The 288,358-nt window shown below is 38.9% G+C and overlaps 1 protein-coding gene and 1 long non-coding RNA gene across 5 annotated transcripts; one reads left to right on the forward strand and one right to left on the reverse strand.

The window, feature by feature from the left end:
- Positions 1 to 13,569: 13,569 nt before the first annotated feature.
- LOC135270105 (uncharacterized) lies at positions 13,570 to 63,030 on the reverse strand. The gene is made up of 6 exons (XR_010338339.1): positions 62,947 to 63,030; positions 54,659 to 54,779; positions 49,575 to 49,647; positions 16,892 to 16,973; positions 14,088 to 16,692; positions 13,570 to 13,944 (listed from the first exon to the last, which is right to left on the reverse strand). It is a non-coding gene; the product is annotated as an uncharacterized LOC135270105 (long non-coding RNA).
- MPPED2 (metallophosphoesterase domain containing 2) lies at positions 60,857 to 237,450 on the forward strand. Of its 4 annotated transcripts, XM_064365070.1 has the most exons (8): positions 60,857 to 61,169; positions 66,669 to 66,917; positions 80,635 to 80,657; positions 111,056 to 111,237; positions 153,196 to 153,421; positions 230,084 to 230,199; positions 233,337 to 233,450; positions 236,088 to 237,450. In XM_064365070.1, exons 4-8 carry the CDS (start codon positions 111,150 to 111,152, stop codon positions 236,204 to 236,206), a joined length of 663 nt encoding a protein of 220 aa, XP_064221140.1. In that variant the 5' UTR covers positions 60,857 to 61,169; positions 66,669 to 66,917; positions 80,635 to 80,657; positions 111,056 to 111,149; the 3' UTR covers positions 236,207 to 237,450. The 4 variants fall into 4 exon arrangements, with proteins under 4 accessions (XP_064221140.1, XP_012307684.1, XP_012307682.1 ...); XM_012452261.2 differs by lacking the exon at positions 80,635 to 80,657; XM_012452259.2 differs by lacking the exons at positions 60,857 to 61,169; positions 80,635 to 80,657 and adding an exon at positions 62,699 to 62,760.
- Positions 237,451 to 288,358: the final 50,908 nt, after the last annotated feature.

Raw genomic sequence — 288,358 nt, forward strand, 5'->3', positions numbered from 1 at the left:
TCTCATATGTCACTTTCAATGTATTGATTGAGTTGCCTGGCTTGCTGGATTGAAAGAGATTCGTTCAGAAACCCCACTGAACAGGATATTAGGTTATAATTGATTACTAAAGATGGTTCTAGCCATGAAAAGTGAATGTGATGGTAAACGCGTCAAAAATTTTTTTGTCCCAGCTGATTCATCAGATTAATGAAGCTCAATTGTGCTCATTCTCCTTCACCATCCTCCTCACTATCAATGTCAGTTCTTCATCAGGTTTGCTAAGTTCATAACATTTACCTTCACTTCGTCATCATCTTATTTTCTCTTAAGTTTCAAATCTAGCTCTATTGAGCTTATCACTCCCATACTAATTCCTAGAAGCTGTTGAAATATATCTGTTGGCATCTCATCTCCGCAGACCTTAAAGTGTCAATTATGTTGTAAAAAATACTTTGTTAGATTATTTGAGGCCCTATAATTATAGGCACTCTTTAATTACAACCTATTTGATGCAAACTCTGACCATGATTGTTCAATTCATTCTCTTGGGTATTAATTCATGGATGGATGGCTCATGGTGCGTTTGGGAGAAGATATTTTTTAGATACTTCTGATAAAATTGTCTAGACATGATTATCCTTTAACACGTTTCCACTTGCCAGCTATCAGTTCTGCTACCAATGCAAAAAAAAAATTCACCTCTTCAGATCACAACCTTAAAATGAGGTCCTGCTCTCTTTTTTCCTTTTCTGCCTCTTTCTCCACATTCTGACCATTAGTGTTAGGTGTATTTTTTTTTTTTTAGATGAAGGTAAACTTCTTCAAAGATGAAGAAGCAAAATCATGCAAAGAAAGGATATTAATAAAATCTCTATATGGATGCTAAAATTCTCAAGGATAATGATAAAATTCATGTATAAATCCTGGCACAGTGGCTCACACCTGTAATCCCAGAACTTTGAGAGGCTGGGGTGGGTGGATCATGAGGTCAGGAGTTCAAGGCTAGCCTGGCCAAGAGACTAGCCTGGCCAATATGGCGAAACCCCATCTCTACTAAAAATACAAAATTAGCCAGGCATGGTGGTATGTGCCTGTAATCCCAGCTACTCAGAGGCTGAGGCAGGAGAATTGCTTGAACCCTGGAGGCAGAGATTTCAGTGAGCTGAGATTATGCCATTGCACTCTAGCCTGGGCAACAAGAGCAAAACTCCATCTCAAAAAAAAAAAAAAAAACCATAAAGAAAGTAAAGGAATAAAACAATGGCTACTTCATAGGCAGAGCAGCCCTGAAGGCTGCTGGTTGCCCTTTTTTATGGTTATTTATTGATTGTATGCTAAACAAGGGATGGATTTCTCATGGCTCCCTTTTTTAGACCATATACGGTAATTTCCTGATGTTGCCATGGCATTTGTAAACTATAATGGCACTGGTGGGAGTGCAGCAGTGTGGATGATCAGAGGTCACTCTCATTGCCATCTTGAATGTGGTGAGTTTTGGCCAGCTTCTTTACTGCAACCTGTTTTATCAGCAAGGTCTTTATGACCCATATTTTGTGTCGACCTCTTATCTTATCCTGTGACTTAGAATGCTAACCTTCTGGGAATTCAGCCCAGTAGGTCTCAGACTTACTTTACCCAGCCCCTACTCAAGATGGAATTGCTCTGGTTCAAATGCCTCTGATATATTTTCCCCTCCCTTTTTCAAGAGAACTTTTTTTTTTTCTTTGAGAAAGTGTTGCTCTGTCACCCAGGCTGGAGTGCAGTGACACCATCTCAGCTCACTGCAACCTCCACCTCCTGGGAGAATTCTTAATCCTAAGGGTTGTAGAGGGGCAAAGATCCATCTTATGTAACTTCTTCATGCTGAACAGGGGTGATGATATTCTCACCCAGCTACTGAGTCTCTTGTATTCAGAGTAGAGAGGAGCTCAGTCACATAGCTGTGATTGGCAAGGGCCACTTATAATTCTTGAGTTCTAACAAAAGGTGATATCTGGAAGATTAATAAGAGCTCAGTTTAAGAAAACATTAAGTAAGCTTATCCTGCATTCCTACACAAAGAGTACAGCAGCAATATATTCCACAACAGTAAAGCAAAATAAGTAAAATTGTCCAAGTAAACTAAATTAGATGGCTTTCCATGAACTGGGTTATTGTTGGAACAAAGCAGATATGGGATTGCTAGCTGATTACAATGTGCCCAGAATTAGGGTATTGATTCAGATTTTTACATTACCAGTCCCTCTTTTTTCTTCTGAGCAGCAGCTAGAGATCACTGATTGCTTCAAAGGAATATTTAAGGTCAGCCTAAAATGTCAGGGAAAAACAACAACAACTTTACAAAAACAACAACTGGACTGGGTATGGTGGCTCACTCCTGTAATCCCAGCACTTTGGGAGGCCAAGGTGGGTGGATCACGAGATCATGAGCTTAAGACCATCCTGGCCAACATGGTGAAACCCTGTCTCTACTAAAAAAACAAAAATTAGCTGGGAGTGGTGGCACATGCCTATATTCCCAGCTACTCAGGAGGCTGGCTGGCAGGAGAATCACTTGAACCCAGGAGGCGGAGGTTGCAGTGAGCGGAGATCATGCCACTGCACTTCAGCCTGCTGACAGAGCCAGACTCCATCTCAAAAATAAATAAATAAATAAATAAATAAATAAATAAATAAATAAATAAATAAAAAACTGATAAAACTAGAATCTAATAACAGGTGCACCATGGTTCTTGAAACATAATTTTTTCTCTCCAGTTTCCCACTTTTGCTAAAGGCAAATCATAACAGGACTGATTAGTTTGCAAACATAAGTCTTAGTTTTATACATAGTCTGATTATTTGTGTAAAGTGCAACAAGAATAATTATTTTTCACACAGTCTTTTTAAATACGCTTTGCTGGAACTTTGTTCCATAAAAGGAATTTGAGATAAGAATTTTTATTTTTTAAAGCTGAGTCCAGTCATGGATTTGTACCCTCAAATACCTTTGAGTTGGGTAAAATTCTTTTCTCTCTAGGTCCCTTACTTATCACTGTGAGCATGCCATTCCAAGTCAAAGCCTTGGTAAAATAACCAGTTTCTCCAATTGTGTCCTGTTCCAAAAGAAATCAGATTCTTATTGTACTTGTACAAAAAACTGTACTCCCATAAGTTAAGAATACTCACAAATAGTTTCCAAATTCTGGAAAAATTAAGTAGAGAGAAACAAATATGCTCCAAATTTTGTTCACAGGAGTATATGTTTCTCAATTGTTACAAGTTGCAGATAGTTCAAAATAAAAGTTTCCTTGACTCTGAAAAATAAAACAAAGAATCAGCAACGTTTTAAGCAAAAAGTCAAAGCATATTAATTCAGTCTTCTATTAGTCCATTCAGTTAACTTTGATTCTGCTTGATAATAATGAACATTCTAGCTTTCCATGAGAGCCCTGAAAATTCTTTTCTCTATTCTAATGTCACAGTCTCCGAAGTTACTGGAAACCTGCATCTAAGAACACCTGTTAGGGTCTTATGGCTGATTATAAAAAGAGAATCAAAGCAAAACAACAACTGTCTATGAATGACAAAAAGTCTTAGAAGAGCCACTATTAAAGCCACAATTGAAAAGAAAATATCAGTTATTTCTGTGGCATACAACAATTTTTTATAACAATTATAATTATTAATAACATACACTAAGCTATATCAGATTTATAGGAGTTTCTTATAATTTTGGAACACATAACAATAACACATTTATACAAATACAGCCCAAAGAAAAGCAAACATCATTTCATATTTGACAATGCTTCCTGTATGACTTTCATACCAAATAAGTTCAATTTCACCTTTACATTAGTATACTATTAATGTTAAACTCCAATTTTTAATAAAACCTTATAGATAAATCTATCCAATCTAAATCAGTTTAACCATAAGGTAAGATTTTTATAAACCTTCCATAACCCTTTACAAATGTTTTGTTAAAGAGCAGATGAGTACTCTCAGAAAACCTTCTTGGGCTTTTATTCCAAGGCTCAATTTATGAAAAAACTGAATAATACCTCTTTAGCTTCAGCCAATATGTTCACACATAGAATTTTTTTACAAGATTAATTTTTCACAAACTTTTCACAATTTGCTCAATGCTTCAGCTCTATTCTACATAACTTTAAATGGTCCTTTAACCTTTTAATCTAGGCCAAAAAAAAATCCACATTTCCATGTCTTTTTATAATCTTTTACAAAAACACATTTCACTTTCTTTACACACCTTGCATATAAAACTGTTTTTTCAGTAGTCTCAATTACATGTTATAATGTTAATTCTTAGCAACTTTTACCAATAATCTTTCAAACTATTTTTATATCCCAAAGATTACTAAAGTCATGTGAACCAAAATACATTACACTTTTTACTTTTCTCACAAAATATTTAATAGGTTATTATTTTTAAGCCATTTAAAGCTCTTTCATAAAGAAACATCACACAGACAACACATATAAATACACAGGCAGACAGAAGAAGAAGATCCAGTAGTTGTAAGATTTTTTTATTCACCATTTCCTTAATTGGATTACTGGCTTCAGGGTGGAGCCCCTGGAGTAACAGGATCAGGAGAGTATGCAGTTTTTAGGGTCTAATAAGCAAATGCAACCGGAAGGCAAAACAGATCTCCAAAAATTAAGGGTTCCTTTTAATGTATTTATGTATTTATTTGAGATGTAGTCTTGCTCTGTTGCCCAGGCTGGAATGCAGTGGCACCATCTCATCTGACTGAAACCTCCACCTCCTGGGTTCAAGAGATTCTCCTGCCTCAGCCTCCTGAGTAGTTGAGATTACAAGCACGCACCATCATTCCTGGCTAATTTTTGTATATTTGGTAAGGACAGGGTTTTGCATATTGACCAGGCTGGTTTTGAACTCCTGACCTCAGGTGATCTGCCCACCTGGGTCTCCCAAAGTGCTGGGATTATAGGTGTGAACCACTCCATATAGCCAAGGGTCCCATTTTTATACCAGATCCTGGATCCCCAAAAAAGAGGGAATCAGCCCATCCCAAAACTGAATTTCCTACGGACACACTAAAGCTCTCTCATAATGTAAAGTAATTTCTGCTACCCACAAAAGTAAAAAAAAAAAAAAAAAAAAACCTACTTGTGTTCTGCAAAACAGAAGAAAGCCTTAGACTTTGAGAGGGATCTATCCATTTCCAATTCCTGGCGTTTCATGAGGAAAACAGAGGTTTTTCCCAAAACAGGGTCTGTGGTGCCTCCTCTGCTTTTCCCAATGAGTCCCAGTCTGTTACAGCTTGAATATCCCCTTTTAATTAAGCTGACTTTTAACCACAGCACTCTAAAAAAAAAGTCCTTTTAAAATTTCTTAATTACCCAACTTTAGCCAGGCCAAATGGCCAATATGTCTGGCTTTTGAACTTTACCAAAAGTAACTTCATAGGTGCTTTGAGATAGGAAAATTCAAGATGATTGGTGGTGGGGAAGACAATTAAAAAATGGCAAAGGTCACAAGACAGATATTAAACAAGAAAGGACCTCATTTCCTAAGCCAGAAATTCAACCTGGGCCACTGTTGTGGCTGCGGACACCAACAGAAAGCATGGCCATGGGGTTACAAGGTTAAGCTCCCAAGGACATTTCCCAGAGTGGTCTCTAGGCAAGATGATCACTCTGAGTAATAGAAAGATAGGAAAGAGAAAGAGAAAGAGAAAAGCATTGCCTGCAGCGGGGTGGGGAAGGTGAGCAGCTCACAGAGGCCAAAGAAAAACCTACCCATCCCAGCGACACTGAAAAGACCCACCCATTCCAGTGACAATCAAAAGTTCAGGCAACTGCTTGTCAGTGATGAAGGGATCTTTTCCAGCAGTCCCATTAGCTCTCAAGTTACCCCTTTTAGGGAGAAAAAAGCTCCCCATGTCCCATGGTCCTATACATGCCTAATCCTATCACTTACAGCTGTCAGTAAAGTGCAAGGTAGATTAATTCAAAGACAATAGCAGTTAACATCCCGTGGTGCCAAATCCATTCTTAGCAGAAAGGGACTTTACTGAGAGGGGCCTCTAACCCCCTGAATCTTAAGAAGGACTCTAACCTTCCTAAGTTGGGCCTCAAATCCAAGTTCGGTCAAGCATCCTTACCTTTTATTGAGAGGAGCCTTTAACCCTCTATGTCTCAGGAGAGATTCTAATTCCCCTAAGTTGAACCTGAATTCCAATCTGGGTATATGCAACCCTTTACCTGAGTATATGCACCCTCACTTACCCAAAGTCAGCAAATTGGTGTGTGCAGATGATTTTACTTTATGTCAGGGGTCTCCTCAGTATTGTCCCTTCTGTGGTCACCAGAAAGATGTTATCAGACCCCACCACTTACCCAATATTAGCCTTTTGGTTAGGGATTTCCTTAGTGTTGTCCCTTCATGGTTACCAGAAAGCTGTTCCCAGGAAGGGGTCCTGATCCAGACTCCAAGAATGGGTTCTTGGATCTCGTGCAAGAAAGAATTTGAGCCAAGTACATAAAGTGAAAGCATGTTTCTTAAGGCAGTAAAGAAATAAAAGAATGATTACTCCACAGGCAAAGCAGCCCAAAGGGCTGTTGGTTGCCCATTTTTTTCTTTATGATATGCTGGACAAGGGGTGGATTATTCATGACTCCCCTTTTTAGACCATATATGATAACTTCCTGATGTTGCCATGGCATTTGTAAACTGTTGTGGCACTGGTGGGAGTGTAGCAGTGAGGATGACCAGAGGTCACTCTCATCACCATCTTCGTTTTGGTGGGTTTTAGCCGGCTTCTTTACTGCAACTTGTTTTATCAGCAAGGTCTTTATGACCTGCATCTTGTGCTGACCTCCTATTTTATCCTGTGACTTAGAATGCCTAACAGTCTGGGAATGCAGCCCAGTAGGTCTCAGCCTTATTTTACCCAGCCCCTACTCAAGATGGAATTGCTCTGGTTCAAAGGCCTCTGGCAAGAGGAGGAGACTCCAACATTGAGATAAAGAGGACTCTATGAATAATGGGACTATGAGCCCCTGGAAACATGTGCAAGTAATTGGGAGAAGGAAACAAAAAGGAATGATTAATTGGGAAGCAGCAGATGAACAGATGAGTTTGGATATTAGAATATAAAAGAAAATATTTGCAGGGATATCTGAAGATGATAAAGGTAATAGGCAAGAAATTAACCACCAAGTTTTAGTAGAAATTTGATCAAGGGGCAGTTTTTGCACTGACACTTGACATCGCCCCCATATTTGGAGAACTTCTGCATTGGCCTGCACTAGGGTTCGAGTATCTCTGCAGGTAGAGTGGGCATAGCTGCCAGATTTAGCAAAGAAAATACAAGGTGTCCAGGAAAATTTGAATCTCATAAACATAAAATAACTTTTAGTGTAAGTATGTGTCCTGCAATACTTGGGACATATGTTTACTAAAATATTATTCTTTGACATTCAGACTTCACTGAGCATCCTGTATGTTATGTGGCAATCCTGGAGTAAGGAAAGGAAATGAAGCAGATGCTTAGCAGGACCCATCACAGCTAATATTCCGGGTGGCTAATTAGGGCAGAACCAGGTCTGGAACTGTGTTCTCCAACTTTTAGTTCAGCACACCATTCTCTGATCTTAGAGTTCAACTTCAAATTTGTTATGAAGTTAGCTTGTCTATCCCGCCAATCACATTTTCGGTTTTTGTCTCTGGAAGGAGGGTAAAATTGCCATCTACAATAAATAGGGATAAGACAATCTTCTGGAATCACACCCTCAAGTATGCAATTCTGATGCTGCTGCTGAAAGAATGTGTTCCTAATTTTGCAAATCAAGAAGGAAGGTGACACTCATTAAGAAATATCTAATGAAATATTTAAATGTATTTAGATTTCATATTCTCAGGTTGAGAAAACCATAATATAACTGATTATGGAAACCCTCGGGGTTTATAGGAAAGGTTGCTTCTTTTAGTGAGCAGTGACTAAATACCAAAATGAAGTACTTAAAATTGGTTTACAGTACACCTCAGTGCAGAGCCAATAAATTAATAAAATCTGATAAGTTTTCACATCCCTCGAGGGGTGAATATGCAGCCTGAAATACACAGAATTCACAGCAACATCACAGAAAGGTGAAAGTTAATTTTTTTTATTCCCCATGTAGCAAGGCCCAGCTAATTTTTCACTGCCAGCTTTTCTTTAAATATATATATATATATATTTCTTAGTATATATTGCTTCATAGTTATTTTCATGTCATTCTTTTTTTTTTCAATTGCTTTTGAGGAATTCTAACTTATAAATAAAGAGATGTGTAGATGGCTTTTATCTTATTTACTCAAGTATTTTCAGTGCACTCAGTAATCAGCGGGGTATACTTACTCTGGTGTTGGGGAGGGAATTGCATACCCAGCTCCTATTACCGTTCATAAATTATTGTTCCCATATGCACCATCCTGAAAATGTACCCCAGTGGACTTTGTTTGGGCTATGTATTCCTGCAGTTGGTGGTGCTAGGAATCTCACCAGAAATCTGGAAAAGACCAATTAAAAGGCAAATCCTGTCTTCCCATTCCAATAATGCTGACCAAAGCAACTGAACATAAGGAGATAAATGTGAATTATTTTCTATGTTTTGCATAAACACTGTAAATTTTAAAATACTTTTTAATACTGAACAAACATAATGTCCCCTGGAGAGTTCTGTTTACAAACCATTTAAAGACACATCATGCAGACAGCCCACCTTTATAATTCAAATGACCTCAGATATTTTGCATTAAGGCAGTTCTGATATTTAGGACTTGAATGCTCACAGAATTAAGTATTAGCATAAAGAAGCTTCTATCTTTATTTAGAGAGCAAATTAGACTTTGACACGGGTAATAGCAGCCACACCAGGGTCTAGTCTTTAATAAGATGTTTTATTTAGTTAATCCCTCTCTGATTGAGTCATGTTTCAATGTAGTTACTGCTGATTTCCACGATCCCAACTTGGAGGTAGGACCATCTCATAGAGGCTTACATGGGTCCCATAAAGGTCCGTGGAATTAATGCAGTCTTCTACTTAGTGGTTTCCTGCGTATACCAGATGGAATAGTATAACATTCCTACCCTTAAGTAGCTCTCAATCCAGTGAGGAAGCTTGAAAGATGCAATCAGAGCAAATAAAATGATGTTGCCTGGAATACAAAGAACTCTTCAATAAACTAGGTACAGTTTTATGCCTAAGTGAACCATGCCAGGAGCCCTCCTGAGTTACCACCAGAATACAGTTTCAGATCATTCAGGTTTTCTTCTTTTTCTTTTTTTTTTTTCTCTTTTAGAAGCACTGATCTTAAATATCAGGGGAAAACATTTCAATTTTTGTTTGTTTGTTTTATTACAAGGACTGTTCCTTTTTTTCACAAATAAAGATTTCTTTCTGAAGAAATGTCTTCATTAAAACAGCCAGCACTTCCATTCAAAACGAAACACAACAACTTAACCACACAATAATATACAATGATGGATCAAATAAAAATAAATGCCCTAGCTCAAAAATGATACAGATAGAGTTGTCACTCAGATGGAAGAAAGAGAAATATTTTGGTACTAGCAATGAACCTTGGTTCTAATGATCTAAAATATGCCGCTAGATTTGTGAGTAGTTTGCTTCTTTCTACATATCTATTTTATCTTTATTAAGGAAGTTTATGAAACCTTTGATGTTCCCAAAATGCAATATGGAATGAATTAAACATCATTTTCAGAGTCATGTGTAAAGATTTGGACTTGTGATTTTTTTTAATCCACCCAACCAGTGTCCAAAGCATTTTTCATTATTATTAACATCTTCTCCTACAATTTCTTTCCCAGCCTGATACCTCATTCTGATTAATGGACTAGTAGCAGGGACCACTTTTTTAAAATGATGTTTTGCTTAGAGCATCTGTTTATGTTTCAACAAAACAAATAAAGGCAGGCATATTAAGGAATATGGTGTTTTAGAAACAAAGAAAACAACCAAGATTAGAGGAAAGTTAACTGTTCCCTGGGGAGAAACCCTAGTGGTTAAACTGTTTCATCAGCAACAATACAGAAATTGTTTTAATGGTGTTTTGAACATCTTATTCTTGCAAAAATAATACTCATGCTCACAAAACATAAAGATTGAAATCAAGGCTATTTGTAAGGTTGGCATTTATTGAGTGCAGTATTTTATAAAGCCTGTTAAAGCCAGTAGTGTGTGGGTATAGAAACTATGATACACCTTTATGCTGAATCAAATATTTTTCCTGCTAAACTGATTAATACTATTGAGAACAATGACTATTTTTCAGGATATGGAGAGAGGTTTACTTTTCAGCCCAGCGTCCTTTGACAAAAACAACATCACAAAGCTTATTTAATAGCTATTGAGAAATCACACAGGACACAAAACTGAAGTCTTCTCTTTATTTAAAAGCAAAAGTACACTTAACGGTGTTTGTCTTTATTTTATCTTCCCAATTAAAACTACAGCATTCCTTTCTTGCTGTCTTTATTTTTCAGGCCTCAGTTTTAAAATGTTAACTCCACTACACATTTTTTGGGGAGGCATTTACCCCACATACTGAAATCTGCTGCAGTTTTTCTCTGTGTTAAACAAAAACAAAACAAAACTGTAGCCATTAACTGCATGCTGCCATCACTAGATTACCTTGTAGAAACTTCGAGATTTGTCACAGCAGCACACTCTATCATGTGCATGGCAATGTATAAAGGGACAGGGCAAAAGCCACCACAGGAAGAACATCCACGTTAGAGTCTTTAAAATTTCTTTCTCCCTTGGTCTAAACTGCAGATTGGTGTCCTTCCATTAAATGCTTTGGTTTGCTTTGATAAAGGCTGTTTGTCACAGCCCGTGTTTGGGGGCAGAAGTTCTTGGGTAAAACTTGTCATTATTTATGTACAAGAAAGGAAAACCTTGTCTATTAAATTAATTAGAATGTGGCCTGTAAAGGAATATTTTTGATCAGTGAAAACAGAAGTCTTCGGGTAAAGGGAAAAAGAGGCAGAAAGGTTCAAAATACAGGGCTGCATTGTTTGCAGAAAGCCTGCTGCTTCTTTTATGCCTAACTGAACCATGCCAGGAGCCCTCTTGAATTTCTACAAGAATACAGTTTCAGATCATCTGCATTCAGGGCCAGAGTCATGGCCCTGGAACCGATAATTGCCTCTGACAGGATTTAATTACCTTCTCTAGGACCTTTTCTCTGTTTGATTGGAGACCACCCCCTGCCTCCGATCAAATCAGACAGTAATAACACGCTGAAGCGCAGCAGCCAATCACGAGTCAAGTCTGAACAGTGACCTTGCTGAGTCGAAGCTGATTGGTGGTGTCAGCCTTGTCAACGGTGTCAGTGAACCATCAGACAAGAAAGAGCGAGGGGGGAGCGGAGGAGAGCGACGGGAGATAAGAGAACAGCATTAATGCTAATGGAGGCTGTCAGCATTCAAGGCTCCAGGCCGCCTTACAAGCGGCCTTGCACAAAAACAAAAATATTAGAGAACTCATACAAGTCTAAAATATTCAGAAGGGGAACATTTTCGCTTCTCCAGTTTGGGGAATCTATTCAAGGTATAATTCACATGCAATTCAGATAAAGTGACAGATACACGCACATGATGTGACAGAATAATTTTCATGAAAAGAAAAAGCCCCACAAAACTTATCCAGATGAATCTGGGGGGCGAGGGGCGGAGGAATAAACTACGTACGTGACTTTTTTTTTGGTTAACCATGGCACTACGAATGCTGGCATTTAAGATGCACCACAAAACTCTGCTTTTAAAATTAACCTGACTTAGCAGTCACTATATTATTTATGACCATTTTAGTGTGGAATATGAGCCTACCTATAATATTAACAAAGAATAATACATTCATTCAATAGCCAATCTTTATGTACATATAATTTTAAGATTATTTATAGTAATGCATAATTCTGGTGATCTGCAAAAAAAATAGTTTAACTAAGACATAAAACTTAACCTCTATTCTGTTGAGAAAGGTACTTTCCCCCGTGAAACAACACCATGGCATCAGTGAGTTAGAATATGCAGAAAGTCTGTTACAAAATGGTAATAAACTGAGATCTGGAAGAGAAGTAGAAGGCATTATTAATACTAATTTGGAGTTTAATTTATTCATTCCCTTCATCTATAAATAAAATAATCTCCATAGCATTTATTTTGTTTCTGACTCACCTTCTTTACAAATGTAGCATGTAATACAAAAAAATACATTTACAGAGGTGTATTGTAATTTCTCTTAGACGCTAAAATTCAGTTATATTTGGAGAAATGGAATGTTTATCAATTCTGATTCACAGTATACTTATCATAAATTTTTAAATAAAATTGTGGTCTAATTTAACTCCTTTCAAAAGAAGGTACACTTTGTGATAAGACTCTCAGATTTTGCCAAATGGAATATTACTTTTAAAAATAATATCAGCTGATTCAAGGTTAAGACAAACTTTTGCCACATCTCTACGGATACACATTTCTTTGAGCAGTTTTCAGCTTCACCAAAAATTTTTACCTGAACAGCCCTTGCAGAATTTGATTCGGCGTTTTTACTTCTGTTGTTTATACACCTCTCCCACAAGGAATATCTATTTAAATAAATAGTAGATTTCTTTTGTATATCTACAACTATTTTCCTTTATGGTCATGGAATTTAAAAGATAGTTTAATTAACATATACCTAAATCATATTTTTATATTGAATTGGAATTTATAATGGACTTGTTAAGATGATATAATTATTTCAACTTTTGAAGAACTATTTGCAACAACCTATGGGGATACAGTGCTACTTTGAAAAGATTGTTTATTTTCAGAGCCCTGTGGTTAAAGCAAGTTATCTAGGGGAAAAATGTATCTTACACAAGAAATCAGAATCTTTAGAGTCTGGTTCCAGGTTTGCTATTGACAAGCTGTCCAATTTGGGTCAAGTCATTTTATCTGCATTGGTTTCCTCAGCTTAAAAAGGCAGTTAACACGAGGTTACCTAAAGTTAAAAGTATGTAGAGTACAGGTATAATTAGTATGCAGACATAATAACAGACTCACTTTGCTTCCTAGGGACACTAAAAAAGCTCCTGTTTTTTTGCAACTCAGAGTTGCTGAGTTTCTCTGCCTCTATTTCCTCCAGCGGCTTCCAGTCACACCCCCTTACACTACTTAACATACACATTCACACTCACAGTTCTTAGAAGTGACCAGTATTGAGGTAGGTAACAAGTAGTCACCGTCAGTGTCAGAACTAGACCCCACATCTGTTAAATCTTAGCCTTAGGTTCTTTCAAACCCCACTTTTTGACACTTGGAACTAACAAATTGTGTTCAAGTAAGTGTCGACCTTTTACTGCAGTGGTTTTAAGTATTTTTCATTTGTAGACTCTACATCTGTCATGAGATCTTACATGTGTAACAGAGCAGATGCTTAACAAATGCTTTTTAGAAACTATAACAAAATTAAACAAACCTAGTCTGGTGTGATTATCATCAGTGTGAATTATCACTCACTGTTGGCCACTATTTCCAAGTCTAAAACATACAAAACTCTGAAAATTAGGACAGATTTTATTTAGCTATTTTGAAAGTGTTCAAGAGAGCAAAACAAACAAGTATGTGTACATTCCAAACATGAGAATATTTTTATGTCTCCAAGTAGTCAATTACATTTTATTTCAATGTAGGACACTACACTCTCCAAAGACTATCTACTCACAATTGTGAAGGGAAGGGCAAATTTTCAGTCTGTCCTCCTGTTATCCCATCTTTAGCCAGTTATGTCAGAGCAGCCTTAAAAGAATGAAGAGAAAAGGAGTATCATGCCTTATTTCATTTCTTTAGCAACAATGCTATCATTCTCACCCTGGAAAGGTGAATAATTAATACTCATCTGACTTCACCTAATTAAACCCACATTTGCCTTCTCTAAAATTCAGTTATATTTGGAGAAATGGAATGTTTATCAATTGTGATTCACAGTATATTTATCATAAATTTTTAAATAAAATTATGGTCCAATTGAACTCCCTTCAAAAGAAGGCACACTTTGTGATATGACTCTCAGACTCTGTTCATTTGAAAATACTTTTCTTTAGAGAAAATAGCCATTGCTTATCTTTACAGTTTATATTTCTTAAATGGACACTTTTGGAATTAAAGAGATTTTATCCTGGTTTAAAAAAGCCTTTTCCTTTTTGTGCTAATCATTAGGAATCAATGACAAAGCCTACTATTTTCTAAATGGGAGAAAGAATATTAACCAATTTCTGGGTTAAGATTCTTATAAAACAGATAATCAAGACTCTTGTAATCCTACAAATGTTCCTTTTTTTTTCTGGAGAGATGGGGAAAAAACACTTTTTGGTCCTTTAAAAACAACACAGACACACAAAATTAGAAATTAAAGAAAAGCCATGCACCAAATCTGGCCTTATATCTTGGTTGCTGTTTCAGAATGATCCTTGCATAATCTGAGTTACACAACAGAGTCACTCTAATTGCAAATTCAATTACTCCTTGACTGAAGTTCAGAAATCAATTCCCAGTAAATATGACACTCAGTCATTCAAAACAATAGAATTGTCAATATTTCACCATCAACAGTCTAGTTGTGGTCTATTTCAGTACAACACAAATTCAGTTCTTTTACTGTGCCAGGGAAATCTTTTTTATTCCATATAACCTTGCCTAATGTTTCCAATAATTCAAAACATGATGGAAAATTAAATAAAATCATGAGGTTGCCACAACTTACAGGGAAAATTTCACTCAAACACTTCTGAAATCAGATTTCTGATCATTTCCTTATTTCATATTGATTGTCAATTTCACTTGTATCTTGTGGCTCAGCAATTTAAATTTAGGTATAAATCACCCAAGGGAGAAGGAGAGAGAGTACTGTGGACCTGGGACAGGGTAGGAAGAGGGTGAAGAAGATCCAGGTCCAATTAGATGGTCTAGAATCTGATCTGAGATTGTAGAATCCTGAAGTTCACTTCACATACAGCAACTGAATGGCAATTACAACACAATTTTTCAACAGACTCAACTTGGCATCAATTCTCTATCCCTCAAAGATTCAGAGGAAAGATAGAACTCAGATATGGAACTGGAAACCAGATGTAAATAGAAAAGTGATAAATGCATAGTTTTGAATCAGTGAATGTTTCCAACACTGAAATTCTCAAGTTTTGACCCCTAGCTCTGAGTTTACTTCCTTTCGTGACCTTATCAAGTTATTGACTGCCAAAATCTCAGTTTCTCTTTCTAAATCCTGGACTCTGAGGTATTAAGAAACAATTCTTACTTTTCACAGTGTGAACTTTTAAGATCCCTAAATAAAATACCCAAAGCTTACACTGTTTTGTCACATTATTGTTGTTACTATTGCAACAATATTGGGGTTTGCCTGTGTGTTTCCGAAAGGGTGTTTCTAAAAAGAATACATCTGATTAAGTGCACTGTTTATTTACTTTAGGATCCACATTTTAAAAGACTTGCACACAAAAAGGCTTAAAATGCTTCCAAATGAAAAACTCTAGTCAAGTGATTACTCAGCTGGCAAAATGGAAATTTCAAGTTGCATAGACAGCTAATTGTGGCCTGCCTGTGAAATGACAGGTCTATAATTTTTAGTTTTGTGTGCATTGAAAGCCAGTCACCTTGACATTCAGTGGTCCATTATCCATCGGCCACCAACCATATGATGATGTTCAAGGAGCGACAGGCACTTTCCTTTATGGGTGATGAAACACACCATGCTTTATTTGGATAAAGCTGTCCTGAGGAAAAAAAGAAAGTCAGGTGCCTACTCCTCCCCATGAACAACAATGACACTAACACACCTTTAATTCCGGAGGTTGAACTTCTTTGTTCTTGTATAATAATAACAACCATCAGTTACTCTTGGTGTTTGTTGCCAACATTTCTGAAGTGCTTTAATATGTCACGATCTTAGCCTTTTAATTATAAATTTCACCTCTTAATGTCAAGAGCTCTCACCATTAAATTATATTATGTTGGAAGAACTTGAAACCTGATTAAAGCCTGCATCCCAGGGAAAGCTTAACATGTTAGTTCTTTATCTATTTTTCCCCTCAAAGCTATCATTTCAATAACTCCAAAGTTTTATGATGTGGGGGAATATTATTAAACCCAGAGCCAGGAGATGAAATTGTAATCCCAGTTGTGAACTAATTGGCTGTTGGCTTTGAAGAAGTATATCACCTCTCTGAGCCTCAAATCTTTAAAATAAAGAAGCTGGAACAGATGTTCTCTCCATTCTTGTCTATCACTGGAAGTTCCTATTTCTGTATAAGTATTAAAATCTTGATCATAAAATTTTCCTGGCTGCAAATAAGACCAAACTTCATTTGTCAAATAGAGCATTAAGGAGTCAGTAGTCTCCCTAATCCAAGGGGATATGTTCCAAGACCCTCAGCGGATACCTGAAACCATGGATAGTATCAAATCATATATATTACCATATTTTTTCCTATACTTACCTATGATGAAATTTAATTTATAAATTAGGTACAGTAAGAGATGAACAATAATAATATAATAATTATAATTATAATAATATACTGTAACCAAAGTTATGAAAATGTGGTCCCCTCTCTTCCTGTCTCTCTTCCTCTCAAAATATCTTCTTTCACTGTACTTTGGGTAACTGAAACCAAGGAAAGAGAAACAGTGTATAAGTAGAGACTACTGTATTCAGCTGTAGGTCACAATACCAATCAACTCTGTCAGAAAAGGGAAAGACAATTAATGATTATATCTAACAGAAAATTTGGAGGCATGTTCCTTACGATTCTTTACAGCAGCTCAACATTATTACCAATAACTTGTGATCTTTCTGTACTTACTGTGTGTGGTTTTTATCCTTAGACGTCATTTACATAAAAGACAGCAGCAGCTCCAGGCATCAAGTTATCTCCCAAAAAAATCCTAGAAAGAAGAAAGGGAAGAAACTAGAAAGAGAGATCTCTTATTCTCAGGAAATAAACATTTACCCAGAGGCCTCGTGGTAGACTAAATAATGGCTACCATATCCTTGTTTTAGTCCCCAGCACCTGTGAATGAAACCTTATATGGCAAAAGGACTTTGCAGATGTGATTAAGTTGAGATGGCGAGATTATTCTGGATTACTTAGTGGACCCTAAATATAATCACAAGTGTCCTGATAAGAGGGAGACAGGAGGAGCTTTGACACAAAAGAAGAGAAGTAGGAGAGATAAGTAGAAGCAGGAGGTTGGAATGATATGAGGAAGCACTCATGAGCCAGGAATGCAGATGGCCTCCAGAAACTAGAAGAGGCAAGGAAACTGACTCTTCCTGAAGTCTCAGGAAGGAAGACCCCTGCTGACACCTCCACTTTAGCCCAGTAAGACTGACTTCGGACGTCTCACTACCAGAGCTGTAAGTGAATAAGTGTGTGTTTTAAGCCTCTAAATTTGCAGGAATTTGTTATAGCATCAGTGATAAGCTAATGTGAGTTCCCAAGTACACTTTCCTATACATTGGATTGGCCAGATATAGGCCACATATGTGTGACTCCTAGACACAAGGGACCCTGGGGTAATAAGTAGCTGGCAAATAAATAAAATAGACATGATTGTGTTAGATCTATTCTGATTCATCCCCTGGTCTGGGTATGTTGCTGGCCTCAAATAAATTGGAGTTCCCAAAGCATGTAAGAGTGAGGATAGAAAATTAGTAAGTTCTGTCAGAATCAGATTTCAAGGAAATCTGTGAACTTTGAGATTATTTGTATCTTGATACAGTTCAGAAATCTACTCAGTTGCAGTATTCACTAAGTGCCTAGTCATCCTGCTTAAAACTTCAGTGACTTGCAAAGTTCTCACTAGTCTAGCCCTTGTGAATCTTTGTAGCCTGCCTCCCATCCCTCTCTAGAGATCCAGTCTCACTGGTTTTTTGGCTGTTACAAACTAGGCTTCCTTCCTAAGTCATCCCACCATACATTCAGTTTGCTTTCCATTGAAATCTCCCCCATCCATCCCTCCTCTCATATTCTTAACTTAGCTAAATTCCATTGACTTTTCAGTTCTCAGCTTAAACAGCAATTCCTCAGTAATGTTCCTTATGACTACCCTAGCCTAAGATAGCAACACGTTGTATTCTCCTTTAGCATATTTTATGTAACACTCATCAGACTGAAAACTATCTGTTTGATGCTGTTTTCTTTACTAGGCTGGGGTGCAGCCTGGTTCTAACAACAGGAGAACATTTTCAGGGAGAGGATAAGCCAGGTAATAAGGTCAACCCTATTGGCTTGTGAGAGAGCAAAACATAAAGAAGGCAACACAACACCTTCTTACCTGTATCATCCTGTGAGCACTGATGCTTCCATTATGTATGAAACAGTCTAACTCTTGGTTTCAACTGCTTCATTTGACAGATTTTTGTCATACCCCCACCAGTATGTCAATATATTGCCTCAAAATTATTGGAAAGGAGCCACATTGAGAGAATGTGCCAACAAAAGTGAAACATGAGGTGTTGAAAAAAAAAAAAAAACCTCTCCGTCTATTTGAGCAGTCAAAGCTCCATCTGCCTTATTGACCACTCTTCGCAACAGAGCTAGGCACAAAGTACTCTTTGGAGAAATAATATTTATTGATTAAAGGCACCAAGCTTAACACTGGAGCTGTACAATCAAACAAGATACGGACTTTGCCCGCAGGGTTATCAAACCCATCAAATCACACTGAATAGTGTTACTTGAAATTTGGTCCATACCACTTGCATCAGAATCACTTGCAGTGCTTGTTTTAAAAGAATATTCTTAGGTCCTACCTTTGACCTACAGAATCAGGTTTTCTTGGGGAATATTATCTCTGGTGATTTTAGACCAGCAGAGTTCAAAAACAATTACCATTAATTGAAAACAAAAATGGATAGTCCTATTTTTTTAAGCCAAGAAATGTTGTGCTTTCTCGTGCTTTTTCTTGCTTCTAGTCATTTCAAAGCTTCACAGACACCCCTCCTTTCTTCTACGTATATTTGGTACAATGTTTTACAAATACCCTACTCAATTAGATATTGCATCAGCTGAGCAATTCCAGGGTCTTCATCTATTCTTCTATGCAACTATAGAACGAACACACTGTTTACACCACAGGATAGCTCACACTTGGGGAATTGTGTTTCATCTAATTCCTTACAATTAATGAATAAGTCCTATTAATTTAATGGTGTTATCTCAGGTCCACATTTTGGTGTAAATTATTTATCCTACTAATTTAATGGCAAACAGTCACCAAGGCAAGCTTAAGGCAATAATTTCACACATATATTGGTTATAGGTTAATTATTTAGGTGCCACAACTGGCTTTGCAATAATGAACTCTCCTGGGCAGACGCCATAAAATACATTCCTCAGCTTTAAAAGGAAACAAAAAAAGGTTTAATGTTTTGAAGTTTCTCATGCTGAGGTTTATGTAACCTTCTGAGTTATACTGAAATTTTAGGGAAGAGCAGAGAGAGTTTGTGCCAAACAAAAGACAAAGGGGAGAATATAATAAAGAAAGAAAGAGCAAGCATGTCTGCAAAATCTTTATGTGAAAGTTCCAAAAATTAGTGGTACCATAAATAAAAGATTTGTATTTTAAAAACTAAATACTAAAAGTTCAGGGCATTGCATATTTTTAAAAAGTTCTTTAAATTCATCCATTTGTAATATATAGATTTTAATATTTATAGTATATTATACCAAGGTCAATCTTTTATTTAATCATAGTCAATAGTTTAAAAAAATTACTAAAGCATTTTGATAGACCATTGGTTCCCAACCACCACAAAGTGACACTCAGATGTACTGTGCATCTTCCACATACACGTGCCAAAATTTAGTCACATTGAAAACTTTATTAAAAAGTAGGATACAAACTATGAGAACAAATGAGAAGTTGAGCAGCTCCTGCAATGTGATGTGTTGCAGGATAGAAACCATGAGGAGTAAAAGATGCGACGTTAAGCCAGAGCTGTTGAGAAAGTGTGCATCTATTGAAAAGCTTGAGATGTTTACCTCCTGAGTGTGTAAATCAGGGTGTGAAATGTCCCTCTCAAACAGAAGCACAAAGCTAAAAGGTACCCAGTGGACAAAGTGACATCGTTAAATATAAGTTAATGACTTCATGTGTTCTGCTGAGTTTTCTATGCTCAGAATTGAAAAAGTTGAGACCCATTGCCATACATAGTTACAAGGGCCACGGTAGAGATTTGCACAGGAGAAACTCTTCTTCTTGGGATTGTGTGTTTTCCTTCAGGAACTGTTACTTCATAGATAAATTGAAATCGTGAGGGGCATAATATAATCTATGGAAAGAAATAGTAAGCAGAGGGTCAGGCAGTTCCTTAGGGAGAAGAATATTCACTCCCTAAATGTTGGGGAACATAAAGGATTTCTGTTGCCAAAGATTCATCAGCCCTGTCACTTGATGTCCGCATCATTTCCATCTCTGTTTTCCCCTGCATAATTACTTATTTATTTTCTTGTCTTTGGGGCCTAATTAGATTAGAAGGCCAACATTTTACCTCTGCAAATCTGGGTCCGGATAAGCAATATGTGAAAAGCAAACTTTTCAACAGCTGATGCCAATTTAAATCCCCAAACTCTCATATCTACTTTATTCTCTTGACCCATGATCTTCAGGAAATCCTTCTGGTTGTTCTACTTCAGTGCGATCATCATTTTCTTCCTTGTCTCTTTGCTCCACTCAACACTTAGAATGAATCTCAACCCTGTGAACCCCGCTCCTTGAAAATCCCAGGAGCCATTAATGCCTTCATCCCTCTCACTCATCCTGACAAAGGAAGGTTCCTATGCAGTTCTGAAATATTCTGAGACTTCTAATGAGCACCAGATGAGCTCTGAAGTTTACATGGTATCTTTGGAATTTTCTCTATTCCTATCTCATTTTAGTTTTTTTGTCCATGGATAAATTCTTATTTCTTCAGAAACTGATTAAAGTGTTAAACAAAGTTGAACTCTCATTTCAGTTCTCCAGATTTTCTGAAAACTCTGGTTGTGACTTACTATAGCACTATCTCTAACTCCAACACTTATAATTTTCCTAGTCTCTAAAATAGCAAAAAAAATCTATCTCCTGGTGCTTTAAATATCTTATAATGGGTGGTAGTATTATATAAGGTTTTAGCATTTATGTAATCTTAAACCTGGAATGAACACGGTCATTTGATGAGCATCTATTGTTCTCAGAGAAGTCCTGTCCAGATTCTCCATTAGGATCTAAAATCTAATTTCAGCATGATGATTGAAAAAGTGCCTCCATATTTTCTGCTCTTTTCTTTATTCAATTATTAAGAGTGTAGCAAAAAACAGTGCTAATATTCTTACTGAAGTACTCTATTCAACAAAATAGGTAATCTAAATGATAAATGTACACATTTTCCAGGAGATGCAATAAAGCAATTTTCATTTGGAATGAAAAACAAATAGGTCTTTATAACATGATTTTTTTTTCTGAATGACTCTTTCCTTTAAAAACAGTTAATTATCATTGAGGGGACAGACCCATTCATTTACACCCCATGAAACTGAGCCTTTAAAAAGTAAATGATTTGACTTCCAGTTTCTGGCCCAACATGTAAGGAACTTAGAAATTTTCATCCTAGCAACAAGTTAAAAACCAAACAAGCTGAAAAATCAACAACTCTTCTTAGATCTGTCAGAGATGCGAGCTCATAGGGTAAACCTCTGCCCCCAAAATTACAGAGATAGACATCAGACATTCATTATACTGAAAATCTCAATGTGTCAGGGCAGAAACCCACAAGCAGAAACCTTTGCAGGGACAAATACCTGGGAAGAAAAAACTAAGCTACCTGATGAACTGTTAAAGGTTCACTGTGAACGAGCCTGAGAAATAAAACTCCAGGGGTCACAGACATGGGAGGACCTTAATAACCTTGTGAATTTTACCCAGAATCCCTAACAGGTCCTTAAAGTGAATATTAAAGAAAAATGCCCTCATGGGAAACTATTTTACCAGATCTTAACCTGATGGAGTTTTAACCTTATGGAAGGGAAACACCCAATTCCAGCCTAATGTAGCCATCCTGTCTCCCCTAAGGGAGGATTAAAAAAAAAAACAAAAGCACTGGTGACCAGAAGCACTAGTGAAGTTCACAGTCTAGGGCCGTTGGCTCACCCAAAGATTGGGATCTGATCACAGGACCATAGAACACTGTTTCTACCCCCTTCATGAATAGTATACAACAAGCAAAAACAAATGGATAATGTAAACAGAGAGATGAAAATTTTTAGAAGATAATGAAAAAATGCTAGAGATCAAACACTGTAACAGAAATGAAGAATGCCTTTGATGGGCTCATTAGCAGATTGGACATGGCTGAGGGAAAAAAAAAATCTCTGCATGTAAGGATATAATAATAGCAACTTCCAAAACTGAAAAACAAAGAGAAAAAAGACGAAAACTGGGGGGGAAAAAAAAAAAGGACAGAATAGCTAAGAACTGTGAGATCATGACAAAAGATGTAATTATGTACACTGGGAATACCAGAAGGAGAAGAAAGAGAGAAAGGAACAGAAGCAATATTTGAAGGAATAATGACTGAGAATTTCCCCCAAATTAATTTCAGACACCAAACTACAGATTCAGAAACTCAAAGAACACCAAGCTGGACAAATGCAAAAGACAAAAAAGTAAATTTCTGCATGTCATATACAGAGTATATAAATATAAAGAAACAATCTTGAAAGAAGCCAGAGGATAAAAACACTTTACATATAGAAGCTCAAAGATAAGGATCACACACTTCTTAGAAAACATGCAAGCAAGAAAGTGGAGTAAAATATTTAAAATGAGAGAAAAAAACCTGTAAAGATTTTCTTAGACAAATTCGTTGCCAGTAGATCCATCTTGAAAAAACTGTTAAAAATTCTTCAGATAAGTGATACAGGTCAGAAAATTGGAGCTTCACAAATGAAGAGCAAACATCAGAGACTGATTAAGTGAAGGTAAATAAAGACCTTTATTTTTTAAATTATCAATTAATCTAACAATTAACATTTTGTTCAAAATAATAATAGCAACAATGTATAGAATCATGTGTGCCTCTGTGTGTGTGTGTGCTCATGTATAAGTGAAATGAATGAAAGCAATGATATAGGGGATGGAAGGGAGTAATTAGGAATATTTTGTCATTCTAAGGTACTTGCACCATCTGTAAAGAAGTATTTGAAAGTGAATTTGGATTAATTGTAAACATATATTGTAAATGTATATTGCAAATTCTAGGGCAACTACTAAAAAAAGGAAATATAACTAATATGCTAAGAAAGGAAAGAAAATGAAATCACATAAAATAATTAAAACCATAAAAGGGAGGAAAAGTATGGAAGGCAAAAATAGAAACACAAAGCAATGGCAACAGTAGAAACCAGAAACAAATATGGTAAACATTAATCTAACTGTATCAATAATTACTTTAAAAGTCAATGATCTAAGTATACCAATTAAAAGACAGGGACTGTAGGAGTGGACTAAAAAACAAGACCCAATTATATGTTGTTGAAAAGATACCCACTTTAAATATAAAGACATATATGGATTAAAAGTGAATGGTTGGACAAATATGTAGCATGCTAATACTAATTAAATGAAGCGTGGGGTAGTTACTTATTAATTTCATATTAATTTTATGCAGAGCAGACTTCTGAACAAGGAAGGATGGGTGGATAGGTAGAATGCAGAGAATTTTGGTGTCTGTGAAACTATTCCATATACTACAGTGATGAAGATATGTCACCAAACATTTATCAAAACCTATAGAAGGTACCAGATCAAGAATAAACCCTAATATAAGCTATGGGCTTCAGGTTATTATGAAGTGTCAATGTAGGTTCATCAGTTATAGCAAATGTACCACTCCAGTGGGGACGTTGATAATGGCGGAGTCTGTGCATGTGCGATGACAGAGAGTATATATTAATAGGAACGCTCTGTACTTCCTGCTCAATTTTCTTGTGAACTTAAAACTTCTTTACAAATAAAATTTATTTATTTGAAAAAGTAAAATAATAAAAGTAAGATAAAAGTAAATGACTTGTCCAAGATCACACAGCTGGAGAAAATATTTGAAGCTGGAGATCCTTTCTTGCAGTTTCCCTATTACACCATGTCCTACTCACCTGTCAGTTTTAATTTTTGTTTCTTATGCTGAAAAATTAGGTAAAATATTTGTTTGTCCTGTGCCCTTTCCTTTGTCAAGCCTGACTTACTCTTTAATAAATGAATCATAATTTCCCAGATGTTCCTCTAGTTACATCCTGATTAATGCCACATATATTACTCAGATTGAGAAAATGGAGTTAGACTCATTTGTATTTCAGGATTTTCCTAAGGCCTCATCTTAATATTGCAGAAGCATACAGTTCAAGTACGTCTTTTTTTCTCTTCTCAGTGTATCTAATATTTCTTCTGAGGTACACATGTTCTTCAGAAGCTTCAAGTAGATAATTTCCATGCCAAGAGTTGTTCAGTGCCATAAATTTTAATTTCTTGATTATCTGTTTAAGCATAATCTGTATTTCATTAGTATTACTTATTTCTCCCTAGAGAAAACTACAGACATCTTGCATCTGTTTCTCATAGTCTGATATAAATAATGAAGATAAACATTACATATGAAAAGACAGTATACGGTTTCAAAATATCTTCTACTACAGTCTTATCATTTAAAACTCTTTTATTGAAATTAATATTCTATCTTTTATAATCTTAACTTATAGCAGGAGTAGTGGAATAAATACTGTGAAGAGCATTATTGCCTGCCTTCCATATTCAGCGTTTGCAGACTGTTTCTCCACCATCAGGAAGTTAGTTAATGTGAATGTCTGGTGATTGGAATAGAGTTTACCAGAATTCTTTCAACAGAGATTTGAAGAATTAAACTAACTTCTACCTTAAGGCAGAGGCAGCACTATGCTGAACCTTGACATAATAGGCTAAATAAAAATCTCATCACTTAATATCCTTCCAGAACTAGAAAGGAAAAAAACATAAATTTAAAGTCAAATTAATACTTTTTTTTAAAATGAACTAAAGCACTTTAAATAAAATTCTCATCAAGAAACGTTGTCTGTATAATTTCAATGTGTGCTTTAAAACTGCAGTTTTTGGAAATATGGAGAAAGGGTAGAGGAAAATATAAAAGAAAAAGAGAGAAATTTGGTTTTCTTTCTAATTTTCTTAGAAACCATTAGTTTGGCCGTAAGTTCATGGAACCATCTGAGTGATAATATTAGGGAAAAAAGATAGAGGAAAGTCCTGATAACTGGTCAGTGGTTTTTATTTGGACCCCTGTTTTCTGGGACTCAGAAAATTAATAGAAAATCATAGGTTGCCATGATACAGAGGATAACGGAGGTTGATTGATTTGGGTTTTGTTTTATTTGGGTTTGTCTTGTTTCGTTAAGAAGGCCTTGAATAAGGTGCCTCTTCTAAGTTAGTATCTAACCTAGAACTGAAATTGCTTTCTTCGTTCATTCTTTCATTCAACAGAATGCCTGATTTGAGGAAGCGATAACTAAACTCAGATCTATAGGATGAGAAGACAGATGAAGGGCAAAAGTAAAAGGACCACATATGCAAAGTTCCTACAGCTGTCAAAAGTTTGAGAGAAAGAAAAGTCAATGTGGTTGCAAAACAAAGTCTGAAGAGAAAATTGGGAAGAGATGTGATTAGGAATATAAACAGAAACCCTCTTATGTAATCCCTTGAAGGGCTTTATAAAGGGTTTGAATTATTTTCTTAGAGCCATTAAAGGACTTTGAATACTGAGGGCTTACAACTTATATATTTTAAGTTTACCTTTGTCTGTGTAATAGATGGATTAGAACAGTGGTTCTCAATGGAGGGTAATTTTGTTCCCCAGAAGACATTTAGCAATGTCTCCTCCTAGGAGATGGTTTTGGCTCTCTTAAAGCAGAGGGAATGGAGAGGGTGTTACTCACATCTAGTGGGTAGAGGTCAAGGTTGCTGCTAAATATACTATAATGCACAGGACAGATCGCCTTCCTCCATCCACATAAAGAATTACTCTGCCAAAATATCCATAGTGCAAAGATCGAGAAACTGTGGACTGAAGAAAGTAACAAAGAACACAGGGAAATTAAATTCAGTGACTATTGCAGTGGTCTAGGTAAGAAATGGCAGTACTTTTCAAAGTTGTTCATATTGAAATAGACAGAAGAGGATTGACTCAAGATGTAGTTTATAGAAATACTGATGGAACTGGATTTCTAGTTTTGATAATGGCAGATTAGATTATTCAAATCACAGGGATGAAAATTAATGACTTATTCTGTTTGTGCTGCTATAATAAAATGTCGCAGGCTGAGTAATTTACAAACAGTAGAAATTTATTTTCTCACTATTCTGTAGGTTGGGAAGTCCAAGATCAAGTTGCTGGAAGCTTTGGTATCTGGTGAAGGCCCATTCTTTATAGATGGTGTCCTTACATGGCAGAAGAGAAAGAAAGGGCAAAGCAGGATGAATACTGTCCTCATATGGCAAAACAGCAGAAAAGAGCAAACCTACTCCCCAAAGCTCTTTCTGTAAGGACCCTAATCCCATCCAGGAGGAAGCTGCCCTCATGATTTAACCACCTTCTAAAGGCCCCACCTCCTAATACTATCACTTTCACTTTCACCATCAAGTTTCAACATACGACTTTGGGTGGCACATTCAGACCATAACATCTACTAAGAATCATTTTTTCAAAATCTTTTAAAGGTAATCAAAGACCTAACAAATACACGAGAAATCGATAGACTAACATCCAAAAAGGGATGAAAATTCAGAGACACAAGCCAAATATTTGAGTTTTTTTTTCCCCTGTATTTGCCCATCCAGGAGAGGAAGCCCAGAGGTTGAGTTGTACTTTTAACATCCTCAAGAAGTGTAGGAAATACAAGTCAGTGCAGAGTTTGGCAAGAGTGGGAACTCTGCTGAGCCATCTCTACCTTGGCCTTGCACCCTGACAGGATATGTCGTGAAAGGTAGGTGAAATGAAGGCAAAACAGTGCTTGTACAGATGGCACCCAGCTTCCAGTTATCTGCATGACCCAGAAAAATTTCAGGATGGAAATTGGGTTAGTATAATGTTTAATTACTAATGCACAGATACCTGTCTACAACAAAAATCCTTTCTAGAGAAAGATGGTATTCTCTACACATTTTTCTACAAATATTTAATCAAGTCATGAATAAAACCAAACCTAATTAGATACAGGAGAAGACAAGACTAGCAGACGTAAAATGAATAGAAATAAACCAATCAATACTTCAAATCTTGGAATTTTTAATCACAGAATATAAATGAACTATATTCAAGGAGATAAAATTCAATCCTAATAATTTCAAACAGACTCAGAAACTCTTAAAAAGTGACAAGACAAATGAAAGAAGAAACCAAATAGAAATTGAATAATTGAAAAATACAACAACAACATGAAGAATTCAATGGATGGTTGATATAGTTGAAGGGATAATTAGTGAAGTAGAAGAAAATATCAATAATGAAGCAGGGAAAGACAAAAGGATAGAAAATTCAGAACTGAGCACAGAACAGACAGGGAGAGGTTTAATACACATTTGATTGAGCCTTAGGGAACAGGAAAGAGATAAGAAGCAGAAGCCACATTTGAAGAGAAAATGGTTAAGAATTTTTCAGAACTGCTGATAGATATCAATTTACAGATTCAAAACAACTAATTCCAAGCAGACATATAAAACTGCTTCACAGCTAGACAAATCATCAAAGGCAAAATGAAAATCTAAATTGGGTGAGTGGGTGCCATTCACTGAAATGAGAAAAGAACTGGAGAAATGAAAAGTAAAAATCTAATCCTACAAGTATTTTGCAGCTATAATATAATGAAATTCTTTAGCTAAATCAGGATCATGACCAAATAACACAAAATTTTTTTTTAACTGAAAAAATGGCACAAGTGAGATTGAGTGTTTCTCCTAAGTGCTCTTCTAACATACAAACACTCATCACACATTATTATAGTTATTTGTTTACTTGCTGTAGACTAAGCACTTTGAAAGTAAGAGTAATGTCTTTCATCTGTTATCCTCAGAACAGATTCACTTTGTCTGGCAAAAAGAATGTTCTCAATAAATTTTCATTATGTCCCTCGTATCACTTAGGGCTAGTATTTGGTTGCTAGGAACAAATATCCAAAATATGAGTGACTTAAACAAGATTCATGTTTATTTTATCTCATGAAAATGAAGTTTAAACACAGGCAGTGTCAAGCTGAAAGACAGTTCCTACTTTTACCAATTTTCCAAGTGTATCCTTTCTTATTTCCCATCTTTGGTAGATGTCTTCTATATTTAAAGTCTGGTCATGAACTATAAGACATTCACATCAACTCCAACCATTACATCTGCACTAAGGACAGGAAAAGCAAGGAGCAAAGAGTGTGTTTCTCAAATTGAGTTAACCCTCTTTAAAGTGCCTTTCCAGAAACTCCACCCAATAAATTCTAGTCACATCTAGCATTGCAACTTCTACTGCCCCTACCAGAGTCTTACCTCCTGCAATTTCCTCCGTTTTCCCAATTTGAAACCTATTCTTCTCTCTCTACCCCAGTGGACTAAAGCCACTTCCTCAATGAAGGAAAATATATTTCTAGAGTTCCAAGGAAGAAAATAGAATGTGTTTTCTTGAATGTTCTCAATAGTGCTTATGTTATATAGTATTATTATGTTACAATCAAGTTATTCACTATTAAACGAGTTTCTCTGGCCTAAACTTAGAACTTAGACACCATTAGTACTTGTTTAAATCAGAAAGTTGCTTATGATTGTACACAATTGCCCTAGAAACAAATTTCTGAAACACAAAGCATTTTTTAGGAAGTGTTGGTATTGTTATATGTGCTAGAACTCTGGTAGTGTACAAAGTAGTGCACAGTGCACTTTGGAATGTTTGGTCATTTTTAACTTTTCCCACTTCATTATTTCTCTTGCTATTCTCTTATTGGAATATGCTTGTTTTGTTTTGTTTTGTTCTTAACCAAGGACTTAACTGTGTCCCCCTTACGATTTGAAACATATTTTTTCTCTTGAGCCATAACAGGGGATGACTTGTTGTTGTCTTGAGTGTGGCAGATGGTTCAAACTTAGTTTCCATGTCACAGAACTCAGCTACTAGATAAAATGACACTTGTAATATCCTGCATATTTTATCTAGTAAACCCAATAGTGAGGTTCTATCATTTCAAATCATATACTCTGAATATTTCTTGATGTGAAAATGAATGAATATAAGTTTGCTTGTGTTAATTCCTTGGAATTATAGGTGAGTGTTCATGAATCATTTGAAATATTGTTAATTGTTTATTTCATAAAGATATCTGACATAGAACCATATGGCTTCATTCTGTTATTTTTTTACCTCTTTATAATGGCACATTATAAACTAGCAAAATCTCAGGGCAAACTCTAAAAACACCAAATTAAGGGGACATTACAAGTAGCTTAAATTAGAACTTACACAGAATTTTATAGCTACCCAGTATGTTTTATCATTTTCCAAACATTATACTATATTAACACTAGATAAATACATAAATTATTTTGCTTTGGAATGTAATTCTCCATTTTAGATGTTTGTGGTTGAGAATTTTAGTTTTCTTTTTTTAAGAGTTTTAAATTATAATTGTCAGAATTATTTGATTTTTAAAACTACATACATGTGACATATTGATTTTTATTTTTTAAAAATGAAATAGAAATTGATAAAGTTGGAATTTTTCCTAATATTGTCTTATAAAATTGGTAGAAATAACATGAATTTTGGAGTAGATGGATTTGGTTTTTACTCTTGATTCTTTCAGTTATTATCTATAATAACCTTATGTATGTTATTTAATTTTTCTGAGATTCAATTTTTTTTACCTAAAAATTAGGAAAAAAGTATTTTAAAAAGTCTTGATGATGGCCAATGAATTTTTTTTGTGTGTGAAAAGAGTGTCAATTTTTCCTTCCTTTTCCTTAGGTATATTGTGAGCCACTTCATAAGAACTTATTTTTTTTTCCTTAGTGTTTGCATCAATGTGAAACACACAGTAATGTTTAGTAAATTTTAGTTGAGTTGAAATGAAATAAAATATCTTACAAAAATGCTAGAAATGTGTGGAGATTTTTTTATTCATCCTTGTGGTGTCTACATATTTTCATGTTTTTACTTAGGGTGTACCTTCTTCTAATAAACTTTCTAGGCTGGGTACAGTGACTCATGCCTGTAATCCCAACTCTTTTGGAGGCTGAGACAAGTAGTTGGCTTGAGCCCAGGAGTTTGAGACCAGCCTGGGCAACACAGACCTTGCTTTACGATACACACACACACAAATAGCTAGGTGTGGTGGTACTCAAGAGGCCGATGTAGGAGAATCACTTAAGCCCAGGAGTTTGAGTTTGCAGTGAGTTATGATGGCACTATGGACTCCAGCCTGGGTGACAGAGCAAGACCCTATGTTAAAAAGAAAAGAAAAGAAAACAAACAAACAAAAATTCCTATTTTAATACTACCAGGATGGGTTAGATACCTCTCTTATGTGCTCCTACAAATTCACTCTGTGTCTCCATTAAAATATTTATTATATTCCTTTATATTTATATATGTATTGATTGTCCCACTCACCAGACTATAAGGTCCTTGAAAATCTTCTTTGTTTTTGTATTCCTAAAACTTTGCAGAGTACCTGATACAATGCAGGTTTAAGAAATATTTATTCAGTAAAATTTGAATGAATTAGTCTTCAGCATTTGAACTCAGCATTGTATATGTCATAGTCTCTCTGTTCATTAACTCAAACACTGAAGGAGGCAAGCTCAATACAGAGAGTTTTCTGAGCATGTTTTTTGCCCTCCTAAATTAAAACAAGAGAAACATAGAGACAGCAGGATAATTTAATAGAAGCTTAAATAAATGAGCATAGATAGATTCCCACAGTTGCTGGCTACAGGGGTAACAGAAGTTAGGTATTGAATCCAACTATATTCACTACCTACTAAGACAAAACTCACTCTTTACAATAATATAACAGAATCTAGAATCTAGCATGTTCAGTCAAATAATCTTCAACAGCAGTGCCAAGAATACAAAATAGAGAAAGAATAGCTTATTCAATAAACAGTGTTGGTCAAATGATATCTACATGCAAAAGAATGAAATTGGACCTTTATTATATATGATACACAAAAATCAACTCAAAATTAATTAAAGAGTTAAACATAAGACTTGAAGCTGTAAAACTCCTAAAAAAAATAGGGAAAAAGTTCCTTGACATGGGTCTTGGCAATTAATGTTTGGGTATGACACCAAAAGCATAGACAACAAAAGCAAATATAAACATGAAAATAAACGTGTGGGGTTATATCAAACTAAAAAGGCTTTTACACAACAAAGGAAACAATCAATAAATGAAAAGACAATCCATGGAATGGGAAAAAAATATTTGCAAACCATTTCTCTGGTAAGAGAGCAACATCTAAAACACATAAGGAAATCATACAACTCAATAGCAGTAAAACAAGATAACCTGACTTAAAAATGGGCAAAGGACCTGAACAGACGTTTCTCTAAAGAAGACATACAAATGACCAACAAATATACAAAAATATGCTCAACATCACTAACCATCAAGGAAATGCAAATTAAAACCACAATGAGCTATCGCCTTATGTCTATTAGATAGCTATTATTATTTAAAAAAGATAGAAAGTGTTGGCAAAAATATGGAGAAAATAGAACTCTGGTACACTGTTAATGGAAATGTAAATTGGGGCAACCATTATAGAAAAGTGTATGGAGAGTCCTCAGAAAATTAAAAATAGAACTATCATTTGATCCAGTAATCCTACTTCTAGATATTTATCCAACATAATTTAAATAAAGATGTCAAAGAGATATCTGCACTCCTATGCTCATTGCAGCATTATTTACAATAGCCAAGATATGCAAACTACCTAAATGTCCATGGATGAATGAATAAATAAAGAAAATGTGGCATATGTATATTCAGCAGAATATTATTCAGCATTAAAAGAGAACAAAATCCTGCCATTTGTGACAACATGTATGAACCTGGATGAAGTTACGCTAAGGGAAATAAGCTAGACACAGAAAGAAAAATGCTATATGATCTCATTTATATGTGGAACCTAAAATAATCACACTCACAGAAACAGAGAGTAGAATAGTGGTGGCTAGAGATAAGGGGGAGGGGAAAACAGGGAGATGATGGTCAAAAAGGATAAAGTTTCAGTTATGCAAGATAAGTTCTAACGATTTACTATGCTGTGGCCAGGCGTGGTGGCTCACGCCTGTAATACCAGCATTTTAGGGGCTGAGACAGGCATATCATGAGGTCAGGAGTTCAAGACCAGCCTGGTCAACATAGTGAAACCCCATCTCTACTAAAAGTACAAAAAAATTAGCCAAATGTTGTAGTGGGAAACTGTAAGCCCAGCTACTGGGGGCCTGAGGCAGGAAAATTCCTTGAACCTGGGAGGTGGAGATTGCAGGAAAAAAAAAGAAAAAAAAATTTACTCTGCAGCATAGTGCCTATAGCTAACAATACTATATTATATACTTAAATTTGTTAAGACAAAGAGATTCTGTGTTCTTACCACATCCACAAAAATAACAGTAATAAAAGGCAGGAGAGGAAACTTTGGGAGGTGATATGTGTATGACTTTCATGGTGGTAATGTTTTCATGGATGTGTACTTATCCCCAAACTCATCAAGTTGTACACATTGAATACATACAGATTTTATATGTCAAAAAATATAAAAGCAAATAATATTTTAATAAATAAGTGAATTTAAAAAGATTAAGTGTAGGGTTTATAGAGTATATTTTCTAACCACAATGGAATTAAGTAACAATGAGATATTTGGAGAGTCTCACATACTTGGAAATTAAATAACATACTTCTCAACAATCCATGGGTCAAAAAAGAAAGAAACCAAAAGGAAATTTTTAAGTGTTCCAAATTGAACGATAATGAAATTTAGCACATCTGAAATGACGAGACGCAATTAAAGCAATGCTTATAGGCAAGTTTACAGCTTTAAGTGTTCATAGCAGAAAAAAGCAAGCTTCAATTATTGATCTTTATTTTCAATCTTAAGAAGTTAGACAAAAAGAAAAGAAAATTTAATCCAAATAAAGTAGAAAAAGGGAATGTAAAGAGCAGAAATCAATAAAATTGAAAACAATGAATAAAATCAATAAAGTTAACGATTTAGCTCCTTGAAAGTATTAAGAAAAAAATTTAAACCTAGAAAGACTAAGCATGAAAAAATACATAATACCACTATCAGTAATAAAAAAGATTCCACTATAGACCTTTCAGACATCAAAATGAAAATAAGGACATACTATTACCAATATTACATGAATACATTTGACATCTTTAATAAAATCAACTAATTATTTGAAAAGACACAACTTAGAAGTGAACATGATAATATGGGATATTTGGACACTCATATTACTATCAAAGAAAATAATCTGTTATCAAAAGCTTCCTCAAATACACACAAAAATAAACAAACAAAAACACTCCAGTCTCAATATTTTCATCAGTAAATGTTATGAAATATTTAAGAAAGAAATAATGCTTATCTTACACAAACTATTTCAGAAAATGGAGAAAGAAGAAACATCTCTAAATTTATTTAGGAAGCAACAGTAATTAATTCTGATATCCCAATAGAAAGAAAGAAAAAGTGAGAGAGAGGGAAAGGAAGAAAGAGGGAAAAAAAGTTAAGAAGGAAAGAAAAAGAGTAAAGAAAATAGAAAAATTGTAGATCAAAGTTTCTCCTGAAAATGTATGTTAAAAAAAACCACAACACAAAATATGAGGAAGTTTTAAAAAATGTAGAAAGGTAATGCCTTAGGTGAAGTAGAGTTTATCCCAGGAATGCAAGATTGATTTAACATTTGAAAATTAATAAATACAATACAACATACAACTGAACAAATGAAAAATATATAACGATTTTAATATATGTAGAAAAAACATTTGACAAAATTTCTCACTTATTACTGATAAGAACTCACAGCAAACTACGGACAAAAGATACTGGGAGTGGTGGTTTCCACCTATTATTCCAATGAATATTCCTTGGAAGGCTGAGATGAGAATATTGCTTGAGACCAGGAGTTCAAGGCTGCAGAGAGCTATGATCACACCACTGCACTTCAGTCTGAGGAACAGAGAGAACTTTTTTAAAAAGAAAACAAATTAAAAAAACTTCCTCAATCTGATATAATACATCTATGAAAAAGTCACAGTTAATGCTTTCTCCCCTAAAATTAAAAATAAAAATAAAAATAAAAAAGAAAGTCTCCTTTCACTCTTTTGTTTAACATAGTAGTATAGGAATAAATAAAGGAAAGGAAGAATAAAACTGTCTCTATAGGCAGGTGACATAGTTGTTTACATGAAAACAATTTAATAGAACTAATAAGTGACTTTAGCAAGTTCTCAGATATGAAGTCAGTTTTTTAAAACAAATGATTATCAATATTGTGACAACAAATATTTGAAAAAGAAATTTTTAAATATGGCAAAAAACATATAAATTAAGAATCAATTTTATAAAGATTCAAAAACTTCTACAGTGAAAACCAAGATATTAAAGAAGTACTAAATAAATGGAGAGATATGCTATGTTCATGGATTTGTAGGATCAATAGAATTAAGATGCAAATTCTCCCCAACATAATATGTAGATTCAACACAGTCCCTTTTATAATCCCATCAGGCATTTTTATAGAAATTCATAAACGGATACTAAAATGTATTTGAAAATGCAAAAGATTTATAATAGTCAAATCAGTTTTGAAAAAAGAACATAAGTGAAGGACCTATACTAAATAATTACATTAAACCTTCGGTAATAAAGACCGTAGTCTTGTCATATTGGCTAGGGACAGACAAATAGATAACGGAACAGACTAGAGAGTCCAGCAATAAGCCCACACTTACTCAATCAGTTATTTTTTGACAAAAGCTCCAAAACAATTCTATGAAGAAAGAAAAAGCTTTCAATAACTTGTTCTGGAACAACTGGTGTACATATGGAAAAGAATAAACCACAATAATTATCTCATACCATACATGAAAATTAATTTGGGCTAGGTTGTAGATAAAAATGTAAAAGTAAAACTACAAAGCTTTAGGAATAAAATATGAGAGACTATAATTTGGGAGTTGACAAAGGTTTATTAGACAGGAGACATAAAGCCATATCTATAAAAGAAATTATGAATAAATTAAACTACATCAAGAAGTTGTTGCTGTTCAAATTCTGATTTCACTCTTTAAAATAAACAGTTCAGGGTGTGGTGGCTCACTCTTGTAATCCCAGCACTTTGGGAGGCTGAGGAGGGCCAATCACTTGAGTCCAGGAATTCAAGACCAGCCTGGGCAACATGGTGAAACCCTGTCTCTACAAAAAATACAAAACAATTAGCTGGGAGGCATGGTGGCACCTGTAGTCCCAGCTACTCAGGAGGCTGAGGTTGGAGAATCACCAAAGTCCCGGAGGAGGTCAAGGCTACAGTGAGTTGAGTCATTATTGTGTCATTGCACACCAGCCTGGGTGACAGAGTGAGACCTGCTTCAAAATAAAAAATAAAATAAAATAAAATACAGGCAAGTCACAGATATCAAGAATACATTTATGAGATATATGTTCTGAATATATATAAAGAACTTCTACAGCCACCCAACAATAAAAGACAAACAACTCAATTTAAAAATTGGACAAAAGGCTTGAAGAGACTATTCAAATAGTGAAGCACATGAAAAAGGTACACAATACCATTGCTTCTTAGAGATATGCAAATTAAAATCACAATGAGGTGCCACTCCACACTCACCAGAATGGCAAAATACAGAGTGTGACAATACCAAGTATTTGCAACATTCTGACATGACTAGAACTCTCATATATTGATGATGAGAAAGTAAAAAGGCACTTCACCTATAAAAAAGTTTTAGTTGTTTAGTATGAAGTTAAATATCTATCCTTGACTCAATATTTCTACTCCTACTTATCTAAGAGACATGAAAACATACGATCATCAAAAAAAAAAAATGTATAATAACATTCATTAAAAATTTATTCTAAGGACACAAAACAAGGAAACTTCCCAAGTCTGTAAATTGGAGAAACTTCAGTATATCTATACAATGCAATTCCAACAGGAGTGAAATCTTAATACACACAATATAAATATCACAGATATGCTGATCAAATAAAGCCAGACACAAAAGTGTACATATTTCTGATTTCACTTACATATTATATATATTTATGTTTACCTATATTATAAAAGAGGCAAAACTAATACAAGAGTTAAAAAATACCAGAAATGTGGTTCCTTCAAGGGTAGGATAGGAATTGCCTGGTGAGAGGAGGTACAGGAGGTAACCTTCTTAGGAGATTGAAAACTCTATATTATGATAAAGATAAGGTTTATCCAGGGACATCCATTAGTCAAACTTGTACAACTAAGATTTGTTTATTTTAGGCTGGGTGTGGTGGCTCAGATCCCAGCACTTTGGGAGCCAGAGGTGGGAGGATCTCTTGAGGTCGGATGTTCGAGGTTGCAGCGAGCTATGATTACACCAGTGCCCTCTAACCTGGGAGACAGAGAGACACCTTGTCTCTATTTAAAAAAAAATATATATCTATCTGTCTATCTATCTGTCAATCTATCTATCTATCTATCTATGTGTATATATATACACACACACATATATATTTGTATATATATTTATATATTCATGTGTAAAATTTTACTATAAAAAACTACAGGAATTATAATATTTCAGTGCAGAAGTAGGGATTGGATGGAGGTGTAGATGATATAAGAAGAACAGAGTACTGATCATTGTTGAAGCTGGTGGTTAGTAATCTAGGGATTCATTATGCAATTCTATTTACTTTGTATATGTTTGAAATTTTCCATAATAAAAAAAGTTCATACAATCAAGGATCACTTATATCATCCTCTAATATATGTTTTTATATTAGATCCATACCAAGTTCACATACTTTATAAAAATAGTGTTTGGGGCATACTTTAGTATTTCATTATTTCATTTATAAGGGTTGCTCTATGCATATCTGTGCAAGAAAGTCACTTTTATACAACCCAAGTTTGTCATAGTCTGGGTAATTCAAAGATACTTTTAAATAATCAAACAAACAAGCCAACCAACCAAAGTCAACTTCATGAAGTAAAGAACATGATGGCAAAAGTACGAAGACTCCATATTAAAAATGACAGTTTTAAATAAGAATTGTAAGATCATAGAATTAAGCATCAGTACAATGTATAAATAAAGCCAAACAAAATTGTTCCAATACTAATCAATGCATCAGAGTCCAATAGAAAAAAAAAGAAAAAGAATCCACCCTGAGTATTTAAGACAAGCGTATTTTATGCAGGGGATTGATTACATTTTACTTGTCTGCTGACGGAGGCACAGAAAAGTCAAAGGGGAATAGTTAAGTAACCCAGAGATTAGCAACAAACAGAAATGGGTACTACCACTCTGCTGGAGAGACAAACGGAAGGGACCCATAAACAAAGCCCAGGGGGCTAATGTCTTCTATTGGAAGTTAGATCCATAAAGGGTTTATCCAGTAAAAGCTACAGACAGGAGGAGATGCAGCTGCTTGTGAAGATGCCACCCAGACAGAGAGGTCTGGGTGAAAACTCATCCCACCCTCCCATCTGCAGCCAGTGGCTCCTATTGGCCAAAGGCATCTGACATAGGAGCCTGGGAAACAGACTGTAGAGGATTTAAGAATCCTTAGATCCAAGAAGAGGATTATATCCAGCATAAAGTAGATAATGAAGAAAAAAATAAACATATGCTTTGGCACAAAGCCTATGCTTCAGTCTCTATCAACTGTATGGAACTTTGTCTGTTCTTCACTTTCATGCTGGACGTTGTAGTCAGCACAGATGTTAATGTCTAAATGATTACTTATAAAGCTTTCCACCTCTCTTCTCACTCCAGTCAGGGGTGGACTTACAATAGAGCTAATAACTCATAAACCTCAGGGCACCTCTCTTGCTCCAGCCTCTTCTAAGGCCCTGGGAAAGATACTAGCAATTTTTTTAAAATTTTACAATTGTGTGTCCATAAAAAAAAATTGTATAAGCTTCTTTTCCCATAAAACCTGAATTTGCTCCTTTCCTAACTTCTCATATCTAAGTTAGTGTATTTTTCCAAATTTTCTTCTTTAACTCCTATCCTATCAAATAAAACTAGGATCCTGGATTGGAAAAGCTGGGAAAATTCTAATTCCACACAGCAAAGTGTAAAAAAAAAATTGTACCCCTTATGGAAACTTTCTTTACAATAGTAATCACAAACTCAAGTTCTTCCTGGGATCCAGGCAGATGACAAATGAATCAGAAAGGATAGGTGGTAACTAGGGCAGCCCCAGGGGCTCACACCCAGGTTGAAGTGAGCAACTGTAACTCGGCTCTAGCCAATTGTTGCACAAAATTGAGTTTGCTGTGTCCAGACCTTCCTCTAAAATAAAAACCTGAAATAGGATTTCCTTTTTTCTAAGAAAAACTGTGAATTCTTTTGATTTTTAAATGTACCCTCAAAAAACTTTAATCCACCACTGAGCAAAACAAATAACATCCAGCACGATATTGAACCTCCGGGCTGCCAGTTTATAACATTTTGCTTTACAGACAACATGCGTAACTTGAGAAATTTACGACAAATCTTTATAAGGAATCTGATTCTTTCTACTCCCAAAGTCAAAACCAAGAGAAAGAAAAGAATAAAGCTACTCCAAGAAGTCTCTGTCCAAGGTCTATAACAGGTTGATTATAATTTACTATAATAAAAAATTAGATTCCACAGAATCAGTTTAGTGCCAAGCACTCTGCTGGTGCTGGGATATAAATGTAAGAGAGGTAAAGCCAAAAGATCAGGAGAGGCTAACAGACATATAACTACATAGAATACTGCGATGATAAAATAGCTAACAGGTACTTAGTTACAAGAGCCAGGTACTACGCTCAGTGCTTTTGTCAGTCAGTCAGTCAACAAACATGTTAGGTGTTAGGCCAGTCACTGTTCTTTGTGTTTGGATAAAGCAATGAACAAAACAGATAACCCTGCCTCCTAGAAATTTAGAATCCAGTGAAGGAAGATAGAAAATAAGCCTGTGATATAATAAAGAAAATAAGGTCATGGGGTAGAGAGAGACTAGGCTGGTCAGGAAAGGCCTCTATGAAGAACTGACTTTGAATGGAGACTTGACTTATGAGAAGGAGGCAACCATGGAGGAAACTTATGATGTTTATTCCAAGTGGAAGGGAGACCAGATACTAAAGTTCCCAAGAGGGCTGCAAGTTTGGCATAATTGAGGGACGGAAACGAAGCCAGTGTGACTAGACTAAGGGAAGAGAAGAAGAAGATGAACACAGAGAGGAGGCAGGGTCCGTATGGCATTGTAGACCGTGATTGGTAGTGTGAATATTCATCCACTGTGCTCAAGGAGCTGCTGCTTTCAGCAGTGTCCTAGTGTGTTTTGATTTAAGCATTAAGGTCACCCTGGCTGGCCAGTGGAGGAGGAGGATCTCCGATGTGCAGAGCTGATGGTGGCCTGAACTAGAGTGTACCAGTGCTACTGATGAGACATGGGCATATTTCTTATATATTTACTTTTTTTTTTTTTTTTTTTGAGACAGAGTCCTGTTGCCCAGGTTGGAGTGCAGTGGCACAACCTTGGGTCACTGCAACCTCTGCCTCCTGGTTCAAGAGATTCTCCTGCCTCAGCCTCCCAAATAGCTGGGACTACAGGTGCATACCACCATGCCCAGCTAATTTTGTAATTTAATTTTCGTAGAGACGGGATTTCACCATATTGGCCAGGCTGGTCTCGAACTCCTGGCCTCAAGTGATCTCCCGCTTCAGTCTCCCAAAGTGCTAGGATTACAGGCATGAACCACCACACCCAGCTTTATTTACTTATTTTTAATAGACTGGATATATAGTCTGAAGGCGAGACCTAAAATAAAGTTGATAGCTTGATTTGGAGCTGTCAGGATCTGCTCAGGCCACCACCACTGGCAGCACCTCCATTACGTTTGCCTACTAAGTTATCACCATTGATCATCCACCTTCATGTCGGCACCATATCCAAGCCCCATTACTATTTGTCGTAGCTGCTGCTGGGCTAGACCTTAGGTCATTTATAGAGACAGTAAGTTAAGTATTTCTCTTTATTAAGTGGTATGGAAATATTTCGATATTGTAACAACTGTTATAACCATACTAAGTCATACCAGCTGAATATCAATCCTAGACTAAGAAGTTGGAAATCTATCCTGTTTGACATAGGACACTGGTAAACATTTCTGGTCAGGAGAATGACAGGATTGAAGGAGGATTTCCTACTAAAGGTTGTGCTGGCAGCTGTGTGCAAGATAAGTTAGAGACTGCAGGGGCAAACGGGAGGCAAGGAAATCAATTAGCAGGTTATTTCAGAAGAGGCACAAGATAAGGTGAGAAGAACACACAAATTCCCTAAAGGGTTTTGCTGTGAAACGTAGACCCTGCCTTGATAGGAGGAAGATAATGTAATCCCTTCCCCCTTCAAATTGATTTTTTGGAGCTTTGTTTTGTTACTGAGGGTACCAAGTGAATATATCACTGTCACCTACATGCCCTGTGGATAAACAATAAAATTACCATCAGTGCTTCCTCTTTCTTGAAAGAAAGAACTTTAGAACTCTGCGGTATGGAATGGGCTAGATTAGGAGTAAGTTCCTGAGATAACTGGGTACTTTCCAATGACAGAATCTTTCTATGAATCTTTGACATGTTGGTTAATCTGGTGGCCAGGGAGAGATTCCCACCTGACTTGAAGATGATTGAAAAATCCTTAAAATATAACTTTGCTTATTTATGAATATCAGAATAGAAAAACAGAGAGAGAGAGAGAGAGAGAGAGAGAGAGAGAGAGGTGACAAAATACTAACAATTGGTTAGTACTTTGGTGAATCTAGGTAAGAAGTATGTAAATCATTATTGTATTGTTTTACAACTTTTCTACAGTTTTGAAATATTTCAAAATAAAAAATGGGGAGGGAATAATGTACTAATCATGATTTCTGGGAACTAGCTGATCCTTGTTTTTGTAGTTTTCGTTTTAATGAGTCATTTTATTTTCACTCTTGGAAAGGTCTCTATACAGGTTAAAAGATAAAGTGAATCCCAGGTGTCTAAATCAAGGAATCAGGATTTTAAACATTACCTGGTGTCAGCAGCCTTTTTCCTTCCTGCACTCATTTCCCTGTTATTACACAGGCAAGGATCCTTTGTATGGCTATAGAGTTTCTAAAAAGGAAAAGCCACCTGTGTTCTTCTTTACCATAATAACAATTCAGACTGACACAGAAAATACTCAATCTAATCATTAGATGTTTTGCATTATCTATGTATGATTTGTTTGTTTGGTTTTCTGATAATTTTGAAAGTGTCTGCTGTGTTGAACAAATTTGATATAATACTTAAGAATGTCAGAGTATACTTTAAATTTCTATTTATTTTTCAGCCCATCACTTTGAAATACAATCAGTCCATCACTTTGAAATAAAAAATGTTTAAATCATCATAACTTCTTTAAGCTTGAACAAATTCCAGTGCAATTCCAGTTACTGTTGGAAGTCCAAAAATAACGTTTTTGCATTGTGATTTACTCATACCTTAAAATATTAGATTGAACCACATGAAATCGACATTTTGTAGATCAAAAACAGTCAAATATTGATACTTTCATATGATTCTATTAGAATCAACACATTTCTTGCAAGATTGACATCAGATACACATATCATTCATATTGCCTATTATATATAATTTCCTCCCTGAGGAAAGCTCATAGTTTACAGAAACATGGAGACTTATAGTTTGTAGAACCTTAGAGTGTGTCCCCAAAGCAGTTTGTTAAGATAAATATAAATTTTCAGATAAACTTAAAAATGATGTTGTTCAGCATGTAACATCCAACTCGTTATTTTGTTCCATTATTTCTGGGTTGGCCGTATTGAAAGAATAGAAACTATTGATTTAGGTCAGCTCTTTGGGATTTGTTTTTGCATATATATCAGTGACCTGTACACATTCTAGAACTGTTCTAATACCTTTATGGTGGATCCCATGATTGGCGTCATCAAAGCATACCACTTCTTTGCCTGTCAGTAAAAACCCCACTGACGGTGGCTGAAAGTTCACTAAGTAGTGTTAATCTATTGGGCAACCTATATATTCTCCTTTCATTTTTTCCTGAATTACAGCTTCCGATAACCCTGACAGGTGAGAAACCATGCATTGAATCCTCTTACTCTCTTTTTTTTAAACAAGTGCATATTTTAAATTTAGCATGTATCATACTTAAATGCCAAATCCTGAACCCCCCTTATGATGCAATAGGGCATAGATTATCCTAACTGCTCTGGTAAGTGCTATAAAAAAGGTCTATGAATAATTCTCATAATTTGGCCCACTTACAACACTGGAATATCTTTTGCTTGACATAGAAAATATATTTTCCTCTCAAATGATTAGTGTTTCCCTTGGATATTTCTTATTAATATCCTTAAATATTGTAGTCCTGAGAATTGCAGTTTTTCTAAAAGCAGAAAATTACACAGATTTTCTTTTGGAACCAAATTCTCTTAACAGAACATAAAATATTGGTGCTTCAGTACAACATAGCTGTTCTTTACCATTTCAAACTATAGTGGCAAAATAAAGAAGTAACTGAGATTTGGACTTGTTTACTTATTTAATCCATGAAATTGTTTTTTATGCCAGGTGCTCTGAAAGTTCATTATTCTGGTAAATAAAGAGTTTCTTTTTTCTTTTTTTGACAAAAATCTCACATACTTTCTAATGTTACCCAGTAGTAAAATTGGCAGAAGATAGAAGAGACTGGAACAAAACGTCAACTACAGAAGGAGAGGAATGTAATAGGAATATTACAAGGGAGGCAATAAGAAGAGTATGACAGGTTATGATAAGGATGCTGCTAAAGAAATCTGTATGCCCAATGCAGACACACAAGTACTGACCAGTGCTCAAGCCTCGTGTTAGTACTACCAGCAGGTAGCATGGTGTAGTAGCTTTGAGCTTAGATGCTGGTGACACAGTATGTGGGTCCAAATCCTGATTGCAGTTGGGTAATCTGAGATCAATTGTTAGTCCTCTGTGCCCCAGTTTGCTTGGCAATGAAATGAATGTAAAAACGGCATGTATAGGAATGGATTAAAAGGACTAAAAGTGATATTCCAGGTGAAGCACTTAGATCTTAGTTTTGATTAATTGCCAACAAATGTTAGCTATAAAAGTGAGCTATATCTTAGTAATTTGTTTTCTATTCTTTACAGTAGAACTTCCTCAAACATACAAATAAACACAATTATAATACTTGACAACAGCTTTGGAAAGAACTCAGAAAAATTAATTATATGGATTCAGATGAAGCCAAATGCATAAGCTAATTGGATCATATAATGATTGGGCAGCTATTATAGTTTCAATATACTCACCTACAGAGGTGCAATGTGCTGTAGTGGGCAGATGGCAAGCTTTAGCACCAGGTAAGACAGGATTCTACTTTTAGTCATGTGACCTTGGGCAACTCATTTAATTTTCCCAAGACTCAGTTTCCCAACTTTCACAATAGGGATAACAATACCTTCTTTGCAAACTTGTAGAATAAGCAGTAATAACCAGGAGAGTACTATGCATATCATAGGCACTCAGTTCATGGCAACTCTCATTTTTCTTAAGGGAAAGAGGCAGGCTATTGGATACAGTGAGACTAGAATATCAGAAACTTTAACACACAACAAAATCAATTCAACAAATAATATTTTTAGTTTACTCAAAGTTTCTTTTTGTGACCCTGCATTTTTCTTTTATTGTCTTAGACATTTAAGCTTTCATAACTCCAAGAGCTTTGAAATTTAGGTCAAATAAGTTTTAAAAATACATCCCCTAAACAAAAGCTGTCCTGTGATCCTCATTATTGAACCCTTATTATGCATCTTACACACGAGTCTTATGGCAGACCTAATTCCGATACATCAGTACTCAGAGGATTTTAGATATTACTAGATTAAAAAACAAAAGCAACAACTGAGTTTCAGAGTGGTGAAGCATGTTGCCCATAAAGCTAGGTAAATATATTGCTGATATTTACCACATTCTTTTGCTGTGCCAAGTACTAAACTGAGTAGTTTACATACATTATCTCATTTAATTCTCAAACTATCCCTGGAGGCAAATATTATCATTGTCATTATTTTATAGTTGACAAATCTGATTCTTAGATATGCACTATCCAAAAAGTAACCATTAGCCACATGTATTAGTTCATTTTCACACTGCTATAAAGAACTGCTCAAGACTGGGTAATTTATAAAGGAAAGAGGTTTGATTGACTCACAGTTCTGCATGACTGGGGAGGCCTCAGGAAACTTACAATCATGGTGGAAGGGGAAGCAAACATGTCATTCTTCACATGGTGGCAGGAAGAAGTGCCAAGTGAAGGGAAGAAATGCCCTTCATAAAACCATCAGATCTTGTGAGAACTCACTCACTATCACAAGAAGAGCATAGGGGAACCATCCCCATAATCTAATCACCTCCCTCAAGGTCTCTCCCACAACACATGAGGATTATGGGAACTACAATTCAAGATGAGATTTAGGTGGTAGCACAGCCAAACCATACCACCACATATGACTACTAACATTTTAACTTAATTTAATTAAAATACAATTTAAAATTTAGTCTCTGAGTTACACAGGCCAATTCCAAGTGCTCAACAGCAGCTACTGCATTGTTCAGTTCAAATTATAAAACATAGAACATCTTCGCAGAAAGTTCTATCAGGCAGCCTGAGTTTAAGTAATCATGTAAGTTCATACGGCTAACACATGGTAGAACCAGGACTCAAATCTAGGAGACATGACTCTTAAACTTGTCCTGCTATGACTATGTAAAGCAAAAAGATAAAAGAAAGTGTGTAATTAAATCTAGGTGACTATATATAAAGCAGTTTCAGATGTTAATTAATTGAAGAATCCATTATTGGGAGTTGAATTTTCATAGATTAGCATGGTAAGATGTCTGTTGGTGACTAGAAGGTAGAAGATACAGAGGCACAAATATTTGTAGCCTGATAAAAGTGAACCAGTAGACTAAAAGAGATTAGGGAACGAAGAACTGATGGGACGAGATTGAGGTAACCCTATAGGTGATTGATTTCCCAAACACTTCAGGTGGTCAAATACAAGCCTCACAGAGCAGGTGAAGATGATTCACTCAACTCCTCAAATGTCTCTTCTAAACCAAAAACCCAGGATTCAGCTCTATGGTAACACCATTTTTCAAAAAAATTTGTTACTTTGGACAACTGGTTCTTAATTGGGAGCCATTTTGACCTCAAGGTTACCTTTGGCAGTGTCTGGAAATATTCTTTGTTTTCAAGACAGAGTTACATGCCTCAAAGGAGAAAACAGGGAATTACCATATCATCCAGCAATTTCACTTCTAGGTAAAGGGAATTGATTTAGGAATTCAAGCAGATATTTGTATACCCATGTTCATAGCCACATTTTTCACAATAACCAAAAAGTGAAAGCAACTCAAGTGTCCATTGTCAGAATGAATAAACAAAATATGGTATATACATACAATGGAATATTATTCATCTATAAAAAGGAAGCATGTTGACACATTCTGTAACATGAATAAACCTCGAAAACATTATGCTCAGTGAAATAAACCAGTCACAAAAAGACAAATATTGTATGATTTCACTTACACGAATTACCTAGAGTAGTCAAATTCATACTGACAGAAAGGAGAATGGTGGTTACCAGGGGCTGCAAGTAGGAGGAAATGGGAAGTTACTGTTTAACATGTATGGAGTTTCAATTTGGAAAAATAAAAATATTCTGGAGATGGCTGGTGGTGATGATTACACAACAATTTGAATGCATTTAATGCCACTGAACTGACTGAACTGTATACTAAAAATTATTAAATGGAAAATTATATATTTTATATATATATAAACCCCAATTTAATAAAAAGACTGGGGTGTGCTACCATCATCTAGTGGGTAGGGGTCAAATATCCCACAGTGCACAGGCCAGTTCCTACAACAAAGAATTTTCAGTAGTGCTGAAGTGGAGAAATCTTGCTTTTACAAAATATTGAAAGAACAACAGTTAGAGACTGTCTAATGATATTGGTCTTTTCACTCTTATGCTGTTTTTTCACACTCAAGCCACTTTCCTGATTTCATCAGATTTCATTAGCCAAATCAAACTGTTAAAATAAAAGCAGAGGTAGCAGAAAAAGAAGAAGAAAAACCTGCAAACAGAATTTGGAATTCCCAATTTCTCATATATATATATATGAGAAATTGGGAATATATATCATATATATATGAGATATAAGGATGTATAATATGTTATATATAATCCATATGTTATATAATTATAAGATATATTTAAAATACATATATAATTAGAAGATATATATATCTCTTATAATTTCCCCAACAAAGTCTGAAACTATATAAGACTCCCCATATTGTCATGAATACTTCGTATTTTGTTCTATTACCAGGTCTATTCTATGCATGTGCATTAACAAAGTTTCTTAGCAAAGAATGTACTGTTTCAGTACATATTGATCTAAATGTATGTAATCTGATTGAAATACTTAGGAAAATCATAAGTCTTCTAAAGCTGTTTTTTCTACAAATAAAAAGGCATCCTGGGTTTTAAAATGTCTTTATTTCTCCTGTTTAATGTCACAGAGAAATCTCAATGATGAAGAATCGTTTTGTCACTGCTGCTTATACTATCATTTAAAAGGGAGCAATGTCTCCTGTTAAATAACTAAGGCAAATTAAAACTTGAATGAACAATGACAATAAAGAAAAATTATTCTTTACGTTTTCTATCCATGAGGCCACTGGATCAATAGCCTTTCAATTCAATCAAATACTGTAAACCTCCAATGAAGTCCAGCAACCAGTGAGTAATATTAGTATTTTTAAGAAATCAAACAGTTTATTTGATTGGAAATGATTGAGGCAATTGTATATGTGTGTGTCGGGCCACAGCATTTGATAACAGGTTAAATACTAATGAAAGAGGACTGGAGTTTGAGAAACAATGGCCAAGGGAAATTCAGTATTTTGTTAATTTATTATTTATTTATTCCTCAGTTTTGTTCCAGAAGAGGTTTAAGGCAGCTCTAAGTATTTTTATAATCTGCATACTCTTGTCTTATGTTTGTGAATATTTTATAGACTGGGTGCTAAATATTAAATTATTAAAGATCATTTTTTTAAAAAAGAAAAAGAAATAGAGCAGCCTAATATCTTCTAACTCCAGTGAATTATTTTATCTTGAAGACTATTAGCAGACAAGATGGTACATTTTACTTGCAATTCATTTGTATTCAAGGATACTACTACTATAGAAAATTGCTTATTTAAGTAGAATAAAATGTGTTCTGAGTGGACCCTGACTGGTTTTTTACTTTCTGACATCCATCTGCCCTTCTAAAAAACACTCCGATTTCTTTTCTGAGAATTTCTTTCCCTCCATGTTATTGTCTTAGTGGGGGTGATAAATCCAGGAGCTAGAAAATCATGCCTTCCTACTGGGGAGTCACTGGAGCTGCTGGGGGCTCTTTCTACCAAATCTTTCCTGCATCACTCAGTTACAGGTAGGAGTTAGATTTACAGTCTCAGCTTAGTGCGTGGATATGCTGCCCAGGACTTTGAATCTTAAGCAAGTGATACAAGGATTGAAGAGACATTTGGAGTTGAGTCATCCTGGTGGCAGCAGCACAACAACACTACAAATGCTGTGAGATATTTCTCTAGTTCTTGGTTCTCAACTTTCTCACTCTTTCTTCTTTTTTTTTGAATAGTATTTTTATTTTTATTTATTTATTTTTTATTGCATTTTAGGTTTTGGGCTACATGTGAAGAACATGCAAGATTGTTGCATAGGTACACATATGGCAGTGTGATTTGCTGCCTTCCTCCCCATCACCTATATCTGGCATTTCTCCCCATGCTATCTCTCTCCAACTCCCCACCCCCAACTGTCCCTCCCCTATTTTCCCCCAACAGACCCCAGTGTGTGATGCTCCCCTCCCTGTGTCCCTGTGTTCTCATTGTTCAACACCCACCTATGAGTGAGAACATGCGGTGTTTGATTTTCTGTTCTTGTGTCAGTTTGCTGAGAATGATGGTTTCCAGGTTCATTCATGTCCCTACAAAGGACACAAACTCATCGTTTTTGATGGCTCCATAATATTACATGGTGTATATGTGCCACAGGAACACTTTTACACTGTTGGGGGGAGTGTAAATTAGTTCAACCATTGTGGAAGACAGTGTGGCGATTCCTCAAGGACCTAGAAATAGAAATTCCATTTGACCCAGCAATCCCATTACTGGGTATATATCCAAAGGATTATAAATCTTTCTTTCTTCTTTTATTCCTGCTTCCTACCTAAGTGTTCCAATTACTTTGGCTGTGTAAGAAACCACCCCCAACTTACTGGTTTAAAAGAATAACAATAGCAAAATCTGTCTTTGTCAAGATTCTGCACTCTGGGGGAAGTATTAGCAGGGACAGCTCAGCAGAGGCATCTTGTTTCTCTTCTACTCTTTTTTGCATAGGGTGGCTCAGAGACAGGGTCTTGAAGAATTGCTCAAATGTCTGGCACCTGGTCAGGGAAGACTTCAGCAGCTGAAGTTCAGAACAGATGGGGCCCTGTGAGCATTTCTCACAATTTTAAATGGCTTATCCAGCATGGTGGCTAGAGGGTGGATGGACTTCTTAAATGGCAGCTCAGGGATGCAAAGATCCATGCCTCAAGAGAGATCAAGCAGAAACCCTATCTTTGTTTTATAGATGACCCAGTCTCTCATGTTATATGGTGTCATTTCTGCACATTCTTTTGATTGCAGTACTGTAGAAGTCCATTCAGGCATTAGGGCAAAGAACATAGACACACACACCTCTCAGTGGACTACAGACAATATCACACTGTAAGAAGAACATGTGGGACAGGATATATACTAATACAATCAACTTTGAAAAATTTCCTCCACCACATCAAGCCTTCTGATAGATGTAATCCTGTTAATTTTCAATAAACTTTCTGTTGCTGATCTTAGCCAGGGTCAGATTCTACTACTTATAACAAAAGAATCCCCGTCTAATAGAATAAGGATCTGTTTTATTAAACCCTTGACAATTAAATGCCACTTTAGTGTTGGATATTTAATTAGCATCACCATTGAGAAGTTGGTACTTATTCATTAATTAATTACTAGACATACCTGTGTGACTAGGAAGAAGGCTTTGCTTCACCGGTGGACGACTGCAACTGCTTTGTCAAGTTTCACTCCACTGCTGCAAAATAGACATGATTATAAGAAAAGAGCTGAGGCAGAGAAAGGTTATTTGGTTTACTACAGATGGCAATGGGGAGTGCAATACTTCCAGAAACAGACCCAGAAGTTTTCATTCCCTGGGCCAGGCTGGAACTATTAAATCACATAGAAATACCAGGAAAAGATAAGCTACATGAACCAGTGATTGCTAAACTAAACACTCTGGTGAGTTCAAAGAGCCCTTAGGGCCTGTGGTTTATTTGGAAAACCAGAAAAAAAAAGCAGTGAGAGAATGGTAGAATAGAAGCTCAGCTACATATTCACTTATGATTTTATCTTAACCAGGCTAGTTTGAAGAATTTACATATTAGGGGTTCATGGGTTTATGTGTGTGTACATATATGTTTGTGTGTGTTTACAGTCCTTTAAGCTTTAAGAAAAAAAGCTTCAAGACATGTATGTAAATATTTTAAATAAATGTATGTCCCAAAAAATATTATCAGTCATCAAAAGATCCTCCTAAAAAGAAAATAATTTTGACATAAAAGCACATGAATAGCAACAATACAGTTAGAAAAAATAGCAAATGAGATAATTAATATATAGAATGTGATATTGCTTTATTAAAGATGAAAAATAAATAAATACAATAAATAATAGAGTGAGAGAGTAAGTTTATTGTTTCTAGGAACATTCCATTCCTCCTTTGGGACTTATAAGTCAATTTTTCTTAAGATGACAGAATGTTCTAGAAGATTTTTTAAAACATAATTGTTTGACCACCTGTACTTCCAAACTCTTTTTATTGATAACACTGTTGGAGGTAAAAGAGAAAAAGAAAATATATCCATATGATTCTAGCCACTGATGTTTTTCAGGATTTAATTTTTACCTTTAAGTGTTCAAATATTATATTTCATCTACTTTCAATCTCTCTTTCTCTAATTCCATTTCCACCTCTTTTACTCTTTGGTTCTTTTCCAGAGACCACTCTTTTCAGTGACAGACATCTCCATGGGCTGCTCTTTGTGACCACCGGCTGTGTTGTGAGAACTGTTTTGGTCTTGCTTTTCTTCATGCCTGTCAAAGGCCACAGAGTGTGGAAGCCTGCAAACACAGCCTGAATCGGCACGGACCCCAGAGACTCTCAACAGCATCTTAATAAAACTTTCAATTATCTCCATTTATACACAGTATTTCAGTTGTGGGTGACACACTTCATCAGAACAAAATTATATTAAATAATACCTTGAATGAAAAGGTCCATTCAAACAGAGAAATAATACAGAGAATTATACCCAATATCTTGTTTTTTATTATATATTATGAATAAAATCACTACCAAAAGCCAAAAAAAATTATCAATGTTCTTTTTAGAATCACAAATGTCCCAAAACCTTTGATTTGAAAACCGCTCGTGGCCGAAGGACCTAAGCTGTCTTGCAGAAAATTCTGTGTGTTAAAACACTTGTAGGGGCTACTTTTCCAAAGAAATGATTATTAAAGGACATTAGTAAAGCATCTTTATATTGGCTAATTTTAGAGCTATCCTTTCATTCTTTATTCTTTGCATGTGTTTTTCTTGTTTTATTAGCAACTTGTTGCTGGGTTCTGATGTGTTAATTCTTAGCTACCGTAAGGTTGTTTTAAATGTTATGTTTATTATGACATTACTTTAAAAAAATGTTACATTTTTGCCTCTGTTTAAGCACAGGGCTGGTGAACTAAATAACATACATAACTCTCAATCTATCATCTGCATTCCCTTTGCATTAGGTGTAACACTGGCACAAAAATCGGAGCCAGAGCCCCAGCTCCAATTTTTCCAGCTGTCTCTGTGGCCCTGTGATCTTTTGGTACAAATTTTCTAGCCTATTTGAAAAGGCAGGCTTCTACCCCCTTCTTTGATTGTGCTTGGGCATTTTGCCAGCCTGCAACATGGATTAATATGAACAGAATCACAGACTTTTCTGAACATAAGTCATTTACGTGTGTTTAGTAGCGTATACCCGGCAAGAGAAAGGCAGGTCGCCGTTGCCTTTGTATAGAGTCTGGGTAGGTTTTGATTTCACTCAGAGTCAAGAACAAAGCAACCTCTGACTTTTCCTCAAACTCAGCCCGTATGGAATGACTTTTAATGACTTCACGAACTGCTAGCCTTCAGATGACTGGAGCGTTTTTTACTTCTTAAGTTTTTCCTTCTATGACGTTTTATGATTATACCTTATGGTGCAGTTCTATTTTTGTTCTCATGTGTTTCTGAGTACTTAAAGTCTAGAGGGAAAATTTTTTAAAATCATTTGGCTCCCATCAAATGTGCTTTTCAGTTTGGGGATAACGTGGAGAGAAGCTTTAAGTACTGTGCCAATACCAAACATGGCATTCCCTATTGAATGAGCCAATTCCATCCTGTGTCTGAATAATTTAGAGAAGACGTGATGTCATTGTCTCCTTAGAGATAAATGGAAAGGAGTCTGGGTGTAGAATTTTGGAGTGGTCTTTATAATAATAGTAATTAAAAAGCATGACCTCATATATTTAAACTATTTGCACACACCATGTGCTTTTCTCATTTTTACTTAATATTACTCATAAAGTACTAGTATTCCTGTTTCATTATTTTTGAAGCACTGTTTGATGACACTGGTTTAACAGTTTCTCACAGTTCACTGCTTCAGTTTTCATCGAATTATATTTCTAGTTACACTAGACACTTTCATCATCAATTTCCATATGCCTCAAAGACATGCAAGGACCAGTTTGCCAACAAGTGAATTCAGATACCAGATAATAGCTGCTCTCGAATACATTTTTCTCTTACTATAGCCTTTTCTAAAATGAAATTTTATAACCCACCAGGTCAACCCCTTAACACCCAAATACACCATTATTTGTTTAACTAGTTTAGCCTGGGTCTATGGTGAAGTTTGAGGATTATGGCAAACTATTCAGTTTTGATGTGCAAATGTTATGATAACATAAACAATGGCTGTATATACTTCCATACAGTTCACATCCCAGCTGATGGAAAAGCAGCAGCCATGCAATTTGCCAAAGAACTGACAAGTTCAAAAGAATTCTAAAATCCCTTCTCTCTTACAATTCTACACTTTCCCATGTTCTTTCTGTTACATCTTGAAGTTCCTGTTGTCAGATAAATGCCACAGATTAGGGCCCATAGTACACTCCAGATAATTCTGAAGCATGCAAGTGTTATATCAATAATTGTTGATCAAGTTTAAATATTGGTCACCATTTTTCAATGAACTTTCAACTTTTTTTGCTTATGAATTTACACAGCATAAATAAAAACTGTCTATAGCTAGCAAAGCATATTATCTTCAATTTGTTTTCTAGAACATTGTCCATGCCTTAAAGAGAAGGAACTAATATAATCAGTGCTAAACTCACAGGAAACTAAATGAAAAGCTTTTGGTCTTTCAAACATGAACTCAATCAATCTCCAAAATATGAATATCAGAAGGGTTTTCTTAATATGCTTTAGAACTACTGAATCTCTTACAGTAATCCCTATGATTATAAAATGCATGCAATATCCTGAAATACAATATGGACTGTTGAGTTATTCTGAACTTATAACATACATAGCACTTTTAAAATGAAAGTTAGATTCTAAGGAATCATAAAAAGATGTGTAATGACATGGACAGATGTTCAGTGTTTTATTCAGCTGAAAGAACAGGCTATCTAGGTGATGGGATATAACAAAGAAAGAGGGGTAACTTTTACTTCATAATTACTTCTGTATTTAATTTATTTACAATGTGTATTAATTTTTTTTTATTGCATTTTAGGTTTTGGGGTACATGTGAAAAACATGCAAGGTAGTTGCATAGGTGCATACATGGCAGTGTGATTTGCTGCCTTCCTCCCCTTCACCCATATCTGGCATTTCTCCCCATGCTATCCCTCCCCAACTCCCCACCCCCCCGCTGTCCCCCCCACTCCCCCACAACAGACCCCCGTGTATAGTGCTCCCCTCCCTGTGTCCATGTGTTCTCCTTGTTCAACACCCGCCTATGAGTGAGAACATGTGGTGTTTGATTTTGTGTTCTTGTGTCAGTTTGCTGAGAATGATGGTTTCCAGGTTCATCCATGTCCCTACAAAGGACGCGAACTCCTCGTTTTTAATGGCTGCATAATATTCCATGGTGTATATGTGCCACATTTTTCCTGTGTATTAAAATTTTTAAAGTGGATCATAACACTATATAATAATGTTTGATATATATCAGGCATTATTCTAAGTAGTTTAAAAATATTAACTCAATTCTTGTAACAACTCCATGAATAGACAATTTTAATATTTCTGTTTTACAAATGAGGAAACCAAGACATAGAAAGCTTAAGTTACTTATCCAAGGTCACACAGGTACTACGAGGCAGAGATGGAATTCAAATCCTTCTCCACTCTTGGCATTCCATTACTGTTCCATTTTTATGAAATATATATGACTGAAAAACTATATTACAAAATGTTAACAGTAGATATTTCTGAGTGATAAAATTAGGGTTAATTTTTAATTTTTTTTTTTGCTTGTCTGTATTTTCCAGTTTTTCACAAAACAATCAATAGAATGCTTTTGAAAGGAAAAAAATCTTTTTAAAGTTATTTTTGTACTAAAGCATGAAATAGGGATTTGGATGTAGCACTGTGATTTTTTTTTTTTAACTGCCCTCCAGTAAACCTTCCTTTCATATTATGCATCTAGTAAAACATGTGCCCTAGATCTTAGCTATTGAACTGTTCTCTTGTGTGCAGATTTTACTTTGTTTACAGTTGGTCACTCTGGGGAATAAGGAGAGCAGAAGCAGAAATTTTAGAACTTTCAAAATGCAGAAATGCCAAGAAAAGAATAAAGTTAGAAAATATAGTTGTCATGTATTAGTCTTAAAATTTCTGAATATATTTCTATTCCATCTTTTCTTGGCAATCTGAGTTGCTGAGCAGGGTCATAGTAATTTAGCTTGTATCTATAAGGAAAGAGCTACTGGAGTATCTTCCTTACAACAGACTTTTCGAGGCTGATGGGGTCCACATGGAACAATCCCTGTACCAAGAGAATAATATTCTTATTTGTAGTTGACTTCTGTGTGTTCCCTCGAAAGCATATATGTTTCTTTGAAGATCTCAATAAAAAGTGACCATTTATTAAGGATCTTTTAGAATAGTGCATGGAATATTAAATATCTGTGAACTAGTTCTGATGAAGACAGATAAGGAATTGATGTAGCATTCAAAAACTTTAAGGAAAAACACAAATACATTTGCCTCTTGCATTTACATCTCACATGAAATAAGAACAAGCTTGTTTGTGGGCCAGAAATAGGTATGGGGCATTGAAAGGAGGATAAAGTTAGTTTTAGGATCTGTAAGTTTGAACAAAGTTAGATTAGTGACATTTTATACTAGTGTTGTATTTAAAGCTGCAGTCTTCGTGAAACACAGAATGCCGAGAGGTATGTATAGGATAGAATGAAGATGGCTTAGAGACATAGGGAGGCTGGAGTGTGTGTGGAATTAGATGCTTAAGAAAGTCATTAGGTGAGTATGGCTCTCAACCTCTCTGGCTGGGTACCACAGTGCTGTTAACCAGTAGTTCCAGATTCCAGGAATCTTTGTTTTTCTTAGGTAAAATGTATTCAAATCTCTTCTCTTCATTTCTCTCTAGGTCTCATCTTCTACTCCAAAGCTGTCCTGGCTAAGGCTATCATCAGCTCTAACCCAGTGATAGCAATAGCTCCCAAATGGCCTCCCTGTGTTCACTCTAGTTCCCTAAAATCCGTTTTACACAATGGGGTAAGAGTGATCTTTTCAAAACACTAATCTAATCACGTTACCCTTTCCAGTTAAAATTTTTAAACAGCTTTCTGTTGTCCTCAGGATAATATCAAACATCTTAAACAGGGCCTTACTGTGAGCTTCAAATATCTTTAGCATGGTCTTGTAGTTTTGGCCTCTACCTACATATCCAGATGAATCCCGGACACTGTTGCATCACGCAAATCTTCACTGGCCACACTGGCTTCTCTTTTTCTTGTGACCTCCTTATATTTATTTCCTCCACCAGGCAGAACTTTATTCAACCCCAGAGGAGAAAAGGTTTTCCTGTTTTGTTTTCTTTGCACAGGCCTCTCCTTTACACAGTCATAATTTGCATTCATTTACGGTGATGCTTTAAGTCAATGTCTCCCCATTCCCCTGAGATTGTATACTTCATAATGTGGAAAGAACTCTGCTTTTTTATATCATTAGACCATCAGCATGGTTTAAGAACTATGCCCCACACAGAGCAGAGCTTAAAAATACTTGCTGAATACTGTAATCAAGTCATTACAGTAATAATATAGTGAGAAAAAGGTTTTATATTCTGCTGGTCTCTCATACACAAATTATATCCATTCATTCATTTATTTTTGCTGAGAAGGAAAGTTATATTATACATTGGTTTCTCGAAATACAGATATCTTATACTAGATTGCCAAATTGAATTATTAAACTTCGAAATGCTCATATACCTTTTCTTTACCAGGTTTTTACGGGGTTTCTATACTGCTCATCTTTCAAGAGAGACTATTTTGAGTTTACTTCAGTGAGAAAGCTCTTTTTCACCTTGACAAGGCTGTCCCAAGTACCACTAGATGCTACCACTTTTCCATAATTGGGACCATGACCTGGGGAAAGACTCAGCAAGCATTAATTGATTAAAAGTGAGAAAAGAACTTTTATTTAAGGAATGCGGGTCCTTTTAAATTGTCAGGCCCAGAGAGACATTAAAATGAGACAGTAAGTCCAATCTAACCTGCACCTTTCGCGCTACATTTTCATCTCTTGAAATAGCTTGTTATTGTCCCTAGTAGCTATAAATTAACCTAATAATGCTGCACTGGAAACTATAACTCACACCCTATAGCTTAACAATGTCCAGCCAACCACCAGTCAATGTTTTTCTGTAAACCAATGAGAATTCTTTACGGAGAACTTTGTGTCAGCGTACTCCCTGTCTCCCATTTTTGCTTTTAAAAATGTGCTTGTAACAAAGGCCAAAGGAAGCTCATATCCAATGTTACTTGGGTGTGAATCTTCCAGGCAGTTGTCCTCACACTTTGGCTCAAGTAAACTCTTTAAATTATATTTTGTGCCTTAGTCTATTCCTTCCAGGTCAACACAGTGATTATGGATGTCTGTTAGGATGGTTACTAACACTAAGAATACATGAATCCAGGCTCAGTATCAGCTTCAGACTTTTAAAATTAATTATTGTATAAATAATATTCATCTGATTTCTTGATACATGCTAGATATTGGCTAGTAAGCATGTTAAGAATTCGTGAGCATTTTGCTTAATTTTAAGATTCTTTCCCAATGCTTGCTACTTAAGCTGCAGGCAAAGCTGAATTAAATTTAGCTCTTCTAAGATGATAATAAGCATAACATTTATCTTATGAAATAAAATTTCATCAGTTTTAGTGCTTCCTGATTCTTTTTTTTTTAAACCCATAAACATTTTTACTGGTTAACCAAAGAAAAATTTAAACATAAAGTACTACACTTTAAAAAACAACAACAACATTATTCATATATTTATTTTGAGGATTTCAAAAAGGATCAATCAAAGAATTAGATTAATCATATAACTTTCTTTTGAGAATGTCTTGGTACATCTCCGTAAATTTTAAGGAACAAGTTTTACTCACAATTATTTTTATTGTGGCATCCTGCTGTATTTAAAAAGAGGGCTGCCTTTAAGTGGACAGGATACATAACAATCTTGTGTCTCTATAAGAAAATTAATATTTGAAACAGTCTTGGGATTATTTCATGTTTCTAAAGCCATTAGCAAGACCTTTAAAATGTACTATTTTAACTCCTTGGGAAGTCCTTCGCTCTTATCCTATAACACTGCCTCATGACATCACTTCCTTTCCTGTAGATCTGGTGTGGATTTTCCTTCATTGTGTATTTGCCTCATTCACGGATGTGTTTTCTTCTTTACTTTCTGTTTATTGACCTATACAGTCATTTAACAACTATTCCCAACATAAAGATAAAGGACCCAAAGAAATACAGGACATTGTTACTCAACTTGGAGGGGTTACAATGAAAGCATTTGAATGCAACAAGTCAAAAAAATGTAAGAACTATGAGAATTCAGAAAACAAATAGTTTGTGGGTTCAGTTTTATTTTCTAATTGCATCAGAGTGGTAGTTCTATTAAGAGCCTCTGATTTCTGATAATATACATCTTAGCTTTTGCTGGAAAATGATAAAAATGATTATGACTTGAAGAAAATAAGAAGTAAAATAGTTAATGTTTGTTCCTACAGTTAAACTGGTATATATCATTTCAATGAAATTATTCAACAAATTCAGTAATTTCGATGAATTGTTTTTCAGAAGAAGAATCACAGTATTGAACCAAGTTTTAAGCTGTACACATCTCTGAAGTACACAAAAACCTGTTCTCATAGGGAAGATGAAAGCCAACTCCAAATAAAGTATTGAGCTTTCAAGGGAAGCATCATTTTCTTTCCAAGCTTCCACCCAAAGTTCTCCCACACTCCTCTTTCTCATTTTCTTTCTTAAATGCATTCTGGAAAGATAATTTAAAAGGTATTGCAGTGGGCTATCAGGAAGCGTATTTACCAGGTCTTTCTATGAAATCATTGGGGAAAGGGTCCAGCTTTGAATTTCACTAAAATAAAAAAATTTGTAATATTTCCTTGACTCCAATCATAAACTTAGCATTTGATTTTCACCCTTCTTTTCTTTTTCTTTATACACAATACAAGCTAAATTTAACAACAACAACAAAAATGGAACTTATAGACTCATTTGTCTTTAAAAAAGCTGCAGCTTATAGGATTTAAAATGTGATATAATGAGGTGACATTTCAAAGCTTATATGGGAGGTGGGATAGACATGGTTCACATCCAATCATTTTAAATTAGGTTTTTAGTGTAGGTAGCTGTATTTGTGGACAATATGATTTAACAAAATGCAATATGTTCAAATCCACATAAAGAGAATTATTTGAAAGGTGTCTTTTTGCTCCTGGTTTATTATTTAAATTCATTTTCATATCTCCAGCTTGTTAGTAGCCTAATGAAAATAAAAATTCATAATCCAAATATACCTTGGTCACTATCGGATAATTGATCCATCAGCAGGTTGACTTCTTCCAGCACTACAAATTACAATTTTAAGCCTTTTTACCTCAATTTTCCCCACTCAGTAAAATGGTATACAAATTTTCATCAACTTTGTAAAGGATCACCCACTTGATTTTTTATGGCATTAAGTATTCTGTAAAATGTGCCACTCAAGTAGAAAACCTGATTATTTACTGTCTAGGCGCACATATTTAGATTCAGAATCATGTTCAAACTAGTTTGTCTGCTTTGTTTGACTGCTAGTTTTTTTTTTTTTAAGGAAGAAATCACAGAAATTACTTGGCTGGTGATGCTTTTTTTTTTTTTTAACTGATTTAATCAGCCCAAATCAGTCTAAAAATTCAAACCATTTAGATATGAGGAATGTACTACTTAGTCACAGAGTAAGAGAAACAAAACCAAGCATTTCTTCAAAAACGTGATTCTAGTCAGTGTGTGCTGATGGGTTAGAAGACAAAAGAAAACAAAATTTAAAGGTGTTCCTACGCCCCATCTTTGGCATCCTTTAATGTCAATGTCACTTGTTCTGATTTGTGCTGGGCAAGGAAAGACACTGTCCTTTCCACTCCAGCACATTTGACAAGGACCGACACTCTGGGCATGCTGTAAAATAAAATAAATACGTTAGTAAGACCATTTCCCCTTTCATTTCAGCCTAGGCATAAGAGATGGGTTACTTAAAATTCAAGTGCCAGGAAAGCCCATTGTAAAAGGGAAATATTTTCAAGTGAATTCCTTTTGATCTTTTTTTTATAGGGGCTCCTACAAGCCTCTCTCCCTTCCTCCCCAGACCCTGGAAACCAATTAGTCTCAGCACAGAGGCCATAGACCAGGTTGCAATGGCTCCTTTTTATTTTTAGGTGATATAATTTCAGCCAGGATGTCTAGTCAGTTGTCACATAGTAGACTTAGCATACCTCTCTCTCACACACATATACATTGGATTTCCCTTCGGAGAATGTACAGATCTTTCAGTCTGACTCCTAGAAAGGAATTAGATCTGGTTGCTGTCCCAATCTTTCAGCAATGACAATGACACAACATCACAGGGCCACCTCATCTTTCACAGACAATCCTGCCAACCAAGTTTTCTAAAAGCCTTCTCTCCCTTGTCTTCTGTCTTCCAGCATTTCAGCGGCATTTCCTTTCCTTGTGCTGTTTGCATACAATTCTGAAAACCTTTTCTTCCATTTTTCAAAGTAGCAGACAAAACTGGACTAACTTTAATTTTTTAAAATGCTCTTGAAGTACTTATCTTTTGAGGAAAATTTTATCCAAAAGACGGAAATGGAAACAATTAGAGTCTTTGCCTCTCCTCACCTTTCTGTCCTGAACCTGCCTTAATTCACGGAGGTGAAAAAACTGATCAGCTGGGTTGGCCTTTTCTTTCTCAGCAACAACATTGCAGAGAGAAAGAGGTGAGTGTGTGTGTGTGTGTGTGTGTGTGCGCGCGTGTGTGTGTCTGGCGTGTTGAAAGGCTTGGGGTAAAAGGAGCACAGCTCTCCCTAAGGAAAGCCTCAGCAGATGGGAGGGAACCTAGGGTCGCCTTCCTAGGTCTGAGTGAAGTGTCCCAGCCGCTCCCCTTACCCCTGCGGTGAGCCCTTCGTCCTGGAACCGTGCCAGGACTCCTGACAGAGCCTGGCAGGTCGGTGGGTGGGGGGACCTGGGTGTTCTCTTTGCAGAAGAGCACCATTTGAGGGAAATCTCCCTTATTTTCCTGGGGCACCTTAGCCCCTCTACCTTCCCCTATCATTTTTTACGCAGATCACACTCATGATGATGAACTTGCAGCTCAGCTTCCTGCCGCCTGCTTGACCCAGGAGCACCAGCAGGCTGCCGGGCCTCGCCCTCGGCTCCCTCCTCCTCTCGAAACCCTGGGGCTTCGGGGCACCGGTGGGGGTCCGAGTGGGCAGGGACTGCGGGAGGGGCGTGCAGGGGCGCGGGGTCCCGCCGGGGAGCGCGCACGGAGCGGCGCCTCGGCCGCCCTGCTTCCTGGAGCTGTGCTCCTTTGACCCCAGTGGCAGTCCCTGTCACTGCACCGCTCGCGCTCCCTCCGGCTCGCCGCGCCCTCGCTCCCTCTGCTCGCCCCCTCGCTCGCTCTCTCCCCAGATCGAGGCTGCTCCGGTCCTTTCTCCCCCCGCCTCCCTCTAGTGCCGCGCCCCCTGGCCCCCAGCCCCAGCCAGCGGCGGGACCTCCGGGGTCGAAGGTTCTGGCCCGCCCGCGCCCCTCGCCGCCCCCGCGCGCCCCCCAGCGCTCCTCCTGCCGGCTCGGGCCGCTCGGCGATGGATTGCCTGCTCGCCGGGCGCTGAAGGCATCCCCGGGACCCGGAGCGCAGCCCGGGAAAGGTAATCCGCCCCGGGAAGGGAGGCGGAGGGCGGGGGAGGGGGAGGAGGCGGCCGGGAGCCCGATGCCGAGCGCGAGGGGAAGGGAAAAAAATGCACACACAAAGCGGAGCCCGGGTGAGAGGTGCCTTGTCAGAGGCGCGTGCGAGGGGCTCGGAGGCTGCGGACCCGAGCTGCCCCGGTGCCCCTGACGTCCGCACGAGCGGGCGCCTCCCGGGCGATTCGGCGCCCGGGGTGGGCTGATTTTCAACCCCTGAGCAAAAGCAAATTCTTTTTTAGGAGCTGTCTTCCCTCCCACTCTCCATCCTGCGCCCCTTCTCTTCTCCCCAACCCGTGCCAGCCACCGGCCCCCGACCTCTGGGGGTCCCCACCTCTTCGCCCCCTCCTCCGCCGGGATTTCTTAGGAGGAGAGGAGGGGGTATTGGCGAGAAGCTGCGGCGAAAGCCAGGCGGCGGGGTTGGGGGTGGGGACGAGGGCTCCGCGAGCTGTTTACTAGAAAGTCCCGGGGTGCTGTGTTCGAGCCGCCCCGGCCTAGGCCCGGGTGCATTGTGTTGGCCCGATCCCCGGGCTCCCGCGGCGGCCAGAGGCCAGGTGCAGTGACGGGGGGAAGGCGCCGCGCAGCTTTGTGCTCGGGCTGCGCCCCGCTGCCGCCCCCGGGGCCGCCCGCGCGCGCCGCTCTCGCTCGGGGCTCTTTCTCACCCGGTCCCCGCGCCCCAACCTCACTCTCCGCCGCTGCCTGGGTCTCCGCGCTCTCAGCCTGCGGGGCGACCCGGCGACCCGAGCCGGGGTCGGGGCTGGGCGAGGAAAAGTAACCGTTGCCGCTCGATTTCTTCTCTTTACAGAAGCAGGAGTTACTTTGCTATTTACATTTAACAAGGTTATCTTTGTAAAGCCTTTGAATTCCTGGGTTTTGCGGCCTAGGAGGCGAAGGGGGCATTTTTCTAGAGGCTCGGGAGCGGGTTGGAATCCATCAGCAAGAAAATAAATTAAGGATGCCCCAGTGGAGTTGATTTATAGTACATCACCACCCCCCCAACACACATACCCCAAATTAAGTGCAAATGCGGGTCATGAAAAATGTGTAATTGATTTGATATGCTGCAAACAAACACAAACAGGTCGGGGAGGAAAAAAACAAGCAAAAGTTTAAGTGAAAAAAGATTTCAAAAGAAGGGGAGATCCCGTGGCCTCCACACCCCCTTCCAACGCTCGCTGGCTCCCTCCCTTCCTTTCTCCGCCGCTCCGGGGAAGGAGCCTGGCAGCGCCCTGGCGTAGAGCTGGGAGGCGGCGGCGGCCCGGGCTCGGGCTTCACGCTGTGGGTTCGGGGATGCCAACGCGCCCGGGAGGCTGACGTCGGGGACGTGGGGCTGTGATGCCCAACCGAGGATGGCGTGGTGTCAGAGCCACTGGCCGCCGGTGGTCGTCAATCAATCCAGAGCTAGGGAGGAGGGAGAGGAAAAAGACGGGCGTCCAGCGGAGCCTGGGGCCGCGAGCGCTAGCGCCGGCAGGGCCGGCAGGAGCGGCGGCTGCGGAGGGGACGGAGGTGGCGACGGGGGACTGAGCAAGTAAGGCTATGGTGCTCCAGGAAGGAAGGGTGAGTTGTAGCAGGGAAGAGCCGGCCGTGAGCCTGGAAGGGCAGGACGAGTGTGTGTGTGTGTGTGTGTGTGTGTGTGTGGTGTGTAGTTGATGAAGCACCCCCCACCCCGCAACTGCCCACCCTAGATTTAAAACAAACAAACCAATCCAAAGTAGAGAATTACGCGCCCCCCCACCGCCCCACCTTATATAGACTCCACGAGTTACCAGAGGCTCGGGAGAAAAGTCTTGCCCTCCCTCTCCGAAAGAATGTGTCAGCCGGGTGTCCGCAGTGCTGGAGACAAGTTCAGGTGTAAGTGCGATGGGAGGGAGGGTGCTTGGTGGACAGAGCACATGGAACTTTATGTCAGCATCCCCCCAAAAAACCCTGGTGGAGAAGCCCTCCGGGAAGGCGTGTGGGCATCGCTCCCAGATACAGGGATGAGTCACTGGAAGTGGGCATAAAAGAGTAGGGGCGTGAGTTAAGAACGCACTGGATCAGCGCGGCAGAGGGAGGAGAGAGCGAAATTTGGCGGATTTGGAGCAGGCAATTTCCAAAGTCCCGCCAGTCTCGGTCGGAAGATCTTGGGGCAAGTGATTAAAATGAGCATCCTTGTTGAAACGAGGAAACCGCGGGCTCTTTTCTCATAGGCTGTGCTGGGCAGTGCACGGATAGAGAGGTCATGAGTTGTTGCTTTGAAAGTTTGGTAAATTGGACTTCTGGTGTCTAGGAGGTGGAGACAGTTATTTAATTCCTCAGCTTTTAATCCCTTCATTGCCAGCCGACTTTAAAAGGTTTTCCAACTAGATTCCTGGAAAAGAATATTGCTAGTTGTACAGCTTAAAGGACAGAGGTGATTGCTGTCTAGGAAATGCAAAATGTACTCACATGATTTTTTTTTTAAGAGAAAAATCAAACTAGTACCAGCATGACTGTTTGGCAGTGTCAGTCCCTTTTGGATTTTCTTTAGGCTTCTTGGTATTTCGTAGTGGGTTCTTTGTTTTGTGGAGCAAGTATGTTGAAGTATAAAATGAAAATTTGTGAAAAGAGTAGTGCTCTCTTTAAATATTTTGTGTAAAATGTTAAAGTAAGTGTGAACAGGGTGAGATGCACCAAAATCTGATCATTTGGAAAGTTTTACTGCCTAAATATACAGCTTCTTGATAGTTTTAGGCAGTGTATCTTTCTGTCTTGTTTCACACTCTCTCCAAATTTTTTAGGTTTTAGGAGGTGGTTTTCTCCATTGTCCCTTGTCCCTGAGAGTTCACACACACACAAAAAAAAGTCTTTTCCAAGTGTTTGTGTTTAAAATTCTTAGGATATGTTCATTTTAAGATATGGGTGGGAGTGAACATAGCATTTAAAAAAATAAGTCTTTTCTTGACTTGTCTGTAAAGGTGCTGGGAAAGTTTTGAAGTTCTCTGCCTCAGTCTGACATTTTCTTCAAAGGACTCCAGATTAAAGAAGATAGACGCTGCAGGTGCACTATTTCGATAAAACATTTGAAAGGGAACATGGCAAAGATGAATTCAAATGAGGTGCCAGCCACCCATTTAGCCTTTCAGAGTTACAGGGGCCTGTGCTTGCTGATGAAAAGATGTTCTATTTGTCTTACCGAGGCAAAGGTGCAAAGAGGTATAGATGTTCACTGATAGAGAAGGATGACTTTAGGATCAAGCAGATCATCTAGGAGTGCAAATTGATCAGCTGCTAAGTTCTGTCGCTTCTTAGCTTCAAATAGAAGAACTTGGGTGGGTATCATGCTAACTGCTACAAGTCATTGCATAGATGTTTAAATATTAGGTATGTATATTTTATTTCTAGGCCACATTTGCTTAGTTTAATTAGAGTGTTTGCTCCAGACATACTTAAAGTGTTTCTAGCACTGGGTGCAGAGATGGTTACTCAGAGGTCACAGTGGTCTAGACATGAATTTTATTTCCTTTGCTTCTTAATGTTCAGTATTTCACACAATAGACATTGATGGAAGAAGGAACATAAGAATTGTCAAGTAATTTTTACACCACTCTCTAATTTATGCAAACACTAAGTTCTCACAGTCTGAAAATGTGTATTTTTCCCCCTCTGTGCTTTGATGGCTAACATTCTTTTTAATGACAGTCATTTCTATAACAGGAAGATGTTTTCATTTGTATTTACTTTTCAGCGCCACGCAATTATACAGTTTTGCGCTTCAGTAGTGTCTCGGTACTTTGTGTCTCAAAAGAGAATTACAGTACTTAGAACAGGACTGCAATTTGAAGCAGGTGTTGTGTTTTACTGTTATGCAAAATAACAGTAAAATATAATTGTGGGGGAAATTAAGGAAACAGCTGCAAACTTGGTATGAAAACTGCTACATTATGATTTGTAAGCAGTTCTTATAGATATCTTACATCAGAGGAGCAGGGAAAGATTTTAATTTAGTTAATCCTGCCAGCCTGGTTGTCTATCATCTGGCGCTTAAAAGACTCATACCTCCCATGAAGTCAGGAAAAAGAAGGAGAACCCAAAGTGACACTTTGTTCAAAATGCCAGAGCACGGGGATTCATCTCTTGGCAGCGCACTTGTACATTAGGAAGGCAGGCAAGGTGGGTGTGATTTAGCTTGCTTTGCGAATAGGAAGAAGGCAGTGATTTGAGTAGAACACTCTGGAATTTCTTAGCCCAGCTAGCATATGGAGGACTACACAAGCCCCAGGTTGTAAAATAATAAAATAAATGGCCTATGGCAGGCCATCTGCCTTTTGCTCGATATTTAAGGTGTTTCATGCCAAATTTAAATCTAATCTTATTATTCTAAATATTTTTATTTGAAATAGCAGCTAAGATTCTCAGAGCTTAATGGTGCACATGGCAAACCTCTTCTGATTTGGAGCACTTAAAGTAAGAGCATGGGTTACCTAAGGGTTATTCAAGGAGTGTACTACGGCTTCTTGTCTACTGCACTGATCAATTTCAACAACTTGGACATGAGAATTTGCTTTCCTCAGCCTTTGCACACCTACCATAAAAATAGGTATCTTCATTTCTCAACCCAGTGTAGCAAATAATATATTGACATTTATGAAAAAATCAGAACTAATGGAATTTTTTAAAAAATGAAACCAACTACTGAGAATTATGTTGCACCAAGAATGAGGTGGCAGATGTAATGGCCGCCCTCCTTTACCGCTCCATTGGGGCTTGAAGAGGGGAGGTAATGAATACATTCAAAGTGGTGGTACAGACCTGGAGGTGTTTGGCTTTTCCCAGAGTGACTGGAGTGTTGAAAGAAATGACACTACATTTAACAAGAAGGATTTGCCTTACCATAAGGTTCTGGACCAGAGAGGAATGCCAAATATTGCCTACCTATGTATTTTGGGAGCTGCTTGTGAAAGAAGAAAATATGTGTAATGTGTGGGTATTATGTGTGTATTATAGTTATACACATGTATTTGTTATAAGCACGACATTTTAAATTCTTATCTGTTGTTGTGTTATATGGCTGTTTTAAACATGGAGCTTTCAAATCATTATGTGACATCAACTTTGTAAAGACCAAACATTCCAATTAGCAGGGAAGGTTTGGAAGATTCTTCACTTTGAGCACAAACCATGTATAGTCAGATACCATGGCAACTGTGGATATGCCCCTTCCGTAATTCACGTTAAGTGCCATAATTATAATTAAAGAGGAAATCTCAGTTTGAAGTCCGTTGAGATGATTTGCTAGCACCCGGCAATGATGTATAGAGTGTAATATCTGCTTTGAAGTGCATGAAGGGAAGAGAGTTGGGAACAGTTGTATCCACGAGCCAACAACACATATTCAGATTTTCCCTGAACTAGTTTCACGTCTAGATGTCAAATTTAATGTCTCTCAGAACACCGTCTTTCTCTTTGTTCTTATTTTGTATATGTATTTTTTTTTTTTGTTTCAGAAATGCACAGCGGTATTGATGAGTAGATCCTTGGATTCAGAGGTTGGCTGAAACGCACCATGCCTGCTTCCATCTTTTGCCCTGTAAAGTTGTGAATTGCTCATGCCTATAGGGAGGAAGGATGGCACATGGGATTCCTTCTCAAGGCAAAGTTACTGTAACGGTGGATGAGTACAGCTCAAACCCCACCCAGGCATTCACACACTACAACATCAACCAGAGCAGATTCCAGCCTCCACATGTACATATGTAAGTATCGCTCATGAACTTAACAAAATTAGCAATCAAGAAAGTAGAAAAAAAAGGAAAGCACTGACTACTGACTTCTGCTAGGGAGAATAAAAGGTAAATGATTTACCAATCAGACGGATATCTGTGGTTTCAAATACAGCTCAGGAGGAATCCCATACATCTGTGTAGCATTGCAAGTTTTCAGAGCACTTTCAACCACAATTTGACATCACATCTTCAGAGCCTTTGAGGGCTGGTGGTTGGTTGCTCATATTTATAGATAAGAACAGAAAAGAACAGAGAGGTTAGTGTATTTGCAAAGCCACACAGCAAATTTGCCTGAGACTCCTGACCGCTAGTTCAATTTGCTTTACATTGTATTGCTAGCCTTCATTCTGAAATATTTCTTTAAAATTTCTGTAGATTTTTTTTCCCACACCTCACCCCACTACCCCTTTACATTCAGCTGGGAAATAGGCCTAATTGGGACTAATTGTCCAGCTACTGCTAGATCCATTGTCTTGCCTGTTGCTAGTGAAACGTGTGCTGCATGCTTCAGGACTCAAACAATATGGGGAACAAAGGAATAAGGGACAGTGGAACAGTTGGTTCCAGGAATTGTACTTTTCTCTCACTCCCTAATACTATTTAAGTCATGTAAGGTTTAGACTGTTTAAGGAACAAAGTGTGGCAGAAACCCAGAGGCAAGGATTTTGCAGCACCTGGTTGCACATCAACTTTTTTTCTGGTCCTCTGCTACAGGATGTTCTGGGCTTTCAGCAAAAAGGAGCAGAAGGTCACCATCTCTCTTGTTTATTCAAGGCCTGGCGCTCATTCTCTATGAGACCCTTCCAGTGTCTAACACGAGTCTTTCATAGTAGGACTAAACCTCTTTGAAAACTATTGTATGGTCAAGATAGAAAGGAGGTTAGGGCTCTGTTGACTGTTTTTACCACTCCTGGAAGAATTGAACTCGGGGCATGTCCAAGTCGCAAGCTCTTTTTTTAGTAATTGTTTTATGTGAGCGTTAAAAAAAAATAGTAGGACACCCTAAACACACACAAATCCCTTGGAATTTAGAAACACTAACCAAACAAAAGGATCTTTCCCTTGACTGCCTAGTATTAGTGCGAATACTAGGATGTTGCTTTGCAAGTATATTCTGGAGAGCAACTCAGTTACCTATGATGAGATACCTCTGCAAAGCAGCCATTCTAAAACAGCATGCTTGAGTGACAAAAAAAGGTAAAAGAAAAACAGTCCTTGTAAGTGGTTAGTGCTCAATTATTTCTAAAAACTTCATGCTTTCTTTAAATGAGAATATATTCATGATTATGAAGGATTCCTAACATGATTTCAAGGAAAAAGTTTTAAGATGGATAAAATTTTTCTAAGTGAACAATAAATATATGTTCAGTTAAAGTATTCTTTTTATTCTACTGTTTTTATTTGTTTTTCTTCAAATATTTGTGTAAAGCTGTACTTTAGAATAGCTTCACCTCTATTTTGCTGTGTGTGTTTTTTTTTTTTTTTTTATTAAAGAACTACAAGGAATTTTGTAGATGCTGTTTCCATTCAGGCAAAAGAAAGTGTGTTTTGCTCAGATTCCTTGGAAAATGACTGCTGGGGAACCTCAGCTTAGTCTTCAAGTCTGCAGACAACCTGCTCACTTGTTCGTGGCCTTAAGATTCCACTGGCGAACTGTGAATGCACAGAGATATTTTAAAAATCATGTAACTTTAAAGCTGATCTGCTTACATTTAGCCATAACAAATTTGAAGGATCAAATTATACGTCTTTTGAAAAAAATGGTTTGAAAATGGGGCAACTTAGACAGCTGTGTAGTGCTTTCACCAGACTCCCAATCTTGGAATAGAGGACTCTTCTGCAGGCTAGTTCCAGTGTGCCTTTTCCCTTTTATTGTCAGCGAGAGCTTCCCACCTGAACCCTCTGCTCCAGCCACACAGTTTGGTTACCTGTCATCTGAGCACACTTTAGCCCCTTCCATCTTGGTGCCATTGCCATCACTGTTTCTCACAGCTCTAACATACACTCTGCTCATCAAATGCCTCAAAGCCAGTTTAGGTCCCTCCACTTAAGCCTTTTCTACCTGTCCCTTTCCAATCTAAAATGATTGGGCCTGCCCAAGTTACTTGGCTACACTTTATACCACCTCCATTATTATTTTTCTTTATCTGTTTATCTACCTACCTACCTATCTACTTATCTATCTATCTGCCTATCTGTCTCTTATTCTCTTACCTACATTTTGTACTTAAAGAAAGGCTTATTCTTCTGAGCAGGTGACAGATGCTTGAAAACACTTGGCTGATTCATCAGTTGATTTGGTCAAGCATTGAGTAGAGAGATTGGATTGATGCTTGGAGATTTTCACTGGAATTTTTCTGTCAGGTCTTGACATTTTGAATGTTTGAATGATGGTACGTATTGTTAGGAGGCTGGCTCACCTTTTCCTTGGCTTCACTCTTTCTTGCTTGAGAATATGGCATTGTTTTGTAGGTCTGATGACCTCACACAGTGACTGGCCTATAGTAGGTGGTCAGAGATCTTGGTTGAATGCAATCATGTCATATTTCTGTTATGTTAAGAAAAAAAAAAAATTGGCCTTAATCTAAACAGAAACTTTAATTGACTGGAAAATATCTATAAAATATTTAGTCTAAAATTTCTTCAGTTTTTCTGAAAATTTCAACATGTCATGGCAGAAATTTCCTCCTCTCCCCAAGGTAAAGATATTTTGTCTTTTCCACTTGTGTTGTTGCTCATTTATTTTGCATGGAATTTTTAAATTATTTGCTTTCTTTTTTCACTTACACTTGAGATCTCTGAAGACCCCTGGCAGATCACCTGGATTATAGTTAAAATCCCCATCCCTTTAATGATGTCTCATTTCTTTCCTACAGCCTTGTGGTGGTAGTTGGGTTTTTTTTTTCACATTAATTAGGAAGAGCTCACTTCCCATTTAATTCAGTTCGTCTCAGTTCAGCTTTTTGACTAACAAATTTTCTTTTCCAACTCTCAGTTTACTCACCTGTAAACATTTGCACCAAATAATTGTTAAGGATTTTTTTTTAGCTCTGACTTGCTAAGATTAAGATTGCGGTTAAGATAATGTTTATTTGCAAAGCAATGCTACGAAGGAAACAGAAATAAATAAGACCCAGTCCCCGTCTTCATGAAGCTCATTGCTGATTTCAGAACTGATGATTCAAACAGCTTTATGAAACATTGGTTTAGTTTTCGTCTTTGAGTTCTGACAGGATTACCACCAAGCTCTCTAAGAATGACTGGCTTGAATCTCTGCTTGTTACGTAGGGAAGATTTTTTTTTTTTTTTAAAAGAAAGCAATCCTGTATGACCTTGGGAAAGAAAATTAAAGCACAGCTGGAGTTGGCAGAGCAAAATTTAACCTAGCATTTGTGTGCCTCACTTACCCAGACTCTTGAACGTACTAATAGATGTGATGATTGAAACCCAGCAATTAACAGGCTTCATTTCTCCACAACCCCTTCATCTCTCCCAAGCAGAATGATAAGAAAATTATTTAGTATTTTTAATGATGGTGGGAGGAGGTGCTGAAGGAGCCAATGCAGGTCTGAAAACACCATAAAGGATTTGTATGCGTTTCATGATCTGAGACCTAATCAAATGTTAGGAAACTTTATTAGTAGGGTATCCAGCCATCTCACTTTTAGCATTGAAAGCCCTGTGTTATTGGAACACCTTAGCCCCATGAAAATCAGGACAATAGGATACCCTACTGAGGTTAATTTCTCATTTTTTCCTTTAAGGATTGATGAGTAGGGAGCTCAAATCAAGTTTTGCTTTCAGTTTTAGCCACTTTACTTGTCTGTGCCTTCTGTTGTTAACACCCCTCGAATCTTACTCTGTGCTTGTTCTTTCACCTTGTTCTATGAGGCAGGGTAGCCTGGTGGCCAGCATCACTTGTGGAATCAGATTATCGGATTTAAAATTTGCTTGCACCACTGACTAGCTGTGTAACCAAGTGTGGAGAAATATTCTAACTTCCCTATGTTTTCTTTTTCTATCTGTAAAATCTGTACCATAAAAGTAGTACCCATCTCAAAAGGCTGTGAAGGATAAAAGGATGAAACAGTATTACATGTTAATGTTTATATATAATCTATGCTCAATAAGTGTCAGCCGTTGTCATTAATAATTGTTTCATTGATTCTGGGATTTTAATTTTAAACTGCCAATTCATTCTGAAAAGCAGTGGAGTGTAAATAAATGAGTAAATAAAGTCATTGCTAAATTTTGTCCTTTCTTCCTCAAGGAGCCATGAACAGCAAAGAGTCATGGAGTCTTTTCTAGGTGGGATTTTGGTTTGTCAGGGTTGAGAAGTGTCCTGGTTTAGTGCCTGTCAAGATTATAAACAGCCTAGGAGTGTCTCATCCACCTCCAGTTACTCCATGGGAGTGGCAATCCCAAGTGGGAATGGAATCTTGTGAGCTGAGTGCTGACTGGTTGCTCTCTGTGGAATCACAGTGGCCTTCCTCCACTTGAGCTGGACCTGGGTTCTCTGTACCTCATTCAGCTTCTTAGACTTCCCACCTTTATCTGTGGTTAAAACAGAAACATCAAGAGTTAACTCTACATAACCAGGATTGAGTGCAAAAGGAACTGCTTGGGCTGGGGAATGAGGACAATATACACATGGTAGCTGAGAATGTGGCCTGAAATCAGATCCTGCCAGTTACTGGCCTGGCTGGGTGATGATGGAAAAACTGCTGAACCTGTCTTTTCATCTGTAAAATAGGTTTAATGATGCTTTAATATGGTTGTGAGCATTAAATGAGATGATAAACAATGACATATAGTGCCCAAAAGATACCATTTCATAAATAGATTCTATGATAATATTTATGGTATTGCCTACTAGCAGATGAGCCTGTTAACATTTTCCTTTCTAAGCTACTTGGCTATATGAAACCTGACAAGTTCAACTTGTTTTGTTGTCGTATTGTGTAGGATCTGTCAGTGTTGCTTGGGCATCACTAATTGAAAAAAAGAGATCTGTAGCTTTTAGGGTATCTAAGTGATAATTTCATGCCAAAGTATTCCAAGATTTTGTTTGTCTGATCTGAGATCTTACTCTTATTCAGTTCAAAAATGTGGTAGGAAGTAAATTATCTTTTAGTTCTGTATTAGATAATCCTTACGTACAAAAGCAAAGTTACAGAAGAGCGTTATAGAAAAGGTGTCTTTTGGCTAAATAGCTGTATAAAAGTGTGTGGAAGGATAAATAACATTACTGGTGATTATTTAGGGAATACCTTTGGAAATGAATTTGCAGTAGCGAGTGTTGGATAAAGGCCTTTTACTTTTTATTCCTTATACTTTTCTATAATTTGAATTATTTTTATAATAAGTATGTAACACTTTTATGAAAAAACTTTTTTTAAAAGATGATAAAAAATATATGTCTCCAAGTCCTTATGCTTTGCCTGTAAGATTTGCTTTAAAGTCTTACTCTGATGCCAATCTTCTATTTTCTTTTGTCCTCACTTCTTTGGGTAGCACATTCTTCTATTTTATATAATAATCAAGGAATAGGCCAAAGACTGTTCATTGGTTCAGTATAACTCAACTTGCTCAGGTGTGGGAAGATGAGAACAGTGTTGCCTCCTTCATCGTCTTGTAACTGATTGGAAATTTTTAAAGAAAGAAGTATGGTCGTGTGTCACTTAACAACAGGGATACATTCTGGGAAGTGCATCTTCCAGACAATTTCGTCTTTGTGCAAACATCATAGAGTATATTTACACAAACCTAGATGGTATAACCTACTATACACCTAGGCTATACAGTACAGCCTATTGCTCCTAGGCTACAAACCTGTACAGCATCCTACTTTACTAAATGCTGAAGGCCGTGTGCATCAAAACATATCTAAACATAGAAAAGATACAAGAAGGATAGGGTATAAAGATTAAAAATGGTACACCTGTAGAGGGCTCTTACATGAATGGGGCATACAGGACTGGAAGCTGCTCTGGGTGAGTCAGTAAGTGTGTGGTGAGTAAATGTGAAGGCCTAGGACATTACTATACACTACTGTAGACTTTATAAACACTCTGCCCTAAATTTATAAACTATATTTTTGTTTATTCAACAATAAAGGAAGAAACTTAGCTTACTGTAACTTTTTTACTTTATACACTTTTTAATTTTAACTTTTTGACTATTTTATAACTCAGCTTAAAACAGCTGTACAAAAGTACTTTCTTTATATTCTTATTCTAAAAGCTGCTTTTATACTAAAATTTATTTATTTATTTTTTTGCTTTTTAAGCTTTTTGTTAAAAATTAAGACATGGTGGGAGGGGAATGAAGGATTTTAAAACTACATATTGGGTACAATGTATACTACTCAGGTGATGGGTGCACTAAAATCTCAGATTTCATCACTATACAACTTATCTATGTAACCAAAAACACTTGTACCTCAAAAGCTATTGAAATAAAAAGTGTGTGTGTGTGTATGTGTGTGTGTATGTGTATGTGTGTGCATATAAAATTAAGACATGAACACACATTAGCCTAGGCCTACATACGGTCAGGATCATTCATATTACTGCCTTCCGCCTGTACATCTTGTCCCACTGGAAGATCTTCAGGGGCAGTAACAGGCATGGGGCTGTTATCTCCTATGATGACAATGCCTTCTTCTGGAATACCTCTTGAAGGGCCTGCCTGAGGGAGCTAGTGTTTTACAGTTAGCTTTGTTTTTTAATAAGTAGAAGGAGTACACTCTAAAATAACAGTTAAAAGTATAGTACAGTAAATAAGCAAACCCGTGACAGAGTCGTTTATTTCATTGTCAAGTATTATATACTATACATAACTGTATGTCCTATACTTTATACCAATGGCCACGCAGTAGGTTTCTTTACACCAGCATCACCATAAACACATGAGTAATAAACTATACCACAATGACATTATGACAGCTAGTATCATTGGGTGACAGAAAATTTTCAACTGCATTGTAATCTTATGGGACCACCTTCATATATGTGGTCTGTCATTGACCAAAATGTCATTATGTAGCGTATGACTATATTTTCAAATCCATTTGGGGAAGCCAAAAGAGTATACAGAAGTAGTCTTCTTGACAGTGTTTCAGGGAATCTACATTCTAGTCCTGTCGTGGTCAATAATCAACTCTGTGATCTTTAGCAAACAAGGCCTCTCTGAATTTCAGGTTCCATACCAGCCAGTAGACTTGATGGCCTTAGCATCATCTCTTCTCATTTGAACAGTCCAGGATTTCTCGTATTCCTTACCTTTATATTTTTCCATGCAAAATTAGAACACAAATCCCACATCATTAGTGATATTCTATAGGGAAAGAATATAATATAGACATCATTGGGATATGGTGGTGAGAGAAGAGAAATGACCCCTAACACTCACACAGAAGAAAAGTCCTATCAGTGGATGAATGCATACATGTCTGGGACTCTGGAAAATTGCACTTACTAACAAGGTAGAAATTTATTTTGTTACAGAGTTGGGCTGCATTTGCTATTAAAAAAAAAATCTAAACCTACACTTCTTTGTTGGTAAGGCACTTTCTCATTTTAATTATAGATTCATCACTGTCCGGCACATTAGCATGACCATGATTTGTAAAATGTTTTCGATCTGAAATTCATCATAGAAATGCTGAATGGCTCTTTTAGTTTGCACTTTATATGTAAACACTGGGTATTTTAAATTTCTTCTCTTATTTATTTTTTAAAATAAGTTATTTTTCTTATACAGTCCCTGAGGGTACCCGTCTTGTGTTCCGTGACAGTTGGACTTCATTTTAGAGCTGACTTTTTTCCTATTCTCTACATTTCTTTGTTTGCACTCGAGCATTAAAGAAGCAATCTAAAAGTAGATTTTTTTTTTTGTCCATAGGAATTTGTTTCTAGAACCCTAGCTGTATGTTGCATAATTGGACAATGGTCTTTTTGTTTGTTTTTGTTTGTTGGCTACTTGAGTTTTGGGAAGGGTAAATAATTTTGATGAAATAAAACAAATCCTATCTTCTACGTTATACCTGGATTTTGGGTTCTGAATGTTACCTACATTTGTAGGGATAAAGAAAGATTCATGGAGAAAGCATAGCCATAGTCAATGCATAGATACGTCCTGGAACTGGGAGCCATCAGATCACCTTTCCTTATGGATTGAACCTATCTATATCCTGCTCTGAATACAATTTCTGTTTTTAAAACTTCTTACATGGGGATATTTTGGTAAAAATTATTCAAGTAGCAAGACAAACTAAACAGGCAGTAATGAAATAGGTAGTTTGTGTTTGTGACATACTCGATTTTGATTCTGAGCGTTTGAAGTTTCAGAAGATGAGATTTTTAAGATGTAGAAACAAAGCTAATGCTGCTGAATTTACTGCATCCTGTATAGCAAACTCTAGGTAATTCTGAACTGTTTCCAAAAAGGAGAAGCTTACTAAGTCTTGGAAGATCTATTCATCTGTTTGTTTTCCTTCTTTTTCAGTGTTTCCTTAGCTCTTTCCTTCCCGTGTGTTTTTCCCTTTTAGGCTTTCACAGCACACTGGAAACTAGATGTTGAAATAGCTATCCTAGCATGGTTAGACTATTATTTCAATATCAGTATAGACAAAACTGCCACACTTTTGCAGACCACCATATTAGTATGCTTTTAAAAAGAAAAATGTAAAAAGTACACTTAAAGGCTTTGTCTGTGTGGAAACGCTAACTGCAAAGAGGAAACTCTGTTGGATTTATTGGCTCTTGCAGTATTTGGGTCTGCATATTTTTGTTCTATTTTGCTTTGAAGATTGGTTTTATTCAATTTCAGTTCCTGTAGAAGGACAAAATATATGTAAATAAGAAAATGTATTTTTGCAGATTTTTAATTTTTTCTTCTTTACCGCAAATCAAGAATATAAGCTACTCTAGTTGATTTACATTTTTGTGCAAGTTTTTATCAAGCCTCAGGCCTGTTAAAACTAGTTTAAAGAAACAAAAAGAAAAAAAAAGGTAACATCATCATGGAAGATAGTGAACAGATAACTTTTTCAGACTTGATAGTATATAGCTTTAAAATTCTAAGTCAGAATTAGACCATTACTGAAGTTCCTCCATTGCTAGTGGCTTCCTTAAAAGACTGCAGGACTCTACATCAAAACATGGGCTCTACTGAAACTCACTTATTTCTTTGTACAGACAGTCTCTGAAACCTTCTAGCTCAAGGATTTGATAATTCCTGGATTGGAAAAATATCCTTTCCTGTCTTGCTGTGGGCTTTTTTGGCATTTATACCGATTGGCTAAGAAAAGTGGCTTACTTGTGGTATTTGACTTTAGGTATTTGGGCCAAAGACCAAGTTTCAAACCTTGTACATATTTGTACACTTAGTTTAAAATACGTTTTGAACAAAGACTTTAAACTGGAATCAAGAAAAAATGAAGTCTCCCACCAGCTAAGCAATCTCAGCGTGTTTCCCTAATTTCCTGAAAGAGTTAGCCGTCTGCTATGACATAGGCATTTTACTAGCTCCATTTAAGTCCTGAGTTTCGGAAAATTTTTCTCTAGTTTGTTTTATTTTGCTTTGCCTAGAGACTTCAAAGATAACCATTGAAGCCTATCAAACTGTATTCGATTTTTTTAATCATAAAAATCATACCTATTGCTCTTAGCACCTTTTATTTAATACATTCTATATCTAAGAATGATATGATTTTTATGTACTGGTTCTGCGTGGGTGGTGTTATGGTTTGAGTATTTGTGTCCCTCCAGAATGCATATTTTGTAATTCTGACTCCCAAGGTGATGGTACTAGGAGGTGAGACAGTTCAGTGGTGATATTTTCATGAGGATGGAGCCCTTATAAAAGAGGTCCCAGAGTAACCCCTTGTTCTTCTTTCATATGAGGTTACAGTGAAAAGATGCCTGCCTATGAGCTGGGAATTGGGCCATCAGCAGACACTGAATCTGCCTTGATCTTGGACTTTCTAATCTCCAGAATTGTGAGAGATAAATGCATGTTGTTTATAAGGTACCCAGTCTATGCTATTTTGTTATGGCATCTCTAACAGCCCAAGGCAGGTAGGCAGGGAATATAATGGGAAGATTAATTTTATAGAGGGAAGAAGAGGAGAAATCGGGGTGTTTGTGAAGGAGAGAGGGAGAAAACAGGAGGCAATATATAGCAGATGTATTTGTGAGATCATAACTCTTTCTTGGCAGTTATGATGTCCTGGCCTTGGGCTTGACTTTAGCTAGGAGCGGGTCAGTAACCCTAGACTTCATCAACAGGGAGATGAGACAAAATTGCACCTTAGCTTTCTAGGGTACATATGCTGGCTCAATATACCAATGAATCTAGCATATGAAAAGTTAGGATAGCAATTTTTGATACTTTGACCTATGTTGATCTCTGAAAAGGAAAAAATTTTTGGGTAATTCAAAACTTTTAGGCTTGTATTTCAATATTTTTTAAAAAATCATTTGACAAATAGTGAACTCTGAACTGGCTTTCGAGAAATGTAAGAATATCTGAAGTTGTGATTTCCCAAGGTTCGCCATCTGTTAGTATCTAGGAGACTTACCATATGTTGTGCTCAAATTCTGACTTTTACAGGTTAACTTGTTTTCACTTTGTTCTTCACCCCTACATTTTGGGCACAGCTGGTCTCATTGAAACCTATCTTGACTCAGTAAACTTAGAGAAAAAAATGGGGAGGGGTGAGTCTTTGGGAAGAACAAACAGACTAGGAGGTGTTGACTCCTAAAGGATATTAATTCTTCCATAATGCAGTTCAGAGAGTCTAATGCTTCCTTCATGTAAAACACATGTAAAGGCTTGGGTATCCTGTTTGGTACAGTAGTGTGAGTCCTGTTCCAATCACTCTTGCAACTGACTCTCCTGAGAATTCAGAAGGGAAATAATAACCCGGTGGGAGTCTGTTGGTTCCACCTTGTGCCCCTCGGTGGTGGTGGATGGCTCCTCTGTTTCGAATCTCTCCATCTCGACCCCACCATGATGTTAATGGCTGTCGGCACGCTCCACTGTTTATCTTGGAATTTGATCCCATCATCTTGGCAACCAAACTGGGACCTTTACCGCTCAGATTGTTTGTCATTTGTTGTTAATTATCTGTTACTATAAATTCTGCACTTTGAGAAAAAGGGAATGTTTTGAAATATTTCCTCCAACATGTAAGTGGAGCTTCATTTTCCGTGGACAAAAGAGAACAAAAAAAAATGATCCCTTTTGGGAACTGGTTTTAGGGAAATCAAGTGCCCTGATTTTTCAGATGGGCTCAGTGAGATCCTACCAATGTAGCCAGGATTTGCACTGAAAGAACCTTTGCAATTCAACAATGGTCTAATACAGATCAGTAGTGACAGGTACCCCCCCATTGGAGGGAAAAACTAATTTAACTTTACATAAGGGGTTTTGCTTTTTATCCCAATCTCTTTATGCCATAATTGTGTGTGTGTTTTTAAATGCTACAGCCTGTTCCCTTCAGCCACTTCCTCTTTTTTAAAGATTATTAAGACAAAGCAGTCTAGAGTGAGAAGTAGCTTCTGCCTGCCTGTCTTTATGAGGTGTTTATTTTGTCAAGTGTAGAATTAAAATGAGCTTTCTGGTCATTAGTGCATTTTAGTCCTGGTCTCACACTCTGCAGGGAGGGTCATGCTATGTTATAAACAGATAGCACTGTTTTTGCAAGGTGCTATACCACAGGCTGCAGGAGCTATGGTTGAGCTTAATATCTTAATAAAGCGGTAAACAAAAGAACATGAAAGAGAGAGAGAGAGGGAAAGAATGAAGGTTTGTATTTTAGAGGGGAGCATTTGGGAATAGAGTGACTGTTGCTTAGCAGAAATCTGGGCATAGTTAAAGTGTGAAAAAAATGAAGTCATTTGAGAAGTTCTATGAAGAAAAAAAAGTATACCCAGAACCACTACTAGTGTCTTATCTTTATAGTGGGGATCATAATCATATATGCTTCAAAAAGTAATGGTGAGGGTTATAGAAGAAATGCTTAGTGCCCAGTAAAGCACTTAGTACAGTATCTAAAAGCTCCATGTATGGTGGCTATTATTGTTAATAATATTGTGTATCATTACTGCTTCTAAAACATTAACATGAGCTTCTGCAGTTTTAATAGTGATATATAGTCCATCATCACTATAACTTTTTTCGTGCCTTTAAGTTTGGTGTGTCTGTTTTATTCTTGTCAAGAAGTTTTTATGGTTTTGTTGTCTCCCAAGGGAGACACAGGGAGGGTGGGATTGAGTCTCTGTTAACGTGATAGCCAGAGGCAGAGACTTAATAAACACTCAGCTCCCTGCCTGCTGCCTGGGACAGTGTAACTCTCAGTGATATGTGTTTTACTGGAGTTGTGGAATTTGCTTGGGCGAAAATGGTCTCAGGTTTATAGGGATTCATGATAATAGTGTCGTCCCTGAAGTAAAGCACCACTCTAAATATTCCACTTTCACTATCCTTTTAGGTCTTCTCTCTCAGTGTTTTTCAAAGGGGGCAGGATAGGTGCTTGACCACTACTTTAGAATACAGATTATAATCAGACTTTAGGATTAAGAAATGAGTAGTAAAAGTATTAAATTAGTGACTTAGTAACTATTTGAGTATGAGAACAAGAAACTGGAAGGAGGAGATTGGGAGCTGGAAAAAAGCACCCTTTGATTGCTCTGGGGGAGGCTGGGAAAAAGGATTTAACATTTTGGATTTTTTAGCAGCCATTAAAACTCTGATGGGATCAGATTACTTGACTGCACATCTGAAACATGAAACTCTTGCCCTAAACCTTGCAATTGAGTTAAGCTCAAAATTCTAGGCCTCCCCCTAAGACTGGCCTCTGGGTAAGCCTCATTGTTGACTGCAAAATGATTTCCTTTGAGAGGAGCAAGACTACAGTGAGGTTTTTATGGCCAATTTAGTCTGTGCATTGGTGCCAGCCAGACTTTTGGCAAGAGTTAGTGCCAACTTTGGTGATCTGTCCACCGAATTTTTCCCAAGGTCTTTAAAACCGTCTGGATTGAGTGCTGACATTGAAGGAAAGATGCATTATAAGTCCAGCTTTCTAGACACACCTCCTGTATTTTTTATTTTTTCAGGTAGAGAGATACTGAGAGATGTTGTAGAGCAACAGGCTGATCCGTGGCCGTAAACTTAAAACCACAAGAGAAAATTGAAAGTCTTCCTCCCTAAACACTGTTTTATCTCTCTGGCTTTGCCACTTTTTTAGGGAGCCCCTATCCTTCTCTCTGGATTAGGTATCCCTTTATACATAGTCCCAGAACCTGTGAGTGGTACTGTCCTTTGGTAGCACTTATCATAAATATATTCTCAAATTGTTTGCAAAATGTCTATATTCCACTAGGATGTAAGCCCTGTGAGGAAAATAACCTTATCTTTTTCTTTTTATTTGTTTTTTGCTGTCTGTATTTACAACACCTATCACAAAGCTAGGCATGTTCTGGACACTCTATAAACACCTGTTGAATGAATGAATGAATGAAAACTGAGTTTGCAAGAATTCAAGGGATTAACATGTGCTTCCCCAAGAAGCGAGGGCTGCCTTATAATCGCTCACTCATTTTGAGAAAATGTATGTAGACTTGAGGGTGTACCTGGCTTTAAAAGGGTAACTTATGTAAGTCTCCCATGTTTTTTTCAGGATGGAGCTGGATGAAGCTCAGAGTGAGTATTTCTGATACTCGTACACTAATGCTGTCATCTCTGCCTTCAGTTGACTTTTGCTTTGACAGTAGTAAACTCTCAATTCTAACATAGGAAAAAATATCAAAGCTTCCACTTTCAATTTGACCCTAGAGATTTGGGTTTTTTATATTGTTCTTTAAAAATGGAGGCATTGGAAAGTGTATTGTTTTAACTACTTGTAAAATGCTCATTTATTGATCCTATCTGGAGTCAACAATTATCGGTTAGAAGCATGAAATTAATTAAGATACATTTCAGTCCACTTACCTGGAGCCTGACTGACAACTGCTCCTAATATGTGGCGTTTACTTGAAATGAAGACCATGAAAATGGGTCATCTGTCATCATGGGAATCATGCATTTTGAATAAGGCAAACCAATTTTTATTCCGTACTCTGATGTCTAATGACTTTAAAATTTTTTTTAAAATAAACTCTTAAAATTTTTATAGAACAACTTTTTTGACAAAAATCTGTGATTTGGGTTAAATACAGATAACACAGTCAAATACATGGTATGACATTGATTGAATATCTTTCTTAAAAACCTTGACCAAAAGGTAAAACAAAGGAAATTCAAAGTAAGTATGCAATGGAATTCTAATTATGGGTGACTAAACTATAAACCCTTTGAAAACCAAATGATCAGAAAAAGATCCTGCTGTAAAGTGCCAGGCTTAAGAAAATTTTATATGGAGCAGAAATTAAAAGAGGGAAGATACTAAGAAAGAGAAGTCTGCATCGCAAGCACTTTTGGGGCAGGAAGTTTTTAATTTAGATAACTGACTTCAGGTTTCTCTGTAACTTTCCCTGTGGCTATGTCTACTAAGGAAGGTATTGTATAATTAGACTTTCTGGCGATGCCCTTTGGCTGAAGACCTAATTGAGTCTCTGGACCTGGGTGCAGGGTTAGAGCTGGAGAAGCTTTTTGCCCTGCAGGTAAAGGCACTTTGATGGACCTACCTCTTTGATAAGTACCTGTAGGGCTGGAAGTGACATTGTTTAGGTAAAGTATGGTTTAGTAATTGAGGAGTCAGTGCTCCTTAGTATATGAAAATCTTTCTTTAAAATAGGGAAGACACCAAAATTCACATACGCAATTTAAATGAGCCTGTATTCTGCATTATAAATATTCACCGGATGCCAAGTAGAAAACCGGAACACTCTCTCAGGATGCTGTTAGGGCCAAGCGGAATCTCATTAGGGACAGCTTCAAAGATCAGTTCCTCGTGTCCATAAAAACAAGTGTAAATTATCTGGTGCGCGCCTGCTGTTAGCAGTTGCGGTGTTGCATTATGCATGATTCAAGACTGCACAGGGGAGACACAGGCTGCACGGAGTTCCACAATATATGTGGGGATTTCTCTACCCATTTTTTTCTTTTTGGTGCTGAGTCCTACATTTTGGAAATTTATTGGTGTGTTTCAGTTAATGGAGGGTGCCATATATAACCAGCTCCTACATTTTTGATGAATTGGAGTCAGTTCAGAGAGGGATGATAAGGTTCTGAACTGTTTACATGAACAGCCACGCTACTCAGATTTATGTATCTTGTTTGCTCACACGGAGTCAGATTAAAGGGGCATGAATGCATTCCATGCACATAGAATTGAGTGCATTTGTTTCAGGTACTCTCTCCCTCATTTTGGTCTCTTGGTTAGATTTTTAAAGTAAATGTGAATGCTCAGTAAATTAAGAAAATGTAGTTGAGTTTAACCTGTAAGGCTTCAATAAATAGTTTTGAAATAAATGCCTAAGGATCTGGAAATATATTTCTGGGCTTTGTTGCCTGAGGAGACAGGGAAGCAATATAGTGTTTAAGAACACGGATTCTAGAAGCAGACTGCCAAAGTCTGAATCTTGGTCTGCCTCTTAGTATCTGCGCGACTATAGCTGAGTTACTTGACATCGCTGTGTTCTCTTCAATAAATGAGAGAAGCAATTAGTACCTTTCTCAAAGGGCTGTTGCGAAGGTTAAATCAACTGCTTTATGTATAGTACCTATGAAATTTTCTGGGGATGTTGCAAGTTCTATAGAAGTGTTTCATTTTGGTGTTATCATCATTATCAGAGGTGGAAGACCTTCCGGTGCAGCTGGGCATGACTAGGTACAGAACACTCAGAGCCTGAATTTATAAGCATATGTGTGCTTGGGTGGGTAGATATACATGAAGGCTGAGGGCAGGCAAAGTCAGGGAATGATTACCTTGGGGTCAATTAGAAGAAGTCACTAAAAATACAAAATGCTTAGTAGATGTGTACCTTGCCAGCCCAGGTGACTCAGGGAGATAAACATAAGATCTTGAGAAAAGGTTAAGTCAGAGTATCAAGAGACAGTTAGCTTTTCTCTAGCCAGAGTAGAAGAAAGGGTTTGCCAATTTCCTTTTCCTAGTTGTTTCTCAAGGCCTGTTCCCAGAACAAAGAAGCATGTGGGAGAAAGATCAAAAGGTCAGCCTTACATAGTGTCACATGACTTAAATCCATCAATTTCCCAGTACTAGTTACCTCCATTTTGAAATTTACATTCGCTCCTATAAGGGGATAGCCACACATAGCAATATTGCCCTTTCTAGACTGGAAACCCTGTAAGGGCAGGATTGATGTCGGCTGATTTTGAATCCTCTGCATTGTCCATGGGCTCGGTAACAAATTCATCCTGGACAAATCAATAAACACTCTTCAATATGTATTTCTCCTGTCATTTTGTCCTCACAGCAAGTTATCTCTGAACTCAAAATCTCCCCACCCCTACTACTAACATGCTCACCCAAGCACTAGTTAATGGCCTACCGTGCTTGCTCCAGTGTTCCTCCTTTCAGTTTGCTGAAATTGCCCCTGCCATCTCCTGTCACTCACTCATCAATACTTTAAGAATGGTTTGCTGGGAACTCTTATATTTTGGCACTGATTGAGGCTACCTTGGGTATTCTGCAGACCTCTAACACTGTTACTTGGAAATGAGAAACTCACTCTAAAATATTTGAATAAGGGAAAGACTTTGGCTTGATGAGGATCTTGCAAACTATCTATAGCAGAGATTCCCAACCCCCAGGGCCATGGATCTTACCAGTCCCTAGCCTGTTAGGTGCTGGGATACACAGCAGGAGGTGAGCTGCACCAGCATGACAGCCTGAGCTCCGCCTCCTGTCAGATCAGCTGCAGCATTAGATTCTCACAGGACCCCAAACCCTATTGTGAACTGTGCATACGAGGGATCTCAGCTGCAGCATTAGATTCTCACAGGACCCCAAACCCTATTGTGAACTGTGCATACGAGGGATCTAGGTCATGCACTTCTTATTAGAATCTAATGCCTGATGATCGGAGGTGGACCAGTTTCATCCATGGAAAAACTGTCTTTCACCAAACCTGTCCCTGATGCCAAAAAGGTTGGGGACTGCTGATCTATAGGATAGGGAGGGAGGAAATGCACAAGGAGAGTGGCATGTCTGGGGAAAGCTGGGTGTCATTGAAAATGTTACAGTAAATGACTCAATAAGCATTTATCGGAAGTAGCATGGGATGCAGAGATCCTGGTTGTTTTGCTTCTCATTTTATCCCCAATGCATAGTACAATGCCTGGCACATAAATAATTATTGGTGAACAAGTTAATGAAGGAATGTTTTATTGGGTTTAGCAGTCAGGATAATATAGACTGCTAGCATGTCTTGCCTGTTTAGAGAGACAATTAAATGCATCTGAAATAAATAACATTTAATAAAATAATCATGTGTGTATTATTGTTAATAGAATATCAAGGCTCTTAAAATACTTGTGTTCTGCACTTACTGTGAAGGAAACAGAAGTAGAGAATTTGATGTACAGCCTACTGGCAGCCCAGAGAGGTTGAGTGATGTGTTCAAGGTCAAGCAGGACTGCTGGTTTCCAGTACAGAATGTGACTTTTTATGACCCTTAATAATCTGTAGGTGCCTAAGGAACTTACGATTTGGGGCAGACAATAAGTGCTAACTGAGTAAAAGAAGTAAGAAAGAATTTCTTCAATAACATGTCTAAAATAAGACTTTTTGGGCATCTGCCTTAGTTCTATTGAAATGCTTAACAATATTTCTTAGTTTTTCCCTGTAGACACGCATCAGGTTTGATTCTTCTCCCAAACATGAAAGAAGGTAGGCTTCCCGAAGGAGGCACCCTGTGATGGAAAGCGGTTTGAAATAAACAGGAGCAGCTATTTTCTGCCCCCGTGGAGGATCACACTCCACTTTCATTTCAGAATATGTCCTCCTGTTTCTACCACTCTTTTGTCCTTTGGTTCTTCTCAAGTCTGGCAGCATCTTCTGGCCTTATGGGCTCCAGAAACCACTGCCATTTCCTATTCAAAGCCTGTGCACACTTGGACAGCAATTGCATTTTTGCTTGGTTGTGGGAGTTGAGAAGTGTGTGGCCATATGCTGTGGTTTGGATAATGGCTTACATTTCAAACAAGTTAGATGGTTTCTGGCCCACTGCTTGCTGTGTAGGGAAATGAGCAAACCTATATGCTTCTAGGTCTTTTCCATTTGGAGACATGAAGATGAAAAGTGGGATGCTTCAACCCAGTACATGTTACAGAGCTCAATTTGAGTGCAGTTTTCAGACCTGACTATGGTTGAGTATCAAAGATCAGGAATAACTTCAAAGGTCCTACCATTTTTAAGAAGCTCACAGAGGTTACTGTTTGTAAATGATGTCTCTGACCAAAAGGAAGTGGTGTTATTGCACAGAAATTTGGGTCTGTTATCTATCATTAGTGTTGGCATCACTTGGTAGGCTACTGAAGAGCATCTTCTTCATTAGGGTTGAGAAAGCCTGTGGTCACAGGTTGTTCCACCAGGAGCACTTTTAGCCACAGGCAGTTTTCCTTTTGGAAAATGAGGCATGGCAGGTATGAGGTATCACATTAAACTTCTTTATGTTGAACTGCAGCTGGGCCCATGTTGGCTTTGGCAATGATCCTCTTTGCCTAGGTTGCTACAGATCTAGCTATCGTATCAGTAAGGCTGCAGCCAGACTCCTAGGATGTTGGTGCAGTGGCTGGTGGCTGGGCATTGGTTATTTGCTGGCATTGAGCCAGTAGTACCTGTTAGACCTTTAAAAACTGGGCATCACAGGACATACTAGAATTCTTCCAGCTCTGTTGCTTTTCTGGGAAGTTCAGAGATGGCATTTGGCAGCAACTTCACATTCAGTTGATACTGTTGAACTTCACATTCAGCTGAACTATTGAACTTCATAATGGGGAAATTATGTAATAAAAGCTCTAGTTTTTGGTGATGATTAAAAATAGTGTCTCTGAAATGCTCAAGACCCTAACTTAGTAGGCAGAGTTCATAAAATATGCATTGTGCAGAGTCCAACTGGTGAATATATAGTCTTTATTTCACTATAGAAATTATACGTCTATGCTGTCTATATTGAAATAAGTGTGCGTGTGTACGTGTGTGTATATGCATACCCATGTGAAGGTTTAAAAATTAAACATAGATGAAAATGCTTACAGAACACTTCTTTTGTCTATTTAAAAAACAAAACATTGGACATGTTTCCATGTGGGTTGAACACTCAGCTAACGATTACTCACACAGTTGACCTTGTTTTCTATTGAGGGCACCAAGAAGCCACATTGTTAAGCATATTGGGTCAACCCAGGATTCACATTAACATCATTTTTCTTTCTGTGGAGATGTAAAGGTCTTCAGCCTGATTGTTTTCTTTTTCTTCCACACCAAGTGAGGGGTAGCATGATTTTTGCAGGACTATGGGCCTGCTCTATAAATAAGCAGATTCAGTCCTTTGTTTTAAATGTAATCAGCAAGATTGCATTTGCATCGCCTGTAAGTGAATCACATAAGTGAAATTACATTGCCTGCGTCTCATTTGGTATCATAAAATGTTATGGGATGCAGGCTGTTTTTCTCCAAGTAAAGTGTCTTGAGTTAGTATTAGGGTGCTTGCTTTCATTTTCCTTTGTGACCAAATTTGTTGCATTTTACAGAGCTAGGGCCTGGATTTTCACTTATGTTAGTTGCTGGAGAAATACTCATTCATGTTCTCTAGAATGAGCTAAGATATTGGTTCAGTAGGGGGTAAATGGGAGTTTTAAGACTATCTCTATCGTGTAGCAAGTGATTGCTAATCACTTTCTGTCGTTTGTGACAACTTCTGCTTACTAAGAGTAAATGCCAGTCAGTGTTGGTTGGAAATATAAAGCAATCTGAAGCTTTTCAGGCAGTTGGCCAAAGAAAATGGTTAACATAATTTTTTAAAAAATGACTTTTTAGTCTTTTTTTTTAGTAACTAGTATGAAATACATATCTTAATTGGCCCCTTAAGAGGTATCCTTAAGATGGAGGACTCAGAAGTCATTGTAAGACTCTCCCACTTATTTTCTTGAAAATAAATAGTTTAACACAATAAAAATAATTACTGACTTCAAAAATCAGTAATTTTGGTGACAAATCAGAATGCTCTATTTCAACACCATCTCCCTTCTCCCCTGAGGTTTTCTTAATTCATGAATGCTAAAGTGGAAGTCGAAGGAAAGGTATGAGTTCTTAGATAACCTGTAACACAGTGTGGTTATCCACAAAATCTCTGTTTATTAACTACATTATTGATAAAACTCCACAAGACAACAAGCAGCTCTAGTGCTCATTATGCCCTTTGCTTGTATATGAAGATCGTTACCAGAAATAAAAGGCACGCCAGTTATAATGATGTGCCAACACAGTGCAGGTGCTTGATACAAAGACACTCTTTGGTTATTTGTAGATGTATTAAATTTAGCATGTCTCATATGGAATAAAAATAATTTATTTTTGAAATTATATTTAAAAAATAAATTTTTAAAAAATAAACTTTTAAATATAGCATACAACTTTTTAAATAAGAATTTGAATGAGATTCACAATTTTGTGCTCCCATATTATTCAAAAAAATGTATCTGGGAAAAACATTTTATATGGAAGGAGAAGATTGAGTATAGTTTCTTTTTAATTAGTAAGCTTTTAATTGACGCATGTCATGCAAACTAAAACGTACACAAATTAAGCATGTTCATGCAGTAAATTTCCACAAAGCAAAATATCCGTGTGATCACAATTAACTATGGTTTTAAAGATTTTGTTTGTTTTAGTCTGCAAAATATTATGAAGTCATAAGAGCTTAAATGATTGCAATTTACAATAAATTTTTATTCATAAAAATTGTAAAGACCTTTGTTACTATTGCTATGTGGTTTACAAAGAAAATTGTGAACATTGGGATCCCAGTGGGCTCCTATAGATTCCCCTGCAACTAGGTGTTTCAGGGCATAGAGTTACATATGTGACTATTGTGACTTTTATTTCAACTGGACTCTAAGGAATACTTTTCATTAGTAGTCACTTGAGATTTCCTGGAAGCTCTTCTCTGTGATTTGAAAAATTCTCTGGATAATATTTCCAAATTGATGACCTTCTGGAGTTAAAACCAAAAATTTTTTGGTCTAGCTTTAAAGATATCTTTACTATCTATTCCATTCATCACCATTTTCTCATTGAAAAAATTAACTATGCTTATCCCACTTCAAATGAGCAGCTGCACTTTGAAACTAGATCCTTCTTTTGGCTGTAATTGTCCAAATGAGGAGGACCAGGTTTGCGGACTATTTGAAAAGAATTGGTTGTGACTCAAAACATTTTTCTGCTTTCAATTTTTCTCTTCAAATTTTAGTGTGTTTCGAAGCCAGGGGAAAAATAAAGAAGAAAAAAGAAGTAAAGAGGGAGGGAGAAAAGAAAGAAGGAAGGAAGAAAGAGCTGGGCAAGGTGGCTCATGCCTGTAATCCTGGCACTTTGGGAGGCCAAGGTGGGCGGATGACTTGAGGCCAGCAGTTTGAGACCACCCTGGGCAACATAGCAAGACCCTGTCTCTACCAACAAAAACAAAAAACAATAATAATAATAGCTGGGTGTGGTGGCACGTGCTTGTACTTCCAGCTGCTTGAGAGGCTGGAGCAGAGGATTGCTTGAGTCTGGGAGGTCAGGACTGCAGTGAACTGTGATCAGGCCATTGCACTGCAGCGAGCTGTGATCAGGCCATTGCACTGTAGCCTGGGTGACAGAGCAAGACCTTGTTTCAAAAACAAAATAATAAGACAAGAAAGAATAAAGGAGGAAGGAGATGAAAGAGAAAGAAAAAGGTGGAAAAAGTTTACAAAGTACATATAAGCAAGGCAGTTCTTACCTAGGAATAGCTGAACTATAGTTTTGGAGGAAAGAGAAAGATACAGGATGATCCTAGAATTTCAGCTTGAGAATCAGTATTGGTTTTAAAGTATGACTATAAACTACTCAGCCAGACTCCTTTTTTCTTTTTATTACATTTACCAGAATAGTTAAAATAATAATAATAAAACACATACAAAATATACACATGTGTATGTATGTGTGTGTGTGCGTATTCTACTGGTTATTCTTCTGACCAATTCCTGCAATACAAATATTGCTGAGAACAATTGTGAAACCACCTCTTTCAGGATTGTCCTTGGAGCCAGGTCATGGGCACACAAAAGAAGAGTTCTTCATACTTTCCAGCCACAGACATTGTCTTTACTCATATTTATTTCTATCTTCCTAGCAACGCCCTTATGGTTTCAGTTCAACATGCCCAAGGAATAAAATTCATTAGTGAGTTCTCACATTTGACTTTCTCCCTCTGACCATGAGGTGCTTCAGATTTACCAGGCTAAATGTTTCTTTGATTGGATCCCTCATGGTCATTGCCATGAAGAGTTCTCATACATATTACTATAGCAACTTTTCACTTCTCGGCAAATATATTGGACTGACTGTAGGAAAGCTGACCCAGCAGTTGATCCAGATCATTCTATATAAATGGGAATATGGGAGACTGAAATAATTGCACATTCCATTGTTAAGGGCACCAAGATAGCTGATTAGAGATGTTTATTGATTGGTTGTTTAGCAAGTACTCTTTCCTTAAAAGAAAACAAGAGGAAACTAATAGTCATAATAGATGTACATGTGCTGAATCTCTTAACTAGAAAGAATATTTCTAAATAAACATGAATTAAAACTCTGTTTATTACACTATTGTGAGAGCTAACAATTTGCCTTGACATAATAGCTGCTTTTGGGCTATCAGCCATCATGAATAAATAAATGAAAATACCTATAAATTTCCAAAAGTATATTTGAATTCTTATATTTTGCATTATATGAAATCATACACTTTCTCCAACAAAATGTTTGAATTGATACCTCCAGTTAACATAGAAATATTCTAAAACTTAGTTTAACTTTGTAAATAAAATAGCAAATACAGTTGTTTCAGAGTTGTGATATATATATTTGCTTATTTGGCATAGTCATTCTTTTATGCATTCACTCATTAAATTCCTGCTATGTGCCAGGCACACAAACTATCTGAATCTAGGACTGTGTAACAAATTGAAATGATAGTTTCATAAATTCATTATGGGGGAAAATGATTCAATGTAACGCCCAATGTGTTAGTCTTAATACAAAATTTGTGGTAGCCTAGAGTGTAAAACTAACCCCCTTATTATTTTGATTTTTTTATTCTGATGATCGTTTCCTCACCTTATTGCCCTACCTTGGTTCAACAATACTTTTGGGGAACCCTTTCTCTCTGTTCTAACATTTTCTGGACTATAAGCTCAAATGGCTTAAGTTAGGACAAGGAGACCAGTTAAAAAGAGACAAAGCAGACAAAGCAAAATCCACAGAAATGATAATAATAAAAATAATATGGCTGCCATTTATGGAATGCTTATTGCGTACCAAGTCAAGTGCTAATTGTCATAATACATTATATCATAACTCTGGGAAGTGAATGATGTTATTCCCATTTTGCAGATAAGAAAACCAAGGCTAAAAGAGGCTGGAAGGGGTGACCTGGGTTTCACAGCTTGCCCGTGGCACACAAGTTTGCCTGAATCTGTAGGCCATGCTAATCTGTCAAGGAGGCAGTGAAGGACTTGTGGATTAGAGATTTGGATTTGACTATTTTCTTTTCTTTCTAAAATGATGTTCTTGATAAAACCATGTGGAACTGAAGTCATGAAGAGGCATGAGGTAAATGCAATCCAGACCCACAGACATATTTTTGGGATAGTTCCACTGATTGAGGTCCTACAGAGAAACATGACCCAGGATGACATCTTCCCTTGGAAATACAAATATGGAGGAATTCATTATTTGGAGGTTGGGGAGTGGCATGGGGAAGAGCATATCGGGTTGAGAGTCAAATGCTGTAGGCCTCCATTTCCTACTCTGTAGAATGAGACTAATACTGGTTAGAGCAGATGGTCTCCAAGGATCCTTACATTTCAAGCATTCTAAGGTTTTAGGCTGAAGTTACTTAGAATTATTTGTGTTATTAGTTCCTGGACTTTCCAATGAAAGGCTGCAGGGATTGATGATAATGCAGGAGAGAGTGACAAATGGAAACCTCACTCTCATAAGTCATGGAATTACAGAAGGAACACTCAAGGCTGTTAACTTTTTCAGCTAAACATCTAAACCTGAGTGGAAAAATTTAAGAAGGAAAAGATTTCTCTACTTTGAGGAATCTTTGGGAGCCTATGGAAGACATAGATTTCCTAAAAGAACATGTCAGTATGGGAGTATTAAAAAGATGTGGAAACCGGGCTGGAATGAAGAATTTGAGATTCCAGGGGAATGTGCAAAGGATTTGTTTTCCTCGTTGGTTCATAGACATACTCATTTTATTAGTCCATTTTCATACTGCTGTGAAGAAATACCTGAGACTGAGTAATTTATAAAGAAAAAGAGGTTTAATGGACTCAGAGTTCCACATGGCTGGGAAGGCCTCATAATCATGGCAGAAGGTGAAGAAGGAGCAAAGGCATGTCTTGCATGGTGACAGGAAAGAGAGCATGTGCAGGGGAACTGCCTTTCATAAAACCATCAGATCTCGTAAGACTTATTCACTATCATGAGAAGGGCAGGGGAAAAACCTGCCCCCGTGATTCAATTACCTCCCATCTGGTTCCTCCCATGACATGTGGGGATTATGGGAGCTACAATTCAACATGAGATTTGGTTGGGGACACAGCCAAAATCATATCACTCATCTAAGAACCATGTGAACAGTGGCCTGAAGGACTCTAGGTCTGGAAATTCCTAGTTTCAGCCTTGCCACTGATTCACACTTTGATATTAATATCTGGGTCTCATTTTCTTATCTGTAAGATATAAAATAAGTTTCTAAAACTGCTTTCTGGTGCTACAAATCTGTGAATCGGAGTATCTCAATATCACTAAAGCAAGAGAGTAACAGTGTTAAGGTGGTGTTTGGGGTGGCTGGACTGTCAAGTGAACTGAGTCATGGCTGAGTGACCAGTTTAGAGGATCTGGACTAAAATGATCTCCATGAGGAGGAGGAAGAAAATTCCAACATTACGAAAATAGTTTGTAGTTGGGTGAGAACAGTTTGTCCTGTGGGGTGAGTTAAGTAGTTGATAATAATTCTGCTTTCGTATACCGTGGCATCCAGGAAATTGTGGAGGAGACAGAATAGTCTAGACCAGCATTGCTGTGGAATCTGGGAGAGTATCTGCATTTGGGGTTGGTGTGAACTGCAGGTTTGGAGAGGACAATACATGACATGGCTTGCGGAGCAATGTACTTACAGAACTGGTGTCAGAGAAGTCAGCATGTGATGTCAGGCCTCAGGGCAGACACACATGGAGATCTTCTAACCCAAAGAAAAGGTGGAGCAGGCTGGACATAGTGATTCATGCCTGTAATCCCAGCACTTTGAGAGGCCAAGGTAGGTGGATCACTTGAGGTCAGGAGTTTGAGACTAGCCCAGCCAACACGGTGAAACCCCATCTCTACTAAGAATGCAAAAAATTAGCTGGGCCTGGTGGCAGGCCCCCATAATCCCAGCTCTTCAGGAAGCTGAGGCATGAGAATCTCTTAAACGCTGGAGGCAGAGGTTGTAGTCGAGATCATGCCACTGCACTCCACCCTGGGTGACAGAGTGACTCTGTCTCAAAACAAAATAAAACAACCCCTAAAATGCCTAGCAGATGGCAGACATCTAATGGATATTTTGGAGTTTCAGAGCAGAAATTATAAAATTGGAGACTACCCTTCAAGGAACAGGACCGGGGCATACTGCAGTCCCTGGAGCTGTGGTAGGATAGCAAAGCTTAACAACAGGAAAGAGGTAGAAGCCCGTTTACTAAAATTGAAGTGAAACACAAGCAGAAGCAGGCAAGCAGAATGACTTGTCCCTGAAGCTGCCTGAAGCCTGGATTAGGATTTTTCTGAGTGCCGTCTACAGTCAGGGTCGGTTTAGGAGCCTGGCCTTGGCCTGAGCTGAGTGGCAGGCATAAAGCTGCCATGGCCCTGGGTAGGGGACTGACGTGAAGGCAGAGAACAAGTCTCTGCAGTTGTTGAGAAATTCACAAAGTACCTGAGGTCTCTAAAGTGGGCAGGCTGCCTTAAGACAAACCAAGAAGTCTAGGAAGGGTGTACTTTCCCTTCTCAGTTCTTGGTTTGCTTCATGAAGTTAACGAAAAGAAGTAATAGTCCTAGGTTCTTAATCTCCAGGTCCTTGATCTGATGCTTATGATTATTTACACTCATACATTACCAGCGCAATATGACTCCCTGACACCTTCCTCCTTCTTGCAACATAGGATTTTCTTCTTGTCTACAATAATTCTGCAATCCTTACACTTTAATACATGCTCTGTGCCAGAGATGGTGCTTGGCGTTGTAGGTACCATATTTAACACCCAAAGAACCCTTTGAAGTGGCTACTTATCCCTCTCGCATGCGGCTTGAGTCAGAATTCAGGCCCAGCTCTTATCCTGACAAAGCCCATTGTTTGCCATGAAGCCATCCTGACTTTCAACTTGAAGCAGTTTCTTTCCTATTTCTCAGTCTTGTTTTAACAGGAACGGTGAAGACTTTCAAAAAATTTTCACCAACTACTGTGCCTAAAAGTGCAAAAATGCTGTTTTCTCTTTGTTTAACCTTTAACTGCTTAAACCAAAAATTCATGTTTGTTTGTTTGAACCATAGGAAATGCAAATGCAACTTAGAACTTTTTCTTAAGACCACACAACCAGTTTTAAATTCAGAGACTTGGCTTTGAATCTTGGGTTGTAAGATGATGATCAGGCATGTGCATGAGGTATGTTAAGAGAGCCTTGACAGTTGTGATTTCTGATTTCAGTGTGACATTCTATGACTATTGCAAGTTCTACATTGTTTTTTTTCTACCTAATTGTTGCCTGTCTGCCTTCTTAAAAAAAAAAAAGAAAATATAAGGAACATGGTCTATTATTTAAAAAGTATGTTTTATGGTGCAGTTCATGGCAAATGGTGTTGAGTGGTGACGGAACAGTGATTTTTAGAAATAAACTGAGTAGGGCAAGAGGAGAAAAGAAGGAATTCACATCTGCAGCCTTGGTTTGCGTTGGAACACAGGCTGCAAAGGTGGGTGGGAGGTTTTTGCGCTCTTCCCTGTGCTCACCGTGGGTGGCCGGGCCTGTCGAGAACATTATTTTGTTTATCTTGGAGGAGTTGCTGTAATTATTGACCAGAACTACTGGCATTTGGGGTTCACACGTCACTGGACGCAGGGTCTGTTGGCATTTGTAGAGTAGGATTCACGATGTTTCTTACCTATGGTGAAAAGTGATGTAGCTAGTTCCCAAAATGGCCGGATCACGACCACGGGCAGGCCCCATCCTTAGGGCTGTGTATCTCGAAATCTTGTCCAGGCTTGACAGCTTAAAAACCTTTGGGGGGTACAGCAAAGCAAAATGGTTAAGAAAATCATGACAAAACTAACCTATGAAATATCCCACAGCCAGTGAAAACGTTTATAAAGAGTCTGCAGTAACATGGAAAATGCTGACGTTGTAATGGTCTAAGTGGAGAGAGAGAGAGAAAAAAACACACACACACAGAGAAAGAAAGAAAACTCAGAATATAACATTTTGCATGCAGAATGATTCCAATTATATTTTTAAAATGCATAGCAGAAAGATGAAATGGAAAGATACCAAAATGTTACTAGTAGCTATCTCTGGGAGGCAGAATTATGGGTTCATCTTTCTTTGCTTTTTATATACATATTCTTAATTTTACTAAACTTAATTATCCCTAACTTTAGTAAGCATATATTATATAACTAGGATAAAAAAAGTGTTTTCACAGTAAAAATATAACTTCTTATATTTTGGGGAAACACCCCTTTGTGGATCAGGGATTTGTTTTTCCCTTACCATTCTGGCTTGCAGGTGGCTCCTGTTTGACTGAATTAACACAGGATATTGTGTTCAAGAACACCTGTCTGATAAGAGTACTGAGGTGCTACAGAAGATGGTGGTTTTAATAGTATCAGATGAATAATAATTTTAAGAGATGGAGTTGACTTATGAAGTATAATAAGACATGATTTTTTTTCCCCATTTAGGGTGTAGGATGCTTTATTATCTGTTTATGGGAGACCCGTATTTGGAACACTTCATCAAGGAGAGTATTCAGGTTTTTTCAACCTAGTGAAATTAGGGCAATCCTGAGAAATTTTGCAGAGGCAAAAATAACAACAAAACAATTGCAGTAATTATTGGTTACTTACGCCATGCTCAATACATTCTCACTACTTCTTTTTCATAACATCCTTATGGAGTATTTTTACCCCTAATGCAGACATGAGAAAATGGAAATATGAAGTTGAGAAACTTGCCCATATTCCAGGGGTTGTGCATTTGTGTATCTGAGATTTAAATCCATGCTCTCTGTCTCTAGAACTTACTATGCTCGTAAAGTTTGCTGGGGAGTCTAGCAAACTTCATGCAGGAATTTATATTAAACCATCTGTTTTTCTTTTAAACGAAATAAGAGATAGAAGCAAATAATACGCGGATCAGTAAAAACACCTGAAAAAAGATAGCCCTTTTCAGTTTTTAGAGTGTTTTCCTTTTGACAATATCAAAGTGGACCAAACTAGAATTTCATAAGTTGATTAGTTATTTTAAAAGGAATGTATTGCAAATCAGGAAAAACTTGTCTTTTTTCAATCTAGCACTGAGTTTGCATAGACAAAAGCACTGGACTAGGAGGCACTATAATAGTGGTAAACTGAGGAGTTACATTCCCCTTGTAACAGAGGCCTCATGATTTATAGCATCTCTGACCGTGGGGAAATTATGTAACCTCACAAGTCTAGTATTTCTCATCTGTAAAATGGGATTAATAATACCTACCTTATAGGGTTCTTGCAAGGAATCAATGAGGTAATGTTCATAAAGTGCTTGGCACAGTGCCTAAGCATGGGAATAGTGTTCATTGATGGTAGTGATTATTTTTATTACTGGGGGTTAGGAAGTATAGTGTGTGGGTCCAGTTCTGCTCCTAACATTGTCCATGAACAAGTCACTCAACCCTCTTCTGGATCTTAAACTCCAATGGGAATTTTTTTAAAAAGTGTCCTTTTTACTGATAAAATGAGAATGAATTGAAATTATGTATCAGTCTACTTTTTGAAAAAGTGTGAAAGATTTTACCAATATACATGAAAAAGATGGAAGGGAATAGCGGGCAGGTCAGAGGGGCAAAGTAGTTAACTTTCTTTGGATTTAAGTCCTAACTGGGACTTTCTCACACAAGTCCAGTTTGCATAGAACAAATTGAGTGACTTAAACTCAATCCCTTGTGAGAAAACACTTTAACTCAGAAACCTAGCAGTACTGCTCACAAATTTGCCTGATTTTTGGCCTCTCATCATGAAGGGGCCTGAACTGAACCTGGCGGGAGATCTTATTGCATTTTTTTCTCCAGGCTGTGCTTTCTGGTTAGTAAGGTCTCTGACAGGCCTGGCTGAGGTTTTATTCTTTCACTAGGGAGTGAAAGGAGAATGAAAATAGCCCATTTCTTCAGCCCTGCAAGCAGTGGAAGCATCAAATGTGTGTGTGTGAACTTGTCAATACCCTTCAGGCCAAGTGCTTGTAAAAATTATCTGCTTCCTAAATTGCCACCAGTGCACTGGGAAGTTTTGCTTTGGTAAACTCCCATCAAAATTCCTGACTATTCTCACATCCCCTCTACAGGGCCACAATGGGAGTACTGATGGGCCTTGGCTCTGGAAGCAAACATTTAAGAGTCAGGGCAAACAAAGAAAAATTATATTCTAGTCCTGCTGCACTTATTGAAATGGGTTCAAGATATTCAGTGTGTTTACTAGTATAGACGACATGCTGCGACAGGGGTGGGAAAGATACGATGATTTCTTTGGAACCAGGGGCTGATTTGTTGTTGGGGATTTTAAATCTTTTCACTGACTGTTTCTCAGGCCACCATTCACCCTAGATTCCTATAGGAATCACGTTGCCTCCACGGAACAGCGCCAGCCCCAGTGCTAATCAAATTTAATCTATCAGCCAGGACTGCTTTCCTACAGTGGACATTGGGGGGCATTGCCCATTAAAATGTTGAGTCATTAGCACTGTCTTGAAAGCAAATCTGAAGGCTTGACAGGTGCTACTATCTTATTATTATTTTTAAATAACAATTGATATGGGAGTAGGAAGGGTGGCTGATTTGAACTTAACATGCCTCTTTGGCCACCCCTCCCCAAAAGATGATTTAAAAACAGTCAGTGAGCCAGAGAATTTTCAAGGCTAACTTTCTCATGTGGAGGAGAAAAATTATTGCAGTGCCCTTTAACTAAGTACACTCACTTCAGCTTTTTATCGATGGCGGCAGTCACGTGTGCACCTCTTCATGAGGAAGAGAGCTTGAAACAATCACAGGGCAGAACCTCCAGAGGCTGGAGCTGGGGTGAGCTCTAATAATAGGGCACAGGGAGTATCTGTAAGGTTTTTGTTTTTGTTTTCAGGAGAAGGCTTTCTGAGGAAGTAATCTTCCTGCCCAAAATTCAAAGTTAAACCCTTTTCATCTTATTTATCATTGCTCTAACAGAGACAATTGATATTCCTGAGTTATAGGAGACCTGCAAGCCTCTACAGTAGGCAATTTTGTAGAACTCATATGTATAGATAGTGGGCCTTCTACAGTTTAGCATTCACTTGAGTGTATGAAGGAATAAAAAGGAGCAAACTGATGGGATTATGCAAACATGGTTCATGAAGACTTTCTAGTAAACCTCTAGCAAATGTTGACATAGAACTGAGAATTATCTGAAGTTTATTCTCCTGTCCAAAGTATTCAAGAAAGCAACTGATTGGAAATAGAGCAGGGTAAATTTTGATGTGAACCATAACAAGACCAATAAAATGTAGAAATGGCATATAACCAGGTACAGAAAGAAAGCAGTTATGTCCAGGATAAGAACAAGGATGTACTTGGCTTTGTGTGTTATTTTCATGTGTGTATAGGGATGCATATGTGTGGACATCAAATGCAAGCTAACTGTTAAAGTATGTCGTATAAAGTTTGATCTGTCTAAAATGTGGTTTGTACTTTGAACTCATATTTTTTTGTTGCTTATCGAGTTTAGAAAAACTAACCACTTATTCCTGAAGGGTATTTGAACTGACGAGTAGTCACAACTATAGTCATGATGATTTGGTGTCTAAATTTTTATGTAAATTGGTACCTGGATAATGCATCCCTATTTGGCTTCAGTAATCTTTATACAACTGTGGAGTAGAGAGGTACAAGCTTTAACAAATTTAGAAAAATTTAGGTCACATTACAAATGCAGTGTCCCCCTGGGAATTACCTTCTTTGTAAATTTGGCACTATGACTCACCTTCATTGACCCTTTCATAACTCTCTCTCTCTCTCTTTAATTTAAATTTTGTTTCTTTTATGTCAAATAACATTATTCTAGTTCTTTGCTTGGTGACCTAACCTTTCAAGTCCCAGGTAAAATGGCATCTTTAGTGAAGATCTCCCTATTTTTAAATAGAACTAATTTCTTTCATCAATATTTCTCATAGAAGAATCTCAATAATGATGACTAACACTTACTGAGCATTCGATATGCACTGGGCCCTTTACAAGCAATAGTTACTTAAGCTGGGCATGGTGGCTAACGCCTGTAATCCCAGTGCTTTGGGAGACCAAAGTGGGAGAATCATTTGAGGCCAAGAATTGGAGACCAGCCTGGGCAACATAGTAAGTCTCTGTCTAAACAAAAAATAAGAAAATAAAAATAAGCCGGGTGTGGTGGCACATGCCTGTAGTCCCAGATACTTGGGAGACTGAGGTGGGAGGATCCCTGGATCCCAGGAGTTCAAGGTTGCAATGAGCTGTGATCGCATCATTGCACTCCAGCCTGGAAGAGAGAGACACCCTGTCACAAAACAAACAAACAAACAAAAAATCGTTACTTAATTTTGTACTGATAGTCAGTCTTATGAGGCTCATTTTCCCTAGTTTATAGATGAGGTTAATGAGGCTTTGAGAGGTTTAGTAATTTGTCCAGAGTCTCATACCTAGGCAATGGGAGAGCCATGGTCCAAACCCAGGAGTGGATTCCCTAAGTGACCTCATTATTTGCAGAAGTGACCTCTTAATCACTTTATTCTTTGTCACTCTCCCTCCCCTAATATGTACACAGGTATATACAATTTGTGGTCACATTGATTACAGTTTCGTATGTATGCCCTTCCAAATGAAAATGTGAGGTTCGAGACAGTAAAAATGGCATCTCTGCAAAAGAATAATGTTTTAAAAATTGACTCTTATACAGATATACAAACACTTGTCAGAAATTTTACTTAAGTCATTAATGAATGAAGGAACTAAGAAAGTTGTAACAGATTTGTAGAACCATGAATTTATATGGAATAAAAAATACTCAAATTAATTTGCTAATGGATCAAAAGTGGAGGGAAAGTCAATTGAACCTCCACTGGACATAATTTATTTACATCTGCAGACAAAAATTATTTGCATTGCTTTTGGTTATCAATAAGTTACAAAGTTATAAAGTACAAAGAACATAGGCTCATGGTTTAGACAGGCAAGAATCCAAATTCTAACTCCCAAGCTTAATGTTTGACCTTAAGTGAAGTTCGGAGAATACAGAAAGTCACACACACATACCCATACACAAACATCACACAGAGATTTTGAGAGGATTAAAGGTAATAATTTAGAAAAAGCCCCTGGCACATAGTAAATAATGTTAAATATTAGGCGTGATTATTAGTAATAAAGCAGCTATCAGAGTTCTAACATATAGTTGTTGCTTAGTAAATGTTTGTTGAGTGACTAAAACAGGAGTGGACAAACTTTTTCCTGTTGAAAGAGTTCTGGAAATGCCACTCTGTTGTAGCAGAACACAGTAGATAGCATTTCCCTTTGTTATTGTCTGAAGTTACTTACCACTGGAATTGCAGTGAGACCTAGACTTGATTCTCTTCTCAACCACATACTAGCTGGACAATCTTGGGCAAGTCAACCCACCATGTCTACAACTTGGATATACCAACCCTGTGATAATCATGAGGAACTATGAAGTACTCTGCCAAGATAGTAAGTATGCATTTCCAGAGAGGGAAGAAAGTAGTCTTTCGGGTGTTCTTTGGTTGAGTGTGAACTATGTAATTTTTGTGGCTGATTAAAAAACCAGCCATTTCTGCAGGGGATTAAGAGGTGGGGTAAAATTGTTCTTTACAGGTACAAAACCACCTCCTGAGAAACAAATGTTAAGTCTAATAATCATTGTGTTGGGTTAATTTTGGAAGGTGGTTAACTGTTGACATTATGTTGTCTTAACAAGTATTTGTCTTCAAACTCACATATATGATGTCCCATATGTAGTAAAAAATGGTCTTTTTGTCTTAAGCATGAATGGTTCTTAGAAAGTAAGTTTATCAATTCAACCCAAAGTTGGGAAAAAACAATACAGACCATTAAAAGCCAACTAAAATGGCCACACACTTTAAAGAAGGCCCATTAGCCATGCAAATATGAAGTTACCTTCACTTCAGATAAGCACAATTAACTAAACAATGAAGTCCATTAACAACTACTTGTGAGACATTAAGCTTTGGGGAAACTGGGCTTTGATGAGTTGGAAAGGAAGGAAAGACAGAATTTGTTCTCGATTTGGGCTAAATTTTAATACGAAAGAAATCTTGTTTAGTCAGTTAGAGTCAATGCTTTTAGTAAATCCCACTCCCAACTCTCTCCCCTGCAACATTAAAAAAACAAGTTTGTGTTTTTGATGGCTCCTAATGTTCTTTCTACTGGAGTGAGCTAGGTGAAGACCTGTTTGAGGCTGGGCAGTGTTTGGAAATGATTCACATTTTTTTCATGATGTTGTAATGATTGATTTTAAAACTATAATTCTAAAAACATAGCTTTAGGCATGTCAGTACTGTTCTTCTGAACTTTGGGTTGAATTGATAAATTTACTTTTTAAGAATCCGTCAGGGCCTGGCACGGTGGCTCTTGCCTGTAATCCCAGCACTTTGGGAGGCCGAGGTGGGCGAATCACTGGAGGTCAGGAGTTTTGAGACCAGCCTGGCCAACATGGTAACTCCGTCTCTACTAAAAAATACAAAAATTACCCTGCCATGGTGACAGGCGCCTGTAGTCCCAGCTACTCAGGAGGCTGAGGCAAGAGAATCACTTGAACCAGGGAGGCGGATGTTGTAGTGAGCTTAGATTGTGCTGCTGCACTCCAGCCTGGGCAACAAGAACAAGACTCATCTAAAAAAAAAAAAAAAGAATCAGTCATGTTTAAAACTATGTGGCCCATTTTAGAACAGAATCTGCTCTTAGATCTCTGTGTGCTGTTTTGTATAAGAAGAGATTGTAGAAGCTGGAGTAAAGCACACACTGAGCAGTCACACTGGGGCAGGGCCACCTCCTAGGCATATGCCTTTGCCATATTGCTTAATTTGAGTCTCAGTGTCTTTGTGTGTCAAATGGGAAAAAGAGCCTATTGCTGTAAAGGTCAAGTGAAAATGATCCATGTAAAGTGCCTTGCACAGTGCCTGGCCTCTAAATGAAAACTGCTGCCATGACTCATCATCATCATCATCATCATCATCACTGCATTCAGCCAAAAAATGATGTTAGTGTCCTGATAAGTATAAATCAGTTAGTGTCCTGATCAGTATAAAGATGGGTATAACACAACTGTAGAGACTTAGTGCTGTAGGATGTTGTAGTTCATTTTTGACCACTTCTCCAGTTCTCTCTTATAGTAGACATTTATGTGATTATCGTGATGGTTTCTGTTTATGATAACCATTAATTTTCTGTTGCTTTTCCTTCACATTCTCTCCTTTGTGCTTTCTTCTCAAATGGATTTGGCTTTGTCACCATATTCCTAGATTCTTAGCAATAAATTTTAAGAATCCCCCCAACTCCCACCCTGTAGGAAGCAACTGCAATTTTCCTAAAATTCAGCTTTCCCTGTGGCCCTCTGAACCTGTTACTGGGTAGAGGGAGAAAGATGTTTTCTGTGCCCTCCAGGTTCAAGCCCCACAGTCTGGCTCTCTGAGGTTCAGACCCTAATCTCCTCAGCCTTTCAAGTCTTCTCCTGATCACCATCATCATGAATCTGCTTCTGCCATGCTTGTTTACTCACAAGTCCCTGAACATGCCAAGTGCTTTCACACCACACTTCATAGTTCTCTAGACGCCCTTCTCCTGATTTTCCAAGTCTTGTGTTTATTTTAATTCCAAGTGAAGTCCCAGCTTCAGACCACTTTCATGCCTCTTTTTTCTGAGGTCCTAAGAGTGCCAGTCCTTTGTCTCATGTACTTGAAACTGATATACTACCTTGCGATCTGTGCCCACTGCAGTGTTACCTTTCTTCCTAGCCCATAGGCAGTGATGGATATTTTTTCCTTTACTCCATAACACCTCAAACATTTTTAATTATAACACTTTGCACGTTATTTCATAAATCACCTATTTACATATCACATGGACCATCTCAGACTTGCTGGTAGCTGTCTCCCTGGCACCTGGCAAAGTCTGTGGTCCATAAAAGGTACTCAAAAAATGCTTGTGAAATAACTAGATGGCAGAGCAGTTACCAGGCATCTTAGTAAGCATTTGTTGAATAGTAAATTGACAGATCAATTGCAGAATCCTTGAGGGAACCATCTTTATTGCTTCTTTGTCTTTCTTGTATCTACCAAGGTACCTGGTACACAGGTAGGTGCTTAAGTGATGGTTATTGACCTACTGCCTGACCAACTGAGAGACCAACATACTGTGTGGAATAATGGGCACTCAGTACAGTATCACATGCCTTTTTTTTTTCCCTCAAATGCAAGGCCATTACCCAGAATTTTAGGCTGATTAACGTGATTGTCGTGTTAGAAGGGAGGGAAACGTTTAACCCTGGACAATACATCTCCAGTGGGATATTTATGACCCAGCGATATGCCATCTGAGAGCTTTCAGTGGCTGACACAGTAGTTAGCCTGATGGACATAAAAACACCTCAGATGGCACTAGGAGAAGGACCATGAATTCATATTGCATGCAGTGCTCAAAGAATTAAATTGTTACCACTTAACATTCATTGAATGTCGGCACTGTACTTTTGTATGAGGAAAAAATAGAGGAGACACACTCCGTGCAGTGGGCTTTGTTAGCTATAATTAGTTGGTGATAGAACAGTGTTGATACAGCAGTTCAGCAGTTAAAGGAAAGCAGTGCCTGTGGTACAAATGTGAATATATTTATACATCTGGTTCTGTTCTGCTTACTGTGTTTCAGCACGATTACTGTTCTGTGGCATGATGGCTAAACTAGGAGAATTTTACCAACTCATAGTTAAAAAAAAAAAAAAAGAAAGAAAAGAAAAAACAAGAGCAATGCCATTTCTAGAACACCTTAGTTCAATCACATATCCTATAATTTTTGTTTTTTTGTTGTAACTGGAATTCTGGCTCCTTTGTTCTCTTCTGCAGTAGATCTACCTAGAAGCTCACTCTATAGTCGTAAATTGCAGTTTCACTTTTATGTAAACTCTTGCTAATTCTGATTATATATTGATAGATCTGGATGGCATTTATCTTTGCATTGCCTGGGAAAGCAAAACATAAAGTTGCCAAGAGAAAGAACATGCTTGAAGTGACTTCAGAGCCTAAATGGTTTCTGGTCTTTCATCGGTAAATAGCGATGTATAAACTGTGTGGCTAATCATGGAAATTTGGGGTCGTTTTGCCTTGCTCTCTTTTCACACTCCAGGGACAGAGGCTAGAAGAGGGGAAGTGACGTGCCCAGGGTCACACAGCTGATTGATGACATATGTTGTAAGAGCACAAAAGCCCCTGGACTCCACAACCAGGGATCTTTTTTAATGAGACTCATCAGTCAACTCTAAGTAGTTCCTCTGAAGAGACCTGTATGTGGAACCAAAACAGTATGCACGTGTGTCCTGGCATCTCTGAGAATCAGGAACCCTTATATCTTTATCAGTATTCTAAAAATCAAACTTCTATATTGTTCACTCTCTGTAATATGCATTTTTTTCCATTTAGAAGACATTTTTGGTAACCTTAGGAGACTCATTTAGTTTAGGAGAATTCATTACTTCACTTCTCACGTAAATTATCCATGACTGGATAGAGAGCACTAAAACTTGGATATTTTTGACAATGAATTCCAATAATTTTGGACAGTCTCTCTATTAATGGTTGCCAGAGTTTAGGTGACCAATTTAGCAGCATTTTATAATTTAAAAATTATTTTTATTCTCCAAGTGCAGGTATATTACAGCTTGCAAAATTAAATGGGTGGAAAGATAAGTGAATTGAAAGTTAGAAAATCTGAGTTCTAGTTATGGCTCAGACTCTTCTTGGTAAGATGAATTATTTTAAACCAGATGAGTGTTTTCCAAAGCATGGAATATGTATCATTAGTGTTAATAAGCAAGAAGCAAGACACTTTAGAGAAGATACACCTTAAATGAAATTTAAATACTTATATGTTTATTTTATTTCATTTTTATTTTTATTTTTACTGAGACAGTCTCACTCTGTCACCCAAGCTGGAGTGCAGTGGCACAATCTCAGCTCACTTCAGCCTCGACCTCCTTGGCTCAAGCAATCCTCTTAACTTAGCCTCCCGAGTAGCTGGAACTATAGGCATGCACCATCATACCTGGCTATTTCTTTATATTTTTGGTAGAGAAGGGTGTTACCATGTTGCCCAGGCTGATCTCGAACTCCTGAGCTCAAGTAATCCACCTTGGCCTCCCAAAATACTGGGATTACAGACACGAGCCACCATGCCTGGCTCGTGTTTATTTTAATGTGTAGTAGAAAAGTAAAACCATAATATCTGATTGATGACTTTAAAGATGCTATTTTTCAGGGCAAAACTAAAAAATATTTCTGTAAAAACTATTAAGCACTTAACAAAAATTAAGGACTGTACAAGTGAGTAAGGTAAAGACCATGAAGATTATACTCAAAGAAGTGGAACACAGGATCAGATCATCTCTAAGTTCTTTTAAACATAAAAATTCTGTAATTCTGGTAACTTAAACCTGTTATTTATTTGTTCATTGTTGTGCTGGTAAGATTTACCTGTCTTTATCAAATAGTATGTCCAGGTTGGATGATAGAACATCACAAATATAATTTGAACATTCATGCTATCTAAATTTTCTGGATAAAAATGAAAGCCTTGATATCACATTGGAAACTTTTTAGAGACAAAATTAGTGGGCCGGGCGCCATGGCTTATGCCTGTAATCCCAAAACTTTGGGAGGGCAAGGTGAGTGGATTACCTGAGGTCAAGAGTTTGAGACCAGCCTGGCCCACATGGTGAAAGCTTCTCTCTTTAAAAATACCAAAATTAACCAGGCATGGTGGCACATGCCTGTAGTCCTAGCTACTTGGGAGGCTGAGACAGGAGAATTGCTTGAACCCGGGAGGCAGAGTTTGCAATGAGCTGAGATTGTGCCACTGTACTTCAGTTTGGGCAACAGAGCGAGACTTCATCTCAAAAAAAAAAAAAAAAAAAAAAAACTCAGTGGAATGCTTAAGAACACATCAGGGTTTTAAAGTGGAATGGGGGTTGCTGAAATCCCTTTAAAATGCTTTGTGAGGGTACAGTTCTATTCTCTCACTGAATTATAGGTTGACTGTGCACACAAAAGTTATACTGCATGCATGGTCTGAAGAAGAAATCCATGTCACAACAAACCACATGACAGCTTTTCTGAAGATCTACCAATGAGGTTTGCAACACTGTATTCATTTGTTATTGGAAAAAAATAACAAATATGGCCAGAAGAAGACTCAGAATGGAAGCCATAATATTATCACATTTTTTGTGGGTAAAAAAACCTCTAATATGTCAATACCGAATAAACAACGAATGGTTTATTTGTTTGAATATGCAGTGAGGTATGCAAGCATTTGATGATAAGGCTTTAAGAACAAGATTTGAAACTTGGCATAAAACTTGGAGAGTTAATTGGTAAATGGTTTAGCTTAGGCCTTCTCTAGAAAAATCTGCCAGTTTGTTGAGTACTACCACCTCCCCATGGCCTGGAATAGCATCTGTCTTTGATGAACAGCTCATTGGTCCATGAATTCACATAGACCGTGAATTCTGACACTACAAAGGGAGGCGTTCTCACCAATGAAATTGTATCTAGGAGGAAATCACCTAAATTCTGAGAACATTAGCCATCCTATCACACAAGGAAAAATGGAAGAAACTGTAGCTACTCAACTAGAGTAGAGATGATTTCAGGGGATTATAATAGTTTGTTTTCAAATAGTTGAAGAACTGTCCAGTGGAAAAGGGACTGGATTCTTACTTTCTTGTAATATCAGGGGGCAGAACTAGGATTAAGGAGGAGGGACAGCCAGGACACAAATATGTTAAAGACCATGGATTCTGCTCCCAGAGTATGCTGCGTGTTGTGTACGTGATTTCTTTTAATTCTCACGAAGTCCCTGAGTGGTAGCTGTTATTATCTCCCTATAACAGACAAAGAGATGGAGATCAGAGAAGTTAAATGATACTACTACTAATAGTAGTAAAGATACTATCAGTTACTTGTAAAAACAACAAAAACAACAACAACTAACATTTATTGGGTATCTACTTTATGTCAGATACTGTTCTAAATGCTTTGAGTACATTATCGTTTTTTATTCTCGTAAAAGTCTTAGGATAGATACTGTATTTATATCCGTTTTACTGATGGGGGAACCAAGGCACAAGGGTTAAGCCATTTGCTTGGAGTTGCATGTTAATAAGTTGAATGGATTTTAGAGCCAGGCAGTCTGGCTTTACAGCCAAACATCCTTCACTATTCTGCTGCTCTATTTTTGGAATATTTGTTGTGTGTCAAATGTACTTGATAGTTTATATCCTCATAGCAAATAGCAAATTAGGCATTATTATTCCCATTTTACAGATGAGAAAAAATGAAGCTTAAAGGAATCAAGGAAGTTGCTCAAAGCCAATGACTAAGTTAAAATTATTATTCAGTCTTCAGGTTCCAGGCCAAAGTCTTTGGACCACACTCAGCTTTCTTAGAGGGATAGAATCTGACTTTCTGACAAGTAAAGCTATCAAAAACCAGGATGGGTTGCACAGGGGGAAGAAGGAGCTCTCCTTCTCTGGAAATCTTGAAATGAAAATTTAGGCCAGGTGGCGTGGCTCATGCCTATAATCTCAGCACTTTGGGAGTCCAAGGTGGGAAGATTACTTGAGTCCAGGAGTTCAAGACTAGCTTGGGCAACATAACAAGACCTCATCTGTACTACTAATAATAAGAAAAATAAGCTGGTTGCGGTGGCCTGTGCCTATAATCCCAGCTATTCTGGAAGCTGTGGTGGGAGGATCGCTTGAGTTTGGGAGGCCAAGGATGCAGTAGGCTATGATTGCACCACTGTACTCCAATCTGGGTGACAGAGCGAGATCCTGTCTCAAAAAAACAAACAAACAAACAAAAAACCGACCAACCAAACACAAAACATTATGTCATCTAGAGGGAAGGGATAGAGGAGATTCAGGCATCATGTAAAGCACTGAACCAGATGCCCCATAAGGTTTTGTCCTGCTCTGGGATTTTATGTTGCTGTGTTTTCTTCTCATCTTCCCATGTCATCTTGTTTTCTCCCAGGTGTACTCAAACATATGTGCAAATCTCACTCTAATATTTGAATCTGGCTCTGGGGTTTAGATTGCCATGGTAAGATACTCACTTGCTAGGATATTTGACATGATGCCTTGGGGGAAATGTTATGTCATTTGAGAACTCAGCAGCACAAACAGCAAGTGGTAAAGTTGTAAACTAAGGATGAAAATATAGTGTGAAGGTCTTCACACAATGTGATCAGATAGGATCTTCCAATAGCAGTCAGGGTCTCCCTTAGGTGTACTTTTATAGTGAAAATGTTTGGCTGTCTTCACTTTTCAAGGTGTTTATCAAATGCCAAATTTGGGAGTAGTTTCCTGAGGGTGGTCTCAGTTTTAATGCTCTCCACTGGAATTTGTCCACTCTACTAGAGGTCTTATTTTCAACTCTGAATGCCTGTGGTGGGGGGAGGGGAGGCAGGGAATGTCTTCTTCCTATTAGCTCCAGGTCATATTTGTCACACTGTCTTACAGAGTGGTTTTGGCATGTTGCACTGGCTTCTCTTCTGAAACCATCTCTTGCTTTGTAGTCCTATGGAAAACAAAGATTCTCAGCGCTTCTGGGTCAGGGGATCTATATAAATTTTCATATGCATCTATATACACCTCACTTCCTCCATCCCCTGCTTTGAATCAATCCTCTGTGCGTTCTCCCTAATGTCTACAGATTGTTTCTCTTTGGTGGCATCATGGTGGTGGTGTTGATGGGCAAGCCTTCTTTGTTTGTCTTGCTGTCTACTTTGGACTCAAAGCTTAGAAGAAATACTTATTTTATCTCAAGGCAGAGAAGAAACACTTTTCTCCTTTTTACTGTCCCCTCTATTCTGCCGTTCCTTGGCCTTTGGATGTTTAAATGTTTCTCTGAAGGAGGTGGGAGGTGGGGAAAGAGCTTGAAGTGACTACGAATTTGCCTGGTGTTCCCCATAATGTCAGAAAATTTATTGCCCAGTATGGAGCCAAGAAGGGGAATCACTTATGTACCATGTGATGACTGGCTACTCTAAAGTGGATAGATTCATAGAACAGGGACCTGTTTACAGCAAGAGGTTTACATCTGTGCTACTTCCAGTCTAATTCAAAATGATGACAATGATATCTCTCTGATAAGCTGAGATGGCCTCCCAAAGGATTTTGATGCAGTAGCTGGGTCTGTAACTTAGCTGAGTTACAGAAAAGGAGAACTGGGTGTTTGCTCTATATGTTAATATTATGATGAAAGAAAACAAAGAAACACTAGAATAGGTAGATATTACATTTATTCAAATATTTCGAGATACATTTGTTGATTTATTAAATTTTCATTCAAATGTTGGTACATTAAGTATAAATGCAAACAATCCCATTCTAGTGAGCATTTAACTGTTGGTATAGGAATATTACTTACCACTTTTAGAGAGAGACACAGTCAGCCTCAGCAGGGAACAGTCAGTCATTCACCGGGAAAACTACTTTTCGAAGACATTAAATGTTGTTAAGATTGTAAGCACTGAGACTGAGTGTAACCAAGTCTCAGTGATAGAAAGGAAGATAGCAAACATTTTTACATCTAAAAAAGCAACATTGGCTCTAAGGAGGAGGGTTTCCAGGTTACTGATGAGATCTCAGTGGATTAGTGAATTTTCTATGTTGTAACAGCATATTAATTTCTAACATTTCTATCAGGTAAAATCCATTAATTTTTTGCAGAAGTTCAACTTTCCTTTTGGGCTTCCAATTAGACCCACTGTAATAACCAGTTCATAGTTCCTTCCTCCCCCCACCCCTCTCTTCTGCCCTTCCTTCTTCTTGCCCCTCTTACTTTCCTTCTTCTCCGACACAGATAAGAGGAAATAAAAAGGTTACTTATTGAAGAAATGTGAGACTATCCAGGTTGCACACTGATGTCTTCTATTTCCCTCACTGAAACTGTCATTGTTAAAACAGATTGTTTCTTTTAAAAATATAAAAGGAAAAGAGAAAACAAATTAAACAAAGCCTGTAGAGGCAATATGTTTAGGGAGTCTTGTGTGGAGCTTTCAGTGTGTTCACTGCTGCATGTTAACTATCAAGGGTTGAGGCTGGGATATGAAATATTGTTCCTTATTTAACATTTCACACTCTAATCTCTGCACTGCATATTTGTTTCTCTTGTGACCTTCTCTTTGCATTTATAACTGTTTCTTTTCACGCATAATCCAAAAATAAGTGTACATTCCTACAGAGAAAGGAAGCTGTCAGTGTAGAGTTAATATAGTTAAAGCTTCCTTAACTCTGCGACAAACCCCTTAAATAATTAAAACTGTATGCTTGAAGAGTCAGATTTGCATTTCTTTACCAAGTTTATTTAGTACACTTTGTTACACTCAATTAAATGAGAATGTTCTGTTTCATTTTCTTTGCTTCGGGTTGATCATTTTGCCTTTTGATTCTTATGCCCTGGTGTAATTTCATAGTGCTTAGGTCCCTAAAACTATACATATATTAATGCATATGTAGATATATACATCCCATTAAAAGGCTTAATATTTGCACTGAATATATTCTTTGCCCAAGGCACTTGAGCATTCCTAGTAACGTCCGGTATAACTGGGACTGCAGATAATTCATCGTGGTCAAAATGAGTTTGACAAAGTTCTCTTAACATCCAGCATCTTTTTTCCCCTTTTCAAAGCCCTGTTATTTTGGCATCACCTTCCCTCCCTATAGTTTGATTTGTGAATCTCTTAGCAAAAACACGAAGATACAGGTGCTGAATGGTTGTGGAAAGGAAATTAAATATAAGTGCTGTCTCTTCACATCTCAGTTGGCAGAGCATGTGCAGACTGCTCTCTGTAAATTAGTTCATTGCTTAAGTTATGCATGTTTAAGAAGGAATAAATTAGTTATCCATTTCCTAATGAGTAGTGGGATCAATTGGAGCATGATGAGAGAGAAATAGCATAATTTTGCTTCCCCAGTTGGGGTTCAATATCCCCAAACTTCATCATTAATCACTCTATCTGTTTCCTGGGTTATTTCAACTCTATATGTAAGATATTCTTTCCTTTTAATTTTCCTACCAGGTAAGTAAGTCTTTTTGAATTTGTCCAGTGGTTTTGTAGATGGGTGATGCTGTCTCCTTTACACCAGAAGTGTCCTTTATTACAATGGGCCTTTCTGCCTTTGCATCAGTTTGTCTGGATGTGTTCACGAATAACAATAAATATGTATGTGTGATGACAATTTCAAGGGTTCTAATATGTTTAACTGTTATGGGATCTGTTATGTCTACTTTAGGGTCGACCCCATCCCATATGACACTCCAAAACCAGCGGGCCACACGCGGTTTGTCTGCGTCTCAGACACACACTCCAGAACAGATGGTATCCAGATGCCTTATGGGGACATCCTTCTCCACACAGGCGATTTCACCGAGCTGGGACTGCCCTCAGAGGTTAAGAAGTTTAATGACTGGTTAGGTAAGGAATGATTGCGTTCTGGCGGCCCCAATTAACCTTTCCCGTCCGAGTGTCACTCACTGCGTCCTAATTGAATTAGAGCACTTGGAAGCCAGCTCAGCCATTTCTCGTATGATATGCGGTGGTGTCTAGCTTTAATCCAATTCTGTTAATTAAAGATGAATTTTTAGATATTTAATTTTACTGTGCATCCTTTCAGTGCCTGGCCTTGGCGGCTCTGGGGCAAAGGGATGGAAAGCTTTGAAACCAATCTCATCTCACTCATTCTGCTTTAATGAGGGCATGCATTGGCACACAGGAGACCTAGAATCATATTTTTAATTCTTTGGCTCTGTAGTCTTTCCCAGATATTATAAGCAAAGATATACAAATGACCTACTAGTAAGAGAACATTTCTAAAAATGAAGGGGAATATAAAAGTCCTTCTATGAAGCAAAGTTCCTATAGCACAGTGCTACTTGGGAGCAGATTTTCTAAGTGGCTGGAAGGTGTCCTAAGGCCCCTGAAAACATCAGATGTATTACTGTAAACTGAACACTTGGGATATGGAATTGCTCTGTGTCCTGTAAAAGGGATAATAGTAACTTTCTGGGTGTTATGGAAGCACCCACAGGTCAGAGTTACTGTAAAATGTTGGATCCTGGTTCCACTTTCAGAGGGAAAGAAGTGCAAGTGTTCTGAGATTTTAGAATCTCTAAAGATGTAAAGAGTTATACCGTAAAGAGCAGACATCACTCTGGGAGCATTACAGCATCAATAATATGTCAGCCAACAAAAATAACTTGGGAGATTTAGGCAAAAACTTTGCAGTTTTGTTTTTCGTCAAACTAAAGCAGAGTTTGAAAATTTTTTTAATGTTTGACTAAATGATAAGATATATGTGTTAATGGAAAGATGATATTTTAGAATTGCAAGCAATAAACTTAACTAACATAATTATTTTGATTTTCATGTGACTTTGCTTATCTATTCATGTTTTATATGGTTGACATCTGAGTACATATCTGCTTCTTGACTTTTGGCTGTTTTCATTTAATAGTATTTATTGGTAAGAATTAAAATGTTTTTGCATAATTTTCATATTTATCCTTTTTAATAGCAGCAAGACATTCATATGGTTGACTATGCCTTTCTTTAATAAGACATCTCTCTGAAAATGAGCATTTAAACTGATGTCAATTTTTCCTCTGGTAGCTAGCACTGAAATGTGTGTTTTTGTTTGTGTATGTCGTTTTGTTTCCGTTGATTTATTTCTTAGGGAAAAATGCTATATTTAAGTTGCTAAGTCAAAGGATATGATATTCTTTATGGTTTTTGCTGCATGTTGGCATCTTGCTTCCAAGGGCACTGAGGCTGTGTGCTTCACTTGCAGTGAATAAATGTGTGGCTACCAGTCTTACCCTGATCTTGGCAGCATTGGATGTTGGAGCATTTATATTTTGTGCTGTTTTAGTGGGCACTCAATCATGTATTTAAAACAGCAAGATATTTTAAATATCATTTAGCATAATCTCATTTTTACAGATGACACAGAGATGTAGCGAAGTTAAGTGATTTTCTCAGTTTCATATTGGCAGAGTTTGTTCTAAATCCAGATCTTTTCACTTCTATTTTTTTGCCTCTGTAAAATTTCAAGTACAATAATCTGTTTATTTTAGCAAATTTTATTCATGAACTATTAGCAGTTAAAATTATTGCTGAGTAAATTTTGACAATTTTAAACTAGTCTGTGTCAATGGAATTTCAGCCCCAAAATGATCAAGCTGCATTGACAATGTTGATTTTTAAAAGAGGACAACAGCACTGTGGGAAGTGTTTATAGAAAAGCAGGACAGGTTAGTCCTGGTTGTAATCTTGTTTAGCCACTGACCTTGGGCAACTGAGTTGTTAACCTGCCTTTTCCCCTTGGTTTCCCCCTGCAGGACTAAGGATTAATACTACCTGTCTTTCTGGATTGTTGTGTAGATTAATCAGTAAATGATTGCTGCTAGTGAGTTTTTGTGGGCCATTAATAACTGAATAGGGAATGTGGCGAATGAACCATCAACATATATTTAAAGGGTAAAAACAAGAAGAGGCCAGAGGAATTATTTAGTAGATTAGAAGTGAACACTGGGAGATCTTATAAGGGAAGGTACTCCATAAATGGAAATGTGCCGTAACTAAGGAAATACGATAAGGAAATAAAATGCTAAGGCACAGCTGCGTGGCCAGTTCCTTCTCTTCTTATTTCCCCCCTGGTCTAGTGAGGCAGGAGGAAGAGGTTTCAGCGTGGGGTGCAGAATGTGAGACCTAAGGGAGCCCATGGGATACGGGTAGAGAAGTTGGGATCCCATAGAGAGGGCCAAGAATAGCTCACTGTTACCCAGGCAACCTCATGGTGCTCAGAGGGTAAGAGATGGTGTGTGATATCACTCTACCACTTGGCTCAATCAGGAACCTTTCTGAAAGGGTACTTCTAGCAGCAAGCTGCCAGGTGGCCTGGCAGAGTGGAGTCAGAGGTCAGATCAGTCAGTCTAGGGCTTTAGGGCTTTTTAATAGGGCATCCAGCTGTCAGTGGGGCATGGGTCTCACAGATTTGGGAGGCATTTAGAGTCCAGTTAATCTCTGATTTCTGTCCTTCTACTCTGGTGTAGACTACCCTGATTATTGAAATCAACCTCACTGTCTCCCAAGCTTTTTTATTCTGTCTCTGGGCTAATTTGTTTCTACTATAGGCCAGGCACTCCCTCTATACCTGTAATATCCCTCTGAAGTTGCTAATGTTATTCCCATTTTACCGAAGGTCATTTAGTATATTAGAAGCTCATAGAGGCTGAATATCCACCCAGGTTTACTCAGCTAGTAGACCTGGGGCTGTCTGACTCCAAAAGGTGAGCCCTTTTCCTTTGTCATTCTGTGATATTACGACAGGGCTTTGTGACATCTAGAAGCATGCAGATTTGAGGCTTGCACTAGAAAATGCTGTAGCTTCTTAAGTTGAGTAGCTGTTTGACTATGTGCTAACAGTGCACATATTTGAAAGATGTGTTTAAGCTCTGCCCATCTTGAATCTCACCCTTGACCTAGCAGCTGCAAGGCCTGGGAATCCCATCATGAGTTCTTTGTTGGTTCAGAGATGATGGTCCCTGGTTAATCTGTACATATGTCACCTAGCAGGTGTAACAGAGAAAGTTATTAATATGGGTAATTTATCAGATAATCTAGCACAGCTTCATCTTAGTTCACAGGAAGATTGAACTCAAACCAGATACCATTACAGGATGGAGGAGGAGTGTAACATGTAATGATTCTGAACAACTGGGAAGACCCTGCCAGTTTTGAATTCAATACCTTTGATGAGTTGTATAAACTCTTGAGCCTTGATTTGCTCATTTCTAAAATGGGCATCATAATGATAATACGCCCTACAGTGGTGATGAAGATATGCTCTGTGATAAAGCTAATACTGTTCTTAGAACAGCCTCTGGCCTATACGCAACTTTCAACTACCAGAGTAGAGGAAACCAACGGAGCCAGTGGCATAGAATCCCAAAGGTAGAAGTTAAAAGGAGCTGGCCCTGGGCATTTAAAGAGGGATCCAGAGTGTAAAAGGGGAGCACCAAAATGTATAAAAACAAGCATTCCTTGTAACAGTGACACTAACCAGACAGAATATTAGGACAGGGAGAGACCTTGGAGGCCATGGAGTCCCACCTCCTAATTTGATAGAAGTGGAAATGGAGACTGGAGAGATTGAATGAATTGTCCCCGGTTTCTCAGATAATTAATAGCCAAGTTGGGATAGAACTTGGAGGGGGCAGGGTTGAGTGGGTGAGCTAGCATGTCTTAACATGTGTCGTCTGTGCATGTTAGGTCATGTAAGGTCTAGAGGCTATACCCCCGCATTACATGTGTCATTTCATACAACCCCCACGACAACTTGTGAACTAGGTATTATTAGCTTCCTTTTAACTCATGAGGAAACTGAGTCTCAGTGAACTTAACAATTCAGCAGTGGTCTCATCGATTTGAACTTACGTCCTTCAGACTCCAAGTCCCAAGTGTATTTCCTTATGATCTCTATTCCCAGAATGGGGTTTGAAATCCCTGTTGAAGGGACCACATCCTGGTTAAAACCATGGTTCTTCAAATAACTGCCTCCTTTTAACACAAGTACTTATGCGTACGTATGTTCAGGGTCTAAGGTGGTTTACCTCCTGTGAAAGTTGTTTCGTGGCACAGCCTCTCTATGTAAGTTGGCCAATGCAAGAGCACTGTGAGGTGGGCAGATATTCTCACCATTTGGTATAGACAATTCCAGTGGCAGTGAATTACAACAAAGCAAATACCTGTAAAGAATTCTACTGATGCAGCCAGTCACATAAGCTCTAAAGAATAGTCTAAATTATGTTATGACATTAGCATTTCATTCATGAGTCCTGGAAATGAGTAGCTACTGATGGGAGCCTGGAAACATTGTCTTTTTGGGCAAGTCTTTCCCACTTACGAACACTTTGAAATGATCAGGATATTCTAAAAACTGCCGCTACCACCCCAATGACCCCTTTCCTCCCAAATCTCTGTCATGGATTGGGAAATGAAACTTTGAATCCCTAGATCTGATAGCTGGAGGGAGTGACAGAGCCCCTGTTTTCCATCTCTCCCCAGTCTGGCTAATCAGACATCCCAGTCCTCCATCCACCCAGACAACCTGTGCCTCTCTCCACCCGGTTGCTGCCCATTGTGCTGTCCTCAGGGGATTCAGTCCAGGGTCAGAGTGACAGGTGGCTTCTTATTGCCAAAGATTTACTGTCAGAGTATCTGGAAAGAGGTACAGGTAAATCTTTCTTAAAGATACACTTTTTTTTTTTGAGTTAGAGTTTTGCTCTTGTTGCCCAGGCTAATGTGCAATCGTACAACCTTGGCTCACCACAACCTCTGCCTCCCAGTTCAAGCTGTTCTCCTGTCTCAGCCTCCCAAATAGCTGGGATTACAGGCACTCGCCACCATGCCCAGCTAATTTTGTATTTTTAGTAGAGACGGGGTTTCTCCATGTTAATCGGGCTAGTCTCAAACTCCTGACCTCAGGTGATTTGCCTGCCTCAGTATCCCAAAGTGCTGGGATTACAGGCGTGAGACACCATACCTGGACAAAGAAATACTTTTTAAAGTGATAGTCAAATTCTATTGTCTCGTTAATATTTTAGCTCAGATGTGTTCTGGGTAAGTCATGAATAGTCTTTGGTGATTTGAACTGGGATCCTGCCACCCAACAGTTAATCACATTTTCCTTCTTATCTTGGCAAAAATGCATACCAATCACAGACTCGGCTTAAAAATAAACTTGTGAACTAAAGTACCTATCAGTTAAAATGTGATTGTTTTTATTGCCTTGAACATCGGTGGCTTCTCATACTTCTCTCCCTAAAGGTACATTCTGTAAAGCCTCTTACCATGTGTGGCCTTCCTTCACTTTGGCCTTGTGTTCCTCCCACCTGTGCTTCTTTGAGATTACTTACTGTTCACTCGATTTCATCCCTGTTGTGGTTTCATCTTCAGCATCCTTTTGGTAGCAGTTATGCTCATGGATGCTGCACAAATGGGCATTAGAAGACCTTATCGTTTGATCGCACATCCACCTTCTTATTTCTGATTTTTCATTACGCCTACACCCAATTTCTTCCCATTCTTCAAATGCGACATGTCCCTTCACACCTCTCTCCCTTTGCAAACGCTGTTCCCACTCCCTGGAATGACCGTCTCTGGGAGAACTCATCCTTTATGACAGGTTTTCTTTCAGTTAGCTATTTCCCTTAATGCATCAGTCACCCATCTGTGCGGCCCTTCCCATGGCTATGCCATTGTTTATTTGTTTCTGTGCCCTACTGGATAGCAGTGTGCATCCTGAGTGCTCTTGGTACACCTTGTTCTGAGTGTAGTGCCTGGAATATTGTCGGTGTACACAAATGTTTGTTGAATCATTGAGTGAATGGATGAACCAAAAGGTACAAGATGTTTTTTCCTGCCTGCACTTTTGGCCAAACTTTAAAATTATGTCACACTGGGCTGGGCACGGTGGCTGACGCCTGTAATCCCAGCACTTTGGGAGGCCGAGGTGAGGCGGGTGAATCAGGAGGTCAGGAGTTTGAGACCAGCCAGGCTAACATGGTGAAACCCCACCTCTACTAAAAATACAAAAAATTAGCTGGGCGTCATGGCGGGTGCCTGTAATCTCAGCTACTTGGGAGGCCGAGGCAGGAGAATCACTGGGAGGTGAAGGTTGCAGCGAGCCAAAATTGCGCCACTGCACTTCAGCCCAGGCAGTAGTGCAAGACTCTGTGTATAAAAAAAAATTCCATCACACTGCATGTACAGTGCCTAATCCTTCCCGCCCCTTCCTTTTTCTTTTATTCTCAAAGAACCTACAATATCCTATTGGCTGTTGTTAGTGATTCCTATATCCTGTGCAGAAATAAGAAGGGTATATTGTTGCTGTTTAGTTTCCCACTTTATAATTAGAAAGACAGGGTTCTTGGGTGGTCTGTTCTTTCAGTCAAAATTTATATATAACAATCCAATCGTCAAAAATTCCTTTTAATACAGCACCATTGCCATGAACTTTTAATTATGGCCTTTCTTTGCTTTGGGTTGTCATTTAATAGTTCTGAGTTTCTGTTTCTCCAGCCCGAAAAGGGAGAACAAAGATGCTTCAAGGAAAATCTCAGTAAGAGGGTCATTCATATTTGTAGGAGCCTTGTGTTAGGCATGGCTATAACAGAGTGTGACCGTAACCAACATCCCATATTGCACACACACAAATTAATTTTTGCCTTGCTCAGAAGAGTATATTCCCTTTCTAGTGATCCTGCTGTTGGCCTAAAGTTTAGGAGCTGATCTTTAGGAAAAATCTTCACAGCCTGAGCCATTTATTTTATTCTTATAATGCATGTTATATTTGTGCATTCCTTTTAACTTAGAGATAAGTGAAAAGAAGAAAACAAAATTACCTGTGAACAGAGGTAACTACTGTTAACATTAGTGTGAATTCATATAGAATGTCTTCTATTGATATACACACACACCCCTACACACACACACACACATGTCTTTTACCAAAATATAAGTCTTAACAGTAGTATTGTTTTGTAGTCTGTTTTTCATCTTAACAATATATTATCAACCATTTTTCACATCACTGAATATGGTCAAAATACTTTTTCCCAAGAAGAATACTTTCATTGTAAGATACATATGACATTATAAAAATTGAAATATTTAATATGTGTAAACTATAAAGTGTACATTTCTTCATAATCCTATTTCCAAAGTAACTACTTACTATTTGGTATATTGCATTTCAAAAATTTTTCTACTTTCTGTTTCTATTTTTAATAGCCTCAATAGCAGGAAATCTTTACCCATTAAGGGCTTTTGTTAAGGACTGTTTTTGTTTTTTTTTAAATTGATGAAACTATGCATGTAATCTTGTAACTTAAAAAAATGAACATATCATGCTCTGTGTCAGCATAGCATTCTGTTACACTGGTGCACTCTAATTTATTTAACCAGATCTCTATTTCTAGACACATAAGGTATTTCTATTCTTTTATTATTTTATGCACTGGAGTGATGAACCTCCTTCTTGCTCTCTCTTTGCAAACATCCTTAATTATATTCATAGGATATATTCCAAGAAGTAGAGTTGTTTCTTTAGATGATGTGTATTTTTTAAAAATTATGTATTGTCAAATTTGTCTTCATAAAGATTGTAATTTCTTCATAATACTCTCAGTAGTAGTGTTTGAGAGTCCGTGTCACACATTTTTGAGTAGCCTCAGTGGCAGCAAATCTTCACTCTTTAAAGGGTTTTAAAAGATGATGATAGCTGGATGCAGTGGCACACATCTGTAGTTTGAGCTACTTTGAGGTTGAAGCCTAAGGATCACTTGAACTCAGGAGTTTGAGACCAGCTGGGGCAGCATAGTGAGATCCTATCTCAATTATAAATAACTAAATAAATGATGACAAATGATTTTCTAATTATGAAAGCTTACATGTTCATTGTAAAAACATGTAAATAATCAGACCAGGCACAGTGGCTCATGCCTGTAATCCCAGCACTTTGGGAGGCCAAGGAGGGTGGATTATTTGAGGTCAGGAATTCGAGACCAGCCTGGGCAACATGGCAAAACCCTGTCTCTACTAAAAAATACAAAAGTTAGCTAGGCGTGGTGGCGTGTGCCTATAGTCCCAGCTACACAAGAGGCTGAGACAGGAGAATCACTTGTACCCAGGAGGCAGAGGTTGCAGTGAGCCAAGATCATGCCACTGCACTCCATCCTGGGCAATAGAGCAAAACTGTCTCAAAAAAAAAAAAAAAGTAAATAATGATACAGAAAAAAAATAAAATTGCCAATATATCCTATATGGTTCACATGTAACTGCTGTTAATAGCTGGTGTGTATCCTGTGGTGTGGTAGATGTGCATGTGTGTGTGCATTGTGTATAAAAAGACAGTGTGGTATCAGGTTAAAAGCATGATGAGTATTGGATTGAGCCTGCCTATGTTTAAATCCTGGTTTCAACATTATTAATTCTATGATCTTCAATGTATTCATTTGTAAAAGGAGACTTATTAATACTTAGTGTAGCCAACCTCTAAGGGTTGTTGTGAAGTTAAATAAGATAAAGGACACCCAATGTGTACAAGTAGTGACTAGTCAGGAAATGTTATTTACTGCTATGACATTTTCCGAGCATGCTGTGCAGTGACAGCGCTTTCATGCTCTGTTGTTGAGGGTCTGTTACTCCTGGGAGGGCAGAAATTGGAGAGACATGGGGAGGGCCAAACCAGGGAAAGTGGCCTTGAAGTTTCTTGGGTCATAGCAACCTGCTGGCCTGTGGCTCATTCTGCCTGTACAGCAGAGAAAATGGTGACACTGTGGCCCTACCTGGCCACCAAAAACCTGATGTTGTCCCCTTCCAGGTACTCCAGACTAAACTTAACATGGGCCTCTACCTTAAACACTAATTAATATCTGAATCACACAGACTAGGGGGGCAGGGCCTCTCCTTTCCCTTTCCCACTTCCCCATTTCCTTTCACCTCTGCTCCCCTCTTTATTCTGACCCACCCACTCTCCCCTTCAGCATTGCCACCCCTCCTTTCAGAACCCCCTCCCCTGCCCACCCACTCCTGTCTTAGAATCTCTAGCACCAGGTTTTATTAGCCAGTTTACCAGGGAAAGTTTTTAATTTGTTTTAAAAAACTCTTTCACATAATACTTTCCAGACATGGTTCACACATTTAAGGTTTCTGATTTTTTGAAACAATTAAAAAAAAAAATTAGAGACTGGAGCTGGTGAACTGGGCAAGGTAGGAGATGCCATTTTGAATAGAAAATAGAGATTGATACCTGGCAACTTTTCTCTAGTAAAGGGCCTGGCACTTCCCAGAGAATCACTTCAGAAAGGATATGAACAGAGCAGCCTCACTGGAATGTTTGTAGTCATAAAAGTTTATGAATACTTAATAGTCACATCTAATAAAGAGGTAAAGGTAAGAGGCTTTAAGAAGGGCAGATAAGATAACTCTTCCCACAATTTACAAATGAGGGCACACCAGAAGGTTCCCTAGAGTCCAGATCTCTGATTCTTATTGTTGAGATTTTAATACTCAAGTAGTTTCTTAATCTTTAGTTTGTTCACAAAAACTGTACCTAATAATATACTTTTCAGTTTTTGATTCATAATTTTGTTTTCCTAGCAACCATCCTAGAGTTATGATTTATTGAAAGCTTCTCTTTCTAGTTCAAGAAATCCACTTAGGGTCTTTTTTTTAATCTTTTTCTTTCCTCTTTCTCATCATCATTGTTGTCATTGTTGTGATGTGTAATTCTAAGATTTCAGTAGGTGTCTATGAGTTTTTTGTCTGTTTTATCAGGTAGCTGTAACACATCTTGTTTTGTCTGTAATAGTATAGGATAAGAGTATTTGCCTAATACAAATAACTGTTGATTCATGCATATTATCTGTGTATCTTTCTTTACATTGAAGAATATTTTTTCTATGTGAATTACTTCATGGTCTAATTCATATGAAAGTGCATCTTTCCAATAGGATAAAATTAACTTTAAAGTGTAGTTCAATTTTGATACAGAATTAAGTAAAGTACTTGGGGAAAATAATGAACCCAAACACAGAACAGTTGAATATGCTAAAATAAGTAAGATTGGATTTTGTTCCATTAGAAGGGATCATTAGTGACCTGAGGACATGATGACTAGGTCTTTTGTGATCCATGTGAACCTAATCCTCTGTGTTATAGGCAGCCATTTTCTTAAATTACGTTAATTATTATGCCTTTAATTTATATGACATCTTTCCTCCAAAGGACTCAAAGTACCTTTTGAGTATATTAGATCATTAATGCTTATATTGTTTCAGGGGAGTTGATATGGGCAGATAGTATTATCCCTGTCTTACTGACAGTTGGATGGAGATCCAGAAAGGTAGAAGGATAGGCTAGGTCACAATGGAGCCACCATGAGAGCTGAAGTCATTGATTGACTCCATGTTCCAGCCTTCAATTCTTAAGCTTCTTACTTTCTCCTTTCCTGAAATCTCCCCATCTCCTAAAGATAAAAAGACATAATCAAGACGTACATAATTAGTACTTTATCAGCTTAGCAGAAAAGCCAAGAAAACACTTTCCTGAACACGGTGACATTTTAGGAATTTTACTGTATGAAAATTGTGTTACTGTTAAACAAAATTAAAAAGTGGCTTTTTGTGACACATATACACCATGGAATATTATGCAGCCATTAAAAACAAGGAGTTCGCGTCCTTTGTAGGGACATGGATGAACCTGGAAACCATCATTCTCAGCAAGCTGACGCAAGAACACAAAATCAAACACCACATGTTCTCACTCATAGGTGGGTGTTGAACAAGGAGAACACATGGACACAGGGAGGGGAGCACTATACACGGGGGTCTGTTGTGGGGGAGTGGGGGTGACAGCGGGGGGGGTGGGGAGTTGGGGAGGGATAGCATGGGGAGAAATGCCAGATATAGGTGAAGGGGAGGAAGGCAGCAAATCACACTGCCACGTATGCACCTATGCAACAGCCTTGCATGTTTTTCCCATGTACCCCAAAACCTAAAATGCAATTAAAAAAAAAAATGTGGCTTTTTGAAAACAAAAAAGTCCTTGACTTTTCCAAACTATCTGGTCCAAGAGGGACCACTGAAGCCCCTGAAATCCTAGAGCAGGGTCCTTGTGTCCCAGCACATGAAGGGACTTCATCCTCAGATTATTTGCATATATTCTATGTGCTTCCTAAGTGCCAGGTACTGCTTTGTGGGAGGCACTGAGAATGTAGAAGCAAAGTCGCTGCTTTTGGCATCCAGCCTCTGATTGTCTTTATTTTTCCCTGTTTTGTAAATGAGGCAACTAGAACTCAGAGAGTTCAAAGATCTTACCCAATTTTGCACAGATTTGTCAGTAGGAGGCCTAGGACTGGGAACTTTGTCTTTCCTTCAGATACGATGCCATTTCTCGTCATAGGCCAAGTCTGCCTACCAATACCTAGGAGATTATTCTAATTATTTGAGGTTTTATTGTTAGAATGGAATGCTGATTTTGTCTTAATCTCTCCCTCTTCACTCCACATAGTTACATCTAACTGAAGACTGATATTTTGACATAGATGGTAGAAGGTACACAGACACCTCAAAACTGATGATACTTCAAACTGAAATATATCTCCCCCAAATATTGCTTGTTCTAAATTCCCCTCTTGACTCACAGTACCATTAATCCAGGTACCTAAATCTCCTGTAACTATGATTATATTTTATTCGTTTCTTCCTGAGTGTCTTTCTGACCTCTGTGGTGCCTAAAAAAGACTGCCAAGCCCCAACCTGCCATTCATCTCTGCTGGAATCTCCCAATAATAACTAACCCTCATTGATCACCCACTATTGCCTGACCCTGTACCTGCATTAACTCATTTAATCCTCACAACACTCTGAGAATGGTTGATGCTGTTATCACCATTTTTACTGATGAAGACTTGGTACCTCTTTGTTATGGGCCTTCCATCAGACTAATATTTTGTGGGAATACATTTTAGGAACCATGAACAGATGGAATAGGCTACTATGGCATTTGGAGCTCTTCATGAACTGGTCTAATCTATCTGTCCGGCTTCATTTCCCACCACACACACTTCTTTCTGACCTCTCCCCTTGCTCTTTGGACTTGTGTATTACCGTTTTTTCCCTTCTTGTCTCTTCTTCTTTTTTTTTTGAGATGGAGTCTCACTTTTGTCGCCCAGACTGGAGTCCATGGCATGATCTTGGCTCGTTGCAACCTCCGGCTCCCAGGCACAAGTAATTCTCCTGTCTCAGCCTCCCCCTGAGTAGCTGGGATTATAGGCACTGGCCACCATGTCCAGCTAATTTTTGTATTTTTAGTAGAGACAGAATTTCACCATGTTGGCCAGGCTGATCACAAACTCCTGACCTCAGGTGTTCTGCCCACCTCAGCCTCCCAAAGTACTGGGATTACAGGTGTGAACCACCACGCCCGGCCCCTTGTTCTTTCTTCTTGACTACAGGAACTTTCTGGCCCAAGTTTGTTTCCACTTTGAACCTTTTAATTAATCATCTCCTCAGTCTGTCAGTTTCTGCTCAAATGCCACCTCCTTTGTAAGGCCTTCTTATTTTACCTCTTTTTGCATATCCTTCTTTACTGTTAGTTTTCCTCTGCTGAAAGCTAGCTCTGCGAGGGTCTGGACTTGTTTTGTTTACCACTGTATCCTCTATCTACAATAGTGCCTGACACAGGAGCTGCTCAAAAACTGTGTATTGAGTGAATGAGTGAGTGAAAGCACGCATCGTAAGAACAGGACTCGTGTCTCTCTTGCTCCTTATTGTTGATGAGATCACAAGCACAATGCCTTGTGGGTAGTAAGCTCTGAACTTATTTTTGCTGAATAATGAATATTTGCTCATGTGGGTCCCACTGCCTGCCTGCCAATCTTGTTCCATTTCTTCTGTGAACTTGTGTTCATTCTTTAAGGCCAAATTCAGAGATCGTTTCTGTTGTGAAAGTAGCCCTGGCTTTCCCAATGGGTCCTCATACCTTTCTCCCCTGCACAGTATGTTGAGACCATTAGCATACAGTACTTTTAGAATTTTTGGTATCTTCTTTTGATTATGAGCCGCCTGAGAGGATGTGCTCAGCAGAATCTGTAGCAAATAGCAATCCTCCAATAAATATTTGGTTTTCCTCACTTTGTAGTTGTGCTTTTGTGAGCAAGATGTGTCCCTTCCCTGGGCTTCAGCCCCCTCTTTTCTACCACAAAGGGAAGTTGTCACAGAGTTGTGAGGATGAAATTGAAGACCTCTCATTGGAAGATGTCAAATGTCATGTATACGTTAAACGTGATCATTTTGTTGTTAACATCCTGTCCCATCCCTTATTGCCCTACGTGGGAGAGCTCCCAATGCGTTTCCAGTCCCTGCAACAGGTTTCTGGGTAAGGATAGTCATCCTTATACCAAAGTGGCATTTGGTTTGGCTTTGAACTTGCCGGTACTGCATAGATCACTTTCATCTGAATTCCCCCACCTCCCTCCAGCCTGCCTGTGTATTGTTTCCAGGAATCTTTATTCCATCTGTCCCCTGGGTTTTTGAATGCCATTTTCCTGGCCCTTCTAGCTGTAAGGAGAGTCAGTTCTGCTTCCAGTCTATCACTGGACTCACTCATTCTTGACGTTCACCGCCCACCCCCACCTTTGACTGATAAATTTTCATTATTGGTTTTGCGTGAAAGTCTTCAGGGTTCTACTCTGCCTGACCCCTGTGGTCACTTAGTGATTACATGCGCCAGCTGAGGTAATTTATTCACTTTGTTTTGGTGTGAACATGTCCCATGGGGCTTGTAACTGCTGTAATCACTTGACCCTAGTGACTGTTAAATGCTTTAAACACAGTTATTTTAAATTTATAATTGTTTTCATTAAAAATCCCTTATAGTAACTTAACTGACCTTGCTGTCAACATGGCATTATGTGCAAGGGGAGGAAATGAAAATATTATGATGCAAATAATATAGTACTCATCAGAGATATGTGGCAAATCATTAGCTCACTCCACACATTCTCACTTGGAGTCCTGCAAGGAAGATGAAAGGGAAGAGGACATAATTACGGCACTGTCCACATAATTCAGTGCAGCCATTCCCACACGCAGGGCAGGCCACTAGCCTAGAGAGGTGAAAGGGGAGTGGAGTCCAAGGTGAAGTCCCAGAAGGGCCTCGCATCAGACCCCTTAAATGTGTAGACAGCACTTCTCACACCGATGGGTGGCCTCCGTTGGTTATTGTTTAATTAATATTTCTTGAAGTTTCAGGAAAGTTGCAAGAATAATGCAATGAACACTCACACACACACACCCTTCACACAGATTTCCCCAATTGTTAATGTTTTGCTACATTTGCTTTATTATTCTCTTTGTAGTGTGTGGTGTGGTGTGTGTGTGTGTGTGTGTGTGTGTGTTTTCCTGAAGCATTTGAGTGTAAGTCATAGACATCATGCCCCTTTACCCTAAATATTTCAATGTGTCTTTCCTAAGAACATCAATGTTCATTTACATGAGCTCACTACAGTTATCAAAATCAAGAAATATAAATTGATACAACTCTGTTATGTAATCTATAGACATTTTTCAAAGTTTGCCAGTTGTCCTAATCATGCCATTTAAGGTATTATTTTTATATGTTCAGGCTCCTATACAGAATTATGCATTGCAGTTAGTTTTAAAGATCAAACCAAATCAAAACACTGTTTCTTACTTTGTTGTCTTAAGGAATAATGGTATCTTAATGAAAACTTGGTCCTATGAAATTAGGATTTGGACTTAAACGTTTCTAATAATTATGAGAATTGCTGTATATTAAGTGGCAAGTCACCGTGCTAGGTGTATATTTTGCAAACAAACTTACCTCATTCACTCCTCCCAGAAAACATACAAGGAAGTTATTCTTGATCTGCAGCTCCAGATGCTGCACCTCAGAGAGGTTACCATGCTCTGGGTCACAAAGCTCCAAGGGGCAGTATATACGTCCCACTTCCTGCATTTATCTGCAGCATACAGGAAGAGTGGGCTCCAGGATCCTAGAGACTAGTGGCCGTGTGGAATCGACTGATGCTATATTTGTTTCGTGTTTAGTTTTTACATTTTATTGGCAAAGATTAGAAGATAGATTTACATTAGAGAGTTACCTAATATATATTTTGGCTTCCAAACATACTTCCTCATTAATTTTAAAATTTAATGAAATTTGTAACAAATATCAAATAAACTAGGTTTGTTTAATGGAATGCTGCTAGACTGCTGACCAGAAAGTGCTAAATAATGAAATCCAAAGCGCCTTGATAACCTGGCTTGTGGTACTGGACACTTGGACACTTAGATACTCTGTGTGTTTCTGGCTTGGCTGTTAGTCCTTGTAGAAACTGGAAGGCACGTTCCAGAGTTGTGAATTGAATGGCCCTTTCAAAGGTGTTTGATTAGCAGGCTTTCATAATTTAGCCTAAATGGGGCTGGTGGGGGTGATTCAGTGCCAAACTTATGATTACATCCCTACATTTGGTTTTGGTTTTGTTTATTCTTGTGTGTGTTTTTTCCTTTTTATTTTATTACTTGGGGAAGGAAGTGGGGATAATTGTACATTTTCATTTAAAAATGTTTCAGTATTTTTCCAATATGTTATTTCTGGTCGGGGCTGCTGCTTGTCTATAAGGTGCTTTTGTACAAAGTGTAAAGAGGTGTCCCCCTGGGCCTGGTGGGTACATACTCGGTGAATGGCGAATAGCCCCCACTCACCCCATTGGCCGCTACTTTGGTACAGTCAACAACCTTTGCAACCAAAATCAAAAGTCATTTCTTTCAAGATAATTATTTTCTGGAATCATCATAAAAATCTCCCCTAACTTTTAAAATAAAAGGTGACATTTTCATTAAGGAAATTTATAATTCTTTTAAGAAATGATGTATGTTTTATAGGCTATTACAAATGCTAAAATCAAATGCTTCTCCCCTTGTTTCCAAATACTCACTGTACATGAAAATGACATATGACAATATCAAAAAGTCATAAGTGACAAAAATAAATGCTATCACAAACCATTAAACAAAGATAGGTAATAAAAAATGAAAAAAAAAAGGCAAACTAAAGTAAGTTTTCTGTTCTGATTCGTCCCCCAAATGAACATTCTTTTTGGTTGCCTGATTTTAGCATTTATGTTGAGAAAAAAATGTTTTAGTTTTGGTTACATTGCCTTTATTTCTGACCTTTTTTCACATCTGGAATTTGTGTTAAAGCCATATTTATTGTACACCCAAAATGAATAACTGAGCAGCTAACTATAACATGTATTATTGATCTATCATAGTTAGATGTTCTTGTAGCAAGTTTTGTGTACATTATGAAATTGAAGTAAACTTTTTTTCATTAACAAAATCTTTTTGAACTGTTCAAATTGTAGGAGCAGGAAAGAAAGCAGCATTTTTTTTTTCTAATTTCAGGGTAAACTTGTACAATTAAACTGCGTTGTCTCCCTTCTCGCTGCCATTTTTATGAATCTCGCTTATCCTTCTTTGTTTGGAAATTAGGAGGTAAAGCTCCTTTTGGTTTTGAAGAGACTGTACTTGCCTGTGAGGGCAGACATCTAACTATAATACAACCTCTGAGCTTTGATTTGTCTATAAAATGTTGATAGCAACGTTAGGAAGTTCTTTACTTGCTGACTCTAAATTAGTCATATTCCCTAGTCATTTGAGGCTCAGTGTCCACCAAGTCCTGTGTAATTCTTCCCTTTTTTACCTCAGTTTGGAATTGTTAATCAACCAAGAGCATATAGTGATGTTTTTAGTGGTGGTGATGGTGGTGGTAGTGGTAGTAACAGTAATAATAGTACTGGGGCTACCAGGAGTAATGCTAAAATAGTTAACTGTAATTTATGAATTTTGGGAGGGATTTAGGAAACCTAACTGATATTTTAGTATTTTCATTGTACATGCTTCATTTTGTGAATCCATAGAAATCCTGGATTTAGGAAGCAGTGTAACCATGGAGCCTTAAAATTTATGTGTGTGTGTGTGTGTGTGTGTGTGTGTGTGTGTGTATGTATATATATATATATCCTTAAAATCATTTTTATAGTTTTAGACTCATATACATGTGTATATATATGCTTGTGTGTGTATATATATACACACATACATATTTGTGCATACAAACCCACACATACATACTTTTTTTGTGTGTATATAAATATTTTGTTTGTTTTTGAGAAAGGATCTTGCTCTGTTGCCCAGACTGGAGTGCAGTGGTATGATCATACTTACTGTAGCCTCTGCCTCTTGGGCTCAAGCAGTCCTCCCGAGCTGCTGAGACCATCATTGTACACCACCATGTCCAGCTAATATTTTAACTTTTTGTAGAGATGGAGGTCTCCCTATGTTACTTAGGCTGGTCTCGAACTCCTGGCCTCAAATGATCCGCCTGCCCTCGCCTTGCTAGAATTAAAAGTGTGAGCCACTGTGCTTGATCCTGAATGTGATTTTATATATGAATTCCAAAATGAATCTTTAAACATACACATTTAATACTATGAAAGTGAATAAACTAATCATTCTTCTATAAAAATAGATAGAAACCAAAATTACAAAACAGAAATGTATGTCTTTTTTAGTGCATCTTGAGGTTTTGTCCTTTGAAAAGTGCACGCAAGGGTTAAGGGTGGTAGGAAGGCAGGGGGGACCTTCTGTCTTCACAATCCTGTGCATACACAGCTCCTAGTCCTGTTAAAGGCTTCTTATCCAGCATGGCAAGGAACAAAAAGTGTTCAGTTCATAAAAAAGCCAGCTAACACAGGAACCTATACAAATTATAATCATATAGCTAAATAATTTATATTAATGTGAAGCATGAGATGTGCATGCTTTGGCCAGTGTTCTGAGGTAGAACTGAAGCCTTCCCTTCTTTAAATATGGACACAGTGATTACAGGTCAGCACTGTCTTGCTTGGGTAAATCACATGTGTAATTTCTCGTCTTATTTAAAGTTTATCATATTTATCACATTTTCATTTTGGCATATTTATTGGTGAACATGAAGATGCTTGTGAAACAATGAGTGCAGAATCCTTCTAGAATGCCATAATTTTTGTGTGTGTGTGTGAGATGGAGTCTGTCTCTGTCACTCAGGCTGGAGTACAGTGGTGTGATACTGGCTCACTGCAATCTCTGCCTCACAAGTTCAAGTGATTCTCCTGCCTCAGCCTCCCGAGTAGCTGGGATTACAGGCATGCGCCACCACACCCAGATAGTTTTTGTATTTTTAGAAGAGACGGGGTTTGACCAAGTTGGCCAGGATGGTCTCCATCTCCTTATCTGGTGATCTGCCTGCCTTGGCCTCCGAAAGTGCCAGGATTATAGGTGGAGCCACTGTGCCCAGCCTGATTTTTAAAGCCATTTATAATTACATGAGATGATTACATTAAAGAGTACAGCTGGATAAACTGGTTTGGAGATTTGGAGATAAACTCAAGTGGCTCTAGGACAACTGTGCATGGAGCAGAAGTGTACAGGTGTCTACTAGAGACAGCCCCTGGCTGCTGTTAGTAAGTACATGTTGTGCAGCAGCCAGTATGTGTCTCAGAGAGACTGGAGACTGTCAGTTAAGAGAGTGTATAGAATATCTAGAAAGATCCTAAACAGAGACCGTGTGTGGTTCTTGGTGGCTGTTCTGTGGCTCATCATTTATCATAAACTCTAGTAGCTCTCAGATCTAATGTATGATCTCTTTGCCTGCCTGGGAATTGTTTATATTTTATTTTATTTTATTTATATTTTTAATGTCATGGATATAGTTCAGTGATAGCATGAATTTGTTGTTCACAAATCAGTGTACATGGTGGGTGAGTTCCTCATTTTTATTATAAATAAGCCAAAATGCATCTCAGAGTAAGATTCCGTAGTATAAGGCATGAGGGAGGAACTTAAAATTTTAGGAAGGGTTTTATCTCTTAGAAGTAGTTTATACATGATTTTACTAGGGTAACTATGGAGACTCCTTCTCCCATGACAGAAGGAGGAAGGATCAAGAAGCTTGGCATGGCACTTCTCTCTTTGTCCTTTCATAGTTCTTTTCATCAGGGCCAGAGGGGTTGAAATATGAGGGTGTCTGTGCTTACAGAACAAGCTCTTTCCCTTCTCATTAGTACCCTGTTCCATTGCCTAAAGAGAGAGACACGCAAGATGAGGAAGGACATGTCACAGACACGTAGGCCTATACTTCAGCACAGTTCCTACAACTTCTAGACATGGATAGTTCAGAATTTCTAAAGTGTGATTGCTTCATCAAATATATAGCATACAGTGTTCTGTCCATTCATTTGCAAAACTTAACAAAGCTCCTCAATATTGCTGTTTTAAAGAATCTCTTTTACCATATACATAGACTTGAATCTACCTTGTTAAAAATTTTGTTCTTGTGGTTATTAGGAAAATATGCCCAGTGTTCATAAAAGTGTTTGTGTATGCCCTGGCATGGAATGTAGATATATAACAACTAACAATAGCTATAAAAATGAAATCTTGCACAGAGCTGTGCCCTGCCTTCCCAGTCAGCAGGAACAATGCTTTTGGGGTTGAAGAGAAGCTTTCTCACTGGGGAGATGTGTGGGGAGAATGGGGGAGTAGCAGCTTAAGAAGTAGGGAGGGAGAAGTGCTGCAAATTTTAGTATAATGCATGATGTTGCAAGAAATTCTATCCCATCATAAAGATTAGCAGGCTGTGTAATTCAATTTAAAATTGGTTGGCGTGTCCTGACTATTATAAAGCCTTTCTCTTTTCTTTTGTTGTTTTATTGCCATTCCATTATTTTATGTCATATACCAATATAGAATGGAGCATACAACCAACCCATACAGGGTCTCTTTCCACATTTGCATCCCTTGGAGAAATTGTTGAGGAATGTAAGAGACTATTTTAAAATGAGTTAAGAAAATGCTTGCTCAATTGAGTGCCTCCTTGTTTTCTTTCTTTCTTTCTTCTTCCTTTTTTTTTTTTTTAACATAAAATGAATTTCTTCTGGGCAAGAAACCATTGAGAGTGAAATTCTTTTAAAAGCATTTGTTGGACACAGGGCTTGGTTCTCAAAATTCCAGCGTTAGCACTTATCTACAGTATCATGGGCATTACAGTGCCATTGAAAATCAAGACGCAGTAGCTTATGTTAATGCAAGACTGACAGACCCACATCTGATGGTAATTACCCATACTGGGGGGTTAATAAATGTTCTTAGAATTACTGTCTTTATTTTCTTTATTGCAAGAAAAATGGGCAGCTTCCTAAGCCGTGCCTCCTGCTTCTTGCTACCAGCCTTGGTGACTTGCTAATTAACTGTTTTGGTTCCAGTGGTTCATGGGCTTCACTGAGTTTAATATTCATGTTAGGGAAATGCAACATCCTTTAGCCAAAGTAGTAGAAAATATTAAATTAAATTCAGCAAACATGTATCCAAGTACCCTTTATGAACAAGAAATGAAGAGCTATAGAAATAATAATGAGACTTGGATACATCCGAAGAGTGTCTGGAAAATGAATGCACACTGTTTTTTTCTTCTAGAAGGGAGTGAGCTTAATTTTTATTCCTGTTCTGAGGGGGGTTCAGCACAGGTATGGCAGAGAGAGTTCATCACATTTGCCAAGTCTGATCAATCCAAAGTGGCTCCCTGAAGCACTTTGTTAAGACGGATCCTCATGCTATATCCAGACTCAGTGGGAAAGGTGTTATCACTGTTCAGGAGTGTCTTTCATGCTATAGGGTAGGGGTGTGGTGACACATACCATGCATTTGCTGTTCCTGCTATAGTCATTCATCTTTGTTCACACTCATGCTCTATGACTGTGGTAGGCAGAAAACTGCCATGGTGAAAATGTATGCCTACTTTATTTTAACTCTTTAGAGTCAATCCAGACTTTGGAATATCTCCAATACAAAGTTCCTGAAATGACTGTGATCTCGGCTTGGCGGGATTTGAAAGTTTTCTTCATATTAGAGGCTATTCTATGCCTGTTGCAAGGGTTTTTAGCTGTCTGTGAGGCAAACTGGGGGTAGTATATTAGTAAGGCTGTCAAGAAGACAAGAAAATACGTATAACTCTTGGGGTCCTATAGGACTTAGGCAGCAAATTAACTTTAGTTTATGACTAAATCTGTAGTAAGAATTAAGGTTGTATACCCACTCTCATGATCGCTAGCTTTTGAAGCTTTTTTGCATACCTACTTGAAAAGGAATTCAGAGATCAGGAGAGACCATTCAGTTCAGTTTACCCTGTTATATCCCCCAAATCTTGGGCAGATCAGTTTTATCTAGCCCCTAGTTCCTATCTCCTGAGCCTGACTGCCCATCAGAATGTCTCAGGCAGGTGGTTAAACATTCAGATTCCTGGAATCTAGTTTAGGCTTATTAAATCAAATTCTCAACTGACGAGTCCTCATAATTAAAGCTGTAATGAGCTCTTCCGTGGTTCTCATGCATCCGGTGCACTACCACCTTCTTGCTCATGGATGAAATGGATTGTGGGGATTAGGGTTATGTTCTGCATACTCTTATTATTCTAAATCAGGCCATTCTTTTCCACTTTCTTTTCATGATGACCTCTGTGGATTTCATTTAGCTCATCTGCAAAAGAGGATAATAGATCTTGCCTCATAAGGTTACTGTATAGATAAAGTAGGTTAACGAATAAAGGTTTTGTTTGTTTGTTTTGAGTCTCACTCTTTCGCCCAGGCTGGAGTACAGTGGTGCAATCTTGGCTCCCTGCAACCTCTGCCTCCTGGGTTCAAGGGATTCTCCTGCTTTAGCCCCCTGAGTAGCTGGGGTTCCAGGCATGTGCCACCATGCCCAGCTAATTTTTGTATTTTTAGTAGAGATGAGTTTCACCATATTGGCCAGGCTGGTCTTGAACTCCTGACCTCAGATGATCTGCCCACCTCGGCCTCCCAAAGGGTTGCGATTAAAGGTGTGAGCCACTGTGCCCGACCTAAAGTTTTTTAGAATGGTTACTGACAGAAGTAAATATTGGATGTTTTGTCTCATAATTGTCATCATCATTTGATTTCATTTACAGGGACTTGAGTATCCTTGCTAGAGACAGTGAATCACATAATAATCTCTTACCAGGCTGTAATAAGAAGTAGACGGTATACAAAGAGCTTTATTTGATTGAAGCATTTTTTTTTAGCTTATAGACATGTAAACATGGATCAATTAGGTGGCTTTTGGCTGTAAGAAAGAAAATGCCGTAAGCAACAAGGAATTTAGTCTCTCATTAAAAAAAATTAAGTTCAGGCACAAAGCAGTTTTCAGCATCTGATAATTCATGGGCTCAGTGATGATACTAGGAACCCAGGTTCTCTCTCACCATGGTGGCCTCTTACATGGTGGCCTTGTTCCAAAGGTTTGAGAGTGACTGCTGCCAAAGTTCCAGGTGTGGCATGAAGTCATGATAGCGTTCATTGGAAAAACAAGGTCATTCCTATGCTTCTTGGTATAGGTGATGGCCATTTCCTTGAAGTCCATCCATAGACTTTTCTTCATGTTTTATTGGCCATGATTGGGTGACCGGCACTTCCTTAAACCAGTCATTGGCAAGGGAAATAGACATGCTAACTATTCAAGATACAGTCGCCTGGGTCCGTGAATAGGTTTACCTTTCTGGAGCACATGGCTTCCCAGGGGGAGATGAATACATGAATAAAACTAGGGGCTGTGGGCCAGGTTCAGTGGCTCATGCCTGTAATCCCAATGCTTTGGGAGGCCGAGACAGGCGGATCATGAGATCAGAAGTTCGAGACCAGTCTGATTAACATAGTGAAAGCTTGTCTCTACTAAAGATACAAAAAATTAGCTGGGTGTGGTGGTACATGCCTGTAATCCTGGGTACTTGGGAGGTCGAGGCAGGAGAATCGCTTGAACCCAGGAGGTGGAGGTTGCAGTGAGCAGAGATCGTGCCATTGCACTCTGGCCTGAAGACAGGGCAAGACTCCATCTCAAAACAAACAAACAAACAAAACAAACCTGGGGGCTGTACTATTGAGGAAAGGTGGGGTGAAGATTTCAGTGTGCCATCAATAGCATCTGCTTTATGAGTCTCATAATGAAATACCTTTGCATGACACCTTGGGGTAAGTAGCCTATGGTTTTCCTAGAATGGAGTCCCTTGGGCATGGCAGAGGACAGCATTGTAGTGAGGATTGGGCAGTAACTGAGATAGCTTTGGGTAACATTTTAAAATATCGTGACTGTCATCTTGTTTCCTATTTTCATTCTGAAATTTTGACTTTTCTTGTTGCCTTTTCTTCTATTCCTTGTTCTCTTTTCTTTCATTCTTCTGTTTCTTCTTTTGCCCATGTCACACCAGGCTCCATGTATAAGAGAGACTTCCCTCCACCTGTGTCCCTTTCCCATAGAAATGATCTCAGAAGAAAAGATTACATGTTCCTGTTATGGAGTCAGATTCCAAAGTTCTGAGAGGCTTAATCCATAATCACCTATTATGTTCCATGGCTGTTTGGAGCAGTTTAACCTTCTGTCTGTCTTATACATCTAGAGTTGAGTATTTTAGATCCTGAAGATCACATATTTGACACTGAGATTCTGAAGATAGCATAGGAAGTATACTTTTAACAATCCAAGCTAATTATCTGTCACCATCAATTGACCACCAAGAGATGGCAAGACACTTAGTATAGTATACTAATATAGTATAGCAAGAATCCCTAGCTAGACCCCTTGAAAGAGAGATGGGCACAGAAGACAAAGCCTGACCAAAACAAAGAAAAGAAAAAAAAATAAAGGAAAACAGTCATCTCTTTTATTTTGATGGTTTTGAGCTTATTTCCCTTTATAAAGGAACCAGGCTTAACCATGGGTGTACTGAGGACTCTTTCTGCCCCTGGACTAGATTAAAAGTGGGGCAGGAGGCCCCTATTAACCCTCCTCCTTGCTAGGGTAATGCTGGTCACTGAATATTATCTATCATGAGAGATGCAAAGAAAAAATGGAAGAATGCAGTTTTTTAAGATCATGGCTCATTCAGACCTAGAGAACAGAATCTCAGGATGAAGTCTGCAATCGGATTTACTTTCTTTTTCTCTTTTTGAGACAGAGTCTCACTCTGTTGCCCAAACTAGAGTGTAGTGGCTGTGATCTTGGCTCAGTGCAACTCTGCCTCCCGGGTTCAAGCCATTCTCTCACCCCAGCCTCCCGAGTAGTTGGGATTGCAGATGCACATTACCACAACTGGCTAATTTTTGTATTTTTAATAAAGACAGAGTTTCACCCTATTAACCAGTCTGGTCTTGAACTCCTGACCTTGGGTGATCAGCCTGCCTCAGCCTCCCAGAGTGCTGAGATTATAGGCATGAGCCACTGCACCGGCCATGATTTACTTTTTAACTTGTACATAATTTGGAAGATCAAATGGGTTTGGGAAGTACTGGCCTAAAGTGACTATCTCAGGTTATAATTGTTAAAGGATTTGTACAATCCAGGTTCTAGGGCAGTGATTTTTCCAAGGGCCCTGAGGGGCTAGAAATATGGTGTCATGGGGTAGAACTTTATCCCTCCCTCCTCCCTCCCACAACAACAACAGACTCTTTCAGTTTTTTTTTTTTTAAATTCAAACTTCTTCATAAACTTTTCTTTGAACAAAGTTTTTCCTTCACCCCACTTGCCCCACCACGCAAACAGAAATGATCTGTTTCTGGGCTAAGACACAGGGTGCCATGACTTCCTAATGCCATTATCTGGCCATCTTGGCAGAGCTGAGAGAAAAATCCCATTGAGGCCACTGAATGTCTGAGGTCACATGAACAAGATATGGAAAGTCAGTAGGGGCCAAAGAGAACAACCATGGAAGGTGACCCTGGAACTGAGGCACATGGCTCTAGTCATGAGGACATCTTCCCCCTTAGGACTCCTGGAAGTTCAATAACAATAGAATCCTCATAGGACATTGTGTTACTACTGCCTATTTGGCGTCTTCTCAGTGAAGTCGTGCTATGGCACACCTCAACTCCCCAGAGTCCTACTCCTGATAATAATGAGAATATTCAAGGAGTCAAAAGTAGAGCCTAAGAAAATAAAAGAAATATGTTAGCTTTGTTGAACCATTCCAAAACATGCCCAGACAATAACCACAAGGGCAACAACAGTAATTGACGTTCAGAGTATGCACACATTTAGCCCAATCTCACACACTGTAATCTCCTCTCATTTGCTTCAACATTAGACCATTGGTAGCTTGCCTTCTGAGGGAGAAAATAGAATATTTTAGAAAAAATTTTCATCACAACGGTAGATTTTTAAAAAATTTTGTCTAGCTAATTGTCAGTGAATTAACTACAGGTGATTGCACTGAGTATTCTTATGAAAATTGAGATTTACAAGGAACCATATGCTTGATATACTGGTATTTTTTTTTTTTTTTCTGAGACAGAGTTTCGATCTTGTTGCCCAGGTTGGAGTGCAATGGCACAATCTTGGCTCACCACAACCTCCGCCTCTTGAGTTCAAGTGATTCTCTTGCCTCAGCTTACCGAGTAGCTGGGATTACAGGCATGCGCCACCACGCTAGGCTATTTTTTTGTATTTTTAGTAGAGACAGGGTTTCACCATGTTGGTCAGGGTGGTCTTGAACTCCCAACCTTAGGTGATCCACCTGCTTTGGCATCTCAAAGTGTTGGGATTACAGACATGAGCCACCATGGCCGGCCATATACTGTTCTAAACATCTCTTGGGTATGTGAGTGTGCATGCATGCATATATTTCCCACCTTCTTACATTGAGAGGTTTATTTCTTAGCTATCCTTACTTTTCATTGAAAAAGGGCTTGGCAGACAGAAAATATTTACTGATCCCCCTCAAAGACACTGCCTTGGATTGCCATATCTTGGTAATTTTCTGTTACTCTCTTTCATAGCACCTGCCAATTCTCATCTTCACAATTATAATCTGAGTTACGTTAGTAGGTTATTTACTTCTTTATTATCTGTTGCTCCCACCTTAGTATAAGTTCCGTAAGGCCAGAGACCCTGTCCTGTTTGGTGCATTGTTATATTCCCAGCCAGCCCCATCATACTGCTGGTCACATCCTAGGACCTCAGGGAATATTTGTTGGAGGTTGCAGAAAGACTGTGATCATTCCATGGAATTCTGGGACCCTATTTGATTATCAAATCTCATCCTGACTTCTGAGAGAGTCAGAGACTTAGTGGGATTTAATGGAATCTAATGGGATTTCTTTTATCCAAGCCTACTGGATTAGAAAATTAGGTTGAGACCTGACTTTGCAAGATCCTTGAAATGAACCAAAATGTAAAGAAAAATGAGAGAGTTAAACCACAAAGTGGGTGAATTTGAGAATGTGTGAAATGCCAAATGGCAGAGTTAAAAAGTAAAAAAAAGTTTAACCTGAAGAACCGAAATCTGGCCACACTTTCCTAGCAAGGGATCAACTTCACAAGTTTTGGATGGGTTTGAATAGAAGAGGTTGAAGTTATCAGTTTTGGAGAATTAAGTTAAATCCTGAAAAAATACCTTCTTAAAAAACCAGTGTATCCAATCTCCAGTTTCTGGTCAGAACACTCCAACATAATTCAATTGTAAAAAATAAATAAAAGTAGCCTTTTTCAAAGGAAGTCACCCTTCATTTTCACCATTTTAAGAGTCAATGATCTAGGCCATAGCTTCCACTCTGAGGAAAATAACCACTGTGAAAAGTGAAAGCTGGCATTTTAGAGGCATGTAGAAATGAAATACTGAGCTTGAGATGAGCCTACATGTGGTAAAAAAGGTATCAATCTAGAAAATCTTTTGCTCTCAACCTTGAGAAACCACCCTGGTGGTGTTGATATGAAAAGGAGGTGCTGTATTGGCTGAGGATAAGCAAATGTAGCCCCTTAGCTACTGATGAAAATAAAAGTAAAAGTTGTGATGTTGGCATCATGGAAGAACTTTACCATTGAATTTCATTAAAGATACCTCAGTGATAGTGTCAGAAACAGAAGAAAAGCTTGGAAGAACAGTAGCTAGACCCAGAGAGATAATTTCTATAATCTTAAATTACTTCCTGATTTAAGCTCACGGTTAAGATGGCTAAATAGATGCCTTCCATGAGACAAATGAAAAAAAGGCCTTAAACCGTGATAGTAGAGGTTAAAAACAAAAGAGTATCCTAACAATGAAATTTGATTAGTCCTCTGCGTCTATGAAATATAAAGAAATGAATGACTATATGCCTTGGGTGTTACTGCATGATACTTGCTAGTAGTGGCTGGTAATGTTAGGACCCAGGATTCATGATTGTAGGCACAGTCTCTAGAAAAGTTTCTTAGTTTCTCTGAACCTAAATATTCTGATTTGCAAAGTGAATCATTTATATTTCTGACCCTGTGATTATGTGATATGGTGGAGAAGGAGAGGATTGGCCTGCAAAAGCAGAAGTTCTGTATTGCAACTAAGTCATTGGGTGACCTTGGAAGAGTCATTTAGACTTGCTAGGTCTTAGTTTCCCATTCCGTGGAAGGAATGATTCAAATCTCTCAGGACTCTGCTAGGTTGGAATTTCGGTAAGCCTGGAGTTAGAGGATGAGAGGTCAGGAGCACCCTGCTGTCCCTTGATTTTCTGTTGGAAGCAAAATGATAGAACTGGCCTTGAACATAAATTAGCATGGATTCTTTCTTCTGACCCAGTGACTTGGGGGCCTGAGAAGATGCACACATGTGTCCTGTTTGGGCCTGGGCAGTAAGCTCATTTATAAAGAGTGGCCTCTGCAAAGCCAGCTGTCAAAACAGCAGTGATTTTCCTGAGAAGCCTAGGGGTGAAAACTTTCAGATGAAGGGATACAATGAAGAAGAAATACAGGCACCTTCCTCAAATAATGAATGGCTATTCCATTAACTCCATCTATTGATTACTCCTCTGAGTTACCGAATCTTGGGAACAAAGGCTGCAAAAACCTTTAAGTGCATAGTGTCAACCATGCAGCAATAACTTCCTTCTCTTTTGAGATTATAACATTATTTGTGTGATGTATATTGTTCATTTATTCATTTATTCATCCATTTATTTGTTCACTCATTCAGCAAAATTGAGCCCTTACTACAGGCAGGCCAATTTCTTTGCCCTTTTGCCTTTCCCAGTAAAAAAAAAAGCCTCTGTATAATAGGTTTTAAAAAGCAGATTTAGCTTATTAAAAACAAATGAACAGTATACTTTATGATGTATATAATTGGTGTCATCCTTGAATAAAATAAAAATAGGATTTATAACACTTAAAGGCCATTTTGCATCCAAACTTGAGGCCCTAGCTAATCATATTCACAGGATTCTTAGGCAATATAGAATTATTTCTTCATTCATTCATTTGATAAATAATGATTGAAGCCTTCTGGGAATACAAAGATGAATAGAATATAGTTCAAACCCTCCTGAGGTCCATAGTCAAGTGGGAGAAGGAGAACTCATTAGAAAAATCGTCATTCTGTGAATTCCAAGCTCAGAGCTCCAGATACAAGTAAGGAAGTGGCTGGCAGGGCCAGATCACAGAAAGTTCTACACACGATACCACGGAGTGTTTGGCTCTACGTCTGTAGGCAATAATAGAGAATCTGGGACAATGTCAAGTTGGGTGAGTGTTTAAGTGTGTGGAGGGAGTATATATGAAGAGATGTGTATTTTGATGACATCACCCAGTATTAGTGTAGGAGGGATTAAGAAAAGGTGGCCTTCTAAGAACGGTATTACTTTGCTACGGCTGTCAACCACAGAACCACAGACTATATGGCTTAAACAACAAACATTTATTTTCTCACAGTTCTGGAGGCTAGAAGTCCTAGAGCAAGGTGCTGGCAGGTTTGGTCTCACCTCAGGCCTCTCTTGCAAGGTTTGTAGATACCTGTGTTCTCCCTGTGTCCTCACGTGGCCTTTCAGCCATGTATGTACATCCTGATGTCTGTGTGTCCAGACTTTTTCTAATAAGGACACCAGTCATGTTGGATTAGGGCTCACCCTAATGGCCTCATTTTAACTTAATCACTTCTTTAAAGGATCTATCTCCAAACATGGTCAAATTCTGAGATACTGGGGATGAAGGCTTCAAAATATGAATTTTGGAGGAGCACAATTCAGCCCATAACAGAAGCAAACCAAAAAGTAGGGGAAATCTGCTCCTTGACAGAGTGCATGGATATGTATGAGGAGGGAGAGAAATATACATGTCTTTTAATGAACAATTTAAGGCTAAGGTAGTATGCATTTACCTGACTTCACATGTTTAAGAACAGAGACCCTCATAGAACAAACACCTTTTTTTTTTTTCATTTTACTGTCCTGTCAAACACTTTATTTTATTTTTATTTTTATTATACTGTCTTGTTTGGGAGCAATGTTCAGCAGACAGAGTATGCTCTCCAGCTGTGTTCTGATTACCTGGATTCCTTAAAATACTTAATTTAAATTATTTAAGGAAGAACTTTCTGGAACCCCTTATGCCTTAAGTATACTAATTAGGAGAAAACATAGATTTAGAAAGGCAGTGTAAATTTATCTCTTGACAAATTTTAAGATGCTGGGGCCTAGATCTCTAGAAATTGGAAAACCATGAGTAAGAAATGAAAATGTAGAAAGCAAATTCAAACTCCAACTCTGCTTCTTGGAACTTTGGGCACCAAGGGCCATGATGGAATTTCCAGAAATCATTTCTTCCAATTATACTACATACTTTGTACTGCTTCATACCAGCAGGAGGCTTGTGGCATAAAGCCACAAAACCATTCCCAAAGAAGTATCAGAGACTGTCGGAACTGGGGCTCCAATGGAACCAAAAGCTTATCCAAAGGAGACTTTATGATTTCACACCCCCCCAGGAAGTCTCAGTAGCTCTGATTCGGGGGCGCTCTTATAGTAGTAAAAGTTGCTCACTGAGGGGTGGAGAAAGCAAAATGGAAGAGGAAATGAATATGGTCTCCATTCTCTCTATCTTATCACTGTCACTATTGATCAAAATAACCTTCTCTGAGAGGTTTCTTTGTAAATTTTATCCTTGAAATGCTTCATTAAAGTTTTGAGTTATAATGGGAAGAATCAATTTTATTGGATCCTAAATTTTGCCCTATGCAGCTTTCTGTCCAGAGTATATATTATTAAAATTGACATAGGATGTATGTGCAAGGTAATATCCCCTTTCGTAGGCACTTCTCTAAATTTCAGGATATTCGGTAGAGTGGATTAGATTATACAGTGAGTGGGGACTCTGAAAAGAGAATAGAACTGTGTATTGATGCCTTCAGAAATATTATTTGATGGCAATAAAATATTCCCTGAAATTCCCTTCAGAGGGGAGAAAATGGAGTTTATTTGCAGTAATTGCATTTTCTAGCATTTGCTCTTACACTTTCCAATATAAGCCAATTGGAACCTGTGATTTGGTTTTGCTTATTGACAAAAGTACCATGTAAATTGATCTGTGATGCATTTAAAGAAGATGCTTTGAAAGTTTGGAAATTGAGATGGCTTTTTCTTATTAGATTTTGAGAGTATTAGGGTTCATTTCTATATTTTAGTCTAATGTAATATTAGCCAAATATGTTCTTTTTCAATTTAGTTTTAATCAAGTTCTGGAAGACCATTTTCATCTAGCCCCAGTGGCGCTGTTAAAGCAGAGATTTTATTTCCACTGTCAACCCTCCATTCTGGCTTCTGTAGCCCTGCCCCGCAGAATTCCTGCATGATGAAATCCTGCATCATCTGCCCAAATATTATTTCAGCATGCAAAAATAATAGTAGTTATTACAAAAAGATTTTTTAAATTCTTATTTGTAGGCTTAAGGAGGGGAGAAATTTTAAAAGCCTCTAAAATTGTTATTTCTTTTAAAAGATATGGCATTTATGCCTCATGTTATTTTTATTTAATTTGATCATCACCATACTTAATGGTTTAAAATGCAAACACACAGGCTTTGCATTTGTTCCTCTAATTATTCAGTAGAATAATTGCCACTTGTTTTATAATTATTGCTGGAAGGAACACCTTTTTCTCAGTTGCTTTTAAAAGGCTTTGCAGGGAAAAATAAACATCATTCTTCAGCTCATCAGAGACTTTGTCAGCCAACACTACTAGTTTATTAAAGATATTTATTAAATACTCTTTTAATGATGTAGAAAGTAGGAGATGGGCTCCTTATTCTGAACTAAGTTATATCGCAAAACAGAAGACAAGATAAAAATAACAATAATAGGCTGGGCATGGTGGCTCACGCCTGTAATCCCAGTACTTTTGGAGGCTGAAGGGCTCGAGACCATCCTGGCCAACATGGTGAAACCTTGTCTCTACTAAAAATACAAAAAATTAGCCAGGCGTGGTGACAGGTGCCTATAATCCCAGCTACTTGGGAGGCTGAGACACTAGAATTGCTTCAACCCAGGAGGAGGAGGTTGCAGTGAACTGAGATCATGCCACTGCACTCTAGCCTGGATGACAGAGTAAAACTCCATTTCTAATAATAACAACAATAATAATAACAATAATAATTACCATCCTTTATGTGGCAGGTATTGTATTTGATCCTTTCCTGCTCTCACACCCACTTTATAAGGCAGACTGTACAATTATTCTCTTTTTTTTCTGATCAGTAATGTAAAGCTTAAATAGTGTGTTTGGAGTTTGAGTTTAACAGGTAAAAAGTGACAGAACCAGGAACTTGATCCCAAATCTGCCTGACTCCAAAGTCTGCCGTCTTTCCTTTATGCCATATATTTATATATTCCTCTAAGTTCAAGTTATATAAACATGTGCACAGCTGATCCAGATGAAAACTGACAATGCCTTCACCAATTCTTCTTGTGACTATCCAGTGGAACCCTGATTTGGATGCAGTTTTCCAATGCGTGAGGAAGTAGACTGAAGGGTCTTTAGGAGCTAGTCTGATTGTTCAAATTGAATTTGTTGTATAAATCTTTCTTAAGCCAGGGTCCTCATTTGTAAAGGGAAGTTTGGATAAAATAAACAGTGGAAGAGTCTCCTTTATGATTCATTCTTGTTATCCAGCCAAATGGCAATACTGGAATATAATTGGAGTTGCATTTAGGTAGACAGTTACCACTAGGAATTCCCATTTAGAACATGCCATGTTGATTTGGGTGGCAACTTAGAGATACTCAGCTGGGAAGCAAGGAGGATATTGTCATTCATTTTTACACCTTGTGGTTGTCTTAAAAATATATATAAGTGTGAATGAGTGTGTGTGAATGTGTACGTGTGTGTTTAGGTCACAAAAAGTTGTGTTGGAAGAAGGCTATGGTCGAGGCAAGAATGCTTACAAACAAGAAGTTGCTGAGCAGCAATAAAATCTCTGGACTGTTTTCATGGTCTAAAAATTATGGGTATTAATGGCCTGCTTCCCCATTGTTTGTACTTCCCAGTTGTTACCTGCCATCAATGCAATGCAGTAGTGACTACTGTGAGGGAAGGGGAGTGGACTTTTGTCTCCTTTGTGTGAAGTAAGGTTTATCACATCTCCTGATGCCTTGGGATTCTCTTTATGGAGGAGGCTGAAGTGGAGGAGGGAGCATTTCTGCTGTGGTGTCTTACACTGGTGCTAATTCCTGTGGTGGACCACTGGGCTTTCACTCCGCATCCCCCTGCATTCTCCTGGGTTTCTGGCTCAGCCCTGACATTATTGTAATATAGTTTTCTGTGTTTAATATTTCTTAGACTTGGTTTCCCATTGCAAGCATGGAAGAAACCCTAATGCATGAGTTTCAGAGGAGAAGGTAGCAGTCTGAACCTGCTGTGTGGCTCCATCAGCAAGTGTGAGTATTAACGTTAGAGCTGTCAGGACTTGTGAAAATTAATGGAGCCTGACGGGGGACAGACTGAGGTCAGAGACAGAGCTTGCCCTGACTGAATGTTTCTGGTGGTTTTGTAGCTGAGGCAAGTGAGTGCAAACTGTGGAGCCAAGGGGGATTTCTGGAGGTCCATTCATTCATTTAGCAAGTAGGCAGTGGGTACCAACTAAGTGCCAAGCATTCTTTTAGGTGCCAGGGGTACAGCAGCAAAAAGTTGGCTCTGCCTCCTCATAGCTCATAGAACCCCCTCCTCACCTCCAGGCTGGACTCAGGCCTTCTCTGCTGTCAGCCCCCAGCAATTGCCAAGAAAGGATTAGATGAAATGTCTCCTTAGACCATCCTGAGCTTCATAGGTCTTCCATGCTCCTAGCCATTGGTATTACTTTTTGCCTTTCATCCTCCTGCAGAATTTTCTGCTTAGCCAGTTTTCAAGCCCAGGTTATTCTTATTCATTCTTCAGTAAAATAGAGAGGTTTCAAGGTTTTACATTTTCCCTGTTCCTGCTGGAGTTACAATATTAAACATATAAAAATAATTTTAAATAGGAAAAATGTCCTCCTTCTATGTGCCTTGGGTATAACAAAGTCGCTTTGTATCACTGGCATTAGGGAGCAGCAGTGTTTTAAAACAGGCCCCTGGCACTGCCACATTGCAGGCAGGTTTCAGAAATATGATCAAATTGTTATATATCTCTTGTTTAGAAACAGTCCTGTGATAATAGGTCTGATTATATATATGTATATGTTTGATTCTTTTAAATCCCAACAAGTTAGCTTTTCTTTCCAGCACATGGCCAAAGGAAAGTGAGCTTGAAGCCTGTGCTTTGTGAATTTGATTTTCCTGAGCACTTGGGAGCCATGGCAAGTTTTTCTTCCATCCTGTCATCTCTATTGTTTTTCCTCCTGCTGCAGAATGAGCTTTACTGACTGTGAGTGTTAAACCACAGATATTTTTGGTTTCCTTATATGTTTTCAAAATCTATAATTTAGGAGAATAGAGGAGAGAGGGCATAGGGATTGGCAATCTTAAAATATGTCAGCTTTGTGGAACCACGTTTCTTTTACATAGGAAAACAACAACCCATGTTTGCTTTTGAAGGCTCTCTTTCACCAAGAGCTACTGCTGAATACTGGGGTTTTTCTCTTGGTTTTAGCAGGAGTAAATAGGAGATAGTGATCAATTAGCCTTGCCTACCAGATCTCTGATTTATAAAAGGGTTTGGGGAAAGGATATTTGATAGTAACCACAACCTGATGAGCCATTGTGGTCACCCCTGTTTTCCATACTCCCTGTTCATGAAGAATGAAGAGTATGGGGCAAGAGTTGTCTTCCAACAGGTGGCAGGCTGTATTCGTCTGTTCTCATTCTGCTAATAAAGATATATCTGAGACCAGGTAATTTATAAAGGAGAGAGGTTTAATTGACTCATAGTTCAGCAAGGCTGGGCAGGCCTTAGAAGGGGAAGCCAATTCACCCTTCACATGGCAGCAGCAAGGAGAAATGCTGAGCAAAAGGAAGTAAAACCCCTTATAAAACCATCAGATCTCGTGAGAACTTACTATCATGAGAACAGCATGAGGCTAACCATCCCCATGATTGAATGACCTCCCACTGGATACTTCCCAAAACACGTGGGAATTATGGGAACTACAATTCAAGATGAGATTTGGATGGGGACACAGCCAAACCATATCACAGGCAGATTCCTGGGAAAAGTGAATATTCTGGAATTGGCCTTGGATTTTGGTTTGACCTAAACTTGAGTTTTCTAGGGGAATTTATTCTATAATGATTTATAGCAGAAACCAGATTACAGTTGTATGATACTTAATTTTGAGGAACATTAACTTGTATTGAGGGAGAAGGGCAAGCTAGGGAGGAAATCATGTTTGGCCAGAGCAGTGCTTATATATGTTTATTCTAAAATGCTGATGCATATATGCCCCCAGTCCTCATTACTCTCTATTATCTTCCACCTAGTTCAGCTCAATTCACATTATTTCTTTACCTCCCTAGTTCATGTAGGTGTTTGAATTTATTACCTCAGACTTCCTTTCTCCTATCAAAGTCGTATCCTAATCCTCATAATTATAGCCTTCTCTTCATTGTGTAGGCTCCCACATTATCCTGGGAGCCTGCAGGTAAGAAATTACACCAAGAGCTGCAGTAGCATTTGAGGAATGTTTTAATTGAGCCAGGATGTGTGTTGTCATAGTGTGAGGCTGACACTGCCTCATGTCTCATATAGGAGAAGTCTGTGATATAGCCAGAGAAGCATCTAGAATGGAGAGTTCTGTTTCATGGGTACAAACAAAAAGGGTCATAAATGCCTAGAATTAGATAAAAGATTACCGTAGATGGAGACTGGCATGAGGAGGATCCATGTAAGAGTAGGCCTTATGTCCAACTTCATCAAGTTGTCACATATTTGGGGTCATCTGAAAAACTACTGCTCTGGGAGCCAAAGTTCTGGCCCTACCTGCAGCCTGTGACTGTGCTTAGTAAGTAGCAGCACCTCTCTGGCACTAAGTTTCTTCATCCAAAAAATGGGAGTTGCATGAATCGGTGGTTTCTCTTTAATTTTTTTAAGCCAGGGATAAACTTTCTTCAAATGATGAAATCTTTCACCAGATGGTAAAATCAAGGAAAGCATGGCTGATGTGGTGAGCCTCAGAGAAGGTCGTTTCCATCTGCCCTTCTGCAGCCCCAGGGAGGCTTCAGGGAGCACAACTTCAAACCACCAGATTGTCTTGGAGGAACCTTAGGGGTTCATGTGCTGTGATTCATTGGAGCCATTATAAGTGCCACGTTAAATGTACAGAGTTTTATAAGGGAGGGATGCTGACTTTGACATAAGTTACTATGTGTTTGTTTAACATAGTTATAGAGTTCATCAGACATGTGCATAGCTGAAGATCTTAAACTTTTGTAGATCATTTGTTCCTTGCTACATGCTCATAGAAGAACACTCCCACCCGATTCTAAGAAGAAATTGGAGATATTCCACATGAGTAGTCACTCTTAGAGAAACAGTCTGGATACTATCTATTACAGGTTATACTATTCATTTCTGAATGAGAGGCCACTCTTGACACATTTTTTGGCATTTGGTAATTACTGGAAGAGAGAGACATCTGGGCAAGAGAAGAAGGCAAGAAGTTGTGTGTTCAGGGGATACCTTGTGCGAGGTTAGGATCATCTCGACAGAGGTTCTGTGTTTGCATTGTGTGCAGGTTGGAGGCCTCATAGGCCCACTGACCTTCACCTTTAGATCCAAATGCTTATTGGACCTAATAATACTTTTGTTAGCTTGAAGGTCATGTTGGAACATGTCAGTTTCTGCCATGAGAAAAATCAAATTTTTTTTTTTTTTTTCCCAGATGCTTTGCTTTGAGAGTATTGACATTGTGCCTGGCCTCAGGAAGTGATCCAATTTGTGGATAAACCAATGATTTATTGATGGCAATTGGGAAGGGTGGTCATGACAATAACATAACAACACAGCTAATGTCTATTGAGTGAATATAAAGTGTCAGAAACTGCGCAGGTTCTTTATATGCAGGATCTTGTTTAGTCCTCACCAAACTTTAGAAGCAGTATTTTATTTTTACCCTATTTATATTTGCAAAAACTGTAGTTTAAAAAGAGCTGGAGATTAGTAGGGTAGACTGGATGTTGGGGAGAAGGAACAGGACACTTCATGAGGGATTAAACTTGGAAGAAAATGTGACATTGGCTTAAACTTTGCCATAGCCCAAGAGGACAAACCAAGTTCCTCAATTCTAAGGAAGCTCCCAGCAAATCTTGTGGAGATTGATTCATTCCTTCACTTACTCAACAAATTTGAGTTGTGTGTCTGCCATTTTGAAGATATGGGACTATGTACTTTGGATCAACAAGGAACCACAAGCCATCATCTATCCATTCAAGTCTATGGGGGGACAAGTCACATGCAAAAGCAAAACTCAAAAATGGGGTAATAATAGTGAACATGCACCGGTGGTTTACTCTGCACCGTGCATGTGCTTTAGAGGCTATATTTCATTTTATCTGTGCTAAAACTTATCAAGTAGGTGTTGTTATTATCCCCATTTTGCTAGTACACTTTAGAGAACATAAGGAATCTCCAAGGTCATACAGTTAACATGTGGCAGAGTCTGCAGAGTCCCCATTCTTATCCCCATGCTGCCTCCACAGTTTAAATTGAATTATTAGGAATACAAATGTGAGAAGCACAGTAAGAAATTATTAACTATTATCCATAGATGTAAAGATGAAGAAAGAGAGTGTCATGGAGTAAGCTTGCAGATGAGATGGGATGCAAAGGAAGATGAGGAAGAAGAAAGAGGAGAGGAAGTATCAGAGAGGAAGGGGGAGAACTTGGAGAGTGCCACAGCAGTAATCAAGGGAATGCATCACACCACTGTAGTGTGATTAACAGAGGGGTCAGAACTGAGAAAAAGCCTTGGCTTTGGCCATTAGGCAGTTATTAGTGACATTCCAGGGAAGCTTTTGGAAGGAGAGTAGAAGCAGGAGCCAGATTGCATTGAGTAACTTTTGAGTAACCATTTGGCAGTACGTTGTTAAATCTAATAATATAGTGGCCCATCAGGCAAAACAAATGTGGTAAGTGGGCTGTATGAGAAGAAATCAGAGTAGGGAGATCTGTTGGCAGACTGGGGGTCAGTGTTGCCTGATCTTTTGATTTTCCACAAGAAGCTGGAAATACAGAAACTTTTGGGTGATATTTCCTGAGTTCTAGATGTTAGTTCGATACTTTAAAAATATAAAACTCAATTGAGGGCTAACCATAACACATCTGAGGGCTGAATTTGTCCTACCAGCAGCAAGCCTATGGAATCCTCTTTTCAGAAGTTTAGAAGGGAAATGAGGAAGCATCTCAAAGCAGCAGCAAGATCAAGGAATGTTTAAGATCATGTTTGAGGCACGTGTGTGTGTGTGTGTCTAGAGTTGTTTGTTTTTGTTTTCTTGGAGTGGGTAAATATAAACTCACTAAGGAGGAGGATTTAATGTATAAATAGAGAGGCCCAAAATATCAAGAGAGGAGGTGTCTGGAAAAGGAAGGTGCTTGTGGGATTGGGAGAAATCAGATTAAGAGGCCAATTGCAAAGGGAACATCCCTACTATGAGAATCCAAAATCCAAAGTGTTCCAAAATCTGAAACATTTTGAGCACTGACATGACACTTCGGTGGAAATGTTCATTGGAGCATGTAAGCTTTTGGATTTTTTGGATTTGGAATGTTCAATCAGTATAACACAAATATTCCAGAATCTGAAAAAATCCAAAATCCAAAACACTTCTGGTCTTGAGCATTTCAGATAAAGGATGCTCAACCTCTGTTAGAAAGAGGAGAAGATGCAAACAGATGGAGTGATGGGAAAGTGAAAAGTCAGGAGTGAAGAGAACCTCCCTCCTTTATACATGTGGTTAGAGGATATATTGCCTGACTGGAGAGGGGCTCAGTTGGAGCCTGGACAAATTTTGTGATGGCTGCTTGGGGAGGTAGTGGCTAGAGTGTAGGGCACTTAGAACTGTCAAGTAGCAGTGAGGACCTAGTTTACTTCAGTTCGTAAGTATCTATTTATGTGAAACCACTAAGTGCAGAAGATACAGAATAGGTAAGACTCAAATACTGCCTCTGTGAGTTTATGGTCTTACTTATATTCTGTATCTCTAACCTGAGCTGATGAGGAAGTTTTCCACATTTCATTAATACACTTGCTATCATTGCCACTTTGTTATATCTGTGAGTTACCTCTACTATTTGCTCAGTAATTTTCTTTAAATCACCTCTTATTTTACATACAAAGATAGAAAAAAGGAAGCTGCATATAAGTACTTATACTTTTATATTGTATTTGTCCAAACAATGCATTCTTAAAAGTAGTTTTAAAATACAAAATTATTTGACATTTCCATGTCACCTAAAGTAATCTTGTGTATAATTAGTAGAACATATACCATGCCTTGGAAACAATGAAACTGGTTGGTTCGTTGGTAGAGTTCTTTTTTTTTTTTTTTTTTTTGAGACAGAGTTTTGCTCTTGTCACCCAGGCTGGAGTGCAATGGCGCAATCTCTGCTCACTGCAACCCCCACCTCCCGAGTTCTTCTGCTACTGTGCCCAGCTAATTTTTGCATTTTTAGTAGAGATGGGGTTTCACCATGTTGGCCAGGCTGGTCTCAAACTCCTGACCTCAGGTGATCTGCCTGTCTGGGCCTCCCAAAGTGCTGGGATTACAGGTGTGAGCCACTGTGCCTGGCCAGTAGACTTCTTTATGTCATTCAGAGCAAGGGGATTTTTTTTTTCCATGTTAGAGTATATATATGTGGCCTTGGTTTTTTTTGTACAAGCAGGTCGGCTTAGATGGCCTGATCTGAATAAAACCGATAAAGGCAGGGACCTCTTTGTTTGACAATTTTAAAGGGTTGCTATTTGAATACCAAGAAGTTTGAAGCTTCACTGCAGAGACTTCCAAATTAATCTAGTCTGGAAAAAAACGAAAATGCCATCAAGTAACAGGAGATTTGTCAGCTGCTCTGCTTACACTTTTCATATAAAACATAAAGGTTGGCAGATTATAGATGAAAGGTCAGTTCAGCAAAAAAGAAAATATGTCAGACAATCTCATAACATCGGTAACAGAGGATGGAAGTTGGAAGCTACTATTGGATTCTTGGAAAGAGATGAGTTTGTTTGCGATGTGTAAATATCATCACCTTTTCTGTGGCTCTTCATTTTGGTGGCTACCTTTTTATGTGAGTCTCCAAAATTTGATTTAAAAGACACCAAAGATGCCTGTCTTTCTGAGAAAGATTTACTTTGCAACAGTTTCACTTAAAGAAAAAGAAAAAGAAAAAACCTGGTCTGAAGGGGGAAAATATACTTCTTTTGCCATAGTGGCTAGTCTCACCCACGCTGCCCCTGAACCAGAGCCCTAAAATGAGGATAAATTGAGAAACTCAGGCTTCCTGCAAAAGCAGTGGCGCATAATGAAAGGGTTTATAGTGAGTACTTCATTGTGAATGATTAAAGGGGAACTGGGCAACTGCAGTGTGATTTGTACAGGTAAAATCCTTTGCTCTAAGAATCACACAGTTAGGACCTGCCTTGGAACAGATTGCTTCCTAGTGAAACATTTTAGCCTGTTCCAGTTTTGGGAGTGGGGAACAATATTAGGCCCATAGTGTCACAGAGCCATAATATTAGAGTTGTAGGGCCCCTCACAAATTTCTAGCATGTGCAGTGCCGGGAATTTGTGCACTTGAAGTGTGGAAATTGTGTAAAATACCACCATTCTATCCAAGCAACTTTGCTATGTACATCACACTCCTAATTACTAAATTCGCATAAACATGCATTTGAGGGAGGCTTCCTACTCATTTGTGAACTCTTCAGCACAGCCTTGCAAATAACGGAGGCCAAAGACGTGACACACAGCACTGTGGGCTAGTAGTCAAAGATATCCATTGATACTTGGCCTCAACGTTTCTGGTTTCTTCTCTCTGTGGTGTTATTTTCTATTAGACTGCTTTCCTCTATCTCTTAAGCCTCCCCATTATTGCCCTTGCTATATATGCAATTTTATTATTGTCAGAAATCTAACAATTAATAGCTAAAGAAAAGGCAGTAATATTACAAAACATGATCTGGCAGTCTTCAAAACTGCTTCAATATTAGCAAATACGTTTGTGATGTGCTGCTGAGACTGTGTGGACGTCACAGTGTAATCTTTAGAGTTTGAATTGCTGAAATCCAAGAGGACTGATGACAGAACTTGTTTCCCTCATCTCCTCCACAAAATTATCTTCCCTACTAAGCTTTCTTAATGAAATCATTGAGACTCTGGCTTGCTGGTAAGAACCAGTTCTTACAACAAGCGTATCCATTTCCTGCTAGTGGTAACTTTAATTCTTCCTGGAATAGCAGGAAACATTAATTTTGCATTGGACCCACAGGTCTCAGAAAGCTAGAATTAAGGTGCCGTTGTCCCACCCTTTTTTCCTCCAAAATAAAATAAAAGAGCAGCAGATCAACAGTGAGGCTTGAGGGATGGGTAGAGTAAAGGAAAGAGCATTAATTTCAGGTGGGGACAGCTGCCTGGCACTATCTCCCTTTGGATTTTGGTTCTTATAGCATCACGGTGAGTTATTAATATGTATGACCTGTACTTTATTCAAACATTATAAATCTATGCAGAAGTCTGGTGTTTGGGTTTTCCTTTATAGCTTTCATTCTTCTTCCCAGAATTATCTCATTTTGATCAGGAAACTTTTGCATAAAAAGCACACACCGAGAACTCACATTTCCATACCATAAATATTAAAAGGGAGTTAAGCTTTACAGTTTCTTCTGCCATCCCAATGGGAGGAAAGTTAGCCTTCTAATCAGGGGGCCTTACTAATGTTCTTTTTATTCACAAGCCAAAAGGTAAACTTAAAATTAGAGTTGAAATATGAAATTGTACTATGTGGTTCCTTTCATGTATGTCAGTCTTCGAATATTTGGCTATGCCATGTCTTTTGTATGAAGGATGTATTAAAAATCTAGTAGTTATCTGAGTTATTAAGAGTAGGTGGTTAGATTATGTTTTGAGGACCAAACTAGGTCCAGACCTTCTCTTAAGGATCGTGATTAAAGTGATTTTTACTGGATAAGTACAAAGTGTGGATTCATCACAATGAATACGTAGCATACAGAAGAGGGAAATGGAACTAGAAAACTTAATGTCTTTTTAGCCACGTTTTAGCTACTTAGCAGCTTCCTATCTCCCGTTATTGTCATTTTTGTCAGCATAAAGGAGTAGTCATAAATTCCAGTTCACATGGAAATGTAAAGGAACGTGTGAGCTATTTCATTTGGGTGAGCTGTCTGCTAATCACATACTCTCAGCTGTTGTACTTTGTGATGGGAAATAAACGTGCTAATTGGTGCTCTTTTTTCTTATTTCAGGAAACCTGCCATATGAATATAAAATAGTGATTGCTGGGAATCATGAACTGACATTTGATAAGGAATTCATGGCAGACCTTGTTAAACAGGACTACTACCGTTTCCCCTCTGTGTCCAAATTGAAACCAGAGGACTTTGACAATGTTCAGTCCCTCCTGACAAACAGTATTTACTTACAAGATTCGGAGGTAACAGTGAAGGGATTCAGGATATACGGTGCACCTTGGTAAGTGATGATTCAAACAGTTTTCCACGTTGTTTTTTAGCTCAGTGCCAAGAAAACATGGCTCGGACTTAGATGCTTTAAAGGAAAATGATTAGGATGGAAGGAAACCTTATTTCTGTATTTACAACAAAATACATACTGTACTGCTGCAAAATGCAACACTTCTTTTCATTGTGATAGAAAGCCCTTTAGGCAAGATCAATAAGAGTTAAGGCTTTCCTAGATATATACAGTCATCCCTCCTTTGGTATCTATGGGGGATTGGTCCAGGACCTCCTGCAGATAACAAAATTCCAGCATGCTCAAGCCTTTTATATAAAATGGTGTGGTATTTGCATATAACCTATGTACATCCTCACGTATACTTTAAATCATCTCTAGATTACTTATAATACCTAATACAACATAAATATGATGTGAATCATTGTTATACTTTATGGTTTAAGGAATAATGACAGGAAAAAATATCCAGCACAGATGCAATTTTTTCTAATATTTTCTTTTTTTTCTTTTTTATTTTTTTTGAGATGGAGTCTCTCTCTGTTGCCCAGGCTGGAGTGCAGTGGTGTGATCTCTGCTCACTGCAACCTCTGCCTCCCAAGTTCAAACGATTCACCTTCCCCAGCCTCCAAAGTAGCTGGGATTACAGGCGCTCACCACTGCGCCCAGATAATTTTTATATTTTTAGTAGAGATGTGGTTTCACCATGTTGGCCAGGCTGGTCTTGAACTTCTGACCTCTGGTGATTTGCCTGCCTCGGCCTCCCACAGTGCTGGGATTACAGGCATGAGCCACCGTGCCTGGCCCTTTTTCTAATATTTTCTATCATTAGTTGGTTAAATCCCTGGATGTGGAATCCCTGATTATGCCTCCATAATCAGGGAGGCTGGCTGTATATATTTATGCTGCTGGGTCCGGGTGAGTGTCTATGTGACACAGAAGGATTTGAGAGGAGGTCACCATGCTGCCCTTTACACAGATTCAGCCACTCTGAACATTCCATCAGCCTTAGGTAACTCATTTCCCTCTCATTTTGTACTTGAAGCAGTCATAAAATATCTTGCTTAGATTAGGGTTTCTCAAATCTCTCTACACATCAGAATTTCCAGCTCCGTAGAAATACAGATTCTGAAGTCCCCACCTCCAGAGACTCAGATTCTCCTTCTTGAGATGAAGCCGAGCCGTTCATATTATTCCCTGGGCATATTCCCTGGGCAAGACTGATGCACAGGTGGTCTGGAAGTTAGTGGTTGAGAGAGCTGGGGCTAGAATTCCCAGAACTAAGCTCTGGAAAACTTGAAATGGGCATATATCCTTGGGGGCCAGACAAGAAGCATGTCAGTCTTGACTCTATCAGTTGACAGTTTTCAGGTTTTAAAGGAGTTACTTCACAGTGTCTGAGACTCAGTTTATGCATCTCTAAGAGGTGAAGATGATACCTATTTTAGAGGGTTATAATGAGGATAAGATAGGTAAAGTTTGTGGTGGATTTAAGAGAGTATCAGGTAGTTTGCTTAAGTTGTGAATTATAATTTTTCTGGCCTTGGGCTTTTCCACTAAATATTTATATGAACTTAGGAAAGTCATTTAGGTCCTAGAGTCAGTTTTTTAAAATCTTTAAAATGGGAGTGTTAGACTAAATGATTGTCAATATTAGCAAGTTCTAGGATTTTTCTGAGGGTGCATATAGAGCAGAACTAACCTGTGTGTATATATAGGGCAGAAGAACTAACCTTTACTCATCCAATACGGAAGACTATCCCAGTCTTTGCCTAGGAGTTGTGGATAGGACTGGAAAAAGACAGGCAGACTGAATTCAGATTGGCCACTTTACTCGACAGTTTGGCCTGTCCTCTGTAAATTAAAAGGCTGAGATATTTTCTTATAATTTTTTTCTAGCTTTACGAGTTGGTATCCAGAAAGACTGGTGAGTGAGTACAGGAAGTACATTTCTGTTTAAAATCAACCCCAACAGTGATTTTGAACTCTTAATTAAGTACTTCCTATATGCCAGGCATTGTCCTAAGTTTTTTGTATGTGTGTTATCTCATTTAATCCTCAAAGTACCTTTAGGAGATGGGCGCTATTACAATTCTCATTTGATAGATAAGAAAACCCAGGTGCAGAAAAGTTAAGTAATTGCTCAAGAATTGTCACAGATAGTAAGAGGTTTGATTTGAACCTGGCAAGTCTGATTCCAGGGTATATAGCATGACTGAGGGGTGGCGTGGGTGGGGATGTGGTATTGGTGGTTATAATCTGCAGATCTAGTTTACACCTAGCTTTAGTAAGGTATGTCAATTTGTTTATTTTTAATGTGTGAGAACATGGTAAAGGGTAAGAGAATAAACAGCAGAAAGCAGTCCTGTCAAACTGTAATCTGAAAACTTATCTCTTGGTCATGTAGGATGTTGATACTAGCGTTTCTGGGTAAAGGGCAGGAGAGAGAGCGTTTCCAGCTTCACAGCCCAGTTCTTAACGACTGTGCAGTAGTTGAGGGATGACCTCTGATGGGCAGAGATGCTCTACATGCAAGTTAAGATCAATTGTTTAAAAATAATTTAAGATTACTTTTGAAAAATCTTTAAAAGACACAGGACATTTAAGGCTATTCCTGAGCAAGCAGGACATACAGAGATCTCTGGATTGATAGTTGCAAAAATGATGACAGCAACAAACTTCCTCCATTATCTGAGCTGATTCAAATCTATTTAGGACAGGGTTCAGCTAAACCAGATTACAGCTGTGATGAATGAGGGAATGATTTTGGTCCTCAGGCAGATCTTGCAGCATCTCAAGAAATTGAACAAACAGAGTAATTCAGAGATGTGATATGACAGGCATGGTCTGTTTTTGGTGGTGGTGCAAACTGCAGACAAAGTCTTTATCTGAACTGGATGGATGTCATTTAAGATGTTTTAATTTTAATACTGGCAAGGGTAGCAAAGTCAAGAAAATAAGCACTAATCAGTCTTCTGAAATGTTTTCCTGAAGTTGTCATTAAACGTAATGTCTATTGAGATTTCCACAAAGCTTCAACCATTTCCTATTGAGTATCTCTTTACAATGAGAGAGATCTGTAAATAGTTTTTGCCCCATCCATTGGAATTGTTGATACTTTGTATTTTGATCAAGAATACAGAGGTTGACAAAATGGATATTTCAGTTTCATCATATGTTTTGGGGAGGCATCCGTAGTTTGGATCTCACTGTGAATATATTTCATCAAAATTAACATTCCCAACACTACTGATAATCTGAACATTGATTTAGGAATGTCTGCATTAGTGTTTCTGTGCTAGGGAGGACAGTATTTGCCATCTCTATCACTTATACAGTGGAGTGGGAACTTGGGTGCGTTTCTTAACATCTACCTGGCTCTGTTTCATCTCTAAAATGGGAAAAAACATTATAATTTCATGGTTGTTAGGAAGATAGAATTAATGCATCCACAGCACGTAGAAGACTTCCTAGCATGGAGTAAGCATTTAATAAGTGTTACCTATTACTACTAATAGTGATGTGTTGGTGTTTCCAAAGTACTTTATACCTTTGTCAACCTTCATAAGGAGACTATAGGACTAGGAGTGAGATTGAATGAGTTTTATCCCTAGTTCACCTTCTGCTCATTGGGTAACACTAGGTGAGTCACTTAACTTCCTCATTTAGTTGTAAAACATGAGGAATGAGGTCTGCCCTAGTTTCTTTCACATGCCACCCACTTAAATGGTCACCAAAGTTAACAATTTTAAAAGACAATACATATTTGTGGGTATGCTTGAATTACTTTAATATCTTATACAATTTTTAACCTCGTTTACTATTAATTTGCCTAGAAGCAATGTTTCGAGAACTTATGCCATAGGTATTACTTTTCTCCCTTCAGAAATTAGATTTTTTTCCATCTCTGAGATTTACCCATAGGTGAGTTCCTGCTTAGTAACCCAACAGATATTTCAACCCAAAATAATGTAAATTGATTGTTTGATTTCCCAATTTTTTCAGTGACTTTTTTGGAGAAAGTAGTAGGTTCTGCATTGCTGATACTGCTAGTGGTTTTAAAAATAGAAATCAAAATAAGAACTCTAATATTAATGACTTCCAGCCTATCATAGGTTTCTCAAAAGCAAATGCCATCAGACTAGGAAAACAGCTATAATTCATGTATTTTGAAAATATGGATTGTGACTTGGTCTAGCTATAGAAGAAGAATATTAGTTTGTATTCATTACACGTTCATAACTTGCAGCACAGCTGAAAGCTACCTCAAGACTAGGGAAAATTAAAGTAATAGTTTCTAATTTACAATTTAACAGGAATTTGTATGTACAAAATAACTTACAACACACCAGAGCATTCATATTCGTTTGCAACCGTAATGTTCTGTAGTACTTACTAGATCCCCAAGGAAGAGGCTTTGAATGTGGTTTGACGGGTCTAAAAATTCAGTGGCCTAAAGTGAAGACGTTATAAGTGGGATGCCAAGTCTAGGAAGGAAAGGGGATTCCTTAGATGGGAGGGCAAGAGTTGATGAAGTCTCTGGGGCACTCTCACCTCAGGAGGCCTTAAGGCTGGTTTTGTGGCTTCTGTATATATTCCTTCATTATCTCATTCTTCCAAGAATCTGGAAGAAGGGCATCGGGCATCTTTTTTACAGTTCAGCCACAGATTTGCTTCACTTCTCCTAAAGTCATTTTCTTTTTTCATTCTTTTTTGGAAGTGCAGAAGAAGAAGGTCTTTTGTTATCAGGCAGGTGGGTCAGCCTCATACTTAGTTCTTACCATGGGAGAGCTTGCGGATTTCTTGCGTACCTAGTATTGATTCTCCACCACCAAGGTGGTGCCCAATTTTGTCTTTGTGACTCACTCTCAGCTCTGGAATGTCTTTCCCAATGGCTGAGTATGCTTAGAAAGGGGAAAAAATTTGAATCTGTCAAATATTAGCCACTGTGGTAACTAATGGCTTGTCTGGCCAGGGTAGAGGGAAGGTAGAATTTTGAAATCATCTTTGTATTTTTGATTACCGAATCTGTAGCCAGCTTTTTAACACAAGCAGTTTGGGATAAACTCGCTCGTGGGACTAGGCTCTTCTTTTGCTCTTTTGATACTAAGATGCTGTGCAGGGAAAAAAAAAAATCCACATACTAATTGATCGGCAGCCAAGCTGCAAAAAGTGAAAGGTCTATATTCTGCCGACTGGAGCAGAGCAGTTGTATTGTTCAGCGAAAGCCTGCACCTTGTTCTTCTCTTGAACAGAAATACAGAGCTGGTCTCCCATGGCTTTTAATGAATATGAGTGGGGCTTTCCAATGTCCAGGAATTTGATCTCTAGGCTGACCAAGGGGTCAGGAACAAAGAGCACATTTTTTCACGTTAGAGTGGACCCAGGTGTAATTTGTCAGATTTAGTAACTGTGGAGGAAGTGCCTTAACTTCTCCAGCAGGAAAATTAGATCAGGCCTAGGCAGTGTAATTCTAAAATGGCTGAAATAGGAAGAGAAAGTCCATTTAGTCGCATTTTCAAAGGATGTGTGAGCAGGATTTGTTTTCCCTTCCTCTCTTCCCCTCATTTCCTATCATAACCATGTTGAATTCATTCATTTATTTAGATGTAATTTTCTCTGCATTTTTCAAAGTGGGAGTTGAGTGTTGATTCACTCTCGGCAGCATTTCTAATTGTTTGCACACAAATAGCTACAAGGTTGTGCACGTTTCCCTTGTTCTGATCAGTGCAGTAGTACTTTATGTTTACTCTGTCAAAAAAGCTTCAGATGTTTTTATTTCCAATTATAAGTTTCGTAATGCATCATGTATTTTGCTGACAGTCTTCAAGTTCTTGAAACAGCGAACAAATTAACAGCAGATATTGAATGAGAGGATTAGAAAACCAATTGACAACTCATATGATAGAATTCAGATACAGGGATGGGTGGAATGGACTCATTTATTTTATTTTCACAGTCATACTTTGTAATTAACTTGGGCAAAGAAAAAAAAGAACAAGAAGAAGAAAGAAAAGAAAGAAACAGCTCCCTGTTCAGCAGAAAAATCCTTTGGCACTAAAGAATGAGACTATGCAAACAATATTGGTTCTGTATCACGTTTTCAGAGATTTCAGCTTTTATTCAGGAGAGTTCAGAAAGGTATTGGCACAGAAAAAGGTCTTGTGTGTGTGTGTTAAACAAATACGCACTCTGCTCTTACATGATTCTGTTTAAAGGCTCAGGGTAACATTTCATTTTTCTTGGCACAGGGCCCGTAGACTCTCCCATTATGAAACTATGGCTGTTCTGCCCTAGTCTAGAGTTACAGGGCTCTGTTTACATTTTTGCCTGTTTCAGAATGCAGCTGACTGCTCTTAAAGCCGGGATCAGATTCACTTCTGGTTTAACGACTGCCCTGTTTATTTGAAAAAAGAGAAAGCAAAACTGATCACTTTGCTTCCTACCTCCCATTGATGACCAAATCAGTAAATACCATTTCCAAAGCCAGTTTATGCAGAGCTGGTTGTATGGGATCTCACTCGCCCCTTTCCACCAGCTCTGTGCAACTCAGCCTTCAAAGGCTGCCGGGTGCCTTTATCTGGTGTGTTGGTGGTGGTTGTATGGAAGAATGTGGAGGTGCTAAAGAAGTATTTGTCTGCATTCAATTATGCTTCATAGCAACCGTTGGCATAATTTATATTTTTGCCTGCACATTCTGAGAGAGCAACTCGGCAAACAACAATAATTTACATTTGGGTGGTTTATTTCACTCAGAGAACTTTCATATGTATTGTCTCATTTGGGGCTTACAACAATGCTTTAAAATAAGCAGGGTATGTATTACTACTACTAATGAATAGCCAGCATTTATAAGTGTTTTTATGTCAGTGCTGTTAATTATTGCCTCCTTTTGACAGAGACCAACAGAGAGAGTTTCTGACAGAGAAAGTGACTTGCCCAAAGCTACAGACTTAATTTGAGGGCAATATAGGACTAGAATCCAGGCTTCCTTTGTGGAGTTTGCTAGACTAAACCAGGATATCCTAGATTTCTGTCTACTCCTTGGCCTGAACAACTCAGGAAGTAGCTGCTTTTCATCTTAGAAGACCTGGCCATTTTCATCTAGTTGCAAAAAGGGTGTACAAAAATCCAGGCCAGCACCCTTCAGGGCCTCTCAGGATTAAGTGGTGAGGTATGCTTCTAGGGGAAAATAGGACCACTGAGGGAACAGAAAAAAAAAGTGACCCGGAGATTAGGGTTTCAAAAAAATGGCCAGGTGCAGTGGCTTGTGTCTATAACCCTAACACTTTGGGAGATTGAGGTGGGAGGATAATGTGAGCTCAGGTGCTTGAGACCAGCCTGGGTAACATAGTGAGGCCCCATCTCTACAAAATTAAAAAATTAGCCAGGTTTAGTGGTGTGTGCCTGTAGTCCCAGCTACTTGGAAGGCTGAGGCAGGAGGATTGCTGAGTCTGGGAGGTCAATGTTGCAATGAGCTGTGAGCACACCCCTGCACCCAGCCTGAGCGACGGAGTGAGACCCTGTCTCAGACACACACACAAATTTATGTCTTAACGTATAGTAAGGGATGAGTTGGCTCCTGCTCTTCCTGCACCACAGAGACGACTCCCTCCACAACACATATCAGGAGGCAAGTATAGGTTGCATGTGGCTTTTTCCCTCTGAAGAACCATGCAGTGGCTGAGAGAGGGCATATGCACCAAAAGGGACGTGCTAGCAGTGTACATCCGCTGCAGTCAGACCTGCCATGGGTCTACGCTGTGTTCCACAGAACACCTCAACCTCCACTTTTGGACATGGCTGGCTGCTGGGTGTTCTTTCATTTTCTCCTCTTACACTAACAGGCTCCTTCTTTTAATCCAAAGTTGCTACTGGTGGATAGAAAGGGATTGTAAAGTGATAACAGGCTCCATCAGGGCAGGGACCTGTACTTTGTCCTCTATGCATACCCTAAGCTAGCTCAGTGCCTGGAATATAGTAGATGCTCAGCCCCTCTCTTCTGAATAAATGAATGAGGGAGGTGGTGGTAGAGATATATCTCTGGCTGGTGAACTAAGGGTTTACACAGCTTAGACACCCAGTGACAAAAGGAAAGAAAATATTTCCAATACAAGATCAGGCACAGTCATGGACATACGAAACAAAAGACTAGAGATGATAGAGCAAAATGGAACCAAGCAAAGCCCTAAATGATGTCTATGGGCTTTAATAGCATGTGTAATAGGACCTAGATTCTTCCTGAACCCTCAGAAATCTAGCATATCTCCAGGTGAGCATGGTTTAATAAAAGTGAGGAATGGGAGTGGGACAAACCTCACATTAAACCTCACGTTAAGGCAGTGAGAGTTTTCAAAGAAAGCCTGCACCAGTAATTTTAGGTTCTTTGGTATCTTGTCTTCAGCTCAGATACCTCATTCCCATACTGTGAACATCTCTAGAAGTCACTCTTAGAAATAGGGACTGTCACTTCAAGGCTGCAGTCAAAGTAGTTGGCATCAAGTGTGAGACTGGTAGGAAGCTAGACCAGGCGGACCCTCAGAATATCATTTGGACACTAAAAACCAATTCTCAAATATGCAGTATTCCCTTTTCTCGGTGGCTGAATTCTCAGAGATGGAGTTCTTAGCGTCACGTAGATTCTGTACCATTTGTTTTCAGGCTACTTGACGAACATGGGTGACTTATTTTGTACTCTGAACTGTACGTGTAGGGTGAACTTCTCCATGTCCAGTCAGTAAACCCACTACGATCCCATTGACAGTCTTAGCCTGTATTTATTTGGTTCCAGTCTTAGCTGATTCTGTCTTCCTGTGATGCATTTCTCTTCTGTGGCTCAGATGTGTTCACAGGTGACTCTAGGTAACCACACTGGATCCTTTAATGCTTCTCCTAATCTCTGATGAAGGTGAGATGGGTTTTGGAGCACACATATCTTTGGAGAGATGAAGTTGCTCCTTCCACTGGGTGCCCCTCTTTTGCCAGCACCACATCTGCAGAGCCGCAGGACTTCCTTCTGCCCCTTCTGATGAGCCTGCATGCTGCCAAAGTTGTTTCATAATAGTGCCTTAATAATCAAAGCCATGTTGTGTTCTCTGCTTCATACAGGAGAAGCCCCCTGCCTTCTAGGCTGCTCTGTGAGAGGGATGTCAAGGCATGATGTCACCCACCCTCTCAAGGATTCATCTATAAGCCCATGGGAGGCTTGGTCAGGCTAGTAGACCCATGATGTGCCTAGGGACATCCCCTCTGACGGTGAAGGCTTTGTTGAAACCGTTCTCCAAAAAAAAATTCTTGCTAATTCTCTCTTCCCTTAAACAAACAATTCCTTAGGCTACAAAACTTCTGTCAGGGCCTCCCCAGCAGGAAGGCCTGTGCTCCCCACATCAGGCATCGCTCAAGCATCTACAACTCTGTTCTACTCACAGAGGGAGGGAGACAGTGGTATAGAGCTCCGCAGGCTTTGGCCATAGAAATAGACTGTTCCCAATAAGCTTGAGTCTCACTTTGATCATTTAGAATTTATTTACCTTGTTACACGTTATACAATCTCTCTGAATCACAGTTTCATCTCTCAAAGGTGTATATAAATGCTAATAACTACTATTTATTGAGCATCATTTACATACAAGTTCCATATGTAAGATTGTTTTTAAGCTTCAAAGTAACCCTGTAAAGGAGATGATATTACCCTCATTCGGGAGATGAGAAAATTAAAGGTTAGAGAAGTTAAATAATTCATCCAAGAATACTTATTTTGCAAAGAACTGTAAATCAGTCCCAAATCCTCTGTGTTTTTTACGACTTCTGTGTGTTTTTCATGGGATTAAAATAAGATCCTGTACATTAAGTTCCTGGCACTCAGTAAATGCTCAGTTAATATTATTTTTCCCCTAAAAGGTAACACTTGTTATTTTTGCCATGGCTATTATTTTTTGGTTTTGTTTTGTTTGTTTTGTTTCTATGGTGGTATTATCACGGTAGAAAAGAAGCAGCAAAAAGGGTAGAAATGAGATAAATAGGAAACTTAGTCTAGTTAAATTCTTACCCCTGTATGTGTGTTGGTGGAGGCAGGGGGATAAAGGAAGAGAGAAAATGTTTTAAAGTGAATATCGTACAGTTTCTTTGCATGGCAGGTTGCTTATGATCTGGATAAGTCGAAACCACTTAGGAAAGGAACCCCATATTCAGCTGTATTTGGTCAAAAGGCATGGAAGAATGGATAGATGTCTGTTAAATGAAGACATATGGGCATTTTTAAGATCACTTACATGGAGTATCATTTTCAGTGTATGAGTAATGTTGGCAGTGTGTTTACACCCAGGAAGAATAAAGGTAATCTTGGATATTGACTATAAATTAAATGTGGAGTGTTCCATGAGGGCTGCTGCAACACCAAGTGAGTGTCAAATTTTGAAGTCTCTGGGTGGGCAGAATGCGTATGCATTCTGCAAAGAGCTGCAAAGGTGAGCTACAAACCTGCATTAATTCAGGAGAGGATATGGGAAGACTATTTTGCTCAACTATAAAAGATCAGCTTGGTTAAAGTGTAAATACAGTTACTATGAGTAATAATGTCCATGTATAAAATTTGTAGCAAGAAAAGAAATTAAAAAGGCAATGAGAACAGAAGTACCTAGTATAGAAGGGTATATTAGAGGAAGTGGTTAAGACCTAGCTTAAATAATAGTCTCCCTAGGATAAAATTTCCCAAGACAGCATCTAAGGTGCCAATGATATTTAATAATTAATTTAGATATTTTCAGGCCCCATGTCTTGGTGTGGTGGGTTTCCAGGATGGATCACATTAAATAAAAAGTGGTGCTAAAATTTCGTATGAATCAACAGTAAATCAACACTGAAGACTAAGTAAAACCAACGCTATGTTTGTGAAGGAAAGAAAAAGAAGGGTAGAGTCAACTTACTGATTTTTCATTCTTTCCTAAAACCGGTTATGCACTTTTTTTATACATTATGTGCAAAATGATTGCATATAAAACTAATTGCCTCTGTTGTCTGCCTGGTTTAATAAACTGTGATTATTGTTTTTCTCTCTACATTTCAAGCTACCATAGGTACTGAATTTCTGGGATATATCAATCTTAAAGCTGAACCTAATAGGATATACTGACTTTCCATGCCTACACAAGGCTTCATGAGCCATACGAAGTAGCTTTGGAGCACCACGGTTCTAGAAAGAGGATTGTCAAAGACAGACACTAGCAGAGGGGAAGAAAGTTTTATTGTCTTAATGATTTAAAAGTCCAACCCTTAAATCACTAGCCATAATTGAGGCCTCATTGTTTTGAATCAGTTGTCAATAGAAAAACCTTTCTTGCTTTCATCTTTGAAGAACAAAATAAAAGATGCTAGACTAAAGCCTAATCAAAAATTATTGATGGCAAAACTACCTAGTTGGAATAGGCTGTTGACAGAAGTCTCATTCCCACTTCTCTTCTCTTCCTTTGGTGTTATGATATAAGAGGAAAAAATTATGGAAGACAAGTTTGTTTTAAAAACTCATGGCTTTATTTGCGGGTTTTGTATTTATATATAGTTTTTAAATAATAATTAGGAAGTACTTGAGAATGAGGATTTTAGGCTATGCTGATGTTACTGTTTCTGTTACTAAACATTAATGCTTCCTATTTTTTCCAGAAGAAACAGCCAAGACTAGTTCCTTTTCTGATCCACATTCAGCCCTTCCCCTTAAGAAGATAAGTTCTGAAAGATGTACTTACCTGTTGGGCAGCAGAATAAGTAGAAAAAACCGAAAACCCAAGTGTGTGTGTACGATGCTGGGTCTGACCTTTATGCTTTTAGATAGTTCTTACCGGAGGCGAATTCTGTGTGGTTGTCGGCTTGCACAGCAGCTTCAGAGGCAGGCCCATGAAAGGCGAGCGAATTTTCAGGGTATTGAGTGCCTTCCTACATTCACACTGTATGTGCTGTTCAGGATTACTATTGAAGGGAAAATCAGAGGGTATTGGTTTTTAAGAAGGTTATTGGTATTTAAGGTTATTTGCTGTAGGAATTACCTTCTATAGAGTTTGAACTATGTTCTGAAAAGTCTGAGAGAAATAGAAACATTTCATAGCAAATTTTGAAGTTTGGCTAGCCCGTAAACCACAGGCTTAACAATGCCCTAAAGTCAGTTTTGAGACTTTGTAACTCTTGATGTATAATTATGAATGCATTTTTCCTTTGTTGATTCTTGTGATAAACAGAATTAGTGGATTATTAATAAAGCAAAATATAAAATATGCCTGAGAAAATCCGTTCTGTTTGTCTCACTCTGAAAATAATTGCACCAAATAATCTGAACGACACCAAAAAAGCTTTTTGTCTGAGTTTCTACAAATAAGAGTAGAAAAAAACAATGAAAGGAAAATAGTTAAACGTAGGAAATCATCAAAAATAGAAATCGTGCAGAAAGTAGACATCTTGATTCTTAAAAATTATGTTTCCCAAGCTGTGCAAATTTTTCTCAGTTAACCACATACTCACATGGATGAAGATTTCACAATTCCAGTAAAAGCATTCTTACATTCACCTTGAATGGTTTTGTGCCTTGAAGAATTAGCATCAGTCATCAGAGAGCAATGGTATGTTTTTCTTCTTATATTTAGCAGTTAGCATTTTAAAAGCCATATCCTCACCAAAAATGTACAGATGGATCATTGCATTATAAAAAACATATATAAATATAGGCAAAAAACAAAAAATGAGAGATAATACACCACAAGTGTAACAGCGATTTTCTCTTATGAATGTTCTTTTTTTTTCTTTCTTTCTCATTCTACTTTTCCTGGGATTTTGTACATTCTTACAGTGGGTAGATTTTATTTTTACAGTTAGGAAGAACAGCCATACTCTCTAGCCATAAAATGTGTGTCTATGGGTAACTGGAAATTAACCCTGTCCTTCTAACTTGATGCTGTCATCACATATATGATCCGGGTGTGCGTGTGGGTTGGCACGTATGCACGTACTTCACAGATTACTCCATTTGAATATGGGAAGGTAGAAGGGTCTCTCCTCAACAACAAGTACTGTGGTTTTCCTGAAATGCAAGGAAACCCCCAAAAGCACCAGAGCCACGCATTTATTCTGCTGAAAAAATGTGTTTCCTTTTTAAAATTGGAATCTCCTAAGAAAGTAGAACCTAAATGGCTCATCCAGTCTGAGTTGAATGATAAAACCCAGCCCATTTTGGTGCTGCGTTTTGATTCATCCCTGAATGTGACACCCTAGTACTTGTGTTCCTGGGTCTGGCTTCACAGGACGTGACTTCAGTCAAGTAAAGCCTTGCGCCTACCTTTGCTTATTTGTATTCTAGTGCTGTAAGCTCCTCTCCTCTCATGTGTCTTTGTTCTATTAATCTGTAAAACAGGGCCCGACTTGTGATTAGTCCTTGGTGCTTGTTTCTATTAATCAGTCTGCAAAACAGGTCGACTTGGATGCTTTTGTTCAAGAGCTTAATGCGTTCTCCTTGTCAGGCTGTGGTTCAGGCTGCTCCGTTTGCCTTAAAGAAGACCAGGTGGTGAAATTTGGTTTTTATATGCTGATTGCACTGTCAAGAAAGAAAATACTGCTTGAAAAGACAACAGGAAAATGCTAATGTGGAATTGTAGAGCGATGTTTTAGTAGGAGGAAAAGTTTATAGAAAATATAACTTGTGTAACCTGGCTGTGGTGTATAATAAACTGCACAGTGCAGTTGGCTGGAACAGAAAATAAGGCATTATTCGTATTATAGTCTAGAAGCATGGTGTCAAGGAAAGGTTGCCTATTAATAAAATTTTATGTGGACTTGAAGTGTAATTCTTTTGATTCTTAAAGTGGGAATATCATCCTTTTAGATACAGTATTAACTACTGTAAGAAGACCCAATACAATTGTGTGCATTTCCTTACTTTTTTCTTTCCACCCTGCCTCGTGCCAAATGACCTTGCCACAGATTAAAATTATTCTACCTGTTATGTAGGGGAAACTCTGTATCTCAATTTTCTTATCTTCATTATCAAGGGACAAAAACTGACCTACCTGTGGAGATAGAGTGTGGGCTAACTGAGTGATGGTTATAAATTACTTTGTAAAATGCTCATTATTACCGTTTAAAAAATTCTAACTCTAATGTACAAAGGATAGCCTCACTGGAAAAGAATTTTAATGCATAACTTTTTTTCCTAGTGACAGCAACGCTCTAGGAAGAACACAGTTTTTTATTGGAAGTTGTCTTTTATATCTCTAAAAATTTCAAGTAAATTTAGCATTCATTACTTGTGAAATAGCTGCCCCCTCCAAAAAATCTGTTGAAGTATATGCAAGGAGCAAACTCTCAGAACTCCAAATTAAATTTGTCATCAGTGATAAATTTAGTCCTGTAAGATAGTTTAATAAGTGCTTCGGCTTGATTTATTGGCTTTGTTAGTTAACAAGAGTGTATTATGTCTTGTACAGAACTTAGCAGAGCAATTTCTGACTAGACCTTCTTTGATTAAAATAAAAAACTGAAAGTCTCATTTTAGTCATGTTGATGGTAATTATTTTAACATGAAATTGGAAAGTAAGCACACTGCAGTCCTGTCATTTATATTTTAAAAAAAGAAAGAAAGAAAAGAAAAACATCAGAATGTGAAGGGGAAGGCATTTAAAAGGTTCTAGTTCTTTATGTTTGTACGTACTTTATTTCCTTTGTGTGTATGCAGAGCGTCTAGGCCGTTTTACTGGTTGGGCCGAAGATGCAGCCCTTGCATATATAATCACTAATGAGTGTCAGGATTCAGCTGCTAATTTGAAAGGCTTTGTGGCTCTTTCACCCCAAACACTAGAAGCTTCATTAGGCTCTGTTTTGTCCAGCCTGACCTTTGCTGATCTTTAGATCACAGCTAAATACCAACGTTACACCAACACCCTCGCAGTTGAAACAGTCCAGACATGATTCCTTTGGTGCATATCTTATCAGAATCTGCTACTGACATAAACTTGGGTGTCCCTTTAGCTTGCCACATAATTAGGATTACCTCCCCCCAAAAAGGCCCTATTTACTTACAATCCTGTTCAGTTGATTGGAGATTTGAATTCGAGAGCAATTAGCAAATTTTTCAGTCTCTTTTTTTTTCCTAAAAAAGGCACTTTTATAAGGCATAGCTTTTAAAATATGTTTTTATGGCTGTTTCAGTGTAAGCAACAGACAGCTACTAATAAAGTTTTTCTCTCTTTGATTTGGGAAAAATACATACACTATATTATTAATGACATCAAGTTTTTAAAATGGAAAGAAAATTTAATGGTATCTTTTTCTTTAGAGGTATGTCTTTTGGAGTATACTTTCTTCAAAATCAAACCTTGTAGCAAGCAGGTGGAAGAGACCTTTCTGCTCACAGTCTTTTAAATATCCTGAGAAAAGAAACAACAGGCATGCTTTGTCAAGCTTTTGGTTGTTGGAGAGGGAAGTCTTACTTTTCAGCACTATTATTTGTAGATTCTCCCCCTACTCTTCTCAATTGGCAGAGAAATTATTCTGCTTCAGTTTAAAATTTTACTCTATATTTGATATGAAGCAGTAGCTACGTGGAGATATCTTTTGGCATTTATTAATTATCAACCAGGAAAAACGCTTCTTTATAAACTTATTTTTCAACAGATCCAGTCATCTACTTCAGGTCTCCGGTGATCTTATTTTGAAGTAGTTTGAATTCTCTTTCTTTTTTACAGAGTCATAAAATTAGAGATGGGAAAGAGCTCTCTGATTGCATCACTTTTTCCATCCTTTTGGCCAGTGTGATCTCCCTCCCTCCGGCATATTCCCTAGTGTTCCATTCAGCCTAGTTTAGGATAATAAGACCAGGGAGGCTTCTTGTCCAGGCCCCTCTGGGAAAATGTCCCACGGCCCTTGACATGTGGATATGCTTTCAGGCATGCAAGCTGAAGTTTTCTCCTGCTATGAGACTGCTTCAATATTCTTAAATTCAATCTCTTTTCTTGTTGTTACTTGCTTCTAAACCATCAAGGACTTTTTTCTGTCAAACAGCCTGCTCATATTGTGAACAACAACAACAAACCCCACAACACTACACACAGGCATGTGTGTAGTGCCTCCTTCTTCCATTCAAAAAGACAACGTTATTTAAGGTGTTCTGTTGTTATTAACTATGTGTCTGAGACATGCCTAAATTTGAATGGCCCATAAATTTTACCTATAAATGAATCTCATAAATCCTCAGCCATTTCATAGGCCCTGTGACTACAACGTCTCAGAATCTTGTTGGTTTAGAGCCTTTTTAGGAGTCCAGGAACAAGATAGGGATTCTGAGAACATTTGTTTTTAGATGGATAGAACTAAATTAATCAAAATCCTTTATTTATGACACATTGCCATCATTGGTCTATGCCTAACCTTTATTATCATCATGTTATTTTTCTGTTTAGAAGTAATGTAGTGGACATCCATTAACCCACAAAGAGCCTGAGGACTAGAACATGGACAATAATTTGTGTTTATCTATGTGCTTTCCTGTCTCTTATCTCCTACCTTCTTTCTCCAGGTATATATTAATATGAGTTTTGTTTTTTTTTAATTCCTTTGCTTGTTTAGATGCTTCTTATAATGTACACATATCTAAACAATATATAGTTATGGGTTTTGAACTTCATACAAAAGATACTGTGGATTTCTCTTTTAGTTATGGAGTAATAAGCTCCTAACAGACTAAACCTCCCACAAATAACTATAAATAACAAATAAAATAACTACCCAAGGGCTCTGGAGAGTGCACAGAAGCAAGTAGGTTTTTGGAGGGGAGCTGAAACTTAAAGGAAGCAACTCCAATACAGTTTTTCATTTCTGTGGGTTTACCTGGAGGGTAGCCACAGTTGAGTATAATGGTGTCATGATATGGCTAAAGTTCTCACAGAGAGCCTGTACTCTTTTTGGCAGGAGAAACCATTTGAAAAAGCTTAGAGTAGCCAGAGCCACCAGAGTGAGGGGGGATCCCAGGGGAAAAAAAGAGAGACAAATAAGAGAAACACCAAATTCTTTGTGTAAATTCTGCAAAGTCTCTGGCCCCTGAGCCATGCATGTTGGGGCAGATTGAAAGCGTCTGAACTGAGATCTGAGCTACTGCCCACCATAGATATCAACATTTAAACATTCATAGAAGAAATAGTGAAATCTTACACAAAATCTTTCAGAAATTTGAAGACGAGATGCTTCCCAACATATTTTATGGCCAGGATGACATTAATACCAAAATCTAACAAAAATATATTACCAAAAAACTTACAGAATAACATGCCTCATGAGCAGAAACTAAAATACTTTCCAGAAGAATAGCAAATCAAATACAACAACATATAGAAAGGTTAATGGATTATGATCAATTTGGGTTTATACCGGGAATACAAGATGGGTGTAAAGTGAAAAAAAAAAAATCTATCTAATTCACCCTATTAACGGGATAAAAGAGGAAAACTATGTGATCATTTTAATAGATGCAGAAAAAACATTCAAAAAGACTCAATATTATTCATAATAAAGACTTTCAGCAACCAGGAGTAGAAAGATACATCAATTTGATAGAAGGCTACAATCCTATAGTTAACATCATAACTGATGGTAAATATTGAATGCTTTTACACTAAGATCAGAAACAAGTAAGGATTATTGGCTTGACACTGCTATTTACCATTGTTACGAAGGTCTTCAACAGTATAATAAAACACAAAAAAAGAAATAAAAGGAGGGAAGATTGGAGACAAAGAAGTAAAATTCTGTTTTGCAGATGACAGGGTTGTCACTATAGAAAATTTTAAGGAATCTGCAAAACAACTGCTAAAAGTAATAAGTCAATAAGAATGAGGTTATGGGATACAGGATTAATATACAAAAACCAATTGTATGTTTTCACACTTGCAGCATAAAATCTAAAATGAATTTTTAAAATGTTAATTATAGTAGTACCAAAGGAGCAAATATAACAAAAGATGTGTAGAATCTCTCCACTGAAAACCAAACAACATTGCTGAAAGAAATTAAAGAAGACCTAAACAAATGAAGATATATCATGTTTGTGAACTGTTCAGTTCTCCCTAAATTGATCCATAGATTCAGCTCAATCTACTGATTGGGTAAAAATCTCAGCAGCTTTTGAGTTTTAGAAATAAACAAGCTGATTCTAATATTTTTTGAAAATAAGAAAATATTTAGAATAGTCAGAAGCAGTCAAAAAAAAATAAAAAAAACTTGATGGGCCATACTATCTAATTTCAGGCTTACTATGAATCTTTTGTTATTCAAAGTAATACGTAAGGTGGACATACAGAGCAATGTCAAAGAAAAGTAAGTCCAGAAACAGACCCATATGTATACAGCCAAATGAATTTGGCATGATGTCAAGGCAATTTAATGGGGAAACAGTAGTCTTTGATAAATGGTATCTGGACAAATAAATATCAGTATGGAAAACCTTGACCCTTACCTCACACCATATACAAAAATAATTACAAAACAGATCTTAGACTTAATTTTTTTTTTTAAATGAAACCTATAAAAGGTCTAGAAGAAAACTTAATCTTTGCAACCTTGGAATGGGCAAAATCTCTTAGATTGGGACACTCAAAACATAAACAGCATAAACTATTGAAGAAAATAATGACAATAGGAGTTTTACCAAAATTTTCAGTCTTTGAAACACATCATTACAAAAATCAAAATGCAGTCCATAGTCTAGGGGAACATATTCTAGGGGAACATGTTTTCAACCTATAAATCTGGCAATTACACACATCTCTATCCAAATACATAAAGGAGTCTTAGAACCCAGTAATAAAAAGTCATAAAAAGACCCCAATAAAAAATGATGAAAAATTTGAATTGATTCTTCATAAAGGGATATATCCAAATGGCCATTATATGAAAAAATATTTAAAAATAATTAGTCATGGTGGAAATGCACATTAAAACCATAGCAAGATACTACTGCACATGAAATAGAATGGCTAAAATTTAAAAAGCTAACAATACCAAGAGCGACAAATATGTGGATCAACCAATAGAGAGCGCTTATGCACTACAGATATGAATGTAAAATGGAGCACCCTTTTTGGAAAACTTTTTGATAGTTTCTTAAAAAGTCAACCCACATCTACCACACAACCTAGCCATACTGCTCCTAGATATTTACTCAACACAAATAAAAATATATGTTCACATAAAGACTTGTACACAAATATTCTTAGTAGCTTTATTCACAATAACCAAGGCCAGAAAACAACCTGTACATCAGAACACTACTCACCAAATAAAAGAAATGAATTATAATAAAACAAGGGATAAGATGAATGAGTTTGAAGATCATTATATTGAATGAAAGATGCCAGATACAAAAGAATACATTTACTGTGATTCCATTTGTATACAATTTTAGAGAACACAAACTAAAGTGACAAAAGGATCAGTGGTTGCTTATACTGGGGACAGAGGGAAGGACACAGACTGCAAAGGGTATGAGGAATATTCTAGGGGTGATAAAAATGATTTATATCTTAATTATGGCTATGTGTCTTCATTATAGTATGCATATATCTGCAAAATTTTATAAAATTGTACAATTTGAATAGATACAGCTTATTGTACATAAATTTTATCCCAATACAATTTTTTTGAGGATATTTAGCTGGCTGTCAACTTTTGGGGCTTGCTTATTTCATTCAACATTTATTTAATATGATTTATCAAATATTTGAAGAATGAAAGAAGAAAGGGAGATAGATAAATTTATGTCAGTCACTTCTGTCACAGGAGAGAAAAAAGATGAAAAGAAATCCAAGTCTTCTTAAACAAAACAACACAAATTCTAGATTTCATATCTATCCATCTTACATATCAAAGAATAACCTTTCTAGAACCAAGTTCACCATAACTTACATTCAAGGCTATTATTGCTTCAGTAATAAGGGAAAACTTCAATTTGCTTGAAATCTTGGAGCAGCAAAGCAGGAAGGGCATATTAGCTAAAACTCTTTTGGTTGCAAGTAACAGGACAGCAACTCAAAATGACAAAAAAAAAAAAAAAAAAAAAAAAAAAAAGAAATTACCGGCTTACATAATTTAGAAGTTCTCAGGGATAACCGACACCATGATGTTATTATTGGAATCCATTTTTTATTTCTTATTATTGGCTGGATCTTTAAGTGTTGGCTTCATCTGTAGACAGACTCCTCTTGTGGTGGCTGCTAGCAGTTTCAGCTTTACATTTAGTCAAGAGATTCTCATTGTTTCAGCTTGATTTGCATGTCTTTGTTTGGACCAATCAGTATGAGGAGGAGGATGGAATGCACTGATTGGTGAGGTACAGTCACGTGCTCCTTCCCAAGCTAGGCAGGGTATGAATGGATCCCACCTGTACTACACAAATTAACAGTGGAATAAGAGTTCATTTTCAGAGGAAAAGTTGTGTGCTGTTACCAGAATAAGGTGGATCGAATGCTCCATAGGCAAAAATAACAGTTATCTCCTCTCTCAAAGATAAACACAGGAGATGAGTAATGTCATTAGGAGGAACCTTGCTAGTGGTAAAATTTTTAAGTTCCGGGTCCTATTTGTCTTGGAACATCTCTTTCCAAGGACCACAGCCATTTGTTTATCCCAATGTCTTTGTTTCTGGCACAGGAAGCTAGAAATACTCTTAAAAGTGGTGGTGGTGTTAATGAATTGAAAATCCTGGAATGGTAAATGCCTTCTTAAACTTACATTAAGCCCAGCAATCTGACAGTGTGGCTATACTGGTTAGGTATAGCTATGTTAAAAAATCATCACAAAATGCAGTTCCTTAAATAACAAAAATGTATTATCTTACAGTTTCTATGGGTCAGGAACCAAGACACAGCTTAGCTGAGTCCTCTAGCTCAGCTTTCTCACAAGATGGTAATGAAGATGTCATGCAGAATAGTGGTCTTATTTCAAGGCTTGACTTGGTTGGAATCCACTTCCAACATTACTCAGGTGGTTATTGATAGGAGTCAGTCACCTGCAGGTTGTTGGACTGAGGACCTCAGTTTCTCACAGTTTTCTGTTGACTATTGGCCAATGCCCTTCCTCTATTCCTTGCCATAGAGACCTCTCTACAGGGCAGCTCACAACATGGTAACTGGCTTGAATCCGAAGGAGCAGAAGAGGCAGGAAGATGGAAAGCAGGGTCTTCTGGTAACCTAATCTCAGAAGTAATACTCCATCACTTTGGCTGAACCTTTTATTATTATTATTTTAGAAGCAAGTCACTAGGTTTAGCCCATATCCATACCCAAGGGAGCAACAATTACATATGGGCATGAATACCAGAAAGGGAGATCATTGGGAACATCTTAGAGGCTGTGCATCATGGTGGCAGTGACAACAAAGGAAATACTTTGCTCATATATCTTGCCGTTGAAGTTTTCTGTTGAAAGCCTTAAATCATGGACTGGATACCTGAGGTAGATAGAGGCATTTCCAGAAGCAAGGTAGGACATTTGGCAACAGGGAGTTTATGTTTGTGATTAGTAATGCAAACCAAATAAAAAGACAAAACAAACTAATGGAGAGTTTGATTGTGAGGTACAGAAATGATTACAAAAACAAGCTGAAAAAATAGATGCATAATGAGAGGTAAAATAGAGATACATACCAAGACTTGTATTTAGAGTGTTCACCACAGACAATCAGCTAAAAAATCCCAAAAACCAAGGGAATAGCTTACAGTTGCATTGTATCCATACGATAGAATACCATATAGCTGCTAAAGATAGAATTTTTCGGAACAGTGGCCTTTAACCTTTTTTTAACCACAGCTCACATAGTAAGAAATCTGTTTTACAACAAAAATGAGTATATACAACTATTTTAACTAAAATAAAAATGTCTTCGAGGATGTTTATCTATCATATGTAATATGTATTTTGATATGCTTAATTCTATTCAACATTTTTATTGTGGTAAAATGTGTATATTGTAGAATTTACAATTTTAACCATTTTAAGTGGCATTAAGTACATGCACATTGTTGTGCAACCGTCACCACTCTCTCCAGAACATTTCCAACTTCTCCAACTAAAACTTAGTTCTCTAGCTCCCATTTCCTTCTTTCCCAGCCCGCCATAAGCACCATTCTATTTTGTGTCTCAATGAATTTGACTACTCTAGGTAACTCACATAGTGGAATTATACAACATTTGTCCTTTGGTGACCAGCTTATTTCACTTAGCATGATGCCTTCAGAGTTCATCCATGTTGTAGCATGTATTAGAATTTCCTTCCTTTTTAAGGCTGAATAATATGCCATTGTATATATACACCACATTTTGTTTATCCATTTGTTGATAGGCACTTGGGTTGTGAAGGTACTTGGAGCAAAAGTATGAAGCCTCCCTGTGAGCATCAGGTTGAAAATCCGTGTTGAGCCACAGTAACCTAAACTGCAACTACGGTCCCCTTCTCCATTGATTTTCATGATTATTATTATCTTTTGATACAGGCTTTTGTTCTGTCACCTAGGCTGGAGTGCTATGGCACCATCATGGCTCACTGCAACCTCGACCCTCTGGGTTCAAGCAATCCTCCCACCTCAGACTCCCAAGTAGTTGGAACCACAGGCATGTGCCACAACCCCTGGCTAGGTTTTTAGTTTCTTTGTTGAGATGGGGTCTTATATTGCCCAGGCTGGTCTCAAATTGCTAGCCTCAAACTATCCTCCTGCCTTGGCCCCCCAAAATGTTGGGATTGAAGGCAAGAGCCACTGCACTCAGCTTTATGATTAATTTGAAAGACACATTCTGTAGATGTACCCAAATGTTGTGCACAAATGGCGTACACTGTAGCTGGGATTGACAAGAATCATGATTTGACTTTATCAACCTTGAGAAATGTTTTTTGTCATTTGGTTGCATGTGGTTTATAGAGATTATTCCAAGTCTGGGCTTTAAATTGATTAGTTGTTTTTCAGAAATCCTGGTTCCAAGAGAAAAAGATAGCAAATCAGGGAAAATATACACCCAAAGGAAAAAGATAGCGAATTAGTAGATGTGCACCCTTTGGAAGCTCTACATCAGTGGTAGAAACTTATTCCTATATCTTGAGTTTCATTTGTTTGTTAACTTAACTTTATTGAATGCCTGCTCACTGTAGTGTAGGCAGTGTGTTAGGTGCTGGGAATATGGGAATGAGCAAAATAAAATACTGATCCTAGAAAACCTCATAGTTCTCTTAGTAAAAGATAGAAGTAGATCATTTAACAGATTGTCACAAGTGCTACAGCAATTTTGTAAGATGACTTGGGAGACAGACATGATGAGCACCCAATTCAGCTTGGGTAAGGACAAGCTTCAGGAAGACTGACAAGAATCTGGAAGAGGACATTTAAGGCCGAAAGAGCAGCATGCCCAATGAGTAGAAGCAATTAAGAATGCAAGACATGGCCGGGCGTGGTGGCTCACGCCTATAATCCCAGCACTTTGGGAGGCCGAGGTGGGTGAATCACGAGGTCAAGAGATTGAGACCATCCTGGTCAACGTGATGAAACCCTGTCTCTACTAAAAATTCAAAAGTTAGCTGGGCATGGTGGCACGTGCCTATAGTCCCAACTACTCGGGAGGCTGAGGCAGGAGAATTGCTTGAACCCAGGAGGCGGAGGTTGAGGTGAGCCGAGATCGTGCCATTGCACTCCAGCCTGGGTAACAAGAGTGAAACTTCGTCTCAAAAAAAAAAAAAAAAAAGAATGCATTACATGTGTGGTAGGATGAGGAGAAGGCCAAAAAGGCCTCATGTGCCAAGTGAGGGAGTCTGGATTGTATCCTGTGGTTTTGGTGAACCATGGAGAGGTTTTAAGTAGGACAACTCTTTGGCTATATTCTTTTGGAAAGAACTCTAGCAGCAGTGTGGACTAAGATTAAGGGAATGGGAAAATTATGAGACCAGGAATGGTATAATTGTCCAAGAACAAGATTTTGAGGATCATACTTTGAAGCATCATCACATGAGATGAACAGGGAAGAAAGACCCAAGAAAAGCAGAGAAGATAGAATTGAAAGATTTAGAACTAATGGGCTGAGGGTAAGGGAGAAGTTAAGATTAGATTTCTGACTTGCTGACTAATATTAAATGATTCTCTAGTAATCTGATAATGAACCACTAATTGAGTCTTTTTCCAAGGAGCTTTATTGTGAGAGAGGTTTGATGATTTGCTCAGGATAGATAGCTGGGCACCCTTCCTAGGTGACATATCCTGCAAGCTTCTTTCATCCATTATCCGTGGAGGCATATTCATGGAGAGAGTCTTAGAGGTTAAAAACTGGTCTATGCAGGATGGCTAGAGGCAGAAGAGGTGGGGAAGAAGCAAGGAAAGAAGAAGCCATTGAAACCAGAACTTTGTACTAAGGGTTAGGTTAAAGAATGTAGCAACAGGAGTCTGAAGTAGAATTAAGCCACCAGGCCCTCAACTGGGAAGAGCGGGAGATTTGGGGGATGTAGATAAAGGTAGCTCAGGGCACAGATGATTTAGATAAGATAATATGTGATTTAGATAAGATAATCATGTAAGTGATATGAAGGTGTTGGCAGTCCACTTTTATAAAAAGTTTTGTTGAGATATAATTCATGTATCATAACAACCACCCATTTAAAGTGTATAAGTTAGTGGTTCTTGGTATGTTCACAGAGTTAGGCAGTCATCACCATAGTCAATTTTAGGACATTTTCATCACATAAAAACAAACTTTATTACCATGAAAGATCACTTCTCTAATTCTACTAATGGCCATTTCTCTGCCCTCAATCCCCCTGGCTCCAGACGATTACTCCTCTACTTTTTGTCTCTATATATTTGCCTATTCTGGACACATTTTAAAAATTCCCTTTCATCTAACTATAATTTATATATACTTCGATCAACTTTTAAGTGGTGCTTGCTGCTTATTATGGGGGCTTGTTTGCTTGACCGTACTGGGCCAGTGGGGTAGGGGATAAGTGAAGGGAGAAGGTTTTCCAAAACCTCTTGTATTAGAATCATGAGCTGACTATCCAGCTATCCACTTCATGATGGACCATCTTATGTAGACCTTAAAAATGAAAATGAATAATAAATTTGCATAGAAGAACATGCTAAAATCAAAGTGGATAGAATGATTTAAATGGACAGCTAAAAAATGCTGTCACCCAGCACTAGTATAACCACACACAAGTTGAGGTTGCAGCAAATAATAGATTAGATATTGCTGGTCAAAGGACATGATTCTAGCTGGGCTGAAGCTACTCTACATGGAGTTCTCTGGGTACCTGCCATGACACAGTGACAATGAGCCCTGAGTTCTTTCCTTGAAGAATGTTAAGAATCAGACCATGCTCCTTTAGGGAAATTTACTTGTTTACTAGGTGCAGAGAGGGAAACAATTTGCCTGTTAATCAATATGGAAGGAGTGATCATGATAATGATAATGATAATGATGGTGAGGATGATAATGATAATGATAACACCTTGCATTTGAGGGCTTACTCCTTTGGGAGGCACTCTCTGAAGGCCTTTACATGCCTCTCTATTTAGTCCTCAACCTGCTCCTTGAGTACCTCTGACTACAGAAGAGGAGGCTAGGTTCAAGAGATATTAATGTTATAGTAATGCACTTAATAGGAAAATATGCTTAACTGGAGAAGTAGCACTGAACTTGGATCTTTCTACTGTGCTGCTGGTACATCTCCGATTCTGAGTTTTTTCATCTATCAGAAGGAATAACAGTATGCATGCATCCTTATTAGGTTGTTTGCTGCTATAAGGACTAGGTGAGTTAATACATGTAAACTTGCTAGAAGCATGTCTGTCATCTAGTAAGTGCCCAATGAATATCAGCCATTATTTTGTATTATTGTCGTTACCATTCAATTCTGCTTTAAATATTAGAAACAAGATAGGCCATGTTTTAAGAAAAAAGTAGATAGTAAGGAAACAGACATGCACGCACATAAAGTCAGTGAAAACTACACTTCTTTTCCGCTTCCATCAAAGGCTATTAAATGTAGGGCCTGCTATTGTATATTTATTCAGACATCAATCTTAATCAGCTCCTTTGCTACTTTGGCGGTAAGGGCATTGTAATTCTATTTTTATCGGTTCCTTCCTGTGCACCAGACATTCAAAATAGCATGAGTAAGGATCAAAAATATCTTAATGTATTTGGTTCCCAGAGATATCAGTGACCAAGGGAAGAGTTTTGCAGAAATTTCTTCCTGAGCTGATAAGGAAGGTAAGAGGGGAAGGTGTAGGGAGGGCTGGCTGTGCAGCTTGCTGTTAAGACTGCACGGTGTGAAAGGCAAAGATCCAGTGGTGGAGTGAACTACAAGGGAAGAATCTGGAGGATCAGAGTATAAACACTCTATTTTCAGGTTTATGCTTGGGACCAGTATTGTGTAATCGTTTAAGATAATACCGCCCCTTCATGAGGTAGCCATGGTTTTGGTGAACAGACTTCCTAGTGTGATTGTGTTGCACACACACAGACACAATGGGAAGGTTCCTGTATGATTGATATTTTTATTTGTATATCTTGCCTGGGGATCTTTTCTTTCTTTCTCTCTCCTTTCTTCTTTCTGCTTCTCTCCTAATTATTTTACCTCTTCTCCTCCTCCTACCCTCCTTTTCTCCTCTGCCTCTCTTCCAACTCTCTCTTTTTATATTCAGACTATTCACGATCAAAAAGTTATCAAAGTTTGTAAACTGAGATTGACGGGACGAGAAAATGAGGTTAGAATATCCACAACAACTACTGTTCTTACAGCAGTGCATGCCGTGGTAGGCTATGCCACATGGTAAAGTGTGACACAGTCTTAGGCAGTGCACAGGTGCACTTTTGCTCTTTAGTGATTTTGTATTTGTTGCACGCATATTGAAAAGAGAGAGAGAGTGTGTGTGTGTGTGTGTGTTTGCGTGTGTGTGTAGTATGCCACACTTGTGATTTCATGGATATTCTTGTTTAGGATAAGGGTAAATTTATTTAAGTAATAAAAGTGATTCCATATGTAGAGAAATACTTAGTAAATATTAGTACAGGTGGTACACAGATGTAGCTAATGAATCATGACTCTAGTACATGAGGACTGAAGCTCAGGATACACTGTATAATACATGGCATCTTTTACTTGCATCGGGGGCCTCTGGGGAGAGCTGTAGAATGTGGTTGTTGGTCTTTTCCAAGTGATCTCCAAGGAGTCTACATGTTGTCTTGCCTTGGTTCTGCCATAGTGGGGCCATCTCAGAGCTAAGAATTCTGAAGAAAACCAATCTCCTCCTACCCCCAACAATTTTCACAGCTGCATCTCTTGATGAAAGCCCAAGGCGTGAGCAATAACTCTGCACCAGCAACTCGAGTTTTTAAACATTTAAACATGTGTAGCAGGTGTGAATGTTATTTTACTATGATATGCAGATGCAAGAAATTTCACATCAATGTATTTGTTTGTTTGTTTTTAGAGTGGAAGTAAATCTAAATTTGAGCCCTTGTCCCTTGGCGTGGGAAATAATTAGATCACACTTGTAATGGGGGCTCAGTCAACCTTGGCTCCCAGCCCAGGGCCTGGGGCAGATCCAGGAGATTTGGTGGGGGCCCTCTGGACTGTGGTCCACACTGGCCACTGCTGTGGGTCTTCTGTTAGCATCACGTGGGCCCTTGAAATCAGGCAGTGTCTCTGTTTTCACTTACTTGGGTTTGGGGATCCCTTCCCAAGCTGGGAGTGATGGCATGATTTGAAACATCACACAGCTGCTCCTGCTGAGGGCCTGTCACTCCCCTGCTCAGCCTGCCCCCTTGCCAAGAAGTCCAGCTGGGTCCTCACTACTCCAGACAATCCTTTCCTTTTCACTTTAGGGGAGTCCCCCTCCTGATTAATATTAACTGTGTCTGGAAGCCCTTCACTCTCACCCCTGTCCCCAAAGGCACTCACCTGGCTTTCCTCCTGTACGTGTTAATCAGGCCTTGTGCCCTCAGTGACAGCAAAAACCAGGAAGGGTGGGGGTGGGCTGTTTTTGCAACTTCTGTTTAAACCATCATCTACAAACACCCCTGAGGCAAAGGAGCATGAAGTCTTCTTGAAATAAGGGAGAGAAAATCAAACACAGATTAATACCTGTATCAACAATTCTGTCGTGTGAAGGAAAAATTTGAAATTTTTGTATATGCATAAAGGGTATGTTATAATACGATACACACATACACACACATGCATTCAATTCAGGGACTCAGAAGTGTGTTCAAATAGGTATATGAATTCAGCATGGTTTCCTATTGTTACCAGAGTTGGCATGGAATTATAGAATCTGAATGTCATGGTTGTGTAGGCCTTAATAATTATCTCTTCCAAATGCATTAAAATGCATTAAGTATTTGGGACCAGAAAGCACTGTTTCAGTTGAATTTGCAAAAGCATTCGAACTGGTAGAAGATAACAGAGGATCAGCCCAGTTTTTGGTCTAACCTTAGGTTCATTTGCATCACTGCTCCTTCAGAGTATTGATGTTTTCAAACTCAGAGACTACCCTGATCCTTTGCTGTTTGCATTCAGCCCCATTCCCCATTGCCCTGCTCCCCTCTGCGTCACAGGGAAGACTGACCTCTGCCATCTAGGGTCCAGCCATCCCTGGAGAGCCCTTTCCAGCTGGGGTGGGGTTGGGGTGCTCCTGGTCTCCAGCAGCAGCACCTCTTCCCTTCATCACTCCAGCCCCATGGCAGGGAGCGGCATCCTTCAGTTGTTAAATCCACGTTCCTTTTCTAACACCTTTGAAACTAATGCTCCATGTTAATATCAATTCCTAGACTGAATTCTCTGACTCTATCATACCTTGCTCTCCTGGCTGAATCCTGATTCAAAGGGGAAGATAAGTCAATTAAGTTTCAGAGACAAATTTATAGCTCAGAAGTCTAGATTCTATGTAGAAATCCACAGGAACAAATAATAATACCTTTCATTTTTGTCACTCAGTAGTTATAGATCTATTCTTCTTTTGCAGGCTTAAGAGCACCTTCTTTTGCAGACTTATGAGCAAAGCATGTGCACTCATGGAATTACATTCTAGCAAGGAGCAGGCAGACTGAAAAGTCAAAGCATATCACACACTGAGAAGTCCTGTGCACAGGAGTAAAATAGGATGATGTGTTAATGCCAGGCTGCTCTGGGGAAGCCCTAATAATTACTACAAGCTTGGGTGTAGCTTTCAAAGACACTGAAACTCTATACTGTCATCCCTCAGTATATGTGGGAGATTGGTTGCAGGACCCCCACATATACTCAAATCAGCACATATATACAAAAAGTCAGCCCTCCGTATACGTGAGTTTCAAGGAACTTATCAAGTTGGAGAGGCAATACTAACACCAGTAAGACACATCCCGCAAATGTATTCTCAGTCTGCATGTGGTTGAAAAATGTCCATGTAAATGTGGTAGAGCCTGTGATGGATATCCACGGTGTCTTACTGGTGTTAGTATTGCCTCCTCAACTCGATAAGTTCCTTGAAGAGGAGTTAGTTACTTGTCTAAATCCCTGCATTATCACAATAAAAAACAAACACAAATTATGAAATTATAATTTTATAAAATTATAAATCATAAAAGTAAATTGATTAAAGATAAACAAGTCATAGCTTTAAATATTCCCAGGTTTGTCTCTGAAGTTGATCAGAGATTGTTCTCATAAGCAAAATAACTTAGCAAGTTTCTGCCCAATGGCACAGAACAGATGCATGAAATGCCAGCAGTTTATCTAGATGATTGGAAAATAGCCAGTTTGAAGTAGTGAAAAGCCTGAGTTTCAAAGTGGTTTATTAAAATCAAATACAACAAGAAACTAAAGGTAAACTTTTTGATATCACCATGGCAAAGTGAGAAAGAAAGGATGATGTGTGTAAGTATGTTGTGTTTTCAATGCAGTGTTAACAATTTCTCTTTCTTGGGAAGGATGATCCCTTATTATGAAATTATGTCCATCCTACTTTTTAGGCTTAAAATTGTTTTAATTGAAATGTAGATGATAGTCAAGTCTTGTGTTTGTGTGTGTGTGTGTGTGTGTGTGTTAGTATCCTTTCATGGTAGAATAAAAATTGATAACTTATTAGTACCTAAACATTCCTTGAAATTTTACTAGTCCATGAGATCCAAGTCTGATAACCTCTGTCTCTGATAAAAGATCAACTCAAACAGGCTGATGTATTTATTATATCACTTACTTATTAGGACAATGTTTACATCATTATTAAGGTATCATAGATATATGTCAATATAACTAATCAAATTTTTATTGAACACTTAACTATATACCAGTTTTTAGTCAAATAGTTTAAACATACTCTTTGAATTTTGTTTTTTAGGTACTGCATGGGTAAATTTCAACCAGGCTCTTCCCTGACCTATATTTTCTAAAATTCACTATTTTAGGGTTCAAATTAATTATGTGTTACTTTGTTTATATATATACAGAGAGAGAGAGGAACAGTTTGGACATAATCCCATATCAAGTTAGGATTTTTATGATCCAAGCAATTTTATGTTAAGAAATCTCAACCCAAACTACCTTGTACGAATGGAATCTATTGTCTCACATATTTTGAAACTTCAAAGGTAGATATAGCTTTAGAGGTTTTAACCCGGCCTTACCAGGTAACCCGGATGATGTTTCTTCCTTTCCACTTCTGAGCTCCGTTTCTCACAGGTTGGCTCCATCCTCAGGCACGCTGTTTCTTCAGGCTTTCAAAATGGCTGCTGGCCACTTTGCAAAACTAAACCAGCAGGAAAGAGTCAGCAAAAGCCAGAGACTTTGCCTGCTGGCTAATTTGGCTCCTATAAAAGGCGGAATGCACAAATGGCCTTAGCCTGGGTCAGAAGCGCCATCTTGCTGGGCCTGACGTGCAGCCGCTTCACTGTGGATCCCCAAATGGAAATTGTGGCGACGAAATGGAGGAATGAGTATGAGAAATCATCTAACAAATGTCCACTACGAGGTATTTACTGGGGGTAGGAGATAAACGAGCCGTCTTTGAAGCTCACTTCCTTTACACAATTCCAATCATTTGGTGTTCATTTTCTTCAGTTGTTATCAGGATTATATTGTAACTGATATTTCAGAATTGCCCTGAGTGGATGGCGGAGAAAACTTTCTAGTGAAATAAATCTGCACAAAGAAAAGGTGGTAGAGATTTCTAACCTATTATACCCCTGTTGTAAGTTTCTCATTTGAATAAAAATGGACAGATTCAATTCCAAAGTTGCTGAACTATTGCTGACTGTTTCCTTTTTAGAGAATCACAGGTTCTTTAGGAAAGTCAGCTTTTCTCCCTCCTACAGTTAATGCTCTTTTCCCCAACTGGTCCCCTTCTGTATGACCCTTTTCCTTCCAGATTTAAAATCTCTTCATATGTGCCTTTTAAAACATCTTATTAAACTTTCCATTCATCAAATAAATACCAGATGATAGGAACTGTGCCCTTTTCCATACTTTTTGCCATGTGGGTAATAAATGCATCTACTTACTTCATTTTCCATCAATTAAAAATACTACAGTGGCTTTTTATTTAATCAATTATGTGGAAGTTAGAGGGGAATGGAAATGTAACATTAGTAGACTTCTTGTTTGCAAGTACTTGGACATTAGTAAACTTCTCTTGGCAATCCAGTCCAGGAAAATAGATTGCTGCCCAGAAATAGAAACAGCATTTTTCCCCCCTAAATAAAGGAAGTCATTGTTTAAAATAATACTTAAAAATTTAAAAGAGACTAATTGTCCCTTTCCTTTTTAAGAGTATTTTTGAACATACTTTTAAAAGACTCTTGGTATCTTCATATTATTTTACAAATATGCAGTGATTTATTTAAGGCAGAGCATATATTGAAGTCATTATTCTTTCCCACCCAAGTTGAGTGTATAAGTTATGGGTGATTTTTGCTCTCTTTCTGGCTGTGTCATAGAATCAGGCAAACGAGTTCATCCCGGGGCTTAGTGCTTGTAGGGTTTCCATTTTGTTTGCTTTTTGCTGTTTTCAGTGTATTGTTAGGTTAAGGGAATACTTCTATCTTTGATTATTCCCTGGTAATGGGGACATCTTTACCCTGGAAAGGAAGAGGTAATGAAGAACAGGTGTTCAATGTGAGCTTTCAGTTTTATTTTCTCAGAAATGTGCCCAAAACTAGGGCAAAGCTTTCCAAGTTTTTTAGTGCAGATTATTGTATTGATAGCTACAGTATTTCCCTTGGTCTCCCTCCAGCACCTATATCCCAGACATCTGAGTCTGACAGCCCTTGAAGAAGCCATAAAAGCTTGCTGACGTACAATTGATAAGTTGATCAAATGAATTTATGCAAGACAATGAGTGCCCAGCCTCTCTGCTTGAATGCTGACACAGGATAATCTCCTGGTATGTAGCAAAGTTTCCATTTGTGATAGGAAGTAAATGCTGCTTCCCTTTAGAATCTGAAATAAGATTAGTCAAAAAATTCTAGAGATGAAATTGTCAGGATGATTTTTGCTTAAATATGTGAGGGCCAGAAGAATATTTACTCTTCATCAAGAAGATGTAACCCCTGTAGTCAATTTCTAGGGAACATCTCTATTTTCTCAAGGTCTTTTTTTCATCATATGCCTGCCTCAGGGTGACTGTAAGGTCAGGCAAATCTCCATCTTTTTATCCTGCAACAGGCCTGGCAGTCTTTGGGACTCCTTCTCCTAGTGCAGACGTTGTGGTTTGAGTCACAGCAGCTACAGAGTGCTTTCCACTCCAGCAAGGACAGACTTGCTGGCTCTCAACTTCGCTGTGGCACAAGTGCAGCACTCACCGAGGCCTGTTCTGTGGCATCTCTGCTGCAGTGTCACCATTTTCCTAACAGATTCTTTTCATATTTTTATTGGTAAAATACACACCACATAAAATTTACCATTTTTAACTTTTTTTTTGAGACAGAGTTTCACTCTTGTTGCCCAGGCTGGAGTGCAATGGCACGATCTCGGCTCACTGCAACCTCCACCTCCCGGGTTCAAGAGATTCTCCTGCCTCAACCTCCTGAGTAGCTGGGACTATAGGCTCCACCACAGGGCGCTAATTTTGTATTTTTAGTAGAGACAGGGTTTCTCCGTGTTGGTCAGGCTGGTCTCGAACTTCCGACCTCAGGTAATCCACCCGTCTCAGCCTTCCTAAGTGCTGGGATTACAGGTGTGAGCCACTGTGCCATTTTTAACTATTTTTTAAGTATACAGTTCAGTGGTATTAAGTACATTCACATTGTTGTGCAACCATCACCGCCATCCGTGTCCAGAGGTTTTTTCATTATTTCAGATTGAAGCTCGGTACCGGTTAAACAATAACTCCCATTCCTCCTTCACCTGAGCCCCTTGCAATCACCATTATACCTTCTGTCTATATGAATTTGACTACTTTAAGTGCCTCATATAAATGGAAATCATTCAATCTTTGCCCTTTTGTGTCTGTCTTATTTCACTTAGCATAATGCCTTCAAGATTCATCCATATGTCAGAATTTCCTTCTTTTTTAATGCTGAATAACATTCTCCTGTATTTATATGCCACATTTTGTTTATCCATTCGTCAGTGGACACATGGGTTGCTTCCACCTGTTGACTATTGTGAATAATGCTTCCATGATTGTGGTTGTACAAATACCTGTTCAGATTCCTGCTTTCACTTCCTTTAGGTATACACTTAGAAGTGGAATTGCTGGGTTACATGGTCATTCTGTGCTTAGTATTTTTAGGGATTGTCATACCATTGTACACAGTGACTGCCCCATTTTACATGCCCATCAGCAATCTACAAACTACTTTTGAGCAGACATAATTCCCACCGTGCCCTACTCTCAACAATATTAAACCAGTATTCATCTGATTCTTTTTTTAAATTTAAAATAAAATTTTTAAAAATATTTATTTATTTAATGTCTTTATTTTTTAGAGACAAGGTCTTGCTCTTTTGCCCAGGCTGGAGTGCAGAGAACTATCATAGCTCACTGTAGCCTGGAACTCCTTGGAACGAGCAGTTCTCCCTCCTCAGCCTCCAGAGTAGCTGGGACTACAGGTGCACCACCACACCTGGCTAATTTAAAAAAAAAATTGGAGAGACAGGAATCTCACTCTGTTGCCCAGGCTGGTTTAGAAACTCCTGGCCTTAAGTGATCCTCCTGTCTCAACCTTCCAAAGTACTGGGATTACAGGCATGAGCTACCATGCTCAGCCTGATTCTTGTCAGTAAAGGGTTTTCTTCATTTTTGGGGTGAGGGGGAAAGTTGGACTCTGTGCTTATACTGTTGCCAAGGAAAGCAGAAATGTAACAAAAGAAGACAGGAAGAAAAAAGCAAAAAATTTGGCATAATGCAGAAAAGCCAGCAATCATAAAGGATATAGGGTCCTCTGGATTTAAACGGAAAATGCTATAAGCAAGGTGTGAAACTTCCATCTGTCCATTGCTGCTTCATTTTAGGGTGCACCTGATCTTATGTGTGCCAAGTACAAAATGCCCCTTGTGCCTTTGTAACAGCCAAGCTCCCAGTGCTTTCTCGTTCCCACAGTGGCTATGTGGTCTACAAGTGAAGCAGACACCAGGCTGACTCTCCAATAAAGCCTCCTTGCTGCTGTTAGCCTCCAGATAGTTCAAGCCATTTCCTTTCATTTCTGGAAATAAAAGAGTGTCTGTTTGGCTTTCTGAAAACAGTTGCTACCTTTGGGCAAAGCTAATTAACCACAATATATGTGTTCAGTTCAGGATTTCCAAAGAGAAAGAAATGTTTGATATTGGTATATGTTACCCAACCTAACCACGCGTATGGCAGGTTTGGGACAAGAGGAGGGAACAGGAAGACATTAGTTCTGATTTCAGGTAACTGTTAACTCATTCTGCTTCTTGCAATAATATCATACCAGAGAGACGGAGAGAGAGAGAGCGAGAGAGAGAGAGAGAGAGAGAGAGAGAGCGCATGAGCTTCCATGTGAAACTTTGTGGATTTGAAAACTGCTATACTGAATATTTTATGATCTTGTCAAGGCCTCCCCTTATCATGTGACCTCAAGGCGCTACCATGGCTTTCATCTTGTGAAGTCTTGAACATTTGCAGTTGCAGAAAAACCTCAAGAGACTCAGTATTTCAAAAGCTGTAGTTTAGGTTTTATTTTCTAGGCTGGGATGTTTGTGGGTTTTCTTATTATAAAATTATTGTTGTCACAGCGATGTTGTGTATTTCAAACCAGATATCCCATGTTTGCAGAAAAGTCCCACTGTAGGAAATGGATTTCTTTATGAATGTGCTCACACTGTGCACAGAAAGTAGCTCAATACAGATAAACAGGCATCTTTGGTAGGTGGAGTATTTGGGTAAATTTAAATTTCTGAGGATTAAACATAAATTCCCTTACCTTAAGAACTGTTAAAAATTGTCCTAAAAATGTTAAGTCAGTCTAGTCTCTAGATGACCATACTTAACATAATGTTATTGTTCTCACTCATCCAGTTTTAGAGCACATGGCTCCTGAATACAAGTCGCAGACTTGACCTCAGTGCTTGTTAACCCAGTGCCTGGGCCCTTCTTAGACATGAATCAGAGCCTTTGGTGGTAGAGCAGGAAATTGGCACTTTAGCACCCAGGGTGGTTTCTAAGCCCGCTAAAGTGTGAAGACAACTGACTTTGAAGCTGTAGGTGTTTGGGTTGGCGGCGTATTTATTCCTAGAATTGCTCCGTGTAATTTCACTTCTGATGAGGACATCTTTCTGTATCTTTCCTCTAAAATGGAAGGCAAACTAAATTAAAATTCAGTTAATTCAGGTTCTGAGTTGGTTGGGATATGGATAATTGTGATCTTTTTGCTGATTTCTAAAATACTTTCCCTAATTTTCTGCTGGATTTCAAGTGCATTCTGCTCTGTGTTATAGAAGGAGAGTTAGTGTGAAACTCAGGCGAACCCTGAGTTTACATGGTTCGCTTACTAGTCCCGTAGTTTAGGATGTCATCTTCTCCCTCTGGCCTTCATCTTCTTTGCATTTAAATGGGAACGTTGTACTATTTGAGCTTTGTGTTTCTTTCCATCTCTAACGTCTTACGATTTCCTTCTTTATTTTCTAACTTTTTCTCTTCCACCCTCAAAACAATTTCTCATGCATAGAACTTGAAAGGCCCTTTGAGATCATTTCATCTTAATCTCTCGTTAGGCACAAGAGAAAATAAGCTGAGAAACAAATAGGAGATGCTGCTTTGAGAGAGCCCACACGAGAGCCTGAGGCTTCATCTCTCACAGTAGAGCTCCTTGCACTGTGGCATGAATTGTCTATTATATGTGGGGCTCCATTTCTTACATTGCAGCCCTGCCCGGTAAGTATTCGGTACAGCAGCAGCAGAGATTGCTGTCCACATTTGGACACTAAGAATTTAATGCACTGGGATTGATTCATTTGTGTCATCAAATTGTATCTGGGGGACAGAGATTCTGGGGAGACTCACATACGAGTTTGGGAGGCCACAAGTAAACCCCAGATGACTCTTGTTACTAACTCTAGAATACCTAGACAGCAGATACTGTGAACTTTTTTTTTGCAGTGTACTAGGAAGGGCATGACCTTTAGACTTCAAACTCTGTTCAAATCCTGGTTTGAGGATTTATTAACTGTGGAACCCTGTGCAGGTTACCTTACCTCTCTGAGCCTTATCAACATAAAAGTTGTGAAATTAAATACATTTGTGGATTAAATACAATCTCACATGTAACAATTCCTAGAATTTAGTGGGCACTGAGTAAATACCAGCTCATTGACCTTTCTTTACTCGTTGGTATCATTAGAGTTTGAAACTTTGCAAATGTGGGACACATATCAACAATTTGAAAATGTGAAGGGGGTAATTTTAAACTTCTCAGGATATCAGCTTTCAGCAACTTAAAAATAAAGAACTGCCTTTGGAAAATTAGAAAGTCAAAATGCCAGACTCATCTGTGAATGAGAAGCTCTTTATGAGCTTTTATAATATGAGCTTATGACATCAGTAAAGATCCAGCCCCTTAATTATTGGAACCTGTCACAGACCAGGGCAGGAAACCTCTCCCTTATTTTGTCTCCACTTTGTCTTGTTCTCAGAGTTCCTTTAGAACATGTCCAGGGAACATTGCTGGATGTGCATTCTCAAAGCATGTTGCTGTACTTATAAATACTGATGAATTTTTTCCCAGACTAACAGAAGTCATATAAGTGAACTGCCTTCCATTAAAGGATAGAGAAGAAAGAGTAAGAAGAAGATTGACCTCCACCAGGAATGGAATTTTCTCTCTATAGCTTATTCCTCTTGAAGAAGTATTAATTTTTAACAGGAATATAGATCACTTTTTTCCAGGTATAAATTAGTTCCTATTGTGAAGTATTTGTCATTCCAAACCATTTTTGTTCTTACTGCTAACTGTGTTACTGCATGAATAATTAGTGCCCACTGAGTGCTTTAAGAGGTAAACCTTCCTGGAAAGACAGTGCTAATGTTCAGGGTCTTATATATGAAACTATTATGGCACTGTTTAAGGAACTGGAAAGGCCCAGAATAAATATTCCACGCCCGTGAGAAAAAAATGGACTAAAACATAGAAAGTGAAGGCTGGCCACTTCTTTTTATTCCTCTTTCTATTTAATTCTTAGATTATAGAATCTCAGGATTGTAATATTGCTTAAAGTTTAATCATCAAGTACATGGATTTCTCTACAATAGTCCTGTACTACACACACACACACACACACACACGGGATTGGGGAGAAACAGAGAAAGAGAACGAGAATGAATGAATTTATCAACTCTGCCTTACCTCCCAAGTGGCATATGGAATGTTACCCCAATAACAGTTACCCCGTGTATGGTATATATGGTCAAGATTGATTTTTGTTGGTTGGATACCAGTCCCTCTTCCGCTCATTGCCATGTGTTCATTTCTCTGAAATGAGAACCATTCATCAGGTTTGGATATGTGTTCTACTCAAACCTCCTTTCTTTGAACCCACATCCATCTGAAGTCTTTGTCTACATGCCAGACAACTCCTCAAATAGTCAAAGGGAACTTGGCATTTTCCTTAATTGTCTGTTCTCCAGTTGAATTTTCCTAGATTATATTCACTCCTTATTTTTGAGAATGGCCAGCAAAACTAAAGGAATGCCTATAGATTTCTTCCACTATTTACATAGTGCAGGTTTTCCATAGAGAAACGGTATTTAAAAGGACAAATAAAGACATGAGTGCAGAGACAGTGAAATTCTTAGAAAGCATCCTCTGCTTGAAAGGCAAGACATAGAGGTTTTGAATGCAGGATGTGATGAAACACACGGGGCAGTGTCCTGTCTGTGTTAGAGTGGGGAAACTGAGTCATGGAGCCTCTTGGTCAAAGCATCACTATGTTAATCTTGCAGAGCAGAATGGCTGGCAGGTTAATGAGTGCTGCATGTACCCAGAGGCAATTCTGAGCATGGCAGGACTGCCCAGGTGAGGGTTCTTCACCTTTGTGAGTAGGGAACTCCCATACCTCATCATGTTAAGCCAAGCTGATCTGCAAAGGGACGGCTTCCTGGGGAGCATAGCAATGCTTAATTGATTTGCACTGTTGATGAAGCACACAGACGTGAATTCTGGTTGCCTACCATCCCATATGGGGAGGAAGGCGTAGGTTGTAGAAGCCGCCTTTTGGCATTAAAAAACGAAGGGCACTAGAGTAACGTAAGGATACATACTTAGCTTTTTCTTTTTAATGCTATGAATGGAAAACACATTTTATGTTTCAAATGTATATTTTAGTAATAAAAATAGAACTATTGCCACAATTCACTCCAGAAGGCAGCCCCTTTTTTTTTTTCTTAAAGCACAAAGAGAGAGAGGGGAGAGATCAAGTGTCTTTTCTTTTCCATGAAAACTGTGTGTAGTCCCTCCTAACTGGCCTTTTGAGAGGGCCACTGGCAGAGCCTATGGCTCCACTTGGCAATGTTGCTTGGTGGGACAGAGCATGGGCCAGTGCCACAGCTAGGATGGGCCAGAAAACACTAGGCTGGTTCCCAGGCCTGTTTGCTCTGAGCACCAGCCAAGCCAGGTTTGGTTTTTGCTCACCTGTCATTGCAGCAATATGCAGTGACATTTCAAACTGCTAGCATGGAAACAAGGTAAAAACTTCTTGGGACAACTGGGAAATTTCATTTAGACAGAATGTCAGACCTTAGTCTCCAGTGTTAATACTAGAGGCTTTGCTCCGTCCAGTTATGCAATAGCATTTGGTGTGAAATTAAATCAGAGTCTAGTGAAAATCCAGGCAGGATCTAAATGTATTGAGTACATTTAAGTTTCTCCTCCAATTTAGGAAACCTTATGCTTCTCCACCTTTTGGCACCGACGAAAACCTGGAAGAGGCCCTAACAGTCTTGAATAGGACTGTGATCACTAGATTCTCTATCACAGAGGAAAAAATGAAGAGCTTATAGATGCTCTGATTTCTTTTTAAGTGCTTTGGTCTTCAGAATCTGGCCCAGCACTAGTTGTTTTGATTTGCCCAGCAACCTAACCCATATTCTTGAATAAGCAAGCAGGACTTCAGCTCTAGAAGGGTGAGCTGCATATATTCACACACCATTCTATTCATTTTTCAGATACAGGATTTTTTAAAAAGGAGAAAGAACAGGGTCATTTTCATTCTATTGCAAACGCTTTTTATGTTTCAGGGATCAAATTATCAAATTTCAGGCAACTTTTTTTTTTAAACTAGGTCATGACTTTCAAAGGCCATCTTTATTATCCTCAGCAGAAACATTAAACTTGTAAAAAAATTTATAATTTTTTTCCTCTGGTGATTTTTTTTCCTTTTATTCCCGCCCCGCCCCCCCCCCCCCCGCCCCGCCAAACACATACAAAAAACGCTCAGGGAAAATGTTTGCCTTCACTTCCTGCTATTCAGCACTGTGTATTGTTAAACTGATGTAGTGTTTATACACATCGTGGTTATGGCTGTAGCCCGGCTATTGTTGAAAGATGTTAGACAGCCATTTATCACAGTACGCCAGTAAACCCATTGTAAAAATGTCCTACTAGTTAAATGAGGCTTAGATTTAATGAGGCTGTAAGAACAGAACGGGATTTTGACATACTGTAAATAAGGTTCCTACAGCAATGTCATCGGGATTAAGGTGCGGATTCCTTTTGTTTTCAAGCAACAATAGTCTCCTTGCCAAGGTAAAAAGAAGCCTCCTCCCTTTTAAATGAATCTTTTGAGGAAGTTGTTGCTTGCTCAGAGAAATGCATGAAACAAAGGTGTGTGGCCAGGAGATGACACAGTCAGGGATGACCTCTTTGGGAAAGAAATGACACTCCTCAGAACTCCATTGTATGTATCACAGCAACACCTAGAGCCCCCAAAGCCTCCTTGTTGATTGCATGCGAATCCCATTCAAATGTAGTCCTGGTCCCCTCCTCAAGGAGGGCAAAGCCAACCTCAGAGAGATGGAATCTGAGATTCCTGGCCAGCCTTTGAAGAAAGTAATCAAGTTAGACATAGCAGGAGGGCATTTGCCCTTTCAAGCCAAGTGGGGAAGCACAGAGCATAAGAGCCGGTCTTCTTTGCTTGATCTTATCAGTGTTCAATGAGATCTACCATTTTGAAATCACAGAACAAACTGTAGAAAATGACCAGAAATTTTGGTGCACTCAATTTTCCCCATGGGAAGGAAAAATCAGTCATTTTCCCAATGTCTAAGGAAATGAATTCAGTAAGAATGTCTCCATACACAGCCAGAAGTAGGTATATAGGGCTTGTTGTTACCATTGGGGTTGCAGTGCACTATTTACAAAAATAGGCAGTCTTGAAATTGTCCAATTGGAGAGAAATTTGATTGTCCCAAAAATAAAATAAAGTGGTCTCCATCTTCATTTTGCTTAGAGCTCCTGCAAAGCCTCAATTCAAAGTGATGACTGTTGAAAAGACTAAATTGAAGGATATCTTGAGACCCAATAGATGGTGTAGAGGCAATCCATCCACATTTGCAGCTTCCTTAGTATCTTTCCTGACCTGGAACACTTGAGAGGTGTAGAGTCTTCTTAGACTGTCTTCAGTTTGACATAACAGTGTATCCTTTTAAGTTTGAACCCCAAATTCTCAAGGTCTTAGGGAATCTATTGCTTCTATTTTGGTGGTCACCAGAGGCTTAATTTTAGCTGCTGAGAGATTAGCCTTTTATATTTATTTAATGTTCTCAGCAGGGGGAAAAAAAATTCAAGGGTTGTGTTTTCCTTCAATACTCACTGCACATAACTCATTGTGTATCCTTGCAGCGAATGGCTGCTAACTTCATCAGGAAGTCACATTTGGACAAGGTTCAGTATGTGCTGGGCATCCTTAGCCAGGAGGGTCCATTTTGCAATGTCTCCATCTTTAGCTGCCCCCAAAGGCTCTTTTTCTTCCCCACATCCCTCTTTTGTTGTAAGTTTCTACCATTCTTTTTGCAGAGCTACATAGAAGGATGTTGGCAGAAAAACTTAGCGATACTCTCCTAGCTCTTTCATCCTAATAGTGGTTTGTGTATCCCCACTGTGCTAGACAGAATGTCTTTCTTGAGACATCCTAAGGCAACTCATCTTCAAGAAAAGGATAGAGATCCGGATAGACAACAGTGAATCAGGCGTAATTCCTGCCACTCTAGAACTCATGAACCAGTACAGTCATTCTCAATCTTTAGTGTGTGCAGGACATACCTTACTCCTAGTGGCGTGATTTAGTAAGTTTGAGTGGGACCCCAAAATCTTCATTTCTAACAAGCACTGCAGTGTTTTGATGAAAAACCTTAAGAGAAATACTGATGTTGTGAAGGGGAGAGAACACAGAAAATCATGAATTACAAAACTGCAGGAACTGCCTGAATGAAAGTCACAGAGTGCTGTGGGAACAGAGAAGGTATGGGTGTCACAGGATGGGCCTGGGCAGGCCCCCAGACGGGATCATGTTTAAGCCAGATCTTGAAAGCTGACTCAACTGTGGCCACTTGGCAGTGCTAGAGGGAAGGCCTTTTGAACAGGAAACAAGATCAAGGTGACTGAGGTGAAAGAGGAAAGGGCACATAGGGGCCAGTGCAGCTGGAGCACTGGGTGCAGGGAGGATTCTGTTTGGAACTCAAGAATTTGGAGTTTAGTCTTAGGCCATGAGAAGCCCTTTAAGATTTTTAAGTAGAGAAGTGAAATAATCTGCTTCCTCCTTTCTTTCCATAGTTACCAGAAGTGAAGTTGAGGTGGCTCTGGGCAGCACTAAATGAACAAAAAGGGCAAAATGAGAAGAGGCAGGAAATGGGAATCGTCTTACGGCTCCCTCCTACTTCACACATTCCTTTGAGGCCAAATTAATTGGTGTGATTCCATTCTCAATTTAAGAAATCAAGGTTAAATGACTTGCCCACAATTGCATCGAGCTGGAACTAGGGCATAGGTCTGCTGCCTCCAGCTCTCCAGCTGACTTCCCACTGCAGCGTGTCAGTCAGTGAAATTCATCTGCAGACATTCACAGGCACCTGAAAATGTCCCCTCCCGCACTTTAAATTGCATAATTATGAGTCCCATCTCATAAAACAATTGTGTTCTTTTGAAAGTTTCTCTAATGTTCTTGAAATACACATGGAAATAGTAAAAATTAAGTGGGCATTTGTAATACAGGCTTCTTTTAAATTAAAATAACTTCATCCATGGAGTGAGAGTGAGGATGGTAGTGGTGGGGTTCCTGGTTAGATTCCAAATAGATTATACTTCTGGCCCTAAAGATTCCTTATTGGCAAAATCTTTGAATCAGCCAGGTTTGAATGATAAGAGGACACTGGACATTTGGAATCTCCATTATCCATCAAAACAAATGTTGCCTGCTGGCAAAGACCACATCCCTCAGTCTGAACTCTCACTTCAAATTGCAGGGGGGCTACGTTAGCAGTGGGAATTACATTTCTAAGGCCTGACAGCAAAGGTCCTTAGACAAGAGGGGCCTAAGCTTTGTCACGTCTAATCTCTAAATGTAATAAAAGCAGCTAAAAGGTGAAGAAAGGAAGCCCAAAAGGAGAAAAAAAATAAGGGGATGAGATCTAGCTTCACATTGAGTTTCAAAGCTAGAAGACAATTTATAGATCGTGTAGTCAAAGTCCTCATCCCCATCTTTATAGAGAACGAAGTCTAGGCCCAGAGAGGATAAGTGATTTGCTCAAACCCCTGCAGCTAGTTAGGGGTGATGCCAGCATGAAGGAGCCACGTGGCTCTTGTCATCATACCAAGCTGTTTCTCTCATGTCTCATGATACAATGGTGCTCACAGATTATTTTCCATGGATCCACTGGGATAGTTTATGAATTCTTTAAATGCAAAAATTAAATAATACTGGGAAGCCAGAGAACCTATGAGACCAGGCTTGGTATTTCTACTGTTTACTGGCTGTATGACCCTGAGTCAGACCTCCTCTGAGCTTATTAATTCTCCTGAAAAAGGGGGCTATAAAATAGTCTATCTGTACCCTACACAGAGTTTCTCTGAGGGTAAAATGTGTCACTTAATGTGTAAATGCTTTGCAAACTAGAAAACTTCACTAAAACATATGCTGTTAAACTCTTAAATACAAAACGTGGGTGCTGAGGAGGCCCCTAGGAAGTTCACATGCACAGCTATTATTTTTCTGTGAATTTGTTTATTGGGTGTTTAGAAGCACCTAGGAGTGGTCATATTGCTTATCCTATAAATGCAGGTTTTGGAACCAGAGTCAGCTATTGTCAAAAATTCTGGTTCTCCCATTTGCTCAATTCTGGTTATCGGTGATTTATTTCACTTCTCCAAGTTCAGATCTTCATCTGTAAAATGAACCAATAACTGCATCTAATTTATTAGAGAGCTGTGAGAATCAATGAGATAGTATATACAAATTACTCTGTGTAGCACCTGAAATATAAGAACAACTTATACACGACGTGTGTTTTTACTAATTTTGCTTTAGTTGTCATCTTTATTATTCTGATATAGACAAGGAGTGAGACTGTTGGAACCCCATGAAGGCAGGGTCAAGGCTCTTAGATTAACCACTGCATCTTCGGGTCTGACAGGGCCTGGCAGTAACAGATGCTCAATTAATATTTTGAAATAAAGTTATGAGTTCATATTGTAGGGGAAGAAAGAAGGAAAAAAAAAAAAGCCTTTCCTCTACCCTCTTGTGTTTTGTGGCTGAAGCCTCTGAATTCAAATGGCACCAGAAAGGTTAGTCAAGAGAAAAAGCATACAGATTTTATTGCTGTTTTTAATTTTACATGCACAGGGCATCCAAAGAAAATTGAAAACCCCAAAAATGGTTTTGGGGGGTTTATATACCATTTAACAAATGACACTAAATTGTGGAGAAATGACTACACAGAGGAAACAGGCTTTGGGCTTCTAGGGCAGATGAGTTGTGGGAACATGACTTGAAAATATATGGGGGAAACTAATGGAAAAGAAGTGTGTAATTTTAGTAAAGTCCGTTTAAGCAGACATATCTTGGTGCTGGCTCCTCACCTCTCATGATACAGTATCTCTCTGTATCTTGGTTCAGGAGGAGGAGAAATTTATATCACCATCACAAAGGAAGTTTATGCCCTATTTGTAGGCAGAAAAGGGGCGAGCAGAGAACTTTGCTGTATCTGCTGATTCTCTTTTGTTTTTTTGAGACAAGGTTTCTCTCTCTCACCCAAGCTGGAGCCCAGTGGCATGATCATAGCTCACTGCAGCCTCTACTTCCTGGGTTCAGGTAGTCTTCCCACTTCAACCTCCCAGGTAGCTGGGACTCAGGTGCACACCATCACACCTAGCTAATTTTTTGTGTAGAGACAGGGTTTTGCCATGTTGCCTCGGCTGGTCTGCAACTCCTAGGCCCAAGCAATCTGCCTGCCTTGGCCTCCCAAAGGGCTGAGATTACAGGTGTTGGTTCTCCACTGCCTTCAGCTCAAAATACTCCTTATGACACAGCAGCATAGTTTGGGGTGGCATATTCTGGACTCTTTCAATATACAAACACAGCAGAACTTTGAAGATTTATCATACTCTAATTAATGTAATTTTTAGCTATACAAAGAGGCATTCATTCATTCATTCCATTAACATTTACTGAGCAACTACCATGTGCCAGGCACTGTGTTTGACAGTGGATATAGATTAAGGAATAAAATAGACACAATCCCTGCTGTGATAAACTTAAAATCTAGTAGAAGAGACTGAAAAACAGGCAAGTAAACAGATGACCAAAACAAAATAATCCAGAGTTATGAATTATGGTAAGTACTATGAAGGACAACATAGAGCACGTGGTTCAAAATAGTGGGGAGTGCTTCTCTGAGTTGTCAAGGTACGCCTTCTAAACTTAAAAAAGTTAACCCCTTGCCTTTCATCCTTGTTTAAGAAAGTTATCCTAAAAAGCCCATTTCCTTATGGGGTCAAATTGGACTCATAGCAGTAACCTCCTGAATGGCAGTTTTAAGAGTACATGTGACAAAGCCGTAACACTTTAGTGTGTAGCAGGATAATCTGTTGAACCCATGTAACAATCAGAAGCCTGGGCTTCAGCCCACAGGTAGAACATGAGACTGCTTGGGGGAACCCTGGCAAGGGTGTGTTTGTGGACTCCTCAGGAGCCCCTGCTGCAGGCTCAAGTCTGAGCACCCAGCTCACTCCAAGGAGCTGTTGATTTCTTGGCTGGCTGACTTCTCTGAACATCATAGCTCCTTCCCCACAACAGGGATGTTGCTGCCGAAAGCATGACATGGGTGGGCTCGATGTGAGTGGCGTGAAGATGTCCTTTAGTCTTCCATTGGAAACCCTTTCTCCTCTTAGGAAAATGATCCCCTTTTGATTTGACTCATTCTCCCCCAACAAAGGCTGCTCATTCACCTCTGAAAAAATACCCCCTACATAGTAAATAGTGACAACAGACAGGGATTTCCTTCATCCTAAACTGGGGCTTCGCTCTGAAAACATCTCAGAGTGGGCTTTAGTTTTGTAAACTCGCTTCAATTGTATGTAAATTGTGTGTCCTTGGTGGAAATATGAATTTTCTCTTTTGAGGGTCTATAGCTTTCTTCACATTCTTAAGGGGGTCTGCTCCTTAAAATCATAAATGCAGCACTGGATGGTAGGGGTGGTGTCTGGGGCATCCTTGCGTCCCCAGCATCTAGGGCAGAGACTCACGAAGAACAACCTCTCAGGAAATACTGGTTGATTGAAGTAAAGATTCATTCTGAAGCAGACCCTTCTAGCTATCAGCAGAGGACAAAATCCACACTCTGCCTTTCTTCCTTGCCCCTGTTTAACTGTGCAAACCCTTGTTTGCCGTGCCACTCTCTTTTGTATGCCCCTTTGCACCCGGCTTCCTATTTATCAGCTATCAATATCCAGCGAGTGCTGGCTCTTGTCAGTCTAATTTCTGGTTGCTGCCGTTTCTTGACACCCCACACTTTATCACCCACACACTGCTTGGCTCCTATTACAACTGGTCTCAGCATTGCTAATAAACAGCAACACCAAAGCCATATTTTCCGGTCCCTGTCAGGCCACTGCTTTCCTGGGTGAAATAAAAGTCCTATTAACATGCTCCTCCTCATTGCCTCTGACAGATTGATTAATTAGGCCTCCTCTTTAGATGACCTCCGCACTGACACAACAAGGAGGTGAATATAAAATGAATAGTTTGCCCATATAATGGGCTACTGTGGGTTTGGGATTTTTATCAAATCAGACTGTCGGAAGTTACGAACTTGTATGAAATTCCAGGGTGTGCAGCAGCAGCAGCCTAGGATGGCTTTTGGTCCAGTGGAATCTGTCACATACAGATAAGACTTGAATGCCAGGCACTGAGGGGCAGGAGAGAACCCACCTGCCAAACAGCCACCTGTCTACCTAGAATGACCTCTTGTTTATGCAGCCTAGTTCATAGAGTGCAAATCTAATGTTCTTTTAATGTTATCAAATAAAATGACCTTTTGTTTTCCACAGCTTTCCTTTCCCTCCGTCCCTCCTTCCCTGCTAGAAAACACAGAATGTTAACTTTGTGGTTGCTTTGGCTCTCAGAACGCTGATGCAAAACCATTACAAAAGAGCACTTGAGTTAAACGCCCGCATTTCCGTTATAAGTTGTTGTCTTCAGAGAAATCGGTAACTTGGACATAAAAAGTCACTTTCGACTGGGACTTGGTGTTGGGGGGCTCTGACAGTCTAGGCAAACAAATTGGGCTGCTTGCTTTCCATTAAGAGAGTGTGGAATCCGAGGGGTGCTCCTTGGCTGCCTTTGCTGTTATGCACTTCTTTAGTGAGGGAATGGCTTGGGAAGCCATTAACCAGATTGAAATATACAAGGAGCTCTCTAATTGCTTTACTGAGCAGGCTCTGTAGATATTTAAAATCCTGCCTGCAAGGAAGAATGAAACAGCCTGGCAGAGCACGGAGGCTGCAGCAGGCGAACAAACATGGACAAAGATGCCCAGAGATGGAAGACTGTTTGTTTCTTCTGCTTACTAGTATTGTTTTGTTTGTTTCTTCTGCTTGTATTGTTTGTTTTTCCCTTTGCAATGAGTTAATTTGTTATTCTAAAGCATGCCTACTAACATCTAGCACTTTTAGAAACATGCCATTCTATTACAGTGTCTTCCTCCAAAGAAAAATAATTTCGGTGATGCCAAGATCAAGTTAGTGAATACTTAGCAGAGCTTGATATTTGGTAGGCGCTCAATAAATGGTAGGCAGACTGAGCTGAATGATGAGTCTTTACAGGGGGAATTCTCAGTGAGTGAGAGGAAGAGGAAGAGAGAGTAGGAGAGGGGACTTGCTAGTCTCCTCTAACAGCACACAGAATTCCCGGGGCCTGGAAGGAACTCCTGGCCTTTGACTTTGACTACAAAGCTATCATTTTGTACTGGTCTAAATTTGGACTGAGTTTGCAGCTATCTGTAACCAGCTGAGTGAAATACTGGGTGGTCCATGGAGAAATGATGGTATTAGAAACAGGACCCTCAAGAAAGTACACATGCCACCATGGCCACTTGAAAGATGAAAAAAATAGTGACGCTAGGGAAGAGAGCTATTGCTTAAAGGTTGCATGAACTTGAATAGATATTTGTATACCTGTGTTCATAGCAGCATTATTCCCAAAAGGTGGAAGCACCTCAAGTGTCCACTGACAGGTGAATGAATAAACAAAACATATATACCTAAAATGGAATATTAATCAGCCTTAAAACAGAAGGAAATCCTAACGCATACTACTACGTGGATGAGCCTTGAAGACATTATGCTAAGTGAAATAAGCCAGACACAAAAAGACATATATTGTATGATTCCATTTGTGTGAGGTACTTAGAGTAGTCAAATTCATAAAGATGGAAAGTAGAATGGTAGTTGTCAGGAGCTGGCGAGTGAGGGGAGTTATCATTGAATGGATGGAGTTTCAGTTTGGGAAGATGAACAAATTTTGGAGATGGATGGTAGTGATAGTTGCACAATAATATGAGTATACTTAACGCCACTGAACTATACATTAAAAATGGTTAAAACGATAAATTATTTGTTATGCATATTTTACCATAATAAAAAAAGATTACACTAAGTAGTGACAACTGGACGGGAATGCAGATCCCTTGAATACCAGTCTAATGATAGAATGGAAAGATGTTTGGTTTAGGAGCCAGCAGGGATGGAATTTAGTTCCTTTGTATTAGTAGAAGGTCTTCAACAAATCATGTTAGCCCTTTGAACCTTGTTTTCCATTTACAAGAGAGGGTTGAACAAAATTCCAACTCTGCCAGTCTTACATACCCAGAACCCTTCCTCAGCCAGGGCGTCTCCTAGTGGACATTGTCATGAAGCCAGCCTGGATTTTGCTCTCTTTATTTTTTTTTCTTTGCCACAGGTCATTCAGGCAATGACTGCATACCTAGACTAGGTGGTGTCAGGGGAAAAGAATGAAAGAGAAGACGGATGCTTTAAAGGGACTGTTCATCTCTCCCAAACTTAATTTCACAATTCCCAAAGAGGAAAAGAAATTAATGTAGTTGCTGTTAAGAAATTGCCATGTGTCCTGTTCTTTTATCCCAATGTGGATGATCATTGACTCCCAGAAATCCCTGAGAAATAAGTCAGAGAATATGCTGAAATCTATTTAATTAAGGTAGTGTAGGGCTGGCTCCATATTACACATGATGATGGGAATTTAAGAAAATAATGCTATCATCAGTACATCTAAAAGTGTTTAGTGTTTTACTGCAAATATGTTTTAGCTAGAAGAAATTAAACAAGTGAGGAAAATCTTACAAACCGGCGTAGCCCAAAATGTGCAGATAATCAAAAAATAATGTAGAAAGGGAGTAAGATTATAATAAATGTCATTTTTTAATGAGCTAATTTATTTACCCTTTTAAAATCTTGACTTATTATTTGAAACCACAGTAAATGTATATTTTATTTCTTGTTTCAGCCCTGAGGTGAGTTTATTTGGAATGTTTGTTTTAAATGGATTTAGCCATCATGGATTTAGGTCATCTTGGAAAAATGTGTTCTTTATTGAAAAAAAAAGGGAGGGGCGGGTGACGTTCTGTGTGTTTGAGAGTAATTTAGAAACCTCTGTTAATTTCCAGTCCTGCTATCGACTCCTTCTTCAGGAAGGCAAGTGCATTTGATATGTTTGAAGCACTTTGTGAGACAAGCAAAACAATTTGGAGCAATTGAAAGCGACAACCCTGCCCCAAGCACATGGCTTCATTTTCATTATGTTCTGATGCAGGTGGAATGCAGATCATGCTGGGTCAGTTTTCTCTCTCAGTATTGTTTATTCTACCTTTCTGTGCCTTAAGAGCGAACTTTTCACTTAACACAAGGATTCTATCCATTTGGTTTCTTTTTTGCTTTTCCAGTGAATAGCCATTTTCTTATTCAACTTGCTTTTGAACTCATTATAATAAGCTTTAGTCAGTTTTCTTTAAAAATTTTTTTTTTGCTTTAACTCTTGTGAGATAGAAATAACACACACACAAAAGACATTTATTCTGCTTGAAACTAGTGCTTTTTCCAGAAGATCTTGTGTCCCTTAACAATTTACATTCATCTATTTATCAAATGTGGATTGAGGGCAACATACTGTTCCAAGCATAGGATCGCTAGGGAGAAGCATAAGGTGGACTCATCCTTGCTTAAGATGAGTTTGCTGTTTAGTTATACAGTCCTCTGTATGGTGAGAACTGTCAGTAATTCATACTGTCTTCAAGTAGACAGAAAAATTCATCAAACTAGTTATTGGTCATCCTCTTGAGATAGAAGATGGTGGAGGAGGAGATGAGTATTTATTATCTCCACCTGCCTACAAAGTGTTTCTTATTCCCTGAGTTCATTCTACAGAGTCATGATTTGAACCCAGGTCCTTCTTGCTGCAGTCTGGATACTTCCCAATTACCATGACACCTTTTGGAATATTTAGCCTATCACTTATCTGCTTTCACTACCCCTGCTATCCCTGCCCCATCTTCTGTCTCTCCCTCCCTCCCCTCCTACAATGAGAAAGTGATGTATGAAGAAGACAATGAGACAGAAGCCTGACCCTGAAGTCGGATAGACCAGAGCTTTACTCCCATCTGTGCTGGGTGACCTTGGACAAATTATCTAACTTTCCTAAGCCCCAGATGCCTCCGCTGAAAACAGAAGAGACTGATACTTAAGTAATAATAATAAGCTTATTATTATTAAAGACTTAAGGCACTCTAACGCATATCAAACACAATTGCCTTCCCGACATAAAGCAAGCAGTAAGCCCTCACTTAGTGTTAACCGCTATTATATTTACGATCTTCCCATCATAAATGCTTTTTTCATTTTATGATGTTTTTTAAAGTAGTATTTCCCACTAGGTTTCCAGCAGAGTGGATGGGAAAGCAGGAGTGGAGAAGGATTGGTTTCAGGAGTCTGTGTGTCTATGAACAGAGAAACTATAAATTTATATTTTGCCTGAAGAATTTCTTATGTGACTTGTTTCAAAACAGATAAGAATGAAAGCTTAATGCCAATAACTTTTTTTTTTTCCCGAGATAGGGTTTTGCTCTGTCAACCAGGCTGGAGTGCAGTGGTGTGATCACAGGTTGCTACTGCCTCAGACTCCTGGCTCAAGCAATCCTCCCTTCCTAGTCTCCCTAGTAGCAGGGGCTACAGGCTCAAGCTACCATACCCAGTTAACTTTTTTAAACAATTTTTGTAGAGACGGGATCTCTTTATGTTCCCCAGGCTGGCCTCCAACTCCCAAGCTCAAAAGATCCTCCTGCTTCAGCCTCCTAAAGTATTGGGATTATAGGTGTGTCACTGTGCCTAGCTTAATGGTGATAACTTTTTTTTTTAAGAGTCCCAATTGATACTCAGTTGAAATGTCACCTACAATGTGTATTTTCTGGAGTTGGTCACTCCAGCCTCTGTGTCACTCTAGCCACTATTTGATAGATATACACAATGAGTGCTCAGTAGCATTTATTATGTGGCCGAATGAGTGAAACAAGTGAATGACAACACATCACGTTATTTTAAAATATTTTCACATTTGGGTCTCTGACCAGACCTTGATATGGTTGGATCTAGAAAGGAGTCTTGTCTCTCCCCTGTTCCCTGCTGTCCTGACATACATTTTTGCACATAGTAGGCAGTCAGCAAAGCTTCCCCGATTGCTTTTTGTAGACTCTTTCCTATCAGAGACGTGTCTCCAAACATTCACAGATTTTGTTAGGCTAAATACTCACATCGTAGATCTAATTTGTTGGGCTCTATTTCTCTGTTCTCTAAGAGACTCCCTAAGTATTTCAGTCTGGAGACCACTCTTCTATCTTTTTCTCCTTCTGAAGTTTCAGAATTTTCTTCTTAAACTGCCATCGTTGGGCGGTCTTCTCTGTTCTTCTTCATATTCTTGACACCTTCTTCAACTTTCCAACAATTTTTGCATTTTGTCTTAAATTATGTGTCTTGAAAAGATACATAATGCTCCCTTATGGCCATCTCTGAGCCAGTTTTTCTATGAGCCAGAGATCAACAAACTGAACTTTTTATTTCATGTCTCCTACATGCCAGGCACTGAATTAGGCTGTAAGGATACAATGGTGAACAAGACAGGGTTCTGCCCCATGGAACTTACACTCCTGTGAAGGAGCAGTTTCCTGGCTTGTGAATAAGAGTTTCAGAGGGATAAATCAGGAATAAGAAGCAGCTGAGCCTAGCCTGGGGAACAGGCTGTGACAGCAGTGATGAGTCCTCAGCATTTGTTCCCACTGGGCGTCAGGAATGGGGAAACCTATGCAAAAAGAGAGGGGCAAGAGAATGAAATCTGTGGTGCTGGAAAAGCTGAGGCCAAAGCTTTAGAAATGTTTCCCATTTTCAGAGTTGGGACTGAATTAAAGGACACAGTGGGAGAGAAATATGAGCCTAAACCGCGGAATCACAGATCTGTTGCCAGGCTCCTGGAATAAGGGGGCATCTTTTGGAGGCATAATTAAGTCATTACCATTAGATTGTTGTCAATTGTTAGTATTTCATACATTACAGATGTTTCTAAGTGATTGGTTTCGTAGAAGGGGATTGTGGCAAATGTTGCATAATAATATGACCTTTCACTTGTTCCATTTCTGATTTTCCACATAGAACAGATGATCTTGATTGTCTCAACCCAGAATTATGACAGTCTGGGAAGATTAGGAGAAGAATAAACTGCTACTTAAACCTTTTCTCAGCAGCATCAGAAAGCATGTGTTTCCAGCAATAACTCCTGGGAACTATTTGGTCAGTACATGCTTCAGCTGTAATTAAAAGGGCATTTCCTTGGTTTTAATTTTTTTATTAATTAAGAAATATGCCATCTGTGTAGGGGGAGTTATAGTCCCTTCCTAGATGTGGGAAAATATGATTTCTGAGACCGAAAAGCAGTATTTCTCAAAGAGTGTTCTGAAGACCACTAGTTTTGCTCAGTAACTCAGGGAATGGGTTGGTTTGGGCATTTGCTGCTCACTCTGTCCTCTTGGAGATTCACAGGTGTGTTAATGTACTAAAGACTCTGAGAAGTCCTGCACTAAAGACACGTCTTTAACTCAGCTTTTTACATATATGTTTGAGCAAGGCACCCTGTTTTTAAAGCCAGTACATATTACCATTCCACAGAACATACTTTGGGAAACATGGTAGTAATGGGGTTTCTTAGTGTCCTCTGCATGCATCATTGCAGTGACTCTCAGCTAATAGGACTTACAAGCAGGTATGCCTTATGCAGAAGTCAAAGGAGAGGCCTCAGCCACTGATTTACTGGCAGCTCTGATTGTTTATTGAGTGAAATGAACACGTCAGTAGCAGACTGCAGTGGAAAAAACACTGGGCTTGGAGTCAGATGGTCAGAGCCTATTCTTGGCCTGGCAGTACTAGTTTTGCTACCTTGAGTAAAGAGGTTAACCCCATTGAGCTTCTCTTTTCGCTGTAAAATGGCTATTACCTGCCCTACAGCTGCCCTAACACCCATCATTCATTCAGTGCCCCAGAGTCCAGAACAGGAGTCAGCAAACGTTTTCTGTAAAGGACTAGAAGGTATAATAAATATCTTAGACTTTGCAGCCCACATAGTATCTGTCATGGCTACTCACCTCTGCCACTGTGGTGTGGAAGCAGTTGTAGATAATATGTAAATGAGTAGGCATAGCTGTGTCCCAGTAAAACTTTTTTTTTCTGGAAACCAAGTATTGCTCTGTCACCAAGGCTGGAGTACAATGGCACAATCTCGGCTCACTGCAACCTCCTCATCCCAGGTTCAAGTGATTTCTCCTGCCTCTGCCTCCTGAGTAGCTGGGATTACAGGCGCACACCACCATACCCAGCTAAGTTTTTGTACTTTTAGTAGAGACGAGGTTTCACCATGTTGACTAGGCTGGTCTTGAACTCCTGACCTCAGATAATCCACCCAGCTCGGCCACCCAAAAGTGCTGGGATTACAGGCATGAGTCACCATGCCAGACCCCAGTAAAACTTTATTTGCAAAAGCAACAAGAGGTATTTGGCCCACAGGACATAGCTTGGTAATTCCTGGTCTAACGCATGTCACGGTCTTTACCTATATTACTGCTAATTCAACCTGAAGGACTGACAGAATACCTAGATTTATACCAGAGAAAACTGAGGCAAAGAGATGTTAAGTTACTTGCTTATGGCAATATGGTTAATAAGTAGGGCCTTATTAGGACCTACTATAAGTAATAGTTACCTACTATACTGAACTCTCTTCTCTTATGACATCCAGGTTATAAAGTACAAAGTTAAATACAGATAGGATGTAGTATTACTGAGGAAATTCTCTTTTACTTGGGCTATAGGAGGCAATTCATGAGAAAAAGTGTATATTATGCAGTATGTTTACCATACTGTACCCTTGTACTTCCAAATTCAGAAAAGAATTTTGTCTCTCGTCTGTACTCCCACCTTCTCTTTGCTCGGCAATGACTGGGATTTCTGGGGCACCATAATTCAAAGAGATTGCCTTTTTCTGGAAATTACCGAAATCCACTAGCAGCCAATTGAATATAATAGTGACACTGCAAATGTGCCCAAACGTTCAGATATTAAGGTGTCAGGATGCTGTAGACTTGAGTGTATAATAGGAAACATCTGAGCCTACAGTTCCAGCAAATGTAGACTATTTCTTAATAAAAAATAACCCTATGTACATACACTTACGTTTTACTTCCTAAGTGGAGTAAAACTAGCCCTAGAGTCAAGTTTGAAATTATTTTCATAATTTTGGGTAATTAAGACACTTCCCAGATCTCATTAGCAAAGGCTTAAAATAGAATAATTGCCATATAATTAGTGATTGGCAAACCTTTAGAGGTTTGAAGGTTTTGTTCTTTTCTGAATTTGGAAGTACAAGGGCCTAACCTGAGTTTATCCGAACCCAGGAAACTTCGTAACTAGAGTCTATTTCTTTCTCGATTCATTGTTTTAGTTCTACCAGTCTTCTTCCACCAAATCCCACACCCTTCTATGAGTTCTTTGTAAGTATTTTGTCTTGTTCTATTTAGATATTTCTCCTGGCTTGAGTCTTGTACTTTAACAACCATTTAGCATGTTCCGTCTCTGAGTCTAACAATGAGCCAAGTGCTAAGGGGAAGGTGGTATCCCTGCCTGCTAGGAGCTTATAGTCTAGTTGAGATATGATTTCATGGTAACAGCCGAAGAAGACATGGGGTGGCAGATCATTCACTTACGTCTGCTGTGCTCGGAGGTTTAGAGTCAGGGCATCCTACTCTTCTCTAGCATTTTAATTGCTTTTTAGGGCTGCCCTTGTTATCTCAATTGATCTCAAAATAATTCCGGGAGGTAGTGCAGATAGGATAGAGAATAGTGATGTCTTTCACCTAAAGAAGCTGAAGCTCAGAAGAGTTGGGTAATTTCTCTAAGGTTAAGCAGTTATGTATGGGTTTAAAAAATAATAACAGGTCTTCGACCCCCTGGCCCCACCATTTTTTTTTTTTTACTGGGATGCATCAGCAAATGGCACATAGTTTCCCAAGTGTCTCACCCCTTTATCTTGTCAAAGAGTGTGAACGTTGAAGTTGGGCAGCTTTGCATCCAGAAGCAGCTCAGCCACTTGGCTTTGACCCTTAGGTCAGTAATTTACCTTAAACTTTCTTATCCCTATTCTTTGTAGGCAATTTGAGACTGCAGTAAGTCAGTTGCAGGACTCTTGTAGAGATTAACTAGAGAACAAATGTGAAAGTACATAATAGGATAGATGAAATAATAAATGAAAGCTATTGTAAGTGAGTTTATCACTGCATGCTCACTCGTCACACTTCCTCTCAAGTCTGCCTCTCTTAATGGATCATGAACTCCTTGAGAATAAGAGTTATTTCTTGGTCATCTCTGACACATAGTAGGGCTCAATATACTTTGTTTATTTAACAAACACCTAGCACTTAATGTGTGTCAGGCACCGTTCTAGGTGGTTTGCATATTTTAACTGAGCTTTATTATAATCCCTTGGAGTGGAAAAACTACTATTATACCCATTATTGCAGATTAGGAAACTGAGGCCCAAGAAGGTGTGTCAGAGTTCACCCAACTGTTAAGTGGTGGAATTAGGACTCAAACCCAATTCTGGCTCCAGAGTCCATGCTGTTACCCATCCTGGGCTGCTGTCAGTAGGACTGGGTTTGGTTGTTCAGGACCCATCAGCTTTGCTTCCCCAAAGATGCCTGCTCCTTGGCCTGGAGGCACATTTTGTTAACAAGTCAGGGGATTCTTTAGTGAGGTCAGATTTCTTCTATCTGCCTCCCTTATACTGCTCTTGATTTCCAGAATAGTAAGTCAAGATGATAGATGAACCACAGGCCTAAATTTCAAAGCACAGAGTCTACAGGTGTTTTAAATGAAGAGGGAAGTTTGTGCAAAAGTCAGCTGGGTAGAGGAAGGCTGGCGACTAGATTTAGGCTAGTATTCAGGTAAGTGTGGATCCAGAAGAGCCGCATCTCAGAGTCATGGATAGGTGACAAGCCAGGATCTTGTTTTCCTAAAAGGAAAGGACTTAGAAACAGAGAGCAGCAGCCCCTTCCAAGTCTTCTTTGACATTGTAGGGTTGAAATTTGATGGGGAAAACAGAAGCTTTCAGGTCTCACAATGACAACACAAGAAAATCTATCTCCCAGTCCTTTTTTTAAGCTGCTATTTCAGGTAACATAGTTTTACATATTTGCAAAGGTGTGTAAGCAGTTTAATAGAGTCATAGAAAAACCTAAATGAACAGAGAATGGGACGTATTAAAACAAACATAAGGTAGTAAAAAGCAAATTCATTCTGAGTTGTGGGTAGGTAACTTAGTATTTAGGTCCCAGTGTTTTACTGCATCCCAATGCTTGAGCCCAGCGATGCTGAGGTAGGCCTGGTGATGACAATATTCATTAAAGTTAATTTCCTGGTAGAGGCCACTTAAATCTGATTGTTGTTTTAATTTGTTTCACTGCTAATTTCCTTCGCTTAAATAGAGGAAGCTCTCTGTCCCTCCCACAGCCAGCCCTGGCAGTTTCAGAGAGGTGATAGCCATCATGGCATTCACCAACCAGAGAATGCCATCATGTCACACTCTTTAGGCAGGGGCTGATGCCTTTATTTATCTCTGGAACCTAGAAGTTGCCTGATTTGGAAAATATAGGTGCTCACTTTCAAAGTGTAAAAGTATGTTGCTTTGTTGAATATGAAATCTCATCTATTACTCAGGTAGATCTAAATCCATCTAGGACTTACTGGGAAAAATGTGAGTTCTAGCAGTGTCCAGAATTTCTGAATTATTCATATTCATTTTGTTGTTTGAGGAACAAATATAAACACAGGCTAGCTAAAACATCAAGGCAGGAGAGAAAACTCCTACAGTAATAATAATAGCAAACAAAATGTTTATTAAATTCCACGCTGTTCAAAGTCTTTTTCGTCATGGACCTTGTGTGGTAGATGCTTTTGTTATCTGCATTTTACAGATGAGGAAGCTGATGTTTAAACAGGTAAATGAAGCTAATAGCAGGGATTTGAATTCAGGAGGGTTGCCTTAGACTCTAACTCTTAACCCTGACAACAGTGCTTCTTAAACTCTGGTCCCAAGACTGCAGCATCTGCATCTCTTGGGATCTTACTAGAAATGCAAGTTCTGGCCTGGCATGGTGGCTGACGCCTGTAATTCTAACACTTTGGGAGGCCAAGGCGAGAGGATCATGAGGTCAAGAGATCGAAACCATCCTGGACAACATAGTGAAACCTCCTCTATACTAAAAATACAAAAATTAGCTGGGAGTGGTGACGTGTGCCTTTAGTCCCAGCTACCAGGGAGGAGTCACTTCAGGTGACTCTGCTGCTCTCTAAATTTGAGAAACATTGCATTACAGGATGCTACTTTTCCAGACTTGGTTCTTACATTCCATAAATATTTATCAAGTACCCAATAAGTGGCAGGGACTATTGAAGATACAGCAAAGGCAAAAATGCTCCCCTCTGGGAGTTCTCAGTCTAGAGAATTTATAGAATCTAAAGACAATTAAGTAATTCAAATGCCAAGCCCTCTTATCTAGGGTTGGCAGATTACATTCTCAGTTAGTAAAAAACAAAGATGCTAAACTTTAACACTAATAGCCGGAGGAAGGAATGCCGCATAAAGAAGTTTAGTAGCTTACTTCAGGTGACACAACTGAGGTTGAAAACCCGGGTCTCTTCATTCCTGATCTTAGTGTCTCTCATATGCTATGCTGGGCATGTTTTCCTCATCTCCTTTGCCCTGTATCTTGTTAGGGAGAGAAAAACAGGAGATTTATAGACAGGCCGACCTGAGACCAAATCCTAGTTCTGCCACTTACTGATTTCATGGCACACAGACTGACCTGGGATTGGAATTAGGGGGCAGAGTTAATAGTGGTTTGTAGAGGCAGAGCTGGAAATTCCAGTCCCCAGTTCCTGCCAGATCACAAAACTGGAAGAGATTCCAATCTAGGGAAGGGGTGTGAATGACGGGTGGTCAGGCTTTGTTGGTCCAATGTCTGTCACTGCTCATGGACTCACCAAACTTCCTGCTCTTCATCTTTGTGAGGTTTTGAAATACTATTTTCTCTCCTTCTTACTGCTGTATGCTTAGCCAGAGTCCTCAGAAGCAGCATAGATTTTGTATGTATATTAGATATGCTTCCAAATGTATAGCCATTATGATCGAGTATCACTGCCAGCCTGGTTCAAAGTTTTCTGTTTTAGGGAGAGCCGGCAAAAACCTGACTTCTGGAAATTTCCATTTGTTGAAAAAGGCAAACAGTGCCACTTTTGAGTGTGCTTGTTAAAAGGCTTTAAGAAGAAGGTATTTGACTGGCTAGCAGACATTTCACGTAAGAGATGGTGTGTCACCAGATAAAGATTAGACGGGACTAGGGAGAGTGGGATACCACACAGTAATAACCCACTTTCCAGAGAACAGAATTCTGGTCCCTCACCTTCTAAAACACTGGTGAAACAAGGAAGTAAGAAGAAGTGTGTGCTTCGCAGAACTAATAACTCAGAAAGCATACAAACGAGCCCCTTAGGACGCCCTCGCAAACTGTGCTAATTCTGTTTTAACTCATGATTCTAACACATTCTCCTGGCCCCAGAGGAACCTGGGTAGAAAATTTGCAGAAGAAGAAATGATGAAACTGGAGGTTCTGAAGGCAACCAGATCTGAGTTTGGATCTCAACTTTGCCAGTCAGAGGCATGACCGTAATTGAGTAATTAAACACTGTGGACCTTTCCTCATTCGATTGTCTGCAAAACTGAAAAAAAAAAAAAAAAACAAAAAAACCAGTTTATTTCTTCCAGAGTTCTTGTGAAGCTAAAGTATTGAAAATATCCAGCAGATAACTGTGTAATTGTTTCAGTGATAGTGGAATAACAACAAAAGGGAAATGTATCACTTACTGAGAGCTTCTTATGTGCCAGGCTGATCTAAGCTTGTCATAGGTATCAATTTATTTATATATCACTATTACCATTGGAGATAGATTGTGTTATCTCCATATACTATGGCAAATAGGAAGAGCTTTTGAAATGTTTTTAAGCAGAACTAGAAATACACAAGCTTGTATTAATATGAAAGTTGTGATTTAAATTAGAAAATTCTCAATACCTTAAATGAAAATTATTGCTCCAGGATGACAAATCAGGATGATCTATGGATCCAGGTGTCACTTCCTGGAGGTAAACATACCGTGGTTTGAGAATGACAGCCTGGCACTCCTCTTTTTATCTCACCTCTGCTGTTCTGGGGCCATGGTAGATGAGCTGGTGATGGTAAGAGGAGCAAGTGAGGAAGGGAGATGCCCCATGACCTTGCCTTTTCCCCCTCCCCCTGCCAGTTCTGGATCCCTACCCTACTCCTCTTCAACTCAACAATAGTGCCATGCCAATGTGGTAGGCAGCATAATGACCCCCTCCCTAAAGATGTCCACATCCTAATCCCAGAAATAAATGTTACCTTATATGGTAGGGAGGATTTTGCAGATTTGATTAAATTAAGGACCATGAGATGGGAAGATTATCTTGGATTAGCAGAGAGGGCCCAGTGTAATAACATGGGTCTCCATAACTGGGAGGCTGAAGGGTCAGAGTGAGAGGAGTTATGACCACAGATGCAGAGGTCAGAATGATTTAGGGCCAGGAGCCAAGGAATGTGGGAGGCCTCTAGAAGCTATAAAAAGGCAAGGAATTAGATTCTCCCTCAGAGCCTCTAAAAGACTCCAGCCCTGCCAATACCTTGGTTTTAGTACAGTGAGACTAATTTTGGACTTCTGACTTTCAGAACTATAAGATAATAAATGTGGGTTGTTTTGTTACAGCAGCCATAGGAAACTAATACACCAGGATAGAGTAAGCTTAGATTTCCTCTGAAATGTGAATGAATTTTCTCTCTCTCTCTCTTGCAAAAGAGAGAAACTTTTAACCCTTTGAAAATTTCCCAATCCAGTTTCAGAATAATCATGGGCTTGAGACATGGAAGCAAGGGACCGATGTAAAAGAAAGCAGTGACAGGGACCAGACCAGCCCTTTGACTAATGTTTCCTAAAGTGACGTTCAAGGAGATTGGTTTCCAGGGTTTATTTTGGCATGTTGGTTAAACAGGTCTCCCTGTGACTTTGGAAATCTTTAACCTCTTTTTGCCTCAGTTTCCTCATCTGTTAATCAGAGCATTGACCTCAAAGAGATACTGTGTGTATTGAGTTCATGTACATGAAATGCTTTGTATAGTACATACTACATGGCAAGCTTTATGTAAATGTTAGCTATTATTAATAGTCGTTATTTTTAAAAAGTGAAACAGGATTTATAGGGGGTCTAATATGTTTGGAACATGATCCATTACATCAAACAGGTTTCTTTTCTGCGGGGCATACTAGAATCTTTACTATGGTAATGTTCACTTTATACCTCAAAACCGGAGGGAAATGCAAGAACATTTCTCAAAGTTATTTAACCATAGAACTCTTTCTGATCTGTAACAATCTTAGCAGATCAGATTTATTGGATGTAGTATGAGAAATACTGCCCAGGAACGTTACACCAGGAAACCTTGGTTCACCTCTCTCCAACTCATAGTCCCTGTACCCAGCTTCTAGGGCCATCATTGAACTGGAGATTAGGGACCGTCACCAGAATAGTGCAAGGAGAAGCATATCCCTAGTATCAAGAGCTGAAGATTAGAGGCTTTTTCCATGTTCACATTGTTCTAACATTATGTGTTATCATATTAATTAGCTTGGCTCTTGGGGGATTGCCTGTGGACCTTGCATTGTTTCCATACCATGCATGACACTTTAATTCCAATCAGGCAACCTAGAAATAACTTAGAATGTAGTTCACAAGTTGGGGACCTGTAGTTTAGCTTCAAAGTAATGCTGTTGATCTGTGAGCAAATAACCTGTAAATATATACATACAATGTTTATTCTACTCTTCAAAGTAAGCAGTTTTCAAAAAAAAAGATTTGTATATTTTTTAGGGTGGAGGTATAGCATCACTAAGTTGTATTCATTCTGGGGCATATGTTAAAAAAAAACACTAGTGTCATCACTTTGCACAGGCACATCTTGTATAAATATAGGAAATCTAACTTCTGGGGAATTACATTTCAAGAAATCAGACCTGGCTCACATAAAGATACCTTTCAAAAATGAAATACAGCAAATTTAGTCAAGCTCAGACTGAAGTAAACCATAACCTGCTTTATTTTTAGAAGACACCTCTAGAAAACCTTGCACAATGTTCTATTTATAAAACAGAACATGTTTTTATGCAAAGTTGCTTAGTAATAAGAGAAAAAGAGCACAGCTGAGTAAAATGAAATGTTTCTAAGATTTCTTGAATTCATCAGCATCTCTTTAAGACACAACAAAGCAATTGACCTGGTTTTGGTTTTGACTAATGAGAAGTTACTTGGAGATTGATAAATTGTGCTTAATATTCTGACTGAGTAGATTGGAGCTGAATGAATAACACTTTCAGGAAAAAAAAAAAAGGATTTTTTTTTTTTTTTAGAGAGAGAGTTTTGCTCTATCTCCCAGGCTGGAGTGCAGTGGCACAATCTCGGCTCCTTGAAACCTCTGCCTCCTCAGGTTCAAGCGATTCTCATGCCTCAGCCTCCCAAGTATCTGGGATTGCAGTGCCTGCCACCACACCTGGCTAATTTTTGTATTTTTAGTAGACATGGAGTTTTGCCATGTTGGCAAAGCTGGTCTTGAACTCCTGACCTCAGGTGATCCACCTGCCTAGGCCTCCAAAAGTGCTGGGATTACACGCGTGAGCCACCACATCTGGCTAAAAAAAAGTGGAATGTGAAATGAAGGTGAAGTCTGTCTTTTATGAGTTATGCCACTGAGTAAGAGACAGAGGCCCTAAATAATTATCGAGTTGTTTCAATATCGCATTATATAGAACATTTATAATTTCATCATCCTTCAAGGCAGTAACAAAAAAAAAAAAAAGAAACCATGTTGAATAAATTCAATGGCTATAGAAGATTCTAGAAACTGAAAGTAAGTGACCCAGTACACCTAGAATGTAGTGTAGGAAGGAGACAGTTTCCACCATCTGCTTTATGATTCTAATCAATTATGTATCGTGCTGTTTTCTAATCTTTACAATAACAATAAAGCCAACATTTATTTAGGGGTTATTATGTGCCATGCGCTTTGTTAGGAGCTTTATGTGGATTATTTCATTTAATGTTCCCAACAATGTATCACTGCCGTAGATAATGTAATTATCTCCACCTTACAGATGGAGAAACAGATTCAGAGAGGTGCAGCAGCTTACCCAAATGCACACCTCTGGAGGTGTTAGAGCAGGTTCAGACACAGGTCTGACTTCAGAGCCGTACTTTAAATGCTGTGCTCTCTGCTCCTCACGGAGCCAACAGTGAACCAACAGAGAACACACACGCTCTGTGCCAGAGGCTCGATGTGGAGACAGAGAATGATCTCTAGTGTGCCTTTTTATCGTAATAATCCAAGGAAGCTTAGGAATCCCAAGAAAAACCCACATCATCTATAACAAAAAGAATAACTTTTCTGTTTTTCTTCACATTTTCCATGGCCATTTCTTAGCTTCAGAAAACTTAGGTGTGAGCTCCTTCAGGTGCTCATCTCACCTTACATATATACATTGCACATATTTTATACACAACTCTCTGTTTATCTGGCTGCCTCCTCATCCTCTTTCATCTCTAATTCTGATCTTTCCTAAATACAGAACCTGGTGGGAAGTCATAGTTCCACAAATGTGTGATGAGTGAATGAATGGAAGAGTATGCCCAGATGTAGATTTTTACTTAATTTTGGATTATTATATTAAGATATAATTTCTAGACAGGGATTACTGAATCATAGTATAAGCATTTGTATGTCTGTGACGGCATTTTCCAATATGAATATAACGTAAACTACATATGTAATTTTACATTTTCTGGTAGCCACATTAAAAAGTAAAAACATAAAATGTAATGATATATTTAACACAATTATCAAAAATCTATCATCTAAACACGTATTCAATATAAAAACTATTAAGGTATTTTCACATTCTTTTTTTTATACAAGCATCCAAAAGATGATGTGTGTTTCACACTCACAGCACATCTCTGTGCAGACTAGCTACATCTCAGGTGCTCAGTAGACACATGTCATATTGGGCAGCGCAGGCCTATGATATGTCTGATCCAGTATTTTTAAGTGACCTTTGCTTTTTAAAAGCCCGACCTTAATCTGCCTTGCCTTTTCCTAACTTCCTCCAGTCACACATATTATCTGGCTTACTCCCTTGGGCACTTATTCTAAGCTGTCTTGCCTTTTTCATTATTATGAATATTTTCTTGACCTCTATTTCATTCAGGCACTGTGCTAGATCTTGGGGGACACCAAGATAAATAGGACATGGTTTGCAATCCGTTGGGAGAAGATAGACACACCCATCACACAACATGGATTCAAATGCTTGTTGGAATGAGGTGGGGAATAATTTTTTAAAAAACACACACAAGCAAGTAATAATGCAGAGCATGACAAATTCCAGAAATGAGGATTAAACAAAGGGCTGAGGGGATTGGGGAAAGCTTCTTGGGGAGAATCTAATTATGAGTTGAGCCTTGAGGGCTCAGTGAAATTTTAATGGGCAGAGATAGGGAGAACGATTTTGCCTGTGACGATCTTGTTATCACAACCAGATGGCAGGTTGGTGAAGGGTGGGGCATTGCCTCGCATTGCATTTAGATCTCCCCAGAGCGCCCTGCCAGAGTTTTGCAGTAGAAGGTGCTCAATAATGTTTGCTGAGCCCAATTAATAATATATGGTTGGCTGGCACCCCGTGAGGGAGACACCGGGTCTGTGTGCTTGCTTTAACCTCTGAATTGAAGGGCAGCCTAAGCTTTTTACTCATTCTTCTGATTGTGTGTACTGCCAGGTTGCAGTCACAGTTTTCTCACTTTACTAAATAGGTCTGGACTGAAACTAGTCGTTTAGAGCCAAAATGGTAGATAAATGGGGGCTAACACTTTAACTTACATCTGACCTCCTTGTCACTTACTCCAATTCCCCTGAGCTTTCAAACAGCACAAACAGGCCACAGGGACAAGAAATGACTTGGGAATTAGAAGACACTTATCAGAAGGTGCTTTTCTTTTATTTGCAACTCACACATACAGGCCTTTGTTGGACAATCTTGCTAGAGCCTTAGAAATTTTTGTCTTCATTCCACAGGTAAAGAGACAGGAGTTCAGAGAGGATACTTACTCAAGGTTATATAGCAAGGAAATTGGAAAAGCCATGACTAGAATCTCATTTTCTAACTCCCAAGTCAACGTCTTCTTTTAACTCGAAGCTGGTCCACCTGTATCAAATACCATCGTCCATTGCTTTGTGATAGATTCACTCAATTCTTTGGTATCTACATCCTACATCTGAAAAGTGGAGAAGGTAAACTTGGTGATATAAAGAAGATAAGTTAGGGAACAAAAAAACCAAAGAAATGGTGATATTAATGTCGATAATGATATTAACATTCATAATGATGATTCTAAGAGTCACCATTTAATTCTTATTCTATATAGGCAGACTGTCTGCTAAATGCATTAACATATATTATCACATTTAATCTGCACAGCACATGTGTGTGGTTGCAATTCTTATCTCCATTTTATAGATGAGAAAACTGAGATCAAATGGATGAACTTGAAGGTCAATTGCTCAGTAGAAAGCAGTTGGAATTTGAATCCAGACCTAACTTCTAACTCTCTTAACTTAACCATTGCACTACAATGTTCTGGTTCATGCCAGCTTAGGTTAGATGACCTTAGACAAGTTGCTACAACTTCTATTTATTTTTTATTTTTAGAGATAGCCAAGGCTGGAGTGCAGTGGTGTGATCAGAGCTCACTGCAGCCTCAAAATCCTGGGCTCAAGGGATCCTCTCACCTCAGCCTCTCAAGTAGCTGGGACTACAGTCATGAGCCACCATGCCCAGCTCCCAAAATCCTACTTACGTAAACTGTTTTTCCCAAAATTAATATTTTGCTCACCTCTTGGTGAACTAATAAATGTGAGAATTATTCATAAGCAGAAAAGTGGTATACAGATATATAATGCTGTGTACATTTAAACTGAAATTTCTCAGTCAGATGAGAGATATATACCAGCAACAGAGTGATGTCTGACATTAAGCAGGTGCTCTATAATGTGGTGTGAATTCCATGAATGAATATAAGATTTCTATTGCTGAAGTTGCTTTTTTATTGCCACATATGGAAATGGGCAGTAGAGAAAAAGAAGGCAGGTTGTATATCAGCTTCCTGAGCAAAAGTCCCCAAATCCATTAATTTCCCTACTCCCTTAATATTCTAGGGCATTAAGGGGATGTAGCCGGTGAAGAAACCACCTTAGAAAGAGTAGAGTTGAAGTAGATGTTGAATTCTCCAAATTTTTCCATCCATGTTCCACTTACATTTAGCTGTCTGCAGAGTTTTACATTGAATAATTTTTCCCCCCTTTTATATACATATAGTCATTATAGAGGAAGTAAAAAAAGAGAGAGAGAGAGAGAAATAGGGGAAAAAATTCACATCACCCATAATCCTTCCCCTCTCCCTTCATTCCCAACAATAACCTATTAGGCATGTCCTTCTGTTTCTTTTTCTTCAAGGTGTTTTTTACATGCTTGAATTCATACTGAAGCACAAAAGGTAATACTTTACTTTTCCACTGAATGTCAAGTGAAATACACATTTTCTTATGAACTTAAAAACTCTTCATGAACATTCATTCTTAACTTAATTCAACTGACATATGCCTCTTCTCTGTGCCAGGTGATGGGGACACAGTAGTGAGCCAGACTCATTGAGCTTCCAATCGACCTTATGTTTAGTTGCTGCATGGTATTTTATTGTCCACTTATCAATTGTCCTCTTTAGGTTTATTTTTCAGGTAGCAGGTTTTCTTACCAGGAAAATGCTCACCATCTGTATCCTGTTGATGATGCCATAGAATATTAAATAGTATACAAAGAAACCAGTATTAGCAATATAAATGTGTAAAAACACACACACAAACACATTCTAAATGAAACCAAACATAATAAAACTGTGAATTCTCCTGTATTTGGGAGGCAGAGATTCATCAGTTCCTCCTTGTTTATTAACATCAGTTCTTGAAAGTTCACCATGTAACAAGACAAAAATCTGCTAATCCTGAACCACGTTTCCTCTTTTTCTTATTTTGTTGGGAAATCTAAGTTAGAAAAACAACGTACCTGCCTGGTTGCTGTGACATGTCTAAAGAGCGAGATGGAGAAGAGGAGGCACAGGTATTCTCTGTGAGTTTCTTGAGTACTTGGCAGTCTTCCCACCTCCTCCCCTGTCCTGCTTGTCCTGTGTTCTGGAGTCAGCCAAGCATGTGACACACGCCGCCCTTGCAGGCTCAGTCTCTAGTAGGATGTGGTTTTTTGTGGGTTGTGGTCCTGATTTCAGCTGCAGAGGCTTATTAGGGTATGTATAGGAGGAAATGGAAGGACCTCCCTCCCGCTCACACCAGTCCTGTCACAGATGCCCCAAGTCACCTCTTGGCCTCAAGGCCTGTCTGCATTTGGAACTGCTGGATTAATGTTCACATCATCCTGATGTTCCCCAAGCTCCTCTGAAATTAGGTTATTTAGAAAAGAAGGCAAAAGTTTAAAGACTTCTGTCCAGGGCAATGCTACCTATGAACTGGCTGGCTGTGGATTTGTTCTGGAAACAGTATTCAATTTTGTTTTCTCAGCACCTACCATGACAGAACCTGGCTCATTATAGGCCTCCAGGTGATGTCTGTTGAATGAGTATATGCCCTGGGAGGTGCCTTACTGAGCCCAACCTCACTGGGCTTTCAATCCAGCAACTGTGCACTTCACAAAGAAAGGCACTTTGGGAGGCCAAGGCGGGGAATCACCTGAGGTCAGGAGTTTGAGACCAGCCTGGCCAACATGGTGAAACCCTGTCTCTACTAAAAATACAAAATTAGCCAGGTGTGGTGGCACACGCCTATAGTCCCAGCTTCTCGGGAGGCTGAGGCAGGAGAATCCCTTGAACCCAGGAGGCAGAGGTTGCAGTGAGTCGAGATTGTGCCACTGCACTCCAGCCTGGGTGGCACAGTGAGACTCCATCTCAAAAAAAAAAAAAAAGAAAGAGAAAGAAAGGGACTGGGACTTATATCTGGGTCTCCCTATGGTCAAGATTAGTGCCTGGCACATACTCGGCATTCAGAAACCCTCTTAGATGGAAAGAAAAATGAACTCTGCATACCCATACAGTGGCAGATCATTCAGTCATAAAAAGGAATGAACTTCTAACACATACTACAATGTGGAAGAAGCTTGACAACATTATGCACGATGAAATAAGCCAGACACAAAAGGACTATTACTGTCTGATTCCACTTCGATGAAGTACCCAGAATCATTAAAGACAAAGTATAATAGTGGTTACTAGGGGCTGGGGGAGAAGGAATGGAGGAGTTAGTATTTGATGGGTACAGATCTATTTAGGATGATGAAAGGAATTTGGGGCTGGATAGTGGTGGTGAAAGTAATTGAAAGTAATGGCAAAAACCACAATTACTTTTGCACCAACTGAATACTTATTTCTGCTGAATTATACACCTAAAGTAATTACAGTGGTAAATTTTGTGTTATGTATATTTTATCACAATAAAAAGACTGCCACAGAAAAAGGAGAGAGAAGACAAATACCTCTTTTCTTTACATCTACTTCCCTCCATCTGTTAAGCCTCCCTCTTTCTTTCAAACCTGGATAACGGGAGCTGTGATAGTCCTGTTTGAGGAATTCTCTCTGCCAGGGATTGGACATCAGTGCTGGTCCCACTGGGGGCTGCTAAGTTCACCACGTTTCCTCTTGTCAGGTCCCCGGGCTGAGCAGGACCAGCCTTTGTTTTAACTGAGGGCACCTTGGTACCTTGTCCTCTGATTTCTGCAGCGGCAAAAACGAAGAGCCACTTATGTAAGCATCAAGTCATGTCCAAAATCTGCCTCACCTGTCCACCAAGACAGAAGTCCTGCCATGATCTTCCTCTGCCCTGTCAGGCTCTCTTTGCATGATGGATGGGCATTGTGTCCCTTACAGCCATGTAGAAGGAAACAGATTGAAAACACTCTTCTTCCTGCTATGAACTTGTTTACAAGATTAAAGGCAGGTATGCTTAAGAGGGCTGGGCAGACACTGTAAGATTATTGTTAATAATTCAGAGCACACTAAGTTAGAAAACTGGTCATGATGTCTTTTGTTTCTTGGTTTCTACAGCAAGCTCTGCTTACACCACCTCCTTTCCAGCAGGGGAAAAGAAAATCGGTAACAGAGGCTTAATTCTGACACTTGTTCTTTATTAGTTACAAAAAGGGGACACAGCGGGTGTGTTTGTAAAGATGTCCGCGTGGGCTGTCTGGGTTTAAAAAGCCCCCGTGAGTAGCTCATGGGGCTCAGGTGACCACCTCAGGCACAATTTGTTCCTTTCCTGCCCATGACACACAGACCACATTATGCACCCAGGCCTGCCCTTTATCAAAACAGTATCTCTTTTCATCCCAAGGACCTCATAAGGAAAGACCAAGCTACAAAGTCGTAGTGAAGAAATGGGACCAGACAGCTGGTGAGAGAGAAGCCAGCACTGCCCTTTGGAAGCAGCTGGGCCAGTGGTTCGGGCTAGCCAGGCTTCACAAGCAGCTGCACAGGGGTGGAAATCTTGCCTCGGTGTTAAGTTTTCCTTTCCTCTCCTAGCGATGTCAATTGGTGTGTGTGTCTCTTTGCTGCACAAGGTGTGAAGTGGCTCTGTGGGCTAATCCAAGACATCGTTTTAATTGTGCAGAAGAGGAACTTCCAGGCTGCCCAGAGGAGGGACTTAGGAGTTGGAGGTGGGGTGGTACACTGCCTTCTTAAACAAAATCCAGAGCTAAGAAGGGAAAATAAGGCAGGGAGGGGAGGGAGCAGGGGCCAGGTGTCTGCCTTTCATCTGGATATTCAGGATGACACATCTGGTGCCAGGGAAACTGCTATTTCTAACTGACGGGGAAGCTTTGCAGTCAAGGGAGGGCTGAGCTGTCAGGTGAGCTAGAGATCAAGAATTATCATGACAGCTTCATGGCATGTGAAAGGCGCTGTGAAGTGCAGTATGATTTTAACCAGCGGTGGTTAAATTAGCTTCTCTTGGACCTGGTGTGACGTGCAGTTGGAGAGGGGCCGATGGTGGCTGGGAGTGCCAGGCATGAAGAAGGTTGCAATTCAGAAGGGCTACCATTTAGAAAAGAAAGTGTATGTGAAAATTGGCTCCTGGTTTCTGAGTTTTGCTTAATGGAGGTGCCAGGAAGCAGTGATGGCATTAATTAGTAGCTTGTCAATTCCTCCGGTGAACCTCTCTGTGCCCCCTATTATAAATATTCCAAGGACCCAAAGTAACCCTTGACTGAACTTCCCCAATTTAAGATCTCGTCAAAATCTAACCACCTGTACTAGCTGGCTAAGCAGCCTTGACTAACCGTTTTGCCCTGTGCTCTTGCATTCCACAGGATTGTCTATGCAAGACTGAGCCAGTGAGAGTGAGCAAGTGAGCGAGTGAGCGAATGCCTTTCTGAAAAACTTCCACTCAAAAGTGAACTGAGGAAGTGCCTTTTAATAAGTAATCAGCCAGAAGAAATCAGGTTCTGTCTAGCCATAGTAATACCTGCCTATTCACTGGGGACTTTTCAAAAGTCTTGAGCAGGAGGATCTATGATTTGATGAGCCATTGTTTGGGAAATTCTAGGAAGGAAAAAAATGTGAGCAATATATATTAACACATACATGTATGTGTGTGTACATATATACATGTATGTGCGCACATGTATATGTATATATACATATATGCACACATACATGTATGTGTTAATATATATCATATGTAAATTAAAAGCTGAACATTAACTTTCTGTGCCAAAAATTTTATATAAGTTCACTCACTTTATTCACATGGGCTAACAGTTTGTTTTTATTTGTAAAAACTGAAGTCCAGAGGAGCCAAAAATTAGCCAGACTGGAACTTGAACATGGGTCTACTTGACTCCATAATCCATTCTCTTAATCACTGCCTTCAAAATAAGAATGGCTAACTTTTAAAGAGCCTGCAGGTCCTCATTACACTAAGTGGCACAGCCAGCCAGCCAGCCAGCCCCTGAAGTCTGGGTGCTATGTGATCTTTATACTTTCCCCTTCACAGCTTCTGTGCCAAATCCCAGCAGAGCTGCCCCAAGGCTTCCAAGCCATAATCCCTGCAGAAGGTGCCCAGGAGACCATAGTAATAAGAACCCAAGTCTTCGTGATGCAGTGAGCTCAGGACCTGTCTGTCCATTGAAAATTTGTGGACGTTCATCTGCAACACCAGGGCTGTGATCCTGAGTAGCCCTCCTGATGATAACAGGCACCAACTTCCTGTTTCCAAATCCTGCGTTACTAGGATGCACCCAGCCCCCACTGAAGTTTGTGGGGAAGTAAATAGCTATTCACCTGTCCAAGCCTCCCTGGATTTATGGCTTGGCAGCTCCCTTCTGCCTGGACCACGGTACTGTGTACTGCAAACACAGATGACCTTTGCAGCGATTTCATCTTAACTTGCTTCCATATAGAAAACCTGTTTTGTATTGACATTGTTTGGAGTAAGTTCTGCTGGTGTTAACTCCCTTAGCCCCTGCCCCTGGAATTTCAGCCTAGGGAGGCCAAGTGCTTGCAATTTCAAGAGGAAGGGGGAGGGTGCCTTGAAAGCATCCTCAGCGTCCATCCATCTGAGTCTTTGGTCCAGTGACTTCAGGCAGATGGAGTTGCTCCCCTTCCTTCTAGTTTTCTAATCCCTCCCTAGGCGGGGATAGGTTGCAGGCTCAAATTGGCCCACTGGCAATAGGGTGCTTTGTGGGACATTTTCTTAAAAGTTGGTTCCTATGTGGTATTTGTTAGTCACAGCTAATTATTAAGTCCTTTGGCTGAGGCAATAGACATTGTTCCCTTGGATTCCCCCTCCTCCTTTCCCCCCTTGCCCCCCATTGCTACACAACAAAACCCATTGTGGGGCTCTGGAGGTTGGCTGTGCACATATTTTCCAGTGAACCCCTGATGGGCTCACTGCTGGGGTTTCATGTTTCAGGTTGAAACTCAACTGGATAAAGCATTATTCATTGGTACTGACACATTCAGTCTCTGCTCTCTATATTTCTCTCACACTGGACTTGGTCCTTCATAAGCATTTTAGGTAATTCACTGAGAGCAATTCATTGCAATTACTCAGAACATGGGTAATCTGCACAGAATTATAAAATATCAAGATTTTTAGATCATGGAAATATCATCAAGTGCCAGGCTTTGGCCAGCTGTGCTCAGGGGTGCAGGTTGAAAAGGAGAAGGCAGCTGAGTGAGCAGGCTCCAAGTCCCTTCTTCCCAGTTCCCACCTTCGCATTTGCCTGCTTTGTACATTGCACTTCTGCATAAGATTTCTACAACCTAAAAGCAATCTTGAAATCCAGTAACTGAGTCCACCTACTCATTCATTTCTTAGATAAGGAAACTGAACCAGCGAGGAGCTTTTGCTAACCTAAGATTCAAGTGAGTCAATGAATTAATTTCAGCATGAGAATTAGCACACACATCTCCTCCCTTTTGTATGCCCCATTTGTTATGCTATGCTGGAATAATTCTGGAATCCATCAGTGGGCTGCTTTTCCCATCGCCTGCCACTGACTTGTGGCACTGTCTTACCTAGAGGATTTAGAGGACTGGAAAGCCCCCAGAAGGGCCATATCATGCTATATTTTTACTAAGGGCCACCTCAGTCGCACAATTCCATGGCACATCTTGGAGTTGTACAGTACACAGACTAAGAGACTGCGTGGAGCAGGCTTATTTTTACTTTACATGTGTGAGAGCAAAAACTGGAATTGGGCTGGATGATTTTGGTTGGCACTGTGCAAGGGAAGAGCCCAGGCTTTGGAGCCTGCAGACCTGAGTTCAGATCTTGGCTCTACTACTTACTGGTTCTGGGAACATGGACAAGTTACTTGATATCACTGATGTTCAGGTTTTTAACTAAAAATAGAGCTGATAATACCTAGCTTAAAAATTGCTGCAAAGAACTAAATCCGGTAATTTATGTAAAAGCTCTATATAAACGCACATCAAGGACATGATACGTGTTTTTTTTTTTTTTTTTTTTTTTTCCTGGAATATAACTGTTCTCCTTCACATACACATACAGATCTGAGTTAAAATAAAAGCCAGACATTTTTAAACTTCACCCTTAATTTGGAAACTTCTGGATTTTGTCACAAGCTTAACATTAACCAAATGAAATTCAGGGTCTCTATAAATATGGACCATGGGTTTGTCTTATCTTTTACAGAGCACTTATAAAACTGAGGATTTCCTGGGGGAATATGGCTGTGTGATTTTAAGAGAAAATTCTGTAAGGGAAAACTGCAAAGACTAAAAAAATTAAGTGCTGTTCCTTTGCCTCTGGAAGGCCCTGGGTGTCCTGTGGGTTCAGAGGTTGACTGTCCTCCAAAAGACGCTGACAGCGAAATCAGATCCCCTTGTTGTACCAACTACTGGAGTGTGCTTGGGACTTGTTAAAACCCTTCTTTATCAGACATACAGATGAGAACCATAGGCCCAGAAGCTTGCTTTCAAAATCTAGCAAAACAGATGTTTTTGCTTATTTTTCTCTGTCTCTCTTTGTCCAAAATGCTCACTGAGTTTTCATTGGGTTTCAAAGTTGCCTTTTTGTTTTGTTTTTACTTTTAAGACAAACCTTAGAAGAGAGTCACTGTAAGATGAAGGGGAAGGATGGGCATCCCAAACTAGAAAAGCTCTATTTGAGACTCCAATAAAAATGTTTAAGAACCTGAAGGTGGGGAATCTTAGAGGACAAGAAAGAGAAAGACCGATTCATCAAACTCTTAAAAGGGAATACCTGGCATTATCCCCAGAACTCCAATGCCAGGTGCCTCCCAAGCAAATTGAAGAGAGAGAACACTGCCTTCTCCTCTCTAAAAGCATTGTATCTAGCTGAGCAAGGCAGTGTGGCTGGGATGGGCTGTGTTGACTGAGCATGTGCCAAATGTCAGCTGAGGCCTGGGGCCACTCCTGGTCCCTGCATTTTATAGCCAGCTCAGACATTTTAGGTACTGTATCAATTTTCTATTCCTTCTCTAACAAGTCACAACAACTTTAGTGGCTTCTTAACAACACATATTTATCTTCCAAATACGTTGATCAAAAGTCTGACGCGGGTCTCACTGTACTAAAATCCAGGTGTCAGCAGTGCTGTATTGTGTTTTGGCTTTTTTTTTTTTTTGAGGCTCTATAGGAAGATCTGGGTTTTTCTTAACTTTTCCGGTTTCTACTGGTTGCCCACTTTCCTTGCCTCCTGGTCTCCTTCTTTTGTCTTCAAAGCCATCAATAGCAGGTTGAGTCCTTCTCACATTGCATCACTTTGGTCTTCTTTTCCACCTCCCTCCTCCACTTTTAGGGACTCTTGGGGTTACATTGGGCTGACCTAGATTATCCTGGATAATCTTCCTATTTTCAGGTCAGCTGAATTCCATCAGTGACCTTAATTTCCCTTTGCCATGTACAGTAACATTCACAGGTTCCAGATATTAGGATGTGGACATCTAGGAGTGGAGGAGGCATTATTGCTGATCTCAGGTACATACAACAACTGTATATATTAGGATGTTTTAAGTTTCAAGAAACAGGACCTAACAAAAGTTAATAAAAAGAACAAGATTTTATTGACTTTTAGAAGGAAAAGTTCAATTGGCTTCAAGTTCGGTTGGTTCACATGTCCAACAATATCATTAGAGCACTCTTTCTTTTGCTATGGGTTTCTTTGTGATGGTTTCTCAAGCTGGGGCTATCTATAGGACAGATAAAATAGCTCTCAGGCAATTCTGGGCTCACATGGGTCTTAAAACTCAGGATTCCAGAGAGAGAGCCATGAGCTCTTCTTAGATAGCACCAGCCAAAGCCTGAGGGTGACTCTCATTGACCTAACTTGGGTCATATATATATTGCTAAGCCTCATTCTAGAGCAGGGATGGAATCAGTCTTACCAGAAGCACATGTATTGAGTGGGAAAGGGAGAGGAAACTCACAAGTTGTCACCAAAACAAGGGGGAAAGATCTGAACAGGAAAAAGCAATAGGTGTTCACTCCACCATGTTATTACTGGATTTGAGAACCATGAAATTGATATATTATTCCAGTTCAGAGCTCATTAGGCTTCAAGCAACAAGATGTCCAAACTTGATACAGAAGAGTCTCACTCAGAGCAAGGAGTAAATTAATTCAGATAGTATATAAGAAGAGGAATTGCATGGTAGTAAACATTGATTTTGGAAGCAGACTGCCTGGGTTTATATCCAAGTTTATATAGTGTTTACCTAACCTCTCTGTGCCTCAGTTTCCTCATTGTAAAGTAGAGATGATAGTGCCCACCTCATGAGTCTGTTGTGAGGCTTAAATGAGTTAATACAAATGAAGTGCTTAGAATGGTACCTTGACACAGAAAAAGCATTAAATAATAGCTATAATAAGTATTATTCTCATATTCATATTTTTATTATAAGTAAGCACCTTCGGCATGGCTTAAGGACTTGGAAAGTGGTGAGGAAGCAAGTCTGATACTTTCCTAGTTTCGTCTTTTCTTGCTAAGGCCACACAGCCTCTTCTCTCTGGAACTTTCTCCACCATCTCAGTGTGAACTGAGGTTTGCACCTATAACACAGATTTTCGCATGCTTTTAATGACCATTCTTCTCCCTCTGGGCTTGACTATACATGTCCACCACCAAATGAATGCTGTGTCAGTGTTTCTAAGTTCAAATTCTTGAAAGAATCTGCTTAGTCTGGCCAGTGACTGGCTTTAATCCATTTGATTAGTTGTGACGGACAAGGTTAGGGTCACTTTATACCCAGGCTTACCTCTTTCGTTTGTCATGGAAGGGGCAGGTTAAGCTGAAAAGGAAAGTTGGACTTGGCCAGAAAATTGATCAACTTGTCTTTTACAAGTATGCCTTGGCAAATTGGAATTTACTCACAAACAAAAGAGAACAGTTTTAAAGAATACTGATAAGATCTAGATGTTTGGAAATACGATAACACTGGGAACTGCTTACTTCTAATGTGATTTAGACTATAGTATTTGCAGAGAGAAATTGATCAGTCTTCCATTACCTGTATTTTAAATGGTAGAGACATTTTTAACACCAATTAGAAATGCTCAATGGATGGACAAAGACTCCATTCCCTTTTACATGGAACATTAGTCTCAAAAACTCATTCCTAGAGCAGAAGTTCCTGTGATGGTAAAAGGCTCATGTTCATTGTCAGGAGAGTGGATTCCAGAGTGACCAAAGATGTCCCCAAATCTTCCGTTTGGTGGCAGGAGAAAAGTTCTACGTTTACTTTTTGTTCACTGTGTTCCTTCTCACTTTTCAGAGCCCCCATGTTTTTTCAGAAATGTCACTTCAGGGTATTCAGACCATCTCAATGGACGGAGGTGTCTGTATCAGAGCCCTTATCCATTTCTCCAAGGACTTTAGTGAGAATCTTTCTGGAGAAGTAGTTCCACAGTGATTGGGAGGGAGAAGGAGTACTGCAGAATTTCTTAGCTCTGAGGCACTACAGGAAGGGTGGAAATGCTTTGGATCGGGGCTGGGTATCTTAGGAAGCACTGAGATTTGGGGGAAGACAAAGCATTGTCAAGATTTTGATAGAGGCCTGCTGGGAAAGTCTCCACTGTAAAGGCTCCTGTGCCCCTTTCTAGTGGAACAATTCGTAGGCTCCACGCTTGCTTTCAAATGGATTGGTTTTGAAGCAGTCAACAAAAAAGCATCCTGCTGCCAGGGCCAACCATCAAAAAGAGAAAAGAGAGCAATGCAAACCGTGGGGGAATGTGCGAGAGAGAAATATTGCAGAGCGGAGCCGTGGCTCTGCTGGCCTGATACCATGTGCATTATCTCCCCCAAAGGACCCCGTGGTTTAATGGATGGGGCTTTAACCTACCCAGAGGTCAGTCTCTGCTGGACAAGTGGAACCTCATCCCTGAGGGCATTGACATACTCATGACACATGGACCTCCTCTAGGTAAGTGAAGCAAAGGTTGTCCTTTGTCATCCAGATGCCTTTTTTCCAGGCATAATGAATAATGCTTCAGGGACATAATCATTTTCCTCCAAAAAAAAAAAAGTGAATACGAAAAGAAAAGTCAATGTCTTTAAAGAAACTCAGTATGATAATTAAACTCAGCAGTTCTGCTGGGCTTACAGGTGTTCTTGAAATTAAATTTTTTGATTTAGTCAAGTCAGGGAAAAATCAAATGAGCATGGTGCACCACAGTCTTTTGAGCTTGGTAATTTATTTTAGAACTGTATTCACTTTGGAGTAAGGGGGTGGGGTGGAGAAAGGAAGGAAGACACGGACCTCCCAATCACAGGGCTTTTGAATGGCAATGAAATGATGGAAATTTTTGTTCAAAGAAGCTCATTTTCCTTTTCCATATAATGCTGGGACCTGGGAGACCTTTAAAGTTTAACATTTGAGCTGATAATTTTAGAAAAGAATCCCTTTTTTTAAGCTGAGGTATTTCAGTAAGAACTTACACTGAAAGTTACTTAAGGATACTCATCCTACAGGAACATGGAGCCTGCATCCAGATTTAAATTGTCTGTGTGCTTCAAAGCCTACCCACTAGTGATCCACATTATGGGTCAGAGAATAATCATTTGACTTATTACCTTCTAATTTTTCATGAGCTTGTTATCTGTGGTTTAGCTACAAAATAGTCTTCAACCAGGATTACCACCCTGATCCCACATCTACTCAGTACTCATTATGCAAGGACCCTTTGTAAACAACTGAGGTGTGCTCAGGAAATCCAGATGTTCCACTTTTAATAGAAGAGTGTTCTCTTTTTCCTTTCTTTTTAAAATTGTGGCTAAAACACACACACACATAACATGAAATCTACCCTTTTAACAAATTTTTCAGTGTGCAGTGCTAAAAGAGTTTCTTAATCATCTTGGTTTGGAGAGAGGGGGAACACATTTTATACAAATATAATAATTTCCACAAATTTTCTTGTGGTTTAGGGTTTATATCCATGTTGCTTCCCTCCTCTGTCATCCCTAAAAATAATTTTAAAAGACTAACATTTATTTCCTAATGCAAATTTAATCTTTGTAGATATTTTCTCCTCCAAAACACTTGGTGCTGCTTTCCTTACAAGGGAAGCGGTCCATGTTTCACAAAGAAACAGTGGAAGGGAGCACCATAGCAGAGGCCACAGTGGCACATTTTAGTGATGAGGGAAGCAAGAGAAGAAGAGCCAGCTCTGTTGCAGACATGGGAATTATAGATTTCCACAGGATCCGCAGTTTCTGACTTTTTAAACACTTCAGACTCACTATTCCCATGCTTTTTTCTCATCCCCAGATCACACCAACCCATGTTTTAAAATATTACACTTGTCAACAACCTCTATCAAGTCCTAATTAATTAAGTTCCCTATTTTACAACCATTAAAGTAGCAACATCATTAAATTGCTAGCTAAATATTCCGATCAGCATGAGTTACCCAGTGAGAGCACCCTACAGAGTTATCATTACAGCTACCTTCATCCTTTTGCCGGAACAGTTTAATTGGGTGCAAGCATGATTTCCCTTTGGCTGTTTATTTTGAGGGACTTGGACATCTTTAGCAGAGAAACGTTTACATGACTGGGGTATTATTTGGAATATAAATTTGAACAGAACAAACTTTGTCAAGTCAAATGGCAATAAGAGTAAGTCTGAATTCTACACTCCCAAGGATTTCTGTCAGCTCAGGAACTCTTAGTAGGGAAGCTAGCATCCCTCTCTTTATGGTAAAGATGGAGTAAATGAGAGAGTCGCTGTGGGTCAAGCAGAGTGACAACTACATCGAGGACTTCCCAAATAAAAGGTCAAGCAAAGTTTTAATAAGGTAATATTGAACCTTAGTTAATACAGCTATTGGGATTCTTGTGAAAACATAACTTTGGAGAGGGGAGTGGAGAGATTGGCCTTGAATTTTTTCCTACTGGTGAGGGGAGACACAGTGCCATGGGACTTCAGTTATGGTATGAGCAAGATGCTTTCTCAGATGTTTGCACATGAAATGAAGTATTTTCCCCCTTCAGGAAAAACACATGCAAGAGGTAATATGCCAATCAATGTAGATTAAGGTTTTCCCCCCATTGAAAAAGTTTTGAAAACGCTGGATAGATTTTTGCTAGGGCCCCAATTTTCATCTGTTCTCAGACTCTCTGATCACTCCTCACCCCCCAGCGAATGTGTTTTTACAGAGACACTAAACATTCCTGTCTGCAGTTTGGCCCAGCAAAGCAGAGAGCTGTTCCTTACTGCCCTGTTATTTCTAAATAATAGAAATAACCTAATGGCTCTGTGGAATGGATTTCCAGAGATTACGATTTAGCCTTTCATCCTACCTGCCTTTTTATGCCCTATCCTGCTGAGGCGTATGGATTCCAATTCCAGGCCATAATCATCCAGATAGCTGACTTTTGCTATAATTGATGTCAGTTTTTATGGATTTTCTGCATTAAGTGTAGAACTAAGTGGCTTTTACTTTAAAAGTAGTCAATTAGCCCCAGCTTGCTGGATGCCACCATGAGGTCACATTGTTGCCTGTAGCTGGAGAGGACAGGACGACAGGAACAACCTGGCTTTCCAAAGCTTTGGTCATCAGGAACCACAAGGGGTAAGAGTTAGTGTATCTAAAGAGAGCCAGGTATCTCGTGACCAGTTTACAGGCAGCCCCTCCTGGTCCTTCTTCTTTGAACCATCTTAGAAGTAAACTGCTACAAGAAAGATGTAATAAAAAAGAGAAAGTAACTGAATTGAGGGAGAAAGAGATATTATGGGACTGCCGGGAATAAATGTCATTGAGCTCATGAAGAAGATTTGAAACCCATCACTGAATAAATCAAATTTCTTACAGAAAAAAAAAATGTTAATTAACAGGAAGAAAAAAATGGAAAGCAAAAAAAAAAAAAAATTCAAGAACCTAAAGAAGACGAAGTGACGAGTGAAAAGTTTCTTAAAAGCCATTGTGAGCTTTAATGGAGAGGCTAGGATTACAGATAATGTAATAAACCTTCTGTGAGTTATGGCTTCCTGAAAGTCTAAATGAAACCTTACCTGAAGAAAGAAAATTAAGTGTATTGATTGCATTTTGCCCTTAGGTTTCCGAGACTGGGTTCCAAAGGAGCTTCAAAGAGTGGGCTGTGTGGAGCTGTTAAACACAGTTCAGAGGCGAGTTCGGCCCAAGCTCCACGTGTTTGGTGGAATCCATGAAGGTAAGAACAGCAGAAAGAATTCAAAACATGCCATGTCACTACCCACAATCTCAGTCTACAACTAGGATTAACTGGAGACATTGTTTTCAAACTTTTTAGCAGCGGGAGCCTTTTATAAGATGAACTCTTATGAGAAACATCTGCATATAAAGCTGATAAATATTTTATATGGACCTTCTCTCTTGTAAGGAGAGTGGAAAGTAGGAACCTTGTCTGGTCTACTTTACTGCAAACCCAGCACTCCCCCTAGCAGCTTCTGGAATCTCAGGGCTTTGACGAGGAATGTTCGATAACCACAGCTTTAGAGCAACCCTGAGGTACACAAGGAGTCATTTTCTCCTTAAGAGAGTTAGAAGAAATGGCCTGGATATTAGAAGCTATTTTAAGCCTCTATAGTCCCCTCCTATCTGTAAATATTGTGTTTCATATGGAATTAACACAAAGACTCAGGAAGACAAGGTAGTCTCTGAAAAATAGCTGGGAAATCCAATGAAAGATAATGTAACAGAAGTGGCGGGAACCCACACATTTGCAGGAAGACATTTCCTTACTAACCTCAGAAAACTATATCAGGCTTCTCAGAAATCATCAGAGCTATTAGCTCAGGCTGAGGTTAAGCAGAATAATTAAATCTCTCTTAAATGGGAACTGGTCCAGTTGCCATTTTTCTGCCTTTCAAGGTAAGCTGAGCCAGGTTCACAGAACCGAAAGCCTCACAGGAAACTTCAGGGATCTGGGTTTTCTCTGAGCTGCCTTTTTCAAATCAGGGGTAATTGGGCGTTGGGACAGACACAAAGCCCTCTTTCAGCAAGCCTGAGGATCTCTGTCTCTACCAGACTCTCCCAGTTACACTCGCTGTGTGCAGTGGCCGTGTTTACATGGGCAGCTACAATATTCTCTCCAGCTCCTGCTTATAGCGGCTCTCTGGAGTTATTTATGAATCTGCAGTCAAGTTGAGGTGTTTAAGGCTCTGTGCCTGAGGAAGCAAAAAACAAAGTTTGCTTTTTCAAAGCCTGCAAATCCAGTGGCTTCCTGGTTAGGCAGGTAATAAAGAGCATATTGAAAATCATCCTACTGAGGCCAGAGAAACTTCAGCTTGCTCCAAGTGCAGGTACCAGCTGAGTGGATGGAAAGCAGGGTGCAGCTCCCAGAGAGTGGATGTCAGCCTGCCCTGGATTTGAGCTGTGCTCCCTGAAGAGGAGGGCACTGCCCTAAGGTATGATGAAGGGAACACCTGAAGGGGAGACCAGAGAGGTGGGACCTCATTTCTAAACTAAGCAACATTTCTGGGGGACTGTTATTCTGAAAACGGGTCTGAATTCCTGCAGCATGACTATGAGTTTGCATTTTATCTTTTTTTAAAAAAATCATTAATTACCTTTAGCCAAACAATTGGGGAATTCTACTGAAGCCCCAAAATAATAAACTTGCCTAAAAGAGAGGAGATCATATTTAAATAAACTTGTCTCACTTTTATTCACTTAAGACAGCTGAAGAGGGCAGAAAGAGGGCAAATACCAACCTCTTGATAGAGATAACAAGACTTTATGACCCCAGAACCAAACAGCGCAAATTTTAAATGCCTCTTTTCTTTTCTTAAGAGATTTTTCCATTGACCCTCATTAAACTCTCCACAGGCTTACTTGGAGAAATTTTTAGCAAATGTGGAAAAAAAGCCTTTTCAGTTACTTCCATACATCTTGGTAGTTTTATTTTTTTCACAGCTATATTTTTATATGCCATAAGAGCCTGATACCAGCATAGAATTACAATCTTAGTTGAAGAGGCTATAAGGCAAATATAAGGTATTCAAGGAAATGTGCAAACTTGCAGACATGCTAAACATTTTAACATATTGAAAATTATCAAAGGAACATATATACCAAAGACCTGGCGAAACTGCTTTCTCCAATAAATCACAAAAGGTTTATATTGCATATGGGATGTGTTTTTGCTTGATCTAGTGTCCAGGTAAGCTGAGGAAACAGTGTCCTGGGGTGACATTTCTACACATCACTTGGACATGTGACTAGCTGACACTTTTGAATGAAAGGGAACTTAGTAATAAAGCCACACAATTCAAAAATCATGTGTGGTTAACTTTCATAAAGGCAGTTAAGAGATTATTTCCTAAATAAGTAAACTGAGCATCTGTGTTTCTTAACTCCCAATGCAGTATCCTTTCCCTCTCACCCGCCCCATATCCCACTTGGAATTTGGTTGTGTTTGCCCCTGAAGAGTTGTCTTTATATTACTCATTTTATTCCCTAGAACTCAATAGTTAACACAAGGCTTTGAAATGAAAATCCTATTTTAAAAGGAGGAAATAAAATGCTTTTTCTTTATTCTCCCTAGTAAAGAAATTACAGCCCTTTTTCAACAAGTTTGGCATTTAAATGAAGAAAAAAAAACAATCATTCTTAGTTGAAGGAGTGGATTCTCCCATTTAAAGAAAATAGAATAAAATTAGGCAGTAGCTTCTGAAAGTCATTATATCCATTATATCTGAGGAGGTTCTACTGAATTTCATCTCACTGTCCACTGACAAAAATTGTTTGTTTTCCTTGTCTGACAGCCCTGCATTCCGTCACTCTCATTTGTATATATTACAGTAAATGTGACACTCTCTCCCCACAGGTTATGGCATCATGACCGACGGTTACACAACGTACATCAATGCCTCGACGTGTACAGTCAGCTTTCAACCGACCAACCCTCCCATTATATTTGACCTTCCAAACCCACAGGGTTCCTGAAGCTCTAAATGCCCTATTGGAATGTAAGGGAAGGTCTATAAACTGCCATTTTTCTAATTATAACTTACATTCTCTTACTTATTTCCAAACCCTGTGAGTTCTTTTTGTAAATTGTTGGAACACAAATGATGCTAGAGGTTGTGCTTCTTCTTTATTTTATTTTATTTTAAATGGGGCATCCATTTGAAATCAGAGGAACATTGTGAATTTGTAAAATGACTTCTGTTTTCTCAAAGGCCATGCCATTGTAAATTGTTAGTGTTCGCCAAAGGACAGCCAAGCTTTCTTTTAAAAAGTGATAAAAGTCTTATTTTAATACGCTTTAAGCTGAAAGAAAAAAAAATAAGAAACAGGTAGGCAGTATTTTAAAAACCAACCCGGATTTGCACAACTGTTTAAGAGTATTGTTTGAAATATTTTAATTTTTGATGTTTTGTTGTTTTCTTGGTAATGCTTCTTCTTTGCAGATGTGGTCCCGATTTATAGCAATCTTCTCAACAGAAGTAGGCATGGAAAAGACTTCTCTTCACACTCTCACTATAAAGAAAGCTGCATTGAGAAGAAAATGGCCATCATTTAAATGATGGTTTAGCTAGTGAGATTCCTATTGTGGTTTTACAAGGTCTCATTGTTTGTTTGTTTCTTTTAAATTATTTTAGCTTTAAAAATACAGAAATGGAATCTATCAAGAGCAGGTATTTCATACGGTTAAAAAAAGTAAACATGCAGACTCCTTTTCAATATGGGTTTATATATATAAGTATTTTTTTGTGTATTATGACATGTTAGGAGTTTAATATTGCCAAGGACAGTACAACTGCAAAGGGATGCTGTATAGCAGCACATCAGAAGTCGGAAGGAACTGACATATTTTCTCAGAACTCAAGATCTTAAAGAGCTTGAGTTAAATCTAGGTACAGTTACAGGCGTGTATAGACTTAAATGGATGCAATGGAAGCTAACTAAAATAAGGCTTAGTTGTCCTTTCTATTTAAATACCCTGAATTGTCTTCTTACTTCCCCTCCCCCTCCCATTTGCACTGTGTGTCGATGCAATCTTTGCTAGCACAAAATATTGTCGCTAATAGTCATTTCTGTTTTCCCATTGTAAATGCTGTTGAGCTTTATTCTATTTTATGTTACCTTGTTAATGAAATTTAGGAAAGCAGTTGTTTCTTTAAATTTATTGTGATATTCTATATCTAGCGGCCTTTATATGCAAATAAAATTGCAAGATTTTTAAATTTGCGCTGTTTGGAGGGTTGGCTGGTGGGAGGATGGTAGTTTTTTCCTGGGGAAGGAAGGATTTATTCATATGTTACATCAGTAATGCCTTTCAGAAGAATTAGAATAAGTGATTTTTTTCCCTAATTTTCAATAAATTTTTATTACCCACCATTCAGGCTGGCAGGTAGATCGATAAGGCACTCAGTGTACTCTTTCCTTCCATCACGCTGTCATCTATCTTGCCTTAGGCTTCATCTTTGGCTGTTGTAATTTCTACAGGAATGGAGAGACTGCGGTTAAGGCTGTGGATGTATTTTGGGCAAGTTTGTGATAGTGAGTTTTGGGAAACAGTTGATGACAGAGTAATCACTGCACATTCTCATTTTCTCGAAGAGCAGTCACCATCTCCTCCTCACTAGTTTTTTAATGATGCCCACCCACAGAATGGTTGGTTGGAAAATGGCAACCAAAAGCGAGTAGGCAGTAGGGTGTCAAAAACCAGGAAAAATATAAAAGACATCACACAGAAAAAACAGTGAAGAAAAACAGCATAATCTTGAATCTGCAATGCATCCCCAAAGTCTTATGTTCCACTCATTGGGTTGTATTCTGGATATATGTTCCTTCCTTCCTACCCATTGTGGATCCTTTGGTGCAATTCTTGAAATGAGTTCTTGATTTCAGTACCAGCAGAATTGAGAGAATGTTCTAGGCCAGAATTCCCACTCAGATTCACATATAACCATCTTGGTTTGCTGTAGTTGTTAAGTTATTAAGTATTTTGGATGTCACCATAGGGTGTGATGGACATTTGGGTCCAGGCTTGTAGAGTAGATGCTTGAGCTTCCCATGGGCTTCCCTGAAGGAGCTCATGGCCGTGGTAGCTAACATGGACCAAAAGAGGTGCTATGACAAGTGAACAACCCTTCTTTGACCTTCTACACCAGTAGAAGAACGCATTGACTTCGAGCCCCTTCCTAAGAAGTTGTAGTGGGTGGTAGACTACTGAATGGAAATTTCACCTGGTTCTTGTACCAGAAGCTAGGCTTAGGCCTCTGGCTTCTGGAAAAACAAGCCTTCCAGATGTACGTGGGTAATCATGATGACAACTGTGTATGCACAGCCCTTGAGAGTTTTGTCCAGACACAAACTAATTGAACTAAGCACTTACTAAAATTGCTTTCCACTTTGTGGAAGCAGGGAGATACCCCGTGTGCTAAATCTAGAAGGCAGACTCGTTTGTGGATAAAGCTTTCTTCAGCCAGTCCACCATTTCGTATGCAGGAACTGCCTCTGAGGGATTCGTAATCACTGTCCAGATGCCCAGAGCTTTCTCCACTGGGCCTTACAACAAGTAAATATTCAAAACAGTTCTTACAAATTAGGCACTTCCTATCCTTCCATCACCAGGCAATCTGTTGAACAGGTTGTGTACTTTGTTTCTAATCTTCACAGAATCCTGGGTAAGGTCACATTAGCCCCACTTTATAGATAGGAAAGTAAGATGTACCAAAATTAAGTAACTTGCCCTAGGAAAATGGAAGGTTCAAAAGCAGATCCGTCCATAGCCCATGCCCTTTTAATCATTCTGTGTCTGGACTGGATAAGCTGATACCCTCTGAGAGCTGATAAAAGACTGGCACAAGCCTGGGGATATATCCTATCCCTCAGGTAGCAGCTTGCTGAAACACCCTGCAATGTGGCTCTATGACAACCCCACATGGCACCACATCCTCTCTGCCGAGGCTCAGCACAGAACAGTGGATAAGAGTACAGACCCTTGGGACACTGTGCCTGTCCACATACTGGCCTCTCCTCGGACTAATGCTTCTCCTGGGTACTCACTTTCTCTGTAAAATGGGAGTGAGGAGGAGGAGGAGGAAGTTGTTCTAAGTGCCACACGAGATCATTGTTGGAGATCACTGCCTGATATCTAGTAAGTGGTGCACATATGTTTTTTAAAGAAGGTCATTCATGCTTTGTCTTTAGATTTTCCAGGCAGGATTCTGTACCCGCCCCCCTTTTTTGGTGTGTGTGTGTGTGTGTGTGTGTGTGTGTGTGTGTGAGAGAGAGAGAGAGAGAGAGAGAGAGAGAGAGAGATTAAGAGATTAAGACAGAGACGACAGAGAGAGTCTTGCTCTGTTGCCTAGGCTGGAGTGCAGTGGCACAATCCCAGCTCACTGCAACCTCCACCCTCTGGGCTCAAGCAATTATCCTGCCTCTGCCTTCTGAGTGGCTGAGACTACAGGCCTGCGCCACTGCATCCAGCTAATTTTGTATTTTTAGTAGAGACAGGGTTTCCCTATGTTGCCCAGGCCGGTCTCTAACTCCTGAGCTCAGGTGATCAGCCTGCCTCACCCAAAGTTCTGGGATTACTGGCCTGAACCACCTTGCCTGGCCTCCAGGCAGGATTCTATCTGTTGACTCTCCAGCCTCGAAAGCAGAAGTGGTATTGTTTCTGAGAAAGTTTGTTTGCATTGCTTAGGAACTGTAACAAGCCTCTCTCTACAAGGATAGGAAGAAGCCCAAGGGCTAATGAGAGGCGATAAGGGAGCCTAACTTCCCAGTTTGGCTATCATACTTTGCAAAATCACTTCTAATCTCCAAAGAGGAGGAGATTTCTACTCTTTGAATTTGCTTGGTAGGGCACTCACAGATCTGCTTATTTCTCACAGCATCTCTCTGTCCTTACAATCTTTCCACTCCACCTCACCATCCTCTTTTAGCGCAATTAGTGAGCTCTTTTCTTTATGTTTTCCACACAATTCCCTTTTGTCTTATGTTGGGAGGTTGCTAAAATCCCTTTAAGAAATAGGTCACTGTTATTCTGACAGGTGGCCAGCTTTAAGCCTGCCTTCATCTCCATCATTTAAGTAAATAAATACCGTGACCTAGGTCTTAAGTAGGGAGAAACGGAAGCTGGGAGGATTTGGGATTTGTCAATTGTAGATAAAACACTTGCTGTGTCTCAGAATAATGCCCCATCCCCACGCTCATCCAGCAAAGATGTGCAGCTTTGGCCAAGTCAACATCCAGATATTGTTTTGCTTCCTAGTCCCGTTTCATACCCTATTCCCACTTTCCTGAAAGTTTTAAGATGATTTGGTTTTATTATTATTATTATTATTATTATTATTATTATTTTGAGACAGAGTTTCGTTCTTGTTACCCGGGCTGGAGTGCAATGATGCGATCTTGGCTCACCGCAACCTCCGCCTCCTGGGTTCAGGCAATTCTCCTGCCTCAGCCTCCTGAGTAGCTGGGATTACAGGCACGTGCCACCATGCCCAGCTAATTTTTTGTATCTTTAGTAGAGATGGGGTTTCACCATGTTGACCAGGATGGTCTCGATCTTCTGACCTCGTGATTCACCCACCTCGGCCTCCCAAAGTGCTGGGATTACAGGTGTGAGCCACCGCGCCTGGCCCTGGTTTAATTATTAAACAAAGGTGAATTAAGATATACATTGTTTTGAGGATTTGGCCATGAGCTGAGGCATTTGGAAACACTGCTAGGTATGGGGTAGGAACAATTGCTTATGGGGACGGTTCCAGGATTGGACGGTCTTAATGTGTGTTTTCACAGAAGGCTCCAGGACCACTTCTGGATGTCAGGTTCTTAGCACAAAATGGTTTCTCTCCTCCTATTTGCATTCAATAGTAGGATGTGTCCACCTTCTAGCATGGCCCTTCCAAAAGGTTAGAGCTACTTTTCCCTTCCTTTTCTAAGTGTCCCCTTTACCTTCCTCCTCCTACTTTGCTCTTCCACGGGAGAGAAAAACACTGATTCACAAGACTCCCTGGGAAGCTCCAGTCTTCCCTGGTGCCCCTATAAAGTCAGCCTCTGCAGATCAGGAGAGGTTCAGAGAGGGTCAGTGGCATCACCATGGTCACAGAGCATTTCAAAGATAATGTCCCACATTGGCATTTGAACATTCCATTTGGGGCATGAACTGCTTTTTCAGCTTGGCATTCAGAAGTAATCAAAGATGGAGAGATCAGTTTTGGCCCAACATAGTGTCATTTTGTAGCACAGGACAAGCTGCCAATCTGTGAGGAGGAAACAGGATTATTTGAAAGAAACCTCAGAATCTGAGGTTTCCCATGAGGGTTCACTTTCCTTTTCTTCAACCCTCCACCTGCAACAATTCTGATAGACTTCTAATTCCTCCTTCTACAAGAGAGATTGTGCTCAATTTCTACCTTTTCTACCTCAGAACATGGATGACTGTTTGTCATGTGTTTTGACATACATGTGTATGTCAGGTCTAGAAGATGTTGGGTGTTGGTAGGAGCCCTCAACTTTGGAGTCAGACATAATAAGTAGCCTTGGATGTGCTCTTTTATTTCTGTCAGCCTCAGATTCCACACTTGTAGAAAAGGAATCATTCGCATATTACAGTGGATTTGTCAGAATTGATACAGTAATATCGACAGGACCCTGGGTGGAAGATTTTTATTCTGTCAATTGTAATTTCCTAAAGCAAAGCAAAGCAAAACAAAACAGACAAAAACAACAACAATAAACAGCAGAGGCAGAGGGCAAAAGTTAACATTTATTTTATTTTCTGATGGTTACAGCCCTTGATGAGAGAAAGCTAATTCCTTGAACTGGACTGCATAAGAAACCATACAGAAAATGAGTTCTTTAACTTTCTCTCTCTCTTTGAACTACCCGACAAAACATTTGTGGTGGGTTTTTTTGTCAACTCCTCCTCATTTCCTTCCTGAATTAAGGATGCCTTACAAGACAAAAACTTGATGTAAAAAGGTTCTTTCATATCCGAGAGCATCTATATCTGGGTAATGGTGAGAGAGAGAAATGCATTTCCATTAGGAAGCACAGCCACAGTGGAACTAAAAGCATGGATAGACTAAACACATGAACACAGAGAGCCTCCTCCCATCAATCAGCTTTGATTGTTATGAAGCCACAGTTACCCCGAGGTGCATCTGAACACTCTCAGAGCCTGCTTGCCAAGGGGAAAGGGCCTGTGATTTCATACCCATTTCTTTCCCAACCTTAGTGGATGACGTTGGGAATAGGTTGAGCTTTTCAGCTAGAGATCCTGAAACACAAATGACTTGGAACCCAAATGCTCCATGTTTGCACGGGCTCACCAACATGCCTTTGCACAAATGGGCTATAATGTTCAGGCAGCAACTACATAATCCTGAAAGGGACTCCCATTTTCTGGAAGCCTTTTCTGGGTCCCCCAACCTACCTCGACCCAGAACTGCCCCCTTTGTTGCTGCCATAGCCTCCCACACATACGTCCTTGTTGCTTGTCCACATATGAGCTCTCTGAGGTCAGAAACCATGCCTTCTACCCACATTCCCAGCATTTAGGTCCGAAGAAACACCTTCTTAATGAACTAATCACTGTTTGGGAAATAACAGTCAAGTATGTGAGAAAGATAGGTGAAACCAATCACAGATGAAATCAACAAATATGTACTGAACACCCTAAACCAGGTGCTGTGCTAGTAAGCTTCATTTGTAAGACCCAGTATTTACCATGAAAGAGTCTTACAACTAGGTGCAGGAAACAAGATATTGACACATGAAGGTAAATGGTAATAAAAGATATAAATAATAGTTAAAACAACAATGAAAGACAGTTGAGGTCTGGAATACACAGGTTTCTCCAGTTTTATGTGTGGCCATAGGTATGGGGATGTGCGAGGTGGGGCATAAGACTCAGACAAGCACAGGCAGCTAGCCTAGGAAAGGGAGTCTGCACGCTAATGACCGCGTCAATCCCATGTAGCTTCATTCCTGAAGGAGAAAAACAGGCATGGCCAGTGGCAATTCCAAGTGTGTCACGTAGCTGGTTTGTTTTTTTAATTTACTCTATGAAATGGTTTTCTCTAATGGCATGCCATTGACGAAATGCACCATAATGTCTCCATCCATCACCTCCAAATGCTTTTGCATGCATCAGTTGTTGACTTGTTTTCTCCCTTTCAGCACATAAATGAGAGGAATGATTTATCCAAGGCCACCAGTTACTCTTATGTGGAATCTAAAATAGCTCTCTGGAGAAATACTACCCTGAGCACTTATTTCTTTGTGCATCTCTCAGCTTGTATTGAAGGGTGACTTTGGTCTGGGTTGTAATGGTATCCTCCTGACCAGTGTCTGGGCCAGGTCTCCATGGTGGTATGTAACTCCCGATGCAAGACCTTGTATTCTTCTGTGTATGGCTACTAGGGTTGGATGATGGGATGTGAAAATCAGGGCTTTGGCCTTTGGCTATGAGTGGGCATTTGAACAAGCAATGGGAGTCCCATGAGCTCTATAGAACTCATAACAGGAAGAGAAAGGGTATTACATATGTGAGTGCATTTCCTTTTCCTTTTTCAATTCATCTCAATTCCTTGAACTCCATCTCCCCACAGTGAAGGCATATAGCTCCTTTTTCCTCTGATTTTTGCACAGTAGTAGATCAGAAATGGAAAATAAGTAGGAACAAGGTAATTCTTACCTGCTGAAGATTCATTGAAAGAAGCCAAAGTATGACATATTTAAGTAGGATCTACTACTGTCTCAGATAACAGAAGGGGCTACTCCACATAGATTTTGTCTCATTAGACGATGGTGATAATGAAGATAAAAGGTTTGAAGCATCAAATGGACAGAGATCCTGGGACATTAAACACAGTATTCCTCTCTGTAGCATTAGTAAATTGTGATGAGGTTTGAAATACCATGTTTACCTTCTTAGTTCTTGTTTCAAAAAGCTGAAAAATGTAATTTGGTAATTTGGAAGGTTTCACCTGAGAAAATGTGTATAAATCAATTCTATAGGAACAAGAAAAATAACAATACTCATCACACATTTTTCTGCATTAAAGTATTTTTGGTAAGTGTATGTGTGTATCTACCTCAATGATGCTATGTCTAATATATTAATTATTTCCTGTGACTGGCTATATTTCTCAGTACCAGTGAAATTGAAATAAGGTGTACAAAGGACAGTAACTTCCTACATTGTTTTTTAATGGGCTGAATAACCAAAATTAAAAATCCAGAGCTAATCATAAGCTGCAGTGGAAGCAATATACTGGTTTCACATCTTATGAATGGAATCTGTGTTCTGAGATTCAGAAACTGTAGTAAATTGGCATTGTACTTCTCACACTTTAATAGTTCATTTTCCCAAAGAAGTGAGATATCTACGAGTACAGCATCCAGTAATAACAATAAAATATATTTGAGTTCAGAGAATATGCAAATAAATTTACTCAATAAAAAACTGAGATGGGAGTGGGAGGATGGGAATAGGAAGGAGAAAATGGTCCTGACCCCAAACTGAATGAACCTTTTGATTTCCCAGGTTGATATATATGCATGACTTGTGTACATCTTTTGATCACTATCTTTCTCAAAATTATAAATTAATAGATTTGTCTTCTCTGATGTCGGGACAGCCTTGAAAAAAGGGAACAGGTGAGTAGCCTGGTTGTTTTATTAATATGAGTTCTGCTCATATTAATATGAGGACCAGGAGAGCTGGACCCCTCATCACAATCTGTCTGTGATGGGCTTTTCCAACAAAATGGCACATAAGAGACTTTTGTGAGGATGTTACTCTCAAAGAAGACTTTTCCCAAGAAGTAAATCACGTATCTCCTGTGAAGTGACAACATGCAGGTTATTCTTGCTATACTTGTGTATTCAGCAGTATCCCATTTATTGATATGAATATTTATATCCATGTCAGTAGTGCTGCGCTGTTGGTAGTATTTGCAGTGAATAGCTTGGCTGGGATGCTGAGGACATCACCTACTGTTTTTAAAGCTCAGCATTCTCAAAGCTATTTAAAGAACCCCTTCATCACCACCACTTTGGACCAATGTTAAAAACAATTCAGTAGAAACAGTCTCCTTTCATAACCCTCCAAATAATTATTGCTGACCCAGAGGCAATTCTGAAAGGAGGTGTATGTTAGCCCTTTTAAAAATCTTATGTAGTTCTCTTTCATCAGAAAATTTTGAAAAATTATAATTGACTTTTTTTTCACTTGAATCGATGGATATAGTTCCTTTAATTTGTCAGAAAATGCTTCTGCTACCCACAGGAGGGTAAAATATTCCGTTTTAACCCTATTCTAGAGATGAGGCTTAGAAGGGAGATGGCACACCCATTATATATCTTTTCAGATGCTTTTAGTGTCCAATGACTTACACTTAAAGGAAGTTGGATTGAGGTCAGCAATGGACATCTGTACCTTCAGCCACGCAACAGGTAAACGATATCATGAGACCCTCCTGTGCTGGGCACTTTACTTAGCGTAAGATTCGGTCCAGAGCTAGCCAAAGAGATAATCCAACCAAAGCCTTAACTATTAGCCTTAACCACAGCACCAGGGAAAATGAGCCTGTTTCTCTCTAAGTGATGGGAATGAAAATCAGTGGTGCCGTTCTGTTTTCTCCACTTGCTGTCCTATAACACACAGTCACAATCTTCTGATTTTTTGAAAACCATGCTATTTTCATAACACTTTTTGGGGGCCATGATATGTATAAATGGGAAAAGATATCAGTAAATTCATTTAAGAATGTTTAGCCAGGCACAGTGGCTCACACCTGTAATCCCAGCACTGTGGGAGACTGAGGCAGGAAGATCACTTGAGCTCAGGAGTTCTAGACCAGCCTGGGCAACAAGGAAAGACCTTGTTTCTACTAAAAATCAAAAAGTTAGCTGAGCGTCGTGGCATGCACCTGTGGTCCCAGCTACTTGGGAGGCTGAGGCAAGAGGATTGCTTGAGCCTGGCAGGTCGAGGCTGCAGTGAGCCATGATTGTGCCACTGCACTCCAGCCTGGGTGACAGAGCAAGATGTTATCTGAAAAAAAAAAAAAAAAAAAAAAAAAAGCATGTTTGATGATAAATATATTTTATTGGAAAAAAAAGAATGGTAATTGACCTCTGAATGATGTAGTTTGGAGTACATGTCTATAAGCCAGGGAAGTCTGGCTAATGTTAAATTTTGGTAATTAAAGTTTTAGTCCTTTTAAACTTTTCACTCTTTGGATGATGTCTCATGACAGGTTAATGAGTGCATGCTCTGGCTTCAAAGATTTAGAACATGTCTGGCTAATATTAGCATTGACATCTGCAAAGTAATATTGGAATGGACACCCAAATAATGAAGAATGGCCAAGGTCTTGATCACCCTGAAGCTTTGGACATTTCCCAGATTTTCCTACAGTTTTAGGGTATTTTATTCCATTAAGGCACTTAAAATACTCTCCATAGGGCCAGGTGCAGTGGTTCGCTTTTGTAATCCCAAAGCTTTGGGAGGCAGGAGTGGGAAGATTGCTTGAGGCCAGGAGTTCAAGACCAGCCTGGGCAACATAGCAACACCCCCATCTCTAAAAACATATTTTTTAATTAGCTGGGTGTGGTGGCATGTACCTGTAACCCTAGCTACTCAGGAGGCTGATTCGGGAGGCTGATGCAGGAGCTTGAGGTTACAGTGAGTTGTGATTGTGACATTCTACTACAGCCTGGATGACAGAGCAAGATCCTATCTCTAAAGAAATTAAAAAGTAATATGCTATATAACCCTAATCTCTCAACTGCCATAAAATCTTTCTTGCATCTAAATAAATAAATAAACTTTCCACAAATATTTATTTCTAATGACAGTGAAAGATATTACTACAAGCTTAAGAGTTTAAATGTATCTTTAATACAGTGTTGAGGTTTAGATCTGTCTTTGTTGTCAGGCTGGTAATAAAAAAAGGTATATATGGATACAAACATGTTAGAAGGTATAAACGTGTACATATCTTTGTAATATATATTTTTTCTCCAATATTTTTTGTCCTGTTTAAAGCAAAACTTAAAGGTTAGAGTTCATGACCATAATTTGGTATCTGCAATTTATAAACTTTAGCTAGTAATTCAATCTATTTTTATGAATTTATTTACTGAGACTCTACATGAGTCAGGTCTTATCTGCAAATGAAACCTCTCTAATCTTAGCCATTGTCCATTTACACATGAGTAAATATGTTAATCTGTTCATAAAAGGATGAAATAATTCTGAAGATTAATGCAAAATGACTTTTACAAAGACACAAAACAGTACATTATGTTCTACTCTGTGTGACGCCTGCCAGCATTCCAGAGGACAGAATTGATAAAATACCAATTTAAAAGATTGGAAGAAATGATTTCTTGAGTCAAGAATTCCCTTTCTCTGTGATGGGAGTCTTAATTCTGGAGGAAAGGAGAAACATGTAATTTTTTTTCTTACCTTTGTAATTCGGCAATTCTTAGGCTAATAAATTAGAGTAAGTGATTTGTCTGGGACACAGAGAAAATTGGATACAGCATGAAAAATTAACAACAGTGTTAATGAGAAAATGGTTGGCTTATAAGTCCTGCACTTGAATTTAATATGCAGGGTGATTAGGTCTCACAATGTTGTCTATTTAAAAAAAGTATTGGATCTTTTTTAAAAAAATGTTTCCATATCCTGCCAAGGTCAAAGAGGACAATATCTGTTTTGTCACATTATGTTTTTGTGTAAGGGTTGTTGGTTTAATGAAATTGTTGTAGAAGAGCTGGCCGCCAGGGTATATCAGACTAGTGTGTGTCACTGGTGTAGCATCTTTCACAAACAATTAGCTCTTTATAAGACATAGGATTGTCCTCACGTTTATCACGTATGTCTCATGCCTCTTGAATAAAAAACGATTTATAACCATTTAACCAACCAAAATTAACCTGGGCCCAACTGAAGAGAGGGAAGTAAAGTCTTTAGTTTTTGGTTGGCAAGTTAACTCTTTCAAGTCTGATGCATTCCATTTTATGCTTTTTAGTGGATAGACCTTGACATATTTGTGCTTGCAAAGAGTTTTTTTCTGATCTTAAGGAAAGTTTAAAATCTCTCTCTCTGCTGGGTGATGTTTGATTCCAAGGAACTAAAACTCACTCCAATTTGATCAATAAAAGAGAGGTTTGTTATAGGATACAGACATAATGAATTGCAAGAAACAAGAAGCCCAGAGAGGGAAAGAACCAAGAATCTTCAGGCACCTTAGTAGCCTCATGTAGTCTCAGTAGTTGTTCATGGACCTTCTATCTGATTCTTAGAAAAAAAAAATCCAATAATCTAATCAGCTTACTAAACATTTTTTAAAAAGTCATCCAATCAGCTTTCTTCTAGTGAATGAATGGTATCCCCAGGTCATGTGTTCACCCCGATCTAATTAACAGCAGCCAGCCCCAGTCATGTAAGTCCTAGAGATAACTCCTTTATGGGAATGAGTGAGGTAGGTAGAGTTTGGGTCAGAGTAGTGTGTTAATGAGGACAAGTTTTGGGTGTGAATGTCACAAACATTATTCATTATTCTTATCCACAACCCCAAACAATTTCAGTCCTATCACTTAAACTCACTAGCATGACTGTGGAGATTGGCTGAAAGAATATGAGTGAATTGAAGCAAATCTCACTCTCTTGTGGAAGGAAAAAAAGCTGTGATAATTCATAGCTCATGAGGCATTCATAGGAATCATTAGTACCATGTTTATCTGCAAGGATAATAACTTAATAACAAATCCCCAGCCCAGTTTCTTTTGTTTCCTACAAATTAGAGAAATTAATTGGTCAAAGTCAGGGAATGAATTGGTCAAGCTAAACTATAAAGCATTTTTTCCAAGATGTTTGGCCTACTTAAAAAACCCATAATAGACTGATTTTTAATTACATGGTTAAGTCAGTTCACAGGGCACATGGTTGAAAAAATGAACCTGAGATGATGATAATAGTGGAAAATAGCTTGCGTTTTCAGTATCATATTTTTAATGTGGGATTCGGAGTCAGACGGCAGGACAAGAGAATGACTTCTCTTCCTTGAATCTCACAACAATCCCATAAACTTAACTTCAGTCAGTGAAACAGTTAAGACTATATTATTTCTACCACCAAAATTAGATAATTGAGCCCTAATGATTACAAAGTCAACAAATGTCAACCAAATGTAAGCAAAATAAATACATTATTGCATATGTAAGAACTACAATATGTTTACCACATGTATACTCCATACCAAAGTTACTAGAGGAAAGTGAAGAACAAACTACCATGCAAGAAATAGTGGCTGATAAGTATGACCCAGAAAATGGAAAAGAAGGTAGAAAAGCAACAGGATCCATTTGAGAAACTTAGAAATTTCTCTTTTAAGAGTTTAACTTCTATGCTTCTCTTAATTTAATCACATTAGTTTATTCTATAGTAAATATTTTCATAATCGCAACACTGTGAATATTATCGGTTTTCAATATTAGAATTTACATACAGAGCACAAAAACTGAATTACACTTATAGGACAGAATATAAACCTTAAAAATGTGACAATAACAATATACCTAACAAAAATTAGAGATGACATATAGAAATAAAGAAGAGAGATAGAAGATTGACTGTATTAGTGGTCCTGTCTTTCTTTGCAGGGAATCACTAGCTACTACTTAATTTGATATATCCAGAAATGGAGGCAAAAACATACCATGTAAGTTTTAATTGCTGCTTAAGTAGTCACCCCAGGATTGAGACAGGAAATGGAAGAATTTTACTTTCCGTTTCTATTTTTCTACACTTTTTGAATTCTAGTTTGCATGTGTATGCATCACTATTTTAATTTTTAAAAATAAACTGGAAAAGAGCATTCAAACTTATGGTTGAAACGGAGATACTTCTATTCAGGCACTTAAACTGAAATTATAGGAAAGAAAGAGTGAAAGCTGATCAGATGTAGGAAGGTATGACTATGAGCTTGCAAGTAAACCTGGGCTTTCCTTCACTAAATTTGGTTTCCTTCTCTGCCTCCTTGTTTCATTGAACAGAAATATGGAATTAGAAGGCACATATTCCAGACCAGCTCTGCAACACAAACTACCAACAACTTTCAAGACTTAAATTTATAGCAACCATAAAATGTATAGTTACAGCTAAGCATCAGGAATAAGCAGTCTAGAGGATAAGAAATTTAAGAAAAACCGTCGGGGGGATATAGGAGAGGGACAGCGGGGGGTGGGGAGTTGGGGAGAGATAGCATGGGGAGAAATGCCAGATATAGGTGAAGGGGAGGAAGGCAGCAAATCACACTGCCATGTGTGTACCTATGCAACAATCTTGCATGTTCGTCACATGTACCCCCAAACCTGAAATGCATTAAAAAAAAATGCAGGTGTAACAGGCAGCTGCTAAAGGCTGGAGTGGGAATATTTTTAGCAGTGGTTATTTGCTGCCATTGAATGCTTAAATCAGTACAGGTGGGGCATTCAAAAGGCTTCTGAGGGGTCAAGTTGCTCCAGATATTTTGCAAGGTTATATTGTCCATGAATGAATGATTTTGCTTTATGTCCCTGCACAGGGGAGTCAGAGGACAGTGTTCCTTTCTTAGTCCCCAAGGATTCTCATCTGTTGTGAATAGCAAAAGCCCAAGGTAGGAGGATGGATCAGAGATCTGAAATCCAGAGACTTGCTGGAATGCGCTGATCCTTAAAAGCAAGCATCTCAGTATGATAAATACGATCTCCTCAAGCCCGTTAGGGAATGGAAATTTAAGAACCAGTTAGGTCAAAGATCAGGAAATTTATGACGATTATCTGCGGTTACAGTGTAGAGTGTTTGAGGATGGTTTAAGCCAAAGAGTCCAGTGCCTGTAAATCTTCAGAGTGATATTAATACCTCCATGAACGTGTGTGTACAACGTTTTTGAAAAGATTGATTGCAAAGGCCAGTTCCCAGGAAAGACAAGCAGGTAATTGGCATTTAATTAATGAGAATAAGTTATATTAAATTAAAGACTTATAATCCTTGATTATTTATCTTCCTGTAGCCAGTGTGACAATCTACTCTTAGATTATTAACTCACCACTGTTTTTTTAAGAGGCCAAATGAAGCCTTCTGTTCAGACTGTATAAATAGGAATATGTTTGCATCTCAACCATGGGAACAAAATATCCTTTGGGAACCCATGAGAGGCTTTTTTTCTAATATAAATGATTTTTGAAAAATTGAATCCATGCAGAGCATCCAAGGTATTCTTAGGCCTACTCCATACCTCCAGAATCCAGAAGAGTTGACATGAACCATTGTGTAGTAGGAAGGGTGTGAACTTGAGGGTCAGCCTGACCTGATATAGGATTGAGTCCTAACTCTGTCTTACATTAACTAGGTAGCCTTAGGTATGTTATTAAAATTCTCTAGGGTTCAGTTCTCTTATCTGCAAAAATGAAAAAATAGTACTGACCTGGAATACATTATTTTAAAAACTAAATGATACTGTAAATCCCCATGGTCCATTGGCTATCACATAGACAGTGCCCAGTGAAAGTTTGTTTTTTCTCTTCACATTCTTCTCCTTGTGTAGCACAGGATGATAATAGTTAGAAAATGATTCTGAAACAAAGTTGAAGGGGTCATGCTACTTGAACAATTATAATAAATACACATTAATCAAGATACTATGGTACTGGTGAAGGGATAGACACATACTACAATGGAGTAGAATAGAAATTCCAGAAATAGAGCCATACAAGTATGACAAATTGATTTTTGAAAAAGGTGCAAAGACAATTCAAAGAAGAAAGGCTAAGTTTTTAAACAAATGGCACTGAACAATTTAACTTCACATGTAGAAAAAAGTAAGTTGTCTCAAAAGAGATTATCTAAATGTAAAGCATAAATCTAGAAAACAGTAGAAAATATTCATAACTTGGAAGGAGGTAGAGTTCTTACATATGACACCAATAATATAACACATGATAGAAAAAAAAACTTGTCAGTTGAACTTAATTGAAATGTAAAACTTGCCTGTCAAAGATACTATTTAGAAAATAAAAATACAAATTACAGAGTGGGAGAAAATATTTGCACATCACATATCAAACAAAGATCTTGTAGCTGGAATATATAAAGAAGTCTTAAAATTCAACCAAATTAAAAATGGATAAAAAGTTGAATAAACACATTGCCAAAGAGGATACATGGATGGCAAATAAACATAAGAAAAGATTTTTGACCTTATTAGCTATTAAGAAAATGCAAATTAAAACCATAATGAGATAACATTACATTTCTATTAAAATGGCCATTAAAAAAAAAGCCTGATAATGTCAAGTGCTTATGAGGATGCAGAGCAACTGGAATCCCCATGCATTACTGATAGAAATGCAAAATGGCACTGCCTCCTGGAACACAGCTTAGCAGTGTCTTATGAATTTAAAAATACATTTGCCCATGATATAGCAATCTCACTTCTGAATATTTACCCTAGAGAGATGATGTCTCCATGTTCACTCAAAAACCTGCATACAAATGCTTTTAGTACCTCTACTTATAATCACCAAAAACTGGAAGAACCTAAATATCCTTCAGTAGGTGAAGGGATAAACAAACTGTTACACATCCATAAAGTGGAATACTACTTGGTAATAAAAAGGAACAAACTACTGGTACACACAACAGCCTGGATGAAGCTCAAAAACATAATGCTGAGTGAAAGAAGACAGTCTCAAAAGGGTACACATTGTATGCTCCACTTGTATGATATTCTCAAGAAAACAAAACTATAGTGATCAGTGGTTGCCAGGGATTAGGATAAGGGCAAAGCATAACTTCAAAGGGGCAGCACAGGGGAGTTTTTGAGGTTGATAAAATTGTTTTGTATCCTGATGATTGTGATAGTGGCTACACAAATCTATACTGTGTTAAAACTCAGAACTGCATACCAAAAACAAGTCAAATTAATTGTATGTTAACTTTAAAAACAGGATAAAATGAAACAGATTTTTAAAAATGATCCCACCAAGAAGCCATTCTAACTTATGATAAACAAGGCATAACACCCCAGAACTCTGGGACTCTTTAAATATAATTTATTCATTTATTGTTTATTGGAGAAATGTTTATTGAGTACCAACTACGTGTCCACATTGTTTTAGAACAGGGGATGAAGTTCTAAACATAACAAAAACTCCTGGGAGCTAACATTATAAATGATAACTATATGGTATGTCAGACGGTATACATACTACAGTAAGCAGGATAGGAAATTGCAGGAGATTGTGCCAAACCATCTCCGGACAGAGCTGATTTGGTTTGAGCTGAAGGAAAGGGGCTTTTCTATGGAAAATCTCTTACCCAAGGCCAAGATGGAACTCTGGTCTGGAAATCCTATGAGTTGGAGGCGTGCTTTAGGCCTGAATGATAAAGCCAAAGTCCCTTAAAGATCAGATCTTTAAGTGTGTGGGACTTTAAGATCTTTAAGAGGGTGGGACACTGGCTGTGGGCTTCCAGTGATGCCATGAGTTCTCAGCAGGTGTGGTGGAGAGGCAAGACTCTGACCCACATGACCCAGAGTTAATTTGAGAAAAACAGCTGTCAGTGGGAGGTGATCTCCAGATTGGCCACAAATTGAAGTTTCCCAAATACAAGGAGTGAATGTTCAGGGAAGTGGTGACTGGGAAGAACCCTAGGACGGAAAGAGGCCAGCAAGAGGAACAGAGGGAGGACTAGAACCAAGCTAATAAAATGCCAGGACCCGAGCATAGATGGCAAGATACCAGGTAAAGTGTTTGGAAAGAAGCTAGTGGACGCATTTTGCCTTAAACCTTGAGCACAGTTTATAAGAGGCACCACTTCCTCAGATTTTGCTGCTTTCTTCCTCCTGGCTCAATGACTGTTCCTTGAGCCTATCTTGGAGGTGAGCAAACCTTAAGTGGGGAGCATGAACACTTCCTTCCATCCGTCTGTCCATTACTATCTCACACTCCTGAGCTCCAGCTCAGGGAAACCCAATGGAACCCGTCCCTTTAAGAACCGGTGGCTTACAGGGACTGGCTTTCTGCCAGCTTAGAAAAGTAGAGCAGGAGACATTTAAAGCCCTGTTTGAAAACTGTCATTTTTCCAACGACCTCAGATGGGGTGATTAATCAAGAAGCAATTCCGGAGAGAAGCCATTTTCTTTACCTACTTAAATCTCCCAGGTTAAGTTGTATTTTAAGCCCTGGCTTATTTTTAGACAAGTTTGTTGCTGTTGCCTAACCCTATGTTAAAGTAATTATTGTCTGCAAAGGTCACACAGAGTTCAGTGGAACTGAAAAACTCACAGCCTTTAGTATTAATGGGGTGAGCAGCCTGTTCAGGGTCTTTTCCTTAAAGAGACAGACTGGTGAGAACAGTCAATAAGGACAAAAACGCATTTGACATTTCGAGAGAGAGGAGGCTTATTTTTTTTGTGGCTTCTGGCAAAGACCCCAAAACCAAACAAAGAAACAGTTAGAGAGGAGTCAATCACTATCTTCTATGTGCCAGTGCTCAAAAAAATATTGTTGAATTTGTTATTTGAACTGAAGTGGGAAGTTAGATATTCAAAGTGGAAGGAAGAGAAATAGTATAGTTTGAACACCTACCGTATCAGGTGCTTTACATAATTACCTTAATTCTCACATCTACTTATTTGAAGTAGTTCTATGTACTATCATTATATGTATCCTTGTAGATGAGGAAACTGAGGCTTAGAGAGGTAATTTGCTCCGAATTACACGCTTAGTAACCGGCAGAGCCAGGATTAGCATCCAGGTTGATGTGACTAGAAAATGCAGACCCTTTTCATGTAACTTCCTGAATCACATTAATTTAAAGCCTAATGTTAGGGCTTTTGATGTCAAGGTAACTGGGGAGATTGAATTTTTTTTTTCAGTGTTGGTATTGATATTAGATTCTATAAACATACATTATGAAATTCATTTCAAACAACACTTTTTAGTTTGGCTTCTGTGTTGACTGGAAAATAATGAGAACTAATAGTTAAGACTTAATAAGTGCCAGACATTGAAGCAAAATGACATGATCTTATTGAATCCACACCTATACACATATGATTAAAAATTTAAAAACATGCACGATCATCCCATTTTACAGAGAAGAAAGTTGAGGCTTAGAGAATTCTTGTTCCTGTATCACAGACAATATGTGGTAGAGCCAGGATCTGAACCCAGGCATCTCGATTTGAGAGCCCACTATCTCACCAACTGTTTCATTCAGAGACCATGGCTTCTCCTGCCTACCCCACTAACTGATAAAGTTAGGTACCTGTCTCAGATTTCCTCAGTGAGGAACCTGAGGCCTGGCCTACAGTCACTTCCCAAGTACAGAGTGTATAAACAGTGCAGGACAAAGGCTGAAATGACCAAACCAAAGCACAGTTAGCCTAGGTCTTTTAGGCCATTCAGCAAAAATTCTGTTGAGCTTCCCACCAGCAGGAAGCCACTTTATAAAGAGAGTGGGGCCCAAAGCCACTGGGCCCTCAGTTCAGAATCAATCTCCTCACTTTTTTGAAGTCCCTAGACAGTCCCATCTCTCACTTCTGGGATCTGCAATCGATCTGTGGCCTGGCTGTGGTATGTTGTTTTATGGCTGCAAATTTCTTCCATTCCAGGATCCAGGACCCTGTGCACTGTAATTTTGCCACTTCTCCCATCCAGGGCTAGAGTCTATTTCTCCACACCTTTGAATCTGGGCTAGTGGTGTGACTTGCTTTGATCAGTTCACCTCCACCCTCTTTGAATGCTGCCCTGAGACCACCCTACAAAGAAACTGATCTTATTGACTAGAAGATAAGAGGCCCCACGGAAGAGAAGTGAGGTGCCTTAGCCAACAGGCAGCACCACTGCTAAATGAGAGAGGGGGCAGCCATCTCAACCTTTGGACCCAGCTGACCTTGCAGCTGAATGCAGCTGCCAGGCAAAACCTGCACAGCAACCTTGGAGCCAAACCAAAGAATCCTAAAAGATATAACAATAAGTTGTTGTTTTAAGCCACTAGGTTTGGGGGTACTTTGTTACACAGCAAAGGCTAACTGAAGCAGTCTTCCTTTGAAGTTCAGAATAGTGTAATGGCGCACTTAATGGTTGACGTACCTCCAGATGCCTGCCTCCATTACTATAAACTCCTCCAGGGACCAAAGGATGGTTTAGGGCTTTTCTATACTTTGGCCAACATAGGGGGACACCAAGAATTAGGCTGGCAACATTTGAGACCTAGAAAAAGTACTGTCCAGGTATTTAGAAAATATTTTAAAAGAAAGCCGAGTATCCAAGTTAATAAATATCTAGTTGAATATCTGTAAAACATAATAAATGCCAATTAGTTGCATGCATTTAAAAATTTGCATACTAAATATATTTAGTGTGGACCATTATTCTTGAATAGATGATATAAGAAGCTTTTTCCCAAAAGGCAGATGATCTGAGCCCATGAAGATATTGAGAATCTGTGGGTACTTTGTGTGTTGATGGGCTTGGGAACTCTGTGTATTTGGCCATTAACTTATACTCTGATGCCCCGAATTATTGCTGTGTTATGTTATCTGGTCTTTAGGGAGAAAATTAGTTGCGAGGTTCCAAAAACTAAGGATTCCCTATCTACACAAGTCAGTTTCTGAAAAGGCAAACACCTTCCTCAGCCTCTCAGAGACTCCTTGATCCAGAGTCAAGGCAACCAAACTGGGCAGAGTGGCTACAGAAAAGTAGTAATATATTTTCTAGAGAAGCAGAGGATTGTGGTGGCACAGTGTATGATAGGATATGTAAATGAAGCTATTCAGGATTATTAAATTTTTCATTGGTTAATTGAGAATTTTTTTAAACCTAAACACCACCTGAAGAAAGGAAGCAGGGAGTGCCTGAATTTCTGCCCCTCAGAATCATAACCACTGGTACACGTTTTATGAAAACAGCAGCAAAAGCTGGCATAGCAGCTTAGCAGGAGGACCACAAAGAATTCCTATTTTACATTAACCCTCAGTGAAAAGACAGTCCCCAGGGCATCATTTTCAAATATGAGGATTGTCCACTTTTGCCTGGGTGGAGCTCTTAGTTTGGTTCTGTGGGTGACCACACACACAGTGTTCTACCTCATATTCTATGTCTTGTAACTGGGAATATACCCAACCTCAGTCAAGGCTCCCAAATTCCGTCTAAGCAGCCAAAGGGCTCTGTTGGAGGAAGAGGTCAGCCCTCATTGCTAGAGGCCGCTAGGATCATAAACCAAACTCATGAATCACTTTTGCAAGGCAACTGCTTGGTGGAGGGGTGCCCTGTTAAAAGCCAAGATTGCTCTTATCTAGCATGGCCAGTCCTCTAAAGAGGTGATGAGGGGTTGTTTATGAGAATGGGAAAGTAATCAAGACACCATCAGAGACAGAACCAAATAATTTAGATAATGTTCATCTCTCTCTCCCCTTTGGGCATCTCCAAGGCACTGAGGACAAAAATATGTTCTCTGCTTTCCAAAACTTCCTAGTCTAGAGGAAACTGGCATAGACACAATTAATTGATGATCTGATGAATTAGCATCGTGTGGGCTACAGTCTTGATGTGAATCAAGAACTATAGAGGCACACAAGAAGGGAGAAAGATGCCTCTCCTTCCTTAGTGAGGACAGAGGAGGCATGAGGAGGAGGGGACAGGGAAGCTCACCTGGTGATCAGCAGGCAAGGCAGCAGGGAAGGGGCTCTGCTAGAAGAGGAAACGGACTGGGGAGGTGGGGGCAGTGCATAGGGGCCACTGCAAGAAGAGGTTATAGGAGAAGAGGAAAGACAGATCAGCCACCGATGGACTCCCCCACACCCCATCCCAGGTCTGCAGACAGAGCCGATCCCATCTCTAAGCCTTGGCATCCCCTACCAACAAACAGTCCCTCCTGCTCCTTCTCTCCCAAGTCCTCAGGACAGCTTCATGCCCAAACCACAGAGAGAACATTCCCAGGCCTAAGGCAGGCCTTCCAGACACAGAATGTTTGGAGCCCTCAGTGGGAGAGCGGCTGTCCCCCTTAGCTGTCCCCCTTCCCTCCGGGAGCCAAGACGGGCACTGTGCACCTGCCCCTGAATTGTGTGTGGCAGTTGCCGGCCTGGAGCTGAGTGACACAGCAGGTGCCTCCAGCCTGAAGACAATTCCATATTTCAATGGAGCGTCGCCACCAAAGCTTATTATCTAGGGCAATAAAGTTTGGGATTAGGGGGATTCAGGATGATTGTGTGATTCTCCACAAAGCTTATCTTCTAATAGACCAGTTGCTTTATTAGGCCGCCCCCACCCGCACCAGGCCCTTCCCAAAGCATCCCCAGTCCCAGGCAGCCGAGGGGGGCCTTGAAGGCGGCAGTGGTAGACAGCTGGGGGGTATCATATCACCCTCAGTCTCCATCTGCGAGTGTTAAATTACGGGCGGCTTCCAGCTGGGCACACCCCAGCTCCCACCTTCCTCCCACAAAGCCAGCGTCATCATCGGGCATCTGCCAAGGACACGATGTGGCCGCCCCTCCCCCACTGGTCCCCACCTCTGAACTCTGAAAGGGCCAGGTCTGGGTATTTACTTGTTATTAGGGCTGTCACTGTCAGAGTGTGGAACACAGTGGAGTGGAGGGGTAGAGAAAGGGGGAAACCATGGAAATTTCTGTTGCAAATGGGGCTTTGCGGGGACTGTTCACTATAAACAAAAAAAAGAAGATGGAATCATGCACCACAGAACCTCAAGGAAACTGGCATGCTTACCAGGCTCTCACATATTTCTCCCAAAATGGAATGCATTAACCCTGAGGTGTTCTGGGGGCCACTCCCACACAATCCCTGATCCCATTGCTCTGTTCCTTTTCTCATGGGAGCAGAGCATGGGACGGTATCTCTCCAACCCAGTGTGGTCAGTAGCACTGAGGCCAGTCTCCTTTCCTATCCCTCCCTGAGAGCCTCCGGTATCCTCAGTCCCTGACAGACTATCTGTGCAGAGTAGGAATTTATCACTAAGTACTGACAAACATGCAAAGAGGAATACGGGGGACTGGGAATATGCCTGAAACATAACGAATGTTTCAAAGAATTGAAATGTTCTGAAAATGGAATTTTTGAAGATTCTGACAAGCACACAGCATCTGTTTGTGGATTTTAGGAAAACTTAGTCATAGAATTATTCAGAGTTCACATTTCAGTCATAGGGATGTTGTGTGCCTGTTGACAGCAGAGTTCCCTGTACAAGTTTATTTTTTACTCTGCCTGTGTGTCATTCAATAAAGAGAGAGTGTGACATGGATGCTCGGAGTAATTAACTATAGTATTGAGATAATAGTGGCTTTGAAATCCAGCTGTGCTTATATACGTGCAGACTGTGCAGTTAGACGCTCCTGGGTTCAGATCTGCTTCCATCACTACAAGCTATGTGGCCTTGTTTTCTGATCTGCAAGCCATGGATTGAATTGCTTATTTTGCAGGACTGTGGTGAAGGTGAGGCATATATGAGGCAAGTGCAGTGCACAACATTTGCTTAATAAGTGTTGGTTATTATTATTACTACTACTACTATTGCTTTTGCTATTGCTATTACGTGTGATCTATACAATAATCCTACTAATATGAGTGAGGGCAAGAATTATGGACTATGCATCTAGCATAATCAGAAAGGTTTGACTGTTGTGAATGAATTCAAGGGCAGGACTGAGTACTCAAACAGCAACAAAAGTTACAGAAGTTCATCTGATCTGAGTTCTGTTCATTCATTTATTCAGTATCCAAATTCTGAACCCCAACTCTGTGCTAGACAAGGTTCTAGGTGCTGGGAAAACAGCAATATGTTAGTCTATTTGCACTGCTATAACGGAACCCCCGAGACTGGGTATTTTATAAAGAAAAGAGGTTTATTTACATCACAGTTCTGCAAGCTTAACACCTGGTGGAAGCTGACGAGGCTTAGAGTTTACAGCCTCTGAAGCAGCAGCCTAAGCTATACTTTGAGCCAAGGCTGAGGCTGGAACTGGAGCTACCAGGATGCAGCAAGCAGTGTCCCAAGGATGTGCAGAGCAGTGGGGCCCTGAGAGTGGCCCCCAGAACCATTCTTTTCACCTAGGCCTCTGGACCTGCGATGGAGGGGTCGCCTCAAAAATCTCTAAAATACCTTCAAGGCCTTTTTTCCATGGTCTTGGCTATTAGCACTTGGCTTCCCTTTAGTCATGCTAATCTGTCTAGCAAGTGGTTGCTCTACAGCCCACTCATATTCCTCTCCTGAAAATGTTCTTTACTTCTCCACCATACAACCAGTCTGTGAATTTTCCAAACTTTTATGCTCTGCTTCCCTTTTAATTATAAATTTCCCAGCTTTGGATATTTCTTTATAGCAATGCAAATGGACTAACAGAAGCAACAAATAAGAATTTAAGGGTCCTTGCCCCTCTACAACTCATCTTCTATTGAGAAAGAAAGAAGATAAAATGAAAATAAGTTTAAAAAATCAAATTTGATAAACCCTAGGAAGAAAATAATTGAGTAATGGGATAGAAGTTAGCTGGCAGGGCAGGGTGGAGTGGGTAAGTGGCATTAAGGAGGGTGACTACAGAGAAACTTTCTGATAAGAAACCCTGTAAGTAAAGGTCTAAGTGAATTGGATGAGGCAGCCACAGGAAGACCTGGGAGAAAAGTGTTCAGGCAGAGAAAACAGCAGTTACAGAATGTTTTGTGTAAGGAAGTAGCAAAAAGGCCAATATGGCCAGAGAATAGAGGAGGTAAGGAGAAAGATAGGGGATGAGGCAGGTGCTAACTCATTAACATCCTTGCAGGTTGTGGTGAGAGTTAGGATTTCATTCTAACTGTAATAGGAAGACAGTGGAAGGTTTTAGGGGGCAAATGACATGATTGGATTGATATATTGAAAAAGTCCATGTGGCAACTGTGTTCAGTAACAGTCCACTTGCATGAAGATCCCTCACAGCAGCAGACAACACAAGTTCTACCACCCAACCCATCATGGAAATTTGGAAAGCCAGGCCAATAGAAAACAAGTTACAAAGACCCAGCTCCTAGAAGGAAATATAAACAAGACCAGAAAATGCATGCATTGAGGACAGGTTCACATGGAAGTGAAGCCATATTGACATTGATTGCATTCCCTGCCTGCTTAGGGGTTTTGCTTCACCTAAACTAGTACCCTGGGACAGTGTAAAAGCTTAAGATTTAAGAAAAGCAAGAGATGATACCCGATTATCCTTTGAATTGGTTTCAGTGTCTGTTGCTGTTTTCCCTAAGTTTCTGTCCCTTACACACACATTACAAAACTTTGTCTCAATTCGTTGTTTTTAAAGGATTTGACTTTAACAAACTCACATTGGACACTTGCTTAGTAGCAAGGGAAATAAGTGACTCTCACCCCCTATGTTGTAAAGCTTTTAGGAGTATTATATGGAGATGCATACAGGGCACACTGGTATAGCTTGTCATTTTGTGACAAACTTTTGTCGGTTTGTAGTCTAGTGGAAAACATATGGAATTAGCAATTAAGAAAGGTGAGATTTGCTTCTGGCTCTGCTTCTAACTATCAATGCAAGCCTGAACAAAGATTTATTTTTTTAAGTCTCAGTTTCATTTTGTCATGTGAATATAGAGTAATACTTCCTTTAAAAAGAACTTGGATATCCTGGGCAGGCGTGGTGGCTCATGCCTGTAATCCCAGCACTTTGGGAGGCCGAGGTGGGCAGATCATGAGGTCAGGAGATTGAGACCATCCTGGCCAACATGGTGAAACCCCATCTCTACTAAAAATACAAATATTAGCTGGGCATAATGGCATGTGCCTATAGTCCCAGCTACTTTGGAGGCTGAGGCAGGAGAATCGCTTGAACCCGGGAGATGGAGGTTGCAGTGAGCCGAGATTGTGTCACTGCACTCCAGCCTGTGGACAGAGCAAGACTCTGTCTTTAAAAAAAAAAAATGAACAAAAAGAATTGGGTATCCTAAACATGGTTGAGAATCAAAAAAATCCTCCTCAAAGATCAAACTATGTATTATCCATCCACATTTTAAAATTTCCTAATGGTACGTGTAGGAGAGGTCTTCTCTCTATACCTGCTTTGTCATACTTTACACATGCTGCTAGCAGACTTGGTTGATTCCTGAACTCACTACATAACATTACAGAGTAGACGCAGATTCAAAGTGAGAAAGATTCTTGTGCACTAACTAATATCAAGAAAGTAAGTTACATGCCTCTGTGAATTGAGACTGTCTTTGTTTTTTGTAATCACTATGATATCTAACATGTAATAGGTACTCAATGTAGATGTTTGTTGAAATAAAATTGATGCTATCAATTGTCACTATTTTCTTAAGGCAAAAATCTCAAGGATTCAAATAGAATTAAATGAATGTCTAGGTCAGTTGGGCAAGGGCAAAGAAACTGAAATGTCTTGTCTTCTAAAATTGTGGTAGTAAAATACACAACCAGGTATTAATCTTCTAGCCCAGAGAAATAGATTATTGACAATATGCTCTATTTTAAAAGGCAAGAAAGCCTTTTATATGTCTCAGCAATAAACCCATTTAGATTTTTAAAACTTAAACTGCCAATTATCCAGAAAATAGAGTTATTTAGAATAAATTATTATTTATTTATACACAAATATTTATTGATATGTACTCTATATTGGGGAAAGTAGGCATAGCATAGACAAACAAAATCCCTTGCCTCATAAAATCCATTCAATTAGTATAGCTACAAACTAAGCAAGTAAGCATGGAAATGCATAAGAATTTGCCTCAGAATCTTGGTGAATGAGGGTGTCTTTTAATAAAACCTCATAAGTCCATATGAGGAATAATTAGAAAATTAAATGTCAATGTGTTTAAAAGTTAAATTCACTCTAAAGATGTAAAGGTTTATTAAGTAATAAAATGTATAAAGAAAACTGTCAGTTACTAATATTCTTCTGATTTACTATGCATTGTTTGTGCAAAAGTAATTGCAGTTTTTCCCATTACACTGATTTAAAAAAAAAGTGAAAAAATTAAATTGTGAGAGTATATAGTACAGTGTACATATATATAGTATGACTTCACTCTTGATTATGTATTGAGCATCTCTTCAAGTGCTCTCGTTTTAAAAAATGCACATGTAATGTTTAATTTTATTTTATAAGGGACTTGTATTGCTATTGTAATTTAAGTATTTCTAGTGCAAAAAAATAGTCAATGGAATGTTCATGGGCCTCCATAAATAGCCATGTGTGCGTTCAAAAGAATCAGAACGTGTGTAAGATGGCAGCCATTAAACATGAAAAGTCTGCTGTATCCAGCTTGGGTAATGAGGTAGAGAGAAAAATTCATCAAGATGGACTTGGAGATAATTCCTTTAGCACAGAAGGCAGAAACGTTAATTGATGGATGTGATACCCACGCAGGACAACACATTTAGCTCCCAAACATGACAGCTTCAGATGGCCAATGTAAAAATGAAATAAAATGAAATGAAAGCCTCCTGAATTGAGGTATTGGAGAAGAAGAGAGAGATGACTTTACTGGATACCACATATCTATTTTTCATTCATATAAGAACCTCAATCAATTAGGAAAAAATCATAGTCATGATCTTTGGGACAAATATCAAGACAGGATCTCCCTTTTCCTTCCTTTCTTTGTATCTTTTTAAAAACAACTATTATTAAACAACTTCAGGCCGGGCACAGTGCCTCATGCCTGTAATCCCAGTGCTTTGGGAGGCTGCAGCAGGAGGATTGCTTGAGGCCAGGAGTTCAACATCATCCTGGGAGACATAGTGAGACCTCCTCTCCACAAAAAGAAAAGGAATTTTAAAAAAATAGCCAGGAGTGGCGGTATGTGCCTATAGTCCAAGCTACTTGGGAGGCTGAGGCTAGAATATTGCTTGAGAATGAGAGTGGAAGGTTATCATGAGTTATTATTGTGCCACTGCACTCCAGCCTAGGTGACAGAACAAGATCTTGTATCTGAAAAAGATGAATGAATTTAATAAATAAATAAATAAATAACTTCACTCGAGATGAAGTATAAAAAGGAAAAAACAACGTTCTCTTTTCATGAGAAGCTATTTCCTTTGGAAGAAGCTACAAAAATCTATACTTGTGTTTTCTTAGGTGGGTGACTTAAGAAACATGGTCATGATTTTAAAGATTATAGTCAAGGTGAATAAATCTTACACTGAACTCGCCCTGAGCCTCACATTACTACAGAAGAAAACAAATCTTGCTGATCCTGACAAATCCAAATTGAAGACTGCCTGCCTGGATAAATCCCAGCTTATCAGTCAGGCTCCTGGGAGGATGCTAGTCCAAGTGTTGGACCCCTGCCCCCAGCCTGCCTGGTATTCACTGCTCCCTCTTTTGCTCTGTTTCTCTCCTCTGAGTACACAGGTTATTCAAATGGTGTGCCCATTTTAGACCAACAAACAACCCAAATGACCAAAAAAAAAAAAAAAAAAAACAGGCAGAGGTTAGATGACTGCTTACAGTCTTTATGAACAAAATTCAAGATCTTTTCCTCTCAACAAGTTGCATTTTCATGGAGCAAAAAATCTGACTCTAAAGAATAAAAGGGAGGCAGAGACTTGAAGTTAAACAGAGCTGGCTTTAAGCTCTGACTCGGCTCCATGCTAGCTGTGCAATGTTGGGCAAGTTACTTCATCTCCTGAGGCCTCAGCTTTCTCTTCTGTGTATTGGAGGTAATCATAGCTACCTGGGCATTATGCGAAGGTTAAATGAGAAAATGCAAGTCACGGGTTTGGCACAGCTTGTCACATAGTAAGCATTCAGTATTTGAAAATATTATTACTGAGAGAAAAGCAATTCAATTCTGAGTTGAGATTCTGAAGGAAATTTGTATAATTGACCAAAGAACATCCTGGAATGTGAGATTGTTCCAGAATGGCATGGGTAGGAATGTAAAAATGGGTAGTTTTTTCCCTGTTGCTAAATCATAGTTCCACAGATGTACTGAAAGCTTTGAGTGAATTACATAATTTATCTGAGTTTGGATATCATTGTCTTTAAATACATAATATTTATACCTTAATCCTAATGAACTCAGAGATCACGTAGCTCTGCCTTAGAGTAATGCCACCTATCATAAGCACTGATTTCAATAGCCCAAAAATTGTTGAAAAGATATTCTGGTTTTTGCTGGCATCCTGCCGACTTTATAGAGTATTTAAATACTTGGTTTACAGCGATATTAAATCAATCTCTGCACTCTCCCATCCATTTAATTTACTCCCTGCAGCTGCTCCAAAACCTCTCCCCTCAAATACTATGAAAAACTAAACCCATCCTCCACCACCATCTCCGTGTCATTCTTCCACTCTTTATCCCTCTCTTCTCTCTATCAGCATCTTATTAATTATCTCAATATGTGGCCTCTCTCCCAGCAAGAAGAAGAAGAATTCTTTTTTCTCAAAGGGAAGGAATACAAGGAAAGTTGAGGTAGCTATTACAGATGTCTTTTTGTTGGGCTAAAAGTCTGTGAACAGTAAAAATGTTTATGCTCTCATAGCTGCCTCATAAGGTTGTTGCGGTTAAATGAAATAATGTATATAGAATTTAAGCAAAGTGCTTGAACAGAGTAAGTGCTCAATAAATTGTATTTTTTATTACTATTACCTTTGGGCTGATGATGGTTCATGCTCAGCAAATAGTATACATTAGAAGAAACAAGCAGCAAATTCAGAAAGCAGAGACCAGGGTTCAACCCTGTTCATAGACATATAGACCTTATGATCCTTATATTTGACATCTTACCTGACTATACTATTGTACCCACTTGCTCCTTCTTGTCTTAGCTGACCTCCTTAGAAATGACCTCTTGTTTTCCTGGGGAATCAATGAGGGTTTTAACTGCCCTGTTCCTCCCTGTCATAGGAGTAAGAAATATTTCCTACCAAATCATTTGGCTAGCTTCCTGTTAATCTAAGCTTCTGTTTTCCATGTTTAGCTGAGTAAGTAGTAGAGAAAGTTCCAGGTTATTGCAATCTTAACTGGTATCCTCAAACAATGAGGTGTTGATTCAGGTCTTCTTGTAGACAAACTTCAGAATAAACAAGTAAAATGTTTGTTTATCTGCCATGTTTTCCTGTGAGCATTTTCTGGTAATATTCTTGGGAACTGGTCTCATAGTAACGGATACACTTGATTGGAGAGACTCCCACCCCTTGCCTACACACATAATTTTAAAGATCAAGCTTTAATTTTGGTAAAGGTTTATTGATATTGTTCAGCTCTGACAGCCTCAGTTCTACAGCAAGACCTGTCCAGAGGTGAAATGGACTTAGTAATGCCTTCAACTTTCATTACTCAGCCAGATTGTGGAGTCTATCAATTATCCCAGCATTGGCAGTCAGGTGAATTAATTGGTACATTTGACAAGGACAGCTATTACCCTATGTTGTTCTGACAGCTGGTTTTGATATCAGGAATTTGTCAACCTCCCCTTCACAGGAGCGATGGGAGGGATGGTTGAGTGAATCAAGAGAGGACATTCAGAATTTTCTCCCCACCCTCAGCAGCTGCAGCTAGCCCTCCTCCTAAATGGAATTGCTGACATTCTTAACCTGAGCATCCTAGCACGTGACAGACTTTCACAGTACAACAATCTATACCAAATGGACTGACAAAATAAGAAAAAAAAAAAAAAAACAGAAAAGTTGGTAAAATTATTAACACCAAACTGGGAATATTTTAGCAATGATTTTAGTGAGCTTCAGAGACTAGCTATCTATACTCACCATACTCCACTTTCCTGTGTTCATTCATCTGACAGGAGTGGATTTTTCATTTTCATCAGTAGATAAGGTGGCTTCAACTGGAAGTCATACATGTAGCAAGTTTTAGTCAAATTTATCTTAGAAGATGTTCGAAACATAAAGATGCAAACAATAAATCTCTTAGGATCCTTTTCAGCTTTATGATTCTTATGATTCGAAAGCCATTTGTATTTTCTATGACCACTTTTTGGAATTATTATAGCCAAGAGACTTGGGCTAGTGAAAAAAAAGTAATAAGACAAAAGAAGCAGCAAGACAACATACTGACTTTCTGTGTGACTTTGAAGAAGGTACAATCTTTCTATGGAATTCTATAACATGCCTGTAAGATGGGGAAACTAGCCATTCTACAGCTTTCAAATACAGCTTTCCAGGATAAGGAAGGTAGTATGACTGGGATAGAAATTTGAACTCTTTAGAAGACAAGCACAGTTAATCCAAGTCATTACTCTCACATTTCTACATTCCTCCTGGGTTTTTGCTGGGCGCAAAAGAAGAACCAAAGTGCTGATTTCATTGGGATGCTGTAAGGCCAGGTGTTAATCGTGCTATGCTACAGTCATTTGCTGTAACTAGTCCCAGACATTAATGCTGACCATGTGAATTAACAACTCAGTAGGTCGGGGATTGTCCAGGGTTGACCAAGAAGTGCTGAGCAGTAAATGTAATCCACAATCCATAAAATTAAGCCTAGTGGAGAAATGCAGTTCAAGGACATTTAAAACAGTTAAGCAAGAGGAAAAGCAAAACTAATGTTCAGTTACATTTTCTGGGTGGCATGTTGGGCTCATGGTGTGGAAGTGACCCTTTGAAAAGGTTAATGTCAAAGCAACTGCCTCCGCCGTTAGTGAAACGTTGAGCCTTTCCCTTAGGACGTGATTAGGTCTTTGAGAAGCTTGTGGAGGTGTTTCTGGAAGCTGTCTGCTGTGGATTCCCTCTCAACTGCTGAACATGCCATGCTATTAATCTCACTTCTGTGCCCTCAGTTCCTCTTCGTAAAAAGATTGTTGTTTCTTGTTTTCTGCTCTCATTATTTCCAGCTCTCTCCACCCCTTTCCCAAGATTCTACTGTGAGAACAAAGTTGGAGACATAAGGAGGAGTGCGAGAGTACCACAGACAGGTAGAAGCAGAGACTCTGCAGTGTGGTATATCCGAAAGCTCATTAACACCCAGTCTTCCAGGCTTGAGCCTAGGAGACAATGGCCATGTGTAATGACTGTGCAGCCTCTACTTAAGTAGCTCCACTGTCATGGAACTCATTGCTCCTATAGCTTCCCTCTGCATCTTTGGAAGCCTCTGAATATAAGAATATATTTTTTAAAGTGACCTGAAATCTGTCCTCCTATAACTCTCATCATTAAAGTCTAGCCTTCTGGAACTATATAAAACAAACCTAACCATCTTTGTCTAGCAGCACTATGAAAATAGCTAACCCAGGCCTCATGAACAGGAATGAATTTGAGTTTTATGAGACCTCACATTTATCCAATTTGAGAGCCTCTCTTTAAGAAAATTAATATAAAAGTATTTACAAAGTTAGGTGCAAAAGTAATTTTATTTTCAATAGATAAACATAATAAAGTGTAGATTTTAAAAAGCTAACAATAATCCAGATTTCACAAAAGTCAGAAAAAAAAAAATTTATTAATTGCCCAATAAATCTCATTATTTTTTATTTCCTACATTTTTTGAGTCAACTCTTACTTAATAATCATTTTGTAGTCTTATTTTTTAAAGCAGAAATAAAAAGATAATTCAATCTTGTCTTTATCATCAGAATTTTTGTTTTACTTTTGATAGCTTAGAAAAATTTTTTTTTTAGCTCCACCAGTTGTGATGGGTAATATCAATATTTTTTAGGATTGTTGCCAAATTTGGGCAAGCCTCTACATGTTTCTTTTATATATGAGCTCTAAAATTTGGAAGAATTTTTTCATAGACCAACTTCTGTCTCTAAACATTTCACACCTTGCTTCTCTACACTAGTCATAAACATCCAATGCCAGGCACTCTGTGACACTTTGGTAGTGCACACAGCTTCAGGTCTTGTATCTTCATGACACAATTGATGATGGGTGAGCCAGCCCAGTCAAGGAAAGAAATATTCCTGGAAGACATTTTTACACCAGGACAGCTAAACCTACTTAACTGTGTACAGAAGTGAATGCAAACCACAAAAATATATCCTGCTACACTCAAACTAAATGTATCTTCATCTCAAGTTCTCCCTAGCTGGAGCTGAAAATATGGCTGCTCCATTGTCCCCTGAAACAAAAGGGCACGTGAAGGAGGGAGAGCCCAAGTGGAAAGAGACAATAGCCTTAACCTGTTGTAGTGACAGTATCTTACTTTTGAAAAGCTATTAAAACTGGTGACCTTGTGAACTTATTGTTGGCCTTCTCCCCAGGTCTTGGGAGGGACCTGTGTACATGAGAAGCCCTGAATCTTAAGGTTCATTGGCTTTACAGACATCTGTCTCTGCCTGTGAATCCTTGAAACAAAAAGCTACCCACCTGGACAAAGAGACTCCAGTTCCCCTTACAATAAAATAAGTCATAGGGATTGGTGAAGAGTGAGAAAATCAGTAGCTTCATAGGATCAGGAAGTGAGCCAGTCACGTGCAGAGTGATAGCTGTGACATTTGGATGTGGTACAAAGCATGCTATGCATTTACTGGCAAATTGACTGATCTGCACTTTGGGGCTGTTGTATTTTCTTCCAGTAAAAGTCACTACATCCTCAAGACATTAACTATGGAATGGGAAAACTAGTGGTAAATTGTGTCTTATAAAGCCAGAATCAACCATGGTTTCAGGAACCAATACTACTTAGGAGAGAAAAATGTGTGTGCTAGCCACATATTTCCACTGAGCACATAACCATTTAGCTTCCCATTTGTTGTCTATGGCATGAGAAGGAAAAGGCTATCTAGAAAATAAATACATTTAGATGAATAGATGATATTACCTCTCTCTTTTTGCACTTAATGTATCTTGGTCCATATTGTTTATTCATTTATTTACTTAAAATATAATATATTTCTATTGTCCCAACTCAGCTTCAGATTTCTCAGGGACAGGATTATGTCATACTCCTAAAAAATTATTTTTGTATTCTCAGCATTTTTAATATGCCTCCTATATAGGAGGCAACATGCGACATTATTGAGAACTTTTTACATTTATTTATTTATTTATTTATTTTTGAGACTGAGTTTTGCTCTTGTTACCCAGGCTGGAGTGCAATGGCGCGATCTTGGCTCACCACAACCTCCACCTCCTGGGTTCAGGCAATTCTCCTCCCTCAGCCTCCTGAGTAGCTGGGATTACAGGCACGTGCCACCGTGCCCAGCTAATTTTTTGTATTTTTAGTAGAGACGGGGTTTCACCATGTTGACCAGGATGGTCTCCATCTCTTGACCTTGTGATCCACCTGCCTCGGCCTCCCAAAGTGCTGGGATTACAGGCGTGAGCCACCGCGCCTGGCCTTACATATATTTATATTACTCAATAGAGTTTAACAGTCGAAACAAAAATTAATTTGTATATTTTTCCTATTCTCATACTGTTTCTCTTTTTTCCCTTTCTCTTCTTTCTTCCTCTTAATCCATCCCTCTGTCTTTTGTCCTTTTATTTTCACCAAGTTTAGGGCTTTGGAAACAGAAGCAGTTTGATTCCTGGCTTTGCCCCTTTACTGGTTGTGTGGCTTTGGACAAGAGACTTAACGATTTGAGCTAGAGTTCGTGCACCTACAAGATAGGGCTAAAAAGAGATCTTCTCGAAATTGTTGTGTTCAATTGATAAAATAATACAGCAAGTCTCAACCCTTTTGAAACAAATGCTATAATTTTAATGCAGATATTTTGCGAATATCTCATTTATCTTGAGATAAAATTCATAAATTATGTAACCTACATACACACACAGTAAAAGAATCTATATAATGCCCACATGTGATATAAATATGATATAAAAGACATTTATCTATCTATCTATCTATTTATTGAGACAGAGTCTAGCTCTGTCGCCCAGGCTGGAGTTCAGTGGTGTGATCTCGGCTCATTGCAACCTCCATCTTCCCTCTCCTGGGTTCAGGCGATTCTCCTGCCTCAGCCTCCTGAGTAGCTGGGATTACAGGCACGCACCACCATGCCCGGCTAATTTTTGTATTTTTATTAGAGACTGGGTTTCGCCATCTTGGCCAGGGTGATCTCGAACTCCTGACCTCAGGATTCACCCACCTCAGCCTCCCAAACTGCTGAGATTATAGGTGTGAGCCACCACACCCAGCCAATATAAAATATATTTATAGTGAAATAACTTATAAATGCTGAGGAATAACTACACTAGATGATATAATGAAATGATGTGATTTTTCACCAGACGTGTGACAGGTGCAAATGCAGACCAGCACCGGTATGGAGTATTAACACTGAAGTACCACAGAGCGCAAAATAAAGTGCAGTCTTCCATGAGTTTACATCATAGTTGCAATCCTGGAAAGTTATATGTGTGTAAAAAATATGCATGTAAAATCTATGCAACACATACTTTGTAAGTAAAATGAATGCAGATTCTAGGCCTAGATAGTCGCCAACAAGTTTTTATCTCTATAGCTGTTCCATTGGCCCCTTTGAAATTCAGGTAGGATGCAGGATAATTCTTCCTCATGCAGAGCTGTTCCAGGCATTGCAGGTTATAGAGCATAATGCATCCTTGGTTCCCACTTGCATGGTTATGTTTCCAACACCAGCTGGGTGTCCAACAATTAAATTCAATTCTGACACTCTCTGGAGTTAGTGCAGATGCCACAAATTAAGGACTTAGTCCCACAAAACTGCCCCACTTCAGATGGCTGCTGCAAATGGGGTGCCCCAGCTACCCAGACTTCTGTTCAACCAACTACAAATGTAGGGGTTGCCACCCTCACCCCCAGGTTTGATAATTCATCGGAACAACTCGTAGAACTCAGGAAAGTGCTATACTTAACTATTACAAGTTTATTATAAAGAATATATTCAGAAATAGCCAAATAGAAGAGATGTATAGGGCAAGGTTTGGGGTGGGAAGGAGGGAGAGTCAGCGCTTCCACACCCTCTCTGGCCTGGCACACCTCCCTCCTGGCAGATTGATGTGTTCACCAACCAGGAAGCTCTCCAAACTCTGTTGTTTAGAGACTTTTATGGAGGTTTTATAACATAGGCATGATTGATTAGATCATTGCCTATTGGCGATTGAACTCAAATCTCTTAGCTTCTCTCTCTTTCCCGGAGGTTAGAGAGGGCTGGTGCAGAAGGGTGGGAGTAGGCTGAAAGTTCCAACCCTCTAATGATGGCTTGGTCTTTGTGGTGACCAGCCCCCATCCTGAAGCTTTCTAGCCCTGACCCCTCACCCCAAGAAACATCTCACTCGTGCACAAAAGGTAATTATCACTCAGGAGACTAAGAGTTTTAGAAGCTGTGTGCCAAAAACGGGACAAAAAACAATTTTTAAATTATATAATACATCAACCCATCAATGGTGGCAGAACTCTTCAATGTTTATGACAACAAAAAAGTGGTTCCACAAATTTTCAAAATGGTGGATGTGGCATCGCCTTGACTGAGAGCCACTAAAATAATAAATCTCTGGGGCTCAGTCCTGTAATCTCAACACTTAGGGATGCTAAGGCACGAGGATTGCTTGAGGCCAGGAGTTTGAGACACCTTGGGCAAATAAAGAGATCCCCATCTCTACAAAAAATTTAAAAATTAGCCGGGCATGGTAGTGCATGTGCCTGTAGTCCCAGCTCCTCGGGATGCTGAGGTGGGAGGATCACTGGAGCACAGGAGTTCAAGATTACCCTGAACAATGATCATGCCACTGTATTCCAGCCTGTGTGACAGAGGGAGACTATGTCATTAATAATAGTAATAATAAGGTCCCTAAGTAGCTAGTGTAGTGCATAGATTATAGTAGAATTACAATCCAAATTAACTGCTTTTCCTTTTTCCCTTCCTGTCTTTTTCCTCCCCATCCATTGCATGTGCCCTGAAGCTCTGAGGAATTGCAAAAGGTATAAAGACAACTGTTTCCAAATCACTCCACTGGGGATAAAGCAATGAGAAAAACAAACAAAAGTTAACTAGAAAAAAAGAATCTATTCCCATCCACGTACCCGTAGACATTCTGTCCTGCAAGACATCTGTACTCTATCAGGGTACATATCCACCTGATTAACTTATTGGTATATGGGAACTTTATCATGTTCAAATAATTTAGAAGTTGCTGCCAAAAGATTAAGGAAATAGTCTTGGTTGTGTTTGCTTCGAATGGTATTGAAAACAAAAGTGACATCAGACTTCCCTACGGGCTTCTGTTTAGTTTCACAGGGAAACTGAAAAGAAATTGCCTGTTAAGGGAAGAACACATTTGGCAACAGGAATTCTAGTGAGTATCTTTGTGGTACTGACAATAACCAGTATCAGTGGATTCCTTGTTCGAAGGAGTATGTGTCCTTTGGGGAATGACCACAAAACTTTCAACTTGAGGTTGGGGGCAGGAAGGGGCTTTGGAGAGATAAGGTGATAATAAATTGGGTTAATTAGGATTCTTTCTGAAACTCATTTTGATGCTCTTATCTTCCAGCTCAGTATGCATTATGGATGTTAACTCCTTTATCCTCATAACTTTTCTCTGAATTCATTATAGAACAGAGACACGATAGTATTTCAAAAGATGAAGTATTTCAGAGGGCAAAAAGAACAATTGTGATGAACATACAGGTGAATTGGTGAAAATCTCTCAGATTCTTTGTTCTTACAGAAGTGGTGATGCCTTGATGAGATAATGTTGAGAAAAAAAAATCAGATACTTCTCAAGGTTTTCATTAAATTATCACTTGGCATTTGATGTATCATGAATACAATAATAATAATAAAAGGTCTCATTAGTGCTACCTACTGAAACAAGCATTTCAAATCCTCATAGCAGTGCAAGGTAGGTTTTATCGTCTCATTTTACAGATGAGAAAAAACAGGCTCTGGGAGGCTAAATACTTTACCAGAGGTCCCACAGCTAAACAGAAGACACTGAAACTAGGTGCGAATGGAATCCACCTGACTTCAGAGCCTTTGGGGTTTCCACTTCCCTACTCTCTCTGGTTTAAAATCTCCTAGAGTAAGCTCTTTCTCTCTTTTGTGCTGCAGCAATGCCTAAGACTTTCAGGGATGGGAGAGGCACATTTTTTAAAGTACACATAAAATTTATAGACAAAAGAAAAGTTTAATCAATATGACCACATAAAATTAAGAAAAAGTTTACAGGATGAGAAACACCATTTTAAAAAGACCAAAAGATAACCAAAACTAGGGGGAAAATATCTGTGATGTATAACACAGACAAAAGTTGATCTACTTACTACATAAAGAACTCTTGAAAATTGAGGGATAAAGTACCAAAAGCATGATAGGAAAATGAAAAAAAAGACATGAACAGATAGTTCACACAAAAATATAAAAATTGGCCCTTAAACATACAAAAAAATGGGCCATCCTGGCTAACACAGTGAAACACTGTCTCTACTAAAAATACAAAAAATTAGCCAGGCGTGGTGTCATGCACCTGTAGTCCCAACTACTTGGGAGGTTGAGACAGGAGAATTGCTTGAACCTGGGAGGCAGAGGTTGCAGTGAGCTGAGATCACGCCACTGCACTCCAGCCTGGGTGACAGAGCGAAACTTCATCTCAAAAAATAAAAATTCAAAAATTCAAAAAGTTCAGACCATCAATCATTATTAGATAAATGCAAATTAAACCAATACTTAACTTATATGCCTTTTCTCACCTATTAGATTGGTGAAAACAAGCAGACAACATGTTCTGTTGGCAAGGCTGTAGAGAAACAAGCCTTCCCCTGCATTGCTGACGAGGATGCAAGCTGGCATAACCATTCTTGATAATTTAGCAGTGCTTGACAAAACTACATACATACTTAGTTATGACCCACGAATTTCAGTTCTAGAAACCTACACTGAAGATATGTGTTCAGTAATCTGTAAATACATAAACAAAAGGTTATTCATTTCAGCATTGGTTATAATTGCAAAATATTAGGAAGAAAAATGTTCATATAAGAGAGTGGTTGTGGTTGAATCAACTATGGCTCATTCACTCAGATTACCATATAACTGTAAAAAAACACTTGGAGTTACTTTTATATATCCTGTTACATTAAAAAAAACATAAAGTGTATTTATAGCATGCTAACTTTCATGTAAAAAAGGCAGAGATATCAGAAAATATATTGGGATCTGCTAATTTGTGCAAAAGAAATACAGACAAATAAACTAGAAACTACTGGCAATAGTTACTAAAAGGTGCTGGGTGCAAACAGGGTGGAAAGAATGGGGCAGTGGGTGTGGGGTAGCAGGGATGATGGAAAATGACTCTTCTCTGAGTATATCATTTTTAATGTCTAGCTCTGACTCAGTATATTTAGCATATTGCCAGAATAAATTTAAAAAGTTAAAATCAACAAGATGTGAGGAGATTCCCAATGGAATACAAACAATAAACATGATCCCAATATATGACGAATTAATAATATAACTACACCAAAGGAGAGGAGAAGAACTAACCTAAGTATCTTTGTCAAACAGTATTTTGGCTGTATATTATCAGGTTAAAAATAAAATGAATTCTATACAAATATTGTATTCAAGTTGGCAAATTAAGTGCTTTTTCCACAGGGGTAAAGGCTAGCAATCCTGAAACTCTTTATGTGTGCTCCAGGATTGAACAAATAAGCAAATATATTGTGGATAATGAATATCAGGTCCCTCACTGTCAGAGAAAGGGTTACAAGTAAGACAATGGAGAAGGCTAGAATGAACACTGTAGTTTAATTGAACTTAGAGGAATCAGTGTAAAATCATGGTTTTTAGAAAGATCAGGTGGACTATCAGATTAGATAGATAGATGATAGATAGATAGATACATAGATAGAGTAGTGGTTAATTTTATGTATTGGCTTGACAGGGCCACAGGGTGCCCAGATATTTGATAAAAATTATTTAGCATACATTTGTAAGTGTTTCTGTATGAGATTAACATTTGAATTGGTGGACCAAGTAATGCAGATTGCACTCCCCAAAGTAGGTGGGTCTCATTCAATGTTTTGGAGGCTTGAATAGACCAAACAGTAGCAAAAAAGAGAATTAGCTCTCTTTGCCTGACTGGGACATCAGTCTTCTTCTGCACTTGGACTTATATCATCAGTTCTCCTGGCTCTCAGGCTTTGGGACTCAGATTAGAACTACGCCACTGGCTTTCCTACAGACAATAGGTTGTAGAACTTCTTAGTCTCCATAATTGTTTGAGCCAATTCCATATAATAAGCCTCCCTCTATATCTACATATATATATATTACATATATATTTATTATAAGGAACTGGCTCACACAATTATCTCTATCTATATAGATATAGATACCTATGTATAATAGATATCTATATACATATAGATAGACATCTATATACATAGATATATGTATATAGATTTATTATATATTATAATAGATTACATATATTATCTATATCTATGTATTACTTATATCCTATATATAGATACGTAATTCCTATTGATTCTGTATATAGATATAGCTTTGCTACTGATTCTATATACATAGATATGTATTTCCTATTGATTCTGTTTCTCTGAAGAACTCTGACAGATAAAGATGGATTTATAGATACATATAATAGTATAAAATATCTATAAAATAGATATAAAATAAAGAGATGAGATATTTTTAAAAACCATAAAAACAAAGATACTCCCATGTGAATGTGTGTGAGTATACATCATCTATTTCCTAGCTCTGTCCACTAAGAAGGCCTAGAACAATGATGCCCTAGTAGCAAAGAGCACACTTAGTGCCTAGATATTGGTTTGTACAGTAAAAGGAACCAGAACTCCTTGGATAAATATTTGATTACAGGGCTGAGAAAGGAAAAGTACAAGATGATTTGTAATATCTTTTGTGCCAGCAAGAAAAGAAGTGCTCAAGAAAAGGATGGGAACATGTTATAAGGAAGCAGGAATGAACTTGAAGGGGTTCTGATGGCCAAATCTGGGATGGTTAAAGGAAAAAAAATCAAAACACAAGAAAAAATAAACAACCATTAGTTCATACCTACATAAAAATATTTGAATAAATAAATATTCCTTACAGTAAATTTCCAATCAATCAATGTGGAAAAAATGATGAAAACAGAAAATCACCATTAGGAAAATAGAACAGTGATAACTTTTGCAGACAGGAATTATCAACGGATGCTAAAATTAGTAGGTTACAAAAAGTGTGATAAGAAACAGAAATAGCTTCAAAATATCTTCCCATGGGACACTTATTAGGTGATGGAAGTTAATCAGACCAGTAATAAAATATACTGACATCATGTAACCCAGATATGATGCACTTAGAAGAACATACCATGCCTTCTATGACATTTTCCTCAAAATGTCAACAATGCATGAATCTAACCTGAGAACACATCAGACAAATTCAAACTGAGGAACATTCTACAAATAACTAGCAGAATTCTTCAAAAGTGTCAAGGCCATTAAAGAAAAGGAAAAACAGAAACTGCCGCAGCTTCTAGGAGGCTAAGGAGACATGACTAAGTACAATGTGGGACACTGGACTGGATCCTGAACCAGAGCAAAGGACAGTGGGAAACATGGTGAAATTCAAATGAACATCCTGTCAATGCTTTATTAGTTCATTCTCATATTGCTAAAAGAAAATACTCAAGACTGGGAAATTTATAAAGGAAAGAGGTTTAATTAACTCAGTTCAGCATGGCTGGGGAGGCCTCAGGAAACTTACAATCATGGCAGAAGGCAGAAGGGAAGAAAGGTGCCCTCTTCACAAGGCAGCAGGAAGGAGAAGTACAAGTAGGGGAAATGCCAGACACTTATAAAACCACCAGATCTCATGAGAGTTCACTCACTATCATGAGAACAGCTTGGGGGAACTGCCCCCATAATCCAATCACTTCCCACTGGCTTGCTTCCACAACACGTGTGGATTATGGGAACTACAATTCAACATGAGATTTGGGTAGGGACACAGTCAAACTGTATCAAATGCTAATTTCTTACTTTCAATAATTGTACTGTGGTTTTGCAAGATGTTAATACAAGGGGAAACTGAGGAAAAAGTATATGAAAACTGCCATTTTGTGTACCTTTTCTGCAACTCTAAAATTATTTTAAAATAAAAAGTTAAAAATATATAGTATTTTTTCTTAACCCTTCCAGTCACCAATTGCCTTGGCAATATCATCACCAAATTTTTTTTTGCACACAAACCCAAGGTGGCCAATCTTGGGGCCAGCACAGATGTGGCACAAACTTCACCCCTGGTACACCTGAGATATTCAACTTTGATCTTGCTGGGGTTGAACTTCGGTGGCATGGTGGAAGCTGCTGGTGTCAGATGAACTTGGATTCAGGACAACCAAAGAAAGTTGCACCTCGGCCTCCTCCGAGCCAAAAGCTGAAAGCAGATATGTAAATTTATTTAACCCGGTACTTCCTGAAGTATATTTTGTAGAGCCTGTTTTCCATAGTATATTAAGAAGTATTATGTAATAAAGGGGTTTAGTGACCAAAGGAATTTGAGAAGCACTGAGTTAAATGAGGTTAAATAACAGATTTCTTTTTTGCAAAAATTCTTTGGAGAAGATTCTTGCTAATATGCTTTGTGATTTCTCAAAATATGGATATAGTATGTATATCCTAAATTTGTTTGATCACACAACACTCTGTGTGTGTGTATGTTTGTGTGTTTGTGTGTGTGTGTGTGTGTGTGTGTGTCCAGATCCATATCTTATGAAGTTTGTTTCTGCAGAACACATTTTGGGAGATTCCAATCTCTTTTACATAATTTGCAATATTTCACTATCATATGTAATGCTGCTGTAACTCTCTTGCCATATAAATCTTGCAGTATAACTCTTACAAGTATCTATTTCCTTATGACCAAATCTCAAAAATATAATTGTTGAGTCAATGACTACACAGTTTGTAGAGCTTCTTGACACCCACTAGCCAACTCATGCTCCTGAAGGAATGACTGATTTATATTCTCACCAGCAGTGTAAGAAAAGAGAGAGAAACTAACGAGAGAAGATAGGAGATGATGAATGAGAGGCCTTTTGTCGGAGGTAGTGCAGAAGGGGTGAGTTCATTTTTCTGAACTTTTTAACTAAAAGAGTATTTTGATATCAAACCTGGCCACACTCTTTCTTGGAATTTTTTAACAACAGTGTTCAGTTCTAGTACAGTATTGATTAGTTATATAGTAGTGGCTGGAATTCGCTCGTTCTTTGCCAGTTTATAGCTACCAAAAATACTTGACTCACTCATCTCCAATTTTTTTCTAATGTTTTAGAAACTTTAGTTCCATCAGCTTAAGGACTTCCCACACTTAGTCAAAATCAAGGCTGCTGTCAATTCACTTGTTGTTCGATAGCCAGAGGGACATGTGAAAGGTGATATTGTGGAGGCCATTGTTAGTCTTCTTGACATAGGCATCCAAAGCTGGGAGTCCATCTGTCCTAATGGCAGGCCCCACCAGAGGCAGGTAAGGATCCAAAACTGATTATAGTCTCGCAGATCTCAATGTTCAGCCCAGAGGAGACAGTGTTGCTTGATTTTCCTTAGAGGTGAGATATTTTAGCTCACCACTAGCTACATCAACCTCTGAAGAAATCAGGAACCCTGAGCTAGATATTTAACAAAAGTTTATAGAAGCTGAAAACCGTGTAATGATAGTGTGTCTCTGGACCATAATAGCATATGGAACCAGACACCAGACTTGTTTTCAAGACAAAATGACCTTTGTTGAATTACATGAAAATAATAGGGAAGCAAAATGGTGCAAGAATACCACCCTGCAAATGCAGAAGCCGGGGCTTCCCTTTAATCCGTCCACTAAACTAATGTAATAACAACCTGTGTGACCTTGGGTAAACTACCTAACATCTCTGGACTTAGGTCTTAAATGGCTTCAGTTTGCATATCAAGATTTTAACAAAAAGTCAAAATTATTGCAGGGAAATAAAACAATTTGTAGTCACCATCACTGCTCATAGCATATCAATCATTGGGGCAGCAGCATGGATAATTTAAGTTTCTCCCTGACAGAGCATATCAGATGCCACATGACCTATTTGCCCACATTTCAACCCACCAAGTTCTTTCTAGCCTCAGGGTATTTGCACTTGCTACTGGATTTGCCCGAAAATATTTCCCTTTGACCTGCAGCTATTTCTCACTTCTCCATCTCAGTTACAATCTCCCCAAAGAGGCCTTACTTGGCCATCCATCAGTCACACTCTAGTCACCCTCATCATTTCATTCTAATTGCTTCAAAACACTTGAAATGATCAAACTTAGGGATTTCTTCATATGCCTAATGCCTGTTTCCCTCCACGGAATATAAGATCCACAAAAGATAGGTCTTGTTCAGCCTGTGCCTAGAACATTGCCCAGCACTGCAAATACCCCAAGGCAGGAAATAACTCAGTGGGCTGAAAATCAGAACGGCGGTCATGTGACTTAAGCTTATAGAATTGAGGAGAAAGCGGTGAGAGGTGTTATCAGGAGGTAGGCAGGGGCTAGATCACGTACGTCTTGTTGGCTATGGTAACTAAGTGACAGTGATCTGTTATTGGTAAACCTTTGAATCTTCTCAGATGTGTATACTTCTAAAAGTAAATCATTTGCAAAACAGCTATATTTGACCTGTTATTAGTTAGCAGTTACTTGAGACATACATCACAGTTGATCACTGCATCCCAGTGTGTCATAAATTTATAGTTTTACAAGATAACCTCAAAAGCAGGGGCTCCAGGGCGGGGCTTCAGAGAGTTTGTGAGTCCTTGAAGAGAAAGGAAAAATTTTGCTGCGAAGTTCAAGTGTGCGTGTGTGCTCCTGGAGAGAGGTTCCATCAGCTCCAGCCTATTCTCTATGGGGCCCTATAACCTCCCAATATAAGAATTATTGATCCCTGCTCTCAGCTTCCTCTGAACACCTTGACTCTTCCAGTATCTTGTTTTAGTCTGGCAAATATGCTTGCTGTCTATTTAAATCACAGCTTAAATTTGTGAACTATACTTTCTTCAGTAAGCAGGCAAAGAAGTAAACATGGGAAACATTTACTTTAAAAAAAAAGATCAATTAGCAAATGACAACCCATGATAAATCAGTGTCCATGTGTTAAGTAACCCGAGTGCAGGTGGCAAGGGCTGATTTTCCTCCCAATGACAGTCACTGAAATATCCACATAAGATGATCTTTAAATATTTGACTGTTGCCTTAAAATAGCTACCCTGGTTTTTTAAAAAGAACATAATTTTAAAACCCTTAGCTTATTTTTAATTTATAGTCCTTGAAAAAAAATAAGTGGCTGGCCCAATCATTTATATGCCTGGGCAAAAGCAATACATCTATATAAAAGTACAGTGATATATTTCTGTTGCTACTTTAATGTGCTGCTCCTCGCCCTGTATGTTCTGATTCATTGGAGAGTAGCAATCATGTCGACAGGCGCTGTTCTTCAGTTCCCATCAGCGACAACTAAAGGCCAATTCAAGGTTGTGGTGGGGTCATGAATCTAACACAGTCGCTGATAGAACAATTTCCCTTCCACACAGCATTGTCAGTGGGACACACTGGGAATAGACAGGGAGGCTGGCTGTGTGCATCTCTATCTTCTTGCTTTTCCTTTTGTTTCAGAGCCGGCGTCTGCGGTGTGTGCCAATCCAGCACCATTAGGGAATAGAGGGCCGTCCGTGGAAAATTGATAAGGGAGAAAATTTCTAACGCCTTAAGAATTTGGGACGGGGGTGGGAAATAAGCCTGTCTCTCTGTGCAAACAAGTCATCCAACAATGTATTACAGGAGGGTCAAGAGCAGAGAAACAGAAGGAGAGGCAGAAATAAAGCCCTGCCGGTTGGAAACAAGAGAGGTCTCAGAGCTTTACAAAAGAAAATGTTTACATTCCAGAGACTCAGAGGGTTAATTAAATAACCAAGTTCTCTGTTCTTTCATTGCCCAAACAGTGTCTGAATGAGTGAAGATGCTGTCTCTGCAGCTGCTTTTTGTGTTCCTTCCTCATTCTAGGCTGCAGTCCACAGCTGACCAGAAAATCAACCTTATCTCTATTAGTCCAGAGGGTGAAGGCAGGTTTAATTTAAAACCAAGTCCAAAGATAGGGCATCTTGGATGAGGCTTTCATAGTTAGTGTCCTAACTTTTGTGGGCTAAGCCTCAAGTTTTGTTGAGATAAAGGCATCTGGAAAGTGGGGGAAGGATGAGTACCAAGGACTAGGCTGGTTGTGGGGCAGGTTCCTGCAAGTGAATGGTCCCAGGTCACAATGTGCAAAGAGCAAGGAGTCTTTCAAGCATTAACAGCATTCCACAGCGGTTTTAAACATGGATTTCGAGTTCAGCGAGGATGCAAAGGGGTTAAGAACTCACTCAAAGACACGGCGGTGGGTGTGCAGTCGTGATTCGATCCAAGTTCTGTTGGAGAACAGAGCCCACACTCTTAGTCCTAGACTTGTGGCTCCCTGTTTTGGACGCCCATGTGAAGGAGATTGACCGTGGCACCCACCTCTCACGTGTCCCTCTGGGTCCCAAACCCCAAATCACTGATGGCAGTCCTGGCTGTAAGTGAGAGGATTCTTTGCCTTAATAGAATCAAACCTTTTTTAAATATTAGGAAAACACTTAAGATGAGTGAGCAACATGTTTTTGGTAGGTATAAACTGGCAAAGTTGGAGCAAGTTCCAGCTACTACTAGATAACTAAACGTTTCTTACTTCCTGTAACAAAGACAGTTACTTGGGAGGAATAATAAGCATGAAATAAATAGTTACTTAACCCACAAAAGAGGCAAATCCATCATACAGTTGCTGTATTTACCATCTTTTTTTCAGAGACGGGGTATTGCTCTGTTGCCTGGACTGCAGTGCCGTGGTGTGATCATAGCTCACTGCAACCTTGAACTCACCAAGCCCAGTCTCTTTCTCTTTACTTCCTTTTTTAGGAGAACCCCCCCACCCGATCTTCTAAATGATATTTTCCCCATCATAAAATGAATACATTGTTGCTATATTTTTTACATTATCATAATATTGTTTTGGAAGTACAGTACTGAAAAATAAGAGAAAGAAATTAACTAGCCTTAGTGCTACCACACTATTAATATTTTAATGTATTTCTGCTTCACTTATTTTGTATGCATAATTTTTGTCCGTTGTTTAATGGTCATACTACTTAAATACTTTTGAAAACAATTTTTAAAATTTAACATTTCTATGTAAGCACTTTCTCATGTTATTATGAACTCTTAATAAATATCATTTTAATGGTTGCTTAATGTTCCAGCAAGTGGATATTCCAGAATTTACTTAATGGTTCCCTTTATTACCAGACATTAACTGGTTTCTAATTTTTATTATCACAAATAATGTCATGATAAATATTTGGGGGCATTTTCCACATTTCAGATTATTTCCTTAGACTGGATTTATAGAATTAGGATTGCAGAGTCGAAAGGTAGGAAAACATTCAACACTCTCAAGAAATACTGTCATATTGCTTTATAAAAGGCTTGATGCAGTTTGCACTGCCACTAGCAGCTAATCGAGCAAAACTGCAATGTGACTAAAAACAGTTTATGGAGTTAGACCAGGGTTTCTCAGCCTCAGCACAATTGACCTTTTGGGCAGGATAATTCTTTTTTTTGGGAGGTTGTTCTATGTATTGTAGGAATGTTTAGCAGCGTCCCTGCTATCTATCCACTAGAATTCAGTAGCAGCCCTCAGTTACGACAATAAAAAATGTCTCCAGACATTGCCACATGTATCCCTGGGGGAAAAATCATCCCTGGTTAAGACCTAATGTGTTAGACAAACTTTAACTTTCATCTGAGCTCCACCACATACTAGTCAGTCAGTGTGGGCAGGTTACTTAATCTCTCTGGCTCATCATTTATTCATTGTAAACTGGGGATGATGACACACAGCTCAGGAGTTGGTTGTGAAGATTAAATAAGATAGTGTGTGTAACGTGTTTCATACAATGCTTGGAGCCTGGTAACAGCTAGTAACTATTTGCAATTAAGATCATGGTGGCAATGCCTCCAGTGCCCTGTGAAAGGACCTGACTTTTATGTGAATGAAGGAGAGATGGGTTTGATGAATCATTGATATTCAATCATTATATTTATGCACTCATTCAGTTAATATTTGTTGGGCTATTACTACATACCATGAATTGTTCCAGGCACAAGGGATACAGCAGTGTATAAAATACTGTCCTCATGGAGCTTACATTTGAGTGGAGTGAGAGGCAATAAAATGAGATGGGAAAAGTGAATTACATGATATGGTAGGAAAGAGGATAGAAATTGTTTGGGAGGTGGGAAAGATTAAAATTTTAGATAGGATAGATCAGGAAGTCTCTATCAAAAAAGCGACAGTTAAGACTTGACTTTGCCATGTAGGCACTGCAGTAAGGGCAGTTCAGACAGAGGGAAGAACAAGTGCAAAGGCCCTGAAACAGAACGTGCCTAGAATGCTCAGGGACTCAAAAGGAAGCCAGTGTGCCTGGAGGAGGTTGGAGAAGGAATTAAGACATTGGGTGAGTGGTTGGCTGGTTGGCCTGGTGATGAGGGCCTTATGGAGACTTTGCTTTTACTCTAAGTGAGATGAGAAGCCATTAGATATCATTGTTTTGTACATTTTAAAGTAGTTTTTTGATAAGAAATTATGGAAAGTGAAATAGGAAAGGTAAGAGTGTCTATCTAGGGGGTATAGAGTTGAGAGTAAAAAAATGGAAAAACCTGCTTTACCATGTCAACAAGGCTTACCCAGCCAAGTCTGTATTATTTCCATCTTATTTTGAAATAATTCCATCTTATTTCCACTGAAAGGTCTAACTTGGCTGAAGGCAAAGCTTCAAGGTTAGTAAGGAGAGCTGATTGCCAGACTCTGCATCACCATCTGAGTACCTGGGTGTGCTTCACGCTCTCGTGTGTGTGTGACATCATGGATGCAATGTTCTCCTCAGAACATGGAGTTCAACCTGCTGTCCTCTCTCTGTACCAACACTGAGGCTTTTAAAGCATCCCTGGAAGGTATGTCCATTTCTTTTTCTCCTTAAATATGATTGGGAAGTGAATAATTAGAGCAAAAAACAGACTAACTCAAAGAACAAAGTGGTGTGGGCAAAGGCCATAGTTTGGTCTTATAAAGAGTGATTGATCAGACAATTTATTGAAACAAATTTCTCTGTCTCTTAGGGAATTTGGAATGTTAACTTTCTCGGTGAGACGATATCAGTAGTATGCATTTCTTAATCATCTTTTATTCCAGTATTATGACTCAGATTTAAGGTGTATCTTTTACGCATGTCAACAAGTATAAACACATGCTTGAATGTTTTTCTCTTTTCGTCCAAGGTGATATTAATCAGAATTCATTTCAGATAAAAATCTCAACATGCACTTGAACTCCAAGGTGAGAGTGCATTCCATTCTGTTCTCATTTTATGGAGCAACTCTTCTGCCAGCTCTGGCTTGGCAACTTGGCTTTTTTGCAAAAGTCAGTTCTCAAGATCTCCTACAGAGGGGGAAAAATCTCTGAGCCCAGTCTTAAAGACAAGAGGGATTAGCTCCTTGGTACTTCATAAAGTTTGCAACATTTGAGGCTATTCTGTGAATTTCAAGGTTTTAAATCTTTTTATATTTTGTGAAACTAAAATTAAAAATTGTTTAATCCAATTCTGCTCCTTCTATTCATTTCAGAGTTATCAAGGAAGGAATTGCTAAAGGACCAAAGACAACTGCCAGCCTCTTAAAAGGTAATTTTCCTGCATCAACGTCACAGAGGCAGATTGCTTGAGACTGCATTTATTCATTTCCATTTATTTTTTTACCATACTTCACCTTGGATTAATTGCTTGACAATATCAGTCCATTTCTCTGTGGGATCCCCAAGTGGGAATTCAGTCACTGCCTCTGGCCAAGTGGGGAGCCTTCATCTGCTTGGGATGACAAAGATCTGTGGTCTCCTCACCCAGCCACCTGTTCATCCGTGAGTCCCTTTGGCAGAATCATCTATGTCACCGGAGCACTTGCAGATAGCCCGTTTGATGACTTAAGTTTTTCTTTGTCACTTAGTGAGCCTGCATTGTCCAACTTTATAACTTTGAATGTGAAGAAAAACTGGCTGTGTGAACATAAATGCCTCTTCACAACTGAACACTTTCCACCCTTGTATTAGGACAGTGTGTGTTTCTACTGTTTGCCTGTTATTGTCACACCACAGTTGATCTGGAAAGCAGTGCAGGAGATTCCCTCCCTGAGTTCTCCAACCAGAGTGGATAATTCCAATGGCTTCAAGAAACGTGCACAACAATACTGGGGATCATTTGTTGGTTTCACAGTGTAGAGGCTGGTTTGTGATTCTCTCTAATGGCAGACCAGGCCTCTGGACCAGAAATGAGGCCATGGAGAGTGGCACAAAGGATCCCAGCAACAGGAATAAACAGATGTGGTTCTAGCAGTGCTTGTTTCAATAGATTAGATATTTCTGCCTGCTTGAGTGGACAAACAGTAGACTTGAACCAACTGAAAAATCCAGAACAATCTACACCAATTTGCTGATTCCGAAAAGAATGCAATTTCAAATATATTCATCTACTGAAACCATGACCCAAACCAATATCACCACCAAACCTACCCACCCCACCAAACACACACTCAGGGAAGGGAGAGAGGGTGCAGAATAAGGACCAAAGGATTAAAAAAAAAATCAAATAATTCTGCATAGTAAACCTGAACTAAAGCAAAATTCTGTCAATCCTGCTTTTCCCATCAAAGACTAAGGATTTTAGAAAATAAAATAAAATAATTTAAGGTACGGTAATTTGCTTTCATTGAAATACAATTTTCCAACTTAAGAGTCACTTACATTTACGGTGGGATTCAAAGTATCCTTTTAGACTTTAATAAACCAAGCATTATAATGAAGATAGTGTCTAAACAGCTATCTCCTTTTAGTGGTCTCCACCAAAGAAGATGAATAGATGGGCTTAGCTACAGAAAAGCAGCCTCCATGGACAGGAGGTGAATGCATCCTTCTTCTGCATATGGTGCTGAGAATTCAGAGGGCTTGCAAACTTAATGGGATAGGTGTATCCTTCTTTTGCTCTTCACAATTAAGGATCTGGAACATCCCAGCTACCTCCAGGATTGGCAGCAAGGAAGGTAACCAGATGTAAAAGAATGCAAAGGGTATCTCTGGAGGGGAAAAGTCTTTCAGGCTCTTGGGATTCTTTGGTCCCTTGTTCGAAATTGTGTGTACCCTACTCTCCTGGCCTAAGGAAGGACTGGTGCTTGGTGAAGGCTGAGGTTTAGAAGTATGGCCACAGTCGCTTTGCAGCTGGTTTTCTGAACCAGCCCAATTAAGAGGCAGATTGAGATTAAGCTCAAAGAGAAGATTTTTAGTCATGGGGTAAAACTTAATTTTCCTGATGAGAGAAACGAGAGCTAAGGCGAGAAAGTGCTAATGAAAGATTCCAGGCAAAGAAAGCAGGGCCAGCTGCCAGTTCACAGACTGAGCTTGGCAGACAGACAGTGGAACTCTGACAGGGAGTTTCTCTGTGCATTTTAGAAGAAGGCAGAATAGATCTAAATGCAGCCAACCTATTGATTTATTCTCTTTGTACTGGACATGGCTTTTTATTAAAGAAAGCAGATATTCAATAGTGTTAACTAGTAATGGGAATTGACTTTTCACTAATTGCACAGACCTTGGCATTAATACACTTTAATGGAACCTGGGCTCTGTGTCCCTCAGATCAATCCTGAAGTTTTTCTCTAACTCTTTCTGGTCAAAGGATATGAATGGCATTGTAACCGAGGAGATCTTTTTTAATTTTTTATTTTTAATTCATGGAATGAATAGGCTGATGAACTTTCTTTTCTTCCAGGAGACCAGAGAAAGGGGTAGTTTTGTGACCTCTAAAATACATAGAAACTTTGTGGGTCTGAACTGGCTTTGGAGTTTGGTGTTGGCTGTTTAAAATTTGGTTGTGAAGGCTGGAAAAGAGTTCAGCTTCCCATGTACCCATTGCTGGATTTTCTGAGGCAGAAGATTCATCACTTATTTATCATTCATTTGTTAGATTTATTAAAAGTAAATAGGATTCCTGACAGCTGCTGGACTTACATACAG

Source organism: Aotus nancymaae, unplaced genomic scaffold (genome assembly GCF_030222135.1).
Source record: "Aotus nancymaae isolate 86718 unplaced genomic scaffold, 86718_ANA_hifiasm-v0.15.2.pri h1tg000059l, whole genome shotgun sequence".
Classification (NCBI taxonomy): Eukaryota; Metazoa; Chordata; class Mammalia; order Primates; family Aotidae; genus Aotus; species Aotus nancymaae.

Coding starts and splice junctions, on each gene's coding strand:
- MPPED2 (XM_012452261.2), top strand. CDS start 66,790: ATGGCACATGGGATTCCTTCTCAAGGCAAAGTTACTGTAACGGTGGAT. Junction 230,200..233,336: donor GACACATGGACCTCCTCTAG/GTAAGTGAAGCA, acceptor TTTTGCCCTTAG/GTTTCCGAGACTGGGTTCCA. Junction 233,451..236,087: donor GTTTGGTGGAATCCATGAAG/GTAAGAACAGCA, acceptor CTCTCCCCACAG/GTTATGGCATCATGACCGAC.